Source organism: Corythoichthys intestinalis, chromosome 1, assembly GCF_030265065.1.
Source record: "Corythoichthys intestinalis isolate RoL2023-P3 chromosome 1, ASM3026506v1, whole genome shotgun sequence".
Taxonomy (NCBI): domain Eukaryota; kingdom Metazoa; phylum Chordata; class Actinopteri; order Syngnathiformes; family Syngnathidae; genus Corythoichthys; species Corythoichthys intestinalis.
In genome coordinates, this window is record NC_080395.1 from 10,310,837 (window position 1) to 10,553,883 (window position 243,047).

The 243,047-nt window shown below is 39.4% G+C and overlaps 17 protein-coding genes across 20 annotated transcripts; all 17 read right to left on the reverse strand.

The window, feature by feature from the left end:
* Positions 1 to 2,112: 2,112 nt before the first annotated feature.
* LOC130927908 (gastrula zinc finger protein XlCGF57.1-like) lies at positions 2,113 to 10,601 on the reverse strand. Its single transcript, XM_057854030.1, has 2 exons — positions 10,518 to 10,601; positions 2,113 to 3,981 (listed from the first exon to the last, which is right to left on the reverse strand). The coding sequence occupies exon 2, from the start codon at positions 3,914 to 3,916 to the stop codon at positions 2,804 to 2,806; it is 1,113 nt and encodes a 370-aa protein (XP_057710013.1). The 5' UTR covers positions 3,917 to 3,981; positions 10,518 to 10,601; the 3' UTR covers positions 2,113 to 2,803.
* Positions 10,602 to 12,392: 1,791 nt separating this feature from the next.
* Positions 12,393 to 21,987, reverse strand: LOC130925947 (gastrula zinc finger protein XlCGF57.1-like). The gene is made up of 2 exons (XM_057851366.1): positions 21,899 to 21,987; positions 12,393 to 14,369 (listed from the first exon to the last, which is right to left on the reverse strand). Exon 2 carries the CDS (start codon positions 14,286 to 14,288, stop codon positions 13,164 to 13,166), a length of 1,125 nt encoding a protein of 374 aa, XP_057707349.1. The 5' UTR covers positions 14,289 to 14,369; positions 21,899 to 21,987; the 3' UTR covers positions 12,393 to 13,163.
* An 18,197-nt stretch (positions 21,988 to 40,184) lies between these two features.
* On the reverse strand, positions 40,185 to 45,270 carry LOC130921209 (gastrula zinc finger protein XlCGF57.1-like). Its single transcript, XM_057844845.1, has 2 exons — positions 45,180 to 45,270; positions 40,185 to 42,241 (listed from the first exon to the last, which is right to left on the reverse strand). Exon 2 carries the CDS (start codon positions 42,090 to 42,092, stop codon positions 40,770 to 40,772), a length of 1,323 nt encoding a protein of 440 aa, XP_057700828.1. The 5' UTR covers positions 42,093 to 42,241; positions 45,180 to 45,270; the 3' UTR covers positions 40,185 to 40,769.
* A 388-nt stretch (positions 45,271 to 45,658) lies between these two features.
* Positions 45,659 to 54,932, reverse strand: LOC130920580 (gastrula zinc finger protein XlCGF57.1-like). The gene is made up of 2 exons (XM_057843933.1): positions 54,829 to 54,932; positions 45,659 to 47,589 (listed from the first exon to the last, which is right to left on the reverse strand). Exon 2 carries the CDS (start codon positions 47,509 to 47,511, stop codon positions 46,315 to 46,317), a length of 1,197 nt encoding a protein of 398 aa, XP_057699916.1. The 5' UTR covers positions 47,512 to 47,589; positions 54,829 to 54,932; the 3' UTR covers positions 45,659 to 46,314.
* A 3,684-nt stretch (positions 54,933 to 58,616) lies between these two features.
* Positions 58,617 to 64,143, reverse strand: LOC130921958 (gastrula zinc finger protein XlCGF57.1-like). The gene is made up of 2 exons (XM_057846362.1): positions 64,036 to 64,143; positions 58,617 to 61,584 (listed from the first exon to the last, which is right to left on the reverse strand). The coding sequence occupies exon 2, from the start codon at positions 61,327 to 61,329 to the stop codon at positions 59,941 to 59,943; it is 1,389 nt and encodes a 462-aa protein (XP_057702345.1). The 5' UTR covers positions 61,330 to 61,584; positions 64,036 to 64,143; the 3' UTR covers positions 58,617 to 59,940.
* A 1,013-nt stretch (positions 64,144 to 65,156) lies between these two features.
* On the reverse strand, positions 65,157 to 75,937 carry LOC130921464 (gastrula zinc finger protein XlCGF57.1-like). The gene is made up of 2 exons (XM_057845408.1): positions 74,817 to 75,937; positions 65,157 to 67,099 (listed from the first exon to the last, which is right to left on the reverse strand). Exons 1-2 carry the CDS (start codon positions 75,207 to 75,209, stop codon positions 65,900 to 65,902), a joined length of 1,593 nt encoding a protein of 530 aa, XP_057701391.1. The 5' UTR covers positions 75,210 to 75,937; the 3' UTR covers positions 65,157 to 65,899.
* Positions 75,938 to 82,187: 6,250 nt separating this feature from the next.
* LOC130927829 (zinc finger protein 501-like) lies at positions 82,188 to 100,961 on the reverse strand. The gene is made up of 3 exons (XM_057853902.1): positions 100,883 to 100,961; positions 96,298 to 96,615; positions 82,188 to 84,174 (listed from the first exon to the last, which is right to left on the reverse strand). The coding sequence occupies exons 2-3, from the start codon at positions 96,538 to 96,540 to the stop codon at positions 82,978 to 82,980; spliced, it is 1,440 nt and encodes a 479-aa protein (XP_057709885.1). The 5' UTR covers positions 96,541 to 96,615; positions 100,883 to 100,961; the 3' UTR covers positions 82,188 to 82,977.
* A 479-nt stretch (positions 100,962 to 101,440) lies between these two features.
* LOC130923677 (gastrula zinc finger protein XlCGF57.1-like) lies at positions 101,441 to 109,744 on the reverse strand. The gene is made up of 2 exons (XM_057849547.1): positions 109,675 to 109,744; positions 101,441 to 104,156 (listed from the first exon to the last, which is right to left on the reverse strand). The coding sequence occupies exon 2, from the start codon at positions 104,079 to 104,081 to the stop codon at positions 102,447 to 102,449; it is 1,635 nt and encodes a 544-aa protein (XP_057705530.1). The 5' UTR covers positions 104,082 to 104,156; positions 109,675 to 109,744; the 3' UTR covers positions 101,441 to 102,446.
* A 535-nt stretch (positions 109,745 to 110,279) lies between these two features.
* On the reverse strand, positions 110,280 to 121,461 carry LOC130923659 (gastrula zinc finger protein XlCGF57.1-like). The gene is made up of 2 exons (XM_057849512.1): positions 121,350 to 121,461; positions 110,280 to 112,797 (listed from the first exon to the last, which is right to left on the reverse strand). Exon 2 carries the CDS (start codon positions 112,720 to 112,722, stop codon positions 111,340 to 111,342), a length of 1,383 nt encoding a protein of 460 aa, XP_057705495.1. The 5' UTR covers positions 112,723 to 112,797; positions 121,350 to 121,461; the 3' UTR covers positions 110,280 to 111,339.
* A 1,756-nt stretch (positions 121,462 to 123,217) lies between these two features.
* Positions 123,218 to 128,725, reverse strand: LOC130923665 (gastrula zinc finger protein XlCGF57.1-like). 3 transcript variants are annotated; one of them, XM_057849543.1, is made up of 3 exons: positions 128,648 to 128,685; positions 127,057 to 127,512; positions 123,218 to 125,486 (listed from the first exon to the last, which is right to left on the reverse strand). In XM_057849543.1, the coding sequence occupies exon 3, from the start codon at positions 125,403 to 125,405 to the stop codon at positions 124,098 to 124,100; it is 1,308 nt and encodes a 435-aa protein (XP_057705526.1). In that variant the 5' UTR covers positions 125,406 to 125,486; positions 127,057 to 127,512; positions 128,648 to 128,685; the 3' UTR covers positions 123,218 to 124,097. The 3 variants fall into 3 exon arrangements, with proteins under 3 accessions (XP_057705526.1, XP_057705517.1, XP_057705508.1); XM_057849534.1 differs by lacking the exon at positions 127,057 to 127,512 and adding an exon at positions 125,846 to 125,946 and having other exon boundaries at positions 128,648 to 128,673; XM_057849525.1 differs by lacking the exon at positions 127,057 to 127,512 and having other exon boundaries at positions 128,648 to 128,725.
* Positions 128,726 to 129,236: 511 nt separating this feature from the next.
* LOC130923650 (gastrula zinc finger protein XlCGF26.1-like) lies at positions 129,237 to 138,841 on the reverse strand. 2 transcript variants are annotated; one of them, XM_057849489.1, is made up of 3 exons: positions 138,736 to 138,824; positions 132,325 to 132,465; positions 129,237 to 132,221 (listed from the first exon to the last, which is right to left on the reverse strand). In XM_057849489.1, exons 2-3 carry the CDS (start codon positions 132,406 to 132,408, stop codon positions 130,416 to 130,418), a joined length of 1,890 nt encoding a protein of 629 aa, XP_057705472.1. In that variant the 5' UTR covers positions 132,409 to 132,465; positions 138,736 to 138,824; the 3' UTR covers positions 129,237 to 130,415. The 2 variants fall into 2 exon arrangements, with proteins under 2 accessions (XP_057705472.1, XP_057705481.1); XM_057849498.1 differs by lacking the exon at positions 132,325 to 132,465 and having other exon boundaries at positions 138,736 to 138,841.
* Positions 138,842 to 145,284: 6,443 nt separating this feature from the next.
* Positions 145,285 to 154,603, reverse strand: LOC130922009 (oocyte zinc finger protein XlCOF6-like). The gene is made up of 6 exons (XM_057846859.1): positions 154,461 to 154,603; positions 154,202 to 154,356; positions 152,655 to 153,072; positions 147,414 to 147,570; positions 147,197 to 147,291; positions 145,285 to 147,099 (listed from the first exon to the last, which is right to left on the reverse strand). Exons 2-6 carry the CDS (start codon positions 154,237 to 154,239, stop codon positions 145,681 to 145,683), a joined length of 2,127 nt encoding a protein of 708 aa, XP_057702842.1. The 5' UTR covers positions 154,240 to 154,356; positions 154,461 to 154,603; the 3' UTR covers positions 145,285 to 145,680.
* A 4,912-nt stretch (positions 154,604 to 159,515) lies between these two features.
* On the reverse strand, positions 159,516 to 169,496 carry LOC130922606 (zinc finger protein 436-like). The gene is made up of 3 exons (XM_057847468.1): positions 169,445 to 169,496; positions 167,664 to 167,803; positions 159,516 to 161,986 (listed from the first exon to the last, which is right to left on the reverse strand). The coding sequence occupies exons 2-3, from the start codon at positions 167,670 to 167,672 to the stop codon at positions 161,054 to 161,056; spliced, it is 942 nt and encodes a 313-aa protein (XP_057703451.1). The 5' UTR covers positions 167,673 to 167,803; positions 169,445 to 169,496; the 3' UTR covers positions 159,516 to 161,053.
* Positions 169,497 to 172,055: 2,559 nt separating this feature from the next.
* On the reverse strand, positions 172,056 to 180,077 carry LOC130922600 (gastrula zinc finger protein XlCGF7.1-like). Its single transcript, XM_057847454.1, has 2 exons — positions 179,703 to 180,077; positions 172,056 to 174,502 (listed from the first exon to the last, which is right to left on the reverse strand). Exon 2 carries the CDS (start codon positions 174,419 to 174,421, stop codon positions 173,420 to 173,422), a length of 1,002 nt encoding a protein of 333 aa, XP_057703437.1. The 5' UTR covers positions 174,422 to 174,502; positions 179,703 to 180,077; the 3' UTR covers positions 172,056 to 173,419.
* Positions 180,078 to 184,266: 4,189 nt separating this feature from the next.
* Positions 184,267 to 198,726, reverse strand: LOC130922593 (gastrula zinc finger protein XlCGF52.1-like). Its single transcript, XM_057847441.1, has 2 exons — positions 198,574 to 198,726; positions 184,267 to 186,215 (listed from the first exon to the last, which is right to left on the reverse strand). The coding sequence occupies exons 1-2, from the start codon at positions 198,683 to 198,685 to the stop codon at positions 185,131 to 185,133; spliced, it is 1,197 nt and encodes a 398-aa protein (XP_057703424.1). The 5' UTR covers positions 198,686 to 198,726; the 3' UTR covers positions 184,267 to 185,130.
* A 2,809-nt stretch (positions 198,727 to 201,535) lies between these two features.
* Positions 201,536 to 214,222, reverse strand: LOC130927151 (gastrula zinc finger protein XlCGF8.2DB-like). The gene is made up of 2 exons (XM_057852762.1): positions 214,145 to 214,222; positions 201,536 to 205,671 (listed from the first exon to the last, which is right to left on the reverse strand). Exon 2 carries the CDS (start codon positions 205,594 to 205,596, stop codon positions 204,463 to 204,465), a length of 1,134 nt encoding a protein of 377 aa, XP_057708745.1. The 5' UTR covers positions 205,597 to 205,671; positions 214,145 to 214,222; the 3' UTR covers positions 201,536 to 204,462.
* A 2,884-nt stretch (positions 214,223 to 217,106) lies between these two features.
* Positions 217,107 to 238,950, reverse strand: LOC130924561 (gastrula zinc finger protein XlCGF52.1-like). Its single transcript, XM_057851214.1, has 2 exons — positions 238,820 to 238,950; positions 217,107 to 221,321 (listed from the first exon to the last, which is right to left on the reverse strand). The coding sequence occupies exon 2, from the start codon at positions 221,244 to 221,246 to the stop codon at positions 220,062 to 220,064; it is 1,185 nt and encodes a 394-aa protein (XP_057707197.1). The 5' UTR covers positions 221,247 to 221,321; positions 238,820 to 238,950; the 3' UTR covers positions 217,107 to 220,061.
* Between the last annotated feature and the right edge of the window lie 4,097 nt (positions 238,951 to 243,047).

Below are 243,047 nucleotides of genomic sequence, written 5' to 3' on the forward strand. Positions count from 1 at the left end.
GTGACGTCATTTGTTTAAAAGTTTAAAATATGCGAGTGAATCATTTTTCAAAGTCGTTTTTTCTTTTTAAATGAAATATTAGACATCAATTGATGATTCTAAGGTAAAAATTACATTTTGAATAATAAATATATTTACTTCTCTTCTTTTTATGGCTGGGTTGAAACAAAAGCGGTTGCGCGACATCTGTAAACGGGGGTTTCTAGGGTAAGACGGACAAATTAAAAATAGTTTGGGGGCTTAATGCACCATGAATCTGCTTTGGCAGCATATAGACATATTGTTCAATCAAACACAACAGTTCCTTTGGCCTAAAATACAGCAGTTTCTTTTAAAGGGTATGTAGCGGCAAAGGGGGTGTGAGACATCAATAGAACCGTTATGTGTATATAACGGTTCTATGACAAATATTGATAAAGTTAACAAAAAAAATCAATCACATTAATGAGCAATTATCAAAAATAGATCGAAAATGACGAACATTTCCGAAAGTGTTCCGGAAACAGCCGAATGGGGCGGAGACGTCACGACAAGTGATTGACAGTCGAGGCGGAGACAGGTGCCATTGTTTTTTAACGACGAGAGAGTAGCGTTGGGGTTTGTTTGACCAAAACATCACACAAATGGTTCAAAACTGCTGTGCTATGTGGTGTACAAATAGTTATTTATCGGAATAAAGTATCCATGAGTTCCTGAACGTGAAAAAAAAAGCTGGACTACACAGACAATGGGTAAAGTTCATCCGTGCAAAGAGGGCTAATTTTCTAGACACAGCCTCCGGCATGCTTTTCTGTGGTGCGCATTTTCCACCCGAAAGCTTATCGAACTATAGACAAGAGAAATCGGGTTTTGCTAAAAGATTGCTGCTCAAAGGAGATGCGGTGCCGACCATACAGGCGCAGCCACCTAAATGTCCCGAGATATCAAGAAAGAGGACGATGACTGGTAAAGGAGGCTAAAGCTAAGCAAAGGAGGGGAGCAGCCAAGCTCGAAATGGCCAGAGTGAGTAGTCTTTTATAATAAAAAAATGTCACGCATTGGATACAGGACTGGACACATGTATAAATTATCGTTCGTAAAATATATAGAACAAATCCTCTGATCCCATTCATATTTGTGTCTGTTGGCAGAGCGAAAAGCTATGATAGCGCAATAAATGATAATTATTCTATGCATTCCTTTATTTTGCAGTCACTGTGTATCAGCTTCACAAAAAGAAATGCAAAACAAATCATTGGTGTTTCCCACACGATCTGCTGCCGATGTTTCATCAGTGTCATTGCTCCCCTCAAAGACCGTTTCATTACGCTGCATTGGCGTTCGTTTGGGCTCATATTGGTAACCTAAAACACCGATTAAAGCTTCGTAACTCTCCTCGTCACCATTAGATGAACATTCGTTACGTCCTTCTACGTCGGATTCGTCGCTGAAACTAGAAACGAAATTGTCTGCCATCATCGCCGCCATTCAGTATTAAAGCACTGAGCCTTTTTCTTGTTGAAGAAACACCCCTCACTGTCAATTCTGAATTCTTTTATTGACAACGAGGGGTGTTTCTTCATGAGGGAACCTGGAATATGTGCAGGACGAACACAATGCATCAGCATAAACAGCTCAACACACCCCTAATTCTCCCCTCACTAGGAGGAATTATATTGATGCACAGGCGCTGCCCCCCTAGTGGCCGGTGGCACTCTCTTCACTTGTCGTGACATCACGCACACAATCTGCCAGATCTCGGGCGCCGGTCGTTTTAGCTTGACAATCGAGCCAAATTTCTCTCATTTTCTTGTGTATAATTACACGAAGTGGCATGATATGAATACAAAAGGCATGCGTTTATGGATAAATGATGGAATATTAACATTTTCCCAGGGCACTACATACCCTTTAAAGTGGAGTGCAAGAGCAGAAACTGCTTTTTCAGTCTTGTGTTTTCCGCCATATATATTTCACGCACAAATTTGACCGTTGACCAGTGCAATAACTTCTATTTCAAAGCCCCTTTCAAGACTGTATACTAAGCCCTGTACACAGTCAAGTACTGGATGATAGTTTAGCACCCAGTGCAGTTGAAGAAGCGACGCATACACAGCGAGTCCATTTCTCAGTTCCAATAGTTTATTTTGGAGGCGTCTTGTAACTTAACTCAAATGCTCTTTATCCAAATAAAAGTAACAAATCAAAAGCTCAAAAACGTATTCAAAACGGAGCAAACAGAATGAATACATTCCATTCTAGCACTAAGCCCTAGTCAAAAACTCTTTTGCCCAACACCTGTGTCATGATTAGCTGTCATTTTAAGCCTCCCGGGGCTGACTCAAGATCAGTGGAAAGACACGATTGACAGCCCCTAGTGGCAAGGAGTAAAGTTAAAAATAACAAGACAAATCAGTAATATGGCTCTTTGAAAGACACTCATGGTCACTTTACAACAGGGTTTACAAAAGCAACAAATAGAGGAGACACAAGCTAAACCTGTGTTAATCAAAGTAGCAGAAAAGTCTTAATATAAAACACAACAGCTCAAGCTGTTGGGATCAAGCTTGATATGAAGTAACCTAACCTAAACCAAAATCATTCGATTAAGATAAGGGGAAAGTAAATAAGAAAATCGAAAAGCTTTTTCCACTCTAAATGTGTGGCAAGAATTTGAATATTTTTTGTTACACACTGCAATTCAAAGGTTTTTCCTCAGTGTGGCTTCTTGTGTGCCACACTAAATCTCTCTTACGAGCGAATCTTTTATCACAAAGTAAGCAGCCAAAAGGTTTCTCTCCAGTGTGTGTTGCTGCGTGTCTGTTTAAAGTTTCTCTCCAGTGTGTGTTGCTGCGTGTCTGTTTAAATTTCGCTTCTCTGTGAATCTTTTGTCACATAGTGTGCAAACAAAGGGTTTTTCTCCAGTGTGTGTATGCATGTGTCTTGTCAGCAGAGACTGACAATAAAATCTTTTGTCACATAAGGAGCAGGCAAAAGTCTTCTCTCCACTGTGTGTGATTGTGTGTTGGTTTAAATTTCCCTTCTTGGTGAATCTTTTATCACAAATTGTGCAGGCAAAAGGCTTTTCTCCAGTGTGTGTACGCATATGCTTTTCTTTATTAGTCTTCAGAGAAAATCTTTTGTTGCAAAGTGCGCAGACAAAAGGCTTTTCTCCAGTGTGTGTACGCTTGTGTCTTTCTAACAGAATCTTCTGAGAAAATCTTTTATCGCAAAGTGAGCAGGCGAAAGGCTTCTCTCCACTGTGTGTGATTGCGTGTTGGTTTAAATATCCCTTTTCGGCGAATCTTTTACCACAACATGTGCAGACAAAAGGCTTTTCTCCCGTGTGTGTACGCGTATGTATTCTTAAATGAGACTTCTGAGAAAATCTTCGATTGCAAAGTGTGCAGACAAAAGGTTTCTCTCCAGTGTGTGTAAGCATGTGTCTTTCTAACACAGCCTTCCGAGAAAATCCTTTGTTGCAAAGTGTGCAGATAAAAGGCTTTTCTCCAGTGTGTGTACGCGTGTGTCTTTCTAACAGACCCTTCCGAGAAAATCCTTTGCCGCAAAATGTGCAGGCAAACTGTTTCCCACCCGCAAATTCTTTTGCTCTTTTCAATGATGACCTGTTTAAGGATTTTAAAGCATTTTGGTCAAAGTCATCTTCCTCCTCATTAGTGTCAGAAGAGTGTGACGTTAAGTTGTCACTGTCAGAAAGCGGAGCTAGAAGCCCGTCCGGTTGCAATCGTCCTTCTCCTTTTGTTGTCAGGACCTGAAATGAGCTGTTGCTCGAAGATTTCGCTGCTTCACTCTCTTCGCTTAGAACTTCATCTTCTTCACTCTTCACACCAACAGTCACTGCAATGATTTCATGTTCCTGTTCTTCTTCTTTAATGTAGGGGGTGTCTGGCTCCGTTTCCTGTTTTGTGTAAAACATCGCCAACTCCTGTTTAGAGTGTGGGGGATCGTGTCTCTCAGGGTGAAGATGTTCTTCAGTGACGTCTGCAGGACACGAGGTGGGAAGACAAAAAATCCATGTAATTTGGTAAAGTCAAGCTTTTGCGGTGATTTTCATGTTAATTGATGGGAAAATTCTCAACTCAGTTTTTCTTCTTATTGTCCACGTTTTTACATCAAGCATCAGAGCCCTTTTTTTTAAAGTGTTTTCGGTGTTCAAGTAAAGTACTTGGTGGCGAACCTGCACGGTCGGGGCAGCACACATACCAAAATTTTCGCACTATAAGGCGCACCTGACTACAAGCCGCCACCCACCAAATTTGGTACGAAAACTGCATTTTTTCATAGATAAGCTGCACTGGACTATAAGCCGCACCTGTCCTCAGTGTATTATGGGATATTTACACCAAAAGATATTAACCGGTAACACGATTTGACAGCGGCATCATATGACTGTCGTAAGACCAAATGAACCACCATGAAGCTTTGAAACAATTGGCTGCAAAGCTTTATTGCTTCAAGACGCTTCATATGGCCATCACTGCTCCCTTGGGGTAAACAGTCAACCTCTGCTGCCATCTGCTGTCAACACTGTTGTTGTCCAACATGCCTCCTAGCATGCATTGCAGCGCTATAGATGTAAATAACAATCGAAATTCATGTTCTTTGGTAATTATTTTTTCAGTTACTGTTCCGCTTGTTTCATTAACTGCTAGCTATAGTATTTGGTAACACTTTGACAGTGGTGATATAAGACTGTCATTAGAAAATCATAATTATGAAATGAAACTGTCATGAGCATTAATGAATGCTTATAACAGACGTCATTTAGTGTTATCCGGCAAATTATTTCACTTTTGAATGGATGTAAAAGATCCAATCTGGACATAAATGGGGTTAGTGACATAATTTGCTGGATGACATTTAATGACACAAGCATTCAGTAATGCCCATGATAGTGTCATGTCATAATTATGACAGTCTTATGACGCCGCTGTCAAATGAAGTGTTACCGATTAACCCAAACAAATCAACAAATAAGCCGCACTGGACTATAAGCCGCATGATTTAAAATGAAGGAAAAAAGTAGCGGCTTATAGACCGAAAATTACGGGTACTCACAAAAAAAAAAAAAAAAAAAAAAAGCTGAGTCAAAAGGGGCACTTCGGACATGTAGGGGCAGGTGCTCAAGCACCCCCCCCCCCGCCCCCCCGCCCGTACCATACACTTACTATTGCAGCGGCAGTGTATCAAATACTTGTTCTCCCCACTGTACGTGCAAATTTCCCATTCATTTTCAACAGCTGCAAAACCTGTGTGGTTGTGATTTATGACCATACATATACCGTTACAATCCTTTGACATTACACTGGTGCCCAAGTAAGTCGATGCCATTGACAGCCAGGCACGCCCTTGCCATTGACAGCCATGTACGTGAAAATATGAACAGGAAGTGACCTAATATCAACACGAAGTCTCGCGGAATTGTCCCCCAATCAACAGGAAGTGGCCTGATAAATCTGTATCTACCACAGCAAAGCCCCATCATAATATCTCCAGAAATTTGAAGTTTCAAGTTCTTCTTACTCATTTTATTCCCAGTGTTTTTAAGTCATGCCGCACAGCCCAAATCGTTTGACTGACCAGTACGGTGAAAACATAGGTTCTTGTGTCTTTTTTACCACTTAACATGACAGTCCATTGACATTCAATTGGCACCCAAATCAGTTGATGCCATTGACGGCCATGAAATTGACACCAACGTACGTCCAAGCCATTGATGGCCAAGTGCATCCAAATTTTCCATTCATTTTCAATGGCAGAAAAACCTGTGTGGTTACGATTTTTGACCAAAAAAGCCATGCAAGTCCAAGTACGTCCAAGAAATTGAAACCAATGTCCGTCCGAGCAATTGATGGCCATATATGCCGATTCTATTGATGCCAATGTATTTGGATTCCATTGACGCATATGTAAGTCGATGCCATTGACGGCCATGTACGACAAAATAGCAGTAGACTCAAGACCTCTGACTGGATAAAGGATAGATCTCTGGTTTGGCCCACATAAGGCTGTTAAGTTGTTTAAGCTAATATATGTTTGTGTATCAGAGCCGGGCAGATTACCAAAAATGTACCGTTACCGAGATGGTTCACAATGACCGACGTAATTTTGACCATGTCGGAAAATTCGGATTTTGAATGAAACGAAAAAAATTAAAGTCTTTTTAGCCCGGTTTGACTACGTGTTGTTCGGCTATGCTCATTCCCCTTTAACAAAGTACACCCCGTTTGCTTACGTGTGAAGTTACGTGGCTATCAGGAAAAACAAACTAGGGCTGCAGCTATCGAATATTCTAGTAATCGAGTCATCGACTGAAAATTCTATCGATTAATCGAGTAATCGGATAAAACAAATATATTTTTAGGTGAAGAGCACTTATAAATATACATGAGAAAACAAGACATTTCATCTAATCTTGAACCATTTTCAGTCAATCAATGTCTTTATTTTTGATGTATATTGTTGATAACAGCCAACAATTGCATCTCAGATGTAACTAGGATTAAAAAAAAAGACTAATTCACTGCTTTCACTCAAAAAACCTTTAGATCTTATTAAAAAAATTTAATATATATCTATACCTAAAAATGCCGTTACGCTCTATAACACACATCACTTAAAAGTTAGGATTTTTTCCCACGTGTTTCAATTGAATTTCTATTTGTGTCAAGCCATTTTTAAGTTCTAGTCAAGTTTTAAGTTAGTCTAAACTGTAAGTCCTGATAGGATTTTGAGTTTTTGCAGTGTTCAAAATAAATGTATGATACAGGCTGTATTGGAGCACATTAGGGACCAGTGCTACTTGGTGTTTTATCCAGCAATGACTACTGAGCTCAAATTGATAGTTAGCATTATTGAGTTATTTTACACCCTCATCACTCCACAACGCTATATTATGTTAAAGCCTGTATGTAAGACACGTTAGCCACGCATCGACAGTGGTCATAATTAATAGAAACCTAGCCCTCCGCAGGGCTAACGTTACGTGAGCTAGTTAGTAGTGACAGTAACGTTAATCTTATTTATTAGCGCTTAGCGCTCTACTGCTTTAAGATGGCGGCTGTTTACTAACGCTGCCCAGACGCGGCCGAGTCTGTCATTTCGCATCTAGTTCAACATACATGTGATCTCTATGAGACTCGTCAGACGCTACCTGCTACCAACGTAGCATCGTGCGGGCTAGTATTTAGCAACATGGGCGTCGTTTGTAGCGGCTGTCGGCTGATGTAAGGTTTTTTTTTGTGCTTCTTCCTCTACGCACAAGACATCAGCACGTTGTCCCGCATTAAAAGTAGTCCGACCAAAACATGATGCTTAGAGCTGTCAAAATAAACGATTACTCGAGGTGAATAAAATTACTCGGATAAGTTTTTAAACTCGAGTTACTCGAGTTGCTCGAGTATTCCTTTCAGCTCTAAAACAAACAGAAGCATATTGCTATCAACCTGTGTGCTAACAATACAAGTGAACGTGACTGAGTCGGATTATAGTGAAACGGCTACAGGTAGCCAGGCCCCAGGCATTTCGAGTATAGCATTAGTTGATGCTCATAGTTAACATATATGCATCTAAAATAGTCCTAAACGATTTTATTAGAAATTTTAATTTTCCTCTTAGAAAGGTTCCTTGAGTATGCGTTCGTTCCCATAGCAACCACTCAGTTACTTCCTGTTATTGTCCTACGTCACACGCTGCGTATTCTGGGACCGAGAATAGGCGTAAGGTGCGCCTTTCGAGCAAAGTGCGGCGATCTGTCAATCTGTGTACGTCCATGAACGAATGTAAGTATTTCCTCTTCATGTCATAAAGTTCTTATGATAGGTTAGAGCCGTTATCAGCGCGACCGTTTTGTGTTTTTACTGTTACGTCAGTTGGTTGCTCCCGCTCCCCTCGCTGCGTCGAGGAGAGCATTGTTTACATTATATTCGCGTTGCACACTTGTGTTAAGAGGGAATGTGTTAGTTTAGCATCTTATGATTATGTTGTACAACCATATGAGTATAAAGTGCTTAGTTTTCGCCACTTTTATGGCCAAGATGACCGCACGTGCACGCAGCGTGTTTCCGGGTTGTGTGCACACACTCGCCCCCCCCCACCTTTGTGTTCATACTGTGCGAGTCATGTATGTCTGTCATTGACTGCTTAACAGTCAATTTGCATTGTTTACTGCACCAGCACTAATATGATGTAATTTTCTTTCCTTTCAGAACCACACATATACCCACACATTCCAGTCTTCTTCCACACACATACAAATATCAACATCAACATCTTTCCACGCATGCTCTCATCTGCTCATTCAGTGATTCTCATATCAAGTGCCATTGCCTGTATATAGTTGTGCCTGTTGCCAAGTTGGATTAAAAGTGCCAAAGACCAACTCCACTCTCCGCTCCTTGTGTTTTAACCGACACCCCGAGGCGAATGAACCATAAAACATATTGAACCCAGAACCTCATACAGTCCATTAGTCCAAATTAGAATTGATAAGAGAATCGATAAAGAATTGAATCGTTAAGCAATAGAGGTGTGCAAAATTTCCGATTCTTAGATTATTCGCGATTCGGCCGTTGAAGATTCGAGAACGATTCACAAACATCCAAATTCCGATTATTGAAATATGCCAAGTAAAGCGGAAGTACAACACACTCAGCGCGCCGCGCGGTCTTCGGGACGGAACGGAGCGGGAGTAGCTAAACATTATGCTTCTCATTAACCGGCCCCTCGGGTAATGCCAACGCTCAACTCACGGCTCTAGCTCAACTCATGCCACGAGATAAAAAAACACAACAACATACCTGACTGCTGCCGAAAAGCTGCTACAAGTACAGCTAAGCTACATAATGTTACGGTAGATATCATTTATATAGGACTAGATGGATTATAGACTCGGTAGCGGTAGCAGCACATCTGCAAAAAGCTAGATGCGGGCGTTAGTAAACGGCCGCCATCTTAAAGCAGTAAACTTCCCTGCAATGCTGTTGTAGCGAACCTTCCAAGCAAACCTAATTAACTTTTTATCTAAAATACTCCTAAATCGGTAAAATATTGACTTGAATCTATCTTTAAAATAGTTTTAAAACTTTCACATGTCAAAAGTAGACAAAAGGGAAATTATGGAATAACGGGAGCAATTTTCACAACTTTAACGGTTGATTCACAACATTAAATTAATTGAATGTAGTTTAAAGCTGCTGATACAGAATGGGGACTGGAGTTTTTTTTATTTAATGTTATTTTTGTATATTTGTTTACTGCTATATGTTAACTTGATACTGAAATAGTAGTTTGGTTTAGCCTGAGAGTATTTTTGAACAATTTTGGAACTAATGTACAAAACTTTATTAAAAAAAAAAAAAAAAAGGAGGGGGGTGCATCAATAATCGTTTTATAATCGAATCGGAGCCTCTGAATCGTAATCGTAATCGAATCGTTAGGTGCCCAAAGATTCCCAGCTCTATTAAGCAGTATCGATAATGGAATCGTAAAAATCGTATCAATTCCCATCCCTACATATGAAGCTCCGAGAAATTAACCCTTTCTCCAACCAACTGACTTAAGTGGTTCAATAGTGACGTCACACTCGAAGCAGACTCCCGACAAGTGTCGAGCGCTCGCAGCAACAAGTATCCCGATACGTTGTACCAATGTCTCGCTTCATTCAGTGGAAAATCACCTGGTCGCGGAAGCGAAACTTTCTGACTTCACACGCGTCGGCCATGACCGTCGACGTGTCACTCAGGTAGGGAGGGGTTGAGTCAGTCAATTTGATTCAGTATTTCGTTATTATTATTATTTTTTTTAATTCAACTGGGGGAAGATTTTTTTTTATTAATTCATCTGAGGGAAGAAAAAAATTGATTTCAGGCCAAGAATCGAACCCACTACTGTTTCCACATCAGCCAAAGTATGTAACCACTAAACCACCCACAGGTTTGGTGGTTCAGATTACATTGTCCTTTCGTTATATGAAAGCTTAATGTATTATTGTCCAGCAGATGTCACCACACTGAATTGAGTCATCTGCCTCGTAGCACCAGCCAAAATCACATGACCACTGCAGACGAGGCCTCGAACGTCACAGACGTGTCAGCGAATATAGCGCGCACGCCGGGATGTGTGTGATTGTGACAATGAATTCCATACATAATAAAGAACCGTCGTCGCTGTTGTGGAGCAACGCCACGAAAACCTCGCAGTGTCCTATGCTTTGATCTAAAGTTAGATTACAAGAGTAGGAAAACGCCACGGTTAGCCTTCACTCAGTACTTTGTAGCACCTTTAAGACAAGTTGAGAAGTGTACAATTAAATGTAATCACGCTAATGTTAACCGAGCGAGCCCCCTGAAAACCAAATCTATGACTCAGAAATGCGTTAGCGTGTCTTGGCTAGCGAGCTAAGCTAAAAATAAAAAGCTTTGCAAGCCTGGGAAGCTATTACATAAAGCCAAACGACTTACACTAAGCATTTAGATAAGACGTTTTAGTCCATTGAATTTTTTTTCTAGGGTACTTACCCGATGAAAATGTTTAGAAGGAGCTTGTTTGGTCAAGAGAAGGCAACACGAAGGAACTGCAAGTGTGGCAAGTGTACACGGAAGTTGCGCCGAGAGAACCGGAAGTAGAAGCGTTCAGACGGTGAAACGTCAGTGTAATCTGTTGAAGCGTTTGGAACCAAAACTATATTAAATCACTCGAATCAAAAAATATTGGATAATAATGGTAAACAAATCCGAATTTCAGTCATAACTATCAATGAGTTGCCTTCAACCCTTATTATTCAGAAAATACAAAAAAAAAGAAGAGTGCAAGAGAAAATTACATCCAAGCGCAAAGAAAAGCAAAAAGAGGTCGCTGTTTGAATACGCCTCAACTTACAACTTACGGAGCCACTCTTTAGTTGCCTTGGCTGTGTGCTTTGGGTCGTTGACATACTGGAAGACCCAGCCACGACCCATCTTCAGGGCTCTCACCGAAGGAAGGAGGTCATCAGCCAAGATCTGGCGATACATAGCCCCATCCATCCTCCCTTCAATACGGTGCAGTCGTCCTGTACCCTTGGCAGAGAAGCAGCCCCCAAAAATGACGTTTCCTCCTCCATATTTCACGGTTGGGATGGTGTTCTTGAGGTTGTACTCATCCTTCTTTTTCCTCCAAACACGACCAGCCGAGTTTAGACCAAAAAGTTCAATTTTGGTCTCATCCGACCACATGACCTTCTCCCATTGCTCCTCTGGATCATCCAGATGGTCAGTGGCAAACTTCAGACGTGTCTGGACATGCACTGGCTTCAACAGCGGGACCTTGCGTGCTCTGTAGGATTTTAATCCACGACGGCGTAATGTGTTTCCGACGGTTTTCTTCGAGACTGTGGTTTCAGCTCTCTTCAGGTCATTGACCAGGTCCTGCCGTGTAGTTCTGGTCTGATCCCTCACCTTCCTCATGATCAGTGATGCCCCACGAGGTGAGATCTTGCATGGAGCCCCAGAACGAGGCAGATTGACCGTCAACTTGAACTTCTTCCATTTTCTAATAATCGCTCCAACAGTTGTTACCTTCTCACAAAGCTGCTTGCTTATTTTCCTGTAGCCCATCCCAGCCTTGTGCAGGTCTATTATTTTATCCCTGATGTCCTTACACAGCTCTTTGGTCTTGGCCATTGTGGAGAGGTTGGAGTTTGTTTGTTTGAGCATGTGAGCAGGTGTCTTTTATACAGGTAACAAGTTCAAACAGGTGCAGTTACTTCTGGTAATGGGTGGAGAACAGGAGGGGTTCTTAAAAAAGAACTAAGAGCCGAAATATTTACTCGTTGGTAATGTATCAAATACTTATTTCATGCAGTTAAATACAAATTTATTATTTAAAAATTATACAATGTGATTTTGTATTAGATTCCGTCCCTCACAGTTGAAGAGAACTTATGATACAAATTACAGACCTCTACATGGCTTGCAAGTGGGAAAACCAGCAAAATTGGCAGTGTATCAAATACTTTTTCTCCCCACTGTATTGTTCAATCAAACACAACAGTTCTTTTGGCTTGAAATACAGCAGTTTCTTTTAAAGAGGAGTGCAAGAGCAGAAACTGCTTTTTCAGTCTTGTGTTTCCGCCATATATATTGCACGCACAAATTTGACTGTTGACCAGTATAATAACTTCTATTTCAAAGCACCTTTCAAGACTGTATACCAGTGGTCTCAAACCGGTCCTCAAAGGGCCGCAGGGGGTACTGGATTTCATTCCAACCAAACGAGACAAATACCTTTTCACCAATCTGGTTTCTTACAAGTGTAATCAGTTGATTGCAATCAGGTGCTGCTTATGTTAGTAGAAACCTCATTGGTTGAACTGTTTGTGCTGGATCTGTTGGAACAAAAACCAGGGCCCACTGCGGCCCTTTGTGGAGTCGGTTTGAGACCGCTGCTGTATACTAATCCCTGTACACAGTCAAGTCCTGGATGATAGTTTAGTGCCCAGTGCAGTTGAAGAAGCGACGCATACACAGCGAGTCCATTTCTCAGTTCCAATAGTTTATTTTGGAGGCGTCTTGTAACTTAACTCAAATGCTCTTTATCCAAATAAAAGTAACAAATCAAAATCTCAAAAACGTATTCAAAACGGAACAAACAAAATGAGTACATTCCATTCTAGCACAATGCACCAAGTCACAGTCAAAAACTGTTTTGCCCAACACCTGTGTCATGATTAGCTGTCATTTTAAGCCTCCCGGGGCTGACTCAAGGTCAGTGGAAAGACACGATTGACAGCCCCTAGTGACAAGGAGTAAAGTTACAAATGATAAGACAAATCAGGAATATGGCTCTTTGAAAGACACTCATGGTCACTTTACAACAGGGTTTACAAAAGCAACAAATAGAGGAGTAACAAGCTAAATCTGTGTTAATCAAAGGAGCAGAAAAGTCTTAATTTAAAACACAACAGCTCAAGCTGTTGGGAACAAGCTTGATATGAAGTAACCTAACCTAAACCAAATTGATTCAATTAAGAAATAAAATCAAGAATATTGGATAGTTGTGAAAAAGACCAGGACCTGAAAAATCATTTCAACAACTCTGTCAAAAGAGGCTCAAGGGGAAAGTGAATGAGAAAATCGAAAAGCTTTTTCCACTCTAAATGTGTGGCAAGAATTTGAATAATTTTGTTACACACTGCAATTCAAAGGTTTTTCCTCAGTGTGGCTTCTTGTGTGCCACACTAAATCTCTCTTAAGATCGAATCTTTTATCACAAAGTAAGCAGCCAAAATGTTTCCTTCCGGTGTGTGTTCCTGCGTGTCTGTTTAAATATCGCTTCTCGGTGAATCTTTTGCCACATAGTGTGCAAACAAAGGGTCTTTCTCCAGTGTGTGTATGCATGTGTCTGGTAAACTGAGTCTGACAGTAAAATCTTTTGTCACATAAGGAGCAGGCAAAAGTCTTCTCTCCACTGTGTGTGATTGTGTGTTGGTTTAAATTTCCCTTCTTGGTGAATCTTTTATCACAAATTGTGCAGGCAAAAGGCTTTTCTCCAGTGTGTGTACGCATATGCTTTTCTTTATTAGTCTTCAGAGAAAATCTTTTGTTGCAAAATGCGCAGACAAAAGGCTTTTCTCCAGTGTGTGTGATTGCGTGTTGGTTTAAATATCCCTTTTCGGCGAATCTTTTACCACATGTGCAGACAAAAGGCTTTTCTCCCGTGTGTGTACGTGTATGTATTCTTAAATGAGACTTCTGAGAAAATCTTCTGTTGCAAAGTGTGCAGACAAAAGGTTTCTCTCCAGTGTGTGTACGCATGTGTCTTTCTAACATAGCCTTCCCAGAAAATCCTTTGTTGCAAAGTGTGCAGATAACAGGCTTTACTCCAGTGTGTGTACGCGTGTGTCTTTCTAGCAGACCCTTCCGAGAAAATCCTTTGTCGCAAAATGTGCAGGCAAACTGTTTCCCACCCGCACATTCTTTTGCTCTTTTCAATGATGACCTGTTTAAGGATTTTAAAGCATTTTGCTCAAAGTCATCTTCCTCCTCATTAGTGTCAGAAGAGTGTGACGTGATGTCATCACTGTCAGAAAGCGGAGCTAGGAGCCCGTCCGGTTGCGATGGTCCTTCTCCTTTTGTTGTCAGGACCTGAAATGAGCTGTTGCTCGAAGATTTCACTGCTTCACTCTCTTCGCTTAGAACTTCATCTTCTTCACTCTTCACACCAACAGTCACTGCAATGATTTCATGTTCCTGTTCTTCTTCTTTAATGTAGGGGGTGTCTGGCTCCATTTCCTGTTTGATGTAGAACATCTCCGACTCCAACTCCTGTTTAAAGTGTGGGGGATCGTGTTTCTCAGGGTGAATATGTTCTTCAGTGACGTCTGCAGGACACTAGGTGGGAAGACAAAAAAATCATGTGATTTGGTAAAGTCAAGCTTTTGCGGTGATTTTCATGTTAATTGATGGGAAAATTCTCAACTCAGTTTTTCTTCTTATAGACCCTACTCACATAACGTCACAACCACGCCTCCGCGGCATATTGTCCGTCAACTCGTCGTGTTGACGCATTACCGCTACGTAAATTCCTCCTATTATGGCGTATTTTTCTGCTCGTTAACATTAATAATCAAAATGGTGAAGGCGTGTGTGGCGGTTGGTTGCAATAACAGAGAAGATAGACGGAGAGACTTGAAGTTCTACCGTATTCCGAGAGACCCGGAGAGGAGAGCGAGATGGACTGCTGCAATTCGACGAGAAAACTGGGCTCCAAACGATTACCACAGATTATGTAGTGGTCATTTTATATCTGGTAAGATGCATTTAATATATATTTAGAGGGTTTTGGGCTGACAACCACAATTAAGATCATTGCTAGGCTAATCGCCGACAACATACGGTTTCAAATTCAAGATGCTTATTTCTTCCACCATCATTACATTTTGAATAATACTTAGCTGGTACCAAGTGAAAGAAGCTGGCCTAGTCTACGGATCACCAGTTAAACAGGTGTGTCCAAACCTTTTGCAAAGGGGGCCAGATTTGGTGTGGTAAAATTGCGGGGGGCTACCTTGGCTGATTTACATAGAACAATATATTTAAACAAATTTTAGCAAGCCCTTCTGTGTGTCACATTTGCTTTATTATTTTTTTAAATTCATAATTTCAACAGTCTCGTCTTTTTGGCGTTCTCTTTCGACGCTTGGGCTCTTGCGAAATAAGGCTGCTGTGAAATTAAATTAGCTTCAAGTTGCTATAATTTCTCGCTGCGTATCTTCCCTGTAATGTTGTCGTACATGTCAGCGTGTCTTGTTCGGTAATATCATTATCGCGTCACATCGAACTCTTTGAAAACAGCGACTGTCTCTTTGCAAATGAGGCAGACACAGTTGTTGCGTGTTTTATTGAAGAAATAGTCCAATATCCACCTATCCTTGAAGCGTCGGCCATCGCAGTCAACTTTTTTTGTTGTTGATTGTCGCCATTTTAGAAAATTGGAAGTAAAGGGTCACACGGGGTAATGTTGCTTAGAGTGCTGCTATTAAAGTTTTTCAAACTTTCGTGAGAATAGGCTGATTTTGTGTGGACAAGATAGTTGTAGATATCAGGGTAGCAGATGTCAGGCAGAGACAGCGACGACAGTGGGTCGAAAAATATCGATTTTGGCATCAAATATGGATCTGCCGAATGGATAGACTGAAGCTTTTCCACATAACGCCTTTTATGCAACGCATCCAATGAGTTTACAGCGTCTGAAAGCACCGGGGCTTCCATGAATTGCACGACAAATTGAAACCATTGATTATACGGATAAACAATGACGGACAATATGGCGGCCAGATACAGCGACACGTCATTCTGTGACGTTGGTGAGTCGGGTCTATTGTCCACGTTTTTACATCACGCATCAGAGCCCTTTTTTTTTAAAAAGTCTTTTCGGTGTTCAAGTAAAGTACTTGGTGGCGTACCTGCACGGTCGGGGCAGCACACATACCATAATTTTCACACTATAAGGCGCACCTGACTACAAGCCGCCACCCACCAAATTTGGCACGAAAACTGCATTTTTTCATAGATGAGCTGCACTGGACTATAAGCTGCAGCTGTCCTCAGTGTATTATGGGATATTTACACCAAAAGATATTAACCGGTAACACTATTTGACAGTGGCAACATATGACTGTCGTAAGACCAAATGAACCACCATGAAGCTTTGAAACAATTGGCTGCAAAGCTTTATTGCTTCAAGAGGCTTCATATGGCCATCACTGCTCCCTTGGGGAAGACAGTCAACCTCTGCTGCCATCTGCAGTCAACACTGTTGTTGTCCCACATGCCTCCTAGCATGCATTGCCACGCTATGGATGTAAATAACAATCAAAATTCATGTTCTGTGGTAATTGTTTTTTCAGTTACTGTTCCGCTTGTTTCATTAACTGCTAGTTATACTATTTGGTAACACTTTATTTGACAGTGGTGCCATAAGACTGTCATTAGACAATCATAATTATGACATGAAACTGTCATGAGCATTAATGAATGTTTGTAACAGACGTCATTTAGTGTTATCCGGCAAATTATTTCACATTTGAATGGATGTAAAAGATCCAATCTGGACATAAATGGGGTTAGTGACATAATTTGCTGGATGACACCTAATGACACAAGCATTCAGTAATGCCCATTATAGTGTCATGTCATAATTATGACAGTCTTATGACGCCGCTGTCAAATGAAGTGTTACCTATTACCCAAATAAATCAACAAATAAGCCGCACTGGACTATAAGCCGCATGATTTAAAATGAAGGAAAACAGTAGCGGCGTATAGGCAGAAAATTACGTGGTACTCACAAAAAAAAGAAGCCGAGTCAAAAGGGGCACTTCGGACCCTCTGCATGTGCCATACACTTACTCTTGCAGCTCACTGACATTCAACTGGCGGCCAAGTAAGTCGCTGCCATTGAAAGGCATGTACGCGCAAATTTCCCATTCATTTTCAACAGCTGCAAAACCTGTGTGGTTGTGATTTATGACCATGGCATACATATACCGTTACAGTCCTTTGACATTACACTGGTGCCGAAGTAAGTCGATGCCATTGACAGCCATGCACGCTCTTGCCATTGACGGCCATGTACGTGAAAATATGAACAGGAAGTGACCTAATATCAACACGAAGTCTCCCCGAATTGTCCCCAAATCAACAGGAAGTGGCCTGATAAATCTGTATCTACCACAGCAAAGCCCCATCGTAATATCTCCAGAAATTGCAGTTTCAAGTTCTTCTTACTCATCTTATTCTCAGTGTTTTTAAGTCATGCCGCACAGCCCAAATCGTTTGACTGACCAGTACGGTGAAAACATAGGTTCTTGTGTTTTTTTACCACTTAACATTACTAGGGATGTCCGATCCAGGTTTTTGCACTTCCGATCTGATACCGATATTGTTTTGCACTTCCGATCCGATACCGACCGATACAATACCGACCTATCTGAGCATGTGTTAAAGTTTAAAGTTATTTAGCCACCTTACTTAGTTGTCAGACTCATGTTGAAAAAGGTTTTAGTACTCTTGATAACAACTAGCCAGCTGAATTAGGTGAGTTTGAATAATACACAACGATTGGTAACAAGAAACTGACCTGTTTATTCAGTGACAAACACAAAACATTATAAATAACAAACAGAAATGGCATAGTCAGTCAGTAAAACGTGCAAATAATATTGTAAACTGTCTTAAAAAAGCAAAACACACCAACAACCTCAGTGGAAAATCCCACAAATCCCCCAAGCTATTAGATGCTTTTAATGTTTCGTGCATTAGTTACAAAAATTGCATAAAAAGCCTCTCAGGTTTAAATAAACGACTATTTCAGTATCAAGTTAACATTTTAAAATAGTAAATAAAATACTCAATTCCCCATTGTGTATCAGCAGCTTTGAACAACATTCAATTCATTTAATTTTGCGAATCAACTGTTAAAAGTTGTTTAAATTGCTCCCATTATTCCATAATTTCCCTTCTGTCTACTTTCGACATGTGAAAGTTTTAAAACTGTTTTGAAGATAGATTCAAGTCAAGATTTTGCCAATTTAGGGGTATTTTAGACAAAAAGTTAATTAGGTTCGCTTGGAAGGTTCACAACAGCCTACTAGGGAAGTCTCCTGCTTTAAGATGGCGGCTGTTTACTAACGCATCTGGTTTTCAATACTTCAATGTTGCTAACGCAGTCGAGTCTGTCATTTTGCATCTAGTTCTATATACATATGATATTTATTATCTCCAGTAAAACGACGTTGACATAGTTTGTAGCGGCTGTCAGCAGCAGTCAAGTATTCTTGTGTTTTTTATCCAGTGGCATGAGTCAAACCTAAGCCGTGAGTAGAGCATTGGCATTACCTGGGTCTAATGCTGCGTTCCAGAAAAGTGGGATGTCGGACTTTTCCGACCTCCGACTAGGAAAATATTATTGGAACGCCACTTGAACTGGGAGGTCCAAGTCGCGAAGTCGGAGAAAAAATAACTACCCTGACTTCCAAGTTGTTTCAATCTGACGTCACAGGACAAAATGGCGCTCATGAAAACGTATTGAATGATAACACAATAATTAAGTAAATCAAGTTTATTTGAGACGCCATGTATTTTTTTTCTCATACAATGAATTATGTTTGTTATGCTATGTTTTTATTATGACGATCAGCAAAGGATGTAACTAAAAAAAGGCAGTTTACAGTGTGAGCTCTAACGCAGCCGGCGTTTTTCCTCTACTATTTGATCGCTTATAGGAAGCCAGTGTCGCTGGAGGTCAAAATGTCTTTGGATGGCCAAAATAAAAAAACACCTCGTCGCGATCAGCCATCTTTGTGGTTTACATTTGCTTGGAACGCTTTGAGGTCGGAACTGGTACCATCCGAGTGGGATAAATCCGACTTCCCACTTCTCTGGTATGCAGCATATGACAAGCATTATGTTTACTTTCGGGACGCAATGCAGTCAGTTTCTCATTGCGTCCCAAAGACCGCGCTGTGTATTAGTTCCGCTTTACTTGACATATTTCAAAAATCGGAATTTGGATGTTTGTGAATCGTTCTCGAATCTTCCACAGCCGAATCGCTCAAGGATGTAATGACGGCTGGGCATGTTGTACCGTGGTTCTAAGTGTTGAATGGTGCGTCTTTACTCACGAGAGATAATGGCTCGTCATCCAGAATGAATTCTTCGGCAATGACTCTTGTTATTCCCTGGGCTTTGGGACTGTCGAGTGCCAGTTTGTCACGCATAGCAAAAATTTCTGCCAGTGTTAGTTGCGTAGGACCTTTCTTTTTGTCTTCGGTTTTCTTAACATACTCCTCATATTGTTTGTGGTGGTATTTTGCTAAATGCTTGATTAGGTTGGTTGTATTAAAACTTCTTAAAGCTTTACCACTACGCTTGACTTTATTGTGGCATATGTTGCACTCTGCCTCTTCGTCTTGGTCGTCCTTTAAGGTGAAATGATCCCACACAGCTGACATTTTTACCGATAAAGTCTCTCGGTAAATTGGGAGACGGTAATGTCAATGTAGTGTGTTGAAGGTGTGCCGTAAAATGCGGACCGGATTTTAGGGAAACCGAAGCAAAAACTGGAATGAATTATGTCAATTGGTGCGCTGGAAAACCCGGACCTGATTTAAAAAAAAAAAAAAAAAACTGGATCGGAAGTATGGATCGGAATTTTTCCGTGTTCCGATCCGATACCGATGCGCATTTTTTAGCCCATATCGGCGTCCGATCCGATCCAAATATTGGATCAGGACATCTCTAAACGTGACAGCCCATTGACATTCAACTGGCACCCAAATAAGTTGATGCCATTGACAGCCATGAAATTGACACCAACGTACGTCCAAGCCATTGATGGCCAAGTGCATCCAAATTTTCCATTCATTTTCAATGGCAGAAATACCTGCGTGGTTATGATTTTTGACCCAAAACTTACCATTACAGCCCATTGACATTCAACTGGCACCCAAGTAAGTCAATGCCATTGACAGCCATGCAAGTCCAAGTACGTCCATGAAATTGAAACCAATGTCCGTCCGAGCCATTGATGGCCATATATGCCGATTCTATTGATGCCAATGTATTTGGATTCCATTGACGCATGTTTAAGTCGATGCCATCTATGCCAGTCGACAAAATAGCAGCAGACTCAAGACTTCTGACTGGATAAAGGCAGTGTTGTTAATAACGGCGTTACAATATAACGGCGTTATTTTTTTCAGTAGTGGGTAATCTAATTAATTACTTTTTTCATCTTGGCAACGCCGTTACCGTTACTAAGGACGGAAAGGCATGCGTTACTATGCGTTACTATATTGGTCGAAAAGTCTGAGGGAGACGGACTCACCGAGGCGACAGAGCAGAGCAGGAGCGGGGAGGAGGCAAGAAAGTTGTGACGCCGAGCAAACGCAATGCTAGGTAGCTCCAATAATACATGTTGTAGCCGATAGCCGACAAACTATGCCCGCACGTTATGGTAGATATGGTAGACATGGTAGATATCACATGTACTGTATATAGATATAACTAGATGCAAAATGACAGACATGGCACTAAATGCGTTAGTAGACAGCCGCCATCTTAAAGCAGTAGGCTTTTTAGGACGGCTCTGTTGTAGAGAACATTCCTCGCGAACCTAAGTAACTTTTTATCTAAAATACTTCTAAATCGGCAAAATCTTGACGTGAATCTATCTTTAAATGATGAAACAGTTTTAAAACTTTCATATGTCGAAAGTAGAGAGAAGGGAACTAATGCAATAATGGGAGCAATTTTAACAACTTTTAACAGTTGATTCAGGGTAAAGGGTAAATTAGGGTAAATAATTGGGCTCGGGCCAATTGTACCAAAAACCTCCACAAAAAACTTCACATAGTGTGGCCAATGTTTTTTTTTTTTTTTTTAATAATTAAGTAATTAATAAGTAATTATCACCAATTACTTTGCCAAGTAACTAATTACGCTTACATTCAGGTAATTGAGTTACTAACGCAATTACTTTTTGGGAGAAGTAATTTGTAACTATAATTAATTACTTTTTTTCACTAAGATTTACAACACTGGATAAAGGATAGCTGCCCTCTGGTTTGGCCCACATAACCATTTCAACAAATTTGCTTCAGTGGTACAGAAAGCAGTGGTGAAGCAGTGTTGTGACCACACTGATCCTGATTATCACACGACATCGCGATACTTATACTTATGATAAGTATCGCGATGTCGCCAGATAATCCTTAGCGGGAGCCATGTCGTATCGTATCGTGAGGGACCCTCAAGTTACCACCCTTACTGTGCATAAGAAATGGTACGCTCGAGCCTTCCTGCTCGAATCCGATTCGAAAGGAAGTAGAGAAGTGTCAAGCACTGTACCGAAAACGGCGTGGTACCCCAGCCAAAATCACGTGACCACTGCAGACGAGGCCTCGAACGTCACAGACGTGTCATCGAATATAGCGCGCACGCCGGGATGTGTGTGATTGTGACAATGAATTCCATACATAATAAAGAACCGTCGTCGCTGTTGTGGAGCAACGCCACGAAAACCTCGCAGAGTCCTATGCTCTGATCTAAAGTTAGATTACAAGAGTAGGAAAACGCCACGGTTAGCCTTCACTCAGTATTTTGTAGCATCTTTTAGACAAGTTGAGAAGTGTACGATTAAATGTAATCACGCTAATGTTAACCGAGCGAGCCCCCTGAAAACAAAACCTATGACTCAGAAAAGCGTCAGCGTGTCTTGGCTAGCGAGCTAAGCTAAAAAAATAAATAAATAAAAAAAGCTTTGCAAGCCTGGGAAGCTATTACATAAAGCCAAACGACTTACACTAAGCCTTAAGATAAGATGCTTTAGTCCATTAAATTCTTTCTAGGGTACTTACCCGATGAAAATGTTTAGAAGGAGCTCGTTTGGTCAAGGGAAGGCGACACGAAGGAACGGCAAATGTTGCAAGGGGTACACGGAAGTTACGCCGAGACAACCGGAAGTAGAAACGTTCAGACGCTGAAACGTCAGTGTAATCTTTTGAAGCGTTTGGGACCAAAACTATATTAAATCACTCAAATCCAAAAATATTAGATAAATATGGTAAACAAATCCGAATTCCAATCATAACTATCAATGACTTGCCTTGAGCCTTTATTATTCAGAAAATACGAAAAAAAAGAGAAGAGTGCGAGAGAAAATTACATCCAAGCGCAAAGAAAAGCCAGTAGAGGTCGCTATTGGAAGACGCCTCAACTCAAAGCAGGTTGTGTCACTTGACTTTAATACATGAAACATATAACTGCTTCAATATTTTCTGGAAAAAAAAGTGTTTTTTTTTTTTTTTTTTCCAATTATATGCTGTAAATGAATTGATAAATTAGTACAATGGTAAAAGAAAAAACAAACTAAATTAATAATACAAACAGTCAACACATTGGCTATGTTCCCAAGTGACACTCTTAACTGTTTTTTTTTTTTTAAAATATCAAAATAGAGAATATATAGATAGAGGATGTATGACAAAAAAATAATAATTAAAAAAAAAATCTATAATGACTGGAACACAATGCACAAGACTAGTAAAGACGTCTTCCCTGAAATCATTGAAATAAAGGTTGTAAACTGAACAGACAATAAACAAAGGGAAGCGCAGCATCAAAGTTTTTCAAATAATAACACAGGCCTATTATTGATATAAATTGCTCTTGGATTTATCAGCCATTTGTGTCCTAAAGGAAATATACCATAAAGATATTTTAAAATATTCTCATTGAGACCACTTTAACTGTATGAACTCGCAAACTACACAATTTTTATATTTGGACACTTGCAATTCATTCAATGAACTTAATTAAGCTATAAATAGTATAAATATTTCATGGACAAATTGGACTGTTAAGCAGTTTACTACATTTTATTTCAAAGCGCCTTTCAAGACTCTCGAGGTCACTTTACAGTTTACAAAAGCAAAAAATAGAGGAGACAAAAGCTAGAATAAAAGTAGCAGGAAAGAAGTCATAATGTAAATTAGAACAGAAGATTAAGCTTGACATGAAGTCACCTAACCTCAACTAAACCCAATTCATTCGATTAAAAAGAAACAAAATCAAGAATCTTGGATAGTTGTGAAAAAGACCAGGACCTGCAAAATCATTTCAATAACTTTTTCAATAGAGCCTCAAACTGAATAAGAAAATTGAAAAGCTTTTTCCACTCTAAATGTGTGGCAAGAATTTGAATATTTTTGTTACACACTGCAATTCAAAGGTTTTTCCTCAGTGTGGCTTCTTGCGTGCCACATTAAATCTCTCTTAAAAGCGAATCGTTTATCACAAAGCAAGCAGCCAAAATGTTTCTTTCCGGTGTGTGTTCCTGCGTGTCTGTTTAAATATCGCTTCTCGGTGAATCTTTTGTCACATAGTGTGCAAACAAAGGGTCTTTCTCCAGAGTGTGTATGCATGTGTCTTGTCAACAGACTGACAGTTAAATCTTTTCTCACATAAGGAGGAGGCAAAAGTCTTTCCACTGTGTGTGATTGTGTGTTGGTTTAAATTTCCCTTCTTGGTTTATCTTTTATCACAAATTGTGCAGACAAAAGGCTTTTCTCCAGTGTGTGTACGCATATGCTTTTCTTTATTAGTCTTCAGAGAAAATCTTTTGTTGCAAAGTGCACAGTCAAAAGGCTTTTCTCCAGTGTGTGATTGCGTGTTGGTTTAAATGTCCCTTTTCGGCGAACCTTTTACCACAACATGTGCAGACAAAAGGCTTTTCTCCCGTGTGTGTACGCGTATGTAGACATGTGCCGGTTACCGGTTTACCGTGGTGTGAAAACGTCGCGGTTTCAAAACCACTAAAAATTTCCGTCATACTTTAGTACGGTATTCGCTATTTTTCATGTGCCAAAATGCAGCCGAAGTGGCTTGGTGCGGCAGCGCTCACTCACCCTTCCCGTTTGCTGCCGTGAGTGTCAGTGACGCTATTCTGCTAAACAGCCAGCAAACCCAAAAACAAACCCTCCAAACACAAAGCGTACTTTTCTTCAATTTATTGAGCTCTCAAATCGTGGTGAAATATACAAATGAATACATTTAAAACATTTTACAATTGTATTTTTCCACCTGTGATTAGGTTCAACAGGATAGCAGTTGCACCATTAAAAAGTTTGCCAAAAACAAAACACACATTTTCCTTTCAAATTCAATATACAAACTAACTAAAACTTGCAAAGACGAATGTTAGCCTAGGCCAGTACTTCTCAAATAGTGGGGCGCGCCCCCCTGGGGGGGCGCAGAGCAATGCCAGGGGGGGCGCATGTGACCTCGGGGAACATGTTTTTTTTTTTTTTTTTTGCCGTACTGGAATAAAGTGTACTTGCACATCCACTCAGTAGGTGGCAGTGGCGCTCTCATTTTCAGAGTGCGCGCAGTATTTTTGAACTAAGGAAGAGCACTCAGCACACACAGACAACAGATATGAAGAGCAGTGTGCCACCGCCGTTTTCGAAAGCCGTTTTCCGACCGGACTCACTCACGCAGCGACCCACTGTCTTGTCCGGTTCTCACGTCGCCGCCCGAGAAGTGCCATTTTCGGCTTGGGATCGTCACGACGGTTCTACCTCGGCCGCCGTGAGTGCGCTTTTTTTCGTGCCTTTTGCCTTTTAGCTTTGACTTTTAATACAGTGGGTGATGATGAAAGACCACTGTTTACTGTGTCTAAAAATAATTATAGCAGACAGCAAGAAGCCAAATCAATTAAGACGCCACTTAAAGACATTAGACCCCAATCTCATTGTTAAGCCGCTTGATTTTTTCAGTGAAAACGTGCCGAATATTGCCAACAATCGTCCTGCTTTGTCAGTGTTATATCAGTAAGCCAGTGAGCATTGTTAGCATGCTAATTGCAAAATAACTCCACACCATTGCAAAGGAGGTAAATACTGTGAGCAGCAAAAATAAAAACTGTCCTGTCCCAGGACACTTTTTTCCCCCTTTTATTCAGATTTGTTTTTTCGGTCAAATTTTTTGGCACATTGTCCTCATGAGTGAATGTTTCTAATCAATTTTAATTTGGTATTATTTACTGATTTTATTACATTTTATTTTTCTGTATCAAATGGTCAAAAATGTACCTTGAGTGTATTTTTTAGTTTGGATGTGAAATTTTTTTTTTTTTTTTAATTCAGGCAAATTGATGCACGTCAAGTCTTCTCTGTTACAAACAAAACAATGTTAATAAAGTTATACTTTATTATAAGTTGATCTATGTTACTTTTTTTCTTTATTAGAAAAAAAAGGACACAATGTTAGGCAGATGCGTATTTATAATAGTAATTTTATAGACAAATGATACTATTTACAGTGGCGGCAGAGAGTTTGGGGGGGCGCGAAACATTTACGTCTTCCTTGGGGGGCGTGACAGAAAATAATTGAGAAGCACTGGCCTAGGCTAAGCTGGGAGAGCAGCTTCGTCTAGGTTTTATGTCTCACAGCCGCTGAGTGAGAAACAAGCTTGAATGAAGGGGGGAAAGAAAAAGGATCGCGTCAAAGATCGCAAATTGAGAAAAGAAGTCTCACTCCTCACTTTTTTTTTTTAGATGAAACCTTTCCTCAACAATATTTACATTTTAACTAATTTATTAAACTAACTTATACATTTTTAACTAACTTATTAACTTATGAATTCTTTCTTTTTAACACAAAGGCATGGCATCATGTAGACTAGAGTTGACACAGTGGCTGAAAATGGCAAAACTTCACTTGAGCTTCCCCCCCCCTCAAAAAATGGTCATACAGTATATATATTTAATTTTATTTAGAAGTGTTTTTACTTTTTTATAGCAATTATTTTGTTATTACTCTAATATTGAGCAACTTGAGCTGTGGCTGTGGGTAGTCTAGGTTCTATTTATTTTAATTTTATATAAAATATTTGTTATTTTTAAAAAAATCCTGTTCAATGGGAAAAAAAAAAAAAAAAAAAAAAAAAACATACATCCATAATCTCATACAGGCACATGCCTACGCGTATGTGTTTTTAAATGAGACTTCTGAGAAAATCTTCTGTTGCAAAGTGTGCAGACAAAAGGTTTCTCTCCAGTGTGTGTACGTATGTGTCTTTCTAACATAGCCTTCCCAGGAAATCCTTTGTTGCAAAGTGTGCAAACAGGCTTTTCTCCAGTGTGTGTACGCGAGTGTCTTTCTAACATACCCTTTCCAGAAAATCCTTTGTTGCAAAGTGTGCAGATAACAGGCTTTTCTCCAGTGTGTGTACGCGAGTGTCTTTCTAACATACCCTTCCGAGAAAATCCTTTGTCGCAAAATGTGCAGGCAAACTGTTTCCCACCCGCACATTCTTTTGCTCTTTTCAATGATGACCTGTTTAAGGATTTTAAAGCATTTTGCTCAAAGTCATCTTCCTCCTCATTAGTGTCAGAAGAGTGTGACGTTATGTTGTCACTGTCAGAAAGCGGAGCTAGGAGCCCGTCCGGTTGTGATCGTCCTTCTCCTTTTATTGTCAGGACCTGAAATGAGCTGTTGCTCGAAGATTTCGCTGCTTCACTCTCTTCGCTTCGAACTTCACCTTCTTCACTCTTCACACCAACTGTCAATGGAATGATTTTATGTTCCTGTTCTTCTTCTTTAATGTAGCGGGTGTCTGGCTTCATTTCCTGTTTGATGTACACCATCTCCGACTCCAACTCCTGTTTAAAGTGTGGGGGATCGTGTTTCTCAGGGTGAATATGTTTTTCAGTGACGTCTGAAGGACACTAGGTGGGAAGACAAAAAAATCATGTGATTTGGTAAAGTCAAGCTGTTGCGGTGATTTTCATGTTAACTGATGGGAAAATTCTCAACTCAGTTTTTCTTCTTATTGTCCACGTTTTTACATCACGCATCAGAGCCCTTTTTTAAAGTGTTTTCGGTGTTAAAGTAAAGTACTTGGTGGCGTACCTGCACGGTCGGGGCAGCACACATACCATAATTTTCGCACTATAAGGCGCACCTGACTACAAGCCGCCACCCACCAAATTTGGCACGAAAACTGCATTTTTTCATAGATGATCTGCACTGGACTATAAGCCGCAGCTGTCCTCAGTGTATTATGGGATATTTACACCAAAAGATATTAACCGGTAACACTATTTGACAGCGGCAACATAATATGTCGTAAGACCAAATGAACCACCATGAAGCTTTGAACCAATTGGCTGCAAAGCTTTATTGCCTCAAGACGCTTCGTATGGCCATCACTGCTCCCTTGGGGTAGACAGTCAACCGCTGCTGCCATCTGCTGTCAACACTGTTGGTTTCCCACATGCCTCCTAGCATGCATTGCAGCGCTATAGACGTAAATAACAATCAAAATTCATGTTCTGTGGTAATTATTTTTTCAGTTACTGTTCCGCTTGTTTCATTAACTGCTAGTTATAGTATTTGGTAACACTTTATTTGACAGGGGTGCCATAGACTGTCATTAGACAATCCTAATTATGACATGAAACTGTCATGAGCATTAATGAATGTTTATAACAGACGTCATTTAGTGTTATCCGGCAAATTATTTCACTTTTGAATGGATATAAAAGATCCAATCTGGACATAAATGGAGTTAGTGACACAATTTGCTGGATGACACTTAATGACACAAGCATTCAGTAATGCCCATGATAGCGTCATGTCATAATCATGACAGTCTTATGACGCCGCTGTGAAGTGTTACCTATTAACCCAAATAAATCAACAAATAAGCTGCACTGGACTATAAGCCACATGATTTAAAATGAATAAATAAAATAAATAAAACAGTAGCAGCTTATAGTCCGAAAATTACGTGGTACTCACACAAAAAAAAAGCCGAGACAAAAGGGACACTTCGGACATGTAGGGGCAGGTGCTCAAGCACCCTCCGCCCCCCCTCTGCACGTGCCATACACTTACTATTGCAGCTCACTGACATTCAACTGGCGCCCAAGTAAGTCGCTGCCATTGACAGGCATGTACGTGCAAATTTCCCATTCATTTTCAACAGCTTCAAAACCTGTGTGGTTGTGATTTATGACCATACATACACCGTTACAGTCCTTTGACATTACACTGGTGCCCAAATAAGTCGATGCCATTGATCGCCCTGCACACTAGGGGTGCACGATAGCTATTTTTCAAAACCGATACCGATATCGATAACTTCCTGTTCCTCAAGGCCGATACCGATACGATAAACGATAATATATGTTTAATTTTTCAATGTATATTCACCTGAGTTTTTGAACAACTGTAGGTCAAAAATACTGGTGGTTGATTCAGCATAGATTTGCTTTTGACCGGACCAGAATTTTCATGATGACGTGAACATTATTATAATGAAAAAAACAAAGACAAGAACAGTTTTGACTGTCCATATTATTTTTTAAAAATAAATATCATTTGAGTCAATCACAATCAATCAGTCAATATCATTGACGATGTGTTCCCCTGAACAATGAGTACTAATCTAAAACAAACATAAACCCAACAGGTATTATGCTTTGTCAGCATATAAAAAATTTGGTGCAACAGGAGAGGAGACTTTTGTTCTCTTGGTCCATGAAACAACTTTCCTCACCATTATAGAACAGCAACCTACCAATCAGACCCGGCAGCATGGGCAAGCATTAGGGGGCCGTGCCCGCCCTGAGAGACTGCTGTGCCCGCCCTAGCTCGATTAGATTGTAGTGTGTATTTTTTTCCCCTAATCTTCCACAAAAACATACACGCATGGAGAGGACGAACCCTCTATTCATCCTATCTTGAGCTGCCGTCATTCAATTCAATCAATTCAACCTGAGCAGCAAATGAAGGCAATTTCTAGCCAATCACAGATAAGGAGGGCGGGCCGATCCGGCCGAGTAGCCTGCCATTGGGTACTGCGACTGCTTTGGTCACAGAAATGGCGGTTCAGCGGTTCCTCCGTTACTAATTCAAAATGCAATGGACATCCGTTCGTTTTTCAAGAAACTAAAGGCAAACTCCATCCATGAAAAAGACGCGGCCGAAAGTCGGCATGAAGGGATAGCGCTGCCACCTCCTCCTACAAGCACTGATGAGCTGAGAATTGAAGTCAGCACTCATGCTAGGAGGGTTAGCTGCAGCAGCTAGGGAGCGCAAGGAGCAGAACCGAGCAGTGGTACCGACGACAACAACAAACTGTACACTGTAACTTCAAAACAAGGCCAGCAAAGAGGAGACGGTCACAGAACTTTTCCCTTGCTGAATATGTTGTTGAAGAAATCAACACACCTGTGGATCGTAATGACGAAACAGAGCTACGCATTGACTCAGTATGTGGGGAAATGAAAAGTCGCTTTGGGACACAATTGTGACCTCATAGAGGCACTCAATGCCCTAGATCATGTGAAAGCCACATTCTTGGATAACAACAAGATGAAGCCTTTGCTTGACCTCACCAAGACACCTGTTTTGAACTCCGAATTTGAGGTGGCCCGCAACTTCCTCAGGACAGAAATGAAAGGGTCTTCACCAGTTGGGGAGAAGTGGACAACGAAACAGGTGATTAAGGCATAGTATAGGCAAAAGTTCAGCATTATTTTTTAGAGCTGAAACGAATACTCGAGCAACTCGAGTAACTCGAGTTTAAAAACTATCCGAGTAATTTTATTCACCTCAAGTAATCCTTTATTTTGACAGCTCTAAGCATCACGTTTCGCTCGGACTACTTTTAATGCGGGACAACGCGCTGACGTCACGTGCGTAGAGGAAGAAGCAATAAAAAAAATATAAAAAACATTTCTGCAGCCGACAGCCGCTCCAAACTATGTTGACGTTGCTAAAAACTAGCCCGCATGATGTTAAGTTGGTAGCAGGTAGCATCTGATGAGTCTCATAGAGATCACATGTATGTTGAACTTGATGTGAAACGACAGACTCAGCCGCGTCTGGGCAGCGTTAATAAACAGCCGCCATCTTAAAGCAGTAGAGTGCTAAGTGCTAATAAAGAGCGCTAAGCGCTAATAAATAAAGATTAAAGTTACTGTCTGAGTCACTAGCTCACGTAACGTTAGCCCTGCGGAGGGCTAGGTTTCTATTAATTATGACCACTTTCGATGCGTGGCTAACGTGTCTTACATACAGGCTTTAACATAACATAGCTTTGTGGAGTAATGAGGGTGTAAAATAAAAACTCAACAATGCTAACTATCAATTTTAGCTTAGTAGTCATTGCTGGATAAAACACCAAGTAGCACTGGTCCCTAGTGTGCTCCAATACAGCCTGTATCATACATTTATTTTGAACACTGCAAAAACTCAAAATCCTATCAGGACTTACAGTTTAGAGTAGCGTAAAACTAAACTAGAACTTTAAAATGGCTTGACACAAATAGAAATTCAATTGAAACACGTTTAAGTGATGTGTGTTATCAAGCGTAATGGCATTTTTAGGTATATGTATATATATATGTATATATTTTTTTTTTAAATAAGATCTAAAGGTTTTTGAGTGAAAGCAGTGAATTTGTCTTTTTTTTAAATTCTAGTTACATCTGAGATGCAAGTGTTGGCTGTTTTCAACAATATACATAGAAAATAAAGACATTGACTGAAAACGGTTCAAGATTAGATGAAATGTCTTGTTTTCTCATGTACATTTTTAATTGCTCTTCACCTAAAAATATATTTGTTTTATCCGATTACTCGATTAATCGATAGTTTTCAGTCGATTACGCAATTACTAAAATATTCGATAGCTGCAGCCCTATTATTTTTTATTGTACTCAAAAACGCACGCGCACACACACCCCCACACGCACACGCACACACACAAATACAAGGCTCCTTTATAATTATTAAATGGCCTGTATTGTAATGGCATGTGCATTTGGTACTTGTGAAACATTTTTCAGCATCAAACCATCAATCCGTGAAACAGGTCATAGCTAACATGATTTGGTTCATGAGTTTATTTCCTTGTACAACATGTTAACAGTTTGTTATCTGGGAAATGATTATGTTTGCATTTATATTGATTTCAGCTTTATTTCTAAATCCTTACAGATTTTGAAACTGTTCCAGAGGCCACTAGAAGCAATGCCTACTGTTTTCACAGTAGAGATGTCCAATATGGGCAAAAAAATGTGCATCGGTGCCAAATCGCCCGACACGGAAAAATTCCAATCCAGTTTTTTTCTCTCGAAAGTCCAGTCCGGGTTTTCCAGCGCACCGATTTACATAATCCATTCCAGTTTTTGCTTCGGTTTCCCTAAAATCCGGTCCGCATTTTACGACACACCTTCAACACACTACATTACCGTCTCCCAATTTACCGAGAGACTTTATCGGTAAAAATGTCAGCTGTGTGGGATCATTTCACCTTAAAGGACGACAAAGACGAAGAGGCAGAGTGCAACATATGCCACAAAGTCAAGCGTGGTGGTAAAGCTGTGAGAAGTTTTAATGCAACCAACCTAATCAAGCATTTAGCGACATACCACCACAAACAATATAAGGAGTATGTTAAGAAAACCGAAGACAAAAAGAAAGGTCCTACGCAACTAACACTGGCAGAAACTTTTGCTATGCGTGACAAACTGGCAATCGACAGTCCCAAAGCCCGGGGAATAACAAGAGTCATTGCAAGAATTCATGGCAAGAAGAATCAAGAATGCATTCTGGGTGACGAGCCATTATCTCTCGTGAGTAAAGACGCACCATCCAACACAATATGCTGCATTTCAGAGAAGTGGGAAGTCGGATTTATCCCACTCGGATGGTACCAGTTCCGACCTCAAAGCGTTCCAAGCAAATGTAAACAACAAAGATGGCTGATCGCGACGAGGTGCTTTTTTATTTTGGCCATCCAAAGACATTTTGACCTCCAGCGAACCTGCCTTCCTATAAGCGATCAAATAGTAGAGGAAAAACTACGGCTGCGTTATAGCCCACACTGTAAACTGCCTTTTTTTAGTTACATCCTTTGGTGACTGTCAACATAAAAACATAGCACAACAAAGATAATTCACTATATGAGGAAAAAAAAACATGGCGTCTCAAATAAACTTGATTTACTTCAATATTGTGTTATCATTCGTGTTCTTGAGCGCCATTTTGTCCAGTGACGTCAGATTGAAACAACTTGGAAGTCGGGGTAGTTATTTTTTCTCCGACTTCGCGACTTGGACCTCCCAGTTCGAGTGGTGTTCCAATGATATTTTCCTAGTCGGAGGTCGGAAAAGTCTGACATCCCACTTTTCTGGAATGCAGCATTAGAGCCACGGTACAACATGCCCAGACGTCATTACATCCTTGAGCGATTCTGCCGTGGAAGATTCGAGAAGGATTCACAACCATCAAAATTCCGATTATTGAAATATGTCAAGTAAAGCGAAACTAATACACAGCGAGGTCTTCGGGACGCAATGAGAAACGGACTGCATTGCGTCCCGAGAGTAAACATGCTTGTCTAATAGAGATCATATGTATGTAGAACTAGATGCACAATGACAGACTCGACAGCGTGAGCAACACATGCATTGAAAACTAGATGCGTTAGTAAACAGCCGCCATCTTAAAGCAGGAGACTTCCCTTGTAGGCTGTTGTAATGAACCTTCCAAGCGACCTAATTAACTTTTTATCTAAAATACTCCTAAATCAGCAAAATCTTGACTTGAATCTATCTTCAAAACAGTTTTAAAACTTTCACATGTCAAAAGTAGACAGAAGGGAAATTATGGCATAACGGGAGCAATTTTAACAACTTTAACAGTTGATTCGCAAAATTAAATTAATTGAATGTAGTTTAAAGCTGCTGATACAGAATGGGGACTTGAGTAGTTCATTTACCGTTTTAAAATGTTGACTTGAAACTGAAATAGTCGTTTATTTAAACCTGAGAGGCTTTTTATACAATTTTTGTAACTAGTGCAAGAAACATTAAAAGCATCTAATAGCTTGGGGGATTTGTGGGATTTTCCACTGACAGTTTACAATGTTATTTGCACGTTTTACTGACTGACTATGCCATTTCTGTTTGTTATTTAAAATCTTTTGTGTTTGTCACTGAATAAACAGGTTAGTTTCTTGTTACCAACCATCGTGTGTTCACACAAAATCACGTGACCACTGCAGACGAGGCCTCGAACGTCACAGACGTGTCAGCGAATATAGCGCGCACGCCGGGATGTGTGTGATTGTGAAGGCTCAAACACTCCAGCAACGTGAACGTCGCATCAACGATCCGCGATAACGCAGTGAAAAGCGGCCGTTAAGTCAATCAGCCAATGCACACCAGTCGCAGTGCGGCCGCGTCCCAGAAGCGCTCAACACGTCGCGCGCGAAAAGAACAGCAGAGTTTGTTTTTTGACGCGAGACGCGGCCCCCCTGCGTCAATAGACCCTACTCACCTATGTCACAAAATGATGTGTCGCTGTATCCGGCCGCCATATTGTATTTTTTAGACCTATTCTCATTGTTTTCAATTAGTCGTGCCAGTTATAGAGCAATTAATGGAAGCCCCGGTGTTATCTGACGCTGTAAACTTATTGGATGCGTTGCATAAAAGGCGTTATGTGGGAGAACTTCAGTTTATCCATTCGCCAGATCCATATTTGATGCCTAAATCGATGTTTTTCGACCCGCTGTCTTCGCCGTCTCTGCCTGACATCTGCTACCCTGATATTTGCAACTATCTTGTCCACACAAAATCAGCCTATTCTCACGAAAGTTTCAAAAACTTTAAGAGCTTGGAGGCTTATAAATACTTAATTGCTGGTTGGGTGAAACAGGTCCTCGTCCACGAAAATTCGGCAGGAATCTATCTTGTGCTCGGGAAGGTGAGTTACGAAATTTTCTATTCATAATCTTTTGTTCTTGCTAACATCCACTGTCAAGTCTAATGTATTTCATGTCATTTGTCAATGGAGCTAGGGCTTTTAATGTTTATATGGTTTAGCGATAGCACTCTCACTACATACATACGTGTATGTTGTCGGCGATTGGCCTAGCAATGATCTTAATTGTGGTTGTCAGCCCAAAACCCTCTAAATATATATTAAATGTATCTTACCAGATATAAAATGACTATTACATAATCTGTGGTAGTCGTTTGGAGCCCAGTTTTCTCGTCGAATTGCAGCAGTCAATCTCGCTCTCCTCTCCGGGTCTCTCGGAATACGGTAAAACTTCAAGTCTCTCCGTCTATCTTCTCTGTTATTGCAACCGGCTGCCACACACGCCTTCACCATTTTGATTATTAATGTTAACGAGCAGAAAAACACGCCATAATAGGAGAAATTTACGAAGCGGTAATGCTTTAACATGACGAGTAGACGGACAACATGGCGCGGGGGCGTGGCTGTGACGTCACGGGAGTAGGGTCTATACTACTAGGTAGGATCGGGCAGGCCGGAAGTCACTTGTGTAAAAATACGGTGGATCCCGCCGATTTTCAAAATAATGTGCAATCGTAATTTACTATATAAATTTTAAAAAATGAAATGAGCTAAAACACCGGTAATTAATACGAATAATACACAAATCCTGCAACACAATTAAATTGATTGATTTCTCCGTGGTGCTTTAACTTGAGAAACAACATCAATAAAGCTTAGAAAATGTTCATAAGAAAAAAAATGATTGAGGCATTTAATTTGTAAAATACATGTTAAAATCTTTGTCATTGGGATTGCTTTTTGCTTTAGCACATGACCTCTTTTTTCTCCTTAAAAAAAGAAAGCTGGCCAATACGCGGGGTCTGAAAGGCAAAGTGTTGTTTTATTACCTTTAAATACCAGCTATTCTCGCGCGATCTTGCAATCCTCGCGTGAACCGATCGAGCCGCTCCACAGACGCGCTGCTCGTGAAACGCTTCCTATGGAAATTGACGCCGAGCGTCACTGGTGCGTTATCGCGGCGGGATCGTTGACGCGACGTTCACGTTTCTAGTGTGTTTGAGCCTTGACAATGAATTCCATACATAATAAAGAACCGTCGTCGCTGTTGTGGAGCAACGCCAGGAAAAACTCGCAGAGTCCTATGCTCTGATCTAAAGTTAGATTACAAGAGTACGAAAACGCCACGATTAGCCTTCACTCAGTATTTTGAAGCATCTTTAAGACAAGTTGAGAAGTGTACAATTAAATGTAATCACTCTAATGTTAACCGAGCGAGCCCCGTGAAAACAAAATCTATGAATCAGAAATGCGTTAGCGTCTTGGCTAGCGAGCTAAGCTAAAAAAAACTAAAAAGCTTTGCAAGCCTGGGAACCTATTACATAAAGCCAAACGACTTACACTAAGCCTTAAGATAATACGTTTTAGTCCATTGAATTCTTTCTAGGGTACTTACCCGATGAAAATGTTTAGAAGAGGAGCTCGTTTGGTCAAGAGAAGGCAACACGAGGGAACTGCAAGTGTTGCAAGACTACACGGAAGTCGCACCGAGAGAACCGGAAGTAGAAACGTTCAGACGCTGAAACGTCAGTGTAATCTGTTGAAGCGTTTGGAACCAAAACTAAATTAAATCACTCGAATCCAAAAATATTAGATAAATACGGTAAACGAATCCAAATTTCGGTCATAACTATCAATGACTTGCCTTGAACCCTTATTATTCAGAAAATACGAAAAAAAAGAGTGCAAGAGAAAATTACATCCAAGCGCAAAGAAAAGCCAGAAGAGGTCGCTGTTTGAAGACGCCTCAACTCAAAGCAGGTTGTGTCACTTGACTTTAATACATGAAATATATAACTGCTTCAAATTTTCTGGAAAAAAGTGTTGGGTTTTTTTTTTTTAATTATATGCTGTAGATGAATTGATAAATCAGTACAATGGTTAAAAAAAAAAAAAAAAACTAAACTAAATTAATAATGCGAACAGACAACACATTGGCTATGTCCCCAAGTGACACTCTTAACTGTTTTTTTTTTTAAAAATCGAAATAGAGAAGAGCTCTAAAAATGTGTTCACAATAGAGGATGTAAGGGGAAAAAATTAATAGTAATTTAAAATAAATAAATAAATTCTATAATGAGTGGAACACAATGCACAAGACTAATAAAGACGTCTTCCCTGAACTCATTAAAATAAAGGTTGGAAACTGAACAAACAATAAACAAAGGGAAGCGCAGCATCAACGTTTTTCAAATAATAACAGGCCTATTATTGATATATATTGCTCTTGGATTTATCAGCCATTTGTGTCCTCAAGGAAATATACCACACATATATTTTAAAGGGCAACTGAAGACCTTTTCGGATTTTGGTGTAATTTTACGAATATAAACTTTGGACGAGTTCGTCAAAACAACCATGACATTATCAACACGTAATTGTAAGGATAATTTGCGTTGTTTTTTTTCTTTAGTTTTTTTGCACTCCGTTAATGGTCCCTTCGCAAACCCAGAAGTGTGACGTAGATTCCCCGACGCAACACAGAAGACTATCCACAGCTAGCATAGCAGCATCAACGATGTCAGTGATATTTCCACCAAAGGTAACCATTCAGGATCGCTCTTTCGTGACGCTACCGATGGCAAAGGCTCCCAGGAAAGATGAACTACAATTAATCCCTACATGTTTGAACCTGAGGCGTCAGATGACGGCGATTTACTTGACACAGCAGATGGCGTCATGACGCCATTTGACAGCTCGACACTTCACGAACGGGAGAGTGAATGGTAAGCCTAAATCCAGCATTGTGATTTTTTTTTTATTAGAGAGAATGCGATTACATGGTTGTATATTTTTCCATGCTCGCTACATAGCTAAAACTGGATTTTAGGTAATGGGATAGCTCCCAGTGGCGCCACCAGGGGGTGGCCACGGCCACCCCTATAAATTGGTTGGCCACCCTACTGGCCACCCCGCTTGCCAGTGTATCGTTAGATTGTTGTAGCATCAGTTATGCATTTCATCCCAAATGAATGCATTTATTTTGTTTTGTCAAATGTAGGGCTGTCAAATTTATTGCGTTAACGGGCGGTAATAAATTTTATTAGATGATCACGTGAAAATATTTATCGCAATTAACGCATTCGCGGTACGACTCATTCACGCATTGCTGCAAACAGCCTACAATGGCGCCTTTTTACTTATATACAGATATAAGAGGCAGTGTCAAGTGAGTGGAGTAGATACAAGGATTCATTGGGTCGTGCTTTTAATTGGCAAAAGCTTTGTCATCTCTCCCACAGCAACTATAAATATTGTGGGAAGAATGACAGGAGTTGATCTTTTTTTTAACACCCTGTAGTGTACCCAACGCAGAGAAGATATAGCATTTGCAGCCACCACACACAGTCATGGTTGCACCACTTCCCATCATGCATTTGGGCAGAACAGTTAAGTCGCTACAGTATAATTTACTGAAAGCTCAACTGATACATTAGATAGCAATATTTAGTCACAATATACAAACTCACATTTATCCTTTAAGAATTACAAGTCTTTCTATCTGTGGATCCCTTTCACAGAAAGAATGTTAATAATGTTAATGCCATCTTGTGGATTTATTGTTATAATAAACAAATACAGTACTTATGTACAGAATGTTGAATGTATATATCCGTTTTGTCTTATCTTTCCATTCCAACAATAATTTACACAAAAACATGGCATATTTTAGAGATGGTTTGAATTGCGATTAATTACGATAAACCATTTTTAAGATGTGATTCACTCAATTAAAAATTTTAATCGTTTGACAGCCCTAGTTAAATGTACACCTTATGCCTAATATATACATAACACAATAAAACCGAATTGTTGTGGAACTCAAAATATGGCATATTTTAGAGATGGTTTGAATTACGATTAATTACGATAAACTCATTTTTAAGATGTGATTCACTCAATTAAAAATTTTAATCGTTTGACAGCCCTAGTTAAATGTACACCTTATGCCTAATATATACATAACACAATAAAACCGAATTGTTGTGGAACTCAAAATGTCGACTGGACAGTTATGGACTATGCACATTAAATATTACACAATACACCAAAGTTTTTCAGTAACCGTGTCCTTAAGTCTTTCTGATAGTTTTCCCCTGACCTTTTTACTGCAATAATATATTGAAAACCTGAAATTATGGCTTTTAGTTTTGGCCACCCCAAGATTTTAAGTGGCCCCATCTGGCCACCCCTATGAAAAATTTCTGGAGGCGCCACTGATAGCGCCTACCGATCTAAATATGGTAAAGCTAGCCCAAATATGGCTAAATGAATGATATGTTATTGATTTTTCAAAATATATGACAAAACGATTTTATTTTCCAGGTGTTGCTGTAAACCGTAAAGTAATTACCCTTCCAAGAGTATGCCTGTGTCTTCAGGAGATCCCAGACGTGAGAGCCTAAACTTGAGGAGGCTGAAGCACTGGCAGGAGCATGAATTACATAAAAAAAAAAAAAAACATAAATTGTAAACAACATTGACACATTTTGTTGACCGTTTAATGTATTCTATTGGTATACATTGTAATTATATTACATTCTGAAAAAATATTCAATATGCCACAATAATAAATGATACCAGATTTATTTTGAATCAGCATCAGCTTTCGGTGTCAGATTGTGACACAACATATGAGCTAAGTTGTACCAAGCACACAATGGCACACATCAAAGAACATAAATTTAGTAAGCAAAACAAAGTTAGGATAGCAACGGACTAGCGCAACATTGAAAAATGATAATGGCAGTGGGAAATATGTATTTACTCTTTTCTGTAGCATGAAGTGTTCTCTATACAAAGATAATGGATTATCATTAAAATATGAAGGTAACTTGATTTTAAAAAATGTGTACTGTATATATGACTAGTTTATGATTTCATGTCATCAAAATTTGCTACATTTATTTCTCCTAAATCATCGTCATCTGATGTCGCAGACGGAAGAAATTCAGCATCTGGCAGGCCTCATAGGATCTCTTCAGTCGTCATCGCGGGACACCGCATCACTTCGGTCATCATATGACTCGACCCACTCTCTCTTGATTTTGGGAAACTGGGTGGCGACTGACTTGCAACGCTTTTTTCATCGTGTTGAGGGTTTCCGCCGCTTAATTTTTTATGTTTGGCTTCCTGGAGAAAAAAAAAATCACAGCAGCATTAAAATATTGGATGAATCCTAATTTTAATTTAATAATAATTTCTTGGTGATCAAATAATAATGCCCCAGTCAAAGCAGCATCTATTTGATGCTATTGTTCCCTCTTCAAATAGGCAGACCTTGATGTTGAAGTATAACAAGTTATTGTTTTATTGAGATGTATTTGATACATTAGGGCCTGGCAGGTGGATTGTTTTGTTGTTATAGGCTTTATATCTACCCTGTGACAGGCCAAAAAACAACGAGCCAAGGACCTATTTGGTGCTGGGGACATTTGAATTTACATAAAACCTTTTGATATAGTAATAAAATCACATGAGTAGACGACATGTCAGCCAACCTATCTACTTATGACAGGCCAACAGCAACAACAAAAAAAATGTCGCACTTCAACAAACAGGCAGTAAGAGTCCCCCTCGTTTATCAAAAAAAGCCAGTAATGTTCTTACGTCTTTGTAAAACCAAGGTTGCATTGTTGTAGGTTTTCAAAGCTGTCGCGGCTGAAATGATGAAAACAATGAGCCGATTGGGGACCTGTATGCATGCTCACAAAAAACGGTCCAAACCTTTGCAGAAGTTTTTTTTTTGGACCACTCCTAGAGTCTCGAGTCTTCCCGTGAGCAATTCATCGCTACACATCGAGATGGCATGACGAATTCCACGAGTAAAACCCAGAAAATGTTTGCAATATATGGAGAGGATACCGTGTTCAGATGGGTGGCAAGGCTTCCTGGAAGTTACGTCATGAGGTAGCGGTCGGCAGGACGGAGCGTCCCTCGTTGTTATGGTGTTGCTATGGCCATAACTTAAAAACTACGCGGTCAATTATTATTATTATTTTTTTTTTTATGTGACTTTGCAGCGAATGATGCAATTAATACAATTCAACTGAATAAAACACTTAAGACCGAAATCCGAAAAGCTCTTCAGTTGCCCTTTAAAATATTCTCATTGAGAACAATTTAACTGTATGAACTCGCAAACTACACAATTTTTATATTCGGACACTTGCAATGCATTCAATGAACTCAATTTAGCTATAAATAGTATAAATATTCCTTGGACAAATTGGACTGTTAAGCAGTTTAATACATTTTATTTCAAAGCGCCCTTCAAGACTCTCAAGGTCACTTTACAGTTTACAAAAGCAACAAATAGAGGACACAAAAGCGAGAATAAAAGTAGCAGGAAAGAAGTCATAATATAAATTAGAACAGAAGATTAAGCTTGACATGAAGTAATTTAACCTCAACAAAACCCAATTCATTCGATTAAAAAGAAACAACATAAATAATCTTGGAGAGTTGTGAAAAAGACCAGGACCTGCAAAATCATTTCAATAACTTTTTCAAAAGAGACTCAAACTGAATAAGAAAATTGAAAAGCTTTTTCCACTGTAAATGTGTGGCAGGAATTTGAATATCTTGTCAAACACTGCAAATTCAATGTTTTTTTTCCCCAATGTGGCTTTTTGAGTGTGAAATTAAATCTCCCTTCCAAGTGAATCTTTGACAGCAAAGTGAGCAGCCAAAATGTTTCTCTCCATTTTGTGTTGTTGCATGTCCGTTTAAAGTTCCCTTTTGACGGAATCTTTTTTGAGCATGTTTTGTCACCTGATGCTTCCAACAAAATCTTTACTCACAAAGCGTGCTGGTGAAAGGCTCCTAGCTATGTGTTTTTGCGTGTCTGTTTAAATTTCTCTTCTCTGTGTAACTTTTACCACAACATGTGCAGACGAAACGCTTTTCTCCGGTGTGTGTACACATATGCCTTTCTTTATTAGTCTTCTGTGAAAATCTCTTATCGCAAAGTGAGCAGGCAAAAGGCTTCTCTCCGCTGTGTGTGTCTGTGTGTTGGATTAAATTTCCCTTCTCGGCGAATCTTTTACCACAAAATGTGCAGACAAAAGGCTTTTCTCGATTGTGTGTTCTTGCGTGTCTGTTTAATTTTCTCTTCTCGGTGAATCTTTTACCACAACATGTGCAGACAAATGGCTTATCCCCACTGTGTGTACGCATATGACTATTCAAATGAGACTGAAAATAAAATCTTTTCTCACATAAGGAGCAGGCGAAAGGCTTTTCTCCAGTGTGTGCTCTTGTGTGTGTGTTTAAATTTCTCTTCTCGGCGAATCTTTGACCACAACATGTGCAGACAAAAGGCTTTTCTCCAGTGTGTGTACGCATATGTGTTATTAAATGAGCCTTCAGAGAAAATCTTTTGGTGCAAAGTGTGCAGACAAACGGCTTTTCACCAGTGTGTGTGCGCGTGTGTGTTTCTAACACAGTCTTCTGAGAAAACTTTTTATCGCAAAGTGAGCAGGTAAAAGGCTTCTCTCCAGTATGTGTTTTTGCGTGTCTGTTTAAATTTTTGTTCTCGGAGAATCTTTTACCACAGCAATTGCAAACAAAAGGCTTTTCTCCAGTATGTGAACGCTTATGCACTTCTAAATGATTCTTCTGAGAAAATCCTCTGTCACAAAGTGTGCAGGCAAACGGTTTCCCACCTGCACGTTCTTTTGAATTTCTTTTCAATGATGACTTGTTTAAGGATTTTGAAGCATTTTGTTCAAAGTCATTATCCTCCTCATCAGTGGTAAAGTCAGAAGAGTGTGACGTTACGTCGTCGCTGTCCGAAAGCGGAGCTAAGAGAGCTTCGGGTTGAGATCGTCCCTCTCCCTTTGTTGTCAGGTGCTGAAATGAGCTGTCGCTCGAAAGTTTGGCTGCTCCGTTCTCTTCGCTTGGACCTTCTTCGCTCTTCACACTGACAGTCACTGTACACTTGGTGATGTTTTCTTCCTGTTCTTCTTCTTTAATGTAGGGGGTGAATGGCTCCACTTCCTGTTTAATACACAACATCTCTGACGACTCCTCCTGTTCAAAGTGGATGGAATGGTGTTTCTTAGGGTGACGATCTTCTTCAGTGACGTCTGCGGGACACTGGGTGGGAAGGGGAAAAAAATCATGTGCTTTTCTTAAGTCTTGCATTGACTTCACTATCAGTTGACGAGACAGCTTGGACACTCATTGAGCCACAGCTTCCCGTAGAGGGCCGGGCCAGGCAGACCGTCGTGACAGCTTTCACTGCGATAAACTCAAACACACCCTGCGTTCTGACGCCGGATTTAGGTGGTTCACTGTGGGAAAAAAAGGAAATGAATGGGAAAAATTAGCGTAACTTTAGCTTGAAATATTTACGTAAAATGAATGATAACTGCCCAGTATTTTATTTTCCAATCTATACTGTTTGACGTTCATATCTATAGAAATTCCGGGATGTACGCATTTATTAACAATAATTTTCAAATTAAAAAGCTCTTTGTTTTGTGATGGCTGCCATGTTGGATTTTGTATCCATACACAATAGCGTAAATTTACATTCAAACAGGTCATTTTCTGCCAACTTCCCGTGTTTTGACAAATAACTAGTAATTGACACATTTCTGCAAAAAAAAAAAAAAAAAAAAAAAAAAAAAATGCACGTAAACGGCTAGTTTATTTTATGTAATATTTGAATCTAAAAATGACGTGGGCAAGGGTCGCGTTAACCGAATATTTTCCGTCGTTGACCGATTTTTTAAAACGGTGACGGAAAAAACTGAAGTCCATCCGTCATTTTGACTGGTTGCAATTCACACCCCAGACCACAGGGTGGCGAGTGAGCATATTAATTAGCTATTGTCTCTCTTGATGCATGACGTCGTTGGCCTTACTCTGAAAAATGTCAAGGCAACTGAGTGTCCGAAGTTTCTTCAAAAAGCCCCAAAACGACGATGGTGTTGATAAAAGAGGTGAACAAGCCATTTTAAGTTTTGTTATACTTGTATAAAAAAACAATCAGGATTTTATCAGGGAACGACTTCGAACTTTTTTAAAGCCTTTTAGGTCGCTAGCAGCTTTGGTTTTGAAAATATTTTAATTTAAAGTTTTTGAAAACAGGCCACCTACGGAGCAGCCCCGTCAACTGATAGCGATAGGCGTATTTTTGGGAGGACAGGAACTCCAAATTGTCTCCGAATTCAAGTACCTTGGAGTTACACTTGATTCCACACTCTTTTAAAAGCCATATTAAACGCATTTGAAACACTGTAAAATTCAACCTGAATAATTGTAATCAAATAAGATCTTTTATAACACTTGGGGCTACTAGAATGTTTCTACACTCAATGATTTTATCACACATTGAATACTGCATTACTTGTTGGCAACTGGCAGGTGTAAATACATGCAGTAACATAGAATCACTCAACAAGAAATCGTTAAAGGTTTTTGCCAGAAAACCAATGTCATTCCATGTGTGTAACATTTTTAAAAAGTACTGCTTATTGAGCCTTGAGAATTTAATTTTTTTCAAAACTGCCTGTCTAATGTACAAGGTGTTACATGGATGGGACTTTCTTAAAAAAAGGGCTCACAGAGGTCTCGGGACCAGGGCCTCGTCAAGAGGGGACTGTGAGGTTCCAATCAGAAAAACAGCCTTCGGTCACAATTCTCTCTCTGTAAAGGCATGTAAAATCTGGAACAGTTTACCACTCGCCATCAGGCAATGTCCCACAATACGAACTTTCAAAACTCAGCTCAAGCAGTGGTTGAAAGCAAATCAGTCTTGCAATCACTGACTTTTAAGTTCTTAGTAACGTATTGTATTGTGTTGTTTTATTGTAATCTTTTGTTATTTCTTTTCTTTTTGTATCTTTGTGTCACCTGTTTAGGGACTACAGATGTAAATTAGCATATATTTGCTACAATCTGGCATATTTACATCTTTTTAGATGTACATCAATGTGCACTGTCCCTATTAAATAAATAAATAAATAAAATAAAGTCTACGAGTCTAGCTTTTGTCGTGATTTTCATGTTAATTGATGGAAAAATTCCTCTTATTGTTATTATTCATCTTATTCTCCACATTTTTACGTCACGCTGCAGAGCAGGAAATGACCAGATATCAACAGGAAGTCACCCCAAAATGTCCCCAAATCAACTGGAAGTGACCGGAGATAAACAGAATATACGTCGCTACACTTTGACCTGATGTTTGGTATTGCGTTAGTGTCACGTAAAGTGAAATATACATGTCAAAGTACCTATGCCTGATTTATTGTGCGAATGAGCGCAAGCCGTAAGTGTGTGGTTTTGAGAATGATTGGTAGATATAATAAAGAACCGTCCATGTTGCTGTGTAGCATCGCCACGAAAGAGTCTCGGAGTGTTCCTATGTTCTAATCTAAAGTAACATTACAAGTGTGACATATTGTTATATGCTGCTGTATTGTTGGATCTATATTGCGATTTGCTGTTACTCTGAAGGCCGCTGCTGCAAAACAAAGCAATAATACCCGACTACAGCCAACAGCTGTTACAAACTACACCCAGTTGCTGCAAACTACTCAAACATGATGCTACCGTAGATATCACATGTATACAGAACTTGATACGAAATGACAGACTCGGCGGCGTTAGTAAACAGCCGCCATCTTAAAGCAGTAGACTTCTCAGGAAGACTGTTGTGGCAAACCTAAGGTGGGTAACTTTTAATCTTACATACTCCTTAATTGGCAAAACCTTGACTTGAATCCATCATTAAAAGATGAAAAAGTTTTAAAACTTTGACATGTCGAAAGTAGACAGAAAGGAAATGATGCAAGAACGGGAGCAATTTTAAAATCTCTAATGGTTGGTTAACAACATTAAATGACTTCTATATATAGCAAATGTTAAATGTAGTTATCGCAATAACCCTGTGTCTAGTTCAGTTAGATTACATGAGTACGAAAACGCCAGTTACCCTTCAGTCGGTAGTATTTTGTAGCATCTTTAAGACAAGTCGAGAAGCGTTTGAGACAATTAAATGTAATCGCTCTAAAGTTAACCAAGCGAGCCCCCCTGAAAACAAAATCTATAAATCAGAAGTGGAGTTAAACCAAAGCAATCGAAATGCGTTAGCGTGTCGTGGCTAGCGAGCTAAGATAAAAAATAAAAACAAAAATTCCTGGGAAGGATAAGGCCAAACGACTTCCACTAAGCCTTGAAATTGGACGTTTTGGTCCATTAAATTCTTACGTGGGTACTTACCCGATGAGAATGATTTGAAGGAGCTCGTTTGGTTAGAAGGGAACAAAAAAGAACCGCAAGTGTGGCGAGGATACGCAGGCGTTGCGTCACGTGAACCGGAAGTGGAAACGTTCAGGCGCTGCAACTTCAATATATGTTGAAGCATTTGGAACCAAAATTACTTCAGATCAGTCGACTCCAGAACAATTCAATAAACATAGTATGCAAATCCAAATTTCATTACGACCAATGACTCTATTTTGAAGGCTCAGAACTTTGTCCGTAAATCTATCTTTTGAAAGTTCGGTCTTTATCCAACTTATCGCTGCACTTCTTCCATCAAGGAACATAACAATGAACTCGCTTCATTTTAAAGCATTGAAGCTTCTCGGTCTCAATTGATTTTGCTTTACTCGCTAGCCATGAGCACTAATTATTCAAAAAATACTAAACAAAAAAAGGGTGCACGGAAAAATTACCTCGAAGCGCAAAGAACGGCCAGGAGAGGTCACTGTTGGAAATCTGTTGACCAGTGTCGTAAGTTTTATTTCAAACTTTACATAATAGTATTCACAAAAGCAACAAATAGAGGAGACAAAGGCTAAAGCTGAGTAAATCAAAGCAGCAGAAAAGTCTTAATATAAAACAGAAGATCATGCTTGATATGAAGTAACCTAACACCGAAACTAAACCCAGCTCATTTGATTAAAAAAAAAAAATCAAGAATATCAGATAGTTGTGAAAAAGGCCAGAACTGCAAAATCATTTCAACAACTATTTTCAAAAGAGGCTCAAGGGAAACTGAATAAGAACATTGAAAAGCTTTTTCCACTGTTAATGCATTGCAGGAATTTTAATATTTTGTCAAACAATACAATTCAGAGGTTTTCCCCCCAGTGGGACTTCTAGTGTGTGATACTAAATTCCCCTTCTAAGTGAATCTTTGACCATAAAGCGAGCATTAAAAAGGTTTCTCTCAAGTGTGTGCGTGCTTTTTTTTTTTTTTTTTGCGTGTTCGTTTAAAGTTTCCTTCTGACGGAATCTTTTTTGACAAACTGAGCAGGGGAAAAAGCTTTTCTCCAGTGTGTGTACGCATGTGTGTTGTCAACTGAGAATGACAAAATCTTTTCTCACATAAAGAGCAGGCGAAAGGCTTCTATCCACTATGTGTGCTGGCGTGTTTGTTTAAATTTCCCTTCTCTGTGAATCTTTTACCACAAACTGAGCAGGGGAAAGGCTTTTCTCCAGTGTGGGTTCTTGCGTGTCCGTTTAAAGCTCCCTTCTGGGTGAATCTTTTACCACAACATGTACAGACGAAAGGCTTTTCTCCAGTGTGTGTACGCATATGCGTTTTTAAACCAGACTTCCGAGAACATCTTTTGTCACATAGTGTGCAGGCGAAAGGTTTATCTCCAGTGTGTTGACGCATATGTGTTGTCAACTGAGACTGAAAATAAAATCTTTTCTCACACAAGGGGCAGGCAAAATGCTTCTCTCCACTGTGTGTTCTTGCATGTTTGTTTAAATTTTTCTTCTCGGTGAATCTTTTACCACAACATGTGCATACAAAAGGCTTCTCTCCAGTGTGTGTACGCATATGCGTTTTTAAATTAATCTTTTGAGAAAATCTTTTATCGCAAAGCGTGCAGGTGAAAGGCTTCTCTCCACTGTGTATTATTGTGTGTCTGTTTAAATTTTTCTTATTGGTGAATCTTTCACCACAACATGTGCATACAAAAGGCCTCTCTCCAGTGTGTGTACGCATATGCCTTTCTTTATTAGTCTTCTGAGAAAATCGTTTATCGCAAAGTGAGCAGGCGAAAGGCCTCTCTCCACTGTGTATTCTTGTGTGTTGGTTTAAATTTTTCTTCTGGGTGAATCTTTGACCACAACATGTGCAGACATAAGGCTTTTCTCCGGTGTGTGTACGCTTATGTATTATTAAATGACATTTATGAGAAAATCTTTTGTTGCAAAGTGTGCAGCCAAATGGTTTTCCACCCGCACATTTTTTTCTCTTTTTTTTCAATGATGAGTTGTTCAAGGATTTCCAAGCGCTTTGGTCAAAGTCAACTTCCTCCTCATCAGAGTTCAAGTCAGAAGAGTGTGACGTTACGTCGTCGCTGTCCGAGAGCGGAGCTAAGAGGCCGTCCGGCTGCGATTGTCCCTCTCCTTTTGTTGTCAGGTCCTGAAATGAGCCGTCGCTTGATTGTTTTGCTGCTCCGCTCTCTTTGCTTGGACCTTCATCTTCTTCGCTTTTCACACCGACGGTCACAGCAAAGATTTCATTTTCCTGTTCTTCTTCTTTAATGTAGGGGGTCTCTTGCTCCGCCTCCTGTTTGATGTATGGCATCTCCGACTCCTCTTCTCGTTTAACGTGGAGGGGATTGTGCTTCTCAGGGTGAAGATCTTCAGTAAGATCTGCGGGACACTGGGTGGGAAGAAAAAAAAAAACACGTGATTTGCTTAAGTTGAGCTTTTGTCAATATTTTCATGTTAACTCATTTGCTCCCAAAGACGTATAAATATGTTCTATTTTTCATTGTTTCAGTGTCCCAAAAACGTATTTATACGTCTTTTGCGTTTTTTTTTTTTTTTTTTACCAGCGGCATCTATAGGTTCCTATGTATCTAAGATACAATGCACAAAGCTCAGAACCCATTTTAAAGCAATAAAATTGGCCACTGGAGGTCAGTAGCGCATTTGGTAAGATCTCATCTCGGGCCAAGAAAGGAAGTGAAGAAAAATAGTCAGGGAACGGAAGTTGGAGGGATCTTGTGAAGACGCGTGAGAATTTGAGAAAAATGTGAGGAAGATCGGGAAAAAAAAAGCAAACGACACTGGAGGAGTGTTTTGAAAAGAAAACGAAACCATTGTTAAAGAAGGATTCAAAGAAATCTATCTTGAAGAGACAGACTGTGACATCCACAACAGCGTCAGGTTCCACACGCGTTCTGCGGAGCTCACGTTGCGTTACTCCTTAGCCCGAGGTTGAAACCAATGATGAAGATGATGAAAAAAGTGAGACCGATCTTGATCCGGACTCATCAGACTAGCCACGGGAGCATCTGAGAGCCTTCCCCGTTGTTATGTGCGCAAATAGTTCAACACTTCAATAGTTTAGATATGTGTAAATAAATTGTTACTTTGCGATCAAAATCTCTATTTGTCTTGTTGTTTGTTATTTTGTAGAACGAAAAACATTATTCAGATGTTTGGGATGTCACATAAATGAAAAATAGCTGTGTTAAAGTCAAAGTTATGTTTGAAATGTATGCTTTCACAAAAAGCTCAATTTCTCATTTTTTTCTTTAGAAATTGGAAAATTGCTCAAACTAAGCTATTTTCTAATGCTGATTTCTACAGAATGGAAAAAGATATGGACTATTTTTTTTTCTGCTGAAGGAAGAGAGTCTTATCTTTCTTTTGGTGGGTTCCATGTTTATATAGCAATAGAACAGAATTTTCTGTGGGCCTTGCAAAATCAGTCGAAATCGAGTAAAACGGCCAGGAGCGAAGGGCCTTGCTCCGGTGAAAATGGCTGGAAGTGAATGAGTTAATTGATGGGAAAATTTCTCAACTTTATTATACGGGGGTGTGGTGGTCCTTGCCCACACTCCCTTCTGCTGGTTTTTATTGTTATAACACTTCCTGTTTTGATGTATGGAATCACTTCAATCTTGGCTCACCTGGGAGTGCACCTGCAGCTCATCAACAATCAACACTGCTCATAAGGATCGGCCTGGGTAGCAAGCAGGTGCCAGATGTTTCTGCCAGTCACCATTGGTACATCGGCCAACTAAGTCTGTAGTTTCTGACTCTCGTCTTTGTACTCTTAACTCATTCTTTTTTTTTTTTGCCACCAGAACACCCACCCATCAAAGCCCTCACAGCCAGAGCCACAGCCACCGCCATTGACCATTCAACCCACCAGCCACTCAACTTGGCCTTGTACAATAAATATCACTTCACATTTAATCTTTTTCTGGCTCACATTTTGGTCCACATCAACCTTGCCGTAACAGGGGGCTTTGCAAGGCAAAGGAGAGTTAAATAGAGTAATAGAATAAAGTTCAGTACCTTTATTTTTGTTTGATTTTTGAATGGCGTTTTTTCGACACACCGCACAGCCTAAACTGTTCGACCGTCAGCGTTCGAATATCAAAATGACCGGAATTTTCACGTGACGCAGGGAAATTTTTCGGATGACACCCCCAAAACATTGTTTGCCAGTAAATGCAGAGTTTTTGGGGAAAGAAATCCAAAATATACAGTAAGGAGCAGAACTATTTGCACCAATTTTGCAAGTTCACCCACTTAGAAAATAGGTAGAGGTCTAAAATTTCAATCATAGATGCATTTCTACTTATAGAGACATAATCTTAAAAAAAAAAAAAAATCCAGATATCAAATTGTGTGATTTTTTTAAAAATAATTTATTCGTAATTTACTGGGGTTCATATGTATTTGTACCCATGAAAATCAGCAATAATTATGGCACTCAAAGAGTTGTCAGTCTAATTTAAATAAAGTCTACCTTGACCCCATGAGTAACCAACCACCCACCACCCGTTTGAACTCAATATTGTTCCCTGTGCACCCCAAAGTCAGTCATAATCCAACTGCTACCGCGGGCAAGACCATAGAGCACAGGTGTCAAACCGATTCCAGAAAGGGCCAAGTGAGTGCTGGATTTTGTTCCAACCGATACCGCACAGAAAGTTTAACCAATGAACTTCCTGCTGAAACAAGCAGCACCTGACAAAGTTTAACTGATAACACATGTAAAAGATCTGATTGGTGAAAAGGTGTCCTATTCATTGGTTGGAAAGCAAACCTGCACCCACTTGGCCCTTTCTGGAATCGGTTTGACACCTGTGCAATAGAGCTTCCGAAAGACACCACAGTAAAAAATGTTGAGCTCCATAAAGCTGGAAAAGGCTATGGGACAATAGGAAAGCAGCTTGGTGAGAATAAATCAACAGTTGCAGACAGGGCTGTCAACAAACTTGCAGGGGCCCTGGGACAAGAGACAATTATATATTTGTTTTGTGCAAAAAAGGAAAAAATATGTCGGAAAACACTCAGGTGACTTGAAGTTCGCTCTGAGACTCCCAATTTGGCTAACTTTCAAAATTGTCCAATATACATGTGTAATACATAATTGGAAAGCATAAATCTAAATTTTCTGGGGGAAGAAAAAAATTGACCAAGAGGGCGTTTATCAAAAAAAAAATTTTTTTTTAACAGCAAAACCCTATCTTGGGGTGAGAGCACGTGAGAGCAGAATTACAGACACCATGACTTTAACGAGAAATTATCGCGTACTTACCTTGTTTCGATCCAAAAACTCCATGAAGCATGTATCACTGAGTGTCAAGACTAGAGCTGGGAATCTTTGGGCACCTAACGATTCGATTACGATTACGATTCAGAGGCTCCGATTCGATTATAAAACGATTATTGATGCACCCCCCCCCCCTTTTTTTTTTTTTTTTTTTTAATGTTTTGTACATTAGTTCCAAAATTGTTCAAAAATACTCTCAGGCTAAACCACACTACTATTTCAGTATCAAGTTAACATATAGCAGTAAACAAATATACAAAAATAACATTAAATAAAAAACTCCAGTCCCCATTCTGTATCAGCAGCTTTAAACTACATTCAATTAATTTAATGTTGTGAATCAACCGTTAAATTTGTTAAAATTGCTCCCGTTATTCCATAATTTCCCTTTTGTCTACTTTCGACATGTGAAAGTTTTAAAACTATTTTAAAGATTTAGGAGTATTTTAGATAAAAAGTTAATTAGGTTTGCTTGGAAGGTTCGCTACAACAGCCTTGCAGGGAAGTGTACTGCTTTAAGATGGCGGCCGTTTATAACGCCCGCATCTAACTTTTTGTAGATGTGCTGCTAACACTACCAAATCTATATTGCATCTAGTCCTATATAAATGATATCCACCGTAACATTATATGGATGTACTTTGAAGCAGCTTTTCGGCAGCAGTCAGGTATGTTGTTGTGTTTTTTTATCTCGTTGCATGAGTTGAGCTAGAGCCGTGAGTTGAGCATTGGCATTACCCGAGGGGCCGGGTAATGAGAAGCATGATGTTTAGCTACTCTCGCTCCGTTCCGTCCCGAAGACCGCGCTGAGTGTTGTGTACTTCCGCTTTACTTCGCATATTTTAATAATCGGAATTTGGATGTTTGTGAATCGTTCTCGAATCTTCCACGGCCGAATTGCGAATAATCTAAGAATCAGAAATTTTGCACACCTCTAGTCAAGACACAGCTAAGAATGGCCAAAGCTGGATTTTGGGGGGGATTTAATGGGTGAAACATGGTAATATAACAAGTATCGCGAAGCAGAAATCGCAGACATCAAGGAGTGGTCAAGATTTTCTTTTTCATATATTTACCCTTTTAAACTTTTTTTTCCCCAATTTTTCTTTGTTTGGATCAATTATGTATCATCTAACATATCGGAGAAAATGCGACAGTAACAAAAAATAATTAAGCGATAGTTGTGCGGTAGAAATCCGTGACTTTTTTTACACACGCCATTTTTTTCATTATGACATAATTTGTATAAAAGTTTAAAATATGCGAGTGAAAATTTCGTTGTTTTTTTTTTTTAAAGAAATTTGAGACATCAATAATTGATTCTAAGCTAAAACGACAGACATTTTGAATAATAAATATAATTAATTACCTTCGATTTATGGCTCGGTTGAAACAAAAGCGGTTGCGCGACATCTGTAAACGGGGGTTTTCAGGGTAAAATGGACAGATTAAAAATAGTTCGGGGGCTAAATGCACCATAACCCTGCTCTGGCAGCATATAGACGTATAGGGAATGGGACGTACTACGTCATTGTTTGGACGCGCCTCCATGCTGGTAATATGATTCACTTCCGGTCCGGCAGACTCAATGCGGATTGTAACGTGTGGTTGTGCTAAGCTAACTCCTTCGGTGTTTTAGAAAGAAAATATGGGTGCTTATTGTTGCGTTACCGGGTGCAACAGCGTCTCTTACGACAAAAATAGGGGTTAGGAAAAATGGACTCACTTTTCACCATTTTCCTGCATGGAGGACCAAATATCAGATCATGAAGGCACGACGGATGGCTGGGGCGCAGCGGTTCATCGGAAAAGCATTTCTCTTGATCATATTTCTGCTGGAATGAGAGTGTGTTCCCGTCATCTCTACTCTTGTAAGTTGAACGATTTATCCGTTTTGGTTTCAATACGTTTTTTGTTTGTTTTTTTACCATTGTGTAAATCTGCCTCGGTAGCAATGCTAACCTACTCCTCCTCCTCACCTACCTGTTGTGTTCCTAGGAAAACCTGCATATGAAATGCTGACAACACATCCCGATTGGTCACCATATCTCTTCTTGGGTTATTCTGAGGTCAAGCGCACCACATCGGAGCGTTATGAGAGGTTGGAAAGGCGAAGAGTGCATGCTGAAACTTCTGTTTTCTCTGCTCTTACAAACACGAGCCCGAGTGTTGTTGTGAAAAGTCAATAAAATATGAATACCAAAACATGACATGAACAACTTCTTGACAAACTGTAACTGCTTGTTGTTTACTTCAGGTCTTCATAATAAACAGGTGTAATAATTACAAAGTCAGGTGACTTAATTTTGTTATTCTATTTGGAATATGCATTGACAATTTTTGGACAGTGTTGTAGACAAGAACTGGGACTGATAAGTTGCAATAGATTTATTTCAAGTAATGCAATTTCTCCAATACGATATTTGAATTGACAGTTTAAAATTTTTGAATTAGTGCAAACAAGGCCCACCCTCTGACGGGGGTAGCAAATATTATATAATAAATTATAAATAATACACAAATACAAGATTACAATAAACGTGTCTTTGTCAAAGCAGTTTAAAACACTATTTACTGGCCTTGGGTAAATTGCCAGACAGAATAAATATGTGCTTTAAAGTTCTTGCATTTCCATTTTAAGTATTGCAAGTACTAGTCTCCAACACAGTATTTGAACTGACAATTTAAAATCCTTTTAGTACAAAATGGCCCACACTCTGGCAGGGGGCAGCAAATATTATAATACATCATATAATACATTATAAAAAGCTATATACTATATAAATACAAGATCACAACAAAACCTGTATTTTTCAAAGCAGTTAAAAAACATCCAGTGGCCTTAGGTAAATAAAGGTGTATAAATATGTACTTTACAGTTCTTGCATTTCTATTTTAGGTATTGCAACTTTTCCAACACTATTTGAATTGACAGTCTAAAGTCTACATTAGTGCAAATAAGAATATTATAAATTAAAAATAATAATATATAAATTCAACATTACAATGAAACGTGTCTTTGTCAAAGTGGTTAAAAAAAAAAACTTCACTGGCCTTAGTTAAATAGCCAGGCAGAATAAATATGTGCATTAAAGTTCTATCATTTTCACAAGTTAAAAGCACGCAGTTTATCGACAAGAAGGGCAGACCCAGATGGCGTCTGCTGCAGGGGCTTGTTTGAGTCCGACCTAGGACAAATGGAATCACTCCATTGAACAAATTTTCTTTGTCAAATGATCCAAGAAGAGCGATGGTGACCAATCGGGATGTGTTGTCAGCAGGTTTACCTAGGAACACAACAGGTAGGTGAGTCGTAGTAGGTGAGCATTGCTACCGAGGCAGATTTACACAACGGTGTAAAAAAACAAAAACGTATTGAAACCAAAAGTGGATAAATCGTTCAACTTACAAGAGTAGAGATGACAGGAACACACTCTCATTCCAGCATAAATATGATCATAAGAAATGCTTGTCCGACGAACCGCTGCAATCCAGCCATCCGTCGTACCTTCGTGATCTGATATTTGGTCCTCCATGCAGGAAAACGGTGAAAAGTGAGTCCATTTTTCCTAACCCCTTTTTTTGTCGTAAGAGACGCTGTTGCACCCGGTAACGCAACAATAAGCACCCATATTTTCTTTCTAAAACACCGAAGGAGTTAGCTTAGCACAACCACACGTTACAATCCGCATTGAGTCTGCCGGACCGGAAGTGAATCATATTACCAGCATGGAGGCGTGTCCAAACAATGACGTAGTATGTCCCATTCCCTATTGTTCTATCAAACAAAACAGTTGTTTTGGCTTAAAAAACAGCAGTTTCTTTTAAAGAGGCGTAAAAGAGCAGAAACTGCTTTTTAAGTCTTGTCTGTTTTCCGCCATATATATTTGAAATATGTAATATTTTAAAGGTTTTAAGTAGATATCAAGTAGAACATAATATTCAATCAGACAATGATTTAAATAAATAAAAAATATGTGAATGTAAATATATATATATAAACCTCTTGCTTGTTTACCCGGTCACTACCCCTCCCTGCCAAAATGGAATTGACGTCTACGGCAGTAGGCAAGTCGTGAAGCGTCTTATGTAATGTAATGACTCTAAAGTTAACCGAGCGAGCCCCCATGAAAACAAAATCTACAAATCTACAAGAGGCGTCAAGCAAAAGCAATCGAAATGCGTTAGCGTGTCTTGGCTAGCGAGCTAAGCTAAAAAATAAAGTTTTGCAAGTCTAGGAAGCTATTTCATAACGCCAAACGACTTCCACTAAGCCTTAAGATAGCACAATTTAGTCCATTGAATTCTTACTGGGGTACTTACCCGATGAGAATGCGAATGAGGACCTCGTTTGGGTAAGAGAAGGAAACACGAAAAAACTGCAAGTGTTGCGAGGGTACACGGACGTTGCGTCAAGTGAACCGGAAGTAAAGTTCAAAATAAAAGTACTTTGAAAATTGCCCATTATTGCTATCATTTCGCCTGATTTCAAAAAATAATTTTAAAAAAATCTGGGATATATCCAAGGACAGTTCCACTTCTGAAGGATACTTGTAGATCCCAAGAGTTGAACTAAAGTACTCCTATGAAATTCTGATTTACCATTTCAAAATAAGAGTACTTTGAAAATAGCCCTTCATTGCTGACATTTTGCCTGATTTCAGAAATTGATTTTAAAAAATCTGTGCGATATCAAAAGACCATTCAACTTCTGAGGTATATTAGACTAACTATAGACCCTACCCACCGACGTCACAAAATCACGTGATCGCTGTATTGTTCCACCCCCCTTGTCCGTCATTTTGTGTCTGTATTATCAATGGTCTCAATTGATCGAGCAATTTATAATGCATTTCATGGAAGACCCGGTGCTTTCAGATGCCGTAAACTCACTTGATGCGTTGCATAAAAGGCGTTATGTGGAAAAGCTTCAGTTTATCCATTCGCCAGATCCATATTTGATGCCTAAATCGATGTTTTTCGACCTGCTGTCTCCGCCGTATTTGCCTGACATCTGCTAGCTACCCTGATATGTACAACTATCTTGTCCACACAAAATCAGCCTATTCTCACGAAAGTTTGAAAAACTTTAAGAGCTTGGAGGCTTATAAATACTTCGTTGCTGGTTGGGTGAAACAGGTCCTCGTCCACGAAAATTCGGCAGGAATCTATCTTGTGCTTGGAAAGGTGAGTTACGAAATTTTCAATTCAAAATCTTTTGTTCTTGCTAACATCCACTGTCAAGTCTAATGTACAGTATTTCATGTCATTTGTCAATGGAGCTAGGGCTTTTAATGTTTATATGGTTTAGCGATAGCACTCTCACTACATACATACGTGTATGTTGTCGGCGATTAGCCTAGCAATGATCTTAATTGTGGTTGTCAGCCCAAAACCCTCTAAATATATATTAAATGCATCTTACCAGATATAAAATGACTACTACATAATCTGTGGTAATCGTTTGGAGCCCAGTTTTCTCGTCGAATTGCAGCAGCCCATCTCGCTCTCTTCTCTCCGGGTCACTCGGAATCCGGTAGAACTTCAAGTCTCTCCGTCTTCTCCGTCTATCTTCTCTGTTATTGCAACCGACCGCCACACACGCCTTCACCATTTTGATTATTAATGTTAACGAGCAGAAAAACACGCCGTAAATAGGAGGAATGTACGTAGCCGTAACAGGTAAACACGATGTGTTGACGGACAATTGGGCGGCACCAGTCAGGAGGGCTGAGTTGTGACATCACGTGGGTAGGGTCTATAGGACTTATATGAAATTCTGATGTACCATTTTGAAATAAAAGTACTTTGAAAGTTGCTTATTATGCATGTCATTTTGCCTGATTTAAAAAATAATTTTTTTAAAAATCTGGAAGATATCCAAGGACCGTTTCACTTCTGAGGTATACTACATTATCCCAAGACTCGAACTTCAGTAATCCTATGAAATTCTGACGTACCGTTTCATAATAAGAGTAACTTCAAAATTGTTCATTATGCCTTTCTTTTAGCGTGATTTAAAAAAAATAATAATAATAATTCTGTGACATATCCATGAACTGTTCGACTTCTAAAATATACTAGAGTATCCCAAGACTCGGACTAAAGAACTAATTTTATATTCTGATGTGACATTTAAAAAAATCAATATTTAAATTTTTCTTTAAAGATAACAACACACGGAATAATATATATTATTATCATAAAGTCACTGATTATTACAGATGGTTGTTGTGTTACTGTAAGAGCACAAATTGGCATTCTGAAAACTCCTTTGCACCCAAAAACTCCTCCCTCCTATCCCATGGTATTCAACTGTCTTCTCTCTCTCTCATATATATATATATATATATATATATATATATATATATATATATATATATATATATATATATATATATATATATATATATATATGGCAGAAAACACAGACAAGACTGAAAAAGCAGTTTCTGCTCTTGCACCCCTCTGTAAAAGAAACTGCTGTATTTTAAGCCAAAACAACTGTTGAGTTTGATAGAACAATATGTCTATATGCTGCAATAGCAGATCCATTGCGCATGAAGCCCCCGAACTATTTTTAATTTGTCCGTTTTACTCTGAAAACCCCCGTTTACAGACGTCACGCAACCGGTTTTGTTTCAACCCAGCCATAAAACAAAGGGAATTAATTATATTTATTATTCAAAATGTCTGTCGTTTTTAGCTTAGAATCATTAATTGATGTCTCATATTTCGTTTTAAAAAGAAAAAAAACTATTTAAAAAATTATTCAGTCACATATTTTAAACTTTTAAACAAATTATGTCACAATGAAAAAAATGGCGTCTGTAAAAAAGTCATGGATATCGACCTCATAACTATTGTTTAATTGTATTTTTTTTGTTACTGTCGCATTTTCTCCGATATGTTAGATGATAAATAATCCATCCAAACAAAGAAAAATGGGAAAAAAACGGTTTTAAAGGGTAAATATATGAAAAAGAAAATCTCGACCACTTCTTGATGTCTGCGATTTCTGCATCGCGACCCTTGTTATATTACCAAGTTTCACCCATAAAATCCCCCACAAATCCAGCTGTGGTCATTCACAGCTATGTCTTGACACTCAGTGATACATGTTACATGGAGTTTTTGGATCGAAACAAGGCAAGTACGCGATAATATCTCGTTAAAGTCATGGCGTCTGTAATTCTGCTCTCGCGTATTCTCACCTCCAGTTAGGGTTTTGCGGTTTACTTTTTTTTTTTAAAATACCCTCCTGTTCAATTTTTTTTCCCCCCCTGAAAATTGAGAGATTATGCTTTCCAATGATGTATCACACATGCATACCGGACAATTTTGAAAGTTGGCCAAATTGGGGGTATCATAGTGGAACTTCAAGTCACCTGAGTGTTTTCCGCCATATATATATATATATTATATATATATTATATATATACAGTATATATTTATACAGGTATATACATATATATGTATGTACAGTATATATATACATATATTTATATATAATGGCGGAAAACACTCTGGCGGAAAACACTCTGCTCTATCTGGACGTGAGAGCATGCGAGAGCAGAATTACAGACGCCATGACTTTAACGAGGTATTATCGCATACTTACCTTGTTTCGATCCAAAACTCCATGTAGCATGTATCACTGAGTGTCAAGACACAGCTTTGAATGGCCACAGCCGGATTTTTTTATTTTTATTTTATGGGTGAAACATGGTAATATAACAAGAGTCGCGATGCAGAAATCGCAGACATCAAGGAGTGGTCGAGATGTTCTTTTTCATATATTTACCCTTTTAAACGTTTTTTTTTTTTTTTTTCAATTTTTCTTTGTTTGGATCGATTATTTATCATTAACATAACAGAGAAAATGTGACAGTAACAAAAAAATACAATTAAGCCATAGTTATGAGGTAGATAGCCATGATTTTTTACAGACACCATTTTTTTCATTGTGACGTCATTTGTTTAAGTTTGATATATGCGAGTAAATAATTTTTTAAAGTCGTTTTTTTAAAAAAAAGAAATATTGTACATCAATTAATGATTCTGGGCTAAAAATGACAGACATTTTGAATAATAAATATAATTAATTAACTTCGTTTTATGGCTGGGTTGAAACAAAAGCGGTTGCGCGATGTCTGTAAGCGGGGGTTTCCAGGGTAAAACGGACAAATTAAAAATAGTTTGGGGGCTTAATGCGCCATGAATCTGCTATGTAATGTTGCCGTACATGTCAGCGTGTCTTGTTTGGTAATATCGCGTCACATCGAACTCTTCGAAAACAGCGACTGTCTCTTTGCAAATGAGGCAGACACAGTTGTTGTGTATTTTATTGAAGAAATAGTCCAATATCCACCTATCCTTGAAGTGTCGGCCATCGCAGTCAACTTTTTTTTTAATTGACTGTCGCCATTTTAGAAAATTGGAAGGGTCACACGGGGTAATGTTGCTTAGAGTGCTGCTATTAAAGTTTTTCAAAGTTTCGTGAGAATAGGCTGAGTTTCTGTGGACAAGATGGTTGTAGATATCAGGGTAGCAGATGTCAGGCAGAGACGGCGAAGACAGGGAGTCGAAAAATATCGATTTAGGCATCAAATATGGATCTGGTGAATGGATCGACCGAAGCTTTTCCACATAACGCCTTTTATGCAACACATCCAATGAGTTTACAGCGTCTGAAAGCACCGGGGCTTCCATGAATTGCACTATAAATTGCACGATAAATTGAGACCATTGAAAATACGGACAATGACAGACAATATGGCGGCACAATACAGCGACACGTCATTGTAAGACGTTGGTGAGTGGGGTCTATATACAGTGCAAAGGTAGTAAGTTAAAAAGAGGCTTAAAAATATAAAATACACAAAATATATATTTGAAATTAATTGTTCTTGTATATATCAGCCTTTTTGTCCTAAAGGAAATATTCCAAACAGATATTTTAAAATATTCTCATTGACAACATTTAAACTGTAAGAACTCGCAAACAAGTTCTATATTCTGACACTTGCAATGCATCCAATGACCTCAATTTAACGACAAATAGTATCAATATTTCATGCACAAATTTGACTGTTGACCAGTGTAATACGTATCATTTCATAAATCCTTTCAAGACATTCAAGGTCACTATACAACAGAGTTTACAAAAGCAACAAACAGATGAGACAAAGCCAAATTTGAGTAAATCAAAATATCAGAAAAGTCATAATATAAAACAGAAGATCAATTTTGATATTAAGTAACCCAACCTAAAATAAACCTAGTTCATTCGATAAAAAAAAAAAAAAAGTGTAAAAACAAGAATATTGGTTAGTTGTGAAAGACCACGACCAGCAAAATCATTTCAACAACTTTTCAAAAGAGCCTCAAGGGAAACTGAATAAGAAAATATGTGGCAGGAATTTCAATATCTTGTTAAACACTGCAATTGAAAGGTTTTTCCCCAGTGTGACTTTTTGCGTGCGATACTAAATCTCGCCTTTGAGTGAATTTTTTACCACAAATTGAGCAGCCAAAAGGTTTTTCTCCAGTGTGTGTTCTTACGTGTCTGTTTAAATTTCTCTTCTCGGTGAATCTTGTCCCACAACATGTGCAAACAAAAGGCTTTTCTCCATTGTGTGTACGCATGTGTCTTGTCAACTGAGACTGACAATAAAATCTTTTCTCACATAAGGAGCAGGCGAAAGGTTTTTCCCCAGTGTGGCTACTTGCGTGCGATACTAAATCACCCTTTCGAGTGAATCTTTTACCACAAAGAGAGCAGCCAAAAGGCTTCTCTCCACTGTGTGTGCTTCTGTGTTGTTTCAAATTTCCCTTCTCGGCGAATCTTTGACCACAACATGTGCAGACAAAAGGCTTTTCTCCAGTGTGTGTACGCTTATGTATTATTAAATGAGCCTTCTGAGAATATCTTTTGTTACAAAGTGTGCAAACAAAAGGCTTCTCGCCAGTGTGGCTTCTTGTGTGTTTGTTTAAATGTGCCTTCTGTGTGAATCTTTTGCCACAAAGTGAGCAGACAAAAGGCTTTTCTCCAGTGTGTGTTCTGATGTGTTGGTTTAATTCTACCTTGTCGATGAATTTTTTACCACAACATGTGCAGACAAAAGGCTTTTCTCCAATGTGTGTTCTTGCATGTCTGTTGAAATTTCTCTTCTCTGTGAATCTTTTACCACAGCATGTACAGACAAAAGGCTTATCTCCGGTGTGTGTACGCATGTGCCTTGTCAACTGAGACTGAAAATAAAATCTTTTCTCACATAAGGAGCATGCAAAAGGCTTCTCTCCATTGTGTGTTCTCACATGTTGGTTTAAATTTCCTTTCTCGGCGAATCTTTGACCACAACACGTGCAGACAAAAGGCTTTTCTCCAGTGTGTGTACGCTTGTGTGTAATTAAATGAGACTTCTGAAAAAATCTTTTGTTGCAAAGTGTGCAGACAAAAGGCTTCTCTCCAGTGTGGCTTCTTGTGTGCTTGTTTAATAGTGCCTTCTGTGTGAATCTTTTGCCACAAAGCGAGCAGTCAAAAGGTTTCTCTCTAATGTGTGTCCCCTGATGCACTTCTAAATTCGTCTTTCGAGAAAATCCTTTGTTGCAAAGTGCGCAACCAAACGGTTTCCCACCCGCACGTTCGTTTTTGTCTCTTTTCAATGATGACTTGTTGAAGAATTTCCAATCACTCTGCTCAAAGTCAACATCCTCCTCATCAGCGTTAAAGTCAGAAGAGCGTGACGTTACGTTGTCGCTGTCCGAGCGTGTAGCTAATAGGCCGGCCGGTTGCGATTGTCCCTCTCCTTTTGTTGCCATGTGCTGAAATGAGCCGTCGCTCGACTGTTTCACTGCTCCACTCTCTTCGCTTGGACCTTAATCTTCTTCACTTTTCACACTGACGGTCATTGGAAACTTGGAGATTTCAGCTTCTTGTTCTTCTTCTTTAACGTAGGGATTGTGTGGCACCGATTCCTGTTTGATGTACGGCATTTCCGACTCCGGCTCCTGTTTAACGTGGAGGGGATTGTGCTTCTCAGGGTGAAGATTTTCTTTGGTAACGTCTGCGGGACACTGGGTGGGAAGAAAAAAAAAATTGCGTGATTTGCTGAAGTCGAGATTTTGCCGTGATTTTCATGTTAATTGATGGGAAAAATTTCTTAACTTTATCATATAGGGGTTTGCAAGGCAAAAAATGATAATCAAATTCTTTGGTAATAATCCTTTGACTTTTATAATGAACAATTTAAAGGTGCAAGGAAGTTATTAAAAAAAAAAAAAAACAGGAGTGGGAGTAAGTTTGACTGGGACCGTGAGTGATTCCTTTTGATGGCACCCCCTGTCGTTTTGTGCCCGTAGTGTCACTGTGTAATCAAAGACTCAATAAACTCTATTTTCTTTTACTTTAAAATATCTCGTTTTTCTTTTTTAACAGTTGTATGATAGAATATTGTCGATCTATTTTCTAACCAATGTAGCGATAATCGCTATATCACTATATCGTGAGATAATCATTATCGTATGCGTGTATCGCGAATCGTATAGTATCGTGAGTTGCCCTGAGGTTCCCAACCCTACTGTGCATACATATTCACTTTTATTTTGACATTGGCGCCATAAAACTGGATATATGTGCATTTCTGCACTTGGCTCACTTTTAAAGTCACATTTGGTCATTCGCCCCTGCCCTGTCAAAATGGAATTGACGTCTAGCGCCACCAACGGCAGCCAATGTACTGACAAAGAAGTGATCCGAAAAGGCCCCGAAACCCTCCAGAAGTGACCTGAAATCAACAGAACGTGCGTCGCTACACTTTGACTTGATGTTTGGAATTGCGTTCGTGTCACGTACAGTGAAATATACATACCAAAGTACCTATGCCTGATTTAAGGCCGAGTTATACTTCTGCGTCAGACCTACGCCGTCAAAGAAGAACCGAGTTACGACCCTACGCCGTAGCCCGACGCACGCCTCTCGAATTTTCTAACCTTTGCGTCACGTAGACGTGTATGACGTGGCGAAAACGGACTGTGATAGGTCCGCTCAGACTGTTGTTTCCGGTTTGGCGCGAAATCACCGCCATTGTAGAATAGAATCAAACATTATTTTCTACACGCAAAAATGGACCAAGCCGACGGGAGTCTCATCGAAGAGCAAGTCTCGTCAATACATTATTGTGATTGCCAGATGGCAAGGTCGGCGATTAAAAAAAAATTTTTAAATGGAAAAACCACCGAGACGTGTGTGTTCGGAATCGAGTGGCCACACGAAGCGGTGACCCAGTCGGCCAAAAACTGCCAACTTTTTATCACTTTATGTCGTATTTTTGGTTGGTGCACTTCATCATTTATTGTGTACATATGTTTGCTGTGAGTCTGTGACTTATTTACGTGTCAAACTTCAAGTATATGAAGAATAAAGCACAGATTTGGTGTCAAAAGAGTTGTTTTAATCTTTAATTTTCAATAACAGACAGTTCACACACACGATACATCATCACTGATTGAGAGTGCCGCGGCGCTTTTTTTGATAACGTTAAAATCAAGGCTCCCAACGCAGTTTGGGAAGTTCCATAGACGCCAGAAATCTGCTATGGCTTCCCACCGGCTGGTTGTAGGACACGGCAAACAAATCGGGCTGGAGGGCTTTGCAGACCTTGAACGCAGTGCTCGATGCCAGTTTGAAGCTAGCCGCGACAGCTAGCTCCCTCCACCCGAGTCTAAAACTCTCTGTGCAGCATCAAAAGTCGGCCAGACCGCCTCGAAACCGTCTTCTGCGTCGCCCGCCCCTCAGCATTTGTATGTTCAATATTTATTCAGTGTTGATGAGCAGAATATTTACTTTCAAGAGTTCCATCTTGCATTGTTTATTTTTTCTCCGACTAGCAGAAGTCAACAAGCATGCCCCAAAACCGTACAAACATAACGCCACATCCCTCTAGTGGCTTGGCGGTGAATTACAGCGCAACGCGTTCTCTCGCCGCAGAACTATCGAATGTCGAATGACGCCATAGTCGCTGCGCCGTCACCGCAACGCGGGTGTATAACTCAGGCTTTATTGTGCACATGCGCGCCTGCCGGTATGTGTGTGGTTGTGAGAATGAATGGCAAGCATGATAAAGAATTATATTTGTTGTTGTGGAGCAACGCCACGAAAGTCTCGCAGTGTCCTACAGTATGTTCTAATCTATAGTAAGATTACAAGCGTCAGAAAACGCCACAATTAACCTTCACTCAGTAATATTTTCTCGCATCTTTAAGACAGGTCGAGAAGCATCTTATACAATTAAATGTAATCACGCTCATGTTAACCGAGCGAAACCCTCTGAATACCAAATCTACAAATCCGAAGGGGTGTTAGCCAAAACAATCAAAATGCGTTAACGTGTCTTGGCTAGCGAGCGAAGCTAAAAAAAAAAAAAACAGTTTTGCAAGCCTGGGAAGCTATTACATAAAGTCAAACGACTTCCACCAAGCCTTACGATGGGACGTTTTAGTACAGTAAATTCTTACTTGGGTACTTACCCGATGAGAGTATTTTGAAGGAGCTCGTTTGGTTTGGAGATGGGAACAAAAACTGCAAGTGTGGTGAGGGCACACGGACGTTGCGTCAAGTGAACCGGAAGTAGAAACGTTTAGGCAATGAAGTGTGTCATACATTGAAGCGTTTTGAACTAAAACTACTTCACGTCACTCGACTCCAAAAATACTCAACAAATATAGTAAACAAATCTGACTTTGAGTCGTAACAATCAGTGACTCAATTTTGAAGGCTCAGAATTTTATTGGTAAATCTCCATTACTTTGAAAGTTTGGTCTTTATCCAACTTACTGTAGCCAGGTGCTTCTGACTCCCCTGCGCGTCCATCAAGAAACATAACAATGAACTCGCTTTATTTTAAAAGCATTGAAGCTTCTCAGTCTCACTTGGTTTAGCTCAGTACTTCTCAAATAGTGGGGCGATGCCAGGGGGGCGCATGTGACCTCGGGGAACATGTTTTTTTTTTTTTTTTTGCCGTACTGGAATAAAGTGTACTTGCACATCCACTCAGTAGGTGGCAGTGGCGCTCTCATTTTCAGAGTGCACGCAGTATTTTTGAACTAAGGAAGAGCACTCAGCGCACACACAGAAAACAGATATGAAGAGCAATGTGCCACCGCTGTTTTCGAAAGCCGTTTTCCGACCGGACTCACTCACGCAGCGACCCACTGTCTTGTCAGGTTCTCACGTCGCCGCCCGAGAAGTGCCATTTTCGGCTTGGGATCGTCACGACGACCGCCCTCACCTACGGTTCTACCTCGGCCGCCGAGAATGTGCTTTTTTTCGTGCCGTTTGCCTTTTAGCTTTGACTTTTAATACAGTGGGTGATGAGGAAAGACCACTGTTTACTGTGTCTAAAAATAATTATAGCGGACAGCCAGAAGCCAAATCAATTAAGAGGCCACTTAAAGACATTAGACCCCAATCTCATTGATAAGCCGCTTGATTGTTTTTCAGTGAAAACATGCCAAATATTGCCAACAATCGTCCTGCTTTGTCAGTGTTATATCAGTAAACCAGTGAGCATTGTTAGCATGCTCATTGCAAAATAACCACACCATTGCAAAGGAGGTAAATACTGTGAGCAGCAAAAATAAAAACTGTCCTGTCCAAGGACACTTTTTTTTTTTTTTTTAATTCGGTTTTTTTTTTCTCGGTAAAATTTTTTGGCATATTGTCCTCATGAATGAATGTTTCTAATCAATTTTAATTTGTTACTATTTACTGATTTTATTATATTTTCTGTATCAAATGGTCAAAAATGTACCTTGAGTGTATTTTTTACAGTTTGGATGTGACTTTTTTTTTTTTTTAATTCAGGCAAATTGATGCACGTCAAGTCTTCTCTGTTACAAACAAAACAATGTTAATAAAGTTATACTTGCCAGTTACAGTTCAATAAGTTTTATTTCAAACCACCTTTCAAGACACTCGAGGTCACTTTTCAACAGTTTACAAATGCAACAAATGGAGGAGACAAAAGTCAAATATGTGTAAAACAAAGTAGCAGAAAACTCATAATATAAAACAGAAGATATAATATTCTGACATTCGGTTTGATATAAAGTAACCAAAACTAAACCCAATTGATTTAATTAAAAAAATAAAAAAATAAAAATAAAAAGAATATTGGAAAGTTGTGAAAAAGACCAGGTCCTGCAAAATCATTTCACCACTTTTTTTTTTTTTTTAAAAGACACTCAAGGGAAACTGACAAAGAAAATTGAAAAGCTTTTTCCACTGTAAATGTGTGGCAGGAATTTGCATACCGTATCTTGCTACACATTGCAATTCGAAGGTTTTTACTAAATGTCCCTTCCGAGTGACTCTTTTACCGAAAAGAGAGCATTAAAAAGATTTCTCTCCAATGTGTGTTCTTGCATGTCTGCTTAAAGCTCCTTTCTGACGGAATCTTTTTCGACAAACTGAGCAGGTGAAAAGCTTCTCTCCACTGTGTGTTCTTGTGTGTTGGTTCAAATTTCCCTTGTCACTGAATGTTTTACCACACCATGTGCAGACAAAAGGCTTTTCACCAGTGTGTGTACGCTTGTGCATTTCTAACCGACTCTTCCGAGAAAATCCTTTGTTGCAAAAAGTGCAGCCGAAAGGCTTCTTCTCTCCAGAATGTTTTTTTGCATGTCTGTTTAAATTTCCCTTGTCGTTGAATCTTTTACCACAAGATGTGCAGACAAAAGGCTTTTCTCCAGTGTGAGTACGCATATGCTTTTCTCTATTAGTCTTCATAGAAAATCTTTTGTTGCAAAAAGTGCAGGCGAAAGGCTTCTCTCCAGAATGTGTTTTTGCATGTCTGTTTAAATTTGCTTTGTCGTTGAATCTTTTACCACAAGATGTGCAGACAAAAGGCTTTTCACCTGTGTGTGTACGCTTATGCAATTCTAAATGAGTCTTCCGAGAAAATCCTTTGTTGCAAAAAGTGCAGGCGTAAGGCTTCTCTCCACTGTGTGTGCCTGTATGTTGGATTAAATTTCCCTTCTGGCCGAATCTTTTACCACAACATGTGCAGACAAAAGGCTTTTCTCCAGTGTGTGTACGCTTATGCATTTCTAAATCAGTCTTTCGAGAAAATCCTTTGTCGTAAAGTGTGCAGGCAAACGGTTTCCCGCCCGTACATTCTTTTGCACTTCTTTTCAATGATGACTTGTTTAAGGATTTCCAAGCATTTTGGTCCTCATCATCATCAGTGTTAAAGTCAGAGGAGTGTGACGTTACGTCGTCGCTGTCCGAGAGCGGAGCTAAGAGGCTGTCCGGTTGAGATCGTTCCTCTTCTTTTGTTGTCGGGTGCAGAAATGAGCTGTCGATCGAAGGTTTCGCTGCTTCGCCCTCTTCACTTGGACCTTCATTTTCTTCACTCTTCACATGGAAGGTCACTGTACACTTGGGGAGTTCCTCTTCCTGTTCCTCTTCTTTAATGTAGGGAATGACTGGCTCCGATTCCTGTTTGATGTACGGCATCTCCCACTCCTGTTTAAAGTGGAGGGGATCGTGTTTCTTTGGGTGAAGATCTTCTGTAGTGACGTCTGTAGGACACTGGGTGGGAAGAAAAAAAAAATCATGTGATTTGCCTAAGTCGAGCTTATTTTTGTTACTCATCTGATTCAGTGTTTTTCAACCACTGTGCAGCGGCAGCGACTATAGTGCTGTGAGAGATCGCCAGGTGTGCCGCGAGAATTTATCCAATATTGCTGTTTTTTTTTTTTTTTTTAAATTATTACGTCGTGGGGCGGAGTTGCAGTAGGAAGAAAGGCAGAGGTAAAAGATTGCGGTTGTGTGCATAATAGCGAGGTATTGCTCGTGTCGCGTTCAATAACTGCTAAGATTTCTGGCCATTAGTCAGCTTGCTGTCCGCGACAATGTGGACCCCAGCACGTCTACAGTACCTACTCTACAACATTTGATTAGACTCGTCAAGTGTCCTTTCCATGTTAGCCGTATGTGGCGACTGTCAATCGTCCCCTAGTGTTTTATTCCAAGACATTGTCTAGGACAGCAAGGTAGCTGACAGCTAGAAATCCGAGCATTTCTTGAACGCGGCACGAGCAGTTGCCATCGCTTCATAACAAATCAATGGACTATTTTGTTCACCTTTGTGAAAACACAGAGAAACAGGCAACATTTTTTGGGGGAACTACAAAGGTAAATGAGAAAGCCGTCAAAGCCAGTTACCTTGTTGCTAAATCCAAAAAGTCCAACACCGTGACAGAGACATTAATACTACCTGCCTGCAAAGCCATTCTCTGCGAGATGCTCGGCCCTGATGTGGTTAAACACATTGCTAAAGTCCCTCTGTCTGATAATTCTGAGCTTTCAAGCCTAACTGGCAACTGCTAAAAAAAATATAAAAACAGAGAGAGACTGAGAGCTGTTGACGAAGATTCCTGCCAGCATATCGGCTTTATGTTCATCTAAACAGGTTCAAGTTTCACACTGAGTAAGTATAGATATTGAGAACCTTTTTTACAGTTAAATATACTGTACAGAAAGTAGTTTTGGAACATTTTTGCACGGCACTTTTGAGATTTTAACTTAGCCTGAACTGTAGAGTGATGCTCCACAATTCAATTGTATAACTGTATAATGATAAGGCTATTCTATTCTATAATAATTTGTGACTGTATTTAGAATTTATTAATAATCTATTTTCATTTTATTTATAATTAATTCTGCATGTTTTCCTCAAGTATTAAGTTTCTGACGTCAAACTGAGTGATTTATTTTTTGAAAACTTGCAGTAAATAAAAAAAATGATAAGTTGCTATTTTGGTCAAAAACCTATATATGTTAAAAATGGCGATTAATCCTGAAAAAGAGGTGATTATCTCTGCATTTGGTGATTTTTGCGCATCTCGTGTAAAATCTGATTTTATAGCCATTTTAAGTTTTGTTATACTTATAAAATCCCGATTCTTTTTTTATATAAGGGAACGACTTTGAATTTTTTGATGCCTCTGCTCATGGAGACTCATATATGGCTAAGGTAAGTGCCTGTTTTGGTTTTAGGTCGGTAGCAGTTTCGATTTTAAAAATATCTGAATTTGAAGTTTTTGAAAATAGGGATCGGCCCCATTTTCCCGTGTCCTGTCAAGTATTATGAAGTCTATACGATGACATAATCAAACAAGAACTGAGTAACGTGATTTTATCGATTTTCCCATGAATGTCACAATCACCGCTGTCAAGTCCTTAGAAAACCATTACAACGCTGCTTGTGCTTGGAACTACTTATGCCTACATGTACCACGCGACCACCCACGGCGAGGACAGAGAGTGTCGCAACTCTCTTTCTACACGGCTCCGGCTTTGATTTGATGTTTGGGATTGTGTTGGTGTTAAGCAAGGGCATAGGTTTACATAGAGACGGTAGGGACATAACACTACCAACTTTTCAGGATGCTCAAATTGTTCCTTCCAACTTTTAAGCAACCTTATTTGCATTATATAATGACTTCATTTATATAGGTCACTTATATTGTTGTCCCATATGTTGTAAGGATACAATTGACAACCATTATCGAGTGAAATATGTTCATTATGTTCAGACTTACATTGACCTTTTCACTTTCTGAATGTGGCAGTCCTTTTTTTCCCCCTCAAACACACGTTTGATTGGCTGATGAGTTAACCCCCTGCCGCCCCACCCAATTAGAGCCCCGATACAAAATATCACAAATACAACACACACCACTCCCTGAAGACGAGGAATATTAGGTTTTTTTCGCTAGCAGCAGCCACTGTAAGTAATGTAAAAAGACATCAATGTTGTGGAAGTGGGGAACATACCACTAATTCTGCCACTGAAAGTCCGACATGCATCTGAGTTATCATAACATTAATCTGTGTGAATCTCGCAAACCAGAGTAGGAGGCTGCTTTGAGAGGAAAATCCTCCTGTATGTTTTCTCCTGTTGGCGTTAATTCATTTGTGAGAAATGTAGTGAACCGATGTTTACCCCTTTCTCCCTAATTTTTATTTCATTTATGTGATTTTAAAGCAGCCCAAAGAAGCTTTTAATTTTTAGTTGAGTTTGCCTGTGCTTGTGAACAAAAGGAGTTTTGCCTGAAGCAAGGCTCCATTTTTATTAGGGCCCAAGCACTAAGCGTGCGAGAGCTCTATTGTAATGCAAAGGATTATTATTGTTTCTTCATGGCAAATGAAAATGCTCAATTTGAAGGCCTGAACATGCACGAAAACTCACCAAAATTTGCACATGCATGCGGCTTTGCGAAAAATTTCATAATTTTGCAACGTTGCGAAAAAATTTGACAAAATGGCTCAGTGGCGCCCCCTTGAAATTTTTAAAAAGGCCTCTCCATTTAGGTGTTTTCAAGGTACAACAATGAAATTCGGCGAGTCGATACCTTGTGCAAAACTGCTCATAAAAAGTCTCTTGCACCCATATTCCAAACCCAAGAGGAAATCGGATATTTTTCTATCGAATTTGAAATTTTAATCGATTTACAGGGTGCACATTGGAGACCTGTCGCCGAGGGAGTTAGTTGGAGTGTCTTCAAAATTGGTGAGACTGTTCAGCAGACATAAGAGATCTTAAGTACCCAAAATGGTGAGGTTTCATTCAGGGGCCTGACCTGGGCGGGGTTTCAAAGTTGGCCATTTTTTTTGGCAAAACACCAAATTCAGAAAATGACTAATAACTCCCTCACGCAACGTTCAATCTTTTTCATATCTGGCATGTATGTGAGGGATCCCAGCCTGAACAAGACTGCATTGAAATACTACCCATTAGGCCTGGTGCCCCCTAGTGGGAACAAGAAATGCCATTTTTTACGAGACAGGCTCTTACCCTAAGGGAAAAAAATCTTTTAACTTCAAACCTGCACCAAGGGAGCCTTAAGACATGTGTTCAGGTGCCTGATGAAAAATATTGAGGTTTGGTTGAAGCAGAAGGGTCCAACAGCAAATTGAAAATGATTGTCACCCTTTTGTCTCTCCACACATTTTGAACAGTCATAACTCAGCAGATATACAAGATATCTGCGCCAAACTTCCCGTGCGTGGTCAGAGTCTTACCCTGAAGGCTCCTGTATGGGTCGTTTGCATCAACTCTGTAGCGCCAACTAGTGGCAGCAGAATTTGAGGCTTTAACAAGCTCGAAAATCACCAAAATTTGCACATACATGCAGCTTGGCATAAATTTCGAGAATTTTGCTACCTCTCAAAAAACTTAACAAAATGGCTCAGTGACGCCCTCTTGAATTTTTCAAAAAGGCCTCTCCTATTAGATTTTTTCAACACCGAGCGAATACATTTTGGTTTTGAATATGGACATGGCTGCACAGCTCAGTAGCGCCTCCTTTTTTGTAGGACCCTCTTCAATTGTTTTTTTCTCCTAGGTGTGTGATTGAATTTTCAATCCCCATCCAAAAAAAGACGAGTCTCAAGCAGTTAGGTTCTCATGAGGTGATGAGCTGGGGACGATCTGCCACAATCCTCACCTGCGTGCCGTCGAGTTTGTGTGACGTCCGAGTTGCGGCAAACTGCGATGCCCGTTCAGTCCTGCTTGCAGGCCTAGTTAGGGCCCGAGCACTAAGCGTGCTAAGGCCCTATTGTTTTGCAAAGGATTATTATTATTATTTTTAGGGCCCGAGCACTAGGCGTGCAAAGGCCCTACTGTTTTGAAAAGGATTATTATTATTATTTTTATTTTTATTTTCCAGGGCAAATGAAAACGGCCAATCTGGAAGCCTGAACATGCACGAAAAGTCACCAAAATTTGCACATACGTGCAGAAAATTGTAAATTTTGATAATTTTGCAACGTTGAAAAACGTTGCAAAACAATGTAACAAAATGGCTCAGTGGCGCCCCCTTGAAATTTTAATTTGAATATGAAATTTTAATCGATTTACAGGGTGCACATTTGAGACCTTTTCGTCGAGGGAGTTAGTTGGATCATCTTCAAATTTGGTGAGATTGTTCAGGAGACAAATGAGATCTTAAGTTTTTAAAATGGTGAGTTTTCATTCACGGGTCTGACCTGGGCGTGGTGCCAAAGTTGGCCCTTTTTTCGGCAAAATGACAAATTCAGTAAATGACTAATAGTTCCTTGACACAACGTTCAATCTTTTTCATATCTGGCATGTATGTGCGGTATCCCACCCTTAACACGAGTGCATTGAAATATTACCCATTAGGCCTAGTGCCCCCTAGTGAGAACAGGAAATGCCTTTTTTTACGAGACAGGTTCCTCCTCCAAGGGAAAAAAATCTGTTCACCTCAAACCTGCATCAGGGGAGCCTTAAGACCTGTGTTCAGGTGCCTGATGAAAAATATTGAGGTTTCGTTGAAGCAGAGGGGTCCAAACAGGAAAGTGAAAATGACCGTCAACAATTTGTCTCGCAAAACACTTTGAACAGTCATAACTCAGCAGATATACAACATATCTTCGCCAAACTTCCCGTGCTTGTTGAGAGTCATACCCTGAAGGGTCTCATAGGGGTCATTTGCATCAACTCTACAGTGCCAACTAGTGGCGACAGAGAGGAGTTTTAAAAAAGGCCTTTCCTATTGGGTTTTTTCAACGTAGAGCAATGAAATTTGGGGAGTCCATACCTTATGCAAAACTGTTCCAAAAAGTCTTATGCACCCATTTTCCAAATCCAACAGAAAATCGGGTATTTTGGATCGAATGTGAAATTTTTATCCATTTGTAGTACAGTTTACAATTGGAGGCCTGAACATGCACGAAAACTCACCAAATTTTGCACATACATGCGGCTTTGCGTGGATTTCGATAATCTTGCGACGTTACCAAAAAATGTAACAAAAGGGCTCAGTGGCGCCCCCTTGAATTTTTCAAAAAGGCGTTTCCTATTAGGTTTTTTTAACGTAGAGGGATGAAATTCTGAGAGTCAATACCTTGTACAAAACTGCTCCAAAAAGTCTCTTGCACACATATTCCAAACCCAACAGGAAATCTGGTATTTTGGATTGAATGTGAAATTATTATCGATTTACAGTGTGCACATTTGAGACCATCGCACCAAGGGAATTAGTTTGATCATCTTCAAAATAGGTTAGACTATTCAGGAGACATAGGAGATCGAAAATTTTCGAAATGGTGCATTTTCATTCATGGGTTTGACCTTGGCGTGGTGCCAAAGTCGGCCATTTTTTCAGCAAAATGACATTCAGTAAATGATTAATAGCTCCTTGACACAACGTTCAATCTTTTTCATATCTGGCATGTATGTGCGGGATCCCACCCTTAACACGAGTGCATTGAAACATTACCTATTAGGCCTAGCGCCCCCTAGTGGGAACAGTAAATGCCTTTTTTTTTACTAAACAGGCTCCTCTTCCAAGGAAAAAAATATATTCACCTGAAACCTGCATCAGGAGAGCCATAAGACATGTGTTCAGGTGCCTGATGAAAAATACTGAGGTTTGGTTGAAGCAGAAGAGTCCAACAGGAGAAGTGAAAATGACTGAAGCCATTTCGTCTCACCACAAGTTTTGAACAGTCATAACTTCTACAACATATCTGCGCCAAACATCTCGTGCTTGTTGACTCATACTTTGAAGGGTCCTGTAGGGGTCATTTACATCAACCCTATAGCGCCAACTAGTGGCAATAGAAAGTCACTCATTTTTCTAATATCTGTCCAGTTCTTTTCAGGTTGGTCATTTTAGTTTCAAGACCTTTTGAAATACTTATTTTACGGCCCATGTCCACATGTCTCTGTCTGTTGCCGTGACGACCCTTTATTCGCTCCTTTTTTGTAGTACTCTATCAAACAGGGGTTTTTATCTCTTAGGTGTGTGAATGTAAAGAGGCATCTTTCAAGTATGTTAGGTTCTAATGAAATGATTAGAGAGGACGATCTGCCACCACCCTGACCTGCACACTGTCCGAGTTGCGTGACGTCCGAGTTGCGCTGGATTGCGAGGGCCCGTTCAGTCCTGCTTGCAGGCCTAGTTTATTTTTGTTATTCCCTAATTAAAATGTTTTTTTTTCAGTTATACTTCATTTCTTTATTTAAACAGACAATGTTGAGTGGTCTGAAGACAAATGTTTATTTTTTGCATTCCTGGATCGTTAAGAGAATATTAACAGGTTTGTATTTATTGTGTATGTTAATATCATTGAAGTTGTGTTCAAATATTGCAATTTAAATTAGCTAATTAAATCATTTATTCTGGAAGTTTTCAAAATGTTTCTTTTGTAGTTTTTGAAAACAACGGTTTGAATCGAACGATGTATCACCTGAACCAACAGATATGCACTGCAAAAACACATCTCTACTTAAAACTACTTAAATTTCTTTGTTTTCAGTGTAAATCTCGTAGAAATAAGTGAAATAATGTGCCAATGCTTCAAGAAAATTTTACTCACTTTAAGGGTATGTCAACCCCTGGGGAAATGTTAATATTCCATCATTTATCCATAAACGCATGCCTTTTGTATTCATATCATGCCACTTCGTGTAATTACACACAAGAAAATGAGAGAAATTTGGATCGATTGTCAAACTAAAACGACCGGCGCCCAAGATCTGGCAGATTGTGTGTGTGACGTCATTACAAGTGAAGAGAGTGCACCCGGCCACTCGGGGGGCAGCGCCTGTCTGCATCAATATAATTCTTTCTAGTGAGGGGAGAATTAGGGGTGTTTTGAGCTGTTTATGCTGATGCCTTGTGTTCGTCCAGCTCAGCACATATTCCAGGTTCCCTCATGAAGAAACACCCCTCGTTGTCAATAAAAGAGAATTCAGAATTGACAGTGAGGGGTGTTTCTTCAACAAGAAAAAGGCTCAGTGCTTTAATACTGAGTGGCGGCGATGATGGCAGACAATTTCGTTTCTAGTTCCAGCGACGAATCCGACGTAGGACGTAACGAATGTTCATCTAATGGTGACGAGGAGAGTTACGAAGCTTTAATTGATGTTTTAGGTTACCAATTTGAGCCCAAACGAACGCCAATGCAGCGTAATGAAACGGTCATTGAAGGGAGCAACGACACTGATGAAACATCGGCAGCAGATCGTGTCGGAAACACCGAATGGTTTGTTTTGCATTTCTTTTTGTGAAGCTGATACACCATGACCGCAAAATAATGTATAGAATAATTATCATTTATTGCGCTATCATAGCTTTTCGCTCTGCCAACGGACACAAATATGAATGGGATTAGAGGATTTGTTCTATATATTTTACGAGCGATAATTTATACATGTGTCCAGTCCTGTATCCAATGCGTGATATTTTTTTTATTATAGAAGAGTACTCACTCTGGCCAATTCCAGCTTAGCAACTACCCTCGTTTGCGTTGCCTGGGATGGTGAGGTGGTCTCATCAGTGGGAGTCTTCTTCTTCTTTCTTCGTGCCTTGGGACATTTAGGTGGCTGCGCGTGTATGGTGGGCACCGCATCTGCTTTGAGCAGCAATCTTTTGGCAAAACCCAATTTCACTTGTCCATAGTTCGAGAAGCTTTCAGGTTGAAAATGCGCACCACACAAAACCGTGCCGGAGGCTGGGTCTGGAAAATTAGCCCTCTTTGCACGGACGAACTTTACCCATTGTCTGCGTAGTCCATCTTTTTTTTTTGCGCTCGGGAACTCATGGATACTATATTTCGATAAATAGCTATTTGTACACCACATAGCGCAGCAGTTTTGAACCATTTTAGTGATGTTAGCAGATTAAGAAGTTATAATTTTGCAGAGTGTAAGTATATAAGCATATTTGTGAGAAATGCACCCCTGACCCCCGTTCACCCAATCTGTTTGCTCTTATTAATGTCCCATCCCCAGCAAAAAGTGTACATGCTGGTTATGCTGCTCTATCATCCCTACCAAAATTGAGACCAAACCAACGCTCTTGGTGTCAAGTAAAGTGAAATATACATGCCAAACCTATGCCTGACATATTGTGCGCATGCGCGCACGCCGGTTTGTGTGTGGTTGTGAGAATGGAATGGAGACATGATTTAAAAAAAACGGTCGTTGTTGTGGAGCAACGCTATGAAAGTCTCGCAGTGCCCTATATTCTAGTTTGATTACAAGCGTACGAAAACGCCACAATTAGCCTTCACTCAGTAATATTTTGTAGCATCTTTAAGACAAGTCGAAACGCGTCTTATACAATTAAATGTACAAATCAGATGTGGCGTTAAGCCAAACAAATCGAAATGTGGCTAAGTGTCTTGGCTAGCGACCTAAACTAAAAATAATTAAAAAAAAAAAAAAAAAAAAGTTTTGCAAGCCTGGGAAGCTCTTACATAATGCCAGACGACTTCCACTTAGCCTTCAGATTGGACGTTTTAGTCCAGTAAATTCTTACTTGGGTACTTTCCCGATGAGAATGCTTTGAATGAGCTCGTTTGGACAAGGGACTACGAAAGAACTGCGAGTGTGGCGAGGGCACACGGAAGTTGCGTCAAGGCAACCAGAAGTGGAAATGATCAGGCGCCGAAACTTCAATATAATATGTGGAAGCGTTTGGAACAAAAACCACTTCAAATTACCCAACTCCAAAACTATTCAGTAAATATAGTAAAGAAATCCAAATTTGATCCATAACGATCAATGACTCAATTTTGAAGGATCAGAACTTCATTTGTAAATCTACATTACTTTGAAAGTTTGGTCTTTATACAACTTACTGTAGCCTATACTGCTTCCGCTGCACGTCCATCAAGGAACGTAACAATGAACTCGCTTCATTTTAAAGCATTGAAGATTCTCAGTCTCACTTGGTTTAGCTTTACTCTTTAGCCAGGAGCACTAATTATTCCAAAACAAAAAATACGAAAAAAAAGAGTGCAAGGAAAAATTACATAGAGACGCAAAGAACTGCCAGGAGAGGTCACTGTTGGAAAGAAGCCTCCACTCAAAGCAGGTTGTGTCACTTGACTTAAAGAGCATACGACACCAGAAAAAAAGTCTTAAATGGCATTATTATGTGAATTTGAATCATATTTTGAGACGATTCGACTATATACAACAATTTAGCAAAGCGCAGATGACGAGAAATTAGTCTTTTAATCTGCCGGTTAGCCACGCCTACCATTATAGGGCTTTAGCGTCCCCAACAGGTGGATGACGTCAGCGGTAGACTGGGCTCATCGGTTTTACTATTCAGCCCATTGAGGGGGAATTGTTCAGAACGAGGAAAACGCGACGAAGAGAGCCGCAAAATGTCATTGTTTCAGTCTCTCTACTCCCAATATTTTTACAGGATATTCTTTTTATCCAAGTATTTTTCCCCAATAGCTATATAAATGGCTTGAGAAGGACCAGTCAGCCCGTCGAGGGGGAACTTTTCACAATGAGGAAAACCCGACGAAGAGAGCGGCAAAATGTCATTGTTTCTGTCTCTTTACTTCAATATTTTTACAGGATATTCTTTTTACCCAAGTACTTTCCCCAATTGCTAAATAAATGGCATGGTCATGACAAATAACAATCTTGTGCTAAATGGAATATAAAATAATAAAAATCCATTTATTCAAGACGACATGGCAAAATTACTCCATAATGGTCAAAACAGTCGACTTCACCTTTACTGTCACACCTCCCGAACGATATTTTATGACACCTAAATCGGACATATGTAATTTCCCTTCCCCGGCTAGGGGGATGTAAACAGACCAGAAGGAGTGACAGCTAGCCGACATGCTAACCCGAACCGAGGGACGTTTCAAAGTCTTCGAAGTGGAAAATCACACATAACTAGCCTGGATTATTTGACATGACGACCCGGTTGTCGAGTTTCTTTGCGGATCGGCAAACCGCCCGGCGGAGAACAATTTACAGTTCGTTCCCTGGAGGAGGGTGGCTGGAGTTGTTGTGGAGCTAACGTGCTAACTGCTAATGAGCGTGAGGATAGCTTTTTACATGCCTATCAATGATCAAACGTAATTAGTCCTTTATTTAAAGGAATTGTATAGTGTTTACTTTGTAATCACTGTATTCGTATTTGACATAATACAAAACAAGATGTTTACTCACTTCTTTGTAAGTCCAATGGTCCTACAGTAAATATCCACGGTGAATGGGAACCTTTTGAAACTCCAAAAAGGCGCATACGCCTCTCCCGCATACAGAATGATTTTTCTGCAGCCGTTTGGCTGGCGTGATGCAAAAAATAAAAGTATTAATCTGCAAAATCAGCTGAATCCTTCGTCCTCATACACAACAGTACCCTGTATAGTGAAGAGAACGTCTTCTACCGTACACGTCACAGCGCCCTCCTCCTCAATGAGAGACCGAAGCCGGAAGTCACTCATTTTCATGGCGCGGGATTCAAAAAACTAAATAAATATAGCGATCGCTTCCACACACATCCAAGCAATCCATATCATTCAGGGGCATAAAATACCGCGTGTATTATGAAATAAACATGCTTTTTCGTGTCACAGGCACTTTAAAGGGTATGAAAACGCAAAGGGGGTGTGAGCAGTGGCGCCTCCAGAATTTTTTCATAGGGGTGGCCAGATGGGGCCTCTTAAAATCTTAGGGTGGCCAAAACTAAAAGCCATAATTTCAGGTTTTCATTATATTATTGCAGTAAAAAGGTCAGGGGAAAACTATCAGAAAGACTTAAGGACACAGCTACTGATATACTTTGGTGTATTGTGTAATATTTGATATTACTAATGATTTAATGTGCATAGTCCATAACTGTCCAGTCAACATTTTGAGTTCCACAACAATTCTGCTTTATTGTGTTATATATATGGCGGAAAACACTCAGGTGACTTGAAGTTCCGCTCTGAGAACCCCAATTTAGCCAACTTTCAAAATTGTCCGATATGCATGTGCGATACATCATTGGAAAGGTTAAAATCTCAATTTCCTGGGGGAATAAAAAGTTTGAACTGGAGGGCATTTAAAAAAAAACGTTTTTTAAACAGCAAAACCCCATCTGGAGGCGAGAGCACGCCAGAGCAGAGTTACAGACGCCATGACTTGAATGAGATATTATCGACTGCTTACCTTGTTTTGATCCAAAAACTCCATGTAGCATGTATCACTGGGTGTCAAGACACAGCTGTGAATGGCCACAGCTGGATTTTTGGGAGATTTTATGGGTGAAACATGGTAATTTAACAGGGGTCGCGATGCAGAAATTGCAGACATCAAGGAGTGGTCGAGTTTCTTTTTCATATAATTACCCTTTTAAACTTTTTTTAAAAATTTTTTGTTTGTTTGGGTCGATTATTTATCATCTAAAATATCGGAGAAAATGCGACAGTAACAAAAAAAATACAATTAAGCGATACTTATGAGGTAGATATCCGTGACTTTTTTACAGACGTAATTTTTTTCATTGTGACATAATTTGTTTAAAAGTTTAAAATATGCGAGTGAATAATTTTTTAAAGTCGTTTTTTTTTTTTTAACGAAATATGAGACATTAATTAATGATTATATGCTAAAAACGACAGACATTTTGAATAATAAATATAATTAATTACCTTTGTTTTACGGCTGGGTTGCGGGACGTCTGTAAACGGGAGTTTTCAGGGTAAAACAGACAAATTAAAAATAGTTTGGGGCTTCATGAGCCATGAATCTGCTATGGCAGCATATAGACATGTTGTTCTATCAAACACAACAGTTGTTTTGGCTTCAAATACAGCAGTTTCTTTTAAAGAGGAGTGCAAGAGCAGAAACTGCTTTTTCAGTCTTGTCTGTGTTTTCCGCCATATATTAGGCATAAGGTGTACATTTAACTAGGGCTGTCAAACGATTAAGATTTTTAATCGAGTTAATCACAGCTTAAAAATTAATTAATAGTAATTAATCGCAATTCAAACCATCTCTAAAATATGCCATATTTTTCTGTAAATTATTGTCGGAATGGAAAGATAAGACAAGATGGATATATACATTCAACATACTGTACATAAGTACTGTATTTATTATAACAATAAATCCACAAGATGGCATTAACATTATTAACATTCTTTCTGTGAAAGGGATCCACGGATAGAAAGACTTGTAATTTTTAAAGGATAAATGTGGGTTTGTATATTGTGACTAAATATTGCCAGCTAGTGTATTTGTTGAGCTTTCAGTAACTGATACTGTAGCGACTTAACTGTTCTGCCCAAATGCATGATGGGAAGTGGTGCAACCATGACTGTGTGTGGTGGCTGCAAATGCTATATCTTCTCTGCGTTGGGTACACTACAGGGTGTTAAGAAAAAGATCAACTCCTGTCATTCTTCCCCACGTCGCTTCCTACAATATATATAGTTGCTGTGGGAGGGATGACAAAGTTTTTGCCAATTAAAAGCATGGCCCCAATGAATGCTTGTATCTACTCCACTCACGTGACACTGCCTCTTATCTCTGTATGTAAGTAAAACGGCGCCAGTGTAGGCTGTTTGCAGCAATGCGTGAATGAGTCGTACCGCGAATGCGTTAATTGTGATAAATATTTTCACGTGATTAATTAAAAAAAAAAAAATTTACCGCCCGTTAAAGCGATAAATTTGAAAGCCCTACATTTAACAAAACAAAATAAATGCATTCATTTGGGATGAAATCCATAATTGATGCTACAACAATCTAACGATATACTGGCAAGCGGGGTGGCCAGTGGGGAGGCCAACCAATTTATAGGGGTGGCCGTGGCCACCCCCTGGTGGCGCCACTGGGTGTGAGACATCAATAGAACCGTTATGTGCCAAGATAACAAATATTGATAAAGTTAACAAAAAAAAATCAATCACATTAATGAGCAATTATCGAAACCTGTCATGCTATGTGGTTTACAAATAGCCATTTGTCGCAATGTAGTACCCATGAGTTCCCGAACGCGAGAAAAAGAGCTGGACTACGCAGACAATGAGTAAAGTTCGTCAGTGCTAAGAGGGCTAATTTTGCAATTTTACAGGAAAACGGGAACCTGACGAGCCAGAAGATGTGCCTACAACCTCAATGAAAACAAAATTTATGCTACTTCCCAATCACTAAAGACCCACGAACTTCGAAGGAGTGAATTCGTGACCCGTATGTGAATAAATCGAGTGATTCGAGCATGTCTGTGGAACAGGAATATCAGCGTGTAAAGATAGCAAATCACGGCGACTTAAATGTATATTTGAGACAACAACTCTACCGAAGTTCTGGATTTAAGTCATTTCGGAATATCCCGACATCGCTTGGAGCGCGCTGAAAACTGTGCTACAATTTCCTACATCGCTAGCTTGATGCTAGCTTCTCTCACTCTCCCATCTCGTCTCAACGAAACAAACTCAGCCCTCCCACTGATTCAGCGGGTGAGTTGTATTTTTTCCCTGCACTTAACACGACGGGGCTAAAAACAAATGCTATTTTATATTTGCTGTATTTTTCTGCCGCACATTGCCGGTGTTCTGACAAAGTTGGCATGCGCGTAATGTTAAAAAGGACCGCGAATGCAGCGATTCCAAAGTACACACTACAAACTTTCTTTGAAGAAAGGAATATTAACTTACGTTTGCCATGTTTGGCGCACACAACAACTGCAAGTAGCCCTCTCACTTAACGACTTCGCCGTGTCTTTAAGCGTTAATTTACGCCATTTCCGTGTTGCACATGTATGTTTGTGATGTAAATAGTTTTTTTCAGCACCATTGGATAACATTGAGAGTCTAACTGAATACTGTATAAAAGAGGGACACCGGTCCGTGAAAAAAAGACCCAAATCACACCGGTCCATGGTGCAAAAAAGGTTGGGGACCCCTGCTCTAATCCCATTCATATTTGTGTCGGTTGGCAGAGCGAAACCGATGATAGCATATTAAATGATAATTATTCTATACATTACTTTATTTTGCGGTCACGGTGTATCAGCTTCACAAAAAGAAATGCAAAACATACCATTTGGTGTTTCCCACACGAACTGTTGTCGGGGTTTCATCAGTGTGATTGCTCCCCTCAATGATCCTTTCATTAGGCTGCATTGGCTTTCGTTTGGGCTCAAATTGATAACCCAAAACACCAAAGAAAGGTTCATAACTCTCCTCGTCACCATTAGAAGAATGTTCGTTTCGTCGGATTCGTCGCTGCAAATAGAAACAAAATTGTCCGCCATCATCGCCGCCATTCAGTACTAAGCACTGAGCCGGCTGTTTCCCGAAAGTGACATCACGCACACAATAGTATGCTAGATTTCCGGCATCTCGGGGGTGGGTCCTTTTAGCTTGACAATCGACCTAATTTCTCTCATTTTCTTGGTGTTGCGATGTGTGTAATAACACGAAGTGGCATGACATGAATTCAAAAGGCATGCGTTGATGGATAAATGATGGAATATTAGCATTTCCCCAGGTGTTGTCATACCCTTTAAATAAATGAAATATATATGTTTCAACATTTTCTTTAAAAAATAACCTACGTTTGTGTATTTCTTCATTTGTATGCTATAAATGAATTGAGAAATGAATACAATGGCAATATAAACTAAATTCCAAAAATCAAACAGACTTCACATTGGCGTTGTCAATAAGTGACTCTCTAAAGTAGATTTTTATATCGAATAGATCTCTAAAAATGATTCACAATAGAGGGAGTATGGGGGAAAATGGATAGCAATTAAATAAAAATTCACATCATTCTATAATGAATCAGAGTGGAAAATAATACAATGCACAAGACTAATAAAGCCATCTTGCTTGAACCCATTTAAATAAAGTTGGAAACTGAACAAACAATAAACAGAGGGAAGCGCAGCATACGAGTTTTTCAAATAATAACACAGACCTATGATTGAAATAAATTGTTCTTGGCTATATCAGCCTTTTGTGTTCTAAAAGAAAAACTCCATACGGATATATTTTTTTAAAAACATTCTCATTGCAAACATTTAAACTGTATTAACTTGCAAACTACAGCCAATTTCTATATTCTGACACTTGCAATACATTCAACAAACTCACTTGAGCTACAAATATACCAATATTTAATGCGCAAATTTGACTGTTGACCAGTGTAATATAATTTATTTCAAAGCACCTTTCAAGACACTCGAGGTCATTTTTCAACAGAGTTTACAAACGCAACAAATGGAGGAGACAAAAGCCAAATATGAGTAAAACAAAGTAGCAGAAAACTCATAATATACAACAGAAGATATAATATTCTGATATTTGGTTTGATATAAAGTAACCAAAACTAAACCCAATTAATTTAATTGAAGAAAAAAAAAAAAACAAGAAGATTGGAAAGCTGTGAAAAAGACCAGGACCTGCAAAATCATTTCACCACTTTTTTAAAAAGAGACTCAAGGGAAACTGACAAAGAAAATTGAAAAGCTTTTTCCACTGTAAATGTGTGGCAGGAATTTGCATACCTTATCTTGCTAAACATTGCAATTCGAAGGTTTTTCCACAGTTTGGCTTCTTGCGTGCTTTACTAAATGCCCCTTCCGAGTGACTCTTTTACCAAAAAGAGAGCATTAAAAAGATTTCCCTCCAATGTGTGTTCTTGCATGTCTGCTTAAAGTTCCTTTATGACGGAAACTTTTTCGACAAACTGAGCAGGTGAAAGGCTTCTCTGCACTGTGTGTTCTTGTGTGTTGGCTCAAATTTCCCTTGTCCCTGAATCTTTTATCACAACATGTGCAGACAAAAGGCTTTTCACCAGTGTGTGTACGCTTGTGTATTTCTAAATGAGTCTTCCAAGAAAATCCTTTGTTGCAAAAAGTGCAGGCGAAAGGCTTCTTCTCTCCAGAATGTTTTTTAGCATGTCTGTTTAAATTTCCCTTGTCGTTGAATCTTTTACCACAAGATGTGCAGACAAAAGGCTTTTCACCAGTGTGTGTACGCTTATGCATTTCTAAATGAGACTTCCGAGAAAATCCTTTGTTGCAAAAAGTGCAGGCGAAAGGCTTCTCTCCAGAATGTTTTTGTTCATGTCTGTTTAAATTTCCCTTGTCGTTGAATCTTTTACCACAAGATGTGCAGTCAAAAGGCTTTTCTCCAGTGTGAGTACGCGAGTGATTGTCTAACAGATTCTTCCGAGAAAATCCTTTGTTGCAAACAGTGCAGGCGAAAGGCTTCTCTCCAGAGTGTTTTTTTGCATGTCTGTTTAAACTTCCCTTGTCGTTGAATCTTTTACCACAAGATGTGCAGACAAAAGGCTTTTCTCCAGTGTGTGTATGCATATGCTTTACGACATCAGGCTTCCGAGAAAATCCTTTGTTGCAAAGAGTGCAGGCAAACAGTTTCCCACCCGCACATTGTTTTGCACTTCTTTTCAATGATGACTTGTTTAAGGATTTCCAAGCGTTTTGGTCCTCCTCATCAGTGTTATAGTCAGAGGAGTGTGACGTTATGTTGTCGCTGTCCGAGAGCGGAGCTAAGAGGCTGTCCGGTTGAGATCGTTCCTCTTCTTTTGTTGTAGGGTGCAGATTTGAGGTGTCGATCGAAGGTTTCGCTGCTTCGCCCTCTTCACTTGGACCTTCATTTTCTTCACTCTTCACACTGACGGTCACTGTACACTTGGTGATGTTCTCTTCCTGTTCTTCTTCTTTAATGTAGGGAATGACTGGCTCAGATTCCTGTTTGATGTTCAGCATCTCCGACTCCTGTTTAAAGTGGAGGGGATCGTGTTTCTTTGGGTGAAGATCTTCTTTAGTGACGTCTGCAGGACACTGGGTGGGAAGAAAAAAAATCATGTGATTTGCCTAAGTCGAGCTTATTTTTGTTATTCATCTTATTCAGTGTTTTTCAACCGCTATGCAGCGGCGCCGACTAGTGTGGCGTGAGAGATCGTCAGGTGTGCCATGAGAATTTATCCAATATTGCTGTTTTTTTTCTTATTACGTTGTGGAACGGAGTTGCAGTAGAAAGAAAGGCAGAGGTAAAAGGTTGCGGTTGTGTGCATATGAGCGAGGTATTGCTCGTGTCGCGTTCAATAACTGCTCAGATTTTAGTCAGCTTGCTGTCCGCGACAATGTGGACCCCAGCACGTCTACTGTACCTACCTTACATCATTTGATTAGACTCGTCAAGTGTCGATATACACCAGAGTGTCCTTTCCATGTTATCCGTATGTGGCGACGGTCAATCGTCCCCTTGTGTTTTATTCCAAGACATTGTCTAGGACAGCAAGGTAGCTGATGGCTAGAAATCCGAGCATTTGCAGTTGCTATCGCTTCATAAGAAATCAATGGACTATTTTGTTTGCCTTTGTGAAAACACAGAGAAACAGGCAACATTTTTGGGGAGAACTACAAAGGTAAATGAAAAAAGCCCTCAAAGCCAGTTACCTTGTTGCTAAATCCAAAAAGTCCCACACCGTGACAGAGACATTAATACTACCTGCCAGCAAAGCCATTCTCTGCGAGATGCTCTGCCCTGATGTGGTTAAAGACCTTACTCAAGCCCCTCTGATAATTCTGAGCTTTCAAGCCTAACTGGCAACTGCTATAAAAAAAAAAAAAAATTAACACAGAGGGACTGAGAGCTGTTGACGAAGATTCCTGCCAGCATATCGGCTTTATGTCCATCTAAACAGGCTCAAGTTTCACACTGAGTAAGTATAAATATTGAGAACCTTACAGTTAAATATACTGTACAGAAAGTAGTTTTGGAACATTTTTGCACGTCACTTTTGAGATTTTAACTTATCCTGCACTGTAGAGTGATGCTCCACAATTTAATTGTATAACTGCATAATGATAATAAAAGGCTATTCTATTCTATTCTAATTTGTGACTGCATTTAGAATTTATTAATAATCTATTTTCATTTTATTTATAATTAATTCTGCATGTTTTCCTCAAGTATTAAGTTTCTGATGTCAAACTGAGTGATTTATTATTTTTGAAAACTTGCAGTAAATAAAAAAAAAAAGTTGCCATTTTGGTCAAAAACCTGTATGATATGTTAAATATGGCTATTAATACTGAAAATAGATGTGATTATCTCTGCATTTGGTGATTTTTGTGCATCTAGTGTAAAATCTGAGAATTTTATAGCCATAATAAGTTTTGTTATACTTATAAAATCCCGATTAATTATTTTTTATATAAGGGAACGACTTTGAATTTTTTTATGCCTCTGCTCATGGAAACTCATATATAGCTAAGGTAGGTGCCTGTTTTGGTTTTAGGTCGGTAGCAGTTTTGATTTTGAAAATATCTGAATTTGAAGTTTTTGAAAATAGGGATCGGCCCTGTTTCCTGTGTCCCGTCAAGTATTATGAAGTCTATGCAATGACATAATCAAACGATTACTTAGAAACGTGATTTTATCGATTTTCCCATGAATGTCACAATCACTGCTGTCAAGTCCTTTGAAAACCATTACAACGCTGCTTGTGCTTGGAACTACTCACGCCTACATGTACCACGCGACCACCCGCGGCGAGGTCAGAGAGTGTCGCAACTCTCTTTCTACACGGCTCTGACTTTGATTTGATGTTTGGGATTGTGTTGGTGATAAGCAAGGGCGTAGGTTTACATTGAGATGGTAGGGACATAACACTACCAACTTTTCAGGATGCTCAAATTGTTCCTTCCAACTTTTAAGCAACCTTTTTTGTATTATATAATGACTTCATTTATATAGGTCACTTAGATTGTTGTCCCATATGTTGTAAGGATACAATTGACTTTACCATTATCAAGTGAATTATGTTCATTATGTTCAGACTTACATTGACCCCTTTTCACTTTCTGAATGTGGCAGTCCTTTTTTTCCCCATCAAACACACGTTTGATTGGCTGATGACTTAACCCCCTGCCGTCCCACCCAATTAGAGCCCCGACACAAAATATCACAAATACAACCCCCCCGAAGACGAGGAATATTAGTTTTTATTCGCTTGCAGCAGCCACTGTAAGTAATGTAAAAAGACATCAATGTTTTGGAGGTGGGGAACACACCATTAATTTTGCTACTGAAAGTCCGACCTGCATCAGAGTTATCATAACATTAATCTGTGTGAATTTCCCGAACCCCAGTAGGAAGCCGTTTTGAGAGGAATATCCTGCTGTATGTGTTTTTTCTCCTGTTCGCGTTAATTCGTTTGTGAGAAATGTAGTGAACTGAGGTTTACCCCCTTCTCCCTAATTTTTATTTTTATTAATGTGGTGTTAAAGCAGCCATAAGAAGCTTTTTAATTTTTTGTTGAGTTTGGCTGTGCTTGTGAACAAAAGCAGTAGTGTTTTACCTGAAGCAAGGCTCCATTTTTATTTATTTTTGTTATTACCTGATTAAAATGTTGTTTTTTCAGTTATGCTTAATTTCTTTATTTAAACAGACAATGTTGAGTCGTCCGAAGACAAATGTTTATTTTTTGCATTCCTGGATCGTTCAGAGAATATTAACAGGTTTGTATTTATTGTGTATGTTAATATCATTGAAGTTGTGTTCAAATATTGCAATTTAAATTTGCTAATTACATCATTTATTCTGGAAGTTTTCAAAATGTTTCTTTTGTAGTTTTTGAAAACAACGGTTTGAATCGAACGATGTATCACCTGAACCAACACATACAGTGCCTTGCAAAAGTATTCGGCCCCCTTGAATCTTGCAACCTTTCGCCACATTTCAGGCTTCAAACAAAGATATGAAATTTAATTTTTTTGTCAAGAATCAACAAGTGGGACACAATCGTGAAGTGGAACAACATTTATTGGATAATTTAAACTTTTTTAACAAATAAAAAACTGAAAAGTGGGGCGTGCAATATTATTCGGCCCCTTTACTTTCAGTGCAGCAAACTCACTCCAGAAGTTCAGTGAGGATCTCTGAATGATCCAATGTTGTCCTAAATGACCGATGATGACAAATAGAATCCACCTGTGTGTAATCAAGTCTCCGTATAAATGCACCTGCTCTGTGATAGTCTCAGTGTTCTGTTTAAAGTGCAGAGAGCATTATGAAAACCAAGGAACACACCAGGCAGGTCCGAGATACTGTTGTGGAGAAGTTTAAAGCCGGATTTGGATACAAAAAGATTTCCCAATCTTTAAACATCTCAAGGAGCACTGTGCAAGCCATCATATTGAAATGGAAGGAGCATCAGACCACTGCAAATCTACCAAGACCCGGCCGTCCTTCCAAACTTTCTTCTCAAACAAGGAGAAAACTGATCAGATGCAGCCAAGAGGCCCATGATCACTCTGGATGAACTGCAGAGATCTACAGCTGAGGTGGAAGAGTCTGTCCATAGGACAACAATCAGTCGTACACTGCACAAATCTGGCCTTTATGGAAGAGTGGCAAGAAGAAAGCCATTTCTCAAAGATATCCATAAAAAGTCTCGTTTAAAGTTTGCCACAAGCCACTTGGGAGACACACCAAACATGTGGAAGAAGGTGCTCTGGTCAGATGAAACCAAAATTGAACTTTTTGGCCACAATGCAAAACGATATGTTTGGCGTAAAAGCAACACAGCTCATCACCCTGAACACACCATGCCCACTGTCAAACATGGTGGTGGCAGCATCATGGTTTGGGCCTGCTTTTCTTCAGCAGGGACAGGGAAGATGGTTAAAATTGACGGGAAGATGGATCCAGCCAAATACAGGAACATTCTGGAAGAAAACCTGTTGGTATCTGCACAAGACCTGGGACGGAGATTTATCTTCCAACAGGACAATGATCCAAAACATAAAGCCAAATATACAATGGAATGGTTCAAAAATAAACGTATCCAGGTGTTAGAATGGCCAAGTCAAAGTCCAGACCTGAATCCAATCGAGAATCTGTGGAAAGAGCTGAAGACTGCTGTTCAAAAACACTCTCCATCCAACCTCACTGAGCTCGAGCTGTTTTGCAAGGAAGAATGGGCAAGAATGTCAGTCTCTCGATGTGCAAAACTGATAGAAACATACCCCAAGCGACTTGCAGCTGTAATTGGAGCAAAAGGTGGCGCTACAAAGTATTAACGCAAGGGGGCCGAATAATAATCCACTTTTCAGTTTTTTATTTGTTAAAAAAGTTTAAATTATCCAATAAATTTTGTTCCACTTCACGATTGTGTCCCACTTGTTGTTGATTCTTGACAGAAAATTAAAATTTTATATCTTTATGTTTGAAGCCTGAAATGTGGCGAAAGGTTGCAAGGTTCAAGGGGGCCAAATACTTTTGCAAGGCACTATATGCACTGCAAAAACACATCTGAACTTAAAACAACTTAAATGTCTTTGTTTTCAGTGTAAATCTCGTAGAAATAAGTGAAATGATGTGCCAATGCTTCAAGAAAATTTTACTCACTTAAATTTCTTGAATAAGAAAAATAGCTAGCTCAAAACAACATGGAGACAATTATCCGACTAGATTTAAGTAAAACTATTAGATTAAGAGGTTATAATTTTGCAGAGTGTAAGTATATAAGCATATTTGTGAGAAATACACCCCTGACCCCCGTTCACCCAATTTGTTTGCTCCTATTAATGTCCCATCCCCAGCAAAAAGTGTACATCCTGATTATGCTGCTCTATCATCCCTACCAATATTGAGACCAAACCAACGCCCTTGGTGTCAAGTAAAGTGAAATATACATGCCAAACCTATGCCTGACCTATTGTGCGCATGCGCGCACGCCGGTTTGTGTGCGGTTGTGAGAATGAAATGCAGATATGATTTTTTTTTTTAAAAACGGTCGTTGTTGTCGTTGTGGAGCAATGCTATGAAAGTCTCGCAGTGCCCTATGTTCTAATTTGATTACAAGCGTACAAAAACGCCACAGTTAGCCTTCACACAGTAATATTTTGTCGCATCTTTAAGACAAGTCGAGAAGCGTCTTATACAATTAAATGTACAAATCAGATGTGGCGTTAAGCCAAAGCAATCGAAATGTGGTTAAGTGTCTTGGCTAGCGACCTAAGCTAAAAATAATAATTGTTAAAAAAAAAAAAAAGTTTTGGAAGCCTGGGAAACTATTTCATAAAGCCGGACGACTTCGACTCAGCCTTCAGATTGGACGTTTTAGTACAGTAAATTCTTACTTGGGTTCTTTCCCGATGAGAATGCTTTGAAGGGCCTCGTTTGGTTAGTAGGCTGTATTGGCACCATGTAAAAAGTGCTTAGAAAATGGATTTCGTTCCACTGAAATGGATCTACATGATCTCTGCATTGTAATTTACATACGTTGCTAATTACTACCAAAATTGTCTGACGCAACCACGCGGGCTCTGCACGTTTTTTCCAAATTCCTGCCCTTTTTCGCCCTTGGACAGTTGAGAGATGCATATAGCATCGTTTCGATGCCTTTTGACTAAATTCCGAATGCGGTTTTCTTATCTTTGGTTCATCTTCGCTCGTGTTGTAGCTTGGCACGGTCGCCGCCATATTGTTTGTTTATCGACGCGCATAGGAACAGTCCTCGTCTCCTATTGGTGCACGTGACCTAAAATGGCTTCACACACTGACGATACGACTCCGCCGTATCAATATCACTGCGCCACGGGGGAAAAAAAGACCGACACGAAAACGCTAATTACTAAAAAATGACTGGAAACCGTGAGTACAACTTTTTTTTTGGTAGTAATTAGCAACGTATGTAAATTACAATGCAGAGGTCACGTAGATCCATTTCAGTGGAACGAACCAACACAATTTTGGCTCAGCCAATACAGCCTATAGGAGAAGGGCACAAAAAAAAACTGCAAGAGTGGTGAGGGCACATGGACGTTGCGTCAATGGAACCGGAAGTGGAAATGTTCGGGTGCTGAAACTTCAATATAATATGTGGAAGTGTTTGGAACCAAAACTACTTCAAATCACTCGACCCCAAAATCATTCACTAAATATAGTAAATAAATCCGAATTTGATCCATAACGATCAATGACTGAATTTCGAAGGATCAGAACTTCATTTTTAAATCTCAATTACTTTGAAAGTTTGGTCTTTATACAACTTATTGTAGCCTACTGCTTCCGCTGCACGTCTTTCAAGGAACATAACAATGAACTCGCTTCATTTTAAAGCATTGAAGATTCTCAGTCTCACTTGGTTTAGCTTTACTCTTTTGCCAGGAGCACAAATTATTCCAAAACAAAAAATACGAAAAAAAAGAAGAAGAGTGCAAGGAAAAATTACATGGAGGGGCAAAGAACTGCCAGGAGAGGTCACTGTTGGAGAGAAGCCTCCACTCAAAGCAGGTTGTGTCACTTGACTTAAATAAATGAAATATACACTCACCGGCCACTTTATTAGCTACACCATGCTAGTAACGGGTTGGACCCCCTTTTGCATTCAGAACTGCCTCAATTCTTCGTGGCATAGATTCAACAAGGTGCTGGACGCATTCCTCAGAGAGTTTGGTCCATATTGACATTATGGCATCACACAGTTGGTGCAGATTTGTCGGCTGCACATCTATGATGCAAATCTCCCATTCCAACCACATCCCAAAGATGCTCTATTGGATTGAGATCTGGTGACTGTGGAGGCCATTTGAGTACAGTGAACTCGTTGTCATGTTCAAGAAACCAGTCTGAGATGATTCCATGGCGCATTATCCTGCTGAAAGTAGCCATCAGAAGTTGGGTACATTGTGGTCATAAAGGGATGGACATGGTCAGTAACAATACTCAGGTAGGCTGTGGCGTTCCAACCAGACACGGCGCTCCCCATACGCATAACACGCACTGCGCGTAGGGCACGAACTCTGCCTGAAGGGGCACCCCAAAAAAAAAAATCAAGTTTGTAAAAAATCCTAAAAAATAGCAATTGTAATAATAACAACAATATATAGTATTTAAAACAAAACTTTGTAAAGCCTGATAAATGCAAGTAATACAAATATAAGTAACATAGGCTCATTATTTACACAAAAAAAGAATCTCCTGTGCGGCCCTCTCGTCAGTCTACCTTTGGTGCCCCCCCCAATTGCCTGGTGGTTTGCTCCATTATGCTTCAGTCGCAAATTTGGCAGAAGTTTATTCTTGAAAGGAAATGTCATCGAAAAGACAACAAGAGTCGGGGGCGGAAAAAAGGAAGAGGAAAAAGCAGCGAGATGATGCCCACGCATCACTTGCAGGTAAGAATTTTTTTTTTTTATTTAAATAATTGTTTATTTATTATCAGCTACGTTTACATGACTACAATAATCTGATAACTGGGAATAACCAGGTAATGACAATAATGAGATTTGACGCATTTAGGTGCACTTCAGTGATGTGATAATCAGGAAAAAACTGGTTTACATGTTAAGTCAATAGTTCGATTTCTTTCCAAGTACATGACGTAAAACTCTTGGTCTCAGCATAGGCCTTCCTCCATGTTTACCAAAAACCCATGCTTGCTTGAAGTTGTCCCACTGAACCTCTTCAAATGCGAGTGTGGCGATTGCGTTACACAAGCTCGCTAACTGCAGAGTAGGCTGAAAGCGAATCAGTTTGGCGTCCCTAAGGCCTCTCTAGCGACATCCGTTTTTCCATTTGTACACATGCTCAGAGATGTAAAATAGCGGTGTTTATCAGATAAAGGATAGCGGATCATGCTCTTTACATGACCACTTGAATAATCTGGTAACTCCAGAAATCGGGTTATGATCGATTTATTAGTGTGCACAACCAAAAAAACCCGCTCCAAAACGCTGTGGTGGAAATGATGTGACTTGCAAATTCATTGCACAATGAAAATTAAATGGAATGTTACGAGACATACCGGTAGTGGTTTTATGCAACGACTATGTTGATACAGAAATTTTTCCATTAGTAAGAAGCCGTAGTCATTTTCGAGAGGTTCAGAGGCCAAGAGCGACATCTACTGGTGAAACTAATTAGGAAAAAACAATCTTAAAGCTATGTAGATTTCCCCTTTCATATTCATTGTTTCCACATTATGTCCAGAATGTTTATATAGTGCCCTGTCAGTCCATGTCTATAAAGGTATAATATTAAAGTTTTCATGTATCTGTGTTTTAAAAATGGGCCTGCATAATACTATAATTAATTTAGAAAATGTTTGTAACATGGTTCAAAACAATATTTCACCGTATAATCCCTGAATGTTTTGTCTTGTATTGGTGGATGGGGAGGGGGGGCACCGGGGGGGGGCACCACAAAGCATTTATGCCTCGGGCACCAAAATAGCTAGCGCCGGCCCTGGTTCCAACGATGCTCAATTGGTAACAAGGGGCCCAAAGAGTGCCAAGAAAATATTCCCCACACCATTACACCACCACCACCAGCCTGAACCGTTGATACAAGGCAGGATGGATCCATGCTTTCATGTTGTTGACACCAAATTCTGACCCTACCATCCGAATGTCGCAGCAGAAATCGAGACTCATCAGACCAGGCAACGTTTTTCCAATCTTCTATTGTCCAATTTCGATGAGCTTGTGCAAATTGTAGCCTCAGTTTCCTGTTCTTAGCTGAAAGGAGTGGCACCCGGCGTGGTCTTCTGCTGCTGTAGCCCATCTGCCTCAAAGTTCGGCATACTGTGCGTTCAGAGATGCCCTCCTGCCTACCTTGGTTGTAACGGGTGGTTATTTGAGTCACTGTTGCCTTTCTATCAGCTCGAACCAGTCTGGCCATTCTCCTCTGACCTCTGGCATCAACAAGGCATTTCCGCCCACAGAATTGCCGCTCACTTGATATTTTTTCTTTTACGGACCATTCTCTGTAAACCCAAGAGATGGTTGTGCGTGAAAATCCCAGTAGATCAGCAGTTTCTGAAATACTCAGACCAGCCCTTCTAGCACCAACAACCATGCCACATTCAAAGTCACTCAAATCACCTTTCTTCCCCATACTGATGCTCGGTTTGAACTGCAGGAGATTGTCTTAAACCATGTCTACATGCCTAAATTCACTGAGTTGCCGCCATGTGATTGGCTGATTAGAAATTGTTAACGACCAGTTGGACAGGTGTACCTAATAAAGTGGCCGGTGAGTGTATATCTGCTTCAACATTTAGAAAATCAAAACAAAAAAAAATACATTTGTGTATTTCTTCAATTCTATGCTATAAATGAATTGAGAAATTAATACAATGGCAATATAAACTAAATTCCAAAAATCAAACAGACTTCACATTGGCGTTGTCAATAAGTGACTCTCTAAAGTTGAATTTTATATCGAATAGAGCTCTAAAAAATGATTCACAATAGAGGAAGTATGGGGGAAAATGGATAGCAATTAAATGAAAATTCACATCATTCTATAATGAATCAGAGTGGAAAATAATACAATGCACAAGACTAATAAAGCCATCTTGCTTGAACCCATTTAAATAAAGTTGGAAACTGAACAAATCAAAATGGTGAAAGCGTGTGTGGCGGTTGGTTGCAATAACAGAGAAGATAGACGGAGAGACTTGAAGTTCTACCGGATTCCGAGAGACCCGGAGAGAAGAGAGCGAGATGGGCTGCTGCAATTCGACGAGAAAACTGGGCTCCAAACGATTACCACAGATTATGTAGTAGTCATTTTATATCTGGTAAGATGCATTTAATATATATTTAGAGGGTTTTGGGCAGACAACCACAATTAAGATCATTGCTAGGCTAATCGCCGACAACATACACGTATGTATGTAGTCAGAGTGCTATCGCTAAACCATATAAACATTAAAAGCCTTAACTCCATTGACAAACGACATGAAATACATTAGACTTGACAGTGGATGTTAGCAATAACAAAAGATTTTGAATTGAAAATTTCGTAACTCACCTTTCCAAGCACAAGATAGATTCCTGCCGAATTTTCGTGGACGAGGACCTGTTTCACCCAACCAGCAATGAAGTATTTATAAGCCTCCAAGCTCTTAGTGTTTTTCCAAACTTTCGTTAGAATAGGCTGATTTTGTGTGGACAAGATAGTTGTAAATATCAGGGCCAGGCAAAGACGGCTAAGACAGCGGGTCGAAAAACATCGATTTAGGCATCAAATATGGATCTGGCGAATGGATAAACTGAAGCTTTTCCACATAACGCCTTTTATGCAACGCATCAAGTGAGTTTACGGCATCCGAAAGCACCGGGTCTTCCATGAAATGCATTATAAATTGCTCGATCAATTGAGACCATTGATAATACAGACACAAAATGACGGACAAGGGGGCGGAACCATACAGCGAGCACGTGATTTTGTGACGTCGGTGGGTAGGGTCTATAGTAAATGTCCCTTCCGGGTGAATCTTTTCCCATAAAGTGAGCATTAAAAAGGTTTCTCTCCAATGTGTGTTCTTGCATGTCTGTTCAAAGCATCTTTCTGATGGGATCTTTTTTGACAATCTGAGCAGCTGAAAGGCTTCTCTGAAGTGTGTGTCCTTGTGTGTCTATTGAATTTTTTATTATCGATGTATCTTATACCACAACAAGTCCAGACAAAAGGCTTTTCTCCAGTGTGTGTGTACGCGTGTGTTTATCTAACAGATTCTTCCGAGAAAATCCTTTGCTGCAAAGAGTGCAGGGAAAAGGCTTCTCTCCAGAATGTGTTCTTGCATGTTTTTTTAAATTTCCCTTGTTGTTGAATCTTTTACCACAAGATGTGCAGGCAAAAGGCTTTTCTCCAGTGTGTGTACGCATATGCCTTTCTTTATTAGCCTTCCGAGAAAACCCTTTATCACAAAGTGAGCAGGTGAAAAGTTTCTCTCCAGTGTGTGTGCTTGTGTGTGCATTTAAACTTCTCTCCTCGGTGAATCTTTTACCACAACTTGTGCAGAAAAAAGGCTTTTCTCCAGCATGTGTGCGCTTATGCATTTCTAAATGAGTCTTACGGGAAAATCCTTTGTTGCAAAGAGTGCAGGCGAAAGGCTTCTCTCCAGAATGTGTTCTTGCATGCGTGTTTAAATTTCCCTTGCAGTTGAATCGTTTACCACAACATGTGCAGACAAAAGGCTTTTCTCCAGTGTGTATACGCATATGCTTTACGACATTAGGCTTCCGAGAAAATCCTTTGTTGCAAAGAGTGCAGGCAAAAGGCTTTTCTCCAGAATGTGTTCTCACATGCGTGGTTAAATTTCCCTTGCAGTTGAATTTTTTACCACAAAATGTGCAGCCAAAAGGCTTTTCACCAGTGTGTGTACGTGTATGCTTTTCTAGATGAGTCTTCCGAAAAAATCCTTTGTTGCAAAGAGTGCAGGCGAAAGGCTTCTCTCCAGTGTGTGTGCTTGTGTGTGCATTTAAACCTCTTTTCTCGGTGAATCGTTTACCACAACATGTGCAGACAAAAGGCTTTTCTCCAGTGTGTGTACGTGTATGCTTTTCTAAATGAGTCTTCCGAAAAAATCCTTTGTTGCAAAGAGTGCAGGCGAAAGGCTTCTCTCCTGTGTGTGTGCTTGTGTGTACATTTAAACTTCTCTTTTCGGTGAATCTTTTACCACAACATGTGCAGACAAAAGGCTTTTCGCCTGTGTGTGTACGCTTATGCATTTCTAAATGAGTCTTCCGAGAAAATCTTTTGTTGCAAAGAGTGCAGGCGAAAGGCTTCTCTCCAGAATGTGTTCTTGCATGTATGTTTAAATTTCCCTTATTGTCGAATTTTTTACCACAAGACGTGCAGGCAAGAGGTTTTTCTCCAGTGTGTGTACGCTTATGAGTTTCTAAATCAGACTTCCGAGAACATCTTTTGTCACATAGCGTGCAGGCATAAGGCTTCTCTCCACTGTGTGTTCTTGCGTGTTTGGTTAAATTTTTCTTCTCCCGAGAAAATCCTTTGTCGCAAAGTGTGCAGGCTAACGGTTTTCCAACCGCACATTCTTTTGCGTCTATTTTCAATGATGAACTGTTTAAGGATATCAAAGCATTTTGGTCAAAATCAACATCCTCCTCATTAGTATCAGTGTCAGAAGAGTGTGATGTTACGTCGTCGTTGTCCGAAAGCGGAGGCAAGAGGCCGTCCGGTTGCGATTGTCCCTCTTCTGTTGTTGTCGGGTGCTGAAAGTGGCTGTCGCACGAAGGTTTCTCTGCTCCGCCCTCTTCGCTTGGACCTTCATTTTCTTCACTCTTCACACTGACGGTCACTGGAAACTTGGAGATTTCATCTTCCTGTTCTTCTTCTTTCATGCAGAGAGTGTCTGGCTCCGCTTCCTGTTTGATGTACAGCATCTCCGACTCTTCCTCCTGTTTAATGTGGAGGGGATTGTGCTTCTCAGGGTGAAGATGTTCTTCGTCTGCTGGACACTGGGCGGGAAGAAAAAAAATAATCACATGATTTGCTAAAGTCAATCTTTTGCCATTATTTTCATATTAATTGATGGGAAAATTCCCCAACTTTATTATATGTGGCTTTACAAGGCAAAAATTGAAAATCAAATTCTTTGGCAATTACCCATTGACTTTCATAATGAACACTTTAAAGTGCCTGTGACACGAAAAAGCATGTTTATTTCATAATACACGCGGTATTTTATGCCCCTGAATGATATGGACCGCTTGGATGTGTGTGGAAGCGATCGCTATATTTATTTAGTTTTTTGAATCCCGCGCCATGAAAATGAGTGACTTCCGGCTTCGGTCTCTCATTGAGGAGGAGGGCGCTGTGACGTGTACGGTAGAAGACGTTCTCTTCACTATACAGGGTACTGTTGTGTATGAGGACGAAGGATTCAGCTGATTTTGCAGATTAATACTTTTATTTTTTGCATCACGCCAGCCAAACGGCTGCAGAAAAATCATTCTGTATGCGGGAGAGGCGTATGCGCCTTTTTGGAGTTTCAAAAGGTTCCCATTCACCGTGGATATTTACTGTGGGACCATTGGACTTACAAAGAAGTGAGTAAACATCTTGTTTTGTATTATGTCAAATACGAATACAGTGATTACAAAGTAAACACTATACAATTCCTTTAAATAAAGGACTACTTACGTTTGATCATTGATAGGCATGTAAAAAGCTATCGTCATGCTCATTAGCAGTTAGCGGTTAGCACGTTAGCTCCACAACAACTCCAGCCACCCTCCTCCAGGGAACGAACTGTAAATTGTTCTCCGCCGGGCGGTTTGCCGATCCGCAAAGAAACTCGACAACCGGGTCGTCATGTCAAATAATCCAGGCTAGTTATGTGTGATTTTCCACTTCGAAGACTTTGAAACGTCCCTCGGTTCGGGTTAGCATGTCGGCTAGCTGTCACTCCTTCTGGTCTGTTTACATTCTCCGAAGCCGGGGAAGGGAAATGAGATATGTCCGATTTAGGTGTCATAAAATATCGTTCGGCAGGTGTGACAGTAAAGGTAAAGTCGACTGTTTTGACCATTATGGAGTAATTTTGCCATGTCGTCTTGAATAAATGGATTTTTATTATTTTATATTCCATTTAGCACAAGATTGTTATTTGTCATGACCATGCCATTTATTTAGCAATTGGGGAAAGTACTTGGGTATAAAGAATATCCTGTAAAAATATTCAAGTAAAGAGACAGAAACAATGACATTTTGCCGCTCTCTTCGTCGCGTTTTCCTCATTGTGAATAGCTCCCCCTCGACGGGCTGACTGGTCTTTCTCAAGCCATTTATATAGCTATTGGGGAAAAATACTTGGATAAAAAGAATATCCTGTAAAAATATTGGGAGTAGAGAGACTGAAACAATGACATTTTGCGGCTCTCTTCGTCGCGTTTTCCTCGTTCTGAACAATTCCCCCTCAATGGGCTGAATAGTAAAACCGATGAGCCCAGTCTACCGCTGACGTCATCCACCTGTTGGGGAAGCTAAAGCCCTATAATGGTAGGCGTGGCTAACCGGCAGATTAAAAGACTAATTTCTCGTCATCTGCGCTTTGCTAAATTGTTGTATATAGTCGAATCGTCTCAAAATATGATTCTAATTCACATAATAATGCCATTTAGGACTTTTTTTCTGGTGTCGTATGCTCTTTAAAGGTGTAAGTGAAAAAATGGGAATAAGTTTGATTTGGACCGGGAGTGATTCCTCGTGATGGAGCTCCCTGTCGGCTCGCGACCGTAGTGTCACTGTTTAACCCTTTAACACCTAAGCCTATTTTGGCCGAATTTGCATGCCTTTGATGTTGCCTATATATTTCAAAGAAAAAATTGTTCACAATGGCCAAGTTGGGTCCCTTTTTTCAGGACACCTTGAACTTCATGTCCAAACTGTTGTTTTCTTCACTGACCAATTATAATCCACATTTTGGACCCAAAAAGACTAAAAAAATCCCAAAATCTTTTTTCAAAATTTGTAATGTTGATGTCCCATTGACAACCAAACATGCTTGACCAACCGTTTTGAAGCTTGATAATATTTTTTCAACTTGTTAGGATAAACATTCAATAGAAAAAAATAAGATTGAATAGTTTTATGTTTGACAATTCCACACAAACAGCAGGTATGGTAATAGGCGTTTTTGGCCTTTACACATACTATGGTCAAAACAGGTTATATACAGTGCAAAATAGTGAGAGAAAAAAATTATATACAGTATATCATCTAACACAAAAATGTTTTGGAGGATATCTCTTTGTGAAGTTAGGTGTTGTACCCATCACCTTATCAAAAGTATATACGTACATGCAATCAAGCTTCTCAAACACACATCTAAATAAAAATTGAAAAGATTATAGTGAAGAAAAAAACTATATAAAATTGAAGAAAAGTATTTTCAAAAATATTGACAAGTAGTTCAGTTTGTGGATTTTTCAGGGCATGCGAGCCAATAAAGTTTTTTGTTGTTTTTGTTTTTTTGTGCACTCAATAAAGCTTCTTCTTGAACAGGTCACGGAGCTGCATTACACACAACATCACGCAGCCTAATCTTCGCCGTTTGCGCGCTGCTGTCACTTCCACTCGCCGAGACACCAACTCATCCGAGGAAAACAACGACAAATACGGCTCATCTTCTTCCTTGAGTTAATGAAATAATGCATTAGCTTGCGCTAAATTTAGTTATAGATTCATTCTGCACGTTTCAAAGTCCCTCGCTGAATCCAACCGGCCGTTGCTTGCTTTGCATGCCTCCCTTTCCTCAGTTGGCGCCCCGATCGGCAAATTATTAAAAAAAGTTCACATTCGGTTAGTCTTTTTTGACATCACAACGGCTCTTGGGATATGTAGTCTTTAGTGCTGCTTTCGGTTTTGAAAAATGACAAGAAATGATGGAAATATGGACAAAGACACATGGTCCATGCAGCGTTTTAATGCATATTTATGAGTGCAATAAAACTATAGAATTCAAATGACATTATCTCCCGTTTTACTTGGTCGATTGACTTCAAATAAAAACTGGTGTGGACATCAACTTCCGCACTTTCAAATGAGAGCAACCAGCGGCACATGGGTGACGTAGTTACAGCGTGACGAAGCTTCAAAGACGATACGCGTAAACGCGTCGCTGCCGACACGTTCGGTGTTAAAGGGTTAATAAAGGACTCAATAAACAGTAATTTTTTTATTTTGAAATATCGCGTTGTTCATTTTAACAGTTGTATCATTGAATATCTTATATAAATTTTTCTGACCAATGGAGCAATAATCGCGATATTGGAAGATAATCACTAAGCGTGTATCGCGAATTGTATCGTGTACTCAGTGTTTGACCAAGATTTTCTCACACACAATCTGAGAATTTTCACAAATGGCAAATAACCTCCACCCGATAGTTAACAGTATTGAGCGTATAGACTCCCACCCCAATTTCCAAAGGATGCGTTTCACGAGCCGAGAGCCGTTCGGTTCGAGTGCGATACGTTGAACCGCTTCTAGGACGCATCTAAAACGCAGCCGGACTGCAACTGGTGTGGACACACTGCTTGACTTTAATGGCCGTGTTACACTGTGTTGACGGGGTGCCAACGTTGTCGCGCCGCAGACGTGCCTGGTGTATTTCGTGGGTTACACCGGTAACACACCAGGCGCGTCAGTGATGCCGGCACGTCAACGCCCCACTGACGCTAGCCCCCCAATTTCCATAGGGCGTGTTTTATGCTTTGAGAAAATCCATCAATAAAGCTTTTGAAAACCGTTTAGAAGGGGGGAAAATGATTCATTCAGGCATTTAATTTGTAAAATACATGTTAAAATCTTTGTCATTGGGATTGCTTTTCTCTTTAGCACCGGACTTTTTTCTTCTTTATTTCAGAAAAAAAGCTGATCAATTCGCGGGGTGTGAAAGGCAAATGGTTGTTTTACTATTATCTTTAAATACCTGCTACTCTCGCGCGATTTTGCAATCCTCGGGTGAACCGATCGAGCCCTTCCACAGACGCTCTGCTCGTAAAACACTTCCTATTGGAAATTGACGGCGAGCGTCACTGGTGCGTTGACGCGCCAGAGACGTGCCTGGTGTACTTCTGTGGGTTAGCGTGTCTTGGCTAGTGAGCTAAGCTAAAAAGACAGTTTTGCAAGCCTGGGAAGCTATTACATAAAGTCAAACGACTTCCAGTAAGCCTTAAGGTACGAAGTTTTAGTCCATTGAATTCTTACTTGGGTACTTACCCGATGAGAATGCTCTGAAGGCGCTCGTTTGGTTAGAAGGGAACAAAAAAGAACTGCAAGTGTAGCGAGGGCACACGGACGTTGCGTCAAAAGAACCGGAAGTAAAAACGTTCAGGCGCTGAAATTTTAATATCATACATTGAAGTGTTTGGAATTAAAACTACTCAACATCATTCGACTCCTAAAATATTCAACAAATAAAGTAAATAAATCCGAATTTGAGTCATAACGAATACGATCAATCATCAATGACTCAATTTTGAAGGCTCAGAACTAAACGTAACCCCATACTTTGAAAGTTCGGTCTTTCTCCAACATACTGCACTGCTTCCGCTGCACTTCCTCCATCAAGGAACATAACAATAATGAACTTGCTTTAAATTGAAGCATTGAAGCTTCTCAGGCTCCCTTGGTTTAGCTTTACTCTTAAAGTCGCTAGCCATGAAAACCAATGGAAAAAACAGAAGGGTGCAAGGAAAATATCAGGGCGAAAAGAACGGCCAGGAGAGGTCGCTGTTGGCAAAAAGCCTCCACTCATAGCAGGTTTACTTACTCACTTTATTAATGAAATATATAACTACTTCATGATTTTCGGGGGGTACATTTGTATATTTTTTTCAATTTAATGCTATAAATGAATTGATAAATTAATACAATGGTTATAAAAAATAAATTAATTCAAAAAACACTCTACACATTGGCTATGTTCCCAAGTGACACTCTAAAGCAGGGGTCCCCAAACGTTTTCCTGTGAGGGCCATATAACTTTTCCCTTCTCTGATGAGGGGCCGGGGTCAGTTTGTAACAGAAAAATTGTGACGATTGCAGGAGTGCCTAAATGTAAAAAGTTATTGTTTTTCAGAAAGCCTCAATCAAATAACCCTTTCTGGATTCTTCATGGAACAAAAGTAAATAATATGATATATGATATGCTATGATATAACACTATTAATTAAATAGATAATAACCAAATAACCCTCTCTGGGTTCTTCACAGAAAAAGCCAAGGAATAAATAACACAAGTTAAAAAAAAATAATTTAAAATTGTTCACGGGGCCGGACCAAATGTGGAGGCGGGCCGTAGTTTGGGGACCCCTGCTCTGAAGAGAAGAGCTCTAAAAATGGTTTACAGTAGAGGAAGTAAGGGGGAAAATAAAGAGTAATTAAAAACAGAGACATAAGCAACAGAGACACGGAGACATACGCTAAATCTGGGTCAATCAAAGGAGCAGGAAAGTCATACTATAAAACTGAACAGAAGATCAAGCTTGATATGAAGTAACCTAAACTGAACCCAATTCATTTGATTAAAACAAATAAATAAATCAAGAATATCCAACAGTCGTGAAAAAGATCAGGACCTGCAAAATCATTTCAACAACTTTTTCAAAAGAGGCTCAAGGGAAACTCGATAAGAAAATTGAAATGCTTTTTCCACTGTAAATGACTGTGATGTTCGAATATCTTGTTAAACATTGCAATTCAAACATTTTTCCTCAGTGTGGCTTCTTCTATGCGATACTAAATGTCCCTTCTGAGCAAATGTTTTACCACAAAGTGAGCATTAAAAAGGTTTCTTTCCAATGTGTGTTCTTGCATGTCTGTTTAAATTTCCTTTCTGATGGAATCTTTTTTGACAAACTGAGCATATAAAAGGCTTCTCTCCTGTGTGTCTACGTGTGTGTTTGTCTAAATTTCCCTTCTCGGAGAATGTTTTACCACAACGTGTGCAGACAAAAAGCTTTTCTCCAGTGTGTATGCGGTTATGTATCATTAAATGAGACTTCAGAGAAAATCTTTTGTCGCAAAATGTGCAGACAAAAGGCTTTTCTTCAGTGTGTATACGCGTGTGTTTATCTAACACATTCTTCCGAGAAAATCCTTTGTTGCAAACAGTGCAGGTGAAAGGCTTCTCTCCAGAATGTGTTCTTGCATGTATGTTTAAATTTCCCTTCTCGGTGAATCTTTGACCACAACATGTGCAGACAAAAGGCTTTTCTCCAGTGTGTGTACGCATATGCCTTACGACATCAGGCTTCCGAGAAAATCCTTTGTTGCAAAGAGTGCAGGCGAAAGGCTTCTCTCCAGTGTGTGTGCTTGTGTGTGCATTTAAATTTCTCTTCTCGGTGAATCTTTTACCACAACATGTGCAGACGAAAGGCTTTTCTCCAGTGTGTGTACGCTCATGCAATTTTAACTGAGTCGTCCGAGAAAATCCTTTGTTGCAGAGAGTGCAGGCGAAAGGCTTCTCTCCAGTGTGTGTACGCATATGCTTTACGACATCAGGCTTCCGAGAAAACCCTTTATCACTAAGTGAGCAGGTGAAAAGTTTCTCTCCAGTGTGTGTGCTTGTGTGTGCATTTAAATTTCTCTTCTCGGTGAATCTTTTACCACAACATGTGCAGACGAAAAGCTTTTCTCCAGTGTGTGTACGCTCATGCAATTTTAACTGAGTCGTCCGAGAAAATCCTTTGTTGCAGAGAGTGCAGGCGAAAGGCTTCTCTCCAGTGTGTGTTCTTGCGTGTCTGTGTAAATTTCCCTTGTCGGTGAATCTTTTACCACAAGGTGTGCAGGCAAAAGGCATTTCTCTAGTGTGTGTACGCTTATGCATTTCTAAATGACTCTTCCGAGAAAATCCTTTTTTGCAAAGAGTGCAGGCGAAAGGCTTCTCTCCAGTGTGTGTTCTTGCGTGTCTGTGTAAATTTGCCTTCTGGGTGAATCTTTTACCACAAGATGTGCAGGCAAAAGGTTTTTTTCCCGTGTGTTTACGCTTATGCATTTCTAAATGATTTTTCCGTGAAAATCCTTTGTTGCAAAGTGTGCAGGCAAACGAATTCCCACCAGCACATTCCTTTTCGTCTATTTTCAATGATGAATTGTTTAAGGATTTCAAAGCATTTTGGTCAAAGTCAACATCCTCCTTATTAGTATCAGTGTCAGAAGAGTGTGAAGTTACGTCGTCGTTGTCCGAAAGCGGAGGGAAGAGGCCGTCCGGTTGCGATTGTCCCTCTTCTTTTGTTGTCAGGTGCTGAAATGAGCAGTAGATCGAAGGTTTCTCTGCTCCGCCCTCTTCGCTTGGACCTTCATTTTCTTCACTCTTCACACTGACGGTCACTGGAAACTTGGGGATTTCATCTTCCTGTTCTTCTTCTTTCATGCAGAGAGTGTCTGGCTCCGCTTCCTGTTTGATGTACAGCATCTCCGACTCTTCCTCCTGTTTAATGTGGAGGGGATTGTGCTTCTCAGGGTGAAGATGTTCTTCGTCTGCTGGACACTGGGTGGGAAGAAAAAAAATAATCAAATGATTTGCTAAAGTCAATCTTTTGCCATTATTTTCATATTAATTGATGGGAAAATTCCCCAACTTTATTATATGTGGCTTTACAAGGCAAAAATTGAAAATCAAATTCTTTGGCAATTACCCATTGACTTTCATAATGAACACTTTAAAGGTGTAAGTGAAAAAAATGGGAATAAGTTTGATTTGGACCGGGAGTGATTCCTCGTGATGGAGCTCCCTGTCGGCTCGCGACCGTAGTGTCACTGTTTAACTCTTTAACACCTAAGCCTATTTTGGCCGAATTTGCATGCCTTTGATGTTGCCTATATATTTCAAAGAAAAAATTGTTCACAATGGCCAAGTTGGGTCCCTTTTTTCAGGACACCTTGAACTTCATGTCCAAACTGTTGTTTTCTTCACTGACCAATTATAATCCACATTTTGGACCCAAAAAGACAAAAAAAATCCCAAAATCTTGTTTCAAAATTTGTAATGTTGATGTCCCATTGACAACCAAACATGCTTGACCAACCGTTTTGAAGCTTGATAATATTTTTTCAACTTGTTAGGATAAACATTCAATAGAAAAAAATAAGATTGAATAGTTTTATGTTTGACAATTCAACACAAACAGCAAGTATGGTCATAGGCGTTTTTGGCCTTTACACATACTATGGTCAAAACAGGTTATATACAGTGCAAATAGTGAGAGAAAAAAATATATATCATCAAACACAAAAAAGGTTTGGAGGATATCTCTTTGTCAAGTTAGGTATTATACCCATCACCTTATCTAAGGTATATACGTATATGCAATCAAGCTTCTCAAACACACATCTAAATAAAAATGGAAAAGATTATAGTGAAGAAAAAACTACAGTGCCTTGCAAAAGTATTCGGCCCGCTTGAATCTTGCAACCTTTCGCCACATTTCAGGCTTCAAACATAAAGATATGAAATTTAATTTTTTTGTCAAGAATCAACAACAAGTGGGACACAATCGTGAAGTGGAACAACATTTATTGGATAATTTAAACTTTTTTAACAAATAAAAAACTGAAAAGTGGGGCGTGCAATATTATTCGGCCCCCTTGCGTTAATACTTTGTAGCGCCACCTTTTGCTCCAATTACAGCTGCAAGTCGCTTGGGGTATGTTTCTATCAGTTTTGCACATCGAGAGACTGACATTCTTGCCCATTCTTCCTTGCAAAACAGCTCGAGCTCAGTGAGGTTGGATGGAGAGTGTTTGTGAACAGCAGTCTTCAGCTCTTTCCACAGATTCTCGATTGGATTCAGGTCTGGACTTTGACTTGGCCATTCTAACACCTGGATACATTTATTTTTGAACCATTCCATTGTAGATTTGGCTTTATGTTTTGGATCATTGTCCTATTGGAAGATAAATCTCAGTCCCAGTCTCAGGTCTTGTGCAGATACCAACAGGTTTTCTTCCAGAATCTTCCTGTATTTGACTGCATCCATCTTCCCGTCAATTTTAACCATCTTCCCTGTCCCTGCTGAAGAAAAGCAGGCCCAAACCATGATGCTGCCACCACCATGTTAGACAGTGGGAATGGTGTGTTCAGGGTGATGAGCTGTGTTGCTTTTACGCCAAACATATCGTTTTGCATTGTGGCCAAAAAGTTCAATTTTGGTTTCATCTGACCAGAGCACCTTCTTCCACATGTTTGGTGTGTCTCCCAGGTGGCTTGTGGCAAACTTTAAACAAGACTTTTTATAGATATCTTTGAGAAATGGCTTTCTTCATGCCACTCTTCCATAAAGGCCAGATTTGTGCAGTGTACGACTGATTGTTGTCCTATGGACAGACTCTCCCACCTCAGCTGTAGATCTGTGCAGTTCATCCAGAGTGATCATGGGCCTCTTGGCTGCCTCTCTGATCGGTTTTCTCCTTGTTTGAGAAGAACGTTTGGAAGGACGGCCGGGTCTTGGTAGATTTGCAGTGGTCTGATGCTCCTTCCATTTCAATATGATGGCTTGCACAGTGCTCCTTGAGATGTTTAAAGCTTGGGAAATCTTTTTGTATCCAAATCCAGCTTTAAACTTCTCCACACCAGTATCTCGGACCTGCCTGGTGTGTTCCTTGGTTTTCATAATGCTCTCTGCACTTTAAACAGAACCCTGAAACTATCACAGAGCAGGTGCATTTATACGGAGACTTGATTACACACAGTGGATTCTATTTATCATCATCGGTCATTTAGGACAACATTGGATCATTCAGAGATCCTCACTGAACTTCTGGAGTGAGTTTGCTGCACTGAAAGTAAAGGGGCCGAATAATATTGCACGCCCCACTTTTCAGTTTTTTATTTGTTAAAAAAGTTTAAATTATCCAATTAATGTTGTTCCACTTCACCATTGTGTCCCACTTGTTGTTGATTCTTGACAAAAAAATTAAATTTCATATCTTTATGTTTGAAGCCTGAAATGTGGCGAAAGGTTGCAAGATTCAAGGGGGCCGAATACTTTTGCAAGGCACTGTATATAAAATTGAAGAAAAGTATTTTCAAAAATATTGACAAGTAGTTCAGTTTGTGATAATGGAACAGTATGACATCTCCTATCACGCCTATGCAGATGACACACAACTGTACATTTCTGTGTCCCCACATGATTATAGTCCCTTAGTCTCCCTGAGTAAATGCATTCAGCAAATCAATGAATGGATGTGCCAGAATGTTCTCCAGTTATATGTGGAGAAAACAGAGGTGATCATTTTTGGGCCAAAAAAGGAAAGGTCAAAGATAAGCAGCCAACTTAGCACAATGTCACTTACAGCTACAAATCAAGTCAGAAACCTTGGCGTAATTATTGACTCAGACCTAAAATTTGATAGCCATCTAAAGTCCGTCACTAAATCCGCTTATTACCACCTAAAAAATATAACCAGAATTAAGGGGCTTCTGACTCAACAAGACATGGAAAAACTTATGCATGCATTCGTTTTCAGCAGATTGGACTACTGCAACGGTATATTTACAGGTCTTGATAAAAAATCAGTCAGGAAGCTGCAGCTAGTACAGAATACTGCAGCCAGAGTCCTCACAAATACAAGGAAGCTGGACCACATTACACCGGTTTTGAAATCGCTACACTGGCTTCCAGTGAGTCAAAGGATAGACTATAAAATACTACTGCTCGTCTACAAAACACTTAATGGCCTTGGACCAAAATACATGCTTGACTTGTTAGATTCCTATGAGACATCTAGACCCCTAAGGTCGTCTGGAACGGGTCTTCTGCATGTTCCAAGAACAAGAACCAAGCAGGGTGAGGCAGCATTTAGTTATTATGCTCCTCACCTCTGGAACAAGTTACCCGAACGTCTGAAGTATGCTCAAACTGTTAGCTCCTTTAAATCAGGGCTAAAAACGCTTTTGTTTAGCACTGCATATCCATAACTGTCTATATAGGTCAATCTACCTGCCTTCTATTCCTCTTGTGCTTATCTCCATTGCTGATTTCAATGATTATTAGTAGTAGTAGTTTTTGCTTTATTTCTATTTCTGTTTTATTTTTATTTATTTATTTTTATTCTGTGATTAAATGCGATCTTTTGTCTTGGTTTTTACGTTCTGTTGATTTAAATGTGATTTTTATGGTTTTCATGTGATGTAAAGCACTTTGAATTGCCTTGTGTTGAATTGTGCGATATAAATAAATTTGCCTTGCCTTGCCTTGCCTTGGATTTTTCAGGGCATGCGAGCCAATAAAGGTTTTTTGTTGTTGTTGTTTTTTTGTGCACTCAATAAAGCTTCTTCTTGAACAGGTCACGGAGCTGCATTACACACAACATCACGCAGCCTAATCTTCGCCGTTTGCGCGCTGCTGTCACTTCCACTCGCCGAGACACCAACTCATCCGAGGAAAACAACGACAAATACGGCTCATCTTCTTCCTTGAGTTAATGAAATAATGCATTAGCTTGCGCTAAATTTAGTTATAGATTCATTCTGCACGTTTCAAAGTCCCTCGCTGAATCCAACCGGCCGTTGCTTGCTTTGCATGCCTCCCTTTCCTCAGTTGGCGCCCCGATCGGCAAATTATTAAAAAATGTTCACATTCGGTTAGTCTTTTTTGACATCACAACGGCTCTTGGGATATGTAGTCTTTAGTGCTGCTTTCGGTTTTGAAAAATGACAAGAAATGATGGAAATATGGACAAAGACACATGGTCCATGCAGCGTTTTAATGCATATTTATGAGTGCAATAAAACTATAGAATTCAAATGACATTATCTCCCGTTTTACTTGGTCGATTGACTTCAAATAAAAACTGGTGTGGACATCAACTTCCGCACTTTCAAATGAGAGCAACCAGCGGCACATGGGTGACGTAGTTACAGCGTGACGAAGCTTCAAAGACGATACGCGTAAATGCGTCGCTGCCGACACGTTCGGTGTTAAAGGGTTAATAAAGGACTCAATAAACAGTAATTTTTTTATTTTGAAATATCGCGTTGTTCATTTTAACAGTTGTATCATTGAATATCTTATATAAATTTTTCTGACCAATGGAGCAATAATCGCGATATTGGAAGATAATCACTAAGCGTGTATCGCGAATTGTATCGTGTACTCAGTGTTTGACCAAGATTTTCTCACACACAATCTGAGAATTTTCACAAATGGCAAATATCCTCCACCCGATAGTTAACAGTATTGAGCGTATAGACTCCCACCCCAATTTCCAAAGGATGCGTTTCACGAGCCGAGAGCCGTTCGGTTCGAGTGCGATACGTTGAACCGCTTCTAGGACGCATCTAAAACGCAGCCGGACTGCAACTGGTGTGGACACACTGCTTGACTTTAATGGCCGTGTTACACTGTGTTGACGGGGTGCCAACGTTGTCGCGCCGCAGACGTGCCTGGTGTATTTCGTGGGTTACACCGGTAACACACCAGGCGCGTCAGTGATGCCGGCACGTCAACGCCCCACTGACGCTAGCCCCCCAATTTCCATAGGGCGTGTTTTATGCTTTGAGAAAATCCATCAATAAAGCTTTTGAAAACCGTTTATAAGGGGGAAAAATGATTCATTCAGGCATTTCATTTGTAAAATACATGTTAAAATCTTTGTCATTGGGATTGCTTTTCTCTTTAGCACCGGACTTTTTTCTTCTTTATTTCAGAAAAAAAGCTGATCAATTCGCGGGGTGTGAAAGGCAAATGGTTGTTTTACTATTATCTTTAAATACCTGCTACTCTCGCGCGATTTTGCAATCCTCGGGTGAACCGATCGAGCCCTTCCACAGACGCTCTGCTCGTAAAACACGTCCTATGGAAATTGACGGCGAGCGTCACTGGTGCGTTGACCCGCCAGAGACGTGCCTGGTGTACTTCTGTGGGTTAGCGTGTCTTGGCTAGTGAGCTAAGCTAAAAAGTCAGTTTTGCAAGCCTGGGAAGCTATTACATAAAGTCAAACGACTTCCAGTAAGCCTTAAGGTAGGAAGTTTTAGTCCATTGAATTCTTACTTGGGTACTTACCCGATGAGAATGCTCTGAAGGAGCTCATTTGGTTAGAAGGGAACAAAAAAGAACTGCAAGTGTAGCGAGGGCACACGGACGTTGCGTCAAATTAACCGGAAGTTGAAACGTTCAGGCGCTGAAATTTTAATATCATACATTGAAGTGTTTGGAATTAAAACTACTTAACATCATTCGACTCCTAAAATATTCAACAAATAAAGTAAATAAATCCGAATTTGAGTCATAACGAATACGATCAATCATCAATGACTCAATTTTGAAGGCTCAGAACTAAACGTAACCCTATACTTTGAAAGTTCGGTCTTTCTCCAACATACTGCACTGCTTCCGCTGCACTTCCTCCATCAAGGAACATAACAATAATGAACTTGCTTTAAATTGAAGCATTGAAGCTTCTCAGGCTCCCTTGGTTTAGCTTTACTCTTAAAGTCGCTAGCCATGAAAACCAATGGAAAAAAACAGAAGGGTGCAGGGAAAATATCAGGGCGAAAAGAACGGCCAGGAGAGGTCGCTGTTGGCAAAAAGCCTCCACTCATAGCAGGTTTACTTACTCACTTTATTAATGAAATATATAACTACAGTACTTCATGATTTTCGGGGGGTACATTTGTATATTTTTTCAATTTAATGCTATAAATGAATTGATAAATTAATACAATGGTTATAAAAAATAAATAAATTAAAAAAAAAACACTACACATTGGCTATGTCCCCAAGTGACACTCTAAAGCAGGGGTCCCCAAACGTTTTCCTGTGAGGGCCATATAACTTTTCCCTTCTCTGATGAGGGGCCGGGGTCAGTTTGTAACAGAAAAAGTGTGACGATTGCAGGAGTGCCTAAATGTAAAAATGTATTGTTTTTCAGAAAGCCTCAATCAAATAACCCTTTCTGGATTCTTCACGGAACAAAAGTAAATAATGTAATGTAATGTAATGTAATATACTATACTATACTATACTATACTATACTATACTATACTATACTATAATATAAGATAATATAATATAAGATAATATAATATAAGATAATATAATATAATATAATACTATTAATTAAATAGATAATAACCAAATAACCCTCTCTGGGTTCTTCACAGAAAAAGCCAAGAAATAAATAACACATGTTTAAAAAAAAAAAATTAAAAATTGTTCAGGGGGCTGGACCAAATGTGGAGGCGGGCCGTAGTTTGGGGACCCCTGCTCTAAAGAGAAGAGCTCTAAAAGACGGTTCACAGTAGAGGAAGTGTGGGGGAAAATGAAGAGTAATTAAAAACAGAGACATAAGCAACAGAGACACGGAGACATACGCTAAATCTGGGTCAATCAAAGGAGCAGGAAAGTCATACTATAAAACAGAAGATCAAGCTTGATATGAAGTAACCTAAACTGAACCCAATTCATTTGATTAAAACAAATAAATAAATCAAGAATATCCGACAGTTGTGAAAAAGACCAGGACCTGCAAAATCATTTCAACAACTTTTTCAAAAGAGGCTCAAGGGAAACTCGATAAGAAAATTGAAATGTTTTTTCCACTGTAAATGACTGTGATGTTCGAATATCTTGTTAAACATTGCAATTCAAAGATTTTTCTTCAGTGTGGCTTCTTCTATGCAATACTAAATGTCCCTTCTGAGCAAATGTTTTACCACAAAGTGAGCATTAAAAAGGTTTCTCTCCAATGTGTGTTCTTGCATGTCTGTTTAAATTTCCTTTCTGATGGAATCTTTTTTGACAAACTGAGCATGTAAAAGGCTTCTCTCCTGTGTGTGTACTTGTGTGTTTGTCTAAATTTCCCTTCTCGGTGAATGTTTTACCACAACATGTGCAGACAAAAGGCTTTTCTCCAGTGTGTATGCGCTTATGTATCATTAAATGAGACTTCAGAGAAAATCTTTTGTCGCAAAATGTGCAGACAAAAGGCTTTTCTTCAGTGTGTATACGCGTGTGTTTATCTAACAGATTCTTCCGAGAAAATCCTTTGTTGCAAACAGTGCAGGTGAAAGGCTTCTCTCCAGAATGTGTTCTTGCATGTGTGTTTAAATTTCCCTTCTCGGTGAATCTTTGACCACAACTTGTGCAGACAAAAGGCTTTTCTCCAGTGTGTGTACGCATATGCTTTACGACATCAGGCTTCCGAGAAAATCCTTTGTTGCAAAGAGTGCAGGCGAAAGGCTTTTCTCCAGTGTGTGTGCTTGTGTGTGCATTTAAACTTCTCTTCTCGGTGAATCTTTTACCACAACATGTGCAGACGAAAGGCTTTTCTCCAGTGTGTGTACGCTCATGCAATTTTAACTGAGTCGTCCGAGAAAATCCTTTGTTGCAGAGAGTGCAGGCGAAAGGCTTCTCTCCAGTGTGTGTTCTTGCGTGTCTGTGTAAATTTCCCTTGTCGGTGAATCTTTTACCACAAGGTGTGCAGGCAAAAGGCATTTCTCCAGTGTGTGTACGCTTATGCATTTCTAAATGACTCTTCCGAGAAAATCCTTTTTTGCAAAGAGTGCAGGCGAAAGGCTTCTCTCCAGTGTGTGTTCTTGCGTGTCTGTGTAAATTAGCCTTCTCGGTGAATCTTTTACCACAAGATGTGCAGGCAAAAGGGTTTTTTCCAGTGTGTTTACGCTTATGCATTTCTAAATGATTTTTCCGTGAAAATCCTTTGTTGCAAAGTGTGCAGGCAAACGAATTCCCACCAGCACATTCTTTTTCGTCTATTTTCAATGATGAATTGTTTAAGGATTTCAAAGCATTTTGGTCAAAGTCAACATCCTCCTCATTAGTATCAGTGTCAGAAGAGTGTGATGTTACGTCGTCGTTGTCCGAAAGCGGAGAGAAGAGGCCGTCCGGTTGCGATTGTCCCTCTTCTTTTGTTGTCAGGTGCTGAAATGAGCAGTAGATCGAAGGTTTCGCTGCCCCGCTCTCTTCGCTTGGACCTTCATTTTCTTCGCTCTTCACACTGGCGGTCACTGTACACTTGTTGATGTTCTCTTGCTGTTCTTCTTCTTTAATGCAGGGGGTGATTTGCTCCGCTTCCTGTTTGATGTACAACATCTCTTCCTCCTGTTTAAAGTGGAGGGGGTTATGTGTATCAGGATGAAGATGTTCTTCAGTGATGTCTGCAGGACACTAAATGGGAAGAAAAAAAAATCATGTGATAAGCCTAAATCGAGCTTATTTGAGTTATTCATCTTATTCAGTGTTTTTCAACCAGTAGTGTGCCGCGAGAATTTATCCAATATCGCTGTTTTTTTTAATTTATTTTTTATTACGTCGTCGGGCGGAGTTGCAGTAGAGCGAGGTATTGCTCGTGTCGCGTTCAATAACTGCTCGGATTTCTAGCCATTAGCCACCTTGCTGTCCTCGACAATGTGGACCCCAGCAAGTCCACTGTACATCATTTGATAAGACTCGTCAAGTGTCGATATACACCACAGCGTAAGCCTGTCGCAATATGCAATAATTCCATTTATCGCACGGTAATTAAAAATGAAGGCGATAATTTTTCCGCTGTGATTTTTCGCCTCGTGTGCACCTGCATGCGCGCGTGCAGCTGACGTGCTGTTAAAAGTTCGGCTTCCTTGTTACCAACTACGCAAAATGCATTTTAGTTCTATTTTTAATTTAGTGCAGGTGGATAAAAAAAGAAAAGGTGACGCTTACCATTGAAATGAAGATGTGAATGATAGCAAAATATAAGCATGGTGTGTGAATCCATGAACTGGGTCGAAGAATGCCGATCTCGGCCGGCGGTCCCCCTCCGTTCGCCAGTCTTTATAAGTTAAGGTGACAGTTCTTATTGTGGTAACACAGCCTAAGAACTTGCCAGCTTCGTTAGGTTTCAAATCATTTATTCCATCAACTCGCCGAGTGTCCACTGCTGTTGACGCCAGGATCGAAACAGAAAGTAAAATAGCGCTCTCCTGCTCACCGTCAGCCCTGCGGTGCGTTCAGGTACAGCAAAAAAAGTCTGCCACATTAAGAGCCAATTCGTTACATTATTACATGTACTGTACTGTATTATTGTTATTATTGCTATTATTATATTATTGTTATTCTGATTTTTATTCATATTTTATTTGTTTTGCTCTTTGTAATTGCTATTTGCAATAGTAACTAAAGATGTACCGATACCGATACTAGTATCGGCAGGGGGCGCCGATCCGGCCCAAAATGGTGGTATCGGTATTGGCGAGTACCAACAAAGACGGCACCGATACCATTTACCGGTCCATTATTATAACATTTGACCGCAGCCTTTTTTTTCCTCCTGGCATTCACTACACTTTGTCTCTGTGTTGTGTGATGACACGTGACCACCAAACAGCTATCGCTATTGGCCTGCTCCAGACCAATGAGAACGGGCCAATAGCCACTTCTGATCAATGACATGGCCGACATGGCGACATGGCCGACATGGCGGCGGTCGGGAAATATTTCAAAATAGAAATCCCGTCAATTAAAATCAATGGCTGCATATAGATTTGCGGCCTGAAAGTTTCGAGATGTGGAGTTAAATCGGCCAGTTTCAATACCTCGAACCTGATAAAACATGTGAAGACGAAACGTGAACGAACACAACGAGTTTGTGCCTGCAAGAGGACTGCTATCCAGAGGAAGGGCGCTGGACAGGTGCAACAATCTCTGGTCAGTTCACTACGTCTACTTAACTTTTATTGTCTTTTACTGAAAGAAATGCTGCAGTAATTTGGGAACTGTTTCCAAAGTAAGGTTGCCACCTTTCAGAAATAGAAATAAGGGACCCACCCCCTCCCGAAAAAACAAGGCTAATAGAGAGACGGGATGCTGTGGTCAATTATTATTACTTATAATTGTGAGCGTCCGCAAATGCGGAAACAAGGTTGGACCTCGAAGCGGACAACAAGCGGAGGATAAGTACAAGGGTTTAATGATTGCAAACAAAAAATAACACGCGATCGCGTGATAGTAGAAATAACAAAAGGAGTCCGTGACAGCAGGTCGACGGAGCTCAATACTACACTCGAACAACTCGAAGATTTCATAACTAAGACGATAGGCAGCGAGCCAAAAAGCCAAAATAAAAACACTCAAATACCTGCACAGGGTAGAGGTTACAAACGAGTGCAGCACACTACCAGAAAAAAACCCAATGCAGGGGCGTAACAAGCAAATGTAGCGAGACTATAGTGCGAGATGTCAAAAGGCGATCAGCAAAGCAAATATCTCGGCAGCCTTCTCTGAGCTCACCCGTGCTTAAATGCTGCGTTGATGAGCCCGCATTGGATTCAGGTGTGACGTCAGGAACGCCCCCACTAACAGCCCAGCAACAAAACACAATCTAACCAGCAGCAGAATGTGACAATAATTTCATGAAAGTTGCACTGTTTGGCCTTTGAGAGGTTTAAAAAAAGTTTACTCAGTTCATTCAGAGTTTATTATTATGAACTTATTTTTACTTTCTTACTGTTGGGCTAGTATTATACTTTGTACTAGTCTTTTTCCTATTTTGCAAAGGTAAGCAACAGCCTGACAAAGCCTTGATAGCAATGATTTCACATCCAATTATGTAGCTCTTGGGGGGAAAAAAAAAAAAGAAAAATTATATATATAATCGGGGTGGTATGGTATCGGCCGATACTGCACAGCCAAGTATCGGTATCGGGGCCAAAAAATGGTATCGGAGCAACACTAATAGTAACAGCAGTATTTATTAAGGATGTAGTGTGGGTTTTTGGGCTGTGGAACGAATTATTGGAATTATAATGCATTCTTATGGGAAAATCCTGCTTGACATACAACCATTTCGACTTACAAACAAGCTCCTGGAGCGAATTAACTTTGTATGTAGAGGTACCACTGTATTACACATGGAACGCCATAGCAGAAGCTATGTGGGGAAACGTTTTCATTTGCCTAGATGCTTAAATTATTAAGTGGAATTTTATTTTTCTTAAAAAACACATTTTATTTCTTCTGTGTTTCTGTGCAGGATTAATATTGTTGTCTTTTACTTAAAAGAGGCATGGCCTATTGTTTTTAGTTGTGATTTTCTAAAAAGTATTTTTGAATTTAAGAGTAAACATTTATTGCGTTTAAATGGGTGTACATGATCTATTAATATATACAGTATTCTCAGTGTTATTGTAATTTTTTTTTAAACGGGGGGGGGGTGCAATAATATCGCATATCACAATAATTTATGAAATAAATTATCGCACACTAAAATTTGTTATCGCGACAGGCCTACCAGAGTGTCCTTTCCATTTTATCCATACGTAGCGACCGACAATCCTCCCCCTGTGTTTTACTCCAAGGCATTGTCTAGGACAGCAAGGTGGCTGATGGCTAGAAATCCGAGCATTTCTTGAAGGCGACACGAGAAGTTGCAGTTGCCATGGCTTCAAAACAAGTCAATAGACTATTTTGTTCGCCTTAGTGAAAACACAGAGAAACAGGCAACATTTACGGGGAAAACTACAAAGGTAAATGGGAAAACCCTCAAAGCCAGTTACCTTTTTGCTAAACCCAAAAAGTCCCACTGTGGCAGAGAAAACACTACCTGCCTGCAAAGCAATTGTCATTGAGATGCTTGGCTGTCATGTGGTTAAAGACATGGCTAAAGCCCCCCTGTCTGATAATTCTGGGTTTTCAAGCCTAACTGGCAACTGCTATAAAAAAAAATAAAATAAAAACAGAGAGAGACTGAGAGCTGTTGACAAAGATTCCTGGCTTTGTGTTCATCTAAACAGGCTCAAGTTTCACACTGAGTAAGTATAAATATTGAGAACTTATTTTACAAATGAATATACTATACAGAAAGTAATTTTGGAACATTTTTGGTTTGTGGTTTCCCGTGAGATTTTTTTCCAATGTAAAAACGTACCGTGACTCAAAAAAGGTTGAAAACCACTGATCTTATTCTCCGCGTTTTTACGTCATGCCGCACAGCCCAAACAGTTTGACTGACCGGTTCTGTGAAAACATAGGTTCTTGCGATTTTTTTTACCACTTACCATGGCAGCCCATTGACATTCAAATGCTGACCAAAGAATTCGATGCCATTGACAACCATGTACGTCCATGTAATTGACACCAATGTGTGTCCAAGCCATTGATGGCCAATTGCATCTAAATTTCCCATTCATTTTCAATGGCAGAAAAACCTGTTTGGGAAGATCTGCAAGTCCCGGATGGGTAAACAGATGTTGCGTCAATTGAACCGTAAGAAGAGACGTTCAGGAGCAGAAATTTCAGTGTAATACTTTTGTAACTAAAACTACTTCAAATCACTGGATTCAAAAAATATTTAATCAATGTGATAAATATATCCAAATTTGAATTGCTTTCAAGTGAGTATGTGGCTAGATCAGTCTCATAATGAACATACATGCATGCATGCACCCCCCCACACGCACACATACATACATACATACATACATACATAACAGCATTAGAAAGTACAACAGGAAAAAAACGCTGAAAATGGAATTTCAAAGTCGTGACCACAAACACACATATCTTTAACATATTGCCACATGTAAGTGAATCAAGGAAATCTAGACATTCCCTGGAAAAACAGTACAATATTCCAGTAGTGAAAAAAGAAAAAGCTAAATCATCTTGCATTTAAAAAGTAGACTTCCTGCGCTAATGCCAACACAAACATGAAATCTTCTCTCCACAGCATGGGAAAGTTCCCTTCTGCCTAACAGATTACATAATTTTCTGTTGTCGCCTTACCACATCAAATGTAAAACTAGCATTTACAAATATGTTATAATGCAATGACATAATCAAATGACTACTTATAAACGTGATTTCAGCAATTTTCCCATAAATGTCGCAATCACCGTTGTCAAGTCCATTGAAAATAATTACAGCGCTGCTTGTGTTTGGAACTACTCACGCGTACCTGAACCACGCGACAACCAGCGGGGAGGTCAGAGTGTCGCAACTCTTTCTACACTGCTCTGACTTTGATTTGAGGTTTGGGATTGCGTTAGTGTCAAGCATGGGCGTAGGTTTGCATAGGGACGGGAGGGACATAACACTACAAACTTTTCAGGAAGCTCAAATAGTTCCCACCAACTTTTAAGCAACCTTATTTGCAGTATATAATGACTTCATTTATATAAGTCATTTAGATTGTTTTCCCATATGTTGTAAGGATACAATTGACAATTACATTATTTTCAGACTTACAGTACATTGACCCCTTTTCACTTTCTGAATGTGCCAGGCCATTTTTTTCCTGATACACACATTTGATTGGCTGATGACTTAACTGCCCCTGCCCAAACCTACCCAATCACAGCCCCGACACAAAATATCACAAATACAACATGCCCCTTGAAGACAAGGAATATTAGTTTTTTTCTGCTAGCAGCCATTGTTAATAATGTAAAAAGACATCAATGTTTTGGAGGTGAGGAACACACCACTAATTTTGCTACTGAAAGTCCGATCTGCATCAGAGTTGTCATAACATTAATCTGTGTGAATTTCCCGAACCCCAGTAGGAAGCTGCTTTGAGAGGAATATCTGGCTTTATGTGTTTTCTCCTGTTCGCCTTAATTCATTTGTGAGAAATGTAGTGAACCGAGGTTTACCCACTTCTCCCTAATTTTTATTTTTATTAGGGCTGTCAAAATTATCGCGTTAACGGGCGTTAATTAATTTTTTAAATCAATCACGTTAAAATATTTGACGCAATTAACGTACATGCCCCCCTCAAACAGATTAAAATGGCAGCAGTGTAATGTCTGCTTGTTACTTGTTTTTTGGTGTTTGGCGCCCTCTGCTGGCACTTGGGTCCGAATGATTTTATGGGTTTAAGCACAATGAGTGAGCATGGTGTAATTATTGACATCAACAATGGCGAGCGACTAGTTTATTTTTTGATTGAAAATCTTAAATTTTTTAAATAAAACGAAAACATTAAGAGGGGTTTTATTATAAAATTTCTCTAACTTGTACTAACATTTATCTTTTAAGAACTACAAGTCTTTCTATCCATGCATCGCTTTAAGAGAATGTTAATAATGTTAATGCCATCTTGTTGATTTATTGTTATAATAAACAAATACAGTACTTATGTACCGTATGTTGAATGTATATATCAGTCTTGTGTCTTATCTTTCCATTCCAACAATAATTTACAGAAAAATATGGCATATTTTATAGATGGTCTGAATTGCGATTAATTACGATTAATTAATTTTTAAGCTGTGATTAACTCGATTAAAAATTTTAATCGTTTGACAGCCCTAATTTTTATTTCATTTACATGGTCTTAAAGCAGCCCAAAGAAGCTTTTAATTTTTTGTTGAGTTTGGCTGTGCTTGTGAACAAAAGCAGTAGTGTTCTACCTGAAGGAAGGCTCCATTTTTATTTATTTTTGTTACTCCCTGATTAAAAAGTTTTTTTCAGTTATATTTAATGTCTTTATTTAAACATTGTTGGGTGGTCTTAAAGACAAATGTTTATTGTTTTGCATTCCTGGATAGTTAAGAGATTATTAACAGGTTTGTATTTATTGTTTATGTTAATATAATTGAAGTTATGTTCAAATACTGCAATTTATATTTGCTAATTAAATCCAGACATTTATCCTGGAAGTTTTCAAAATGTTTCTTTTGTAGTTTTTTAAAACAAAGGTTTGAATCGAGAGGTGTATCACCTGAACTAACACACATGCACTGCAAAAACACATCTACTTAAAGCTACCTAAATTTCTTTGTTTTCGGTGTAAATCTACTAGAAAAAAGTGAAATGATCTGTCAGTGCTTCAAGAAAATTTTACTCAGATTTCTGGAATAATATAAACAGCTAGCTGAAAATAATCTTAACAGACTTACCTTATGCAAAAAGTTAGTTTACTTAATCATACACTCCACCATCAGTTGACAAGATGGCTCCCTAAGACATTGCGCCACACCTTCCCGTATGGGGCCGCCCCAGGCAGAATGTTGAGTTGGCTTATACTGTGATAAACTCAAACACATGCTGCATTCTAACCCCGGATTTAGGTGGAAACAGGACGAAGGTTTTACTGCATACAAGCAGGCAAGAGTGTCTCAAGAGTGATTTGGTCGAGGATTATAGGTAATTATTATATTAAATAGCACCATGCATGCACTTTGAAACGTTGTGAAAAAAAAATAAAATCAATGGATAAAATTAGTCTAACTTTGGCTTGTAACATTTACGTAAAACGAATAATAATTGCCCGTTTTTTTGCTTTTAAACAAAGAATCTAGACTGTTGTACATTCATATCTATAGAAATTCCTCGATTTAAGCATTTATTTACGAGAATTTTCAATTTAAAAAGCTATTTTTTTTGTGATGGCCGGATTTTTCTATCTCTACATGTGACATTTAAGTTGTTATATCTGGCAAAAACTTATATGATATGTTAAATATTGCTATTGATCCTGAAAATATAGGTGATTATCACTGCATTTGGTGATTTTTGTGCATCTAGCCTAAAATCTTAGAATTTTATAAAATTTGTGTTTTGTTATACTGATATAAAAAAAATAATTAATCAGGACTTTATTATGAAACGACTTAGTATTTCTTTGATGCCGCTAGCTCATGGAGACTCATATACTGTATGCTTAAGGGAGTGCCTGTTTTGGGTTTAGGTCGCTCGTGGCTTTGGTTTTGAAAATATACTAATTTTAAGTTTTTTTTAAATAGGCCCCCTACGGATTGGCCCCGTATCCTGTCAACTGTTCTTTAAATCTATGACTTAATCTTAAAATCATTTGTCAGAAATGTTCTTAATTAAATTCAAGAATATTGTTCAAAACATTATTTGAAAACATTTTTTCTGGATTTATGTGAAAAATTACTAACTTTTAGATGTATGGGTTTAATAAGAACAAATAGTAATATCTATTTAATTTAAGTGGAATAATCTGACATAATAATCTGTTAACTAGTCTTTAACTATCAAAAAAAGATGGAGACAATTATTCGACAAGATTTAAGAAAAAATATCGGATTAATCAGTTATAAATTTGCAGTGGGAAAGTTAGTATAAATCAATACTGTTTTATTTTGCATGGAACATTTAGCCTATAAATTAAATACATTCATATTCGTGAGAAATGTAGCCCTGACCCCCTGTTCACCCAATCTGTTTGTTCTCATTACTGTCCTGTCCCCAGCAAAAAGTGTACATGCTGGTCTATCGTCCCTCCCAATATTGAGACCAAACCCACGCCCTCGGTGTCGAGTAAAGTGAAATACACGTGCGTACTCCATACGCCTGATTTATTGTGCGCATGCGCGCACGTCGGATGTGTGTGGTGACAATGAAATACAGACGTAATAAAAAACCGTGATTGTTGTGGAGCCACGCCACGAAGTGTCCTATGTTCTAATTTGATTACAGGCCTACAAAACCCACACAGTTAACCTTCACTCACTAATGTTTACTAGCATATTTAAGACAAATCAAGAAGCGTTAATTACAATTAAATTTAATCACTCTAATGGTAACCAACGAGCCCCCTTGAAAACAAATCCGACAAGTGGCGTTATGCCAAAGCATTTGAAATGCTTTAGCGTGTCTTGGCTAGTGAGCTAAGCTAAAAAAAAAAAAAATGCAAGCCTGGGAAGCTATTAAATACAGTCAAACGACTTTTACTAAGCCTTAAGATGGAACGTTCTAGTCCAGTAAATTCTTACTTGGGTCCTTATTCGATGAGAATGCTTTGAAGGAGCTTGTTTAGTGAGGAGAAGGGAACTTAAAGAGAAGTGCAAGTGTAGCAAGGGTACACGGACGTTGCCTCGAGTGAACCGGAAGTAGAAACGTCCAGGCACTGACACTTCAGTGTCATACATTGAAGCGTTTAGAACCATAGGCGGAGTTTGACTTTTGGGGCGGGGGGCACAACATGTTGATGACCCCGAAGTGCAGTGTCGGCAATAAAATGAACTTCCAAGAATATTTATAATAATAAGTTGACAATGAGCGTTTTTTGTTTCCCATCATTCTTGAGGGGAATTCTAAATCAGGCTGCTTTTTTGCTTCAATCAAAATATATATTTTTAACCAAACAAATATTGCTTCAATTTAAAAAAATGTGTTTGAATGCAAAAATAATTGAAACTCGAAAAAATGTATGTGAAAGCTATTTTTCTTTGAATTTTTTTTTGTTTTTTTTTTTTGATTGAAGTCATGTTTTTTTTTTTTTTGATTGAAGCAACTTTTTTGATTGAAGTAATGTTGATTTGAGTTTGGGCCACATTGTTGCTAGGACATTTTTGTCTTTATTATTCAATCAAATGATAAGTTGCTTCAAAAGAAATATAGATTTTCAAAAAGAAAATCACTTCAATCAAAAGAAGAAAAATTTAAATCATAGAAAAGGTTTCTGAATGCTAAAAAATATTTGAGATTGAAAAATGTGCATTTGAACACTTAATTTTTCATAGAAAAAGTTTTCTTTGATTGAAGCAATCCTTTTTGTGTTTGGGCCATATTATGATTAGGACGTTTGTGTCTAAATCATTCAATCCCAAAAAAAGTTGCTTCAATCAAAAAAAAAATTTTTCAATCAAGGAAAAAAATCATTTTTTTAAAAAATATTTTTTTCTAATATATATATATTTGAAAATTATATGCCCAGCAAATGACCGTCTAAGGTGCTCGAAAAATAATTTTGACCCATTATGAAAATATATTATTTTGTTTATTTCATTCATTTTTGTTGGTTTTATTGCTTTACAACTTTTATATATATAGGAAAGTCAATTACATGCAATTACACTTTTTGGCCACTGCCCCCCCCCCCTAAAATCCGCTTATGTTTGGAACTCAAACTACTTCACATCGCTTGACTCCAAGAATATTCAATAAATACAGTAAATAAACAGAATTTGAGTCATAACTATCAATGACTCAATTTTGAAGGCTCAGAACTTTGTACGTAACTCAATACTTTGAGAGTTCGGTCATTATCCAACTAACTGTAGCCTACTGCTTCCGCCGCACTTCTTCCATCAAGGAAGATAACAATGAGCTCGCTTCATGTTAAAGCATTAGCTTTTCAGGCTCACTTGGTATAGCTTTACTCGCTAGCCATGAGACCTAATTATTGCGAAAACTCGAAATATGAGAGCAAGGAAAAAAATACATCGCGGCGGAGAGAACGGCCAGGTGAGGTCGCTGAAGGCAAGAGGCCTCGACTCAAAGTAGGTTGCGTCACCTGACTTAAATAAATCAAATATGTAACTGCTTCAGTGTTTTCTGAAGAATATTATTTGTGCATTTTTTAAATTTCTATGCTATAAATGAATTGATACATTAATACAAAGGTAATAAAACTAAACTAATTCAAAATACAGACAACACATTGGCTAAGTCCCAAAGATTTTTATATCCAATAGTGCTCTAAAAATGGTTCCCAATAGAGGATGTATAAGGGGAAAATTTAAAAAAAACAACAACAACAAAACAAAAAAAAAAAAAGGTCAAGTAATTCCATTATGAATCAGAGTTCGGATGCCTCCTGGACACCTCACAGGAGGAGAGTTCCCGGTATGTTCCACCGTTGAGAGGCTATGGGGATTACCCAGGAAACACTGGAGAGACTGTGTCTCTCAGCTGGCCTGGGAATGCCTTGGGATCCCACCACAGGAGGTGGTTGAAGTGGATGGGGAGAGGGAAGTCTGGGCTTCCCTGCTAAAGCTGCTGCCCCCGCGACCCGGACTTGGATTAAGCGGTAGATGATGGATGGATAGCTTTTATTGTCATTATACAATGTACAACGAGATCATACAATGTACAACGAGATTGGTGGAGATTCTCCTATACAGGGCAAAGGTAATAAGTTAAAAAGAGGCCCAGAAATATATAAAATAGAAGTCTTAAAAATATGCAAAATATATATTTGAAATAAATAGTTCTTGAATATATCAGCCGTTTGTGTCCTAAAGGAAATATTCCATACAGATATTTTAAAATATTCTCGTGAGGCCATTTGAACTGAATGAAATCGCAAACTGCAAACAATTTTATTGTGACACTTGCAGTGCATTCAATGACCTCAATTTAGCTACAAATAGTATCAATATTTCATGCACAAAATGGACTGTTGGCCAGTGGAATACAAATTATTTCAAGGCACTCAAGGTCACTTTGAGTTTACAAAAGCAACAATCAGATGAGACAAAAGCCAAAGTAACTCAAAAAAGCAGAAAAGTCGTCATATAAAACAGAAGATCAAGTGGGATATGACGTAACCTAAACTAAACCTAATTCATTTGGTTTAAAAAAACAAATAAAATCAAGAATATTGGATAGTTGTGAAAAAGACCAGGACTGGCCAAATCATTTCAAATACTTGTTCAAAAGATGCTCAAGGGAAACTGAGTAAGAAAATTGAAATGCTTTTTCCACTGTAAATATGTGGCAGGAATTTGAATATCTTGTTAAACAACGCAATTCAAAGGTTTTTCCCCAGTGTGGTTTCTTGAGTGTTTTACTAAATCTCCCTTTCGAGTGAATCTTTTACCACAAAGTGAACAGCCAAAAGGCTTCTCTCCACTGTGTGTGCTTGTGTGTTGTTTCAAATTTCCCTTTTCGGCAAATCTTTGACCACAACATGTGCAGAAAAAAGGCTTTTCTCCATTGTGTGTCCGCTTGTGTATTATTAAATGAGACTTCTGAGAAAATCTTTTGTTGCAAAGTGTGCAGACAAAAGGCTTCTCTCCAGTGTGGCTTCTTGTGTGTTTGTTTAAATGTGACTTCTGTGTAAATCTTTTGCCACAAAGTGAGCAGCCAAAAGGCTTTTCTCCAGTGTGTGTTCTTATGTGTTGGTTTAATTCTATCTTCTCGATGAATCTTTTACCACAACATGTGCAGACAAAAGGCTTTTCTCCGGTATGTGTATGCATGTGTCTTATCAACTGAGACTGAACATAAAATGTTTTCTTACATAAGGAGCAGGCGAAAGGCTTCTCTCCACTGTGTCTTCTTGCGTGTTGGTTTAAATTTCCCTTCTCGGTGAATCTTTTACCACAACATGTGCAGACAAAAGGCTTTTCTCCAGTGTGTGTACGGTTATGTGTTATTAAATGAGCCTTCTGAGAAAATCTTTTGTTGCAAAGTGTGCAGGCAAAAGGCTTCTCTCCAGTGTGGCTTCTTGTGTGTTTGTTTAAATGTGCCTTCTGTGTGAATCTTTTGCCACAAAGTGTGCAGACAAAAGGCTTCTCTCCAGTGTGGCTTCTTGTGTGTTTGTTTAAATGTGCCTTCTGCGAGAATCTTTTGCCACAAGTTGAGCAGTCAAAAGGTTTCTCTCCAATGTGTGTACGCTTATGCACTTCTAAATTAGTCTTCCGAGAAAATCCTTTGTTGCAAAGTGCGCAGCCAAACGGTTTCCCACCCGCACATTTGTTTGTGTCTCCTTTCAATGATGTCTTGAAGAATTTCCAAGCATTTTGCTCAAAGTCAACATCCTCCTCATCAGTGTTAAAGTCAGATGAGTGTGACGTTACGTCATCGCTGTCCGACAGCGGAGCTAACAAACCGTCAGGTTGCGGCCGTCCCTCTCGTTTTGTTGTCAGGTGATGAAGTGAGCTGTTGCTCCACAGTTTTGCTGCTCCGCTCTCATCGCTTGGACCTTCATCTCCTTCACTTTTCACACTGACAGCCACTGGAAACTTGGGGATTTCATTTTCCTGTTCTTCTTCTTTAATGTAGGGAGTGTCTGGCTCCGCTTTCTGTTTGATGAACGGCATCTCCGACTCCTCCTCCTGTTTAATGTGGAGGGGATTGTGCTTCTAAAGGTGAAGATCTTCTTCAGTAACATCTGCGGGACACTGGGTGGGGAGGGGGGAAAAAAAATCACGTGATTTGCTAAGGTCAAGCTTTTGCCATCATTTTCATGTTAATTGATGGGAAAATTCCTCAACTTTCAAGATGCTTATTTCTTCCACCATCATTATTTTTTGAACAATATTTAGCTGGTAACAAGTGAAAAAAGCTGGCCTCATCTCCGGATCATCAGTTAAACAGGGGTGTCCAAACTTTTTGCAAAGGGGGCCAGATTTGGTGTGCTAAAAATGTGGGGGGCTACCTTGGCTGATTTACGTAGAACAATATATTTAAACAAACCAAGCCCTTCTGTGTGTCACATTTGCTTTATTTTTTTTTTAATTCATAATTTCAACAATCTCACCTTTGTGGCGTTCTCTGTCGACACTCGGGCTCTTGCGAAATACTGCTGCTGTGAAATTAAACTAGCTTCAAGTTGCTTTCATTTCTCGCTGTGTATCTTCCCTGTAATGTTGTCGTACATGTCAGCGTGTCTTGTTTGATAATATTGCGTCACATCAAACTCTTTGAAAACAGCGACCGTTCTCTTGTTGCGTATTTTATTGAAGAAATAGTCCAATATCCACCTATCCTTGAAGCGTCGGCCATCGCAGTCAACTTTTTTTTTTTATTGATTGTCGCCATTTTAGATAATTGGAAGTAAAGGGTCACACGAGGTAATGTTGCTTAGAGTGCTGCTCTTAAAGTTTTTCAAAATTTCGTGAGAATTTCTGTGGACAAGATAGTTGTAGATATCAGGGTAGCAGATGTCAGGCAGGGACGGCGAAGACAGCGGATCGAAAAATATCGATTTAGGCATCAAATATGGATCTGGCAAATGGATCGACCGAAACTTAACGCCTTTTATGCAACACATCCAATGACTTTACAGCGTCTGAAAGCACCGGGGCTTCCATGAATTGCACTATAAATTGCACGACACATTGAAACCATTGAGAATTAGGCTCGAGTGTATGACGTGGCACTCGCGAGGTTTCCGCCGCTATCGCCATTGTGGAAGCGAGAAACATAAACTGAGGCATTTCAACACAGGTCGCTCTTTAAAAATGGTTGGAAATTATTGTGCGGTAAAGAATTGCAACAACCGATCGAATAGAAAGGAGAATGTACAGCTCGACGGAACACCACTGAGTTTCTTCCGGATCCCTACGTGGAGAAAAGGCGAGGGAAAGCTCATATCTGAACTTACCAAACGTCGAAGAATGGCATGGGTGGCCTCGATCAGAAGGAAGGGCATAAAGTTTGATTCTCCAGTTACACACTGAGTTTGCTCTATGCACTTCCACTCCGGTAAGTTAATTTCGTTTGTTTACGCAAATTTCAGTAACTTTACGCCCCAAGTCTGCCTGTTGTTAGCTATAGCTACAGCTAAACAACTAACATGCATACATGTGCATTGTCTTCATAAGACATAATTCCTGTCGCTGCTAAGTGAAAAAGATGTAATATTTTGACATGAGAGAGTGGCAAAGAATTTGTACACAGGCTACATTTTATGCAACAAAAAATTTGTACATCCGTGGTCACAGACTAATGTAAACACACATTGCCTACCTTTGCTAGAAAGATGGTGTTGCCGTTTGCTATGGTCATAATGTGAAGATCCTGCACCCATCCGCAGCAAAACTGTTCGTAGCTTTGTAGCGATTTGTAGTTTCGGAATTGCTGATGAGTGTAGTAACATACACCAAACACTAAATACAGCATGATGTCCATTTCGCGTAGTGGTGGAAGCTTGTCGACATCTTTATTCCATTTGTGTTCGGCTTGCTCGTGAGGGTCAACATTGTTCACATCCTTAAAATTGCTCACATATCGGTCCTTCGCCGCGGTAACAAGTTTGTTATCGAACTGGCAAGTTTTCCCTACATTTTTCCATCTTTGGCACTCGTAGTTCAATTATATTTGCCGTTAAGTTTAAATGTCCCGTGATGCAGACGTGCTTCCGCAATCGCTGCGTTGTCGCAAATCTCGCACGATCCCGTGCTGCTGTGACGTAAACGCTCGAGCCTAATACGGACACACAAGGACGGACAATATGGCGGCACAATACAGCGACACGTCATTGTGTGACGTTGGTGAGTGGGGTCTATAGACCCACGTGACGTCACAACTCCGCTCTCCTGACTGGTGCCGCCCACTTGTCCGTCAACACATCGTGTTGACCTGTTACTGTTACGGCGTGTTTTTCTGCTCGTTAACATTAATAATCAAAATGGTGAAGGCGTGTGTGGCGGTCGGTTGCAATAACAGAGAAGATAGATGGAGAGACTTGGAAGTTCTACCGGATTCCGAGAGACACGGAGAGGAGAGAGCGAGATGGGCTGCTGCAATTCGACGAGAAAACTGGGCTCCAAACGATTACCACAGATTATGTAGTAGTCATTTTATATCTGGTAAGATGCATTTAATATATATTTAGAGGGTTTTGGGCTGACAACCACAATTAAGATCATTGCTAGGCTAATCGCCGACAACATACACGTATGTATGCAGTGAGAGTGCTATCGCTAAACCATATAAACATTAAAAGCCCTAACTCCATTGACAAACGACATGAAATACATTAGACTTGACAGTGGATGTTAGCAAGAACAAAAGATTTTGAATTGAAAATTTAGTAACTCACCTTCCGAGCACAAGATTCCTGCCGAATTTTCGTGTACGAGGACCTGTTTCACCCAACCAGCAACGTAGCATTTATAAGCCTCAGAGCAGAAAAACACGCCGTAAATAGGAGGAATGTAAGTAGCCGTAACAGGTCAACACGATGTGTTGACGGACAAGTGGGCGGCACCAGTCAGGAGAGCGGAATTATTTTTACTGTTTTTAGTCTTCAATTTGTCTTATTGTTTTTTTAAATGATTACACGGCGACCTTGAGTGCCAGAAAGGCGCCTTCAAATAAAATGTATTATTTTACAATTGAATGTTATCACTCAAATGTTAACCGAGCGAGCCCCTCTGAAAACAAAATCCAAGGCAATCGAAATGCGTTAGCGCGTCTTGGCTAGAGAGCTAAGCTTAAAAAAAATTTTAAAAAAAAGTTTTGCAAACCTGGGAAGCTATTACATAAAGACAAACGACTTCCACTAAGCCTTAGGGTAGGACGTTTTAGTCCATTGAATTCTTACTTGGGTACTTACCCAATAACAATGCTTTGAAGGTGCTCGTTTGGTTAAGAGAAGGGAACGCGAAAGAATTTCTGCAAGTGTGGCGAGGGTACACGGATGTTGCGTCAAGTGAACCGGAAGTAGAAACGTTGAGGCGCTGAAACTTCAGTGTCATACATTAAAGCGTTCGGAATTAAAACTACTTCACATCACTCGACTCCAAAAATATTTAATAAATAAAGTAAATAAATCCCAATTTGAGTCATAACGATCAATCATCAATGACTCAATTTTGAAGGCTCAGGACTAAACGTAAACCTATACTTTGAAAGTTCGGTCTTTCTTCAACATACTGTTCTGCTTCTGATGCACTTCTTCCGTCAAAGAACATAACGATGAACTTGCTTCATTTTGAAGCATTGAAGCTTCTTAGGCTCCCTTGGTTTAGCTTGACTCGCTAAGTCGCCAGCCACGAGCACTAATTATTCAAAAAATACGAAAAAAAGAAGAGTGCAAGGAAAAACAACATCGAGGCGCAAGGAACGGCCAGGAGAGGTCGCTGTTGGCAAAAGCCTCCACTCAAAGCAGGTTGTGTCACTTCAGTTTAACAAATTCAATATGTAACTGCTTCATGATTTTCTGGGGGGAAATTTTGCATTTGTATTTTTTTTCAATGTTATTTCATAAAACAATTGATAAATTAATACAATGGCAATAAAAACTAAACTAAATTAAATAATTAAAGTTAAATTTATTCAAAATACAAAACACTGCACATCGGCTATGTTCCCAAGTGACACTCTAAAGCTGATTTTTATATCGAATAGAGAAGAGCTCTAAAAAATGGTTCACAAAAGAGGACGTATGGGGGGGAAATGAAGAGTAATTAAAAAAAAAAATTCAAGTCATTCTATAATGAATCAGAGTGGAAAATAATACAATGCACAAGACTAATAAAGACATCTTCCCTGAAACCATTTAAATAAAGTTTGGAAACTGAACAAACAATAAACAAAGGGAAGCGCAGCATCAAAGTTGTTCAAATAATAACACAGGCCTATTATTGAAATACATCGTCCTTGGCTATATAAGCCTTTTGTGTCCTAAAGGAAATATTCCAAACAGATGTTAAAAAAAAATTCCATTGTGAACATTAAACTGTATGAGGTCGCAAACTACAGCCAATTTCTATATTCTGACACTTGCAATGGATTCAACAACCTCAGTTGAGCTACAAATATATAAATACTTAATGCGCAAATTTAAATGTTGACCAGTGTAATAAGTTTTATTTGAAAGCACCTTTCAAGACACTCAGGGTCACTTTTCAACAGGTTTCAACAGCAACAAATAGAGGAGACCAGAGCTAGATCTGAGTCAAAGTAGCAGAAAAGTCATAATACAAAACAGAACGGAAAATCAAGCTTGATATGAAGTAACCTAACCTAAACTAAACCAAATTCATTTGATTAAAAACAATTACATAAATCAAGAACATTGGATCGTTGTGAAAAAGACCAAGACATGAAAATCATTTCAACTTTTCCAAAAGAGGCTCAAGGGAACCTCGTTAAGAAAATTGAAATGCTTTTTCCACTGTAAACGTGTGGGATGTTTGAATATCTTGTTAAACATTGCAATTCAAAGATTTTTCCTCAGTGTGGCTTCTTGCTTGCGATACTAAATGTCCCTTCTGAGTGAATCTTTTACCATAAAATGAGCGTTAAAAAGGTCTCTATTCAATGTGTGTTCTTACATGTCTGTTTAAAATACCTTTCTGATTGAATCTTTTTTGACAAACTCAGCAGGTAAAAGGCTTCTCTCCAGTGTGTGTGCTTGTGTGTGCATTTAAACTTCTCTTCTCGGTGAATCTTTTACCACAATATGTGCAGACAAAAGGCTTTTCTCCAGTGTGTGTGCGCATATGTTTTACGACATCAGGCTTCCGAGAAAATCCTTTGTTGCATAGAGTGCAGGCAAAAGGCTTCTCTCCAGAATGTGTTCTTGCATGTGTGTTTAAATGTCCCTTCTCGGTGAATCTTTTACCACAACATGTGCAGGCAAAAGGCTTTTCTCCAGTGTGTGTTCGCATATGCCTTTCGACATCAGGCTTCCGAGAAAATCCTTTGTTGCAAAGAGTGCAGGCGAAAGGCTTCACTCCACTGTGTGTGCTTGTGTGGTGGTTCAAATTTCCCTTCTGGGTGAATCTTTTACCACAAAATGTGCAGACAAAAGGCTTTTCTCCAGTATGTGTAAGCTCATGCAATTTTAAATGAGTCGTCCGAGAAAATTCTTTGTTGCAAAGAGTGCAGGCGAAAGGCTTCTCTCGAGTATGTGTTCTTGCGTGTTTGCGTAAATTTCCCTTGTCGATGAATTTTTTACCACAAGATGTGCAAACAAAAGGCTTTTCTCCAGTGTGTGTACGCTCATGTGTTATCAAATGAGACTTGTCAGAAAATCTTTTGTTGCAAAGTGTGCAGACAAAAAGCTTTTCTTCAGTGTGGCGTCTTGTGTGTTTGTTTAAATGTGCCATCAGTGTGAATCTTTTGCCACAAAGTGAGCAGCCAAAAGGCTTCTCTCCACTGTGTGTACTTGTGTGCTGGTTCAAAAGTTTCTTCTGGGTGAATCTTTTACCACAAAATGTGCAGACAAAAGGCTTTTCTCCAGTGTGTGTGTGCCTATGTGCTACTAAATGTGCCTTTTGTGTGAATCTTTTGCTACAAAGTGAGCAGCCAAAAGGCTTCTCTCCACTGTGTGTGCTTGTGTGGTGGTTCAAATTTCCCTTCTGGGTGAATCTTTTACCACAACATGTGCAGACGAAAGGCTTTTCTCCAGTGTGTGTACGCTCATGTGTTATCAAATGAGACTTGTCAGAAAATCTTTTGTTGCAAAGTGTGCAGACAAAAAGCTTTTCTTCAGTGTGGCGTCTTGTGTGTTTGTTTAAATGTGCCTTCTGTGTGAATCTTTTGCCACAATGTGAGCAACCAAAAGGCTTCTCTCCACTGTGTGTGCTTGTGTGCTGGTTCAAAAGTCTCTTCTGGGTGAATCTTTTACCACAACATGTGCAGACAAAAAGCTTTTCTCCTATGTGTGTACGTTTATGTGCTATTAAATTAGACTTGTGCGAAAATCTTTTGTTGCAGAGTGTGCAGCCAAACGGTTTCTCACCCGCACATTCTTTTGAGTCTCTTTTCAATGATGACTTCTTTAAGGATTTCGAAGCATTTGGTTCAAAGTCATCATCCTGCTCATCAGTGTTTAAGTCAGAAGAGTGTGATGTTATGTCATCGCTGTCTGAGAGTGGAGCTAATAGGCCGTCCGGTTGCGATCGTTCTTCTCCTTTTGTTGTCAGGTGCTGAAATGAGCCGTCAGTCGAGTGTTTCGCTGTACCGCTCTCTTTGCTTGGATCTTCATCGACTTCATTTTTCACACTGACGGTCATTGGAAACTTGGGAATTTCATCTTCCTGTTCTTCTTCTTTAATGTAGGGAGCGTGTGGCTCCGCTTCCTGTTTGATGTACAACATTATCGACTCCTCCTCCTGTTTAAAGTGGAGTGGATCGTGTTTCTCAGGGTGGAGGTCTTCTTCAGTAATGTGTGTGGGACACTGGGTGGGAAGAAAAAAAAATCACGTGATTTGCTAAAGTCGAGCTTTTGCCATTAGTTTGAAGTTAATTGATGGAAACTTTTGGGCACTGCTAAAGATTCACCTCTGGTTCGAGAAATTTAGGGTGCCATTCATCATGATCTCTCCAAGCATCAGTGGTTGTGGTTTGTTCCCTCCATATGTGCATGTAAAAATTTTGTAGTACATTTATATTTTGCAGCAGTGTTGCACAGATAAGGTGTCACTGTGTAAAAAAGGACTCATTAACGTTTTTTTTTTTTTTTTTTTTTTTTTAAATTTCTCATTTTTCATTTCAACAGTTGAACAAGTCCCGAGCACTTCCCTTGCTGCAAAGTCAGCAATATCCGAAGCACACGAACAATAAATAAAGAAATGAACCTCGAGTCTTTTCTAATGTCCAACAACTCACATTTTCAGGGTTTTGTACTCACTCAGAAACTTTGTAGAAACCCTCTTCCCCGCACACGCACTTCAGCGTTGCCTCTCGTCGGGCGAACAATGCTAACGGCTATTTAGCAAGCCAATTTACAGAGATTGAAGAGGTGAGGGGTCAGCCTGTTAGAGCTCAGACCATACGCCGTACTCTACATCAAATTGGTGTGCATGGCTGTCACCCCAGAAGGAAGCCTCTTCTGAAGGCTTCCTGAAGGAAGAAAGCCAGCAAACAGTTTGCTAAAGACATGTCAACAAAGCACATTGATTACTGGAACAATGTCATATGGTCTGATCAGACGAAGATTAATTTGTTTGGTTCCGATGGTCTCAAGCATGTGTGATGGCGACCAGGTGAGGAGTACAAAGATAAGTGTGTCATACCTACAGTCAAGCACGGTGGTGGGAATGACCCCCCTCCCCCCACCTCTTCAATCTCTGCAGCAATGCTGACAGCACTCGTGTAACGAGTCACATGACATTTTGGAGGGAAAATGACAAGCAGTACTCAATTTGGACATTTAGGGATGTACGTTGTTCCCATGCCGTGTACTCACTTTTGTTGCCAGGAGTTTGGATATTCATGGCTAAATTTTGAGTTATTTTGAGGGGAAAATAACTCTATTATATTAGCTGCACACAGACTGCTTTTCATTGTGTCAAAGTGTCATTTTGTCAGTGTTGTCCCATGAAAAGATATACTTAAATATCTGCAGAAATGCAAGGGGTGTACTCACCTTTGCGATACACTATATATTGCAGCATTAATATAAACTTACAAAACTTCACAACTGTTTTACTTACTCGTCTAAAGTTGTAGGAAGCTCTTAAGAGTCGATGGCAGCGATTTAGTTGTCTCAAATTTACTACCTCGTGGATTTTCTTTCCACGACTGCAGATTAATCTGTCAACTTGTAAATATTGATTGTGTGAGTATATTAAAAATGTGCTTTCTCAAGTTCTAAAATTTTATTTGAGGGGGCAAGACATTCATTTAAGGTAGCACTGCCCGCTCTTGAAACTGTGGAGAGTCGGCGCCGCTGTGCTTACAGATTCACACGCTTTTATTTTGACATTGGCGCCATAAAACTGGAGATTTGTGCATTTTTGCACTTGGCTCACTTTTGTGTCAGCAGTCACATTCGGTCATTCGCCCCTCCCTGTCAAAATGGAATGGACATGTCGCGCCGTAAAAGGTAGCTAACGAACTGACAAAGAAATTACCCAAAAAGGCCCCGAACCTAGAGGTAAGATTGGGCCTAAAACAATCCAGTCTGACCCGGGTCCGCAGGTATTAAAGCCCGACCCGGCCCGATCTATTACTGGATTTGCAGGCCTGAGCCTAAAAAAAAACGCAAAATTTGCACAATGAGCACCGGCTGATGACACCACAGTGGTTGAACTGATCGCACAGGGAGATGAGGCAGCCAACAGAGAGGAAGTTCACAAACTCTCAGCCTGGTACTCAGACAAACACCTGGCCCTGAGTACTACCAAAACCAAAGAGGTCATCATGGACTTCAGGAGGAACAGAACCGAGCCGGCGCCCATGTACATCAACAGTGAGTGTGTGGAGAGGGTCCACTGAGGAACAGTTTCTTTGCTATTGCCATCTCCTCCCTGAACCACAATATACAGTAACACTGCATTATCCAATGTCAAATATTTATTTACATGCAATATTCTATGTGCAATACTTACGTGCAATATTAACGGCAATATTCAATGTCTTCAATGTCTGACTGCTGCTTCTTCACTTCGATTATTTGCACTGCTTGAACATAGGAATATCTTAAACGCATTTTATATTTATTCAAATTTAATATTTTTATACTTACAAGTCACTTTTGAGATTTTAACTTATTTTATCCTGCACTGTAAAAAAACTGAGATGCTCCATGATTTCATTGTACAACTGTATAATGACAATAAAGGACTATTCTATTGTATTCTATTCAGCGAAGTCGACACAGGTTTCTGTAGCATCTTCAACAATCAATTTGAAGCCCTTCCACACCCCACTCTTTCTGTGTCTCTTTTCAATTCCCCCGTCTTTGGTTTTTAACTTCTTCTTGAAATACCAGGTCAAAAATATGTAATGGATGCAGAAGGGAAGATTAAAAAGAGGGCGAGGCCACGGATTTCACGTACGCAGGGCATGCTCTGGCTCTGCGGCTCCTGTTTGCAATTACCATACAGCGGCTTTTGTTTTATCCAAATTATTTATTTTATAAGAACTATTCCTCAGTCTAACACCTATACATAATTTTAGTATACGTAATATACAAACATATATATATATATTTTTTTTAAAAAGTTGGCGAGAGAGAAGCCCGGCCTGACCCGATCCAAAAGTAATAACTGACATTTTGTGCCCGACACGGCCCGAAATCGGGTTCGAACTCGGCTTAAGATCTTTGCTCTACCCGAAACCAGCAGGGTGTGACCTAAGACCAACAGAACGTCCTTCGCTACACTTTTGACTTCATGTTTGGGATTGCGTTAATGTCACGTAAAGTCAAATATTAATGACAAACTACCCATGTGTGATTTACTGGGCGCATGCGCGCACGCCGGTGTGTGTGTGGTTGTGAGAATAAGGCGTGCACAATATCCATTTTTTGAAACCGATACTAATATTGACAAATTCCTGTTCCTCAAAGCCGATGCCGACACAATAACTGATAATTATATATATCATTTTTAAATGTATATTCACCTGAGTTTTTGTACACCTGTAGATCAAAAATACTAGTGGTGGATTTGAATATTGTGCTTTGTCACCAGATAAAACATTCGGTGCAACAGGAAAGGAGACTTTTGTTGTCTTGGTCCATGAAACAACTTTCTTAACCTGGCAATTATAGGACAGCAAAGCTATTAATAACCTAGAGGCCTCTCAAGAACTTGTAAACACTGTAAAATGCAAACATTTGCTAATTGCAATAGAAAAGTTTATCACTTAGTGATGGAAAAATACGGCTTCGAGAACAGTAACAAAACTTTGCATACTGGCAAAACAGGAGTGGAAACAAACGCACACATCCCAATCCACCGACACCGTGCCAAAATTAATATTAATAGGCCCGATAACATATATTGTTATTGGATTTATTGGGATGACGTCATAATTCCTCATATCGGACCGATAATTATCGTGCACCTATAGTAAGAATGAATGGCAGACATAATAATGAACCGCCGTTGTTGCTGTGGAGCAACCATGAAAGACCAAACCACGAAAGAGTCTCACAGTGTCCTATGTTCTAATCTAGAGCAAGATTATAAGTAGAGATGTCCCGATCGATCGGTTTTCAAATTATCGGAATCGGCAAAAAAATATCAGACATGCCTTTCTTAAATTTTTTTTTTTTTTTTTATTAAATCGTTTTCTAATTGTATTTAACGTTACAGACATAATATGTTTCACTCATCCAGAGTCTTTAGTTTATGCTAGGTAATAATAGGTACCAGTTTGTCAATGTAAACCAGCAATCATCATCGTACTCTAGAGTTAGTTATGGTGTGCCGCAAGGATCGGTCCTCGGGCCCATCTTGTTTACGCTGTATATGCTTCCTCTAGGTAATATCATCAGAAAACATAGCATTAACTTTCATTGTTACGCTGACGACACACAACTGTATTTATCAATTAAACCTGAGCAGGTCAGGCAAGTGGAAAAACTAAGCGCCTGCGTCCGAGACATAAATACCTGGATGAGCACTAACTATCTTCTACTTAACCCTGAAAAGACAGAAGTCCTTATAATAGGCCCGAAAAGTGTGAGAGACTCGTTAGCTGCCCAGATAGTCACTCTGGACAATGTAAGTGTAGCCTCCAGCACCACAGTTAAAAACCTAGGAGTTTTATTTGACCCTGACTTATCGTTTAAAGCACACATTAAACAAACCTGTAGAACGGCTTTCTTTCACCTGCGCAACATCGCCAAAACTAGAAATATTTTATCTAAAAGCGATGCAGAAGAATTAATTCACGCGTTCGTTACATCGAGATTGGATTACTGTAACTCCCTACTTGCTGCTTGTCCCAAAAGTTCTCTAAAAGGTCTTCAGCTAGTCCATAAAGCAGCAGCAAGACTTTTAACAGGAACCAATAGAAGAGAGCACATCACCCCTGTGCTCCAGGCACTTCACTGTCTTCCAGTCGAGTTTAGAATTAAATTTAAAATACTCCTTCTTACATTTAAGACCATTAATGGGTTGGGGCCATCTTATCTCACCGATGCTCTGGTTCCATACCGCCCCAACAGAACACTCCGATCTCAGAATGCAGGTCTACTGGTAGTTCCCAGGGTTTATAAAAGTACTGTCGGAGCTAGAGCCTTTAGCCACCAAGCCCCTGTTTTATGGAATCAGCTTCCAGCTAGTATTAAAGAAGCCGAGACAGTCTGCACATTTAAGATTAGATTAAAAACGTTCCTATTCGACAAAGCTTATGGTTAGGCTAGTTGAAGTCGGAGTAGACTCACAGTTTAGTCTAAGCTGCACTAGAAGCTATAATGCTGGGGGAAGTACAGCCGCTGAGTTCTATCTCCTTTTCTTACTCTACCTACCACTTGTCTTACTTTATTTCTATTTTCCAATGTTAATATCTAGTTGTCTAGTCTCTTCATCACTAGTCACCTGGTGTCCCCTTTCCCCCCTCCCCTCTGGGGAGGGGCTATTTTTCAGCTGCAGCCTCCTGACTGTCCGGACCCCTGGCTGGATAGACGTCCTCGCTGCTACCCCCGTCTCATCTGACTAGAGGGACCTCTTCTTGCTCCTTTACTCCACTGTATTTTTACGGACTGTAACTTTGCTTGCTAATTCCCATTAGCAGTTCTGGGGTTCCTGTCTATCCGTCCTGGGAGTGGATCTCGCCTGACTGTGGTACTCCCCGAGGTTTCTCATTTTTCTCCAAAGTTTTTCCTTGCCGGCATGGAGGGTCTTAAGGATAGGGGATACCCAGGACTTGAACTGTATCTGTTCATCTTTGCTGCTTCATTTCTAATTATGTATCATATTGCCTCTGTAAAGCCCTTTGAGACTTCTGTTGTGATTGAGGGCTATACAAATAAAATTGAATTGAATGCTTAAGGTAGGGTTATCACGTTTATTCAATATACGGCGGTAATTAGTTTTTTTTTTTAAATGCATCACGTTAAAGTATTTGATGCAATTAATGCATGCGCTGCACGACCCACTCACGTATTGTCGCGCTCAATCTGTTATGGTGCCGTTTTACCTATATAGAGAGCTAAAAGGCAGCATAAAATGAGTAGAGTGAATTTTAGCTGCCTTTAGAGCTATTTTTAATTGTCTAAAGCCTTACAATCCTTCTCTCTACGTGTAAAAATATTGTGGGAAGCAAGGTGAAGCAAGGCAGTAATTGATCTTTTTCTTAACACCCTATGTTATTTCCCAACGCAGAGAAGATATATCATTTGGTAGCACTACGCACAGTCATGGGTGCACTTCCCATCATGCATTTGGGCACAACAGTTAAATGGCTACAGTATCATTTACTGAAAGCTCAACAAATACACTAGATGGTCATATTTAGTCATATTTGTCCTTTAAGAATTACAAGTTTTTCTATCCGTGGATCCCTCTCACAGAAAGAATGTTCATAATGTAAAGGCCATCTTGAGGATTTACTGTCATAATAAACAAATACAGTACTTATGTACTGTATGTTGAATGTATATATTCGTCCGAGTTTTATTCATTTTTTTCATAATGCGTTGCCAAAATGTATATGATCGGGAAAAATTATCGGGAATGATTGGAATTGAATCGGGAGCATCTTTAGCATCTTTAAAACAAGTCAAGAAGTGTTATATACAATTAAATGTAATCACTCTAATGGTAACCAACGAGCCCCCTTGAAAACAAAATCTACAAATCGGACGAGGCGTTGAGCCAAAGCAATCGAAATGCGTTAGCTTAGCACGTCTTGGCTAGTGAGCTAAGCTGAAAAAGTTTTGAAAGCCTGGGAAAGTCAAACGACTTCTACTTAGCCTTAAAATGGGACGTTGTAGTCCAGTAATTGGTTACTTACCCGATGACAACGCTTTGAAGGAGCTTGTTTAGTTAGGAGAAGGGAACAAAAAAAGAAGCGCAAGTGTGGCAGGGGTACACAGACGTTGCCTCAAGTGAACCGGAAGTAGAAACGTTCAGGCGCTGAAACTTCAGTGTCATACATTGAAGCGTTCGGAACTTACACTACTTGACATCACTCGACTTAAAAATATTCAATGAATATAGTAAACAGAATTTTATGGAGGCAGATTTGTGTCTTTATTATTCAATCAAAAACAAAAGTTGCTTCAATCAAATAAAAAGTTGCTTCAATAAAAATATATATTTTCAATCGAAGAAAAAGTCACCAAAAAATGTGTTTGAATGCAAAAATAAATTTGAAACTCAAGAAAATGTATTTGAAAACTATTTTTCTTTGAATTTTTTTTTTTTTTTTAGGCTCGAGCGTATGACGTGGCACTCGCGAGGTTTCCGCCGCTGTCGCCATTGTGGAAGCGAGAAACATAAACTGAGGCATTTCAACACAGGTCGCTCTTTAAAAATGGTTGGAAATTATTGTGCGGTAAAGAATTGCAACAACCGATCGAATAGAAAGGAGAATGTACAGCTCGACGGAACACCATTGAGTTTCTTCCGGATCCCTACATGGAGAAAAGGCGAGGGAAAGCTCATATCTGAACTTACCAAACGTCGAAGAATGGCATGGGTGGCCTCGATCAGAAGGAAGGGCATAACGTTTGATTCTCCAGTTACACACCGAGTTTGCTCTATGCACTTCCACTCCGGTAAGTTAATTTAGTTTGTTTACGCAAATTTCAATAACTTTACGCCCTAAGTCGGCCTGTTGTTAGCTATTGCCATTGCTGGACTGGCCATCGGGCATACCGGGCATTTGCCCGGTGGGCCGATGGCGATTTTGGGCCGGTCCTGAATTTTTAATTTTTTTTTTTACCTAACGGCATTAATCACATTGGTACACAAAACTGGTAGATCGGCCCATCAGTCAAGATTGGTTATGGGCTGGACCAATTACAAACGAGGGCCGATGCCCCCTCCCTCTTGATCAGAGGTATCAGATATACATTAATCAGACATAGAGAGAGGAGATAAACAAAATGGATAACTACAAGAAAAGGAAAGGAGGCGCGGAAAAAATTAGAGATAGAAAGAGACAAGCCCTTCATGCGGATGCCGCTAAATGTGTTAAAATAACACAGATGTTTGCCGGTGGCGGAGCTTCCTCTTCAGCGACAGCAGCAACCGCAGGTTACGATGGCGGGGGTGGCCGTCAGGTGGATGAGGGGAAGGGCTTCAGGTAAGAAGTGTTGAACTGCAGTCTATCTGGTTCAGATATGAATTAAGCGTGGGTGTAGTTTATTTTCATTGCGCTCGCTAACTCTTAACACCGCCAGTAGTTATAATTGGGCCGTTAAGCAATGTAGCTAGCTGTGCATGCAAACTAACATGATGGGGTTTCTCTAATGCTGGACGGTTTCTATGATGCTATTCTAGTTGTAATTATGTTAGTGCTTAAGTAACTTTATTTTATTAATTTAGTTAAGTATTATCTCTATTTGTTAGGTAGTTAAAAACTTTATAAGGTCGAGCGGACGCGCCGGCGCGTCCGAGCACATAACTTTTTTTTGGTAAGACAACACAGGCAAGATCTAGCCTGGTAGTTTCCATTCAAACTTCTGTCAAAAGTGCGAAATCTCAACTATATGACAGTTTATGAGTGGTCTCAATTGGCAAAGTTAAACCATATTTATGATAAGTCGATCACTCCATTTGGAAGGCTGCCGTGGTCACATTTTGATATTCATCTCATCTCTGTTCCTCTCTGTCCTTTTTTCAGGATCCCATCATGTTCTATGTTTGTTCAGGAGGTTCACTTGACCATGCAGACTTTTGATCCCTCTAAGTAAGTACTGTATAGAATACATGATTCAACTGAGTAAAAATACCAGCACTGTGATCATCAGAGCAAGTCCATCAGGTGACATTCTTTTTCACCTCTGTCTCCTTTCACTTTGAAGGTTCCCATGTTTGAGGAAGCATTTGGTGTTGCTGTGCAAAGTGTTGCTGCAGTGGAGGTTCAAGGTTACTGTTTATTGATATGGTAAGTACATTAGTCTGTGAAAATATCACTTAATTACTTCTGCTAAGTTGGTTTGTTTGTGTACGGTACAATTCAAAAAGTTATGGACGGATCTTAATGAAATTTTCAGGAAATGTCCACTCTGGGACAAGGAAGAGATGATTCAATTTAGATTTAGAGGTGATCCGGATCACCGTCTTGATCCAGGATTTTTTTTTTGAAGGATTCTTTATCATTGCAGGATAGGGCGATTTTCAGCATATATGCAACTCCAAGAAAATTGCCCAGATTGCTTGTAAAAAAAAATTTAAAAAATACAGGACATGGCCATGGTAGTTGCTATGAAATGACACATTATGATTTGAATTCTGCCAATATTCTGGGTACTGTGATCCAGTACATGACAAAAAAAGGGGCTTATCACATTTTTTTGACAGTGAGGTAACAGATGAGGGTACAGACATACAAACAGGTCTGTGCTCTGTGTTTTTATAGTTACAGTCTGTAATTTACACATTTTAATATTCATCTCAACTCTGTGCCCTATTTTTCAGGATCCCATCATACTTTGTTCATTGTTTGTTCAGGAGTTTGCCCTAAGTAAGTACTATATGGAGTATATGATGCAACTATTTTCCCAGATTTTTTCTAGAAACCAGTACTGTGATCATACAAGTCCATAAAGTGTTATTCTTTATCACTTATCTTCCTCTGTCTCCTTTCACTTTTTAAAGGTCTCCATGTTTGAGGGCCTATTCTGTGGATATATTTATTTGCACTTTTATTGATGCAGTAAATAAATAGTCTATGAAAAAAATCACTAAATCTGTCATTTATTCATTTTAATATATTCATCAATGATCATGTCTCACCTCTATTCCGTATTAATCCCTGTCCTAATTTGAGGATCCCATCATACGTTGTACATTGTTCAGGAGGTTAACTAGACCATGCAGCCTTTTGATATCTGCTAAGTACTGTATAGAATATTGGAACTGGAAGGATGGTGTATGTTTAAGTTTATGTTTAAGTATATATACACCAACAAGACAGCGTGAAAGCATTGTCACAAGAAAGTTTGTTTTCATTCATAGGCTTAATTGTCTTTCCATCAATACCTGGTGGGCCGGTCTCGGCTCAAAATGCCCGGGCCGATTTTTTGTCCCAGTCCAGCCCTGGCTATTGCTACAGCTAAACAACTAGCATGCATACATGTGCATTGTCTTCATAAGACATCATTCCTGTCGTTGCTAAATGAAAAAGCTGTAATATTTTGACGTGAGAGAGTGGCAAAGAATTTGTACACAGGCTACATTTTATGCAGCAAAAGATTTGTACATCCGTGGTCACAGACTAATGTAAACACACATTGCCTACCTTTGCTAGAAAGATGGTGTTGCCGTTTGCTATGGTCATAAAGTGAAGATCCTGCACCCATCCGCAGCAAAACTGTTCGTAGCTTTGTAGCGATTTGTAGTTTCGGAATTGCTGATGAGAGTAGTAACATATACCAAACACTAAATACAGCATGATGTCCATTTCGCATGGTGGTGGAAGCTTGTCGACATCTTTATTCCATTTGTGTTCGGCTTGCTCGTGAGGGTCAACATTGTTCACATCCTTAAAATTGCTCACATATCTGTCCTTCGCCGTGGTAACAAGTTTGTCTCTGTTTCGATCTTGCAAGTTTTCCCTACATTTTTCCATCTTTGGCACTCGTAGTTGAATTGTATTTGCCGTTAAGTTTAAATGTCCCGTGATGCAGACGTGCTTCCGCAATGGTTGCGTTGTCGCAAATCTCGCACGATCCCGTGCTGCTGTGACGTAAACGCTCGAGCCTAATTGAAACAACTTTTTTGATTGAAGTAATGTAATTTTGCGTTTGGACCACATTTTGGCTCGGACAGTTGTGTCTTTACTATTCAATCCAAAAATAAGTAGTTTCAAACAAACAAACAAAATATATTTTCAAAAGAAAAATCACTTCAATCAAAAATTAAAAAAAAAAATCGATCATAGAAAAAAAGGTTTGAATGTGAAAAAAAATTTGAGACTCAGAAATTCGCATTTGAACACTTCATTTTTCATTGAAACTGTTTTCTTTGATTGATGCAAACCTTTTTGTGTTTGAGCCATATTATGGGTAGGACATTTGTGTCTAAATCATTCAATCCCAAATAAAGCTGCTTCAATCAAAAAAAACTGTTTAATCAAAGAAAAAAATAATTTGCAAAAATATATAATTTTTAAAATATTTTTTTATTTGAAATATATATATTTTTTATTGAAGTGTCACTTTTTTTGAAAAGCAAAAAGTTTTAAACTTTTTTTTTTTTTAAGTGGAAAAAGTTTTGACGGCACTTTTTTTCGATTGAATCATTTTGACACAAAGATTCAACTTCAACGCTATTCCAACATGTTTGAGTGGCAGGTGACTACGTCGATGGAATTAAAGTATGAAGCAAGAAAAATGGCCACCAGGGCTCCATAAAGCCATCGGACTCTGCTCGAGTCCAAGCCGAAAATAGGGCACTGGTATGGGGGTGTGACATCGGCATCTCACCGGAGTACCCGCGACGGTACATTGCTCTGTCGCGGCACACTGGTGGGACCCCGATATCACCCCCCAGGCGCAAAGGCCGGCTGTCGAGTGGACGGCCCGCGAGTGACGACACTCATTCAAAGCTGAAGCGACGGGGCCCCTGGCGTGGACGACGGCAACTCGCCAGTAGTCCACTCGCTTACTGGGCAGGCTAGTGTCGGGCCACTCGCCGGCCACTCCCGTACCGGCGCGTCGCGGACACTCTGGTTGGACGCAATTGCCAACCCTTTCGTCAGGGCAGCGGGTGAAGTTCCCCGAGTTAAATCACATTAAGCAGTAGGGCACCCCGCCATCGCAGGCACTCCGGTGAAATGCCGATGTCACACCCCCATACCCGCCCTATTTTCGACTTGGACTCGAGCACAGTCCGATGGCTGGATGGAGCCCTCATGGCCATTATTCTTGCTTCATACTTTTATGCCATTGGCGTAGTCACCTGCCACTCAAATATGTCAAAAGTAGCGTTGAAGTTGAATCTTTGTGTCAAAATGATTCAATCGACAAAAAGTGCCTTCAAAACTTTTTCCACTTCAAAAAAAAGTGCGTTCAAAACTTTTTCCACCTAAAAAAGTTTAAAACTTTTTGCTTTTCAAAAAAAGTGACACTTCAATGAGAAATATATTTCAAATATAAAAAATATTTTAAAAAATACATATTTTTTGCAAATGATTTTTTTTTTATTAAAAGTTTTTTGATGTAAGCAACTTTTATTAGGATTGAATGATTTAGACACAAATGGCCTACACATAATATGGCTCAAACACAAAAAGGATTGCTTCAATCAAAGAAAAGTTTCACTGAAAAATGAAGTGTTTAAATGCGAATTTCTGAGTCAAAAATATTTTTTCACATTCATTTTTTTCTACGAATGAATTTAAAAATTTTGATTGATTTTTCTTTTGAAAATATATTTTTAGTTTGAAGCAACTTATTTTTTGATTGAATAATAAAGACACTAATGTCCTAGCCAAATGTAGTTTAAACGCAAAATTACATTACTTCAATCAAAAAAGTTGTTTAAATTTAAAAAAAAAAAAAAAAAGTTTTTAAATTCAAAGAAAAGTTTTCAATTACATTTTTTTTAGTTTCAAATTTATTTTTGCATTCAAACACATTTTTTTGATTGAAGTGACTTTTTCTTCAATTGAAAATATATATTTTGATTGAAGCAACTTTTTTTGGGGGGGATTGAATAATAAAGACAAATCTACCTCCATAGAATTTGAGTTATAACTATCAGTGACTCGATTTTGAAGGCTCAGAAATCTGTCTGTAAATCTATACTTTTACTGTAGGCCTACTGCTTCTGCTGCACTTCTTCCATTAAAGAACAATGAACTCCCTTAATTTTAAAGTATTGAAGCTTCTCAGACTCAATTGGTTTAGCTTCACTGACTAGCCTTGAACCCCGATTATTCCAAAAATACGTACGAAAAAAAAAAGAATGCAAGGAGAAACGACATTGAGACGCAAAGAACGACCAGGAGAGGTCGCTGTTGGTAGGAAGCCTCCACTCAAAGCAGGTTGTGTCGCTTGACTTTAATACGTACATTTAATACGTACATGAAATATACTGCTTCAATTATTTTCTGGGGAAAAAATATTTTTTGTCAATTCTACACTGTAAACTAATTTATAAATTACTACAAAGGTAATAAAATATATCGAACATACAGACAGCACATGGGCTAGTCCCCAAGTGACACTCAAAAGTTGTTTTTTCTTTGGAATAGAGATGAGCTCTAAAAATGGTTCAAAACAGAGGACATATGGGGGGAAGATGAATTTAAAAAAAAAAAAAAGGTCAAGTAGTTCTATAATATATCAGTGGAAAATAATACGATGCACAAGCCTATTAAAGCTGTCTTCCCTGAAACCAAATCGTTTGGAAACGGAACAAACGATAAAAAAAAGGGAAGCGCAGCACAAGTTTTTCAAATATAATACAATTGAATAGCTTTTATTGTCATCATGCAATGTACAACGAGTTTGAGGGGAGCTTATCCTATACAGTGCAAAAGTTAAAAAGAGGCTTAAAAATATACAAAATAAAAAGCCTTAAAATACAAAAAAAAAATTGAAATAAATTCTTGGATTTATTAGCCTTTTTGTGTCCTAAAGGAAATATTCCATACAGATATTTAAAAAATATTCTCATTGACAACATTTAAACTGTATGAACTCGCAAACTACAGACAATTTCTATATTCTGACACTTGTAATGCATTAAATGACCTCAATTTAGCGACAAATACATACATTTTTCACGCACAAATTTGACTGTTGACCAGTGGAATAGGTTTTATTTCAAAGGTTTTTCCGCAGTGTTTTTTTCTGTGCAAAACTAAATGCCCCTTCTGAGTGAATCTTTTACCACAAAGTGAGCAGCCAAAAGGTTTCTCTCCAGTGTGTGTTCTTGCGTGTCTGTTTAAAGTTCCCTTCCCACAGAATCTTTTATGACAAACTGAGCAGACAAAAGGCTTTTCTCCAGTGTGTGAACGCGTATGTATTGTTAAATCAGACTTCTGAGAAAATCTTTTGTCGCAAATTGTGCAGACAAAACGCTTTTCTCCAGTGTGTGTGCTTGCGTGTTGGTTTAAATGTCCATTGTTGGCGAATCTTTTACCACAACATGTGCAGGCAAAAGGCTTTTTTCCAGTGTGTGTATGCGTGTGTCTTGTCAACTGAGACTGACAAAAAAAACTTTTCTCACACAAGGAGCAGGCGAAACGCTTCTCTCCAGTGTGTGTGCTTATGTGTTGGTTTAAATTTCCCTTCTCGGTGAATCTTTTATCACAAATTGTGCAGGCAAAAGGCTTTTCTCCTGTGTGTGTGTGCGTGTGTCTTGTCAACTGAGACTGAAAAAAAAAACTTTTCTCACACAAGGAGCAGGCGAAACGCTTCTCTCCTGTGTGTGTGCTTATGTGTTGGTTTAAATTTCGCTTCTCTGTGAATTTTTTACCACAGCATGTGCAGACAAAAGGCTTTTCTCCAGTGTGTGTACGCATGTGCCTTTCTAACGAAATTTTCCGAGAAAATCTTTTATCGCAAAGTGAGCAGACGAAAGGCTTCTCTCCAGTATGTGTTCTTGCATGTCTTTTTAACTTTCTCATCTCGTTGAATCTTTTACCACAACAAGTGCAGACAAAAGGCTTTTCTCCAGTGTGTGTACGTTTATGCACTTTTAAAAGATACTTGTGAGAATATCTTTTGCCGCAAAGTGTGCAGGCAAACGGTTTCCCAACAGCACATTCTTTTGAGTCGCTTTTCAATGATGACCTGTTTAATGATTTTAAAGCATTTTGGTCAAAGTCAACATCCTCCTCATCAGTTTTAAAGTCAGAAGAGTGTGACGTTACGTCATCGGTGTCCGAAAGCGGAGCAAAGAGGCCGTCCAGTTGCGTTCTTCCCTCTTCTTTTGTTGTCAGCTGCTGAAATGAGCAGTCGCTCAAAGGTTTCGCTGCTCCACTGTTTTCGCTTGGACCCTCATCTACTTCACTTTTTACGCTGATGGTCACTGGAAACTTAGGGATTTCATCTTCCTGTTCTTCTTCTTTAATGTAGGGAGTGTCTGGCTCCGCTTCCTGTTTGATGTACGGCATCTCCGACTCCTCCTCCTGTTTAATGTGGAGGGGATTGTGCTTCTCAGGGTGAAGCTCTTCTTCAGTAACGTCTGCGGGACACTAGGTAGGAAGAAAAACAAAAACCACGTGATTTGCTAAAGTCAAGCTTTTGCTGTTGTTTTCATGTTAATTGTGATCTGCTTGATATGAAACCAACCTTTTTGTTATTGTTGGAGGTGCACTCATCAATATTCGAAGAAAAGGAAAATCTCATGTTTGAAAAAGTCTTCTCTGTCACATTACCTGCATAATCTAATTGATAAAAAAAAAAAATCCCAACACAATTAATTTTGCAAACAAAGAAATATTATGAGAATACAGTATAACATCATCAAGATTGGAATTAAAACACTGAAATACTATGTAAGAAATACCCAAGCCATGTATCATCTTGTAGGACCCTGCTGTCTGTGACAGCTTCATTCCCTGAAGAGCTGGTTTGTCTAAGGATAGGGTCTGGGCAAGCTCGACAATTACAGGAGCCATTGAAAAGGGGATGGAATGCTCTGCCAGGGTTCCAAGGACCATTGCCTAAAACACAGAGTTGGCAATGAATACATACTGAAGATGGTGTATGATTGTGAATAATAATAATAAAGTTATTTGAATAAACAAAGTGATGCTATCGCGTTAACGGGCGGTAATTAATTTTTAAAATTAATCACGTTAAAATATTTGACGCAATTAACGCACATGCCCCACTCAGATTAAAATGACAGCACCTGTAAATGTCATGTTGTTAATTGTTTGATTGAAATTGCGGAATGACCCGCCCACGCATTGCTTCAAATAGATTACAATGACGCTATTTTTTTGCACTTTGAGAATGAATAGAATGCCACCGGCCGCTTGGGGGCAGTGCCGTTCCATACTAATGTTATTCCACCTAATAGTGGCAGAGTTAGTCCTCATAGTGGGAGAATTAGTAGTTGTGAGACGTTTATGCTGTTGCATTGCGCTATTTGTGCTCCACACATATTTCTGTAAGTTAACTTTCTTTTATTGGCAATTATGTGTCTCTTCTTGTATTTTGGGTAAGATCTGTACAGAGATATATATGTTGCAAAGGCGAGATGACACAGGCGTTCATTGGACCACGCCGATTATTGGCATAAGCTTCGGCAACTCCTTCACAACAAACATAAGTATCATTTGGTGAAAGCACAACAAAAATAATATTTCCATCTCTCAAAAAAATGTTAACAAAAAGAAAAGCACTTCAATCTATATTAATGAGGCCCTATTCTTGCACAGTTAAACAACTATGCAAAGAGAACTGGCATTCCCAATCAAAATAGCTATGCAAAATACACATAAAACTTACTCAGACTTTGGTCAAACTCTATTCTTTCTTCTTATTACCGTATTGGCACGAATATAAGACGGTGTTTTTTGCATTGAAATAAGACTTAAAAAGTGGGGGTCGTCTTATAGTCGCGGTCTAGACGTTATACCCATTCACGACGCTAGATGGCGCCAGATATCATTAAAGCGATGTTCTGTCATGATAGATCTCAGCTACTCCCAACTTTAACCAGGTTGCATTATTTTATTGCAATGTTTTTCCTTATTCAGATTCGTTTCAAGACTACAGTTACAGTTACACTACACTTTGATGGTTTATGCAGTTATTGCAATTTCGTTGTTTTATCACAATAGATTGGTTTATTTACATTTCAAAAACCAGAAGCCATTCATTTACGAATGTGATTGCACTTTAGTTTACATATTTAAATGTTCAGATATTAAGATTTGAATGAGGCAAAATAACATGTTTTTTCTCTCAAATATATTGTTATAATCATTTGTTTCAGATGTACTGTAATTATTTTCTGTATAAAAATTAATTTGGTGTTCAAAGTCTTTTTTCAAACTTTAGTCTTGAAAAAGGGGGTCGTCTTATAATCAGGGCCGTTGTTTGGCCATTCCGTACTACGCGGCGAAACATCCGATGCTCAGCGTGCTTGCGTAAGCATCCGTTTCATTTTGTTTTTAGTTTTTTAGAACTTTTTCATTGCCTCAAAAATACTTTTTGCATGCATTACCCTCTCATACTTTTAACCATTGTGTTTTTTTGTTTTAGCTTTGACGCAGTTGACATTAGTCACGTCGCGTATTTAAAGACCAAATGTGAAGTAAGGTTGGCCAACCATGTTTTTGAATAATATCAATGGCTAAACAATTATAAGCATATTTTTGTTATTTTTTAAACGCAACCCTTCCAGATTCTTTGTTTAACCCATAGCAACGCCCTTGACAACGAAAATGCTTTTCTTCGACAATCTTCGGAAATTATGTCACACCGAGAACTGCGAGGGAAGTCTGCAATACACACAGCATTGTTGCATTGCTTCTCAGTAAGATGCCACGGCAGTGTGTGGCGATGAATTGTTCTCAATTTAAAGAAAAGTTGTATGAGTGGCTGAAGGATGGCAGGGCACGTAAATGGACATCTTTTGTTCGTACTAAGCGAATGAATTTCCCGCCATCATCGAGTCGTGTTCTCTGCTACAAAGACTTCGAAGATGCCTGCTTCCTCAACCGGTCTGCTTATGATCAAGGATTTGCAAAAAAGTAAGTGTGATTTTTGGATAGATGACTGATGACTTTGTCAAAGCGGAGCTGCCAACTGTTGTGCTAACAAGGTGCTGGAACGCAAAGTACATATGACAGCGCAGGGATGACGGCACGTGGACAGGTCCCGGACCATATTGTAATACCCCTAATAGGGAAATATAAAGGAGAGGAGTGAATGATGGCTTCCTTCACTTTATTGTGGCAACAGTTAAATAACAAAAATAACAGCGGACTGCTGCAGCATGCGACCGCCAACTTCGCTCTCACGCCGCACTCTTCTCCTCACTTCCCGCTACGTCACCATTCTGCTGTCCGATGGCCCCTTCACGGGCCCGCACCCAGTTACGGACATTACATTATGCAGAAAATGGTGCTGAAAACAAAACGCAAATGCCCACTTGCTATGCTGTGGGACTTTTTTGTCTTTCTTTTCTATGTGCTTTTCTGACTCGTTTTGAACTAGAGCTGTCCCAAACGACTAATTTTCTCCCGATTAGTCAGCCGACTATTTTTACGATTAGTCGACTAATCTAATAATTAAAAAAAAAAAACATTTTTCAATTTTTTTTTTACCAATTTAGCAATGAAATTTTTGTTGACGCTTATCAATTCACAAAAAATATATTGGAACACTTAAATTATTTATTAAAGTACAAATAAACACGTAAATAACAATAATAAATCACAGATAAACAATGAGTTCAAATGCTGATAGAATTAACTAGTGAAGCATCCCGATTGGAAAGATGGTCTCTTAAACTGATGGTTTACAACTTTTATTCCATCCTGTATGTAAACACACCGTAAGAGCTACGGTGCACACAAATAAAACAACACAATTAGAAATTAACAAAAACTTTTCACCTTGTTCCTTTGAAACCTTATTTATATATCAATGAATTGCCTATATAAATTGCCTTTACCTTAAATTATTACCTTATCATTGACAATCTCTCCCTTGAGTGCAATCACTGTATATACTGTATATATTTATGACCTTTTAAACTTATATAAATTTCTATACCATCAAATAAACCATAACATGAAATAAACCTTTCAATTAGCATTAAGAACAATACTAATAGCACTTATAGGCCCATTGTCAATTAAACATAATTATTTAGTAAGGCGACAGCACCCTCTGGTGTACAAAAAATGAAAACAAAATTACAAAATGCGTGACGGCGCTTGGTGTTTACTCACGGCCGACGTTCAGCCAAGCTTGGCATTGAAGAGACAGGACAGAAGAGTGTACCCTCCTTTGTTTCTTTGAAATAAGTCAATGTTTTGGACACTCTGGTGCGCTTTTTTTGGTGTGTGCCGCTTTCCCCGCTTGCATACAGAGCATCCAACATTCTGAACTTTCCAGACATATATTTTTTTAACCCTTCATTAACCGTCAACGGGATGTTGTGCTTGTCGACGGATTTACGTCATCGATGACGTCCACTATGTCGACTAGTCGGGACAGCTCTATTTTGAACCATCTTCCTTCTTTTTGGAAAAAGACAGTAAATGCAACAGTCTTTTTGGCATATTGAAATACCGTTTCACCCTGGTTGCTTGCTCCCAAGATGCCGCAAAGTTTTTTTTTTTTTTTAATGTCAGGAGTGTGATTTGTGCTTCTTAGTGCATCAACAAATCTCCGACTCTTTCATATGTAATATTCTGATATGTTTTTCGAGGCACCCTAAAGTGCACGCGACATTACTCGTTTTGGTCACGCGCGAGTGTAATAGAGAGGCGCACGCTCTATCTATCGCTCCGCACAGCCTGCCGAGAGCCCCAAGCTGTGTTCGTACTGTTAGCTCCATGTGTTAATCAAGAAACCAAGTTGTCAGCACGTCATGTGTTTGATACCTTTGTCAACAAAAAGCTCATAACATGACACTATGCATGATCCGTTTAAGAGACGCTGGCACTGGAGAGCTGGGAGTAGTAGGAGGCAAGGGGGGAGATGAGCGAGAAGCAAAACTTTGCGGTCCAATGTGGCGGCAGTTCGCTATTATTTTGTTTTTTTTATTGTTGCCACAATAAAGTGGAGAAAGCCATCAACGACTCACCTTTCCCCCCAACGTTTTTATATTATTATTTTATATGCACGAGAGCTGCCAGATCTGCCAAAATGAACATGAAGCCTGATTATTTTTTTTTTAAAAAACAATGTCATCAGATAGACAAAAACATAAAATTATGTGCAAATGCCTGCATCTTTAAATCATGAAAATAATAGCAGTTTACCAATCTTGTAATCTCTATGGGTCTTGTATCCATTCCATGTCAGGTAGTCTAGGTCTAGTCTAGGCACATTGTTTGCATCCTGGTTAGCGTCTTGCTAATACATGTTAGGTCCAACATAAAATTCCAACCTCTTCTTCCTCCAACTCCTCAAAAACATGGATCTCCTCCCTTGCGCTCGATCTATCGCTTATATCGCTGTTTGAATCATTGTTTGAAGGGCTTTGTATAGCGGCCGTATGGAGCGCTGCCATCGCTGCTCTCGGTGTGACGTATCATTTCCGGATTCGTCCCCTTTGAGGCTCGAACTTCGGAAACGCGATTATTTTGTCAAATATGCAACATATAAATTATTTTGTCATGCTTTACTTGTTGGACAATGTTTAATTACTTTAATTGTGACCCTATTTGGCATGTTATGAAATTCACATTTGGTCTTTAAACAGTCCTTATTTGATGTAACTACATTTAAGTAATTTCTTAAGGCATTCTTTAGTATGTTCTGCCTGTATGCGTCAAAAGAAAAGTTTCGAGCGTATAGTAGTACTTTGGGTGTCAAATTTGGCTAATGTAGGACGTTTCGCCGATGTAGCAGATTTTTGCAGAACACTGTCTTATATTCGGGCCAATACGGTATTATTATTATTATATTAAGTCTACTTTTGATTGAATTTTATTATAATAAAAACATTAAGAGGGTTTTTAAGCTGTGATTAACTCGATGCACATTTTTAATCGTTTGACAGCCCTAGTTGTAATGTGTCTTTGCTGCCTGTGCTATCTAGCAGACCGACACCTACCTCTGCATTTGCAATGCGGCTTACTACAGGGACTGGCATCTTTTCCTGGAACTGGTGCCTTACAGTCTCTGGGCCCTGAGCTGGTTGGCTCTGGCTTGCTGATGCTGGGAGGATGCTGGCAACACTCTGTGTGGACACAATGTCTTCCATCTTCTTCTTATGTATCTCAGTTTGGACGTGAGCAATCAAAGCATGGCTGCCCTTCTTTGTATAATTTATGTGCTTGTGGCAGAGGACACACCTGGCCAATCCCTGTCTGTCAATTTTCTTAAAGAAATCGCTCACGTGAAAGTACACCTCTTGTCCCTTCACAGATACCTTGCCCTCCAGCTTAAGCCAGGCCCAGTTCCAGCTGCATTTAATTCCTGCATCCACCTTTTTAACAGCTGCAGCGTCCTCTTCCCCTAACACACTCATTCTGCAAGGACAATGTTTGCATTAGTGCAAGTGGTACGTCAGTATTAACTAGGAGTGGGAACCTCTTGTTACCTCACGATACGATACGCGATACAAAGCTCACGATAACGATGATCTAATGATATGGCGAGACAACGATTATCGATACATTGGTCATGAAATCATTCTAGGATATTCAACAAAAAACTAAAAAAAAAGAAAAACAAGCTTCTGCTGTGAATTGGAATGAGTTTATCACTAGTAGAGGTTCAGTCCGTTTGAAGTGGGAGGGATGGCAGCGAATGCCATCCCTCCCACTTCAAACGGACTGAACGTCTATGGCCGGCATGCCGGGCAATGAGGTAATTTTGGGCCATTTAAGGTCATTTACCTGTTGATTTTCCGTTACTTCCTGTTGATTTTGGGGTATTTTATGGGTCACTTCCTTCTTAATTTGAGTTACAGAACAGGAAGTGACCTGGGAATCACTCAAATGAATAGGCAGTGACTAAAACTCAAGAGGAAATGACCTGTAAATGAACAGCAAGTGACCTGTCAAATTCATTCCATAAGCGTTCGGAATACATTAATTGCAAAACCGAAAAGGCGCGGTTCATAAAGGCGTATTGAATCGTGCAGGGCAAACCGAACGGTTTGGCTTTGAACCGCAAACCGTTGCACCGCTATTTGTAACCCGTCGAAAACTGCTACCTTGCGGTTTTGCGCATGCGCGTAACGTTAAAAATGGCCGCGAATGAAGCGATTCCAAAGTAAACACCACAAACTTTCTTTAAAGAAAGGAATATTTACTTAAGTTTGATCATGTAAAGACATGTACAAAAGTTCTCAGACACATCCTACCATGTTAGCTGCACACAGCAACAGCACCCCGCGCTATCACTGTTAACGACTTCGCCGTGTCATTAAGTATTATTTTACGCCATTTACGTGTTGCACATGTATGTTTATGATGTATCTAGTTTAGTTAGCACCTTTGGATAACATTGAGAGTCGCAACTGAATGTAAAAGAGGGCTTTTTCAGCGCCACAAGAGCGCTGGGAGCAAAATTCTATATGGGAGAAATTTTTGACAGAACACCACGGATCCACCGTATTTTTACACGAGTGACTTCCGATATCCCCGAACCTACCTAGTAGTTTTGACGCAGGAGGGCCGTTCTCGCGTCATAAAACAAACGCTGCCGTTCTTTTCGCGTGCGACGAGTTGAGCCGCTTCTGGGACGCGTCCAACACGCGGCCGCACGCGACTGGTGGCTGATTAGCGTGTCTTAGCTAGCAAGCCAAGCTAAAAAAAAAAAAAAGTTTTGCAAGCCTGGGAAGCGATTACAAAAAGTCAAACGACTTCCACTAAGCCATAGGATGGGACGTTTTAGTACAGTAGATTCTTACTTGGGTACTTCCCCGATGAAAATGCTTTGAATGAGCTCGGTTGGTTAAGAGACAGGAACAAACACGAAATGCAAGTGTGGCGAAGGCACACGGACGTTGCGTCAAATGAACCGGAAGTAGAAACTCTCTGGTGCTGAAACTTCAGTGTCATACATGAATGTATTTGGAACCAGGGGTGAAAGTGGCTAGAATTTCTTGCCGGAACTCCCCGATGTGAAGGTCGCCACGGAGCCAGAAAGTGTTAATTTTTCCAGTTTTTTTAATTTTATTTTAATTTTAATTTTATTTTTATGGGGGCTCGGGAGGGAGTCAAACTTCTTAAACTCCTGAAATGCTCTGAAAAATGTTTTAGCACGGTTATTTCTATAACACCTACAAAAAATGATTTTCATTCAACAGTGTATTTTTTCAATGATTTGCAAAATGAACGTTAACAAAAACAGCAATAACCCCAACCTCCATTTCCTAATTTTTATTTTCCCTCATTTCCTCACATACTAAATGCCAAATCTAAATTTTAACTACTTAAGAACATAGGATATATATTAAAGTTGAAGTTAATGTAAACATTAACTTTTTTTTAAATAATAAAGATATAAGAAACATACATTCAGAAAAATAAGTACGAATGACTTATATTATACAGAGTTAAATGGAATATATTTTGAACATCGCGCATACATTGCCTTTTTTTAAATCATAAGGAAATGGATAAGTAGCCTAACATAGATGGACAAATATAAGTCCAAACTGCGAACTGACAGCTAAGATGTTCTTAACCTCCCCATCAGAGTAAATAAAACTAAATATGATTAATAGGCCTCCTCAACTCTTTCGTTGCACTTAAAGATTTGATCCATTTTATTGTTGGATTGCCCTTTTTTATCGCATCAATTACCAAAGCTTTTTTTTTTTTTGCTGTTCCAGAAAACATGTACATTTGAACCCATTAGAGCTAACCATCTCTGCTGATCACATGTCAATATGTCAGCAAATTGAACGGATAAATGAGTCCAGGCGTTTTGCTTTGCTGCGTGCATTCACACACTGATGTGACTCATCATCGTCAGACATCGTCAGGATAACTGCAGCAGCTGGGGAAACCTCCATGCCGTCCTGGAATAAAATCAATAATAAATATTGGTGGAAACGGATTACACTACTCAAGCACTTTATTATGCTTGGTGTTAACACTTGTGTGTATAAATCTGATGTTGTTTTCTTCTTGGAGCTGAAATGCATTTGTGGCAGCTTAGCATTTAAAAAAAATTTTTTTTACATAGCGTTTTGACAGTTGCTGTCATATTTTCGGAATCAAAGCACCGTGTACCGGAACAGCATTCCGGCCCTGAATCTTATACCGGAACTGCGTTCTGGTCCTGAATTTTATACCGGAACTGCGTTCCTGACCGTTCTGGCCCACTTTCACCCCTGACTAAAACCATAGGCGGAGTTTGACTTTTGGGGCGGCGGTGGGGGGGGCACAACATGTTGATGACCCAAAAGGCAGCGTCAGCAATAAAATTAGCTTACAAGAATATTTATAATAATAAGTTGAAAATGAGTGTTTTTTGTTTCCCATCACTCTTGAGGGGAATTCTAAATCAGACTGCTATACTTTTCGCCAAGATCGTCATCCATTGAATATGGTATGCCCGCCGGTGTCGTGCCCAGTGTTGGGCACATTACTTTAAAAAAGTAATTAGTTATAGTTACTCACTACTTTTTCCAAAAAGTAACTGAGTTAATAACTGAATTACTCTATAGTAAAAGTAACTAGTTACCAGGGAAAGTAATTATTTCCGTTACTTAAAAAACAAGTTGTTGTATGTCAAAGAATTTGAAATTTTCTGAGCAGTATTCGAGTCAGTTGAATAGAGAAGAACAGACAGGTAGTTGTGTTATAGAACCTTGTAATATTTATTGCACCTCACCAGCAACAGATTTATCCTACACTTGAAGTGCAACAAAAATAAACAGTAAACAATATAATAAAATAACAATCAGCAGTAAACAATTTAAAGTGAGTTTAATCAATTAAATCTAACTCTCACAACCTGAGACAACTGGTCAAGTAGACATAGCCTACTGCACTTCAAGTATTTTGACTTGAAATAGTGTTTAAATCTCCACCTCGTACAGGACAAAATTTCCTCTGAATGCTCTGCCATCATATCCCTCTGCATCTGTTTTTAGTGTGTTTGCCGCACGCTTTAATCCGGTTTGTGTGTGAAAACTAAGCTTGAAAACGATAAACCGATACGACCGGATATCTGGTTTTATAGGTGAGAGATACAGATGAATCGATAGTAAATTTACCATTCGACAGTAGTTAGCCATTTAATATTCAATGAACTGATAGTAAAGATAGAATTCAGCTCTAGCGAGCACAAGAATCGGCTTCTAATGCATTGCTTAATATGATAATAATTTAGCGTTTACTTCACATGCTGCGCTTGTGTCATTCACCACACAGCGAACTTAGATCGAGACCGCACGCATGATATAATATGGGCAAGCACTACTCACAGTCGTGGTTGCCTCAACTTCCCATTCATTTCGGCAGAACTGCTGGTAGTCGCCGTCATTACCCGATCGTCACGGGCGTGTCATAACAACGTGAGAGCTAACAAAACCACTGTTACGCACGCTCCGTAGCGTTTTCTTCACAGCCCAAAACGAAACTAGTAGTGGCAAAGAAGCAACATGCTAAAACAATGGACAGTGTGATCACTGACGCCAACGACGTGCAGCGATTGATTTTCAACGCACCCAGGAAAACAAAAGTCGGACTTTGAAGTGATGAAGGCAGCCACATCTGTTCGCATGGGACAGAGCTTGTGTGAACTTGAGTGTGGAACAGTACAGAGATCGTGAGTTTTTAACCCTGAAAAATAACCCACTACAATGGTGGAAAGGGCGGCATATTGTTTCCACGAAACGCAGTCTACTTAAACATGAACATGTGGATTAGTTGATCTTCTTCAAGAAAAATCTCCCCTACAAAAAAGATATGGACAGTGATGAGGAATAAAAAATGAGGAAGCACAGGCATAAGTGAATGACTTTGCTGTGTATAAGGTTAAAGTAATGATTATTGACATGTCTGTCTAAAATGCCATGTTTTTATTCCCCCAATTATACCAGTCGTAAAGCATAATTTATTATTTATTTATGATAACACTTGCAGGTTTAATTCTTTTTTTTTTTTTCTAGAGCTGCTGCATATAATTAATATTTTTTGTTTTTAAGATGTTTACATTGAAAGTTTGCACTTAAATTACTTACCTCTTGTGTTAAATACACCAGGAAATACAGTAATTGAACTACTGCACTTGATTGTTGTCTGTCACTGGAGTTGTATTTTTTTATCAATCCCATCCAACAAAATGACGGTCATATAGTAAGCCTTTTTTTTTTTTCATAAGAAAATTAAAACAACATTGGTATGAAATTTTGTTTAGTTTTGCTATATTAGAAATGTGGTCTTTTTTATATGTTTAAAATACTGTGCAAACACACAACAAATGTTTTACTATTGTATCGTTTTCACTCTATCGAACCGTATCGTTCTTACACTGTATCGAATCACTCGGCCTTAAAAATGTATCGTTTTTTAATCGAATTGTAACCTGTGTATCTAGGTACATATCGAATCGGCTTCATGCCAGAGATTCCCAACCCTAGTGAAAACATCGGCTCTGATTGGCTTACCATGATACATGACTCTAACCCTCAGCCAATCACAATCACTTCCATCGCATCTATCCAGGTGGTGCATTTAGGTAGCCTCGTCACCCTACTCCTCCCATCACCCTCAAAGCGTCTGCCGTCCTCAAGATGGAAGCAACATTCTTGCTGGCTGACAGTGGGGGAGGGAACGAGGCTAGCATTCAGGTGTAGCAAACACAGAAACGTTAGCAAGCTTTGGAAAGCATTGTCTAATTGAATGAGCAGGGACAAACAGCCTGGAGTCATAAGAAGTACGTGCTAGAATATTCTAATACAGAATTATCCGAGGCACCCTAAAGTGCACACGGCGCCAATATTGTTTTGCTCACATGATGCGGGAGTGAGTTAGAGACATGGCCTGCCGAGAGCCGTACGTTTGTGTTAATGTTGAAGTTATATGTGCTATTAAAGAAACAGAGTGCCAGCACGTCCTGTGTGGTATATCTTTGCTAAGAAAAAGCACAAAACAAAACACGTGCACTATTCTCAAACCTGAACGCACCCCAAGTCTTGGATGACAAATAAACAAAGCAGAGTAGACTCGCTACGGCTGGTAGTTTTTTTCAATTTATTCAGAGTAAGTAACGCACCTCTTTTGACCCTCAGTAACGGTAACGGCGTTGTAGCGGCGGAAAAAATAATTAGTCAGATTACCCCGTTACCGAAAAAACAACGCCGTTATTTAACGGCGTTATTTAAAACACTGGACTCGTGCCAATGTAGTTAATAATAAAAGTCAATAGTAGAAGTCAATAAAAAAAGTCATTTCGATCCCCCCCAAAAAATGAATGCAAAAATAAATCTGAAAGTAAAAAAAATCATTTGAAAGCTATTTTTCTTTGGATTTTTTTTTTTTTTTTTTTTGGTTGAAGAAACTTTTTTTAATTGAATTAATGTTTTGTGTTTGGGTCACATTTTGGTGAGAACATTTGTGTCTTTGTTATTCAATAAAAAAAAAAAAGTTGCTTCAAACAAAAAATATACGTATATTTCAAAAGAAAAATCACTTCAATCAAAAATAGAAAATTTCAATCATAGAAAAAAAGTTTTTGACTGTGAAAAAATATTTGAGACTCAAATATCTGCGTTTGAACACTTAATTTCTCATTTTAAAAAAATTCAGATTTTAGCAATCCTTTTTGTGTGACATTTATGTCCAAATCATTCAATCCCCCAAAAAGTTGTTTCAAAAAAAAATTCAAAGAAAAAAAATTAGTTGAAAAATAAAATTGCCCTGCCCTATTTTTTTTTCTTTTGAAAATAATATGCAAAGCAAATGACCGTCTAAGGTGCGCATCACGTTCTGTTCAGAAAATAATTTTGACCCATTATTAAAATATCTTTTTTTGTTCATTTCATTCATTTTTGTTGTTTTATTGCTTTACAACTTATATATATATGAAAGTCAATATATAGGAAATGCAATGACACTTTTCTGCCACAAGGGGGGCCTGGCCCCCTCTTAAACTCCGTGTATCACTAAAACTACTTCACATCACTCGACTCCAAACTATTCAATAAATATAGTAAACAAACCGCAGTTTGAGTCATAACTATCAATGACTCAGTTTTGAAGGTTGAGAACTTTGTCAATCTTTGAAAGTTCGGTCTTTATCCAACTTTTACTGTAGCCTACTGCTTCTGCTGAACTTCTTCCATCAATGACCATAACAATGAACTCGCTTCATTTTAAAGCATTCGATTTCTAAGGCTCACTTGGTTTAGCTTGACTCGCTAAGTCGCTAGCCATGAGCACTAATTATTCCAAACATATGAAAAAAAGAAAAATGCAAGGAAAAACAACATCGAGGTGCAAAGAACGGCCAGGAGAGGTCGCTTTTGGCAAAAAGCCTCTACTAAAGCAGCTTGTGTCACTTGACTTTAATAAATGAAAAATAGAAGTGCTTCATGCATTTTTTTTATTTTTTCAATTTTCTGCTATAAATGAATTGTTAAATTAATACAATGGTAATAAAAACTAAATAAATTAAAAATACAAACACTACACATTGGCTATGTCCCCAAGTGACATTCTAAAGTTGATTTTTTTAGATCGATTAGAGATGAGCTCTAAAAGTGCTTCACAATCGAGGAATAATGGGGGAAAATGAATAGTAATTAAAAAAAATTCAAGTCATTGTATAATGAATCAAAGTGGAAAATAATACAATGCACAAGACTAATAAAGACATCTTCCCCGAAACCATTCAAAATAAAAAGTTTAGAACCTGAACGAGCAATAAACAAAGGGAAGCACAGCATCAAAGTTTTTCAAAAAATAACACGGGCCTATTATTGAAATAAATTGTTCTTGGCTATTTCAGCCTTTTGTGTCCTAAAGGAAAAATACCATACAGATATTTCTAAAATATTATTATTGAGAACATTTAAACTGTATGAACTACAGCCCATTTCCATACTCTGACACTTACAATGCATTCAAAAACCTCAGTTAAGCTACAAATATATAAATATTTAATGCGCAAATTTGACTGTTGACCAGTGTAATAAATTCTATTTCAAAGCACCTTTCAAGACACTCAAGGTCACTTTGAGTTTACAAAATTAACAGATGAGACAAAAGCCAAATCTGAGTTAATCAAAATAGCAGAAAAGTCATAAAACAGAAGATCAAGTTTGATATCAAGTAACCTAAACTAAACCTAATTCATTCGATTAAAAAAATAAAATCAAGAATATTGGATAGTTGTGAAAATGACCAGGGCCTGCAAAATCATTTCAACAACATTTTCAAAAGAGGCTCAAGGGAAACTGAATAAGAAAATTAAAATGTTTTTTTTTTCCACTGTGTGTGACAGGAATTTGAATCTCTTGTCAAACACTGCAATTCAAGTTATTCCTCATTGTGGCTTCTTGCGTTTTACTGAATTTCCATTCTGACTGGATCTTTTACCACAAAGTGAGAAAGGTTTCTCTCCAGTGTGTGTTCTTACGTGTCTGTTTAAAGATCTCTTCTGACAGAATCTTTCACCACAACATGTGCAGACAAAAGGCTTTTCTCCACTATGTATTCTTGCGTGTCTGTTTAAATTGTTCTTCTGAGAAAATCTTTTATCGCAAAGTGAGCAGGTGAAAGGCTTTTCTCCAGTGTGTGTACGCGCGTGGTTTGCTAACAGATGCTTCTGAGAAAATCCTTTGTTGCAAAGAGTGCAGGCAAAAGGCTTCTCTCCAGAATGTGTTCTTGCATGTTTGTTTAAATTTCCCTTTTCGTTGAATCTTTTACCACAATATGTGCAGACAAAAGGCTTTTCTCCAGTGTGTGTACGCTTATGGTTTTCTAAATGACCCTTCCGAGGAAATTCTTTGTCGCAAAGTGTGCAGGCAAACAAATTCCAATCCGCACATTCTTTTGAGTCTCTCTTAAATGATGGCCTGTTTAAGGATTTTGAAGCATTTTGGTCAAAGTCTTCCTCCTCCTCATCAGTGTTAAAGTCAGAAGAGTGTGACGTAGCGTCTTCGTTGTCCGAAAGCGGAGCTAAGAGGCCTTCGGGTTGCGATCGTCCCTCTTCTTTTGTTGCCGGGTGTTGAAAGCGGCTGTCGCACGAAGGTTTCGCTGCTCCGCCCTCTTCGCTTGGACCTTCATTTTCTTCACTCTTCACACTGACGGTCACTGGAAACTTGGGGATTTCGTCTTCCTGTTCTTCTTCTTTAATGTAGGGGGTGTCTGGCTCCACTTCCTGTTTGATGTAGAACATCTTCAACTCCTCCTCCTGTTTAAAGTGGAGGGGATTGTACTTCTCAGGGTGAAGATCTTCAGTAACGTCTGCGGGGCACTGGGTGGAAAGAAAAAAAATCACGTGATTTGCTAAAGTCAAGCTTTTGCTGTTATTTTCATGTTACCGTGAATTCCGGACTATAAGCCGCTACTTTTTTCCCTCCCTCAGTATCCTGCGGCTTATCGTCCAGCGCGGCTTATTTGTTGATTTATTTGGGTTAATAGGTAACACTTTATTTGAGAACGGCGTCATAAGACCGTCATAATTATAACGCTATCAAGGGCATTAATGAATGCTTATGACAGATGTCATTGTCATCCGGCAAACTATGTCACTAACTCCATTAATGTCCAGCTCGGATCTTTTAAATCTATTCAAAAGTGAGATAATTTGCCGATGACACAAAATGACATCTGTCATAAGGATTCATTAATGCTCATGGCAGTGTCATGTCATAATTATAATAGTCTTATGGCACGACTGTCAAATAAAATGTTACCAAATACCATAACTAGCAATTAATGAAACAACTGGAACAGCAACTGAAGAAATAATTGGCATATAACATGAATTTTGATTGTTATTTACATCTGTAGTGCTGCAATGCATGCTAGGAGGCATGTTGGACAACAACAGTGTTGACGGCAGGTGGCAGCAGAGGTTGACTGTCTCTCCAAGGAAGCAGTGATGTCCAAATGAAGCTTCTTGAAGCAATAGTGGTTCATTTGGTCTTATAACAGTCAATAATTATATGACAATATGACAATCATAATTATGATATGACACTATCATGGGCATTACTGAATGCTTATGACGATGATGCTTATGTCATAAAGTGTCATCCGGCAAACTATGTCACTATCTCCATTTATGTTCAGCTTGGATCTTTTACATCCATTCAAAAGTGAGATAATTTGCCGGATAACACTAAATGCCATCCGGTATAAGCATTCATTAAACAGTGTCATGTCATAATTATGATTGTCTAATGACAGTTTTATGGGGCCACTTTCAAATAAAGAGTTGTCAAACACCATCTCTAGCAATAAATGAAACTGAAACAGTAACTGAAGAAATAATTTGCAGAGAACATGAATTTTGATTGTTATTTACATCTGTAGATCTGCAATGCATGCTAGGAGGCATGTTGGACGACAACAGTGTTGACAGCAGGTGGAGCAGTGATGGGCAAATGAATCTTCTCAAAGCAATGAAGCTTTTCAGCCCATTGGTTCAAAGCTTCATGGTGGTTCATTTGGTCTTATGACAGTCTTACAGTGTCGCTGTCAAATAAAGTATTACCGATTACTATCTTTTGGTGTAAATATTCCATAATACAGTGAGGAGTGCTGTTGCTTATAGTCCAGTGCGGCTTATCTGTGAACAAATGCTGTTTTTGTGTCACATTTGGTGGGTGCGGCTTATAGTCAGGTGCGCCCTATAGTCCAAAAATTATGGTAATTGATGGGAAAATTCCTCAACTTTATTATATGGGGCTTTGGATGGCAAAAATTGATAATCAAATTCTCTGGCAATAATCCATTGACTTTCATAATGAACAATTTAAAGGTGTGAGTAAAAAAGAATGGGAGTGGGAGTAAGTTTGATTGGGACAGGGCGTGATTCCTCGTGACGGCGCACGCTGTCGGCCCGTGCCCGAAGTGTCACTGGGTAATAAAGGACTCAATAAACAGTATTTCTCATTATATTTTGAAATATCTCATTTTTCATTTTAACAGTTGTAACATAGACAGGGGTGCACATATTTTTTTTGCCCAGGTTCTCAGAGGAGGACCTGGAGATGTGACTTGGTCCTCATTAAGCTTGAGAGCCGACCCGCCTGATGCAATAAAATCATGACAAGCTTTACTTAGAGCCAATTAACTTTAATTAATTATATAACACTTAATGCTTGATTAACATCAACTGGCTCAACAAAATTGCCATTACTTTGAAGTGAAATGTAAAGAAATAAACATGAAAGCACCAATTCAAAATAAAGGGCATTATGCGGCTCCCACATTAACTCCAAGCCTTTGTAAAAGTGGGATGTCCTCCTCATAAGACCTCATTGAACGTGCATTTTTAGCTTTGTAAAATGTGAGCAAAAACACGTTTGTCAATGCATGGCGCTGTTTTCATTAGCTTTATTCCGCCACTTGTCCATAGGGCGAGTGGGGTCCTGTCTGACATCGATAGAGCATGTGGCAAATAAGCAAACTGTTTTTTTCGTGCTTTTCAAAGTTTGGATGGCTGAAATTCTTTGACCCTACATAAAATGCGCTGCTCTTATCAGCGACATTGGGATTGTCACGGCACATTTTGTGCCGCATTTCTGTGCGAGCATCATTTACTTCTAGCCATGGTACCTCCTGCAGCCACTTTTCAGCAAGTGCCCTTTTTTCGGTAGCTCCGGTGACGTCTAGTCGTCTATCTGTCTGTCTTTTGACGGGGGTGGGGGAACACTGAAATAGTTACTCAGTGGGGCCTGCCTCTTCGACATTTTGAGAAGTTATTTTCTCGTGTCCGCCGCAAATACAGTGATCAGCCATCGGTACGCAAAAGCGTATGGAAGCCGTTGCGGGCCAGCGCGTTTGTCTACGTCCAGTACGCATGCACACATGCGGACCACTTATGTGCACCCCTGAACATAGAATATTATTGATCGATTTTCGGACCAATGTATTGATAATCGCTGTATCTCGATATCGTGAGGTAATGTTTATCATGAGCGTGTGTCGCGAATGACCTGACGTTCTGGCCCTACTACGCATACAGATTCAGACACTTTTAATTCGACATTGGCGTCATAAAACTGGAGATTTGTGTATTTCTGCACTTGGTTCACTTTTGTGTCGGCACTCACATTCGGTCATTCTTAAAATGGAATTGACGTCTAGCTCCGTCAGTGGCAGCCAATGAACTGACAAAGAAGTGACCAGAAAAGGCCCCGAAACCAACAAGAAGTGACCTGAAATCAACAGGACGTACGTCGTTATACTTTGACTTTATTTTGTTAGTGTCATGTAAAGTGATATACAGTGGGGCAAAAAAGTATTTAGTCAACCACCAATTGTGCAAGTTATCTTACTTGAAAAGATTAGAGAGGCCTGTAATTGTCAACATGGGTAAACCTCAAATCAACCATGAGAGACAGAATGTGGAAAAAAAAAAACAGAAAATCACATTGTTTGATTTTTAAAGAATTTATTTCCAAATTAGAGTGGAAAGTAAGTATTTGGTCACCTACAAAAAAAGCAAGATTTCTGGCTGTCAAAGAGGTCTAGCTTCTTTTAACTTCTTCTAACGAGGTCTAACAATGCTCCACTCGTTACCTGTATTAATGGCACCTGTTTTAACTCATTATCGGTATAAAAGACACCTGTCCACAACCTCAGTCAGTCACACTCAAAACTCCACTATGGTCAAGACCAAAGAGCTGTCGAAGGACACCACAGACAAAATTGTAGACCTGCACCAGGCTGGGAAGACTGAATCTGCAATAGGTAAAACGCTTGGTGTAAAGAAATCAACTATGGGAGCTATTATTAGAAAATTTAAGACATACAAGACCACTGATAATCTCCCTCGATCTGGGGCTCCATGCAAGATCTCACCCCGTGGCATCAAAATGATAACAAGAACGGTGAGCAAAAATCCCAGAACCACACGGTGGGACCTAGTTAATGACCTACAGAGAGCTGCGACCACAGTAACAAAGGCTACTATCAGTCACACAATGCGCCGCCAGGGACTCAAATCCTGCACTGCCAGACGTGTCCTCCTGCTGAAGCCAGTACATGTCCAGGCCCGTCTGCGGTTCGCTAGAGAGCGTTTGGATGATCCAGAAGACGACTGGGAGAATGCGTTATGGTCAGATGAATCCAAAATAGAACTTTTTGGTAGAAACACAGGTTCTCGTGTTTGGAGGAGAAAGAATACTGAATTGCACCCGAAGAACACCATACCCACTGTGAAGCATGGGGGTGGAAACATCATGCTTTGGGGCTGTTTTTCTGCAAAGGGACCAGGACGACTGATCTCTGTAAAGAAAAGTATGAATGGGGCCGTGTATCGAGAGATTTTGAATGAAAATCTCCTTCCATCAGCAAGGGCATTGAAGATGAGACGTGGCTGGGTCTTTCAGCATGACAATGATCCCAAACACACAGCCAGGGCAACAAAGGAGTGGCTTCGTAAGAAGTATTTCAAGGTCCTGGAGTGGCCTAGCCAGTCTCCAAATCTCAACCCCATCGAAAATCTGTGGAGGGAGTTGAAAGTCTGTGTTGCCCAACGACAGCCCCAAAACATCAATGCTCTAGAGGAGATCTGCATGGAGGAATGGGCCAAAATACCAGCAACAGTGTGTGAAAAGCTTGTGAAGAGTTACAGAAAAGGTTTGGCCTCCGTTATTGCCAACAAAGGGTACATAACAAAGTATTGAGATAAACTTTTGGTATTGACCAAATACTTATTTTCCACCATGATTTGCAAATAAATTCTTTAAAAATCAGAATTAAAATGGTATCTGACTGCCAGTTACCTTTTCTGTTGTAAAAAAAAAACAACTTTAGTAAGGGGGAAGTGTAAATAAATTATAGAATTAAGATTTGTTATCAATGAAAAAATTTAAAAGTGTTGGTTGGCTGTCACTGAGTAGCATTTACCATCGCTACACAAAACTAACTAAATTACCCCCAAGAACGGTCAGAGACGTAAGACAACCAGAGGATATAATATATAAGAAAGACAGGGCTGGTGGTAAAGGATAGCTTGTTGAAACAGGTGAATGTCATTGTCAGTCGCAACGATAAAAAAGCTAAGGCTATGCTTAGGTCGGCTCGTTTTTTTTCTCTTTTTCAGCCTTCGACACTCAAGCCATCTTTTTAAAGGGTATGTCAACCCCTGGCGAAGTGTTAATATTCCATCATTTATCATTAGAAAATGAGAGAAATTTGGATCGATTGTCAAGCTAAAACGACCGGCGCCCGAGATCTGGCGGATTGTGTGTGTGACGTCATTACAAGTGAAGAGAGTGTGACCGGCCACTAGGGGGGCAGCGCCTGTCCGCATCAATATAATTCCTTCTAGTGAGGGGAGAATTAGGGGTGTTTTGAGCTGTTTATGCTGTTGCATTGTGTTCGTCCTGCTCTGCACATATTCCAGGTTCCCTCATGAAGAAACACCCCTCGTTGTCAATAAAAGAGGATTCAGAATTGACAGTGAGGGGTGTTTCTTCAACAAGAAAAAGGTTCAGTGCTTTAATACTGAATTGCGGCGATGATGGCAGACAATTTCGTTTCTAGTTGCAGCGACGAATCCGACGTAGAAGGACGTAACGAATGTTCATCTAATGGTGACGAGGAGAGTTACAAAGCTTTAATTGGTGTTTTAGGTTACCAATTTGAGCCCAAACGAACGCCAATGCAGCGTAATGAAACGGTCATTGAGGAGAGCAATGACACTGATGAAACATCGGCAGCAGATCGTGTGGGAAACACCGAATGGTTTGTTTTGCATTTCTTTTTGTGAAGCTGATACACCGTGACCGCAAAATAATGTATGGAATAATTATCATTTATTGCGCTATCATAGCTTTTCGCTCTGCCAACAGACACAAATATGAATGGGATTAGAGGATTTGCTCTATATATTTTACGAGAGATAATTATACATGTGTCCAGTCCTGTATCCAATGCGTGATATATTTTTTTTATTATAGAAGAGTACTCACACTGGCCATTTCCAGCTTAGCAACTACCCTCCTTTGCTTTGCCTGGGATGGTGAGGTGGTCTCATCAGTGGCAGTCTTTGTCCTCTTTCTTCGTGTCTTGGGGAATTTAGGTGGCTGCGCGTGTATGGTGGGCACCGCATCTGCTTTGAGCAGCAATCTTTTAGCAAAACCCGATTTCACTTGTCCATAGTTCGAGAAGCTTTCAGGTGGAAAACGCGCACTACCCAAAACCGTGCCGGAGGCTGGGTCTGGAAAATTAGCCCTCTTTGCACGGACGAACTTTACCCATTGTCTGCGTAGTCCAGCTTTTTTTTCGCGCTTGGGAACTCATGGATACTATATTTCGATAAATAGCTATTTGTACACCACATAGCACAGCAGTTTTGAACCATTTTAGTGATGTTTTGGTCAAACAAACCCGAACGCTACTCTTTCCTCGATAAAAAACAATGGCACCTGGCTCCGCCTCGACTTTCATTCACTTGTAGTGACGTCGCCGCCCCATTCGTCTGTTTCCGGAACACTTTCGGAAATGTTCGTCATTTTCGATCTATTTTCGATAATTGCTCATTAATGTGATTGATTTTTTTGTTAACTTTATCAATATTTGTTATCTTGGCACATAATGGTTCTATTGATGTCTCACACCCCCTTTGCGTTTTCATACTCTTTAAATGAACATTTTTTTGTTCTACCACATCTTTGCCAGTGAATTTGGCACCAGGGACATCGTTTTCGAAAAGAATTGATAGGTTTAGCTCCTTAAAGATCTCCTTCATTTCCTATTAGGGACAAAGGGTGGCGTGTCCCCCCTTAGCAACAGCAGCTAACGTCATGAATATTGATGAGCAGAAGTGACATATTGCTTGCGGTACGCCATTGTGAGAATGAATGGCAGGCATATTAAAGAACTGTATTTGTTGTTGTGCAGCAACGCCAAGAAAATCTCGTAGTGTCCTATGTTCTAATCTAAAGTACATTACAAGCGTTCGAAAACGCCACAGTCACCTTCACCCAGTAGAATTCTGTAGCATCTTTAAGACAAGTCGAGAAGCGTCTTGTAAAATTAAATGTAATCACTCTAATGTTAACCGAGCGTGCCCTCTGAAACCAAAATCTACATATCAGAAGTGGCGTTAAGACAAAGCATTTAAAATGCGTTAATGTGTCTTGGCTAGCGAGCTAAGCTAAAAAAAAGTTTTGCAAGCACGGGAAACTAATATATAAAGCCAAAGACTTCCACTAAGACTAAAGACAGGACTTTTCAGTCCATTAAATTCTTACTTGGGTACTTTCCCGATGAGACTGCTTTGAAGGAGCTCGTTTGGTTAAGTCAAGGGAGTACGAAAGAACTGCAAACCCGGGATGATGTTGCAACGTCAAGTGAACCGGAAGTAGAAATGTTCAGGCAATCAAACTTCAGTGTCATACATTGAAGCGTTTGGGACTAAAATTACTTGAAATCTCTCGACTCCAAAAATATTCAATAAATATAGTCAACAAATCCAAATTTGAGTCATAACTATCAGGGACTCGATTTTGAAGGCACAGCACATTGTCCGTAAATATGTACTTTGAAAGTTCGGTCTTTATCCAATTTACATTACTGCTTCCGCTGCACTTCCTCTATCAAGGAACATAACAATGAACTCACTTCATTTTAAAGCACGGAAGCTTCCCACGCTTACTTGTTTTAGCTTTACTTGCGAGCCATGGGCCATAATTATTAAATTCCGTATTTTCTCTATTCATAAAGCACAGAATTTATTTCCTGAACTCACTTGAGTCAGCTTTTTTTCTTTCCACCGGCAACTCGGACCATAACAACCGTAACTCAACGTCCGTCACTTATATACATCCCTCCGGAAACTCTACACAGATCAAAATTAGTTCCTATTGTTACATCCTTTCTCTTTTCTGAGAGCATTGTCCTTTTTCACAATTCTTCCAAATCTGAAAAATAAATAACATAAAAATATTTTTTCAAAAATATTATCAGGTTAGTCTGACTTTGGAAAGTTCTATAACATGACTTACAACCAATATTAAGTAAACAATGGCTTCCTTTTAGTATGAACATATATAACAAAATTCACCATGTTTGACCATTTTAGCATGGACACAAACATTTTCGTGTAAACAGAACAATGGTTTTTTTTTTCATAACATTCTCCTTCTCAGTGAAAACAGTTATTAATAAGTCACAAAATCCTTGAGACGTTGTGGTGTCACAACGACACAGCCAGCTCTGGTGGTCACAGGTGTACACAAGGGCGTAGTTTTGCATAGGGACGGTAGGGACATAACACTATCAACTTTTCAGGATGCTCAAATTGTCCCCACCAACTTTTAAGTAACCTTATTTGCATTATGTAATGAGTTTAGTTATATGGGTAATTTAGATTGTCCTCCCTTATGTTGTAAGGATTGAATAGATCCTGCCATTATTAGGTGAATTATTTTCATTAATTTCAGACATTTTATCCCTTTTCACTTGCTGAATGTGCAGGTCCATTTTACCCCCCTCAATCGTACGTTTGATTGGCTGATAACTTGACCCCCTGCCCCCTCCTCCAGATACAGACAGAAACAACATGCCGCCTCCTCCATCGCCATTGAAGAGGAGGGATATTAGAAGTTGTTTTTTTTTTCAGCCAGCAGCAGCTGCAGCCACTGTATTTTTTCGAAAAAGACGTTAATGTTGTGGAGGTGGGGAACACACCACTAGTTTTGCAACTGAGTGTCTGACCTGTATCAGCGTTAGCTTAACTGTGTGAATTTCCTAACTTGCAAAACTTGAGCAGGAAGCTGCTGTGAGGAATGTAGTGAACCGAGGTTTATCCCTTTCTCCCCAATTTTCATTTTTATTTTAGGTAGTTTTAAAGCTTTCATTTTTTGTTGAGTTTGCCTGTGCTTGCGGACAAAGGTGGTAGTGTCTTACCTGAAAAAAGGCTGATTTTTTTGTTTATTTTTGTTATTCCCGGACTAATAGGTGTTCAAATATTGAAATATAAATTTGCTAATTAAATCCAGACATTTATTCTGGAAGTTTTCAAAATGTTTCTTTAGTAGTTTTTGAAAACAAAGGTTTGAATGAAAGTTTATCACCTGAACCAATACATATGAAAGTTAGTACAATACAGATGCATTTTGCATTGATTATTTGACTATCAATTAATTAGGCTTATATTTGTGACAAATGTAGCCCTGACCCCTATTCACCAAATATGTTTGGTGTTACAAATGTCCCGTCCCCAGCAAAAAGTGTACATGCATGTTATGCTGTTATATCGTCCCGACCAATGTTGAGACCAAACCTACGCCCTTGGGTGTACAGGTTGTTACATATTATTCCAAAAACTACGGGGGGGGGGGGGGGGGGGGGGGGACATCGAGGCGCAAAGAACGGCCAGGAGAGTTTGCTGTTGGTAAGAAGTCTCCACTCAAACCAGGTTGTGTGTCTTGACGTAAATGAAATATATAACTGCTCCAATATTTTCAGGGAAAAAATACATTTGTAAATATTTTTTTCATTCTATGCTACTGATGAATTAATACAATGGTTATAAAAACTAAATTCAAAATGCCATCAAATTACACATTGACTATATCCCTTATAGACACTCAAAAATAGCTTTTTATACCGAATAGAGGTCCAAAAAATGGTTCACATAGATGAAGTATGGGGGGGGATTAATAGTAGTTTAAAAAATAAATAAATTAAAAAATTAATAAATAAAATAAGGTTATGTAATTCTATTATATCCGAGTGGAAAAATAATACAATGCACAAGACTTATATACCGTAATTTCCGGACTACAAGACGCTACTTTTTGCCCTCATTTTGGGTCCTGCGGCGTGTGCAATGATGCGGCCAATTTGTGCATTTTTCTGAGGCCATCGAGATCCGCAAGCAGGGCCCGAGGACCATCAACTGGGACAAGGGGGCGTACATGCTCTCTACTACCTGGACCAGCATCCTGGAAGAGTGAATGGTCAGCAGAGGGCATGACTCGCCTGTCAGTTTGCCTTCATCCATCAGCTGATAAAGACGCATCACACCAACACCAGTGACTCTCTGATGAAGGTGGAAGTGTTCGCCGAAACATGTCAGGTAATTAAAACAACCTAAAGCAATTGGCTGGGATACAAAAAAAAAATCCACTAAGTTTTCCCTCCAGTCTGTTGTTACATCCCAAATCGAAGGCTCGCTAAGGTGCAACATTTGGGATTTAGTAACATCGGGATTTAATAAGCCCAGGCTTCTCCCATCAACCCTGGTCTTTTCTTCGGGTTAATTAATCTTATCACAATGCTATCTTGTAACTATCAATAATACCGATGATAATGACAAAAAAACAATAAACAAACATAAAACGCCACAATTTTACAAGTGGACACAAATCAATTTATTTACATAAGCCAAAATACAACGTATACAAAATTAGGAGGAAGCTTGCCTTCAGGGTAAGCCCAGGCTAAAACAACAAACAAAACAAATCTACTCTGATGCTGCATTCCAGAGAAGTGGGAAGTCGGATTTATCCCACTCGGATCATACCAGTTCAGACCTCAAAGCGTTCCAAGCGAATGTAAACCACAAAGATGGCTGATCGCGAAAAGTTTTTTTATTATGTTTATCAAAAGGCATCTTGACCTACAGCAAACCTGCCTTCTCGCAAGCAATCAAATAGTGGAGGAAAAACGGCGGCTGATGTAAATAGCACACACTGTAAACTGCCCTCTTTAGTTACATCCTCGCTGAAAGTCAATTTAAAAATTTGAAAATTCATTAAGCTAACTCACTGTGAGAACATTTTATTATTTAACTTCATTATTGTGTCATCAATGTGTGTGGGTCATCTCTTTATTTAACTGATAAAAGTTGTCTGACTACCAGTAGCCATCCTACCGCGGAGTGTCTAGCCCCGGCATAAAATACGTGTTCATTGACAGACACACAATAACACACACTGCACTTTAAGTCAGAGAAGAGTTCTTTTTATCTTGCAATCGCAATATTATATTTTTATAAACGTGTAAATTATGTTTTACCGTTCACGGTCTGTTGTGTTTCCACGGGCATCGCCATTTTGTCCAGTGACGTCAGATTGAAACAACTTGAAAGTCAGGGTAGATATTTTTTCTCCGACTTCGCGACTCGGACTTCCCAGTTCGAGTTGCGTTCCAATGATATTTTCCTCGTCGGAGGTCGGAAAAATCCGACTTCCCACTTTTCTGGAATGCAGCATTAAACCCCACCTGCTGACTAAACCCTGATCACAAGAAAGGAACAACAAAAAGGCAGCCATTGCCGTGTCTTTCTACAAAAAAACAAAACAGGAGAAAACTGGTTAAACATAAATGGCAGCTTACCCTACTGCTTCGGTGCTCTTATGTACAGTGGTGAACAAAAACGACCAAATTATGGCAAAACACAAAAGACCTCATTGAAAAGCAGTAGTGTAACAAATGCAGGATTGAAGGCAAATGTGGATATGTGGCGAGCAAAAACAGCTGGCGAAGAGATAGCGGCACGAAGCTGTCAAGTGAAACCTCCCTGTTCATTGACAGCGGCTGCTTTTTGAACTTGGCGCCCTTCCTTCGTGGCCAATCAGCGGCGACAACGTCGTTCACCGGTCCGGTCTCGATCAGCTTACGTCATAGTGGGAGGGGAGGCAACCAGATGGTGGAGGCGAGGATCAGCTGACTGGAGATGTCTCAAATAAAAACAACAATTAAACAGCCAGGGCAGTCACAAGTGTGTTCTTTTGTGTCTGTTTAAAGATCCCTTCTGACAGAATCTTTTATGACAAACTGAGCAGGCAAAAGGCTTTTCTCCAGTGTGTGTACGCTTATGTATTATGAAATTAGACTTCTGAGAAAATCTTTTGTCGCAAAGTGTGCAGAGAAAAGGTTTTTCCCCAGTGTGGCTTCTTGTGTGCGATACTAAATCTCCCTTCCGAGTAAATGTTTTACCACAAAGTGAGCAGCCAAAAGGCTTCTCCCCACTGTGTGTGCTTGTGTGTTTGTTCAAATTTCCCTTCTCGGCAAATCTTTGACCACAACATCTGCAAACAAAAGGCTTTTCTCCAGTGTGTGTACGCTTATGTGTTATTAAATGAGACTTCTGAGAAAATCTTTTGTTACAAAGTGTGCAGACAAAAGGCTTCTCTCCAGTGTGGCTTCTTGTGTGATTGTTTAAATGTGCCTTCTGGGTGAATCTTTTGCCACAAAGTGAGCAGCAAAAAGGCTTCTCTCCACTGTGTGTGCTTGTGTGATGGTTCAAAATTCCCTTTTGGGCGAATCTTTTACCACAACATGTGCAGACAAAAGGCTTTTCTCCAGTGTGTGTACGCTCATGTGTTATTAAATGAGACTTCTGAGAAAATCTTTTGTTGCAAAGCGTGCAGCCAAATGGTTTCCCACCCGCACATTCTTTTGAGTCTGTTTTCAATGATGACCTCTTTAAGGATTTCGAAGCATTTTGTTCAAAGTCATCATCCTGCTCATCAGTGTTTAAGTCAGAGGAGTGTGATGTTACGTCGTCACTGTCCGAGAGGGGAGCTAATAGGCCGTCTGGTTGCGATTGTCCCTCTCCTTTTGTTGTCAGGTGCTGAACCGCTGCACCGCTCTCTTTGCTTGGACCTTCATCTGCCTCACTTTTCACACCAACGGTCATAGGAAACTTCATTTCATCTTCCTGTTCTTTAATGTAGGGAGTGTCTGGCTCTGCCTCCTGTTTGATGTACAACATTATCGACTCCTCCTCCTGTTTAAAGTGGAGTGGATCGCGTTTTTCAGGGTGAAGGTCTTCTTCAGTATCATCTGCGGGACACTGGGTGGGAAGAAAAAAAATATTTACGTGATTTGCTTAAGTAGAGCTTTTGCTGTTAGTTTCAAGTTAACTGATGGGAAAATTCCTCAACTTTATTATATGGGGCTTTGCAAGTCAAAATTGATAATCAAATTCTCTGTTAATAATCAATTGACTTTCATAATGAAAAATTTAAAGGTGCAAGTTAAAAAAAAAAAAAAAAGGTTTGACTGGAACCAGAAGTGATTCCTTGTGACAGTACCCCCTATCGACTCACCCCCGTATGCGGCACATTTGCTGCTCAATTTGTATTTATGCCACTGCAAGCACTGTTAAATAGTCACCTCTGGTTCGAGAAATTAACGGTGCCATTCGTCAAGATCTCTCCAAAAGACATCAGTGGTTGTGGTTTGTTTCCTCTATATGTGCAGGTAAAAATTTTTGGAGTACATTTAAATTTTACAGCAGGGTTGCACAGAAAAGGTGTCACTGTTTAATAAAGGACTCCATAATAAGTATTTTTTTATTTTGAAATATCTCGTTTTTCATTTTAACAGTTGAACAAATCCCGAGCACACTAATACAGAAATGAAACTCGAGTCTTTTCTAATGTCCAACAACTCACATTTTCAGGGTTTTGGAATCACTCAGAAACTTGGTAGAAACCCTCTTTCCCGCGCACGTCAGCTTTGCCTCTCGTCGGGCGAACAACGCTCATGGCTATTTAACAGGCCAATTTATAATGCAGCATTAATTTAGACTCACAAAACAATGGGTTTCCTTACTCGTCAAAAGTTGTAGGAAGGTCTTAAGAGTCAATGGAAGCGATTTAGTTGTCTCAAATTTACTTGTAGCACCAACTAAATTGATTGACGCTCCTTCTGATCAAATCCTCGAATGCCCGTTTATCTCCTTCCCGCTCTCGTGCTACATCTCCTTCTGTTTAGTTTTTCCATGTGAATTTTAGCGGTGCAAGACTGCCTTACAGGCTTTGGTTAACATGCATCTGTCAACTCTACTTCCCCAATAAAAACATACAACACGTAAATGATGTGTTCAAAGTCCCGAAAAAAAGAGAAAACTAGAACAGCAAACGTTTGTACAGCATTTTTAAAATGTGAATCACAAATAAGTGCTACATATATCGTCTTCGTGTGCCCTTTTCAGCAGATTTTTTTTTAAATCTTACATAAATATGTCGAATGTGCTACTAGTCTTGAAGTCACTGTGGCGCCGCCTTGTCGCCACAAAGAGCTTTTTACGTTGAAATTCGTGTGAATAAATGCTTAAATCCTTGAATTCTTTATAGATATGGACGTAAAACAGTCTCAATTCTTGGTTAAAAGCACACAAAAAACGGGCCGTTAGCATTTATTTTTACGGGAATATTGCGAAGTATAACGCCAATGCTGCAGCTGCTAATTTCGCCCAAAGATTTATTCACAACGTTTCAAAATGCTTGTATGGTAGGAAAATATAACAATTACCTTGAATTCTCGAATAAATGACTCCTGAGACAATCCTTCCTGTTTGTACGCGGTACAGCTTTCTTACTTTTTCAACCGAAATCCGGCGTTGGGGCGCTGCAGGTGTTTGAGAAGAACTAAGACCGAATGAAGCGGAGTGTGGGACGGCCCCCTACTTGAAGGCGTGGCGCAGTGTCTGGGGAATCTGTCCCGTCAATATCATTATGAAGTATATGAATTACCATACAGCGCCTTCTCCGTTTTATCCAAATTATTTATTTTATAACAAGTCAAGTATTCCTTAGTTTATCATCCTTACATCATTTTAGTATGCATAATATATAAAAGTATATTTATTTTAAAAAAGTTAGCGAGAGAGAAGCCCGGCCCAACTCCATCCGAACGTAGTAATTGACATTTTGGGCCCGACCCGGTGTTGTGCCGAAAAATAGCCGCCCCGCGCGAAATGTCCCCCCTGACGGGAACGCTTATTTATAACGCTTTATTGAGCGTTTATTAGATTTATTTGTTTATTTATTTTATTAATGAGCGCCAACACGTCACTCGTACAGGTTTTTCTTACCAATCGATGGACATGGAAACGATTTTTTGTACCGTGAGTATATGTTTTTTTTTTTTTACTCTGCTTGAACAAATAAATGTCATACCTGTGTGATTGTCATTGAGATATGGTCGTGAAAACCTGTACACTAATACATTTCTGTTCAAAGATGGTTATGTGGCACAGTCCACGATTTGTTACTAAAATAAAGTACTAGTATTTTATCTAATTTATTTATTTAAAACTGATTTTACAGTCGTAAATCCATGACTGTAATGCGTCCTTGAAAACATTTGATGTTTTCACCTCAATAAAGCGTTATAAATAAGCGTTCCCGTCAGGGGGGACATTTCACGCGGGGCGGCTATTTTTCGGCACAACACCGGGCCAAAATCGGGTTCAGACTCGGGCTGAAGATCTTAGCTCTACCCGAAACCAGCAGGAAGTGACCTAAGATCAACAGAACGTACGTCGCTACACTTTTGAGTTCATGTTTGGGATTGCCGTAAAGTATGTAAAGTGAAATATACATACCAAACTACCCATGTCTGATATATATTCAGTGCATGCGTGCAAGCCGGTATGTGTGTGGTTGTGAGAATGAATGGCAGACATAATAAAGAACAGTTGTTGTTATGGAGCAACATCACGATAGGGTCTTGCAGTGTCCTACATTCTAATCTAAAGTAGGATTACAAGTGTTCGAAAACGCAAGTTAGCCTTCACGCAATAGTATTTTGTAGCATCCTTAAGACAAGTAGAAAACTTTCTTAAAGAGTATTTAACGACAAAGGGGGTGTGAGACATCAATAGTAGAGCTGAAACGAGTACTCGAGCAACTCGAGTAACTCGAGTTTAAAAACTGATCCGAGTAATTTTTTTCACCTCGAGTAATCGTTTATTTTGACAGCTCTAAGCATCACGTTTTGCTCGGACTACTTTTAATGCGGTACAACGCGCTGTCACGTGCGGAGAGGAAGAAGGAAAAAAAAAAAAAAAACTTACTGCAGCCAACAGCCGCCACAAACGACGCCGACGTTGCTAAATACTAGCCCACACGATGCTACGTTGGTACAGGTAGCGTCTGTTAAGTCTCATAGAGATCACATGTATGTTAAACTAGATGCGCTATGACAGACTCGGCCGCGTCTGGGCAGCGTTAGTAAAGAGCCGCCATCTTAAAGCAGTAGAGCGCTAAGCGCTAATAAAGAGCGCTAAGCGCTAATAAATAAGATTAACGTTACTGTCGCTACTAGCTCACGTAGCGTTAGCCCTGCGGAAGGCTAGGTTTCAATTAATTATGACCACTGTCGATGCGTGGCTAACGTGTCTTACATACAGGCTTTAACATAACAGCATTGTGGAGTGATGAGAATGTAAAATAAAAACTTAATCATGCTAACTATCAATTTTAGCTCAGTAGTCATTGCTGGATAAAACACCAAGTAGCACTGGTCCCTAATTTGCTCCAATACAGCCTGTATCATACATTTATTTTGAACACTGCAAAAACTCAAAATCCTATCAGGACTTACAGTTTAGACTAACTTAAAAGTTAACTAGAACTTAAAAATGGCTTGACACAAAGAGAAATTCAATTGAAACACGTGGGGGAAAAATCCTAACTTTTAAGTGATGTGTGTTATCAAGTGTAACGGCATTTTTAGGTAAGATATATATATATTTTTTTTTTTTTAATTTTTTTTAAAAAAAATAAAATCTAAAAGTTTTTTTGAGTGAAAGCAGTGAATTAGTCTTTTTTAAAAATTCTAGTTACATCGGAGATGCCATTGTTGGCTGTTTTCAACAATATACATCGAAAATGAAGACATTGATTGACTGAAAAGGGTTCAAGATTAGATGAAATGTCTTGTTTTCTCATGTATATTTATAATTGCTCTTCACCTAAAAATATATTTGTTTTATCCGATTACTCGATTAATCGATAGAATTTTCAGTCGATTATTCGATTACTAAAATATTCGATAGCTGCAGCCCTAATCAATAGAACCGTTATGTGCCAAGATAACAAATATTGATAAAGTTAACAAAAAAATCAATCACATTAATGAGCAATTATCGAAAATAGATCGAAAATGACGAACATTTCCGAAAGTGTTCCGGAAACAGCCGAATGAGGCGTGGACGTCACAACAAGTGATTGACAGTCGAGGCGGAGCCAGGTGCCATTGTTTTTTATCGACGAGAGAGTAGCGTTCGGGTTTGTTTGACCAAAACATCACTAAAATGGTTCAAAACTGCTGTGCTATGTGGTGTACAAATAGCTATTTATCGGAATATAGTATCCATGAGTTCCCGAACGCGAAAAAAAAAAAAAAACTGGACTACGCAGACAATGGGTAAAGTTCGTCCGTGCAAAGAGGGCTAATTTTCTAGACCCAGCCTCCGGCACGGTTTTCTGTTATTTTCCACCTGAAAGCTTCTCGAACTATGGACAAGTGAAATCGGGTTTTGCTGCAAGATTGCTGCTCAAAGCAGATGCGGTGCCCACCATACACCAGCCACCTAAATGTCCCAATATCAAGAAAGAGGACGATGACTGGCAAAGGAGGCTAAGGCTAAGCAAAGGAGGGGAGCAGCCAAGCTCGAAATGGCCAGAGTGAGTACTCTTTTATAATAAAAAAAAATATCACGCATTGGATACAGGACTGGACACATGTATAAATTATCGCTCGTAAAATATATAGAACAAATCCTCTGATTCCATTCATATTTGTGTCTGTTGGCAGAGCGAAAAACTATGATAGCGCAATAAATGATAATTATTCTATACATTACATTTTATATAAAATATCGTTTTAGCTTGACAATCGAGCCAAATTGCTCTCATTTTCTTGTGTGTATTTACACGAATTGGCATGATATGAATACAAAAGGCATGTGTTTATGGATAAATGATGGAATATTAACATTTTCCCAGGGCATGACATACTCTTTAAACAATTGAATGTAATCATTCTAATGTTAACCGAGCGAGCCCCCTGAAAACAAAATCTATGACTCAGAACTGGCAAGCAATCGAAATGCATTTGCGTGTCTTGGCTAGCGAGCTAAGCTATATATAAAAAATAAATAAAGGCTTGGCAAGCCTGGGAAGCTATTACATACAGCCAAACGACTTTAAACCTTAAAGTAGGACGTTTAGTCATTAAATTCTTACTTGGGTACTTACCCGATGAGAATGTTTTGGAGGTGCTCGTTTGGTTAGAAGGGAACACGAAACAACTGCAACTGTCACTGTGGCGAGGGTACATGGACGTTAAGCCCCAGTGAACCGGAAGTACAAACCAGGCTCTGAAACTTCAGTGTAATCTGTTGAAGTGTTTCGTACAACAACTACTTCAACTCATTGGACTCCAAAAATATTCAACAAATATAGAAAACAAATCCGAATTTGAGTCATTACTGTCAACGACTTGCCTTGAGCCCTAATTATTCCAAAAATACGAAAAAAAAGATGGGTGCAAGGAAAAATTATATCGAGGCGAAGAGAACGACCAGGAGCGTTCGCTCTTTGCAGGAAGCCTCCACTCAAAGTAGGTTTTGACACTTACTTGACTTTAATAAATGAAATATATAACTGCATTAATATTTTCTGAAAATAAAAATATTATTCATTTGTGTATTATTTTTATTCTATGGTGTATATGAATTGATGAATTATTACAATGGGAATAAAAACTAAATTAATGCAAAATAAAATACACATTGGCAATGTCCCCAAGTGAGACTCTAAGGTTGATTTTTATATCGAATTCAAAGGAGCTCTGAAAAAAAAATGGCTCACAGTCACAATAGAGGAGGTATGGGGGAAAATGAATAGTAATAAAACAAAAAAGGTCAAGTAATTCTATCATGAATCAGAGTGGAAAATAATATACAATGCACAAGAATAATAACGCCATCATCCCTGAAACCATTCAAATAAAAGTTTGGAAACGGAACAAACAATAAACAAAGGGAAGTGCAGCATCAAAGCTTTTTAAATGATAACACAGGCCTATTATTGAAATAAATTTTCTTGGATATATCAGCCTTTTGTGTCCTAAAGGAAATATACCACACAGATATTTTAAAATATTCTCATTGCGAAATATAAACTGTATGACAAACTAGGGATGATTTCTATATTCTGACACTTGCAATTCAATGACCTCAATTTAGATACAAATAGTATAAATATTTCACGCACAAATTTGACTTTTGATAAGTGGAATAAATATATTTTTCAAAGTGCCTTTCAAGATGCTCAAGGTCACTTACAACAAAGTTTACAAAAGCAACAAGTAGAGGAGACTAAAGGAACCTGTGTTTTAAATGACCTGTTAACTGATAAATCCTCAAGGTTCCATGCGTGTTCATTTTCGTAAAAGGAATCCAATAACGACGAAATGTTCAAAGTCAACCATTAATTACCCTAGGTTCTTGACAGAGGAGTCTAAGGAGCATGCTGGGTCAGTGAGCTAGTCCTGTCCTAGCCCAAAAAAGATCAGAGTAGACTGACCAAAACCTTCTGGCTTGGCCGCTGTTTTTTTAGATCAGGATTAGGAACAGAGGGTGTGTGTTTTTATGGGTTCATGTGATTGATCATATGCAGTGTTGTCAGATTACTTTCTTTCAGTAACGAGCAATCTAACACGTTCATTTTTCCAAGCCAGTAATCTGATTAAAGTTAGTTTCCTCAGTGCCTGTGCGTTACTATTTTGTTGTTGCCTCATACTGTATGTAGAATGAAGAATACTGTAGTCATGTACGAAGAGCATTTGAATAGAAAATACTGCTCTTGAGTTTGGGGATGACATCACATCTCACGTTTTCTCATCGGAAAAAAACGGTCACGTGTATTACCATGCTGTGTGCGCGCCGCCAGCCACGGCAGTCAACGACATAGCCTGGCTATCTATCAGGATGCTAACAGTAAAGGAGCCGGAGAGATACAACAAACGGCTGCATTTGCTCACTGGAGATACAGCCATTACTTCACATATCCGTCCAGTAAAAATGACAAAAATATCACCATGCGTTGCAAACTCTGCGCTGGCTCAGAAAGACTGTCAACCGCTATATACTCGACATCCAATTCACAGAAGCACTTGAAATTACAGCACAACGCGTCGCGAAAAAAAAACTTGAAACAAAGCCGACAGGTAACGAGACAGCCAGCACTTTTACAGTTTGTAACCAGCCTTTATAATATGTGTAATTATGTACATTTTATAGTTAGGGTTTGTAATCATAGGTGGAGTTTTACATTTGTGGGACCGGGGGGAAAGCATGTTGAAGACTCTGAAACAAAAGTCAAAAGTTTGGACAGACTTAATCATTTTTGTGTTTTATGTATTTTCACTACTATTGTAAATTCTCAAAGAAGACATCAAAACTATGAACGAAAATGTGGAATGGCAAAAAGTGAAATAACTGAAAACAGGTTTAGTATTCTACATTCTTCAAAGTATCCACCTTTGAGGTAGGTGTCTCCAAACCTTTGGCCAATACTGTATACAGTGGTACCTCTACATACGAATTTAATTCGTTCCAGGACCTTGTTTGTAAGTCGAAATGGTCGTATGTCGAGCAGGATTTTCCCATAGGAATACATTATAATTCCATTAATTCGTTCCAAAGCCTAAAAACATACACTAAATTCTTAATAAATACTGCTGGCACTGTTACAAATGGCAATTAAACATAGAAAAACAAATAAGTTATAAATAAATAATTCAGAATAATATAATAATAAGAAGAATAATTAATAATTATTCCTGTAAATAATGTAACAAATCGGATTCTAATATGGCGGACACTTTTTACTGTCCCTGAACGCACCGCGAAGGTGACGTCTCAGTGAGATAGGTCGGTGCGGTAGAGATAATACTTTCGTTTTCTTGAGAGCGGTCAACTGCTTAAGACAATGGGTGTTTTGTGTTGGATAAGTTCTTAAATAAATGCTAAAAACGTGACGAAGCTGGCGATTTCCTTGGCAATGTTACCACAATAATAATTGTCACCTTAACTTATAAATAGTGGCGAACGGTGGTCGGAAGAGGACCATGGAGCTGTATTGTTGAGCCAGTTCAGGGACGCGCACCCCAAGCTCATATTTTTCTATAACTTGCATCTTCATTTCAAAGGTAAGCATCACTTTTTTCCTTGTTTCTCCAACTGTATCAACTTTTTTTGAAAACTGTGTTGATTTCTCACACAAGAAAATCCACCGTGCGTTCGTTTGCAGTGCTGTCATGTCGTCGTATTTCGAGCAACTCGTCGGATGTAGAAACAAATGGCGGCTCAAATTTTACGTCAGATGTCGAAAAGATCGTGTGTCGAAGTGATCGTATGTAGAGGTACCACTGTATATACAGTGGGGAGAACAAGTGTTTGATACACTGCCAATGGGTTTTCCCATTGATTGTGTATCAAATACTTGTTCTCCCCACTGTATACACACTAGGGCTGTCACAATTATCTCGTTAACGGGCGGTAATTATTTTTTTAAATTAATCACGTTAAAATATTTGACGCAATTGACGCACATGCCCCGCTCAGATTAAAATGACAGCGCAGTGAAATGTCATGTTGTTAATTGTGTTTTTCGGAGGTTTGTCGCCCTCTGCTGGCGCTTGGGTGTGACTGATTTGATAGGCTTCAGCACCCATGAGCATTGTGTAAATAATTATTGACATCAACAATGGCGGGCTACTAGTTAATTTTTTTATTGAAACTTTTACAAATTTTATTAAAACGAAAACATTAAGAGGGGTTTTAATATCAAATTTCTATAACTTGTACTAACATTTATCTTTTAAGAACTACAAGTCTTTCTATCCATGGATCGCTTTAACAGAATGTTAATAATGTTAATGCCATCTTTTTGATTTATTGTTATAAACAAATACAGTACTTATGTACCGTATGTTGAATGTATATATCCATCTTGTTTCTTATCTTTCAATTCCAACAATAATTTACAAAAAAATATGGCATATTTTATGGATGGTTTGAATTGCGATTAATTGCGATTAATTATGATTAATTCATTTTTAAGCTGTGATTAACTCGATTAAAAATTTTAATCGTTTGACACCCCTAATATTCACATATAGAGACTGAGTTCAATCAACTGTTCAAGTTGTTGTTGGTAGCGTTTGAAAGCTTAGATTTAAAGAAATTCTAAATATCCATCTTGCCTCCTCTGGTGTAGTTTTGGCTAAGCAAATGATTTTGACCCATTATGAAAACTTTACGTTGTAGGATTTTTTATCCTTTTATCAATTTTTGTTGTTCGTTTTATTGCTTTACAACTTTTATAGACAACATTTTAACGGCTAGGTCTTTATTTCAAAGGTGAAGTTCAGAATTTTTGACATTAGGCTTAATCTTGGAGTCAGCGGGGGTTTAATTAGTCGTTGGAGTTGATTTAAACAAATTTCGTGCAGTTTGTCAGTTATTTGTTAAGTTTTAGGGCTCCGGAATGGCTAAGCTAGGGCGTGTCAATGGTGGTTGAACTCAACTCTATTGACTAATTAAACCCCCGCTAACTCAAAGATTAACCCTTATGTGAAAAGCTCAATTACACGCGATGACATTTTCTGTTATTTTTATGTTGAGGCAGCAAAAGGAGATTTGGTAAAAAGTAACTGATAAGTTACTTTTAAAGTAACTTAGTTACTTTGATAATAAAGTAATCAGTAAAGTAACTAGATTACTTTTTTACTTTTTTTGAGGTGTAATCAGTAATAAAATTACTTTTTTAAGTAATCCGTGACAACACTGATTATATGTCCCTGGAATGCCTGTCCCTTGTTGCCAAATGTGGAGAAAGTTATTCTAGACATCGGCTGTTGGCTTCGCAAGACTAAATGGTAAATGGTGTTATATAGCGCTTTTCCACCTTTTAGGGTGCTCAAATTCCTCATCTACCTACTGGTGACGCAGCACCAGGAGCAACGTGGGGTTCAGTATCTTGTTCAAGGATACTTAGACGAGTTCATCAGGGGGGAGAATCGAACCCACAACCTTTGTGTTGGGGAACGACTACACTACCACTGAGCCACGTCATTCCCCTAGGTGCCCCTACATGCCCTCTGACCCAAGGAAATGTGCCCTTTGCTTCTTCTCCTTTAGACCTCCCCAAGGTGGGTTAACTCCAGATGGCATGTTGTCTTTTGCTGCCTTCACTCCATGAGTGCCAATCACTGGTCCGAAATGGTACGTTATCAATAGGGCCCCCCTGCCTCCAGAAATAGTCTCAACTTTCTTATAGCAAATGCATTTTATTGTTTCGTTCTTTTTAAATGTTAGTACTGCTTTTTAAAATGTTATTTCCCTTCACGACTAAAACTAAATCTGAGTAAATTAAGGTAGCAGAAAAGTCATAATATAAAACAGAAGATCAAGCTTTATATGACGTAACCAAACCTAAACTTAACCTAATTTATTCGATTAAAAATGAACAAAAAAATAAAATCAATAATATTGGATAGTTGTGAAAAAGACAAGGGCCTGCAAAATCATTTCAACTACTTTTTCACTACAGGCTCAAGGGAAACTGAATAAGAAAGTTGAAAAGCTTTTTCCACCGTAAATTTTTGAATATCTTGTCAAACGCTGCAATTCAATGGGTTTTCCCCAGGGTGGCGTCTTGCGTGAGATACTAAATATCTCTTCTGATTAAATCTTTTACCACAAAAGGAGCAGGCAAAAGGCTTCTCTCCACTGTGTGCTCTTGCATGTTTGTTTAAATTTCCCTTCTGGGCAAATCTTTGACCACAACATGTGCAGACAAAAGGCTTTTCTCCAGTGTGTGTACGCTTATGTATCATTAAATAAGACTTATGAGAAAAACTTTTGTTGCAAAGTGTGCAGATAAAAGGCTTTTCTCCAGTGTGTATACGGGTGTGACTTTCTAACAGAGTCTTCTGAAAAAATCTTTTATCGCAAACTAAGCAGGTGAAAGGCTTCTCTCCGGTATGTGTTCTTGCATGTCTGTATAAATTTCTCTTCTCTGTGAATCTTTGACCACAACATGTGCAGGCAAAAGGCTTTTCTTCTCCAGTATGTGTACGGGTGTGACTTTCTAACATAGCCTTCTGAGAAAATCTTTTATCGCAAAGTGAGCAGGTGAAAGGCTTCTCTCCAGTATGTATTCTTGCGTGTCTGTTTAAATTTTTGTTTTCGGAGAATCTTTTACCACAACAAGTGCAGACAAAAGGCTTTTCTCCAGTATGTAAACGCGTATGCACTTTTAAATGACCCTTCTGAGAAAATCCTCTGCCGCAAAGTGTGCAGGCAAACGGCTTTCCACCAGCACATTCTTTTGCATTTCTTTTCAATGAGGACTTGTTTAGGGATTTCCAAGCATTTTGGTCAAAGTCATCATCATCCTTATCAGTGGTAAAGTCAGAAGAGTGTGACGTTACGTCATCGCTGTCCGAGAGTGGAGCTAACAGGCCATCCGGTTGCGATCGTCCCTCTTCTTTTGTTGTCAGGTGCTGAAATGAGCTGTCACTCGAAGGTTTCGTTGCTCCGCTGTGTTTGCTTGGACCTTCATCTTCTTCCCTCTTCACGCTGATGGCCACTGTACACTTGGTGATTTTCTCTTCCTGTTCTTCTTCTTTAATGTACATCTCCGACTCCTGTTTAAAGTGGAGGGGTTTCTCAGGGCGAAGATGTTCTTCGGTGACGTCTGCGGGTGGGAAGAAAAAAAATCATGTTTTATGCTCAAGTCTAGCTTTAGCCGTGATTTTCATGTTAATTGATGGGAAAAATCCTCAACTCTCGTATTATTATTATTATTCAGCTTATTCGCCACGTTTTTACGTTACGCCGCAGAGCCCAAACCATTTGACGGACCGGTACCATAAAAACCTAGGTTCTTTTTATTAAAAAAAAACAAACAAAAAAAACACTTACCATGACAGCCCATTGACATTCAAGTGGTGCACAAGTTGATGCCATTGACAGCCATGTACATAAAAAAATCATAAGGAAATGACCTAATATCAATGGCGTGCCGCAAGCAACACGTCACTTCCGCTCATTAATATTCATGATATTAGCTACAGTTGCTAAGTAAGGACAAGCCACCATTTGTCCCTAATAGGAAATGAATGGAAATCGTGTACGAAGGAGATGTTTACAGAGTTCTCAATTCTCTCCGAAAATGATGTGCCTGGCGCCAAATTCACTGGCAAAGATGTGGAAGAACATAAAAATGTTCAGTAAAAGAGATGGCTTGAGTGTCGAAGGGTGAAAAAGACGAAAAAAACGAGCCGACCTAAGCTTAGCTTTAGCTTTTTTATCGACGCGACTGACAATGACGTTCTCCTGTTTCAACAAGCTGTCCTTTACCATCAGCCCTGTCTTTCTTATATATCCTCTGGTTGTCCTACGTCTCTTACCGTTCTCTAATTTAGTTAGCTTTGTGTAGCGATACCAAATGCTACTCAGTGAAAGCCAACGAACACTTTTAATTTTTTCATGATAACACATCGTAATCCTATGATTTATTTACACTTCCCCCTTACTAATGTTGTTTATATATATATATAACAGAGACGGTAACAGTGGCAGTCAGATACCATTGTCATTCTTTTCAGGTCATTCATTGTCTGACAGAAGCAGTACGGCACAACATTACGCTAAAAAAATAATGTGAAATGTGAATGGATTCACCGAGCTGGTGTTAAAGTCCGCTCAAGTTGATTCGGTCTTCACGTTTTTACCTCCCGAGTTTTTGGTTTCCGGAAACGTATGAAGAAAACATCCTTCGTGTGTCGTAATGTCAAGAGTAGTTTCTACAAGTTCCAAAAAAACAACGCGTGATCGGCATGTTCGTTTTTGAAAGATTACCGGCGAAAAGTAGCACTAATTGCGTTGTGTCTATGCGAGGGCGGGTCTATAATGTCCCACTTCGGCTTTACTTCGCTTTACGATGCGACGTCACGGTCTAAAAATAGCCTGCGTGCGGTACGCCATTGCAAGTGTCCCCGGAATGTCCCCAAATCAAGAGGAAATGACCTGATATCAACAGGAAGTGACTCCAAAACTCCCCCAAATCTACTGGGCAGGTTTTAAATCTATATCTCTCATAGCAATGCTACCTTCCCAATGTCTCCGGAAAGTGCAATTTCCGGTATTAATAACACATTTTATTTCAAACGCCTGTCTGACCACCCAAGGTCACAGTACAAGAACGAAAAATAAAACACACAGATCAAAAGCAAAATCATGCAACAGAAAATTAAAAAGACACGGCACGGAGCACAACTGAGGTCAAGCTTGGTACTGTAATTTGAATAGGTGGGTAGGATGATTTCGAAGAGTGTGTGAGAGAAGCTAAGTTACGAATATCAGGGGGTAGAGCGTTCCAGAGCTGGGGGCAGAGCAGCAAAACCAGGGGTGTCAAATGTGCTGTTAACCAGGGGACCAACTTGGCCAGCAGGGTTGTTGTGCCTGACAGGCCCTTTGTAGCTCATTCATACTGTGCATTAAAAGTGAGATAATATCTCGATTAGAGCTGAAACGAGTACTCGAGCAACTCGAGTAACTCGAGTTTAAAAACTGATCCGAGTAATTTTATTCACCTCGAGTAATCGTTTATTTTGACAGCTCTAAGCATCACGTTTTGCTCGGACTACTTTTAATGCAGGACAACGCCCTGTCACGTGCGGAGAGGAAGAAGGAAAAAAAACAAAAACTTACTGCAGCCGACAGCCGCCACAAACGACGCCGACGTTGCTAAATACTAGCCCGCACGATGCTACGTTGGTACAGGTAGCGTCTGATGCGTCTCATAGAGATCACAAATGGCTTGACACAAAGAGAAATTCAATTGAAACACGTGGGAAAAAATCCTAACTTTTAAGTGATGTGTGTTATCAAACGTAACGGCATTTTTAGGTAAGATATATATAAGGGCTGTCAAAATTATCACGTTAACGGGCGTTAGTTAATTTTTTAAATTAATCACGTTAAAATATTTGACGCAATTAACGCAGATGTCCCGCTCAGACAGATTTAAATGACTGTAGAGTGAAAAGCTCACTTGTTATGGAGTTTTGCCGCCCTCTGCTGGCGCTTAGGTGAATGACCATCTCGCATATTGCCTCAAAAAGATTACAATGAGGCCGTTTATGGACATTAAGAGTGAAGAGAATGCCACCGGCCGCTTGGGGGCAGCGCCGTTCCATACTCATGTTATTTCTTCAAAACGTGGGAGAATTAGTAGTTGTGAGACGTTTATGCTGTATTCACAATGCAATCAATGCAAATTGCTATTTGTGCTCCACACATATTTTGGTAAGTTTTCTTTCTTTTAGTGGCAATTATGTGTCTCTTGTTGTATTTTGGGTAAGATATGTACAGATATATGTTATACAGTACAGGCGAGTGGACACAGGCGTTCTTTGGACCGCGCCGTTTATTGGCAGCTCCTTCACAACAAACATACAGTGGGGAGAACAAGTATTTGATACACTGCCAGTGGGAAAACCCATTGGCAGTGTATCAAATACTTGCTCTCCCCAATGTAAGTATTGTTTAGTGAAGGCACAACAAAAATAATATTCCTATCTCTCCCAAAAAAAAAATGTTCACAAAAAGAAAAGCACTTCAGTTAGTAATGAGGCCCTATTCTTAAACAACAATGCAAAATGAACTGGCATTCCATATCAAAATAGCTATGCAAAATACACGTAAAACTTTGGTCACTTTATTTTTATTATTGTTATTTTTATTCTTATTATTATATTAACTCTACTTTTGATTGAAAATTTTACAAATTTTATTAAAACGAAAACATGAAGAGGGGTTTTAATATAAAATTACTATAACTTGTAACTATAACATTTATCTTTTAAGAACTACAAGTCTTTCTATCCGTGGATCACTTTAACAGAAAGAATTAATGCCATTTGTGGATTTATTGTTACAATAAACAAATACAGTACTTATGTACAGTATGTTGTATGTATATATCCGCCGTGTCTTATCTTTCCATTCCAACAATAATTTACAGAAAAATATGGCATATTTTAGAGATTGTTTGAATTGCGATTAATTGCGATTAATTACGATTAATTAATTTTCAAGCTGTAATTAACTCGATTAAAAATTTTAATCGTTTGACAGCCCTGACATATATATATATATATATATATTTTTTTTAATAAGATCTAAAAGTTTTTTGAGTGAAAGCAGTGAATTAGTCTTTTTTTAAAAATTCTAGTTACATCTGAGATGCAATTGTTGTCAACACTATACATCGAAAATAAAGACATTGACTAAAAAAGGTTCGAGATTAGATGAAATGTCTTGTTTTCTCATGTATATTTATAATTGCTCCTCACCTAAAAATATATTTGTTTTATCCGATTACTCGATTCATCGATAGAATTTTCAGTCGATTACTCGATTACTAAAATATTCGATAGCTGCAGCCCTAATCTCGATATGGCAGTATATCGCGATACTTTGCGACCGGATGGGTTATCGGTATGCTCCCACCAAGTATCCATATTTTCATTTGACGCGTTGACAGTGCTTTGGAGTATGGAAGCTGTAAACTGCTCATTCAATGTTTGTCGAGCAATTTTTTAGCAGTCTGCTAGGAGCGCTCAGAGTGGTGGTGAAGGTAACGTGCGCACAAATCGTCTAAGGAAGAAGAAAAGAAGCTACAAGAGTTGTGATTAAAAAAAAACAAAAATGAAGCAAGAATGGTGGAGGAAAAAAGTGAGATTAATATTCCCACAAATCAGTTTCACTTTCACTTTACACTCATAAGGAAGGAACTAAGCTTAACAAGGACTTTGCCCTCTGCAAGAATTGTCGAACAAATATAAGGTACTCTGGAAACATTATAAATATGTACAGCCATATGCAGCGCCAACTCATTTATTTTCTTTAAGCCAAACAACAAAATCGAATGAGGAGGAGGCAGACTGTCATGAATGTTTTCTTTCTCAAACAGTTGTTTATTAAAACAATCGAATCCAATTTCAAAGCACACACTCCTATCCATATAAGTCCAAAAGCATTGCATTTTGTTTCATGATTCAAAATGCCACGACTTTGATCCCACAGAAATACGATTGACGACGCGGAAGTTCTCCCTCGCTATTGCAGCAGTGGGAAGAGACGAGACGAGGCAGCGAAAACAGAATGATATGGACTGCGTTCCAATCACGGTTTGAGTTGCCCTCGCTCACTTGCACTAAGCACTTGCTATGACGTCACACGGAGGCCACTTGGAGGGCGGAGGGAAATTGGGCAGAGCGGGAGCGAAAGACGTAAATGGAACACACCTGCCCTCATTCACTAACAGGCACAACCACAGTGGAGTAGCGCTATACTGCCAATTCCAAATCAGTGGCGCCTCTAAAAATTCTTCATAGGGGTGGCCAAATGGGGCCACCTTGGAGGTGGCACACCAAAAAAATAAAAGCCATTATTTCAGGTTTTTATTATGTTGTAGTAATAAACAGGCCAGTAGAAAACTGTCAGAAAGACTTCAAGACACACCTATTGATATACTTTGGTTGATTGTGTTATATTGTATTTTGTACACTATTACCGTATTGGCCCGAATATAAGACGACCCCGATTATAAGACGACCCCCTCTTTTTCAAGACTCAAGTTTGAAAAAAGACTTTTTGAACACCAAATTAATTTTTATACAGAAACGACCACGGACAGCTTTTCTCTGACTGTGAGCATTTTTTAGGCGATCTTTTTGAGCTCTCCATCTCCGTACATTACACTCTGTGACACCATATTTCACAGCCGCTTTGCAGTTGTTTGAAGACACCGCCACATTTATCACCATCAACTTGAAGTTTGCGTCATAACTTCTCCTCAGCTGCCGGTTAACCTGGCCAATCTTCGACCCACTTTTCTCCAAATTGTCGCGAAGTTTCTCCATTTTCGGTTATCTCTTCTATTACCGGTATTTTCTTCTCTTTTCCTTCTTACCACTTTCTTCTTCGTGTCAGGGGTTCGCTTTGGCCGCCGGAGTCGCGTTCAGCATTCAATTCATTGATGACTGGCGCCATCCAGCGTCGTGAATGGGTACATGTCTAGGCCGCAGTTTTTTTTTTTTTTTTAGGCCGCAGTTATAAGACGACCTCCTCTTTTTCAATCTTATTTCAGTGCAAAAAACATCGTCTTATATTCGGGCCAATACGGTATAATAGTCCAGTCAACATTTTGAATTCCACAGCTATGACAATCTAACATTATACTGGCGCGTGTTGTGGCCAACAAATTCATCGGGGGGAGCCGTGGCCAGGCCTGGCCACCCCCTGGTGGCACCATTATTCTACATTGCACAACATGCACGGCGACTCATGCCAATAAGCCGGAGAGGTATTCCGCGCTTGATGGCAATACGTCGGTAACAGGGAATTATCAAATGATTAGTTTTGTATCAAATTTTATTTGGGCAATTCTTTATTTGTCGATACCTTATAATTTGAAGACAAATTTGTTTTTAAAATGCATTTAATCTATTTGAAGTCTAGTTTCAGTCCTTCCCAATGCCATTTGATTGACAGACCATTCCTTTAGTTAAAAGCAAATTAGAAAAAGATAAGCGAAATAGAAACATGAATGAAAAAAAGTTATTTATTTTTTTACCTTTTTTATGGCAAAAGTGAAAGTCAATAAAAAAGTTACTTTATTATTTATTCATTTATTTCTCTTTATATTAATGTATTTATTCATGTGTTTTTTTTTGTGTGTTTTTTTTTTATTTTGGCACTATTGTGATTCCGTACGTTCTGCCATAACTGCCAAATACAGTGTAATTTTTTAATTTTTTAACAACAATGATGAATTTTACAATTCGAAAGGCAGTTTGGTAAAAAATTCAAACACCGTGCTGGCAGTTTAATTCATTTTCTTCTTCTTTGGTGGTATATATACAGCAGCCAACAGTGTTTGAGCTTTATTATCACCACCGCATGGACATATTTTCGATGCACCATTGCAATGTATTGTGGGATACAGGGAGCTCCGGAGTTACTATCGTTTTTCACTCGATCACTGAGCCCTCTGAGGGTCCATCTCACAAAGTTCACTTCGCTGTTTTGGGAATTGGAACGGCCCTTAAGATGGCGGCAGGGATTCCCCCGGGGGGCGGGGGCTAGGGCAAGTGAGCAAGGGCTCATTTAAACCGCGATTGAAACGCAGCCATAGTCTGTCACTCACTTCTGAGTCTACGGCGAGCGACCAATTAGGGGCCTGTGTGCAAGAGGGGGTTGGACCAAATAATGTCACTTCCCGTTCAGTTATATTGCTAAGCGGTCTTTGGTGATTCGTTTGGCAATGTCACTTCCCGTTCACTAACCGAACGATTCATTTGGGCGGGTGGGGGAATGAGGTGGACGAACGATTCGATGAACGATTTGTTTGAACGAATCTTTTTACTGAACGAACCGGAATGGATTCGTTTACTCAAGTGGACGACATATCCCTTCACTACTCTAGTGTCTCCTGACTTAGCCAGAAACGCGCACGGCTAAATAGTTCCCCCCAGGAACAGAACATGCCCCACACAAGTTCCCTAGGTGAATTCTGTTATGAAGTCGTGGTCACTACAGATGTAACTTTAAGTTAGCAGTTAACAGGAGGTAGAGCATTCCAAAGATGGGGGGCAGAGCGGCTAAACCATGGGACCGCTTCGGCCCGCAGGGTTGTTCTGCCTGACAGGCACATGGTAGCTCATTCATATAGTGTGAGTGTGCACAAAGAATAAAACGCTATTATTTGGACATTTACTCCATAAAAAAAAGGATGTTTATGCATTTCTGCACTTGGCTCACTTTTGTGTCTGCAGTCACATTCAGTCATTCGCCCCTGCCCTGTCAACATGGAATTGCCGTCAACGGTAGGGTGACCAAACGTCCTCTTTTGCCCGGACAAGTCCTACTTTCACGTAGTGTCCTCGTGGTCCGGGCGGGTTTTATAAATTCATGAAAATGTCCGGTTTTTATGATTTTTCACGGGACCAATTTGAAGAGAATCCCTCCGACCGCTGGGTGGCAGCAGTTGACATGGCTCCTACGAGAATGGAGGGAAGTAGTAGTTCTTCTTGTTTTTGTTGGCAGTTTACCCCTATCATGAGGCATTACCGCCATCTACTGGATTGACGATTTGGCCACAATGCCTGAAGTTTTTTTTTTTTTTAAATGATAAATACGTATATAATGGCAACTGTTGACTTCTGTCGGAGCTTTGACTGTAAAATCCTGTTTGGTGTCGCATCGGCGCGCTGCCGATGATTGTAAACTTTTATAGCAAAGTTTGATTTTTGCCTCAGCTAGCTATCAGTAAGCTAAACCGCGCTAGGCATTATGGGAAACGTAGTTTTGAACTGCTACGTTTGGAAACATGCTGATTGAATAGTTTGTCAGTTTATTTCGGTTTTTGTTTGTGTGCAATCTATAACATTGAATGAGAACATCAATTGAATGGGAATAACAATTTGTCAAGGACAATTGTCGTGATAGTAATTTATAAAAATGTTTAGTTGGCACATAGCCTACTGTGTGTATGTGTATTGACTAGACTACAGTTCTATGGGTCTGCATTATATATATATGTATATATATATATATATATATATATATATATTTTTTTTTTTTTTTTTCAAACTGCATTTTTCCATCCAGAGTGAGGGGGCACACTTTAAAGCTGTACTGTGAAGTAATTTCATAACATGCCAAATAGGGTCACAAGTAATTCAACATTGTCCAACAAATAAAGCATGAAAAAATAATTTATATGTTGTATATTTGACAAAATAATCGCGTTTCCGAAGTTCGAGCCTGAAAGGGGACGAACCCGGAAGTGATACGTCACACCGGGAACAGCGATGGCAGCTCCATACATACGGCTACCATACAAAGCCCTTCAAACAATGATTCAAACAGCGATATAAGCGATAGATCGAGCGCAAGGGAGGAGATCCAAGTTTTTGAAGAGTTGGAGGAAGAAGACGAGCTTGGAATTTTATGTTGGACCTAACATGTATTAGCCAGACGCTAATCAGGATGCAAACAATGTGCCTAGACTACCTGACATGGAATGGATACAAGACCCGTCGAGATGACAAGATTGGTAAGATATAGGCTGTTATTATTTTCATGATTTGAAGATGCAGGCATTGGCACATAATTTTGTTTTTGTCTATCTGATGACATTGTTTAAAAAAAAAAAACAGACTGCATGTTCATTTTGGCAGATCCGGCAGCGCTCATGCATATAAAATAAAAATATAAAAACGTTGGGGGGGGGGGGGGGGGGGATGAGTCGTTGATGGCTTTCTCCACTTTATTGTAGCAACAATAAGAAAACAAAATAATAGCGGACTGCTGCCACATTCGACCGCGAAGTTTTGCTTGTCGCTCATCTCCGCCTCACCTCGTACTTCCAGCTACTACTACTTCCTGGGGCTATCGGCAGGAAGTGGGGTCTAATGGCGTGAGGAAATGTAGTTTTTTCACACAAGCAAACAGATTACAAAGCACCACTTCAGTGTTGTCCCGAGACTACATTTCCCATGATTCACTGCGGGACTTGAGCTGTCAACGTTCACATTTGACAGCATTCTGCAGCTGTTAGCTTGCCATTCACGCTCGTTTGCAATTTGATCGCCAGTCTGATACACTCCCGCTTTTTCGGTGAGGTCTTTTGTGTTTATTCGTTATTGGATCGTTTTTGTTCACCACTGTAAATAATAGCACTGAAGCAAGAAGTGGTAAGTCGCCATTTCTGTTCAACCCGTTTTCTCCTGTGTTTTTTAGCGTAAGAAGCTAGGGTAGTGGCTGTCTTTTCTTCATTCTTTTTCATGATCAGGGTTTAGTTAGCGGTTGGGGTTCAAGTGTAGATTCCTTTTGTTTGCCTTTTTTTGAAGCCGCGCTTCATCTACATTTTGTACATATTGCCTTGAAAGGTGGAAAAGCGCTATATAACACCATTTACCATATTCATTCCGAGTTTGTTGTGAAATTTTGTGCCACTTGTGAAATTGTGAGGCTCGTTTTATGTTACGCCTTTCGCGAGCCGTCCTTGGGACGTAACACCAGCGAACACAACAACTATGCCACGACTATTGCCACGAGTTGGCTTTCGGCTAACGTCGCGAGCTTCTACTGTACATTCCACAACAGTTGGCAGCTCTGCTTTGACAAAGTCATCAGTCATCTATCCAAAAATCACACTTATTTTTTGGCAAATCCTTGATCATTAGCAGACCGGTTAAGGAAGCAGGCATCTTCGAAGTGTTTGCAGCAGGGAAAACTACTCTATGATGGCGTGAAATTCATTCGTTTTGTGCAAACGAAAGATGTCCATTTACGTGCCCTGCTATCCTTTGGCCACTCATACAACTTTTCGTTTGAGTGAGAACAAAACATCGCCACACACCGCCGTGGCATCTTACCAAGAAGGAATGCAACAATACTCTTCTATGGCGGACTTTCTCGCACTTCCCGGTGTGACGTAATTTCCGAAGATTGCCGAAGAAAAGCATTTTCGTTATCAGGGGCGTTGCTATGGGTTAAACAAAGAATCTGGAAGGGTTGCATTAAAAAAAATAATGAAAATATGCTTATCATTGTTTAGCCATTTATATTATTCAAAAACATGGTTGGCCAACCTTATTTCAAAGTTCCCCTTTAAATATATTTAAGTGATATATACATCTTTGAGTGAACTTCGAGTAAAATTCAAGTATCTTGAGGCCGGGCTGAGGCTGGGCTGAGTGTCCTCTTTTTTAGAAATCAAAATATGGTCACCCTAGTCAACGGCAGCCAATGAACTGACAAAGAAGTGACCCAAAAATGCACCGAAACTAACATGAAGTGACCTGAGATGAACAGAATGCACAGTGCCTTGCAAAAGTATTCGGCCCCCTTGAACCTTGCAACCTTTCGCCACATTTCAGGCTTAGAACATAAAGATATAAAATTTTAATTTTTTGTCAAGAATCAACAATAAGTGGGATGCAATCGTGAAGTGGAACAAAATTTATTGGATAATTTAAACTTTTTTAACAAATAAAAAACTGAAAAGTGGGGCGTGCAATATTATTCGGCCCCCTTGCGTTAATACTTTGTAGCGCCACCTTTTGCTCCAATTACAGCTGCAAGTCGCTTGGGGTATGTTTCTATCAGTTTTGCACATCGAGAGACTGACATTCTTGCCCATTCTTTCTTGCAAAACAGCTCGAGCTCAGTGAGGTTGGATGGAGAGTGTTTGTGAACAGCAGTCTTCAGCTCTTTCCACAGATTCTCGATTGGATTCAGGTCTGGACTTTGACTTGGCCATTCTAACACCTGGATACGTTTATTTTTTAACCATTCCATTGTAGATTTGGCTTTATGTTTTGGATCATTGTCCTGTTGGAAGATAAATCTCCGTCCCAGTCTCAGGTCTTGCGCAGATACCAACAGGTTTTCTTCCAGAATGTTCCTGTATTTGGCTGCATCCATCTTCCCGTCAATTTTAACCATCTTCCCTGTCCCTGCTGAAGAAAAGCAGGCCCAAACCATGATGCTGCCACCACCATGTTTGACAGTGGGGATGGTGTGTTCAGGGTGATGAGCTGTGTTGCTTTTACGCCAAACATATCGTTTTGCATTGTGGCCAAAAAGTTCAATTTTGGTTTCATCTGACCAGAGCACCTTCTTCCACATGTTTGGTGTGTCTCCCAGGTTGTGGCAAACTTTAAACGAGACTTTTTATGGATATCTTTGAGAAATGGCTTTCTTCTTGCCACTCTTCCATAAAGGCCAGATTTGTGCAGTGTACGACTGATTGTTGTCCTATGGACAGACTCTCCCACCTGAGCTGTAGATCTCTGCAGTTCATCCAGAGTGATTATGGGCCTCTTGGCTGCATCTCTGATCAGTTTTCTCCTTGTTTGAGAAGAAAGTTTGGAAGGACGGCCGGGTCTTGGTAGATTTGCAGTGGTCTGATGCTCCTTCCATTTCAATATGATGGCTTGCACAGTGCTCCTTGAGATGTTTAAAGCTTGGGAAATCTTTTTGTATCCAAATCCGGCTTTAAACTTCTCCACAACAGTATCTCGGACCTGCCTGGTGTGTTCCTTGGTTTTCATAATGCTCTCTGCACTTTAAACAGAACCCTGAGACTATCAAAGAGCAGGTGCATTTATACGGAGACTTGATTACACACAGGTGGATTCTATTTATCATCATCGGTCATTTAGGACAACAGTGGATCATTCAGAGATCCTCACTGAACTTCTGGAGTGAGTTTGCTGCACTGAAAGTAAAGGGGCCGAATAATATTGCACGCCCCACTTTTCAGTTTTGTATTTGTTAAAAAAGTTTAAATTATCCAATAAATGTTGTTCCACTTCACGATTGTGTCCCACTTGTTGATTCTTGACTAAAAATTAAATTTCATATCTTTATGTTTGAAGCCTGAAATGTGGCGAAAGGTTGCAAGATTCAAGGGGGCCGAATACTTTTGCAAGGCACTGTACGTCGCTACACTTTGACTTGATGTTTGGGATTGCGTTAGTGTCACGTTCAGTGAAATATACATGCCAAACAACCTATGCCTGATTTATTGTGTGCATGGCTGCATGTGTGTGGTTGTGAGAATGAATGGCAGACATAATAAAGAACCGTTGTTTTTGTTGTGGATCAACGCCACGAAAGGGTCTCGCAGTGTCCCATAATCTAATCTAAAGCAGGATTGGACGCGTACGAAAACGCCAGTTAGTCTACAATCAATAGTGTTTTGTAGCATTTTGAAGACAAGTCGAAAAGCGTTTTATACAGTTAAATGTGATCACTCTAATGTTAAGCGAGCGAGCCTCCCTAAAAAGCAAAATGTACAAATCAGAAGTGGTGTTAAACCAAAGCAATCGAAATGCGTTAACCTGTCTCGGCTAGCGAGCTAAGCTTAAAAACGTTTTGCATGCCTGGGAATCTATTACATAGAGCCAAACGACTTCCACTAAGCCTAGATAGTACGTTTTAGTCCATTAAATTCTCACTTGGGTACTTACCCGATGAGAATGCTTTAAAGGAGTTTGTTTGGTTAAAAGAAGGGAACACGAAAAAACGGCAAGTGTGACGAGCGGACACGGATGTTGCGTCAAGTGAACCGGAAGTGGACATTTTCAGGCGCTTAACCTTCCATCTTCCATCAAAGTAATGAACTCGCTTCATTTTAAAGCATTAGCTTTTCAGGTTAACTTGGTTTACCTTTACTTGCTAACCATGAGCCATAATTATTCCATAAATAGGAAATACAAGTGCAAGGAAAAACTAGATGGTGGTGAGAACGGCCAGGAGAGGTCGCTGAAGGCAAGAAACCTCCACTCAAAGCAAGTTGTGTCACCTGACTTAAATAACTGCTTAAATGTTTCCTGAAAAAAAAAAAAAAAAAATTTGTTAATTCATTGAATTCTATGCATTAAATGAATTGATAAGTTAATACAATGGTAATAAAAACGAAACTAATTAAAAATACAGACTATGTCCCGAAGTGACAGTATAATTTTACGTTAAATAGGGAATGGGACGTACTACGTCATTGTTTGGACCCGCCTCCATGCTGGCAATATAATTCACTTCCGGGCCGGCAGAGTCAATGCGGATTGTAACGTGTGGTAGTGCTAAGCTAACTCTTTCGGTGTTTTAGAAAGAAAATATGGGTGCTTATTGTTGCGTTACCGGGTGCAACAGCGTCTCCTACGACAAAAAAAGGGGTTAGGAAAAATGGACTCACTTTTCACCGTTTTCCTGCATGGAGGACCAAATATCAGATCACGAAGGTACGACGGATGGCTGGATTGCAGCGGTTCGTCGGAAAAGCATTTCTTATGATCATATTTCTGCTGGAATGAGAGTGTATTCCCCTCATCTCTACTCTTGTAAGTTGAACGATTTATCCGTTTTGGTTTCAATACGTTTTTTGTTTTTTTCTTTACTGTTGTGTAAATCTGCCTCGGTAGCAATGCTAACCTACTCCTCCTCATCACCTACCTGTTGTGTTACTAGGAAAACCTGCATATGAAATCCTGACAACACATCCCGATTGGTCACCATATCTCTTCTTGGGTTATTCTGAGGTCAAGCGCACCACATCGGAGCGTTGAGAGGTTGGAAAGGCGAAGAGTGCACGCTGAAACTTCAGTTTGCTCTGCTCTTACAAACACGATCCCAAGTGTTATGAAAAGTCAATAAAATATGAATACCAAAACATGACTTGAACAACTTCTTGACAAACTGTAACTGCTTGTTGTTTACTTCAGGTCTTCATAATAAACAGGTGTAACAATTACAAAGTCAGGTGACTTAATTTTGTTATTCTATTTGGAATATGCATTGACAATTTTTGGACAGTGTTGTAGACAAGAACTGGGACTGATAAGTTGCAATAGATTTATTTCAAGTAATGCAATTTCTCCAATACGATATTTGAATTGACAGTTTAAAATCTTTAAATTAGTGCAAACAAGGCCCACCCTCTGACGGTGGCAGCAAATATTATATAATTATAAGTAATACACAAATACAAGATCACAATAAACGTGTCTTTGTCAAAGCAGTTTAAAACACTATTTACTGGCCTTGGGTAAATTGCCAGACAGGATAAATATGTGCTTTAAAGTTCTTGCATTTCCATTTTAAGTATTGCAAGTACTAGTCTCCAACACAGTATTTGAACTGACAGTTTAAAATCATTTTAGTACAAAATGGCCCACACTCTGGCAGGGGGCAGCAAATATTATAATACATAATACATTATAAAAAGCTATATACTATATAAATACACGATCACAACAAAACCTGTATTTTTCAAAGCAGTTAAAAAACATCCAGTCGCCTTAGGTAAATAAAGGTGTATAAATATGTACTTTACAGTTCTTGCATTTCTATTTTAGGTATTGCAACTTTTCCAACACTATTTGAATTGACAGTTTAAAGTCTACATAAGTGCAAATAAGAATATTATAATTTAAAAATAATAATAGAATATATAAATTCAACATTACAATGAAAGGTGTCTTTGTCAAAGTGGTTAAAAAAAAAAAAATAAAAAAAAAAAAAACGTCACTGGCCATAGTTAAATAGCCAGGCAGAATAAATATGTGCATTAAAGTTCTTGCATTTTCACAAGTTAAAAGCCCGCAGTTCATCGACGAGAAGGGCAGACCCAGATGGCGTCTGCTGCAGGGGCTTGTTTGAGTCCGACACAGGACAAATGGAACCACTCCATTGAACAAATTTTCTTTGTCAAATGATCCAAGAAGAGAGATGGTGACCAATCGGGATGTGTTGTCAGCAGGTTTACCTAGGAACACAACAGGTAGGGGAGTCGTAGTAGGCGAGCATTGCTACCGAGGCAGATTTACACAACGGTGTAAAAAAACAAAAACGTATTGAAACCAAAAGTGGATAAATCGTTCAACTTACAAGAGTAGAGATGACAGGAACACACTCTCATTCCAGCAGAAATATGATCATAAGAAATGCTTTTCCGACGAACCGCTGCAATCCAGCCATCCGTCGTACCTTCGTGATCTGATATTTGGTCCTCCATGCAGGAAAACGGTGAAAAGTGAGTCCATTTTTCCTCACCCCTTTTTTTGTCGTAGGAGACGCTGTTGCACCCGGTAACGCAACAATAAAGCACCCATATTTTCTTTCTAAAACACCGAAAGAGTTAGCTTAGCACTATCACACGTTACAATCCGCATTGACTCTGCCGGCCCGGAAGTGAATTATCTTGCCAGCATGGAGGCGGGTCCAAACAATGACGTAGTACGTCCCATTCCCTATTGAGAAGATCTCTTAAAAAAAAAAAAAAAAAAAAAAAAAAAAAATTGGTTCATAATAGAGGAATTATGGGGAGTAAATGAATAGTTGTTAAAAAAAAAAAAAAAAAAAAGTCTAGTAATTCTATAATGAATGCTGCTGCCCCCGCGACCCGACCTTGGATTAAGTGGGAGATGATGGATGGATAGCTTTTATTGTCATCATACAATGTACAACGAGATTGTGGGGAGATTCTACTACACAGTGCAAAGGTAATTGAAAAAGATGCTTAAAAATACACAAAACATTTTTGTTGAAATAAATTCTTGGATATGTCAGCCTTTTGTGTCCTACAGGAAATACACTATTCCATACAGAAATAATAAAATATTCTAATTGAGACAATTTAAACTTTATGGACTCGCAAACTAGAGACAATTTCTTTATTCTGACACTTGCAATGCATTCAATGACCTCAATTTAGCCACAATTAGAATCAATATTTAATGCACAAATTTGACTGTTGACCAGTGTAATACATATTATTTCAAATATCCTTTCAAGATATTCAAGGTCCCTTTATAAAAGAGTTTAAAAAAGCAACAAATAGGGATGGGAATTGATAGGATTTTTCCGATTCCGATTCCATTATTGATATTGCTTAACGATTCGATTCTTTATCGATTCTATTTGGGGGAAAAGAAGAAGAAAACATTTTGATTTGCATCGAGTTTGTTTAATCAGAACTCACAACCTTACAAACTCTCGAGGTCAAAAGAGGCCCAAAGCCTCAATGTTAACTGTGGCAATATTTGGCAAATACACAAGATTTTGTAACATTTTACTGAAACATTTTTCTAATAGAAATAAAAAATATTGGTATATATTGGCATATTGGTCGTATCCCAAACGCAGTTATCTCCACCTTGCAATGACCAGGCATGAAAATGGGTCAGGGGTTAAAAAGGTAACAAGGGTGCGGAAGAAATACTTTCCGGTACAGCTGTCCCAAACGACTAATTTTCTCCCGATTAGTCGGCAGACTATTTTTACAATTAGTCGACTTATTAAAAAAAAAAAAAAGTATATTTTTTGTTACTAATTCAGCAATGACATTTTTGTTGATGCTTATTAATTCACAAAAACATTTTGGAACACTTAAATTCTTTAATGAAGTACAAATAAACATGTAAATAACAATAATTAATCACACATGAACAATGAGGTCAAATGCTCATCGCATTATCTAATGCAAAAGAATGGAATGTAAACAGCCTTTCCAACATTATTCAAAACAATTCTTTAAAAAAATGTAGCATTATTATTATAGTATACTACTATATATAATAGTATTATAATAATTATAATATTCATTGCCAATCACATTTTTCAAAAAGTGTGTCATTTTAAAGCTATTCTTCGTGTGGAATCTGAATTCTGTAGTATTTACACATTATAGTATTAATTCTGAAGTATGTGGGATTAACTCCAGAAATCTTTATATGAATGTGGCGTGGTTTTATTTTGAAATGTTCACCGGGAAGTACGTTCGCTAAACCGCCAACAGCTTCACACTCCGCAAAAAATCCCTTTACGTCATTGCTTGTGGTGTCACTGTCACTCATAGTATTTTGGTTTTTTCTCTCTCAATTTTTTCGTTTGCAAATAATGTTAACCAGCGATTTTTCATGTTTTAAGTGTCACCTTTTAACCGCAAGTTTAACTTTTGGAAAAGACTGCCAATGTTTTATAGCAGGCTAAAGTAGGTCGTCTTTTTTCCCCCCATTAGTCTCAATGTAGCAATGCTAACACTTACACACTTACACGTGTTTCCTTATTTTGTATGTCTGAAATTAATTCTACGGTGTTTTGATTCCTAATAAACATCTGTGAAATGAACTGGAGTCTAATAGTCATCTACACACACACAGAAATGTATGTATGCATGGACGCACGTGTTGATAAAACGCAGCCTTGAAAATTATTGCCCTCATTTTTATCTTGCGACCAATGGACCCATCCCATATCGCGACAGGCTTAGCAACTTTAATAAAACATGTCGTTAGTTAGTTAGATGGAATTACGACCCCCATCTTAAAAATGTTCTCCTCAGAACTACACAATTCAAGTATGTCACCCTCTTTGACTTCAAAATGGCGAATGTAGCCGAAAGGTGAGTGATTTTAATGCCTCAATGACTGCAAGTCACTTTATTTTTCCTCGTGAAGTGAAGACACACTTTCGAGCGTTTGAACTTACGTGTTGTCATTGTTATGTTTACGGCTGCAATGCTCGTGCTAAACCATCGTAACCTTTCATTTTCACCCTCTTTCCCGGTGAAGTGCAGCCAAACTTTGGAGCTATTGGTTCTTGGCGCCATGCTCGTTTGATGCGTCCAGGATGCGTCTGGACAACAAGACGCGTCACTGATGACGCAGCATGCGTCTTTAGGAATCGTTAAAGGGATCGTTAAGACTTTTTCATTTTGATGTCGAGGCCTCGAAACACTAGGAAACTGTTCGGAATTAGAATCGGATTTCGATTCCCATCCCTAGCAACAAACAGATGAGACAATAGCCAAATCTGAGTAAATTAAAATAGCAGAAAAGTCATAATATCAACAGAAAATCAAGTTTGACATGAAGTAACCTAACCTAACCTAAACTAAACCAAACCCAATTTGTTTTACTAAAAAAAAAAAAAATCAAGAATATTGGATATTTGTGAAAAAGACCAGGCCCTGCAAAATCATTTCACCACTTTTTCAAAAGAGGCTCAAGGGAAACTTAATAAGAAAGTTGAAAAGCTTTTTCCACTGTAAATATGTGGCAGGAATTTATAAATCTTATTAAACACTGCAATTCAATGTTTTTTCCGCATTGTCCGCATTCTCTCCAGTGTGTGTTCTTGTGTGTTTAAAACTTCCTTTCTGGGTGAATCTTTTACCACAACATGTGAAGACAAAAGTTTTTTTTCACTGTGTGTTTACACTTATCTATTATCAAATGACACTTCTGAGAAAATCTTTTTCTGCAAAGTGCAGACGAAAGGCTTTTCTCCAGTGTGTGTACCAATATGCATTTCACCATTAGAAATCATTTGTCGCAAAGAGTGCCAGCAAAAGGCCCTCCTCAAGTGTGTCTACGCTTATGTGTTGTTAAATGAGACTGCCGAGAAAATCTTTTGTTGCAAACTGTGCAGACAAAAGGCTTATCTCCAGTGTGTGTACGCGAGTGGTTTTCTAACAGTATCTTCTGAGAAAATCTTTGATCACAAACTGAGCAGGTGAAAGGCTTCTCTCCAGTGTGTGTTCTTGTGTGTGCGTTCAAACTTGCCTTCTGGGTGAATCTTTTACCACAATGTGTGCAGGCAAAAGGCCTTACTCCAGTGTGTATACGCTTATGCATTTCTAAATGAGTCTTCCGAGAAAATCTTTTATCGCAAAGTGAGCAGGCGAAAGGCTTCTCTCCAGTGTGTATTCTTGTGTGTTCATTTAAACTTCCCTTCTGGTTGAATCTTTTACCGCAATATGTGCAGGGAAACGGCTTTACTCCAGTGTGTGTACGCTTATGCGTTTCTAAATGAGTCTTCCGAGTAAATCTTTTATCGCAAAGTGAACAGGCGAAAGGCTTCTCTCCAGTGTGTGTTCTTGTGTGTGTGTTTAAACTTCCCTTCTGGGTGAATCTTTTACCGCAATATGTGCAGGGAAATGGCTTTACTCCAGTGTGTGTACGCTTATGCCTTTCAACATCATCCTTGCGAGAAAATCCTTTGTAGCAAATTATGCATGCAAACGGTTTCCCACCAGCACATTGTTTTGTGTCTATCTTCAATGATGACCTGTTTAAGGATTTCAAAGCATTTTGGTCAAAGTCAACATCCTCCTCATTAGTATCAGTGTCAGAAGAGTGTGACGTTACGTTGTCGCTGTCCGAATGTGACGTGACGTCGTCGCTGTCCGAATGTAACGTGACGTCGTCGCTGTCCGAATGTGACGTTACGTCGTCGCTGTCCCAATGTGACATTACGTCGTCGCTGTCCGAAAGCGGAGCTAAGAAGCCGTCCAGTTGCGATCGTCCCACTTCTTTTGTTGTCAGGTGCATAAATGAGTTTTCGCTCGAAGGTGTCGCTGCTCCGCTCTCTTCGCTTGGATCTTCATCTTCTTTGCTCTTCACACCGACAACCACTGCAATGATTTCATCTTCCTGTTCTTCTTCTTTAATGTAGGGGGTGACTGGCTCTGCTTCCTGTTTGATGTACAACATCTCCGACTCCTGTTTAAAGTGGAGGGGATTGTGTTTCTCAGGGTGAAGATCTTTTTCAGCGATGTCTGTGGGACACTGGGTCGGAAGAAAAAAAAAAATCATGTGATTTGCTGAAGTCGAGCTTTTGCACTGATTTATTCTCATTTAGGGCTGAAACGAATACTCGAGCAACTCGAGTAACTCGAGTTGAAAAACCGATCCAAGTAATTTTATCCACCTCAAGTAATCGTTTATTTTTACTTGTTTATTTTGACAGCTCTAAGCATCACGTTTTGCTCGGACTACTTTTATTAATGCGGGAAAACGCGCTGATGTCACGTGCGTAGAGGAAGAAGCAAAAAAAACAAAAACTGCAACCGACAGCCGCTACAAACCACGCCATTACTGCCACCTACTGGTTTGACGATTTGGCCACAATGCCTGAAGTTGTTTTTCTTTTTTAAATGATAAATACGTATATAATGGCAACTGTTGACTTCTGTCGGAGCTTTGACTGTAAAATCCCGTTTGGTGTCGCATCGGCGCGCTGCCGATGATTGTAAACTTTTATAGCAAAGTTTGATTTTTGCCTCGGCAAGCTATCAGTAAGCTAAACCGCGCTAGGCATTATGGGAAACGTAGTTTAGAACTGCAACGTTTGGAAACATGCTGATTGAATAGTTTGTCAGTTTATTTCGGTTTTTGTTTGTGTGCAATCTAGAACATTGAATGAGAACATCAATTGAATGGGAATAACAATTTGTCAAGGACAATTGTCGTGATAGTAATTTATAAAAAATGTTTAGTTGGCACATAGCCTACTGTGTGTATGTGTATTGACTGGACTACATTTCTATGGGTCTGCATTATATATGTATATACATATATATATATATATATATATTTCTTTTTAAGTTATTATTTATTTTTTTTCAAACTGCATTTTTCCATCCAGAGTGAGGGGGCACACTTTAAAGAGCATACGACACCAGAAAAAAAGTCTTAAATGGCATTATTATGTGAATTAGAATCATATTTTGAGACGATTCGACTATATACAACAATTTAGCAAAGCGCAGATGACGAGAAATTAGTCTTTTAATCTGCCGGTTAGCCACGCCTACAATTATAGGGCTTTAGCGTCCCCAACAGGTGGATGACGTCAGCGGTAGACTAGGCTCATCGGTTTTACTATTCAGCCCATTGAGGGGGAATTGTTCAGAACGAGGAAAACGAGACGAAGAGAGCTGCAAAATGTCATTGTTTCAGTCTCTCTACTCCCAATATTTTTACAGGATATTCTTTTTATCCAAGTATTTTCCCCAATAGCTATATAAATGGCTTGAGAAGGACCAGTCAGCCCGTCGAGGGGGAACTATTCACAATGAGGAAAACGCGACGAAGAGAGCGGCAATATGTCATTGTTTCTGTCTCTTTACTTCAATATTTTTACAGGATATTCTTTTTACCCAAGTACTTTCCCCAATTGCTAAATAAATGGCATGGTCATGACAAATAACTTGTGCTAAATGGAATATAAAATAATAAAAATCCATTTATTCAAGACGACATGGCAAAATTACTCCATAATGGTCAAAACAGTCGACTTTACCTTTACTGTCACACCTGCCGAACGATATTTTATGACACCTAAATCGGACATATGTCATTTCCCTTCCCCGGCTTCGGAGAATGTAAACAGACCAGAAGGAGTGACAGCTAGCCGACATGCTAACCCGAACCGAGGGATGTTTCAAAGTCTTCGAAGTGGAAAATCACACATAACTAGCCTGGATTATTTGACATGACGACCCGGTTGTCGAGTTTCTTTGCGGATCGGCAAACCGCCCGGCGGAGAGCAATTTACAGTTCGTTCCCTGGAGGAGGGTGGCTGGAATTGTTGTGTAGCTAACGTACTAACAGCTAACTGCTAATGAGCGTGAGGATAGCTTTTTACATGCCTATCAATGATCAAACGTAAGTAGTCCTTTATTTAAAGGAATTTTATAGTGTTTACTTTGTAATCACTGTATTCGTATTTGACATAATACAAAACAAGATGTTTACTCACTTCCTTGTAAGTCCAATGGTCCCACAGTAAATATCCACGGTGAATGGGAACCTTTTGAAACTCCAAAAAGGCGCATACGCCTCTCCCGCATACAGAATGATTTTTCTGCAGCCGTTTGGCTGGCGTGATGCAAAAAATAAAAGTATTAATCCGCAAAATCAGCTGAATCCTTCGTCCTCATACACAACAGTACACTGTAGCGTGAAGAGGACGTCTTCTACCGTACACGTCACAGCGCCCTCCTCCTCAATGCGAGACCGAAGCCGGAAGTCACTCATTTTCCTGGCGCGGGATTCAAAAAACTAAATAAATATAGCGATCGCTTCCACACACATCCAAGCGGTCCATATCATTCAGGAGCATAAAATACCGCGTGTATTATGAAATAAACATGCTTTTTCGTGTCACAAGCACTTTAAAGCTGTACTGTGAAGTAATTTCATAACATGCCAAATAGGGTCACAAGTAATTCAATATTGTCCAACAAATAAAGCATGAAAAAATAATTTATATGTTGTATATTTGACAAAATAATCGCGTTTCCGAAGTTCGAGCCTGAAAGGGGACGAACCCGGAAGTGATACATCACACCGGGAACTAAGAGTGTGACAATATCTCGATACAGCGATATATCGCGATATTTTGCAACCCGATGGTTTATCGATATGCTCCCGCCAAGAATCGATACTTTTATTTCACATATTGGCCATACAATGGAGTATGGATGCTGTAAACTGCTCAATGTTTGTTGAGCAATTCCTTGGCGGTCCACTAGGGGCGCTCGGGAGTGGCGGTGAGGGTAAAGTGCACACAAGTTGTCTAGAGAAGAAGAGAGGAACCTCCAAGTGGTTTGAAAAAATAAAAGCTCTGTGAGAACGGTGGAGGAAAAAATGAGAAAAATATTGCTACAAATCACACATGGGGACACACTTTAGATTTTACACCAACAAGAAAGGAAGTAAGGTGAACAAGGACTTTGCTGTATGCAAGAATTGTCTAAGAAAAATAAGTTTCACTGGGAGCTGGTGACGTAGTGGACACCGGAGTTTGTGAGCTTCGCTTTCATCACTTGAGGTAAGAAAGTTTTGCAATGTAATTGACTTTTTAATTTACATGTATTATTTTGATGACATTTGGTGTTGAATGATATAAAATAAACCAGGACCCTAAACTGGATGAAAATGAATATCGAACAAGCCCACATGAATTTACCGATTTATTTGAGAACCAATTTCCATCTAGTTTACTACACAAACTGTTATTACTGTCATTTTGATACAATAAGCTATAAAAATGGTTTGAATAGGTTCCAAGATATATAAAGTGATGTGCATGATAATTAATTTAGCCTACATATTAAAAATAGGTAATTATTGATGTAGCCTACATATTAAAAATAGGTAATTATTGAATGTTTAATTTCTATACATTCAATTCATATTTTTTTTTAATTCAATACTTCCAACACAAAAAAAAAATCTGGATTTCAACTCAAACGCTATGAAGTAGCTAATATTTTTTGTTTTATTTTGTTGTTTTTAAGGTGAGGAAGACTGTGACTGAGCAAGTCTGACATCTTAAATGCTGAAGCAGATAGCGGAAGTGGTCAAACCAAGCAACAAAGGTCATATACGAAGAAAAGACCCACCAATTTTATCATTGCCCCACTCCAAGCTCAACTGCTGACCCCTACGGCACTTTTTATTTTTTTAAAGATTTAAAACTTCAAAGAAATTAAGGGTGCCATTCATCATAATCTCTCCAAGCGATATCAGTGGTCGTGGTTGGTTTCCTCTATATGTGCAGGGGTACAATTTGCAGTAGATTTATATTTTACAGCAATGTTGCACAGAAAAGGTGTCACTTTTTAATAAATGACTTGAACAGTATTTTTTCTATTTTTAAATCTCTCTTTTTTTTTTTCCCCCCGTTTCAACAGTTGTATCGTAGAATGTCATGTATCCAATTTCTGACCAATATATCGATAATCGCTGTATCGTGATATAATCGTTATCGTGAGCCTTGTATCGCGAATCGTATCGTATCGTGAGGTGCCCTGAGGTTCCCACTCCTACCGGGAACAGTGATGGCAGCTCCATACATACGGCCGCCATACAAAGCCCTTCAAACAATGATTCAAACAGCGATATAAACGATAGATCGAGCGCAAGGGAGATCCAAGTTTTTGAAGAGTTGGAGGAAGAAGAGGAGCTTGGGATTTTATGTTGGACCTAACATGTATGAGCCAGACGCTAATCAGGATTCAAACAATGTGCCTAGACTACCTGACATGGAATGGATACAAGACCCATCGAGATGACAAGATTGGTAAGATATAGGCTGTTATTATTTTCATGATTTGAAGATGCAGGCATTTGCACATAATTTTATGTTTTTGTCTATCTGATGACATTGTTTAAAAAAAAAAAAAAAAAATCAGACTGCATGTTCATTTTGGCAGATCCGGCAGCGCTCTAGCATATAAAATAAAAATATAAAACGTTGCGGGTGAGTCGTTGATGGCTTTCTCCACTTTATTGTGGCAACAATAAGAAAACAATAATAGCGGACTGCTGCCACATTCGACCGCAAAGTTTTGCTTGTCGCTCATCTCCGCCTCGCCTCGTACTTCCAGCTACTACTACTTCCTGGGGGCTATCGGCAGGAAGTGGGGTCTAATGGCGTGAGGAAATGTAGTTTTTTCACACAAGCGAACAGATTACAAAGCACCACTTCAGTGTTGTCCCGAGACTACATTTCCCATGATTCACTGAGGGACTTGAGCTGTCAAAGTTCACATTTGACAGCATTCTGCAGCTGTTAGCTCGCCATTCATGCTCGTTTGGAATTTGATCGCCAGTCTGATAAACTCCCGCTTTTTTGGTGAGGTCTTTTGTGTTTATTCGTTATTGGATCGTTTTTGTTCACCACTGTAAATAAGAACACTGAAGCAAGAAGTGGTAAGTCGCCATTTCTGTTCAACCCGTTTTCTCCTGTGTTTTTTAGCGTAAGAAGCTAGGTTAGTGGCTGTCTTTTCTTCATTCTTTTTCATGATCAGGGTTTAGTTAGCGGTTGGGGTTCAAGTGTAGATTCCTTTTGTTTGCCTGGGCTTACCCTGAAGCCGCGCTTCATCTACATTTTGTACATATTGCCTTGAAAGGTAGAAAAGCGCTATATAAGTATAACACCATTTACCATATTCATTCAGAGTTTGTTGTAAAATTTTGTGCCACTTGTGAAATTGTGTGGCTCGTTTTATGTTGCGCCTTTCGCGAGCCGTCCTTGGGACGTAACACTAGCGAACACAACAACTATGCCACGACTATTGCCACGAGTTGGCTTTCGGCTAACGTCGCTAGCTTCTACTGTACATTCCACAACAGTTGGCAGCTCTGCTTTGACAAAGTCATCAGTCATGTATCCAAAAATCACACTTACTTTTTGGCAAATCCTTGATCATTAGCAGACTGGTTAAGGAAGCAGGCATCTTCGAAGTGTTTGCAGCAGGGAACACTACTCGATGATGGCGTGAAATTCATTCGTTTTGTGCAAACGAAAGATGTCCATTTACGTGCCCTGCTATCCTTTGGCCACTCATACAACTTTTCGTTTGAGTGAGAACAAAACACCACCACACACCGCCGTGGCATCTTACAGAGAAGCAATGCAACAAACAATACTCTTCTATGGCGGACTTTCTCGCACTTCCCGGTGTGACGTAATTTCCGAAGATTTCCGAAGATTGCCAAAGAAAAGCATTTTCGTTGTCAGGGGCGTTGCTATGGGTTAAACAAAGAATCTGGAAGGGTTGCGTTAAAAAAAATATGAAAATATGCTCATAATTGTTTAGCCATTGATATTATTCAAAAACATGGTTGGCCAACCTTAGTTCAAAGTTCCCCTTTAAATATATTTAAGTGATATAGGCATCTTTGAGTGAACTTCGAGTAAAATTCAAGTATCTTGAGGCCGGGCTGAGGCTGGGCTGAGTGTCCTCTTTTTTAGAAATCAAAATATGGTCACCCTAGTCCAGGGGTTCCCAACCTATTCCACTAAGGCACACTGTGGGTGCAGGATTTCATTCTTACCAAACAAGATGACAACACTTTTTCCCCAATCTGGTGTTTTACAAGTGCAATCAGTTGATTGCAGTCAGGTGTGGCTGGTTTTAGCAGAAGCCTCATTGGTTCAACTGTCTCTGCTGGATCGGCTGGAACAAAAACCAGGACCCACAGTGTGCCTTGAGGACTGGGTTGAAAACCCCTGCCCTAGTCAACAGCAGCCAATGAACTGACAAAGAAGTGACCCAAAAATGCACCGAAACTAACATGAAGTGACCTGAGATGAACAGAATGTACAGTGCCTTGCAAAAGTATTCGGCCCCCTTGAACCTTGCAACCTTTCGCCACATTTCAGGCTTCAAACATAAAGATATAAAATTTTAATTTTTTTGTCAAGAATCAACAATAAGTGGGACACAATTGTGAAGTGGAACAAAATTTATTGGATAATTTAAACCTTTTTAACAAATAAAAAACTGAAAAGTGGGGCGTGCAATATTATTCGGCCCCCTTGCGTTAATACTTTGTAGCGCCACCTTTTGCTCCAATTACAGCTGCAAGTCGCTTGGGGTATGTTTCTATCAGTTTTGCACATGGAGAGACTGACATTCTTGCCCATTCTTCCTTGCAAAACAGCTCGAGCGCAGTGAGGTTGGATGGAGAGTGTTTGTGAACAGCAGTCTTCAGCTCTTTCCACAGATTCTCGATTGGATTCAGGTCTGGACTTTGACTTGGCCATTCTAACACCTGGATACGTTTATTTTTTTAACCATTCCATTGTAGATTTGGCTTTATGTTTTGGATCATTGTCCTGTTGGAAGATAAATCTCCGTCCCAGTCTCAGGTCTTGGGCAGATACCAACAGGTTTTCTTCCAGAATGTTCCTGTATTTGGCCGCATCCATCTTCCCTGTCCCTGCTGAAGAAAAGCAGGCCCAAACCATGATGCTGCCACCGCCATGTTTGACAGTGGGGATGGTGTGTTCAGGGTGATGAGCTGTGTTGCTTTTACGCCAAACATATCGTTTTGCATTGTGGCCAAAAAGTTCAATTTTGGTTTCATCTGACCAGAGCACTTTCTTCCACATGTTTGGTGTGTCTCCCAGGTGGCTTGTGGCAAACTTTAAACGAGACTTTTTATGGATATCTTTGAGAAATGGCTTTCTTCTTGCCACTCTTCCATAAAGGCCAGATTTGTGCAGTGTACGACTGATTGTTGTCCTATGGACAGACTCTCCCACCTCAGCTGTAGATCTCTGCAGCTCATCCAGAGTGATCATGGGCCTCTTGGCTGCATCTCTGATCAGTTTTCTCCTTGTTTGAGAAGAAAGTTTGGAAGGACGGCCGGGTCTTGGTAGATTTGCAGTGGTCTGATGCTCCTTCCATTTCAATATGATGGCTTGCACAGTGCTCCTTGAGATGTTTAAAGCTTGGGAAATCTTTTTGTATCCAAATCCGGCTTTAAACTTCTCCACAACAGTATCTCGGACCTGCCTGGTGTGTTCCTTGGTTTTCATAATGCTCTCTGCACTTTAAACAGAACCCTGAGACTATCAAAGAGCAGGTGCATTTATACGGAGACTTGATTACACACAGGTGGATTCTATTTATCATCATCGGTCATTTAGGACAACAGTGGATCATTCAGAGATCCTCACTGAACTTCTGGAGTGAGTTTGCTGCACTGAAAGTAAAGGGGCCGAATAATATTGCACGCCCCACTTTTCAGTTTTGTATTTGTTAAAAAAGTTTAAATTATCCAATAAATGTTGTTCCACTTCACGATTGTGTCCCACTTGTTGATTCTTGACTAAAAATTAAATTTCATATCTTTATGTTTGAAGCCTGAAATGTGGCGAAAGGTTGCAAGATTCAAGGGGGCCGAATACTTTTGCAAGGCACTGTACGTCGCTACACTTTGACTTGATGTTTGGGATTGCGTTAGTGTCACGTTCAGTGAAATATACATGCCAAACAACCTATGCCTGATTTATTGTGTGCATGGCTGCATGTGTGTGGTTGTGAGAATGAATGGCAGACATAATAAAGAACCGTTGTTTTTGTTGTGGATCAACGCCACGAAAGGGTCTCGCAGTGTCCCATAATCTAATCTAAAGCAGGATTGGACGCGTACGAAAACGCCAGTTAGTCTACAATCAATAGTGTTTTGTAGCATTTTGAAGACAAGTCGAAAAGCGTTTTATACAGTTAAATGTGATCACTCTAATGTTAAGCGAGCGAGCCTCCCTAAAAAGCAAAATGTACAAATCAGAAGTGGTGTTAAACCAAAGCAATCGAAATGCGTTAACCTGTCTCGGCTAGCGAGCTAAGCTTAAAAACGTTTTGCATGCCTGGGAATCTATTACATAGAGCCAAACGACTTCCACTAAGCCTAGATAGTACGTTTTAGTCCATTAAATTCTCACTTGGGTACTTACCCGATGAGAATGCTTTAAAGGAGTTTGTTTGGTTAAAAGAAGGGAACACGAAAAAACGGCAAGTGTGACGAGCGGACACGGATGTTGCGTCAAGTGAACCGGAAGTGGACATTTTCAGGCGCTTAACCTTCCATCTTCCATCAAAGTAATGAACTCGCTTCATTTTAAAGCATTAGCTTTTCAGGTTAACTTGGTTTACCTTTACTTGCTAACCATGAGCCATAATTATTCCATAAATAGGAAATACAAGTGCAAGGAAAAACTAGATGGTGGTGAGAACGGCCAGGAGAGGTCGCTGAAGGCAAGAAACCTCCACTCAAAGCAAGTTGTGTCACCTGACTTAAATAACTGCTTAAATGTTTCCTGAAAAAAAAAAAAAAAAAATTTGTTAATTCATTGAATTCTATGCATTAAATGAATTGATAAGTTAATACAATGGTAATAAAAACGAAACTAATTAAAAATACAGACTATGTCCCGAAGTGACAGTATAATTTTACGTTAAATAGGGAATGGGACGTACTACGTCATTGTTTGGACCCGCCTCCATGCTGGCAATATAATTCACTTCCGGGCCGGCAGAGTCAATGCGGATTGTAACGTGTGGTAGTGCTAAGCTAACTCTTTCGGTGTTTTAGAAAGAAAATATGGGTGCTTATTGTTGCGTTACCGGGTGCAACAGCGTCTCCTACGACAAAAAAAGGGGTTAGGAAAAATGGACTCACTTTTCACCGTTTTCCTGCATGGAGGACCAAATATCAGATCACGAAGGTACGACGGATGGCTGGATTGCAGCGGTTCGTCGGAAAAGCATTTCTTATGATCATATTTCTGCTGGAATGAGAGTGTATTCCCCTCATCTCTACTCTTGTAAGTTGAACGATTTATCCGTTTTGGTTTCAATACGTTTTTTGTTTTTTTCTTTACTGTTGTGTAAATCTGCCTCGGTAGCAATGCTAACCTACTCCTCCTCATCACCTACCTGTTGTGTTACTAGGAAAACCTGCATATGAAATCCTGACAACACATCCCGATTGGTCACCATATCTCTTCTTGGGTTATTCTGAGGTCAAGCGCACCACATCGGAGCGTTGAGAGGTTGGAAAGGCGAAGAGTGCACGCTGAAACTTCAGTTTGCTCTGCTCTTACAAACACGATCCCAAGTGTTATGAAAAGTCAATAAAATATGAATACCAAAACATGACTTGAACAACTTCTTGACAAACTGTAACTGCTTGTTGTTTACTTCAGGTCTTCATAATAAACAGGTGTAACAATTACAAAGTCAGGTGACTTAATTTTGTTATTCTATTTGGAATATGCATTGACAATTTTTGGACAGTGTTGTAGACAAGAACTGGGACTGATAAGTTGCAATAGATTTATTTCAAGTAATGCAATTTCTCCAATACGATATTTGAATTGACAGTTTAAAATCTTTAAATTAGTGCAAACAAGGCCCACCCTCTGACGGTGGCAGCAAATATTATATAATTATAAGTAATACACAAATACAAGATCACAATAAACGTGTCTTTGTCAAAGCAGTTTAAAACACTATTTACTGGCCTTGGGTAAATTGCCAGACAGGATAAATATGTGCTTTAAAGTTCTTGCATTTCCATTTTAAGTATTGCAAGTACTAGTCTCCAACACAGTATTTGAACTGACAGTTTAAAATCATTTTAGTACAAAATGGCCCACACTCTGGCAGGGGGCAGCAAATATTATAATACATAATACATTATAAAAAGCTATATACTATATAAATACACGATCACAACAAAACCTGTATTTTTCAAAGCAGTTAAAAAACATCCAGTCGCCTTAGGTAAATAAAGGTGTATAAATATGTACTTTACAGTTCTTGCATTTCTATTTTAGGTATTGCAACTTTTCCAACACTATTTGAATTGACAGTTTAAAGTCTACATAAGTGCAAATAAGAATATTATAATTTAAAAATAATAATAGAATATATAAATTCAACATTACAATGAAAGGTGTCTTTGTCAAAGTGGTTAAAAAAAAAAAAATAAAAAAAAAAAAAACGTCACTGGCCATAGTTAAATAGCCAGGCAGAATAAATATGTGCATTAAAGTTCTTGCATTTTCACAAGTTAAAAGCCCGCAGTTCATCGACGAGAAGGGCAGACCCAGATGGCGTCTGCTGCAGGGGCTTGTTTGAGTCCGACACAGGACAAATGGAACCACTCCATTGAACAAATTTTCTTTGTCAAATGATCCAAGAAGAGAGATGGTGACCAATCGGGATGTGTTGTCAGCAGGTTTACCTAGGAACACAACAGGTAGGGGAGTCGTAGTAGGCGAGCATTGCTACCGAGGCAGATTTACACAACGGTGTAAAAAAACAAAAACGTATTGAAACCAAAAGTGGATAAATCGTTCAACTTACAAGAGTAGAGATGACAGGAACACACTCTCATTCCAGCAGAAATATGATCATAAGAAATGCTTTTCCGACGAACCGCTGCAATCCAGCCATCCGTCGTACCTTCGTGATCTGATATTTGGTCCTCCATGCAGGAAAACGGTGAAAAGTGAGTCCATTTTTCCTCACCCCTTTTTTTGTCGTAGGAGACGCTGTTGCACCCGGTAACGCAACAATAAAGCACCCATATTTTCTTTCTAAAACACCGAAAGAGTTAGCTTAGCACTATCACACGTTACAATCCGCATTGACTCTGCCGGCCCGGAAGTGAATTATCTTGCCAGCATGGAGGCGGGTCCAAACAATGACGTAGTACGTCCCATTCCCTATTGAGAAGATCTCTTAAAAAAAAAAAAAAAAAAAAAAAAAAAAAATTGGTTCATAATAGAGGAATTATGGGGAGTAAATGAATAGTTGTTAAAAAAAAAAAAAAAAAAAAGTCTAGTAATTCTATAATGAATGCTGCTGCCCCCGCGACCCGACCTTGGATTAAGTGGGAGATGATGGATGGATAGCTTTTATTGTCATCATACAATGTACAACGAGATTGTGGGGAGATTCTACTACACAGTGCAAAGGTAATTGAAAAAGATGCTTAAAAATACACAAAACATTTTTGTTGAAATAAATTCTTGGATATGTCAGCCTTTTGTGTCCTACAGGAAATACACTATTCCATACAGAAATAATAAAATATTCTAATTGAGACAATTTAAACTTTATGGACTCGCAAACTAGAGACAATTTCTATATTCTGACACTTGCAATGCATTCAATGACCTCAATTTAGCCACAATTAGAATCAATATTTAATGCACAAATTTGACTGTTGACCAATGTAATACATATTATTTCAAATATCCTTTCAAGATACTCAAGGTCCCTTTATAAAAGAGTTTAAAAAGCAACAAATAGGGATGGGAATTGATAGGATTTTTACGATTCCGATTCCATTATTGATATTTCTTAATGATTCGATTCTTAATCGATTCTATTTGGGGGGAAAAGAAGACCAAACGTTTTGATTGGCATCGAGTTTGTTTAATCGGAAGTCACAACCTTACAAACTCACAACGAGGTCAAAAGAGGCCCAAAGCCTCAATGTTAACTGTGGCAATATTTGGCAAATACACAAGAATGTGTAACATTTTACTGAAACATTTTTCTAATAGAAATAAAAAATATTGGTATATATTGGCATATTGGTCGTATCTCCCCCTCCCGACGCAGTTATCTCCACCTTGCAATGACCAGGCATGAAAATGGGTCAGGGGTTAAAAAGGTAATAAGGGTGTGGAGGGAGGAAATATGTTCCGGTACAGCTCTCCCAAACGACTAATTTTCTCCCGATTAGTCAGCAGACTATTTTTACAGTTAGTCGACTTATTAAAAAAGTATATTTTTTGTTACTAATTCAGCAATGACATTTTTGTTGATGCTTATTAATTCACAAAAACATTTTGGAACACAAATTCTTTAATGAAGTACAAATAAACATGTAAATAACAATAATTAATCACACATGAACAATGAGGTCAAATGCTCATCGCATTAACTAATGCAAAAGAATGGAATGTAAACAGCCTTTCCAACATTATTCAAAACAATTCTTTAAAAAATGTAGCATTATTATTATAGTATACTACTATATATAATAGCATTATAATAATACTATTCATTGCCAATCATATTTTTCAAAGAGTGTCATTTTAAAGCTATTCTTAGTGTAGAATCTGAATTCTGTAATATTATAGTATTTACACATTATAGTATTAATTCTGAAGTATGTGGGATTAACTCCAGAAATCTTTATATGAACGTGGCGTGGTTTTATTTTGAAATTGTACACCGGGAAGTACGTTCGCTAAACCGCCAACAGCTTCACACTCCGCAAAAAATCCGTTTTCGTCACTGCTTGTGGTGTCACTTTCACTCATAGTTTTTTGTTCTTTTTTCTCAATTTTTTCATTTGCAAATGATGTTAACCAGCAATTTTTTCATGATTGAAGTGTCACCTTTTAACCGCAAGTTTGCGTTTTGGAAAAGACTGCCAATGTTTTATAGCAGGCTAAAGTAGGTGGTCTTTTTTTCCCCATTAGTCTCAATATAGCAATGCTAACACTTACAGTGTTTAATATACACGTGTTTCCTTATTTTGTACGTCTGAAATGTAATTCTCCGGAGTTTTGATTACTAATAAACATCTGTGAAATGGAGTCTAATAGTCATCTACACGCACACACAAATGTATGCATGGACGCACGTGTTGATAAAACGCAGCCGTGAAAATTATCGCCCTCATTTTTATTTATCTTGCGACTAATGGACTCATCCCATATCGTGAAAGGCTTAGCAACTTTAATAAAGCATGTCGTTAGTTAGTTAGATGGAATTACGACCCCCATCTTAAAAATGTTCTCCTCAGAACTACACAATTCAAGTATGTCACCCTCTTTGACTTCAAAATGGCGAATTTAGCCGAAAGGTGAGTGATTTTAATGCCTTAATGACTGCAAGTCACTTTGTTATTATTTTTCCTCGTGAAGTGAAGACACACTTTTGAGCGTTTGAACTTACGTGTTGTCATTGTTATGTTTACGGCTGCAATGCTCGTGCTAAACCATCGTAACCTTTCATTTTCACCCTCTTTCCCGGTGAAGTGCAGCCAAACTTTGGAGCTATTGGTTCTTGGCGCCATGCTAGTTTGATGCGTCCAGGATGCGTCTGGACAACAAGACGCGTCACTGATGACGCAGCATGCGTCTTTAGGAATCGTTAAAGGGATCGTTAAGACTTTTTCATTGTGATGTCGAGGCCTCGAAACACTAGGAACCTGTTCGGAATTAGAATCGGATTTCGATTCCCATCCCTAGCAACAAACAGATGAGACAATAGTCAAATCTGAGTAAATCAAAATAGCAGAAAAGTCATAATATCCACAGAAAATCAAGTTTGACATGAAGTAACCTAACCTAACCTAACCTAAACTAAACCCAATTCGTTTTATTAAAAAAAAAAAAAAAAAAATCAAGAATATTGGATAGTTGTGAAAAAGACCAGGCCCTGCAAAATCATTTCACCACTTTTTCAAAAGAGGCTCAAGGGAAACTTAATAAGAAAGTTGAAAAGCTTTTTCCACTGTAAATATGTGGCAGGAATTTATAAATCTTATTAAACACTGCAATTCAATGTTTTTTCCGCATTGTCCGCATTCTCTCCAGTGTGTGTTCTTGTGTGTTTAAAACTTCCTTTCTGGGTGAATCTTTTACCACAACATGTGAAGACAAAAGTTTTTTTTCCAGTGTGTGTTTACACTTATCTATTATCAAATGACACTTCTGAGAAAATCTTTTTCTGCAAAGTGCAGACGGAAGGCTTTTCTCCAGTGTGTGTACCAATATGCATTTCACCACTAGCCTTGCGAGAAAATCATTTGTCGCAAAGAGTGCCAGCAAAAGGCCCTCCTCAAGTGTGTCTACGCTTATGTGTTGTTAAATGAGACTGCCGAGAAAATCTTTTGTCGCAAACTGTGCGGACAAACGGCTTTTCTCCATGGTGTGTACGCGAGTGGTTTTCTAACAGTATCTTCTGAGAAAATCTTTGATCGCAAACTGAGCAGGTGAAAGGCTTCTCTCCAGTGTGTGTTCTTATGTGTGTGTTTAAACTTCCCTTCTGGGTGAATCTTTTACCACAATGTGTGCAGGCAAAAGGCCTTACTCCAGTGTGTATACGCTTATGCATATCTAAATGAGTCTTCCGAGTATATCTTTTATCGCAAAGTGAACAGGCGAAAGGCTTCTCTCCAGTGTGTGTTCTTGTGTGTGTGCTTAAACTTCCCTTCTGGGTGAATCTTTTACCGCAATATGTGCAGGGAAATGGCTTTACTCCAGTGTGTATACGCTTATGCGTTTCTAAATGAGTATTCCGAGTAAATCTTTTATCGCAAAGTGAACAGGCGAAAGGCTTCTCTCCAGTGTGTGTTCTTATGTGTGTGTTTAAACTTCCCTTCTGGGTGAATCTTTTACCGCAATATGTGCAGGGAAATGGCTTTACTCCAGTGTGTGTACGCTTATGCCTTTCAACATCATCCTTGCGAGAAAATCCTTTGTAGCAAATTATGCATGCAAACGGTTTCCCACCGGCACATTGTTTTGTGTCTATCTTCAATGATGGCCTGTTTAAGGGTTTCAAAGCATTTTGGTCAAAGTCAACATCCTCCTCATTAGTATCAGTGTCAGAAGAGTGTGACGTGACGTCGTCGCTGTCCGAATGTGACGTGACGTCGTCGCTGTCCGAATGTGACGTGACGTCGTCGCTGTCCGAATGTGACGTGACGTCGTCGCTGTCCGAATGTGACGTGACGTCGTCGCTGTCCGAATGTGACGTGACGTCGTCGCTGTCCGAATGTGACTTTACATCGTCGCTGTCCGAAAGCGGAGCTAAGAAGCCGTCCAGTTGCGATTGTCCCACTTCTTTTGTTGTCAGGTGCTGAAATGAGTTTTCGCTCGAAGGTGTCGCTGCTCTGCTCTCTTCGCTTGGATCTTCATCTTCTTTGCTCTTCACACCGACAACCACTGCAATGATTTCATCTTCCTGTTCTTCTTCAATGTAGGGGGTGACTGGCGCTGCTTCCTGTTTGATGTACAACATTTCCGACTCCTGTTAAAAGTGGAGGGGATTGTGTTTCTCAGGGTGAAGATCTTTTTCAGCGATGTCTGTGGGACACTGGGTGGGAAGAAAAAAAAATCATGTGATTTGCTGAAGTCGAGCTTTTGCACTGATTTATTCTCATTTAGAGCTGAAACGAATACTCGAGCAACTCGAGTTGAAAAACTGATCCGAGTAATTTTATCCACCTCGAGTAATCGTTTATTTTGACAGCTCTAAGCATCACGTTTTGCTCGGACTACTTTTAATGCGGGAAAACGCGCTGATGTCACGTGCGTAGAGGAAGAAGCAAAAAATAAATAAATAAATAAATAAAAGAAAGAAGAAAAAAAAATAACAGACAGCCGCTACAAGCCACGCCAACGTCTCATAGAGATCACATGTATGTTGAACTAGATGCGAAATGACAGACTCGGCCGCGTCTGGGCAGCGTTAGTAAACAGCCGCCATCTTAAAACAGAAGAGCGCTAAGCGCAAATAAAGAGCGCTAAGCGCTTATAAATAAAGTTTAACGTTACTGTCACTACCTCACGTAACGTTAGCCCTGCGGAGGGCTAGGTTGCTATTAATTATGACCACTGTCGATGCGTGGCTAACATGTCTTACATACAGGCTTTAACATAACATAGCGTTATGGAGTGATGAGGGTGTAAAATAAAAACTCAATAATGCTAACTATCAATTTTAGCTCAGTAGTCATTGCTGGATAAAACACCAAGTAGCACTGGTCCCTAATGTGCTCCAATACAGCCTGTATCATACATTTATTTTGAACACTGCAAAAACTCAAAATGCTATCAGGACTTACAGTTTAGACTAGCGCTGCAACGATGAATCGATTAACTCGAGTATTCGATTAGAAAAAAATATTGGAATTAAATGTTGTTGCCTCGAGTATTTGTTTAATTAAAGTGGTGTTGCAATGGTTTATTTTGAAAGTGTTTGCATTTAGTTTTATTGATTAGGGTGGATACACTGACCTCTGGACTGCCTCTTTTCACATGGCTGAATCCAACTACTCCCTGTTAAGACCAACGTAAGCTAAGTTTTTGTTTGAGCTAATGTTTTTAATGCATTCATAATTTAGTTTATAGGTATATTTAGCCGTTTTTTGTGGGAATAGGTGTCATTATAGGTGAATCATTTGTTAAGAGCATTTTATAGCATTTAAGCTAGCAGACTTTTTCCTATGTAAGTTAGCCAATTGTTCCTTTGTTGTACATAGATCCTCATTAAAAAATATATATATACCCAACCCACCGACGTCACAAAACCACGTGCTCGCTGTATGGTTCCGCCCACTTGTCCGTCATTTTGTCTCTGTATTAGCATTGGTTTCAATTGATCGAGGAATTTAAAATGCATTTCATGGAAGACCCGGTGCTTTCTGATGCCGTAAACTCACTGGATGTGTTGCATAAAAGGCGTTATGTGGAAAAGCTTCGTTTTATACAGTCGCCAGATCCATATTTGATGCCTAAATCGATGATTTTTGACCGGCTGCCTTCGCCGTCTCTGCCTGACCCTGATATTTACAACTATCTTGTCCACACAAAATCAGCCTATTCTCACGAAAGTTTGAAAAACTTTAAGAGCTTGGAGGCTTATAAATGCTACGTTGCTGGTTGGGTGAAACAGGTCCTCGTACACGAAAATTCGGCAGGAATCTTGTGCTCGGAAGGTGAGTTACGAAATTTTCAATTCAAAATCTTTTGTTCTTGCTAACATCCACTGCAAGTCTAATGTATTTCATGTCATTTGTCAATGGAGCTAAGGCTTTTAATGTTTATATGGTTTAGCGATAGCATTCTCACTACATACATACGTGTATATTGTCGGCGATTAGCCTAGCAATGATCTTAATTGTGGTTGTCAGCCCAAAACCCTCTAAATATATATTAAATGCATCTTACCAGATATAAAATGACTACTACATAATCTGTGGTAATCGTTTGGAGCCCAGTTTTCTCGTCGAATTGCAGCAGCCCATCTCGCTCTCTCCTCTCCGTGTCTCTCGGAATCCGGTAGAATTTCAAGTCTCTCCGTCTATCTTCTCTGTTATTGCAACCGACCGCCACACACGCCTTCATCATTTTGATTATTAATGTTAACGAGCAGAAAAACACGCCGTAAATAGGAGGAATGTACGTAGCCGTAACAGGTCAACACGATGTGTTGACGGACAAGTGGGCGGCACCAGTCAGGAGAGCGGAGTTGTGACGTCACGTGGGTAGGGTCTATATACCGTTTGAGGCTCAGCTCAGGTATTTTAATTTTTCATGTTCCTTATCCGATTACTCGATTATTCGAACTAAGTAGTCTATCGATTAATCGACTACTAAAATATTCGATAACTGCAGCCCTAGTTTAGACTAACTTAAAACTTAACTAGAACTTAAAAATGGCTTGAAACAAATAGAAATTCAATTGAAACACGTGGGAAAAAAATCCTAACTTTTAAGTTATGTGTGTTATCACGCGTAACGGCATTTTTAGGTATATATAAATTTTTTAAATAAGATCTAAAGGTTTTTTGAGTGAAAGCAATGAATTAGTCTTTTTTTTTTCTAGTAACATCTGAGATGCAATTGTTGGCTGTTTTCAACAATATACAGTATATTGAAAATAAAGACATTGACTGAAAATGGTTCAAGATTAGATGAAATGTCTTGTTTGTCATGTATATTTATAATTGCTCTTCACCTAAAAATATATTTGTTTTATCCGATTACTCGATTAATCGATAGAATTTTCAGTCGATTACTAAAATATTCGATAGCTGCAGCCCTATTCTCATTATTCATTTTATTCAGGGTTTTTCAACCGATGTGCCGCGGCACACTAGTGAGAGATCGTCAGGGGTGCCGTGAGAAATTATCCGATATCGTTTTTTTTTTTTTTTAACGTCGTCGGGCGGAATTGCAGTTGGAAGGAAGGCAGATGTAGAAGGTTGCTGTTGTGTGCAGATGAGCGAGGTATTGCTCGTGTCGTGTTCAGTAACTGCTCGAATTACTAGCCGTCAGCCACTGTGCTGTCCCCGACAATGTGGACCCCAGCACGTCCACTGTACATCATTTGATTAGACTTGTCAAGTATCGATATACACCAATGCGTCCTTTCCATTTTATCCATACAGTGGTATGAAAAAGTATCTGAACCTTTTGGAATTCCTCACATTTCTGCATAAAATCACCATCAAATGTGATCCGATCTTTGTCAAAATTACACAGATGAAAATACAGTGTCTGCTTTAACTATAACCACCCAAACATTTTTTGGTTTTCAAATTTTAATGAGGATAGCATGCAAACAATGACAGGAGGGAGAAAATAAGTCAGTGAACCCTCTGCCTAAGGAGACTTAAAGAGCAATTGAAACCAATTTTTAAGTCCGGTGTGCGCCCAATCATCGATGAGTGGTTTAAAACTGCCCTGCCCACTACAAACACACACACCCCTGGAAAGAAATGTCTTGATGAGAAGCATTGTCTTACTTGCATCATGGCTCAGTCACAAGAGCTGTCTGAATATCAAGGATTGTTGATTTGTATAAAGCTGGAAAAGGATACAAAACCATCCCTACAATGCTGGATGTTCATCAATCGACAGTCAGAAAAGTTGTCTCAAAATGGAGTTTCACACTGTTGCTTCTCTCCCAAGGAGTGGCCGTCCACCAAAGATAACGCCAAGGGTTCGGCACAGAATACTCAGAGAGGTAAAAAAGAACCCTAGAGTGGCTGCTAAAGAATTACAGAAATCACTGGCACAATCCAATATCTCTGTGCACACCAGGGGTCGCGTTAACTGGATATTTTCCGTCGTTGACCGGTTTTTTAAAACGGTGACAGAAAAAACTGAAATCCGTCCGTCATTTTGACAGGTTGCAATTCACACCCCAGACCACAGGGTGGCGAGTCAGCATATTAGCTATTGTCTCTCTTAATGCATGACGTCGTTGGCTCTTCTGTCAGAATATTGTAGCGTCACCGGGGTCTGGCGGCGGCACCGTGATTGACACATCAACGCGAGGTTCTTATTGGTGCACCCGGTGTGCCAGCGCGTCATCCAATCACCCAATCACATGACGTCACAACTCCGCCCCCCTGACTGGAGCCGCCATATTGTGTGTCAGCTGTTCATGTTTACACATTACCGCTACGTACATGCCTCCTATTACGGAGTGTTTTTCTGCTTGTTAATATTAATAATCAAAATGGTGAAGGCGTGTGTGGCGGTTGGTTGCTGTAACAGAGAAGATAGACGGAGAGACTTGAAGACTCAACATGCAGCCGCACTGCGACTGGTGTGCATTCGCTGATTAACTTTAACGGCCGCGTTTCACTGCGTTCTCGCGGCAGCCATGTAGTTGCGGCGTTGACGTTTCTTACTGTCCTACCGTGTTGGTCCTCATTATAGTAGCAAAGACGGAGTAAATATAATCTACACAAAGAAACTAACCCGATCGACTCACAGCCTCAAAAAGTAAGGGTTACATTACGTCAGAAACTCGTTCGGTACGCCCCCGTTCCGAACCGAACGCCAAGTACCGAAACGGTTCAATACATGTACCGTTACACCCTTAGCGTTTAATGTTCGCAAAAAGGCACTTGCACACACCACAGAGGTTTTGGCAAAATATTTTGTGGACTGATAGAACCAAAGTTGAATTGTTTGGGAGTAACACGCAACGTCATGTGTGGAGGAAAAATGGAACAGCTCACCAAACATCAACACCTCATCCCTACTGTGAACCATGGAAGAGGGAGCATCATGATTTGGGGCTGTTTTGCTACCTGAGGGCCAGGCTAACTTACAATCATTAATGGAAATATGAGATCAAAAGTCTATCTGGATGTTTTTCAGGAAAGTTAAAGCTAAAAAGAGGATGGATGCTGCTTCATATGTTTGGCCAACACCCACGACCTCGAGTGAGCACTTCGTTGCAATCTGTTATTTGACTCTTGATATGACTGCTTCAACCTGTTAATTTATTGCCTTCTCAATTCTGATTAGGAGGAAACTTCTCTTCAAAAGAGCTGTGCTCTTTAACATAATGGTGTTTCATAATTTCACTTTTTAACAGAGCAACTGTCTTTAAGCATATTAAGCACATAGGTTTGGTACTTGCAGTTGGTAAAATTGACACATATTTGTCAGTCTATTCCTCATTGAAAGGGCAATTTTCATTGTCCACTTTTCTTCTCTTGGTCAACTTTGAGCATGACATTTTGTTAGATTCGGTCTTCTACTAGTGGCATATTAACAAACAGGTTGCAAAGGGCTAGGTGGGACTCGGGTTTCACACTGCTGTGGTCCGTCCACTCTAGCTAGCAGCATGCAGGCTCTCTTAGCCAATCAGCGCATCCTTGTCATCGAGATTAGAGATGTTCCGATCCGATATTTGGATCGGATCGGACGCCGATATGGGCAAAAAAATGTGAATCAGTATCGCATCGGAACACAGGAAAAATTCCGATCCGGACTTCCGATCCAGTTTTTTTAAAAAGTCCGATCCGGGTTTTCTAGCGCACCAGTTTACATAATCCATTCCAGTTTTTGCTTCGGTCTCCCTAAAATCCGGTCCGCATTTTACGGCACACCATCAACACACTACATTTACATTACCGTCTCCCAATTTACCGAGAGACTTCATCGGTAAAAATGTCAGCTGTGTGGGATCATTTCACCTTAAATGACGACAAAGAAAAAGAGGCAGGGAGCAACACATGCCACAATAAAGTCAAGCGTAATGGTAAAGCTGTAAGAAGTTTTAATACAACCAACCTAATCAAGCATTTAGCGAAATACCACCACAAACAATATGAGGAGTATGTCAAGAAAACCGAAGACAAAAAGAAAGGTCATACGCAACTAACACTGGCAGAAACTTTTGCTATGCGTGACAAACTGGCACTCGACAGTCCCAAAGCCCAGGGAATAACACGCACCATCCAACACGCGATTCGGCCGCTGAAGATTCGAGAACGATTCACAAACATCCAAATTCCGATTATTGAAATATGTCAAGTAAAGCAGAACTAATACACAGCGCGGTCTTCGGGACGCAATGAGCCACTGACCGCACTGCGTCCCGAAAGCAAACATAACTTGTCTTAGACCCGGGTAATGCAAATGCTCCACTCACGGCTTTAGCTCAACTCATGCCGCTGGATTAAAAAACACAAGAATACCTGACTGCTGCTGATAGCCGCTACAAACTACGTCAACGTCGTTTTACTGGAGATCATAGATATCATATGTTTATAGAACAAGATGCTACACGACAGACTCGACTGCGTTAGCAACATTGAAGTATTGAAAACCAGATGCATTAGTAAACAGCCGCCATCTTAAAGCAGTACACTTCCCTAGTAGGCTGTTGTGAACCTTCCAAGCGAACTTAATTAACTTTTTATCTAAAATACTCCTAAATCGGCAAAATCTTGACTTGAATCTATCTTCAAAACAGTTTTAAAACTTTCACATGTCGAAAGTAGACAGAAGGGAAATTATGGAATAACGGAAGCAATTTTAACAACTTTAACAGTTGATTCGCAAAATTAAAATGAATTGAATGTAGTTTAAAGCTGCTGATACAGAATGGGGACTTGAGTATTTTATTTATTGTTTTAAAATGTTAACTTGATACTGAAATAGTCGTTTATTTAAACCTGAGAGGCTTTTTACACAATTTTTGTAACTAATGCACGAAACATTAAAAGCATCAAATAGATTGGGGGATTCGTGGAATTTTCCACTGAGGTTGTTGGTGTGTTTTGCTTTTTTAAGACAGTTTACAATATTATTTGTACGTTTTACTGACTGGCTATACCATTTCTGTTTGTTATTTATAATGTTTTGTGTTTGTCACTGAATAAACAGGTCAATTTCTTGTTACCAACCGTTGTGTGCTATTCAAACTCACCTAATTCAGCTGGCTAGTAGTTATCAATAGTACTAAAACCTTTTTCAACCTGAGTCTGACGACGAAGTAAGGAGGGTAAATAACTTTAAACTTTAACACATGCTCAGATAGGTCGCTATCGGTATCGGCCAGTATCGATATCGGATCGGAAGTGCAAAAACCGGGATCGGGACATCCCTAATAGAGATGACAACGGAAGTGGGAACATGGAAGATATTAGACTAAAAATGAAACAGAATTTAGCGACAGAATAGTAGCGCATAGCAATAGATCGGCGACTCATACAAATAAAGTTTTAAAAAGTTGAAAAAAAAAGGTGGTTTCTCTCTTTTTTTTTTTTTTTTTTTTTTGCCTTTTGCTCTGGGTCCACAGAGAGGTGTGCTGTGGTCCGATCGTAGGGTTGCCACCTTTCAGAAATAAGAAATACGGGACGCCACCCTCGCGCCCAAAGCTGTACAGGCAGAGAAAAAAATAGAAATGCATAGAAATGTATCTATTCATTTATATTCCGTATTAGTTCAATACGGAACGCAACATTTAATTCCCAATTTCTGATTGTTCCTTATTTTAAGGGACAGGTGGCAACCCTAGCCGATCGTGGACCGCTAATTGAGGACCCCGGATATTATGTTATTATTATTAGTGATGCACGATAATACATTTTTCAACCGATACCGATAACCGATAATTTCCTCCTCATTCCTACCGATAACCGATAATGTCAAGCCGATAATTCTATTAAAAGATTTATGTAAAATTTCAAACAAAAGAAAATATTACTGTGCAAAAATATAATTTATTGCTCTTTTTTTTTTTTCAACATAAAATATGAACAAGTCGTCAATTCCAACATCTAAATAATGACATTGTCTGACATTGTGTGATGGTAAACTTTTGGCAACAATTACTTTCAGAGTAAATACCTAAGTTGCACAAAAATGCCTTTAAAAGTAAGCCATTCCTAACATAACATTAATACACTGCAAAACACACTTCCTTAAAACTAGTCAGTTTTAAGTGTAAATCTATTGGAAATAAGTGAAATTATCTGCCAGCGGTTCAGGTGTATTTCAGATTACTTGGAAGAAAAATAGCTAGCTGAAAATAATCTTAACAGCCTTATTTTAAGCAATACATTATTATACTTAATCCTAAAAAAAACTTGGAAGAAGAAAAGATTTCGAATATTTGTGGCTACAGAATATTATTGTTATTTCATTACAACAGGAATGTGCATATTTAAATTAATAAGTGTTAATAAGTGCCAATAGGTTTAGATTATCTACTGTGACTGTAATTGAGCAAATAAATTAAATTAATTTGAAAAGTGATTGCTAATGTTATATGCTTTGTTGCACACTGTGAAAATGATTAACTCAAAAGAGCAAGATGTCATGTACCTATTCTGCAGCGCTTTGTTTACATTTGCGGCACTCACGAGTCGCGACATTCGCTTTACAGGAGCTAAACTGATAAACGGCAGTACTATTTGGATGCAGTTGGAGCTCGCATCTCCGTGCGTGTTGTTTTGTGCCTGAGTTTTGTTAAGCCGAAAATAAAGGCAGCATTACAAAGTCATCTGACCGCTTGTCATTTTACATACTGAATGCATTATTGACGGGCTGACTTCGTTTTCTCCATGTTTAAATTATCATCTAACCACTGTGCCGTCATGATAAGCTTGCTTACTGGACATCACTTTTCCAAATGTAGTGGTGAAAATGTGATTGGCATGTTTTTCATGAATAATGGTGGTCGTATAAACTGCATTATTTTTTTATCCAGGGCTTTGGCTCTCGGGTCATTTCGGTTAAAAAAAAAATCGTGTTTCGTCTCTGCGGCGGCTACGTTCGTACCGGATAATCCGCCCACACCGGCCGGTTTGCCGCGGCGTATTCGGGGCCTGGCTCTGCTCAGACGCCGTGAGGGAACGCTCGAGAAACCGGGGTGTTCGCCGGAGGTCCTGAAGCTGGGGAACTGGGCTCTGCCCGGCCTGCCGGACCGGCCAGAGCGGCGGGCTCCGTCGGAAGACGGCTACTTGCCGACTATCGGTCTCCAGTCGTGCCGGTGTTTAGCCTTAGATGCGAGTTTACCACCCTCCTTGGGCTGCTTTCTCAAACAACCCGACTCTGTATCGTCACAAGCCCTGTAGTTTAACTTAGTGTTTACAATAGCTTTAGCATTCCCGCTAGCAGCAGCAGCCTGGTATTCGTTCCAAAAATCTTTGTGATGCTGGGTTAGTGGTTTTGAATGAGGACGCTTTCTTTCGGCCTCATGGAACTTCTGCGGTACATGTTTCGCAAATGGCGAGAGCGTCGTTTTTTTAGTAACAGCCGCCATAATATTCAACTATTTCTTGTCGTGTAACTCTGCCTCCTCAACCCCTCCTCCCTCAGGGGATTCAGAGAGGGGAGGGGTTGAGGTTGCGGCGTGCTGAATTCTTCGGTTGTGCACATTTGGAGGCTAAATCAAGTATATAATTATCAGATTGCATTATCGGCTGAATTTTTTATTATCTGGATTATCTGTGTGACGTCATAATTGCCATTATCGGCCGATAATTATCGGCCACCGATATTATAGTGTATCTTTAATTATTATCTTTTTTTTTTTGTCATAACACAATTTCTCTATCCAGATGGAGGAGGCACACTTTTAATGTGTTAAAGTGAGATAGGCACCTTTGAGTGAACTTCAAGTAAAATTCAAGTATCTCGAGGCCGGGCCGAGTGTCATCTTTTTTGGAAATCAAAATATAGTCAGCCTAATTCACAATTAAATGTAATTATTCTAATGTTAACCGAGCGAGACCCAACCACCCAAAAACAAAGTATACAAATCAGAAGTTGTGTTGAGACATGGCGTTAAAGGGATCCTCTATTTTTAAGACAAGTAATTCTTAAAAGATAAATGTTAGTATGAGTTACAATAATTTGATATTAAAACCCCTCTTAATATTTTTGTTTTCATAAAGTTTGTAAAATTATTTTAAGTGATAGGGCGCCGTTCTTGTTACGTCGCAGTGAGTGACGTCACTGGTCCCGTTGCGGAAATTCTAGCGTGTCACTCGTTAGCTTTCCCAACATGTCGTCAGTTCTACCCTTCCTATTTGAACCAGATCTGAAAAGGGAAGAGCAGGACAGCACTGTCGGTCGTTCACAAGACGAGCTTCAGGGGAAAATGCGTGCAGCAAATACCTGATAAGACAAAAGTTGGGCAAAACTAGTGACTCGAGAGTGTAATCAATGTATGCTGTTTGGAACTCCAGTTGGGAGCGATAGTGTATGCAGTTTGGAACTCAGATATTCAAGGTAAGCCTATTGCGTTTTCAAACTTATCCCAATATAATTATGTAGATTGTTAGCATCCAGAGCTGTCATGTGCTTTACATACAGTACAGGCCAAAGAGCACACCTTGTGTAATCCATGTCTTGTACACTGTAACGCTTGGTAGCTAGGATACGTGTATAAAAGTACCAAAAAGGGGAGAAGCTTCCACTATGCATATTTATTCACAAAAATTAATATTTCCACCTTGACCACTCTTCACTCGGGAGCTCAGCAGTCCGCAAACACGCGTTCCCTGACGAACTCCCACCATTGTTGTGAGGTCCACGTCAGAGTCCCCGTCGTCACTGTAGCGTGCCATAGTGCTTTAATTATTTAGTATGATTTGGGGAAAACTCCCACGAAGAATAGTCAACATAAAAGACAGCAATAGTTAGGAATGTCCCGATCCAGGTTTTTGCACTTCCGATCCAATACCGATATTGTTTAGCACTTCCGATCCGATACTGGCCAATACCGATACCGGCCTCTCTGAGCATGTATTAAAGTTAAAAGTTATTTATCTTCCTTACTTAGTTGTCAGACTCATGATGAAAGGGGTTTTAGTAGTCTTGATAACAACTTGCCAGCTGAATTAGGTGAGTTTGAATAACACATTGGTTGGTAACAAGAAACTGACCTGTTTATTAAATGATAAACACAAAACATTATGAATAACAAACAGAATTGACATATTCAGACAGTAAAACATGAAAATAATATTGTAAACCGTCTTAAAAAGCAAAACACACAAACAACTTCAAACTATTAACTATTACACACTCTAGGGCTGTCCCAAACGACTAATTTTCTCCCAATTAATCAGCGGACTATTTTTACGATTACTCGACTAATCTTTTAGTTATTTTTTTTTTTTTTTTTTTACTAATTTAGCAATGACATTTTTGTTGACGCTTATCAATTCACAAAAACATTTATTTTTATTTTTTTTACTAATTTAGCAATGAAATTTTTGTTGACGCTTATCAAGTCACAAAAACATTTTGGAACACTTAAATTCTTTATTAAAAAGTACAAATAAACAGATAAATAACAATAATAAATCACAAACAATGAGTTCAAGTGATGATGGAATTAACTTGTGCAAAAGAATGGAATGTAAACAGATTCAGAACACTGACTTCACCTTTCCAACATGATTCAAAACAATTCTTAAAAAAATACCTAGCATTAATGTTATAGTATACTGTAGTACTATATATAATAGTATTATAATAATTATTCATTGCCAATCAGACTTTTCATAAAGGGTGTCATTTTAAAGGTATTCTTAGTGTAGAATCTGAAGTATGTGGGATTAACTCCAGAAATTGTTATTTATATGACGAACATGACATGCTTTTATTTTGAAATGTTCACCGGAAGTACACTCGCTAAACCGCTAACCCTAACCCTGCTTTACATTCCACAAAAAAAGCACTTTTTGTCATTGCATTTGGTGTCAGTAATAGATTTTTTGTCCTTTTGCAAATGCTGTTAACCAGCGATTTTTCATGTTTGAAGTGTCACCTTTTAACTGCAAGTTTTGGACAAGGCTGCCCGTTTTATAGCCGGCTAAAGTAGGTCGTCTTTTTTCCCCATTCACCTCAATGTAGCAATGCTAACGTATATAGTGTTTAATATAGATGTCTTTTCTTATTTTGTATGTCTGAACTTTAATTCTACAGCGTGTTGATGACAGAAAAGAAATGGAGTCTCATATGCTATCAGCATGCACGCACAAATGTACGCACGCACGCGCGCAACGATAAAACGCAGCCGTGAAAATGACCGTCCTCATTTTTATTTACCATGCGATCAATGGAATCATTGCATATCGCGACAGGCTTAGCAACTTCAATAAAACATATCATTAGTTAGTTAGATGGACTTACAATCTCCTGTCGTTATCATTCACGGCCGACGTGCAGCCAAGCTTGGCACTGAAGAGACAGGACACAACAGTGTACCCTCCTTTGTTTCTTTAAAAATAAGTCAATGTTTTGGACTCTCTGGTGCGCTTTTTTGGCTTTGTGCCGATTTCCCCGCTTGCATACCATGCGTCCGACATTCTGAACTTCCCAAGCATATATTTTTTTAACCCTTCATTAACCGTCGACGGGATGTGCTCGTCGACGGATTTACGTCATCGATGACGTCGACAATGTCGACTAGTCGGGACAGCTCTAACACACTCCCTTTGATTTGCTTGCCCAGCCCGAAAAAAACTGAAATTTTATGTTTTATTTGTAGGCACGAGCCCGAAAAAAAAAAAAAAAAAAATGTTTTATTTGTGAGGACTCAGGAGGTTACGTGGTTACGTTTTGTGTGATCACGTTTGGTGACGCCGGTGCATATATGCATAATGGTAACAAATTATAGCCTGTCTTTTGTAACAAATTCTCCCAGTTAAACAAGACTAAGACGGATATTCAATAAACATTTATATATTCTATGTTTGCATGTGTGTTCTAACAGGTGGATAGTGGATTTGACATTTATTTTAATCTCCTCGAGTTGGCAGAAAAAAAACGCAAGTTATCTCAATGCTTAAATACTTAATACTAAATACTTATGATTATAAATCCATTTACTCAGCGAAATAACGCTGGAAACGTTTGTTAAATATATTTCTCGCATGAGACCAAAGCACCACATTTGTTTACATTCAGTGAAGCCCACACAGGTTTCCGTATCTTCAACAATCAATTAGAATGTAAGGCTGGGCGATATGGCCTTAAGTACGTATCGCGATAAATTGAGCAGATTTACCTCGATAACGATAAATGACGATAAATTCGCCCAAGCAGACTGTAATACAATTTGAAAATTTGAATCAATGCATGGAATACAAATTAACCGTTTCTCGCTAAATTTATTTAACCAGCTTTCAATTTAACAATTGCACATGCAGTCTAAACATTAAGTATTAAAAAAAAAATCTTGTAAACAATAAGAATTCTAGTGTGAACATTTATAACAGCTTGTATGAATTGAAAAATGTACATTATAAAATCAATATGACGACTGTGGAAACATGTCATTCTAACACAAATGACTTGCAGCTTTAACAGTACACTTCAGACAACTTATTGGTAATGGCTGCTGTGACATAATTATTCAACACAAGTGTTTACGTCAAGGTGTTGGTTGGTGTTGGTGTTATACTTATATCGCGCTTTTCCACCTTTCAAGGCGTTTCAGTTAATTTTTTTATTTTTTTTTCCGAAACATTTTTTAATACATGCACCCCCCTACACAGACACAACCAGATTAAAGCTGTATTGCTCTGATGCCAATGAAACATTTAAGGTTTTATGATGGCAGAATAAAGCAAACACATACAGAAAAATAGCTGTGGCCATTAAACTGCCATATTATATATAGGCTTCACTGTTGGATTACAGTTTATTCTGAGTGCTTTACCATCATGAAAGCTTTCAGAGAAATCACACAGAGATGCCAAATACCGCGACATGATGATTGCTACATGGAAGTCCGTGCCCAGTCCACTCATTAATTTCAGCCGTTTCGACAAGGTTAGAGCTGCTGTCCGACTCGTTCACGTTCATTTGTAGCCGGTGTTAGCCGCTAGCGTTAGCCTGTGGCTTGGCTACCAGAAGAAAGCATCCTCTCCTGATATCGTAAGAACCAGGGAGGACAGCGGGTGAAAGCCCGTCTGGAACCCGCCAAGAGTTTACTTTAAGTCGGGTGAAAGTTTGGCGAAGCTAACTTAAACCCGACTCCATCCCGTTTACTTGTAGCGTTAGCATACCGGGCTTGTTTGATTGGCTTCCTGAAAACCACGTGACTCCATACGTAAGCACACTGTCTGCTTTCTTAAAGGGGAATGAACATAGCCGAACAACACAGCGTCAAAGCGGGATAAAAAGACTATCTTTTCTTGTTTTATTAAATTACCGAATTTACCGACATGGTCAAAATTACGTCGGTCATCGTGAAGAATTTCGGTGACGGTAAATTTTCGGTTTACCGCCCTGCTCTATTAGAATCCTTTCCATATCCCAGTCCCAACGCAGTTGTTTGCTTTTCAATTCCTGTCTTTAGTTTGTTTTTCACTCCTATAGTTGCCTCATATCGAAAAAGAAATACCAGGATGCTCGCGGAGGGGAAGATTAAAAAGAGAACGGGGCCACTGCGTTCCCGTGCGCAGGCATGCACAGTGCCTTCTGTTTTATCCAAATTATTTTATTTAATATCCATACACCATTTTAGTATAAATTAGAGCTGAAACGAATACTCGAGCAACTCGAGTAACTCGAGTTTAAAAACTGATCCGAGTAATTTTATTCACCTCGAGTAATCGTTTATTTTGACAGCTCTAAGCATCACGTTTTGCTCGGACTACTTTTAATGCGGAACAACGCGCTGACGTCACGTGCGTAGAGGAAGAAGCAATAAAAAAATACAAAAAACATTTCCGCAGCCGACAGCCGCTCCAAACTACGCCGACGTTGCTAAAAACTAGCCCGCGTGATGTTAAGTTGGTAGCAGGTAGCATCTGAGGAGTCTCATAGAGATCACATGTATGTTGAACTAGATGCAATATGATAGACTCGGCCGCGTCTGGGCAGCGGTAATAAACAGCGGCCATCTTAAAGCAGTAGAGCGCTAAGCGCTAATAAAGAGCGCTAAGCGCTAAAAAATAAGATTAACGTTACTGTCTGAGTCACTAGCTCGCAACGTTAGCCCTGCGGAGGGCTAGGTTTCTATTAATTATGACCACTTTCGATGCGTGGCTAACGTGTCTTACATACAGGCTTTAACATAACATAGCTTTGTGGAGTGATAAGGGTGTAAAATAAAAACTCAATAATGCTAACTATCAATTTTAGCTTAGTAGTCATTGCTGGATAAAACACCAAGTAGCACTGGTCCCTAATGTGCTCCAATACAGCCTGTATCATACATTTATCTTGAACACTGCAAAAACACAAAATCCTATCAGGACTTACAGTTTAGAGTAGCGTAAAACTTAACTAGAACTTAAAAATGGCTTGACACAAATAGAAATTCAATTGAAACAGGTGGGAAAAAATCTAACTTTTAAGTGATGTGTGTTATCAAGCGTAATGGCATTTTTAGGTATAAATATATATATATTTTTTAATAAGATCTAAAGGTTTTTTGAGTGAAAGCAGTGAATTTGTCTTTTTTTTTAATTCTAGCTACATCTGAGATGCAATTGTTGGCTGTTTTCAACAATATACATCAAAAATAAAGACATTGATGGACTGAAAATGGTTCAAGATTAGATGAAATGTCTTGTTTTCTCATGTATATTTATAATTGCTCTTCACCTAAAAATATATTTGTTTTATCCGATTACTTGATTAATCGATAGAATTTTCAGTCGATTACTAAAATATTCGATAGCTGCAGCCCTAGTATAAATATATGAATATATATTTTTTGAAAAAAGTCTGCCCGATGCGTCTAAATCCCACTTTACTCACGAGCAATAACGGCTTGTCATCCAGAATGATTCCTTCGGCAATGACTCTTGTTATGCGCTGGGTTTTGGGACTGTCAATGGCAGTTTTTCACAAATAGCAAAAGTTTCTGCCAGTGTTCGTTGCGTAGGACCTTTCTTTTTGTCTTCAGTTTTCTTCTTTTCAAACACTCCTTATATTGTTTGTGGTGGTATTTCGATAAATGCTTGATTAGGTTGGTTGTATTAAAACTTCTTACAGCTTTACCACCACGCTTGACTTTATTGTGGCATATGTTGCACTCTGCCTCTTCGTCTTTGTCGTCCTTTATAGTGAAATAATCCCACACAGCTGACATTTTTACCGATGAAGTCTCTCGGTAATGACGGTAATGTAGTTTGTTGAAGGTGTGCCGTAAAATGCGGACCGGGTTTTAGGGAAACCGAAGCAAAAACTGGAATGGATTATGTAAGTCCGTGCGCTGGAAAACCCGGACCGGACTTCAAAAAAAAAAAAAAAAAAAAAAAAAACTGGATCGGAAGTCTGGATCGGAATTTTTCCGTGTTGGCCGATCCGATACCGATACGCATTTTTTTGCCCATATCGGCGTCCGATCCGATCCAGATATCGGATCGGGACATCTCTAGCAATAGTAATCCAAATCCGCGTTTTTTACTCACTCATCCAGCCTGTCAATTCCACAAAAGACTGATCCGAAAAATGGAAAGATCCGAAACCAATATTACTGACGCGGTGGGAACGTCGGATCCAGAAAATAGACAGATCCCTTACTTGACTAAGGATCCAGGAAAAATGTTCGGGCGCCAGTTGTAACGCGTGGTGGGTAGGACAGGGGTTTTCAACCCAGTCCTCAAGGCACACTGTGGGTCCTGGTTTTTGTTCCAGCCGATCCAGCAGAGACAGTTGAACCAATGAGGCTTCTGCTAAAACAAGCCACACCTGACTGCAATCAACTGATTGCACTTGTAAAACACCAGATTGGGGAAAAAGTGTTGTCATCTTGTTTGGTAAGAATGAAATCCTGCACCCACAGTGTGCCTTAGTGGAATAGGTTGGGAACCCCTGGGGTAGGATATGTACATACAGGGACCAAAATGGGGGAGTAGCTTCCACTTATGCACATTTATTCACTAAAAATAATAATTCCACCTTGACCACTCACTTCACTCTCCTTGTTTCAATTTGACTGGAAATTGCATCCAAAAACAGCTCATCGTGGCATTTTACTTCGCGAGTTTAGGCAGCAATAAGCAATTGTTGAACACGCTACACATTTGGAACGATCCCAGTGACGTCATCACTGAAAGCCCGCAAACCATTGCGCCAACTAACGGTCAAAATATGGACTAACTATTATAAAATATTGCCATTGATTTAACATTTTATCTGTTTCTAACAACATATTTTAGTACAAGTGAACAATTGTGGTTTATTAGTGCTTACATGTATTTAAGTTAGAGGATCACTTTAATGTATTGAAGTGAGATAGGCACCTTGGAGTGAACTTCGAGTAAAATTCAAGTATCTCGAGGAGGGCCGAGTGTCGTCTTTTTTGGAAATCAAAATATGGTCAGCCTAATTTACAATCAAATGTTTATTTAATAATTACTCTAATGTTAACCGAGCGAGACCCAACCACCCAAAAACAAAATATACAAATCAGAAGTGGCGTTGAGACAACATGCGTTAACGTGTCTTGGCTGGCGAGCTAAGCTAAGCTAAAAAAAAAAAGTTTTGCAAGCATGGTAAGCTATTACATAAAGCCAAACTACTTCCACAAAGCCTTAAGATAGGCGTTTTAGTCCATTAAATTCTTACTTGGGTACTTACCCGATGAGAATGCTTTGAAGGAGATTGTTTTGTTCGGAAAAGTGAACGTGAAAGAATTGCAATTGTGGCGAGGGTACACGGACGCTGCGTCATGTGAACCGGAAGTAGAAACGTTCAGGCAATGAAACTTTTTTTTTTTTTTTTTTTACTATTTACACAAAAACAAGTACACACATAATGGTCGAACAATTCACAAACAATCAGTAGATTTACAACAACAACAAAATAATAAAGTAAAATGGTCGGGGTCATTTTTAACACAAGCCGTAATGTTTGCAAAGTCTTTTGGTCCTGATAGACCATACTCACTGACGTCACAGAATGACGTGTCACTGTATCCGGCCGCCATATTGTCCGTCTCTGTTTAGCCCTATTCTCAATGGTTTCAATTAGTCGTTCAGTTTATAGAGCAATTCATGGAAGCCCCAGTGCTTTCAGACGCTGTAAACTCATTGGATGCGTTGCATAAAAGGTGTTATGTGGAAAAGCTCCAGTTTATCCATTCGCCAGAGCCATATTTGATACCTAAATCGATGTTTTTCAACCCGCTGTCTTCGCCGTCTCTGCCTGACATCTGCTACCCTGATATTTACAACTATCTTGTACACACAAAATCAGCCTATTCTCACGAAAGTTTGAAAAACTTTAAGAGCAGCACTCTATGCAACATTACCCCGTGTGACCCTTTACTTCCAATTTTCTAAAATGGCGACAATCAATAAAAAAAAAAAAGTTGACTGCGACGCGTCAAGGATAGATGCGTATTGGACTATTTCTTCAATAAAATACACAATTGTGTCTGCCTCATTTGCAAAGAGACAGTCGCGGAAGATACGCAACGAGAAATTAAAGCAACTTGAAGCTAATTTAATTTCACAGCAGCAGTATTTCGCAAGAGCCCGAGGGTCGAAAGAGAACGCCACAAAGGCGAGATTGTTGAAATTATGAATTAAAAAATAATAATAATAAAGCAAATATGACACACAGAAGGGTTTGCTAAAATTTCTTTAAATCTATTGTTCGACGTAAATCAGCCCAGGTAGCCCCCCACATTTTTACCACACCAAATCTGGCCCCTTTTGCAAAAGGTTTGGACACCCCTGTTTAACCGATGATCCGTAGACGAGGCCAGCATCTTTCACTTGGTACCAGCTAAATATTATTCAAAAAATAAAGATGGTGGAAGAAATAAGCATCTTGACTTTCAAACGGTATGTTGTCGTCGATTAGCCTAGCAATGATCTTAATTGTGGTTATCAGTTGCCTGGTACACCAGACTCACCGCTGTTCCAGCTATTGAGTCTGGCCACCATTCAGCGGATACAATTTCCAGGGCGGAGTAAGCCACAGCAAACAGACAGCGGAGTGGACCAATCAGCGACGGGCAGACATGACGTTAGTAAAATGACGAGGGCAGGACGAGGGACTTGCGCGCGAAAGGAAACATACGAGGAGAGCGGAGTTTATTCAACATGGCTAGCGTGAGACAGACTGTTGTCAATGACTCGTGTCGATGTGTTTTTGGTCATTTAAAACTGATTTTACCTTGGATTGAAACATATTCTCAGCTCTGCTGTTCACCATCCGTGTGTTGTGGAGACGACTTCCGACGCGCAAGAGTGACGTTGCTCGTTAAGAACACGTCATGCAAATAAACGAATCTGATTTGTCGATTGAGTGTTTGAAAAATACAGGGAGAACAGTCTAGCAGTGCCAGGCAAGGTTATCAGCCCAAAACCCTCTAAATATATATTAAATGCATCTTACCAGATATAAAATGACTACTACATAATCTGTGCTAATCGTTTGGAGCCCAGTTTTCTCGTCGAATTGCAGCAGTCCATCCCGCTCTCCTCTCCGGGTCTCTCGGAATACGGTAGAACAGACATGTCCAAAGTCCAGCCCGGGGGCCAAATGCGGCCCGTGGTCAAATGTCATCTGGCCCGCAGCCACTGTCATAAAATCTATAACGTCTGGCCTGCACATAGACTTAATAAATTGAGCAGCATATGAGGTAGCTTACACTAAATGCTGTTCCTCATTTACCTACTAGAGGGCACCAGCACTCTGAGTGACATCACTGCTTGTGACGCTTTACCCCCAATTTTCTAAAATGGCGACAATAAACAAAAAAAGGAAAGTTGACTGTGAGGGCCGGCACTTCAAGGCCCCCCACATTTTTACCACAGCAAATCTGGCCCCTTTTGCAAAAAGTTTGGACACCCCTGCGGTAGAACTTCAAGTCTCTCCGTCTATCTTCTCTGTTATTGCAACCGACCGCCACACACGCCTTCACCATTTTGATTATTAATGTTAACGAGCAGAAAAACACGCCAAAATAGGAGGAATTTACGTAGCGGTAATGCGTCAACACGACGAGTTGACGGACAATATGGCACGGGGGCGTGGTTGTGACGTCATGTGAGTAGGGTCTATATACCCTACCCACCGACGTCACAAAACCACGTGCTCGCTGTATGGTTCCGCCCACTTGTCCGTCATTTTGTCTCTGTATTAGCATTGGTTTCAATTGATCGTGGAATTTAAAATGCATTTCATGGAAGACCCGGTGCTTTCTGTTGCCGTAAACTCACTGGATGTGTTGCATAAAAGGCGTTATGTGGAAAAGTTTCGTTCTATACAGTCGCCAGATCCATATTTGATGCCTAAATCGATGATTTTTGACCGGCTGCCTTCGCCGTCTCTGCCTGACCCTGATATTTACAACTATCTTGTCCACACAAAACCAGCCTATTCTCACGGAAGTTTGAAAAACTTTAAGAGCTTGGAGGCTTATAAATGCTACATTGCTGGTTGGGTGAAACAGGTCCTCGTACACGAAAATTCGGCAGGAATCTTGTGCTCGGAAGGTGAGTTACGAAATTTTCAATTCAAAATCTTTTGTTCTTGCTAACATCCACTGTCAAGTCTAATGTATTTCATGTCATTTGTCAATGGAGCTAGGGCTTTTAATGTTTATATGGTTTAGCGATAGCACTCACTACATACATACGTGTATGTTGTCGGCGATTAGCCTAGCAATGATCTTAATTGTGGTTGTCAGCCCAAAACCCTCTAAATATATATTAAATGCATCTTACCAGATATAAAATGACAACTACATAATCTGTGGTAATCGTTTGGAGCCCAGTTTTCTCGTCGAATTGCAGCAGCCCATCTCGCTCTCTCCTCTCCGTGTCTCTCGGAATCCGGTAGAACTTCAAGTCTCTCTGTCTATCTTCTCTGTTATTGCAACCGACCGCCACACACGCCTTCACCATTTTGATTATTAATGTTAACGAGCAGAAAAACACGCCGTAAATAGGAGGAATGTACGTAGCCGTAACAGGTCAACACGATGTGTTGACGGACAAGTGGGCGGCACCAGTCAGGAGAGCGGAGTTGTGACGTCACGTGGGTAGGGTTTATACAGGTAAGTTCAAACAGGTGCAGTTACTTCCGGTAAAGAGTGGAGAACAGGAGGGGTTCTTAAAAAAGAACTAAGAAAATTTAAATAAAATTGATTATTTAAAAATTATACCATGTGATTTTCTGGATTTTTGTATTAGATTCCGTCCCCCACAGTTGAAGAGAACTTATGATACAAATTACAGACCTCTACATGGCTTGCAAGTGGGAAAACCAGCAAAATCGGCAGTGTATCAAATACTTGTGCTCCCCACTGTAGATATACAGTGCCTTGCAAAAGTATTCGGCCCCCTTGAATCTTGCAACCTTTCGCCACATTTCAGGCTTCAAACATAAAGATATGAAATTCAATTTTTTTGTCAAGAATCAACAACAAGTGGGACACAATCGTGAAGTGGAACAACATTTATTGGATAATTTAAACTTTTTTAACAAATAAAAAACTGAAAAGTGGGGCGTGCAATATTATTCGGCCCCTTTACTTTCAGTGCAGCAAACTCACTCCAGCAGTTCATTGAGGATCTCTGAATGATCCAATGTTGTCCTAAATGACCGATGATGATAAATAGAATCCACCTGTGTGTAATCAAGTCTCCGTATAAATGCACCTGCTCTGTGATAGTCTCAGGGTTCTGTTTAAAGTGCAGAGAGCATTATGAAAACCAAGGAACACACCAGGCAGGTCCGAGATACTGTTGTAGAGAAGTTTAAAGCCGGATTTGGATACAAAAAGATTTCCCAAGCTTTAAACATCTCAAGGAGCACTGTGCAAGCCATCATATTGAAATGGAAGGAGCAT

What these genes read in the sequence shown, in the direction of transcription:
- LOC130927908 (XM_057854030.1), bottom strand. Translation starts at nt 3,916, where the DNA reads ATGTTTTACACAAAACAGGAAACGGAGCCAGACACCCCCTACATTAAA.
- LOC130925947 (XM_057851366.1), bottom strand. Translation starts at nt 14,288, where the DNA reads ATGTTCTACATCAAACAGGAAATGGAGCCAGACACCCCCTACATTAAA.
- LOC130921209 (XM_057844845.1), bottom strand. Translation starts at nt 42,092, where the DNA reads ATGCAAGACTTAAGAAAAGCACATGATTTTTTTCCCCTTCCCACCCAG.
- LOC130920580 (XM_057843933.1), bottom strand. Translation starts at nt 47,511, where the DNA reads ATGCCATACATCAAACAGGAGGCGGAGCAAGAGACCCCCTACATTAAA.
- LOC130921958 (XM_057846362.1), bottom strand. Translation starts at nt 61,329, where the DNA reads ATGGCAACAAAAGGAGAGGGACAATCGCAACCGGCCGGCCTATTAGCT.
- LOC130921464 (XM_057845408.1), bottom strand. Translation starts at nt 75,209, where the DNA reads ATGGTTCAAAACTGCTGCGCTATGTGGTGTACAAATAGCTATTTATCG. An exon ending in CTAAGCTGGAATTGGCCAGA is followed by an intron (nt 67,100 to 74,816) that starts GTGAGTACTCTT and finishes CTTCCCACCCAG; the next exon opens with TGTCCTACAGACGTCACTAC.
- LOC130927829 (XM_057853902.1), bottom strand. Translation starts at nt 96,540, where the DNA reads ATGCTGTACATCAAACAGGAAGCGGAGCCAGACACTCTCTGCATGAAA. An exon ending in CGCTTTCGGACAACGACGAC is followed by an intron (nt 84,175 to 96,297) that starts GTAACATCACAC and finishes CTTCCCACCCAG; the next exon opens with TGTCCTGCAGACGTCACTAA.
- LOC130923677 (XM_057849547.1), bottom strand. Translation starts at nt 104,081, where the DNA reads ATGCTGTACATCAAACAGGAAGCGGAGCCAGACACTCTCTGCATGAAA.
- LOC130923659 (XM_057849512.1), bottom strand. Translation starts at nt 112,722, where the DNA reads ATGTTGTACATCAAACAGGAAGCGGAGCAAATCACCCCCTGCATTAAA.
- LOC130923665 (XM_057849525.1), bottom strand. Translation starts at nt 125,405, where the DNA reads ATGCCGTTCATCAAACAGAAAGCGGAGCCAGACACTCCCTACATTAAA.
- LOC130923650 (XM_057849489.1), bottom strand. Translation starts at nt 132,408, where the DNA reads ATGCACATATGGAGGGAACAAACCACAACCACTGATGCTTGGAGAGAT. An exon ending in CTAAATTTCTCGAACCAGAG is followed by an intron (nt 132,222 to 132,324) that starts GTGAATCTTTAG and finishes CTTCCCACCCAG; the next exon opens with TGTCCCACACACATTACTGA.
- LOC130922009 (XM_057846859.1), bottom strand. Translation starts at nt 154,239, where the DNA reads ATGACGCGAGAACGGCCCTCCTGCGTCAAAACTACTAG. An exon ending in TCCTGCGTCAAAACTACTAG is followed by an intron (nt 153,073 to 154,201) that starts GTAGGTTCGGGG and finishes TTGTCCTTGCAG; the next exon opens with AATGAGTGTGTTAGGGGAAG. An exon ending in GCCGCATTGCAAATGCAGAG is followed by an intron (nt 147,571 to 152,654) that starts GTAGGTGTCGGT and finishes TCTGTGTTTTAG; the next exon opens with GCAATGGTCCTTGGAACCCT.
- LOC130922600 (XM_057847454.1), bottom strand. Translation starts at nt 174,421, where the DNA reads ATGTTGTACATCAAACAGGAGGCAGAGCCAGACACTCCCTACATTAAA.
- LOC130922593 (XM_057847441.1), bottom strand. Translation starts at nt 198,685, where the DNA reads ATGTCCACTTCCGGTTCACTTGACGCAACATCCGTGTCCGCTCGTCAC. An exon ending in CTTTAAAGCATTCTCATCGG is followed by an intron (nt 186,216 to 198,573) that starts GTAAGTACCCAA and finishes TCCCACCCGCAG; the next exon opens with ACGTCACCGAAGAACATCTT.
- LOC130927151 (XM_057852762.1), bottom strand. Translation starts at nt 205,596, where the DNA reads ATGTTGTACATCAAACAGGAAGCAGAGCCAGTCACCCCCTACATTAAA.
- LOC130924561 (XM_057851214.1), bottom strand. Translation starts at nt 221,246, where the DNA reads ATGTTGTACATCAAACAGGAAGCAGCGCCAGTCACCCCCTACATTGAA.